At 39.7% G+C, this 283,222-nt stretch overlaps 16 protein-coding genes, 2 long non-coding RNA genes, 1 other non-coding gene and 1 pseudogene across 27 annotated transcripts in view; 11 read left to right on the forward strand and 9 right to left on the reverse strand.

Moving 5' to 3' along the window:
* Window positions 1-5,311, forward strand: part of LOC116306576 (DNA repair protein Ku70) — a 12,618-nt gene extending 7,307 nt beyond the window's left edge. For both annotated transcript variants that reach the window (XM_031716650.2, XM_031716652.2), the window contains exons 14-23: window positions 1-16; window positions 491-542; window positions 851-939; window positions 1,438-1,566; window positions 1,966-2,077; window positions 3,078-3,161; window positions 3,249-3,326; window positions 3,580-3,692; window positions 3,911-3,991; window positions 4,674-5,311. The exon at window positions 1-16 is cut by the window's left edge and continues 47 nt beyond it. In XM_031716650.2, coding sequence (XP_031572510.1) covers window positions 1-16; window positions 491-542; window positions 851-939; window positions 1,438-1,566; window positions 1,966-2,077; window positions 3,078-3,161; window positions 3,249-3,326; window positions 3,580-3,692; window positions 3,911-3,991; window positions 4,674-4,787 — 868 coding nt within the window. In that variant the 3' untranslated portion in view covers window positions 4,788-5,311. The remainder of the gene's footprint in view (window positions 17-490; window positions 543-850; window positions 940-1,437; window positions 1,567-1,965; window positions 2,078-3,077; window positions 3,162-3,248; window positions 3,327-3,579; window positions 3,693-3,910; window positions 3,992-4,673) is intronic.
* A 5-nt stretch (window positions 5,312-5,316) lies between these two features.
* Window positions 5,317-6,789, reverse strand: LOC116306581 (uncharacterized). Its single transcript, XM_031716657.2, has one exon. It carries the CDS (start codon window positions 6,680-6,682, stop codon window positions 5,936-5,938), a length of 747 nt encoding a protein of 248 aa, XP_031572517.1. The 5' UTR covers window positions 6,683-6,789; the 3' UTR covers window positions 5,317-5,935.
* A 1,398-nt stretch (window positions 6,790-8,187) lies between these two features.
* LOC116306590 (PHD finger protein 21A) lies at window positions 8,188-24,810 on the forward strand. 2 transcript variants are annotated; one of them, XM_089026585.1, is made up of 14 exons: window positions 8,188-8,342; window positions 8,734-8,766; window positions 8,906-8,971; window positions 10,035-10,073; window positions 12,812-13,039; window positions 13,819-14,094; window positions 14,502-14,553; window positions 16,627-16,706; window positions 19,895-19,952; window positions 20,812-20,951; window positions 21,176-21,325; window positions 22,111-22,189; window positions 22,669-22,772; window positions 23,139-24,810. In XM_089026585.1, exons 1-14 carry the CDS (start codon window positions 8,289-8,291, stop codon window positions 23,238-23,240), a joined length of 1,461 nt encoding a protein of 486 aa, XP_088882711.1. In that variant the 5' UTR covers window positions 8,188-8,288; the 3' UTR covers window positions 23,241-24,810. The 2 variants fall into 2 exon arrangements, with proteins under 2 accessions (XP_088882711.1, XP_088882712.1); XM_089026586.1 differs by having other exon boundaries at window positions 12,851-13,039.
* Window positions 24,798-29,428, reverse strand: LOC116306572 (fibrinogen-like protein A). The gene is made up of 3 exons (XM_031716646.2): window positions 29,105-29,428; window positions 27,592-28,144; window positions 24,798-25,178 (listed from the first exon to the last, which is right to left on the reverse strand). The coding sequence occupies exons 1-3, from the start codon at window positions 29,352-29,354 to the stop codon at window positions 25,130-25,132; spliced, it is 852 nt and encodes a 283-aa protein (XP_031572506.1). The 5' UTR covers window positions 29,355-29,428; the 3' UTR covers window positions 24,798-25,129.
* An 18,980-nt stretch (window positions 29,429-48,408) lies between these two features.
* On the forward strand, window positions 48,409-150,202 carry LOC148912815 (uncharacterized). Its single transcript, XR_016119226.1, has 2 exons — window positions 48,409-48,448; window positions 150,016-150,202. It is a non-coding gene; the product is annotated as an uncharacterized LOC148912815 (long non-coding RNA).
* LOC148912816 (uncharacterized) lies at window positions 52,449-55,487 on the reverse strand. The gene has a single exon (XM_089026736.1). It carries the CDS (start codon window positions 55,485-55,487, stop codon window positions 52,458-52,460), a length of 3,030 nt encoding a protein of 1,009 aa, XP_088882862.1. The 3' UTR covers window positions 52,449-52,457.
* Window positions 58,856-61,820, forward strand: LOC116307044 (uncharacterized). Its single transcript, XM_031717183.1, has 4 exons — window positions 58,856-58,916; window positions 59,540-59,606; window positions 60,003-60,241; window positions 61,661-61,820. The coding sequence occupies exons 2-4, from the start codon at window positions 59,555-59,557 to the stop codon at window positions 61,745-61,747; spliced, it is 378 nt and encodes a 125-aa protein (XP_031573043.1). The 5' UTR covers window positions 58,856-58,916; window positions 59,540-59,554; the 3' UTR covers window positions 61,748-61,820.
* LOC116307039 (uncharacterized) lies at window positions 63,210-70,960 on the forward strand. The gene is made up of 4 exons (XM_031717179.2): window positions 63,210-63,315; window positions 67,209-67,521; window positions 68,728-68,877; window positions 69,410-70,960. The coding sequence occupies exons 1-4, from the start codon at window positions 63,283-63,285 to the stop codon at window positions 70,006-70,008; spliced, it is 1,095 nt and encodes a 364-aa protein (XP_031573039.1). The 5' UTR covers window positions 63,210-63,282; the 3' UTR covers window positions 70,009-70,960.
* On the forward strand, window positions 71,759-74,916 carry LOC148912817 (matrilin-1-like). The gene is made up of 5 exons (XM_089026283.1): window positions 71,759-71,842; window positions 73,058-73,120; window positions 73,482-73,573; window positions 73,923-74,243; window positions 74,394-74,916. The coding sequence occupies exons 2-5, from the start codon at window positions 73,066-73,068 to the stop codon at window positions 74,553-74,555; spliced, it is 630 nt and encodes a 209-aa protein (XP_088882409.1). The 5' UTR covers window positions 71,759-71,842; window positions 73,058-73,065; the 3' UTR covers window positions 74,556-74,916.
* Window positions 76,597-112,237, reverse strand: LOC116307042 (uncharacterized). Of its 4 annotated transcripts, none has more exons than XM_089026593.1 (20): window positions 111,867-112,237; window positions 101,307-103,259; window positions 97,325-98,270; window positions 96,627-96,984; window positions 96,022-96,177; window positions 94,018-94,211; window positions 93,338-93,695; window positions 92,733-92,888; window positions 91,484-91,684; window positions 86,801-86,910; window positions 86,179-86,365; window positions 85,215-85,430; window positions 84,493-84,576; window positions 83,354-83,503; window positions 82,543-82,571; window positions 81,644-81,830; window positions 80,361-80,489; window positions 79,855-79,923; window positions 78,832-79,015; window positions 76,597-78,587 (listed from the first exon to the last, which is right to left on the reverse strand). In XM_089026593.1, the coding sequence occupies exons 1-20, from the start codon at window positions 112,087-112,089 to the stop codon at window positions 77,830-77,832; spliced, it is 6,648 nt and encodes a 2,215-aa protein (XP_088882719.1). In that variant the 5' UTR covers window positions 112,090-112,237; the 3' UTR covers window positions 76,597-77,829. The 4 variants fall into 4 exon arrangements, with proteins under 4 accessions (XP_088882719.1, XP_088882718.1, XP_088882716.1 ...); XM_089026592.1 differs by having other exon boundaries at window positions 97,325-100,430; XM_089026590.1 differs by having other exon boundaries at window positions 97,325-103,259.
* Trnaw-cca (transfer RNA tryptophan (anticodon CCA)) lies at window positions 82,409-82,480 on the reverse strand. The gene has a single exon. It is a non-coding gene; the product is annotated as a tRNA-Trp (tRNA).
* Window positions 113,519-133,843, reverse strand: LOC116307043 (basic helix-loop-helix ARNT-like protein 2). The gene is made up of 16 exons (XM_089026740.1): window positions 133,839-133,843; window positions 133,595-133,733; window positions 133,020-133,126; window positions 132,652-132,761; window positions 126,276-126,324; window positions 124,391-124,429; window positions 123,660-123,817; window positions 122,883-123,052; window positions 121,433-121,579; window positions 120,526-120,703; window positions 120,014-120,230; window positions 119,429-119,589; window positions 118,150-118,240; window positions 117,159-117,337; window positions 116,538-116,676; window positions 113,519-115,267 (listed from the first exon to the last, which is right to left on the reverse strand). The coding sequence occupies exons 1-16, from the start codon at window positions 133,841-133,843 to the stop codon at window positions 114,886-114,888; spliced, it is 2,271 nt and encodes a 756-aa protein (XP_088882866.1). The 3' UTR covers window positions 113,519-114,885.
* On the forward strand, window positions 134,306-137,368 carry LOC116307041 (uncharacterized; annotated as a pseudogene).
* LOC116307038 (beta-2 adrenergic receptor-like) lies at window positions 139,942-141,402 on the forward strand. The gene has a single exon (XM_031717178.2). It carries the CDS (start codon window positions 140,042-140,044, stop codon window positions 141,011-141,013), a length of 972 nt encoding a protein of 323 aa, XP_031573038.1. The 5' UTR covers window positions 139,942-140,041; the 3' UTR covers window positions 141,014-141,402.
* On the reverse strand, window positions 141,782-142,912 carry LOC148912818 (uncharacterized). The gene is made up of 2 exons (XR_016119202.1): window positions 142,639-142,912; window positions 141,782-142,233 (listed from the first exon to the last, which is right to left on the reverse strand). It is a non-coding gene; the product is annotated as an uncharacterized LOC148912818 (long non-coding RNA).
* A 5,218-nt stretch (window positions 150,203-155,420) lies between the features above and the next one.
* On the forward strand, window positions 155,421-166,151 carry LOC116287746 (uncharacterized). The gene is made up of 10 exons (XM_031694427.1): window positions 155,421-155,616; window positions 159,941-160,281; window positions 160,951-161,251; window positions 161,900-162,106; window positions 162,586-162,687; window positions 163,131-163,237; window positions 163,889-163,967; window positions 164,499-164,559; window positions 165,260-165,420; window positions 165,640-166,151. The coding sequence occupies exons 2-10, from the start codon at window positions 159,971-159,973 to the stop codon at window positions 165,685-165,687; spliced, it is 1,377 nt and encodes a 458-aa protein (XP_031550287.1). The 5' UTR covers window positions 155,421-155,616; window positions 159,941-159,970; the 3' UTR covers window positions 165,688-166,151.
* Window positions 166,152-172,417: 6,266 nt separating this feature from the next.
* LOC116287745 (ELMO domain-containing protein 3) lies at window positions 172,418-177,906 on the reverse strand. The gene is made up of 5 exons (XM_031694426.2): window positions 177,555-177,906; window positions 175,817-176,037; window positions 174,598-174,936; window positions 173,447-173,654; window positions 172,418-172,774 (listed from the first exon to the last, which is right to left on the reverse strand). Exons 1-5 carry the CDS (start codon window positions 177,839-177,841, stop codon window positions 172,450-172,452), a joined length of 1,380 nt encoding a protein of 459 aa, XP_031550286.2. The 5' UTR covers window positions 177,842-177,906; the 3' UTR covers window positions 172,418-172,449.
* A 207-nt stretch (window positions 177,907-178,113) lies between these two features.
* On the reverse strand, window positions 178,114-185,111 carry LOC116287747 (uncharacterized). The gene is made up of 5 exons (XM_031694429.2): window positions 184,959-185,111; window positions 182,356-182,614; window positions 181,651-181,807; window positions 181,047-181,177; window positions 178,114-179,049 (listed from the first exon to the last, which is right to left on the reverse strand). The coding sequence occupies exons 2-5, from the start codon at window positions 182,605-182,607 to the stop codon at window positions 178,837-178,839; spliced, it is 753 nt and encodes a 250-aa protein (XP_031550289.1). The 5' UTR covers window positions 182,608-182,614; window positions 184,959-185,111; the 3' UTR covers window positions 178,114-178,836.
* A 1,319-nt stretch (window positions 185,112-186,430) lies between these two features.
* Window positions 186,431-220,929, forward strand: LOC116288190 (uncharacterized). The gene is made up of 11 exons (XM_089026594.1): window positions 186,431-186,566; window positions 209,127-209,431; window positions 210,090-210,355; window positions 212,064-212,147; window positions 213,007-213,069; window positions 213,568-213,626; window positions 214,297-214,505; window positions 215,014-215,536; window positions 215,963-218,489; window positions 219,198-219,326; window positions 220,571-220,929. The coding sequence occupies exons 2-11, from the start codon at window positions 209,197-209,199 to the stop codon at window positions 220,685-220,687; spliced, it is 4,212 nt and encodes a 1,403-aa protein (XP_088882720.1). The 5' UTR covers window positions 186,431-186,566; window positions 209,127-209,196; the 3' UTR covers window positions 220,688-220,929.
* A 6,263-nt stretch (window positions 220,930-227,192) lies between these two features.
* On the forward strand, window positions 227,193-237,928 carry LOC116288188 (melanocyte-stimulating hormone receptor-like). 4 transcript variants are annotated; one of them, XM_089026274.1, is made up of 3 exons: window positions 227,193-227,319; window positions 228,155-228,189; window positions 236,796-237,928. In XM_089026274.1, exons 1-3 carry the CDS (start codon window positions 227,300-227,302, stop codon window positions 237,857-237,859), a joined length of 1,119 nt encoding a protein of 372 aa, XP_088882400.1. In that variant the 5' UTR covers window positions 227,193-227,299; the 3' UTR covers window positions 237,860-237,928. The 4 variants fall into 4 exon arrangements, with proteins under 4 accessions (XP_088882400.1, XP_031550803.2, XP_031550801.2 ...); XM_031694943.2 differs by lacking the exons at window positions 227,193-227,319; window positions 228,155-228,189 and adding an exon at window positions 231,215-231,389 and having other exon boundaries at window positions 236,793-237,928; XM_031694941.2 differs by lacking the exons at window positions 227,193-227,319; window positions 228,155-228,189 and adding an exon at window positions 231,215-231,389.
* The last annotated feature ends 45,294 nt before the right edge of the window (window positions 237,929-283,222 follow it).

Consider the following 283,222-nt stretch of genomic DNA (forward strand, 5'->3'; position numbering starts at 1 on the left):
GTTTGGAGGAGAAAAGGTACCCTTCATAAAAACTTGTTTTACATTCTCTGTACAGGTTTACAAACAATATCACCCCCAATACAATACAATACAAGATGTTTATTTAGTGCCGTAATATATATAAATAAAATTACAATGTACATTTTGAATCATTCTTGTGATAAATACATATATATATAATCAGTATTACATTGTACATTTAGTTTGTTCCTTATTTTAAAGCACAGGCTATTATTGTAACAACCAGTACGTCTGAACTACACAATTAGCTAGAAAAATCATTAGGTTGTTGGTTATCTGTAGGGTTGGGTAACAACAAGGATATCACTAGTGTAATAGTGTGATGTTGGTCAATAACCCATTTATTGACATTGATTTGAGGGATGATTGTTTACTTATGCCCTCATCTGAAAAAAATGGGTAGATTGCAGTTTGTTAAGGAAGTCGACTTGCTATTTTATCATTTTGAAAATCTTTTTTCTAACTTTAGGTAATATTTGAAAAAGAAGAAGTAGCAGCTATGAAAAACTTTGGAAATCCAGGTAATTTAGTAACATACCTTGATATTTTTTAACTCCTCCAAAAATAATGCATGTATCTGTCTGTCTGTCTGTCTGTCCATCCATCCATCCATTCCTTCCTCCCTCCCTCCATCCATCCAAACATTCACCCATCTATTCATCCATCCATACCTCCGACTATCTGTCCATCCGTCCGTCCATTCCTTCCTCCCCTCTTCCATCCCTCCATCTGACCAATCACCTAGAATAAAGTGGTCAAATTATGACATGTCATAATTACTGGTATTATTCAATGATTAATAAAATAGGATCAATTTTATTTCTTCTAGGTTTACTGCTGATGGGATTCAAGCCTAAGAAATCTCTCAAGCGTCTTTATCACATTAAGTCATCACACTTCATACATCCTGATGAAAAGGTAAAAACTATTGGAACTAAAAGGTATAGAGGTCATTTACCAGCCACAAGGTCAGGATAGAGAAAACCTTTGTCTAAGGTACTCTTAAATAAAGGCCAATGACACAGTTTTTTTTCCTATTTCGACCAACTATAGATCCCTTGCATGTGACGTAGAAGCAGGAATAATATCCAGAAAATTGGAAACTTATTGTTATTTCCTCCAGATTGAGCTGCATTCTGACGGACAGCAAGGGCTCTATAGGATGGACAGTAAATGACCTTTCTTTTCCATTTATTCTTTGTCTTGTTTTGCGTTTTTGTTTTTGTTGGGCAATCCGTAATTAATCCCAGGATACCAAAATGCAGTTAGAGATAGAAAATACCACCTGCTCAACAGCTATTCAAAACACAGGATTTTAGGATACCAGACTAGAAGAAAATAACTTGGGTATTTTTCTTGCATATTTTTTTTCTTCATTTTTCTCTTTTTTTTTTTCTTTTTTTTTTGTTTTTTTAGTCAGTGTCTGGTAGTACAACTCTGTTCTCAGCTCTTCTGAAAAAATCATTGGAGAAAGAAGTTATTCCTATTTGTAGATACATTCCAAGAGCTGTTTCTGCACCATCCTTTGTTGCCCTTCTTCCCCAGGTTTGTAACAAATATCTCTATTGATCCATTCATTTATTATCCATTCTTTAATTAATTGACTTTATTAGTCGTCATGTAAAGTTTTCCTATTACAGACCATGTGTCGATTATTTCAAAGCGTATCCCACTACTTTGTTGAATAGTTGCACATGACACAACACATGAAACTTGATTATTACAACTCAAACAAAGAATCTTATTCTCAAGAGAATGACATGGTGTGGTGTGTACTTGGGAAACATTGAGAGAAATTGCAATTTATTCAAAAATAATTTATTTGTCAATGAGTAATTTTTCTTTTTTTTTTCATTTTTTCTTTCTTGCCCTTTGTTGGCCTTATTAATCTTAGAACTTCCTTTCGTTTTTATTATTAAAACTAATTTATTTGCTATCTGCCAGAAAGAAGAGTTTAATGATCATAAAGTGCAGATCACGCCCCCTGGATTCCATGTCATCTTCTTGCCTTATGTCGATGACATGAGAAAGTTGCAGTACCCCAAAATGCCAAAAGGTATGTGTATCATGGAATCAGGAATGAAATAGCAAAAGACATGACATTCATGTTGGTTTGTTAAATTCAACCAAGATTGCGGCTTTGGTAGCAGCCAATCAGAATGCAAATCTAGACTGATCAAAGTCAGGGCACGACTAACTCACAGATTGAAACCTGAAACAACCTCTGGGCTGATCTAAGTCAGGGAATAGCTAACTCACAGATCAAACCCTGAAACAACCTCTGGGCTGATCTAAGTCAGGGCATGGCTAACTCACAGATCGGACCCTGAAACAACCTCTGGGCCGATCTAAGTCAGAGCATGGCTAACTAACAGATTGAACCCTGAAACAACCTCTGGGCTGATCTAAGTCAGGGCATGGCTAACTCACAGATTAAACCCTAAAATAACCTCTGGGCTAAGCTAAGTCAGGGCATGGCTAACTCGCAGATTAAACCCTAAAATAACCTCTGGGCTGAGCTAAGTCGGGGCATGGCCCAATCACAGATTAAATCCTGAAAAAAACCTCTCAACTAATCTATTGTAAGTCTGAGCAGAGAAAACCAGAGAACCCAGAGAAACACCCTTACAAAATCTACTCAACACTTACATGTATGGTGCCACTGAGGAAGTCCAGGAATAGGCCCTTTGCAGTTAACGGTCACGTGTCTGTACTGGAATGCAAAATTTTTGTTTTTATATTAAATTGGTGATTCTTTTTAGCTACTTGTAAAGAACTGGATGAAACGATGTGTATCCAGTGTGTTACGAAATGTAGTTTTATTACGATCTCTCGAAACAGGTTGTAGAAAGTGTGTTTGCAGTCCAGTAAATTTCACCCATGGGAATCAAAATGTTCATTCATTTGCTCTCAGTGAATTAATCAGCACGTGATTGCTTAGCTGCAAAGGGCCTATTGAACCTGAGACCCCAGAGGTATAGGCACCACCCTCTCTTCCCCAACATTTTTAATAGGTGGCTTAGCTTCCACTTATATTTCTATATTTGTTCTTGCAGCCACTACAGAACAAGTCAACAAAGCGAAAGAAATAATCAAGAAACTAACATTTACATTCAGATCTACTGACTTTGAAAACCCATGTAAGTTGATCATGAAGTAGTATGCATGTAGAGAGATATCCATCTACCCCATAAAATAATCAAACCATATCTCAATACTACTTGCAGCTCTCCAGAAACACTACAACCACTTAGAGGCACTGGCTCTTGATAGAGACTCACCAGAGGAAGTTGACGATCTTACTGGTAAGTTATTCCTATTAAAGAAAACATTTCATGATAACATGACTAGCAGGTAGTAAGCGAAGTTAAATTTCCATATTGCTACCATTATGATTGAAGTGTAGCCAGTGAAGTTTGATGTCTTGTTTGCCAACTACAATCTTGGACAAAACCTGTAGAGAAAATCACTAATAAAAAAATTTTTTTGTTTTTGCTTTTGTCATGAAGAATAATGTACATCCCCCATGCATTTCTGGTTTTTGTGATTCTTTTTCAGAGCCTGATGTTGAACGGTTGGACAGGAGGGCAGGCACTCTGATGCAGGAATTCAAGGACCTAGTATTCCCAGATGGCTATAACCCTGATGCTAAACCAGCCACTAAACGAAAGGTCTCGCTTCATTTAGATATTATATAAAAACTTCTCATGTTAGACAATATTTTAAAATTTGTCATGGGAAAAAAAATCTTGGTTCTTTTGAGAATTTTCTGTGGATTTGGTAAATTTTCATTCCTCCATTGAAAACGAATTCCTAATTTCATTTTAATTATGAGTTCATTATGAAGAAAGCAGGAACATAACATTTTCCTCTTACGTTTTGTTCACAGGCACCAGGTGAAGGTACAGCAAAGAAAGCAAAGGTAGAAGGCTTATCTGTGGATATTAAAGAAGAAGCTATGAAGGGAAGGGTAAGTTGATTAAAAGGTTTTTTTCCTTCCTTTCTTTTCATCATTTGTTGGTCGATTCCCTTCTTTCCTTCATTATCCCCCCTTGGTTCCCTTTCCCCCAACATTCCATCTGCTCACTCTCTCTTTTCTATTTTTCCTTTGACTTTTTTTCTTCTTTCTCTGGTTCTCATCCCTCAGCAAAAATCAACTTCTAAATTGCCCTTACACACTATGATGTCAGATGAAAACAGTTTATCGTTTTAACGCTAGGGACTATGGTCACTAGAGGGGGACAGAATGACAACACAAAGAAAACAACACCATAAAATTGCATTTACAAAACAAGAAGGGAGGAATGAATGACAACAAATATGATTATTAAAACTCAGGGATAAACATCAACACATAACATATATGGAAACGACATGTCTATGGAAACTAGACAATAATTGAAACCAAACTTTGGAAGAGAAAGAAGATTTAGTCACAATTTTTATTGTTTTTATAATCCTGTCCCCCACTTTAATCATGCTGTGATGTCATAGTGTCGTAGGGCAATTCCAATTGGAATTTCAGTATATGAAAAGATGCTCTGTGGAAATGCCATTGCTAAATCCTTAGTATTTTTCTTATTTATTTACACTTGCCGCAAGATGCCTTTTTTGATAATGATGAATCAAAAATCTTTCCTCTTATTCTGCAGCTTTCCAAGCTTACAGTTCCAGTTTTAAAAGATTTTGTCAGACAAGCCGGTATTAAATCAGGAACAAAGAAAGCTGAGCTGATAGATGCAATCAATGAACACTTTGGAATCTAATTCATAAAATAATGTAGTATAGAATTTTCTTGCTCTTACAATACTTTGTAGAATTATCGAATAGAGACACCATTTATATGTACCGAACTAGATGTTATTTTATAAAAAACAAAGCAGAATATGAATTATTAGATCCCAATAAAAACCATGTTTTCATTCATCTGGAAAACAAAATCCATAGTCAATGTCCATTTCACCATTGGGAAATATATATTGGTTTCATGGTTACTACTAGTAGATGTTGCATAGCCTTGTGGGATTGAAATACAAACAAGCATTTCAAATAAAGGCTTCGATCCTAATCCCTTAGAGCGCTGCTACGCAGGCTATATCAGTCGAAAAAACACTTCTGTGAATGTTGGAGACAACAATACTACAAAACATTGTTACAGCATATTAGCATGCAGCATGTTAACATGTGTGCTGGGCTTGGCTTTTCTGCATTTCAATCCTATTATGCACAATAATATTGTTACATCATCTGTGGAAAAATGCTACTGTATTAAAAGTGTAAATAAGTGAAAGGAAGTGTTGAAAAATGTTTATTCTTCTACCACATGTTTGGAAATTATTATTAAACATATTTCACTGCATCTGTAAAACTCTCATTGTAAGTAAGTTAGAAAGTTTTTCAATACCAAAATAGAGTACTCATTTATAAATCTCATTCACACTTCATAAAAATAAAATATCAATCCTAACCTAATAATTTGATTGTTTTCCCATAAACTACCCCTCCTCTTATGTACATTTTCGTATTCTGCTCTAAAATGGCTGTCATGTCTTTTTCTTCTGACTTTCACTAGAGTTGACGAGGGCCTCCTAAATATTGATTGGCACCCACACAATACTGCAAAGTAGATCTCCCTACTCTTCTAAAAGTTGACCTTTCAGTCATGTCAGGGGAAAGGTCTTCCCTCAGCATTCCAAACATTCCATCACAACCAGGAAACTATGTCGGCTCAAACTCAAGATGAGTTATTGGCTTCTGTCAATCAATATTAGCTTGGACTATTGAAAATCTGACTGACAAGCCAAAATGTCAACTATATAGCCAGCTAGCTGCTGTCTAGATTATCAGCAACATGGAAACAATAAATAATTACTACAAAAATTGCCTCATATTCTACACCGGCAATAGATCATTGTCAAGGATAGGAGCCTTTCCCTGTGAGCCCCCGTTTCCATGGTGTACCATACCTAAAGACTGAGCTAGGGGACCCAGTGTAAGGTCTAGAGGTTTGAGCCACGTAAGACAAAGGCTTCTGATAAAACCAGGAATCCTCCTCCATTACCATCTGAGGGTATTTTTTAAAGTCATCTGGTGGAATTATCTCGCCTTCTACATTAATAGGCGGTGCTCTACACTCGCTCTTAATTCGTAACACCTTTCCTTGAAACTCTTGTGTTCTTCCAAATTGTCGTTCAATGGTGTTGCGCTTTTTGTCTCTTAATTTAGCCTCGTTGAGAAACTTATTGTAAGTGTTATCCCCAATGGTTGAAGCTTTAGGGATCCTAAGCGGGTAAATGTCTGCTACCATTCCTCGTATTCGTTTATCTTCTTCAACCTTTGGCTCAACAGCTCGTGGTAATTCAGCCTTCTTTGAACTTGCCCTAGAAGTCGTTCGAGCCAAACTCCCAGCGCTAACATTCGATCGTACAAATTTCAAGTTTTTCCACATATTACTGTCATATTCTTCGTCTGTCTTCTCAAGGTTTGTTGTGTCTAGATTTGTTATATCCATCCATAATCGTTGTTGTACTGTACTACAAGGTTTATCGCGGAGTTTTAAAGGAGCTTGTCGGACGAAACTTCTCGTATCTAAACAAACTTCTGATGCCGGTTTTTTCGGGGGAATCCCGAATGTTGTTCTACTTCGAGGTTTAAAGGCCATTATAGATCACAAATACTAGTTTTTTGAGGTCTTTAACGGCTAGTAAGACACTATTTTCCATCTCTTTTCGCTTCACTTCTCAACCGGATAGACTGTTTATGGCAACATTTCAGTGTCACTATGGTTGCAGATTGGTCACCCTGTGGTTTTCCCCCTTGCGGCGTGTCATAAGAGGAAGTGCAAAATGAACGAGAAAGAAAAATATATATGAAAGCAGTAAAACTCTAGAAAATAAGAGTGAAAGACAACTTAACATTGTGAAAAGAATATTAATCCATATAAATAATGAATTTTGACTAATGATTTTATTTTAGTATCAGTTTTTTTGCACCCCATTTTAAGTCCTTCGTCTCAAGCCTACTTCCGCTCCCGTCTAACACTGTACTAAATCCCAGTCATCGATCGGTGTCTCCATTCGAACCCAAGTGCAACCCTAACCGGACTACATCTCCCCTTAACATTCGCTTAGCATCGTTCTTTCAACGTAAAATAATAATAAAGAATGCCAGGTATTTGAGCTGAATAAGACCCTCGCTGAGAAAGTCACATAAAGCTTAAAATCAAAGCACAAATCACCCACACTCAGTCGCAAGCTCTGACGCCAAGCACAATCATGCTATCTCACGAGGTTAATACGGTGTGTATTTTACTTGTGGGATATTATTAAGCTGTTTATTTTTATTCCCCACGTATGGAGTGGGGTGGGATCCAGGATTTTTAGGGGGAGGGATGGGGATGGGTTACGAACGAAGCCGCCCCAGTACGTATTTCGAGGCATTTTAACGAAATTTTAAAACAAAGAAACGAAAATGGAGATGATACCAGAGGCATGACCAATTTTCGTTGTTGTTTCAATTGCAACGTGACTTTCCAAAGTTTCCGGCCAGATGTTGTAACAGCGAACAACCAAATATGCTTTAAAATATTCAGTAGTAAAACATATAAAGATTTAAAATATATACATATTACACTCTGTTTTGGTTCTTTTTCAAAGTTTTGCATTCAGTAAATCTTTGTTCAACATTATCACCCCACCCCTTCCCCCAAGGAAGAAAATTGCTTTGGTATCAACGGTAAGTTCTCCTCATTATTTCCGGCGTTTTTGGTAGTAAAATAATTTCAAACATATAGATTTGCCGTGAATAAAAAAAATATAATCACTAAAATGAAACATATCTAGAGTCATATCATATCTATTTTAGGAACAGAACCCTTATTTAGTTATAAAAGATGCAAATTTCTATAAAGAAAGAGGAATATTGGGAAATTTTCATAATAATGAATATTAATTATATCATAAAACTACCGTAAAATTACCCCTTACAGTCTAAAGAAAGCTAAAAATGAGTTTTTATCGAGATTATGTATTTGATATTGGGATATTCGGTAATGTAGGATATGCCGTTTGTACCCAAGGGGCCGAATTTTGGCGAGAAAATAGCCCCACATCCGGGATCTTTGGTATTGAATAGCAGCACTCGCTTACGTATATATGGTCATTTCACTTTTGCACTCATGTCATACAGGGTATAGTAGACCCCTATACTCAACCAAAAAAATCCAAAATACCGCCAACAACATCGTTCTTGGCAAAACAAGAGCCCATATGGAGCTGGAAAAATTACAAGCTCAGCTGAAGAGCCATATTCAGGAGCACCAGGTATTTGGGGAGGTTTTTCCTGTGGACGTTTTCCGTGCGCTTGTTGTCTTGTTGATACGCGATGAGCACTTGTGCTACCAAGTTTCTCTGAATACTGTTCCTTCAAAGCTTTGAAATACGGACTTCTCGCTCTTAAATATTCTTGCTGAAATATCAAGCTGGGGTTTTCTCTTGGTTTTGAACTATCTCGGCCCCAGTAAATCGAACTTTTTTAGGTTTTTGGAATTTTGGTTGGGAGAGACTTTAGTCGGTTCAATTTGCCTTACATATTTAATCAACTACATCGCTTTGAAGTCTTGTTTTGGTATTTCTTCTAGATTTAAATGCTTATCACAAACTTCTTCAATCCTTCGAGGGTCTTATTCTCTCATTATATAAATTATTTTCACAGGTATTAGTGAGACAAATCAAGTCCGACCCACAGGTAAGGAATATATTTTGGGGTTTTCTTCTCTCACTGTGTCTCGGCTGTTCATGAGAATTCACAATTGTTTTCCAAAATTTAACTAATAGTTTCAAGAGTCGAATATTCCCTAACGGCTGTATCTTCGATCTTTCTACAGAATCCCGATCTTCAGAAGAGACTTAAAGGTCTACAGACTCACATTACAAGTTTAAGCGAACAACAGGTTAGTTTGAGGAAGGGTTTTAGAAGTTCAAGCATATTTTTTGGATTTTCATTGAGGGGATCGAAAAATCGCATGCAAAATGAGTTGAGCCAAGTCTTTGAGGGCGGTCTTTGAATATGGTATTTTTGCATGGCATTAAAACTTCCGATCTCCCAATCAAATGCCTCTTTCCACTCCTTTAGGACTAAAATCCTTAGTCGATCTATTAAATATTGGATCGCTAGGCAGAATTACACAATAAAGGCTCCCAAAATTCAAAGATTGTGAACTGTCCCAACTTGCCTAAAGTTTCTGGGAAAAAAGCGATTTGTTTTTCACCGGGTTCAAAGGTCTAGAATTATGTCACTCCTTTGATATTTTAAATTTAAAATTCCAGCTTCTAGGAAATAAGCCTTCATTGAGTAGATTTTTCTCAAGGCAACCGGAATAAAATTTTCAAAGGTGGAGATTTTCGGAATTTGAATAAATTTAAAAGGGAAGGCTGTCAATAATCCTTATTCCTCGTATTCGAATATTAATGTTCGCAAGACAATATAGATATTTTGGGGTCTTCCTACTCAATCTATATTACTTTCCGCGTTCGTGCAACACTGTACATCAAGAAATAATAACTTAAATTTCTTGGATTGTTACTTGAAAATAAATTATTAACATTGAAATTACCTTTTTGTTTTTGTTTCATTTTTTTCCTAATACTTTTTACTTTATTATTCGATTATTTCCCTTTATTCTTAAATTCATTATCTAGCTATGACATTTCTCTTTTCCACATTTTGAATTCTTATTAATTTTATTTATCTTTAATATTCCTAAAGAATTCAATTTTTCTTTGATGTTTGTAACCAAATTCAGATTTAGAAATTTTTGGCTTTGTTTTTCAAAATCTAATATATTTTTTCAATGTTTCTTTTCATTTTATCAAAAATTATCATCTCGATGCCAATATAGAAATTGTTAGCTATATAGAATTTTTGGTTAAATTATTATAGTTGTTCAAATGGCCATTTACTTTGGCTTTATCTATTCAATTCTTGTAAAATCTTTCACTATTTTTTGTTTACAGAATCGAGTTGTAAATCACCTACGACAGGAACTTCTCAAGGTAATAATATTTGTGCAATGCCGCAATTCTTAATCTAATCCCCTTTTTTGTTGAAATAAAAAATCAGCAACTTATAGGCATATAATATCATTACAAAATTAACTTTTTCAGTTTCCTGTTAGCATAAAATCATTAATAATACAAAAAGTTTTATTATCTTCGAATTTAAATCTCTTATTTTAAGACATCTTTAATTTGTTTGGGAGAAAATATGGTTATTTTAATTAGAGTGAAAATTTTCACAAAAAAAAACTTTTTCCAGTTAAATTATAATAATTGTGTTACTTAAATGCCACTCTTAAAACCCTTGACTCTTATTTTCTAATATACTTCAAAACTAATTTATTGTATTGTGTAGGGTTAAAAACTCCTTCTTAAATAATTATGAAAAATTAGAAAATTATACAATGAGAGGTATTGATGAGCAAAATATATTAACTACTTTTCTATCGAGAATCAGCCCTCTTGATGAACCATAACAACCCATCTTGCAGAATATTATGGGCGAGAAAAGTTGATTGACTTTCGTCATCATGACAAACAACCAGATTCTTATTATGAGGACATTTTGAATTTTAAAACTCCCAATTATTTTCTTTCTTTCTTTTGTTTCCTATTTCTTTGTTTTATTGTTCTTGTTCTTTTTTATTATATCAAACTACTAAGTTGTTACTTTATCAACATAATAATATATATTTATTTTGTATAGTATAGTATATAATATAGTACAGTTTACAGTTTTCATTAGACCTGATGATGTTGTCGAGATGACAGCAAAACATTGTCTTTTACAACTAGTATTCTTATTAAAATATATTTTGTAGTTCTAGAAATTATCGATACCCATATGTATAGAACTACACATTAGTATGTCATTAATTTATAACATTTTCTAATCCTATAGTTATATCATAAAAGTGTGATGTCAATCGTAAACAAAAACAATTCTGGGTTCAAAATAAGATGTTTCAAAATCACATTCCTTTTTTCATGACAGGATTTGTTTTCAAAATTTCTCTGTTATATTTTTCAAATAGAGGTTAAATCATTGAAAACACTTTACAATTTGCTTTAAAATCTTTTGTGTGTGTGTGTGTGTGTTAGAGAAGTCAAACCTACAAATATTTTGCAACAATAATATATGAATTTAATCGACCAACTTTTAATTGACACAAAATTAGTATAGGAAATCAGACTATCTTGAGTACAATTTGGAATTTATAGGTATGAGTCGCCGAAAGGCTTGTCCAATTTTGAAAACTTGCAAAACATCACGAGTATCTATGATCCAGAATTGTACAAGAAGATTATGCGAAATTGAGCAACTTAATTGGGACTCTACAGAGTACAATTTGGGGTTAACTTGTACTCTTCTTGTCCAATCAGAATCAAGTAATTTTGTAGAGTGTATTATAAAGCCATATATAATGTTTTAAGTAGTTCTTTCTCTATCTTCTGTTATAATATTAGCCATTCCAAGGTTGAGGAACAATGTTTTTAGCTGGCTTTGCAGTGCATTGTGGGGGCATTTGAGGGGACACTTCCAAGATGGCATCCATTTTGTTTCCTAAAACAGCTCAAAAATGCACTGCGTTGCCAACTCAACCTAACTCAACTTGGAGTGGCCAATGTTCCTATATTGTTAGGCTGGTCTTTACATGGGACTCTTGTCCTGTTGACCATGCCCTCAATTGCCCTATTTCACTATGACATCACATCAAAACAATCTATTGTTTCAACGCAAAGGATCATGGTCGTTGGAGGGGGTCAAATCAACGCAAATTCACCGAAAATTGTTCTAAAACCCATATCAATCCACAAAGAGAAGCAGAATAGCCAGCAAACACTCAGAATATTTTTTAGTACATATTAACACATATTAAATCTGAAAACCAGGCCATTTTAGATGTTTCGCTAGGAGCAAATTTTGTTGAATTTTCTATTGGATTTGGCGATTGTATCCCCCACATAAACAAGCAGTGACGTCATAGTGAAACAGGGCAATTAGATATAATCATCTGATTGTAAAGTACATATTAACACATATTATATCTGAAAACCAGGTCATTTTAGATTAAACTGTTTCGCTAGGAGCAAATTTTGTTGAATTTTCTATTGGATTTGGCGATTCTATCCCCCACATAAACAAGCAGTGACATCATAGTGAAATAGGGCAATTAGATATAATCATCTGGTTGTAAAGTTGTTAAATAAATAAGAATAAACAAATTCCCAGAATTCTGTTGCTTAAAGTGCTAGTCTTACGAAAATGACACCATCCCTGGAAATTGTACCATATAAAACAAGATATGTAATATAGCTTACTGTCCAAATTCTTTTTCAATACGAGACTGGGAAGATGTTGCATTTAGCTGGTAAAGTTTGGCCATTTGAGTCTGCCATGAAGCGATTGCATTCCTGGCAACTTTTAGTGATTCGAAGGAAGTGACGTCATACGCGCAACCCTTCAAAATTCCCGGCTTTTCACAATGTGTAATTGCAACTAAATTTCGACTATTTTTGATTTAAAAACAAGTCTTAAACCAAGTCATGCCTTCTTACAGAGAATGCTGTAGAGTCAGTCAATTATTGGTTATTGCTGAACATTACTGTATAACCTATTTAAGCATATATACATAATCGGGAATTTTTTTGCGTCATTAATATTTTCGTAAGACTAGCACTTTAAAGGCCACAGAATAAGTTTTATTTTTTCTTGCTTTTATTTTTTTTAATAGACCAAATTTTTACCCAAGAATGATTTATCAAATTCACAGCATCAGGATAGCAATGGGGAGGTTGTTTCATCGTCTGTAGGCGGCAAGGCTTCTAAAGTTGTCGTTAAACAGGAACCCCCAGATACACACAGTCAGGAACCACAGAGAGTCGTAATGAGAAGTGTGTCTGTAGGGACTCAAAACCTTCCAAATATCAAGCCTAAACCAGTAGTTCTTGATTCATCACAGGTTTGTAAATGATAAAATGGAGGAAAGAATTAGATGAACTCGTGGTTCTCTATGTTTAATTGATGCTGAATGAGATTTGTCTACATTACTGCCATTTAGGTTGTCACCCAAGCCACAGTGAATGTAAAGGGACGCACAGGCGTTATAGCGGTGTGAGCACTTGCCTCTCATCAATGCAACCCGAGTTCAAGTCCCGCCGGGATCAGTGTTGTATATGAGAAGAGTTGTTTGTTGGTTCTCCCCTGTGCTCCAAGGGTTTTCTGGGTTCTCCGGTTTTCCTCCCTCCGCAAAAATCAGCTTCTAAATTCTGATTCGATCACGGAATGAGGGCCACAGGTTTGTTAGCCACTGGCTATTAAGTGCTCCCCTTGTGAAAAAAGGACGCTTTTTTTTTTAATGGCTCATGGTGAATATCATTTGGAGATATTTTTCAGAGCAAGACAGCATCAGTTTTACTCCTGAAGATATAAAGTAATTTTAAGATCCTGAGAGTTGGCCAAGCCACAGGGATCAAACACATGACTTCCCCCACAATAGTCCACTGTCTAACTGACTGAGTCAATCAGGAGGTGGCCTATTAGACCTAGGACTTCATCAGTGCTAGTGCTATTGATTTGATTATAGACCCCTTGCAGCAAGTCTCAATGCAGCACAATTTGGAGGACAAAACAATAGGCTTCCAATACTCAGGAGATTGAAATTCTTTTGTTTTTTTCCTCCAAGTTGAGCTGCTTTAATGTCATACACAATGACATTGAAAGCTCTTTCTTTCTCCACAGAGTGGATCATCATTCTGCAAAAGTCCCACAAGTCCTTTTGGTGTGAAATCACCTTCCTTTAATATATCACACAGACAGTTCACTAGTTCCAACCTACCTTCTAGTGGCAGTATGAACATAGTCACCATTCACAAGAACCATGGGGGTGTTGTGACAGTTTCGCATAGTCGACCATCAGTACAGATCACTGGCAACCTTACTCCAATTCTCCCAAAACCAGTTGTCATGGAAACTAGTAGAATAAAGAAAGAAGAGCCACCACCTATCGACAAAGAGGTAAGGTAGATTTACGCTAATGATATGCAATTTTATGCATGTTAGTAATGAATATTATTACTTTTAATTTACAATATTATTAAATTATTTGTAATGTCTTCACTACCTTACGTCTTGGATCCTTCTGCTGTCATTAATGAACTAATTTCAAGTGAAAAAAGCAATGTTTGGTTACAGAAAATATCCATAAGTACCCAACCATGGAAAAATAGTGGAAACTCACAGGGGATGGGGGGTCAGAGGAAAAACAAAATAACAAGGCTTTGATTTATGGAAGCAAATTGGAAATTTCAGAGGGGTAAGGGGGAAATTGTTTTTTCAAATTTCCTCCATGGTGGGGTATGGAAAATTCCTGGAACCAACTTTCATATTTTTATTTTTCTTATTTTTAACTGGATTAATTTTAGAAACTGGAATTCATGTCAGCACTTGGTCTCATCACTCCACAAACGATGATAGGTAAGACTTGCAGATCAAATTATAATATGATACCCCAGCCTATTTCACACGAACCATGATAGGTAAGACTTGCAGATCAAATTATAATATTGTACCCCAGCCTATTTCACACGAACCATGATAGGTAAGACTTGCAGATCAAATTATAATATTGTACCCCAGCCTATTTCACACAAACCATGATAGGTAAGACTTGCAGATCAAATTATAATATTGTACCCCAGCCTATTTCACACGAACCATGATAGGTAAGACTTGCAGATCAAATTATAATATTGTACCCCAGCCTATTTCACACGAACCATGATAGGTAAGACTTGCAGATCAAATTATAATATTGTACCCCAGCCTATTTCACACGAACCATGATAGGTAAGACTTGCAGATCAAATTATAATATTGTACCCCAGCCTATTTCACACAAACCATGATAGGTAAGACTTGCAGATCAAATTATAATATTGTACCCCAGCCTATTTCACACAGACGATGATAGGTAAGACTTGCAGATCAAACTATAATATTGTACCCCAGCCTATTTCACACGAACAATGATAGGTAAGACTTGCAGATCAAATTATAATATTGTACCCAGCCTATTTCACACAAACAATGATAGGTAAGACTTGCAGATCAAACTATAATATTGTACCCCAGCCTATTTCACACAAACAATGATAGGTAAGACTTGCAGATCAAATTATAATATTGTACCCCAGCCTATTTCACACAGACGATGATAGGTAAGACTTGCAGATCAAAATATAATATTGTACCCCAGCCTATTTCACACAAACCATGATAGGTAAGACTTGCAGATCAAATTATGATATTATACCCCAGCCTATTTCACACGAACCATGATAGGTAAGACTTGCAGATCAAATTATAATATTGTACCCCAGCCTATTTCACACAAACCATGATAGGTAAGACTTGCAGATCAAATTATAATATTGTACCCCAGCCTATTTCACACAGACGATGATAGGTAAGACTTGCAGATCAAACTATAATATTGTACCCCAGCCTATTTCACACAAACGATGATAGGTAAGACTTGCAGATCAAATTATAATATTGTACCCAGCCTATTTCACACGAACCATGATAGGTAAGACTTGCAGATCAAACTATAATATTGTACCCCAGCCTATTTCACACGAACCATGATAGGTAAGACTTGCAGATCAAACTATAATATTGTACCCCAGCCTATTTCACACAAACGATGATAGGTAAGACTTGCAGATCAAATTATAATATTGTACCCCAGCCTAATTCACACGAACCATGATAGGTAAGACTTGCAGATCAAATTATGATATTATTTAATAGATAATTACTGAGGCACGCAGCATTCGGGCTACGCCCTCAGCTGCCTGCATTATACCTACGAATGCTGCGTGCCGAAGTGATTATCTAGTATAATTATCGTTCTTATCAAAATCCAATTGTTTTCTTTCTAGCTTGTTTATCATAGAAACAAAGCCAATAATAAATGAACTAAATATGTCTGATTTTCCTCTATGCATTTGTTGGGATAATGCAGACTGAAAACAATGGATTTTGATAAGATCAGTAATTATACCCGGCCTATTTCAAAAATATATACACTGTAGTAGTCAAAACAAAGAGAAAATACAAATGTAATTATTTTTGAAAGAGAGTACTAAAAGGGATGATGCTTCAGCCTACCATAGCAGAGGAAAAGTGGTAAAAAATGATAGTTCTTTCTAATGGTCATTAGACCTCCTCAGCTCAGGCATATTGTTTTCCCGTTTCAGACCATGTATCTTCCCTAGAGTATCTTTTATTTGTTTGACGCTTGCACTTAATTGCACATGAGAAGACACATGAATATTGATACAACTCAAACAAAGAATCTTATTCTGAAGGGAATGATACATGGTCTGAAATGGGAAAACATTAGGCCCAAGCAGAGGAGGTCTGTTAGCTATCAGTTCACCCTGATACAGCCTATAGGCTGATTTGTGTCAGAGCTCATGTATGGGCTGATTTTAGATTGATTGTTTTCCAACCCTTTACCCTTTGAATAAATTGCATATACAGAAATTCAAGCTAAAAGACAAGAACGTAAACGGCGTAGTCACTGTATTTCTCCATACAGTTCTCTTCTCTTAGAACCTGAGGTAAGAGATCTTTCTATCAAAAGTCGTGTGTGACAGACAGACAAACCAATCAGAAAGGCATGTATCACATAGATGGACAGACAGACAAACCCCTGGGAGGAACATAGACAAATAGCAGACAGACAGATAAACAGACAGGCAGGCAGGCAGGAAGACCAATGAGAGACGTCAGTATGTAGATAGGTAGATGGACAGACAGACAAACCCCTGGGAGGAACATAGACAGATAGCAGACAGACAGATAAACATGCAGGCAGGCAGGCAGACCAATGAGAGACATCAGTATGTAGATAGGTAGATGGACAGACAGACAAACCAATGAGAGGAACATAGACAGATAACAGACAGACAAACATACAGCGGACAGGCAGGCAGACAGACCAATGAGACATCAGTATGTAGATAGGTAGATGGACAGACAGACAAACCCCTGATAGGAACGTATAGACAGATAGCAGACAGACCCACAAACATACAGACAGACAAGCAGGCAGACAGACAGACAGACCAATGAAAGACGTCAGTATAGATAGGTAGATGGACAGACAGACAAACCAATAAAAGAACCAACATATCTGAGAAAATACTTATATGACAACCTTTGAAATAAAGAGATTGTTGTAATTGGCTTTGGCTTAGGCTTTGGTCCCAGTTAGTGTGTTCCCAGTACACTTTTATAATTGAATACCGAGAAGAGACAAAATTCAGGATTTAAAAAAACATTATATTATACTACGGATCTCACTGAACTGTGGCGACACATCAAAAATTTGTCTCACTACCACGCCCAAAGTTGTCTACTGACATGCCTACTTTTGTCACTGTCTCGGATCTAGCACATTACTTGTAAGGTATTGAAAAGATGGAACGCACTGCTGTAACAAAAGTAGGCATGTCAGAGACGAATTAGGGTGTGGTAGCTAGACAAATTTTTGACGTGTCGCCATAGTTCGGTGAGATCCGTAGTAACTCGTTCCACTTTGTTAAATTTAGTTTCGCTCACAACCACTGAAATATTGACTCATAATCACTGCTTGCTCGACCTATCAAAGTCTGCAAAACTCTACATCCTCTACTTTCCCATACCCATAACACTTTGTGGTTTTAGAGGGTAACCAGAAGGAGAAACCGCACTTATTTTGCTGAAGGCTGATCAGACAATGTTGAAAATACCTTGTTTGATATATATTTGAATTATGAAGAAGTTAAAAAAAGAAAACAGAAAAGGATAGAAGCTTGAAGAAGTTTAGTTGAGAGTAAATTTTAAACATTTTCTCGCAAGTCAATACATTTTCTTTAACACCAAACCTCTTGATGTTCTGTATGCACAAAATTAACTCGAAATAAACTGATAATCAGTATTGTACGGATAAAAGCAGGTATAGTGTATATTCAATTGAAGAATGTTTTGATTTCGGAAAGTTGTTTGATTGGTTGCCCATCATGAAGCAAAGCATTATGGCTATGGGAAAGTAGACAATAATCAAGTCTAAAGTGTTACAAAAGCCATCATACCATGACCTACTTAGTATGCGTAATCTCTCATGCATGCTGATTGAACCAATAGGAAATATGGTCACTCAATCAAAACCAACTCTTTGGTCCTATATACTCACTAGAATATTCTAAGTCACAACTCTTAGGTCTCTCTATATATTGCCTTCATTGATTTTTTACTGATGGGATGAAGCAGGGATAAAACTTAATAGATGCTTGACATGTATAACTGAAATCACAAATCACAGTAAGTATTTATAGCTTTGAAATTTCCCATAGATTAATTGTATGCTTGGTTAAAAAGCAAAGGAAATACTTTAGAGGTTTTTAAAAGGATGGATAGTTAAGTATTTTGGATGCAAAGCTTTCTTGAAGTTTATTTATTTGTTATTCAATATTGCATGAAATAAACTGTAACTTAACTTTAATCAAACTAAATTTTATTAACTAAAATTTGAAATTTTATGCTTTGTCAACTATTCTTGAAGTTACATTATATTAGATACAATCCAGCCATTAGAAAGATAAGAAATTATATATGCACTTCAGTGCTAAACCTTTTAATAATTTGATTCAATATTGTTTTGATCTCATTAAAGAGCAAAACCATGTGCTGTCAGCTCAACAACCTACATTTTTTATCTAATCTCAAGCTTACTTAAAGTCTTATATCAATGCTATGATTTTATCTTTATATATTTTGAACTTTAAGGATTTACAATTCAATTATTTTTGAAGTTTCATATACATATACAATCCAACCATTACAAAGATAAATATCTGTACAATGCTAATATTTAAAAAAAAGTGATTAAATATATTGATTTGATCTCATTTGATCTACTTTTATCTCACCTCAAGCTTACTTAAAGTCTTATAATGATGCTATGATGTTGTTGCATTGAGGAACCATTAATTCTATGCTTTAATGAATGCACTCAATATAACCTAGATTTATTATCTACAGTCTTTATCCTCAAGCTTAATTAAAGCCTTATTTTGATGCTCATTAGGATTTTATCACATAACCTCCAAAACTTATCATTAAACCTTTATAAATTTAGTTGAATACCATTGAACTGGGAAAATTATTTTTATCTTGGAGTTATATTTACTAATTAATGTCATTCAGTTAGGGCCTCCTATTGAAAGTGAGACAATTATTTTAAATGTTTGGCTTGAGTGAATTGGGACTCTGCTGTCAAATAAATGGTAAAATATAGCTTTTTAGTCACTCAATATTAACTTTGCATAAATAAGCAGAGCAAATTAGACTGGCTCTCTGGCTCTCTGGCTCTCTGTCTGTCTGTCTGTCTTGTCTGTCTGTTTGTCCAAAAGAGTGAAAAGTCAATCCAACTATTTTATCATTTTTTAAATTTATTATTATTACTTTAAAGGTACAATTCAGAGTAAATTATTTGGGGTAATAGAGTATCTGCAATAAAATGCAAATAAAAATACATCAATATTGAAATTGGAAGCAATTAACACACTTAAAAGCACAGTGTTTTTATTTTATATTATAAGTAGTTTATAGTGCTAGGCTAGTATTAATTCAGAGTATTTATGTTATTCAAAAACTTTAATTTCTTAGATTCCTCCTCCCCCCCCCCCCCCCCTCACCCCAGCTTGCAAAGCTGATTTAATGATACACATTTTTTAATCTCATTTTTCTGTTTTATTGTTTATAGCCAAAGAAACTTAATAATCGTTTGATAATGCTGCCTGTCAAGCGAGGAAGGGGGAAAAGTATGTATTAACCATTGCTTTTCTTTATGGGCCTTTTTCACACGGCAGCCATATTGGTTTTGAACAATAGATTCCACCATGCATAGCCTATTATTCATGTACTTGAGAATAAATTTATGAGGTTTGAACAAAGGATTTTATTCTCATGAGAATAAACATGGCCATTGTGTGATAATGGCCCATACATTGGTCACCCTGTGGCTGTTCTCTCTACATACACATCAGTCACCATGTTTGTGGTGAACACTTCCCATATACATTGGTCACCCTGTGGTGTGCACATCCCATATACATAGGTCACCCTGTGGTGTGCACATGCCATATACATTGGTCACTCTATGGTGTGAACTTTCCCCTATACATTGGTCACCCTGTGTTGTGAACTTTCCCATATACATTGGTCACCCTGTGGTGTGAACTTTCCCCTATACATTGGTCACCCTGTGGTGTGAATTTTCCTATATACATTGGTCACCCTGTGGTGTGAACTTTCCCATATACATTGGTCACCCTGTGGTGTGAACTTTCCCATATACATTGGTCACCCTGTGGTGTGAACTTCTCCATATACATTGGTCACCCTGTGTTGTGCACATCCCATATACATTGGTCAACCTGTGGTGTGAACTTTCCCATATACATTGGTCACCCTGTGGTATGCACTTCACTATTTATATTGGTATTTTCCCATATTATTGGTCACCCTGTGTTGTGCACTTCACTCTTTACATTGGTCAGCCTGTGGTGTGTACACTGTCCAAATCCAAATTTTTATGCACCGTTTATCACTACTGGTCACCCTGTAGTGTGTGCTCAGCCCATTCTATAATTTATTGTACATTTTTTTATTTCTTACCAGTTGGGCGCCCACCCAAGTATTCCAGCAGTGCACCATGTTCCCCAAAGACCACATCTCCTGTACCCAATGGGTTAGGGGAACCAGGAAACAAGAGGTTCAAGTACAGACGTTTTATCACTGAGGATTCTCCCCCAGATGAGGTTAGTTGTGTGACTTTTGATTGGCATCTGCTGCAGCTCTAACCTGCTGAGTTGACCTTCAGAACAAACTCAAGGTCAACCAATCAGAATTCACCTTTTCGGCGCTAGCCGTTCACATGGTATAAATTGTATTGGATTGTGTTAAAGAAATTTATCTAAATTTTCTCAGGACATGGCTAATTATCACTCTACATTACTAACCAAGGGTTGTTTGTTTTTCTTAGGATGACGATCATGAGAATGCATGTACAGTTTGTAAGTCTAATGGTGAGCTACTTATGTGTGATACCTGTAATCTAGTGTACCATTTGAAGTGCCTGGACCCACCCCTCACGGGGATACCCTCAGGAATGTGGATTTGTCCAAAATGCAAGGTGAGAAGTATAGACAAAGCAGTCATGAAACTTAGGGCTAATACAGATTGAAAATTATCTAGTGCATACCAAAAATTCGTGAAAAACGTTGTACGAAATTACACACATTTGCACAAACTAGTACATGTTTGAAAACTTTGCACTTATTTGTACAATTTTGCTTGCTACTTTTTTCACGGATATATGGGTTGTTTCAGGTTTTGATCTGTAAGTTAGCTGTGCCCTGACTTAGATCAGCCCTGAAATTGTTTCAGGGTTTGATCTGTGAGTTAACCATGCCCTGACTTAGATCAGCCCAGAGGTTGTTTCAGGGTTTAATCTGTGTGTTAGCCATGCCCTGACTTAGATCAGCCCAGAGGTTGTTTCAGGGTTTAATCTGTGAGTTAACCATGCCCTGACTTAGATCAGCCCAGAGGTTGTTTCAGGGTTTAATCTGTGTGTTAGCCATGCCCTGACTTAGATCAGCCCAGAGGTTGTTTCAGGGTTTAATCTGTGAGTTAACCATGCCCTGACTTAGATCAGCCCAGAGGTTGTTTCAGGGTTTAATCTGTGTGTTAGCCATGCCCTGACTTTGATCAGCCCAGAGGTTGTTTCAGGGTTTAATCTGTGAGTTAGCAACAATGCCCCGACTTAGATGAGCTCAGAGACTGTCAATTTCAAGTTGTCTTTATATTTATAACATCTATCCCTTTCATGGCTGGTCAGTCGTTGACTTGGTTGATTTGTCAGTCATTCTATTAGTCAAAGAATCTCCTTAAATATCAAACTTCTCTTCTGCTGTTTAGGAAGCTGCATCCAGTTGTGACACCATGGCATGGCCTGGTATGTTAAAAGTAATACAATCATACATGGCTCACAAAACAGGTTAGTCTGGAAAAACTAGTTTAAAAAAATGTCATCCAGCATTCCATTGACATATTTCTTGATATCATATCAAACATCGAGTGTCGTATTTCCCTGTGTCTGTTGTCTGCAAGGCAGACCCACGAGTTAGCATCGTCCCCGTATCCTTCCTCGATTTTCCAAAGTTTTTCCTTCTTTACTTCTTTTTTTTTTTCTTTTTCTTCAAAAATGTTCATGTTGAATTCGTTTTAAAGCGACGGCCTTTTTGTTTGCCGCTTTTCCGCACAATCCAAATTAGAATTGATCATACCATATATATATGGAGTGAGCTTTCTCTACTCCAACTTCGACACTAACATATAGAGTAAATCTTGATATGCAACTGATCAATAACAAAATTATATTATATATTCTATATTAATTATATACTAACTAATTGAATTACAAGAAGTACAAGATTAGTAATGAAATAAAAAAATATGTTTATATTTCTATTGCAGCTAAAGAAGATGAAAAGAATTATCTCATTAAAAGAAGTCAGGAGTTGCAAGCTGAGAAAAATGAGTTAGAAGCAAAAGCAAAACGACTTAGTCAATCCATCATGGTAAGATGGTAAAATATTGAACGTAACCGTAGTAACCTGTAACCATAGTAACTTGGCTACAGTCTTTACATTTTTTATTCTCTTCTCTTCTCTTCTATTCTATTCCCTTCTCTTTTCTCTTCTCTTCTCTTCTCTTCTCTTCTCTTCTCTTCTCTTCTCTTCTCTTCTCTTCTCTTCTCTTCCCTTGCCTTGCCTACCCTTGCCTTCCCTTGCCTTCCCTTCCCTTCCCTTGCCTCCCCTTGCCTTCCCTTGCCTTCCCTTGCCTTCCCTTGGCTTCTCTTCTCTTTTTTCTTCCTTTATTTTCTTTTCTTTTCCTTTCTTTTTTATTAAGAATAATACCACAACTATTCTTGAATTCTTTTCTAGGAACAAATGCAAACCAAGAGTGAACTGTCCACATCCAACAAAATGGCCAAAAACTCTGTAGACAAACTGATCCAATTTATTGAGCTCGTCCAGAGTTTATGACAGAATTGACACAGAACAATCATAATCACTTTATCTATCATTTACAAGCAGCTTTACTATTTATTAGCGTTGTTACCATGGTGATAGCATGCGTAGCGACGCTATGTCAATTATCTTCACCGGCCGGTACGCAGACTACCCAGCTGGATGGAGCAGAATCCCATAATGCATTGGAATCGGTCATGATTTTTTTGTTCCTTTGTGAACATTCTCACCGGTGGCTTGTCTTACGTGTAAGAATATGTTATGATTTATTGAAAAACGTTGTTGCCTCCGAATTGGCTGCTAGAACAAAAGGCCAAAAAATAGCCATTCACTGAAACTCCTGGGTTTTTTGAGACTTCGTGATTTATGTAATGCGCAAGTCAGATATTTCGGACAGCGGTTTTCTTGATTAATCAGTGATTCAGCGGTCTTGTTTCATGTGTAAGTCAGAGGGACGCTGGTCTTTCCGATTCTTGCGCATGTCAGGTCTGATGGACTAATGAAATTTAATTTTCAAGAGCAAAGTACGATGGGAGTTAATGATTATGAAATACCGAGTCGTTCATTGGTTTGTGTGTTGTGTACCACAGGCAGCCCAAGCTTGTATGAGTGAATCGTTATTACTATAAAACATTGCTTACCTTTCGTTGCCTTAATAATAAAAATAGAGGTAACTTTCGACTGAATTATCAAAAATGGTTATCTCAGTCACGTGACAGAGAACAAGGAATATTATTAGGTTTTCTTAAAAGACGTGGTTTGAGATTGCGAATCTATTGCAGTGTGGTCCAGCTCGCGTGAAAAAAAATTAGTTAACAATCTCTTATATGGTGTTGTTTGTACCCAAGCTAGACCACAATGCACCTTGTTTATGAAACCCAATTCACCTTTTCGGCGCTAGCTTGGATTGTGTTACGGTCACCAAAAAGTTCGGACATCGTTCTCAGATTTCCATACAAACTTAAAGAGAAAATTTAGGTAGATTTCTTTAGTTAGCTATCTTAACAGCAGTAAGAAAAGCTTCAATCAAGCTAGAAAAATGATTATTTACTTGTATTTAGAGAACTAAACATTAACCAAGTAAATAGTTTATTTAGAGTCAGTACATTTGTACGGAAATTCGAGAACAATGTCCGAACGTTTTGGTGACTGTAACACAATCTAAAACAATTCATACCCCGTGAGGGCTAGCGCCGAAAAGGAGAATTTGTCCAAAAGTACACAGTTTACGAAAGTTTGAGTAAACCACAAAATCAGATCTAACAGTCTTGTCTCCTTTTCCTTGTAATCTTTCGCGAACACAGGAAGACCATAACTAAAAGCGTCGAGGTCACTCGTACATAGCTTGGGCTACTTGGAGGTGTACAAATGAATAAATTGTTTGTTATACGGATATCAGATCCATATTGCTATTGCGATGCATATATCTATCTATACATATATAAATAGTTTTGCTCAAGCACAATGTTGTCTGAAGCAATTATATAAATGAAGCAGTGATCTTGTTCGAACTTATGATCCTTTATTACGTTATAAATCGAGGTTCAAAATACAGCATTGTTTCATTAAAGAATACGCTAAAATAGTAGTTTGCTATATAAAGTAGCCTTCTTAACAATGTCGAGCCCAGAGTCTTCCGGTTTTTTTGGTCAGCGGACTGTCGCTGGAAAGCAGTTCTATAATATTTTTTACTCTTTCTTCTTGACAGGATTTTTTTGTGCAAAGTTCTAATTGTTTTGGGTAGAAATTTTTTTTTTTTTAATGGATATAATACTCCACTTTCTAGTTCTTCGTGTGCAGGTTTAGCCTCGATTTTGTACCTAAAATTTATGTGTTCCAGTGAAGGTCCGTGGAATCTCAAAGTGTATGCATTGTTGAAGTTGTGCATTCTTTTCTTTACCGTGTTATTCGTGAATATTTAAACACTGATACGAGAATCCTGAGTAACTGAGTCTGTAATCAAATAACACGGTGGTGATTCGTATAGGAAATCGAGACGATATCAAAGACAATTCGGAATTTATAGGTACGAGTGATGTTTTGAAAGTGCCAATTACGTCATCATTAAGTCTAATGAATATTCATAAGGTTAGAATAGCTGTTAACAAATGGCCTTGAATTTACGTCATGCATTTTGATATTTCATATCAACGAAAACCAAATACTTTCCACACAAAAATACTGCAGCCGTACAACATTGTTTACATTTAAGCGATTTTGACATTTTTCCCCTTTATATACGACACTTAAAAAGGGTTTGCATTGAATTTCAATGCAAACGCGAGCACGCGTCTTGACCATAATCGGTTCAAAGACCAACCCCTTCCTATTTCTATTGTTTGATGTAGTGTTTGATTTTTTTCGATGGGGAACCAGTCCAGGGTTTTGAATTCAGCCCCTCTCTCCCCTGTTAGTATCAATGCTGAATTCAAAACCCGGGTATGCTAGCCCAAACGTGACAAAACTTCAAGTTGCAGTTTTTTATGATCAAGCAGTACTTTTTATACATCAAGTTGATTTTCATTACACCAAGACCCTTGCGTTCTATGTCTAGTCATTTCTTTCGCTTGTCTAGTCATTTGTTTTTGATATCAAGCGCAATGTTTAAGTTGACAAGCAGCCATCGCAATCAAAAGTCATTTAGGTCTTTGCGATTTGCATACAAAAGGAACGCTAGAAGCACTCAGGAGAAGATTGATTTCGATCAGCCTGTGACCGATGAACGCGCTAGGTCTGGAAGCTAGTTGCAGGGCGGGAGGAGGGAGGGCGTTGAAACGGGCATGGGCACTACTCTGCCTGTCAACAATTGCAGACCGTTTGTGGAGGAAGTTCGGCTGACAAGAAGCTCTTTCAAAGGTAAATTTAGGCTTGTTTATCTTTGTTTTTAGCCAATAAAACAATTTTATTGGTGTTAGAGAACACCCAAAACATGATAAGAGTTTTCATTACGAAGAATTCGCTGGTTTTCGTACTCAAAGAACCATTTTTCATGGTGTTTACGCTAGATTTTATATAGCAAATGCGGGCGCAGGGCATTTTTGGCTCTATTACAATGTTTTCCAAAACCTAGTTTATATATTTTTTTGAAATGTTTATATAGTGTTCTACTTATGTGAAAAAAATCAGACTGAGCAAATTTGAGCAAGATTGGTTTTTTGACATCTCAAATGTAGATTAGCAACTGCGCCCGCATTTGCTATATAAAAACTAGCGGAAAAAAAACTAGCGAATTCTTCGTAATGAAAACTCTTATCATGTTTTGGGTGTTCTCTAACACCAATAAAATTGTTTTATTGGCTAAAAACAAAGATAAACAAGCCTAAATTTACCTTTGAAAGATCTTCTTGTCAGCCGAACTTCCTCCACAAACGGTCCGCCATTGTTGACAGGCAGAGTAGTGCTCATGCCCGTTTCAACGCCCTCCCTCCTCCCGCCTGCGATTAGCTTCCAGACCTAGCGCGTTCATCGATCTCAAGCTGATCGAAATCAATCTTCTCCTGAGTGCTTCTAGCGTTCCCTTTTGTATGCAAATCGCAAAGACCTAAATGACTTTTGATTGCGATGGCTGCTTGTCAACTTAAACATTGCGCTTGATATCAAAAACAAATGACTAGACATAGAACACAAGGGTCTTGGTGTAATGAAAATCAACTTGATGTATAAAAAGTACTGCTTGATCATAAAAAACTGCAACTTGAAGTTTTGTCACGTTTGGGCTAGCATACCCGGGACAGGTTTTCCATCGAAATTCAAACCCTACATAAAACAATAGTAAAAAGGCGTGGTTGGTTTTTAAGTAATATTTCAAACACACAGGCGCAGCCGAGTTTTTTTAACTGACTTTGAGGTGTTTGGAAATCGGAGGAAGAACTCTCTCAAGTGTTTCAAGTTACTTCTCAAACTCATGAATATTTCTTTCACATTTCCAAACCACCGTCACAGTAGTGATTTGCTTTGCTATCATTAAATATTCATGAGTTTTAGAATTGCCGTTAAGTTGTTTAAATAAATGTTGAAGTATACGTGTTAAATTCCCCGTATATACGTGAATTGACGCTAGTGAATGCGCGTTAAATCCTCGGTCTTGCCATTTTAATTCCATGCCTTATTCTAGGGGTCGGGGGCAGGGGTTTCAAGAGTCGAACTACCAATCTCTTACCCAGAGCCTGCGTTTCTTCTGGCGTGCGTTGAAGAACGAGGGCTCTGGCTTTGACTTCGACTTAATTTTTACTTTGCTTATTTTGACCGTTTATATTTCACTTTCCGAAAATTGCGCATGCAGCAAAATATGGATTATGCCAGAGCCCTCGTTCTTCGCCGCAGGCCAGAAGAAACGCAGGCTCTGGGTACGAGATTGTGCAACTACCTGACTGAAATCTGCCATCGATCCTGGGAATTATACGATAGTGGCGTCGAATAATCGTCGTCACAGGCACAGTAGTCGACGTCTGGCGGGTTAACATTGCAGCCATAAGTATTGGACGCCTTAATGTAAAACGGTTTTGTCATCGTCCGCGAAGAACCAATGGTTTTACCCCATGTGCCTGTGTCTTTGTTCCACTTTGCACAATTCTGACCCAGTACTGACGTATCCTCGGGAAGTCGATCGAACGACTCACAGGCCGCCACGAAATTTGACATTGCAAAATTATCATCTGTGAAGTAACGTACTACTTGGTGACCAATTGTGTCGTTTCTCGTACGGATGCTGACGACCCTTCCGACGGATTTCTTGTAACAATAGTAATGAATCTGGTGGAATCCCATCTTTTGAAGGATGTCCAAGAATGCTTTTGAAGTGGGGAAGATATTCCTGTCGTTTGTATTAAACTCAGAAATGACTCTATAATCCTTAATCCTCAAATTTTGAGGCGGAGTTGTAGTTTGAAAGATGGTTCTCTTGATTATCGTCCAGCCACCTTAAAATGTTCAGCAAATTGCAAATTGCCCATTTCAGAATACATGACATTCTCTTAAATATTGTTCTTTTATAACGAACATGTTAAAATATTTACACACAAAAAAATCAACCTCCAAGAGTGGCATCACTTGGTCTGAAATGTGCACGGCGAAAGAGGAAACTAAATAAAGGTCTATTAACCCTACCACTATAGGGTAACCCGGGTTAGGATTGGCCTATTGCTAGCGTAAGCCTAGTGGTAGGGTTTCCTTTTCTACTCGTAAAAAACCTCTTACTGTAATACGAACCTTTATTCGATCAAAGGACATCTTTATTATAAATGTATATTTTAAGCAAATCTTTTTGAAGGGGACACCCTCTAACAAGCAGATAGAGAAGGGTCCCAAGATCCCAACATATAGAGAAGGTCTTAACATGTAGAGAAGGGTCCCAAGGTCCCAACATATAGAGAAGGTCCCAAAATGTAGAGAAGGGTCCCAAGGTCCCAACATATAGAGAAGGTCTTAACATGTAGAGAAGGGTCCCAAGGTCCCAACATATAGAGAAGGTCCCAAAATGTAGAGAAGGGTCCCAAGGTCCCAACATATAGAGAAGGTCCCAACATGTAGAGAAGGGTCCCAAGGTCCTAACATGTAGAGAAGAATCCCAAGGTCCCAACGTAGAGAGAAGGGTCCCAAATTCTCAACATATAGACAAGTTTCCAAGGTCCCAACATATAGAGAAGGCCCAAGGTCCCAACATGAAGAGAAGGTCTCAAGGTCCCAACATGTAGAGAAGGGTCCCAAGGTCCCAACATGTAGAGAAGGGTCCCAACATATTGAGAAGGATCCTAAGTTCCCAACATGTAGGGAAGGGTCCCAACATATTGAGAAGGATCCTAAGTTCCCAACATGTAGGGAAGGGTCCCAAGAGTGTCCGCTTTAATAGAGGTACCATGTACTGTAATACGTTTGCATACCTCCATCTGTTGTCATGTCACAATAAGCTTGTATTGGTATTCCTGTCCGGTCTGGATCGATCGAATATACACCATCACCAACAGAATTTCCACTTCTTAGTATTACCAGACAAGACTTCGGAAGGGAAACTTGTGTCTCTGCAGTCGTTGTTTGTGTTGTCTGTGACTGTGTTGACGTCGTTGCCTCTGTAGTTAGTGACTGTGTTGTTGTCGGTAATTCTGTTGTTGGTGGCGGTGACTGTGTTGTCATTGTTTGTGTTGTCGTTGTCAATTCTGATGAAAAACAAATTGTCAACTACAAAACATACATCACAATTTCAAAAAGAAAAGAGAAAGTTTTGCAAGCAAGCAAACAAGCAAGCATGCAAGCAAGCATGCAAGCAAGCAAGCAAGCAAGCAAGCAAGCAAGCAAGCAAGCAAGCAAGCAAGCAAGCAAGCAAGCAAGCAAGCAAGCAAACAAGCAAACAAGCAAAAAAGCCGCAAGCAAGAAAGGAGACAAGGAATTCGAAGCAAGAAATCAAGAAAGCAAGAAAGGAACCAAGAAATATTAAAAGCAAGGAAAGAGCAAGAGTAGTATAGGGAATGGGGGTTCCAGCGCAATCTCAACACGGGGTAAGACCCGCGTCAAAAATCCACCTACGGACGACCCCCACTCCAAGTGTGGTTGAGGGCAACAGCGCACTTAAATATGTTAGTCTATATATGGAGTGCGAAGAATGTAAGAGAACTTTTAAGAAAGAAGCGGATTTGAAAAAGCATTTGAAAATGAAGACGAAGTGTATGAGCAGTTATGATTGTGGATGTGGTAAGAAGTTTGAGACTAAGGTTAAATTGTTTTGGCATTGTCAGGACTGTGAGTACGACTACGACGACCTAAAAAGTGCTTGGTATTAGGTATAAAATATTTCCTATTATATAGATGGAATCCCAAAGCAACTTCAGCACGGTGTCAATACCCGGTAACGGTGAGATTGACGTTAGACAGTTTTGGCGTCAGTCAGAAAGGAAGGTTAAAAGGACTCTCCGAAAAGGTATAGAAGAATTAGGAGCCCTGAAAGCGAGCATAATGGTAGAAGTAAGTTTGTCAAAAGACGAGGTAATGACGACAGCAATGTTGCGATCAAAGTCGTTAGTGATATTAGAATCCACGAATCTGGATAGGTCACTCAGTGAAGCCTTAGAAGCAATAATGGAGTCGCTGTCTAACTACACGAAAGAAGGATCGGGTTGGACAGTAGAGGAGGTTGAAGGAATAGAGATAAGTATGGCCAGGTACGTACCCATACGAGGGGGGAGTTACGTACCGCTACCAACGTGGGTAGAAAGGAAGAAGGCTATTGTAAACGTGAAGAATGAAGACAATCGATGCTTTATGTGGGCAATCAGGTCTGCACTGTATCCAGCAGAGAAGGATCCCTGTAGGACAAGTAAGTATCCCACAGATGATTTAGAGTGGGATGGTGTGGAATTTCCCATGCAGTTGATAGACATCCCCATATTTGAGGAAATAAACGATCTAGCAATTAACGTTTACGGAGTCAGAGAGCAGACGATAGTACCGTTAGTTCTGTCAAAAAGTAAAGGAGAGCGCGTACATTTATTCTACCACGGCGGACACTACTCATGGGTTAAACACATTAGCAGACTATTCTACAGACATACTAAGCACAAAGGCAAAAAGTACTGCTGCGACTGCTGCTTGCTGTCATTTACATCCTTAAATACCCTAAAGAAACACGATGAGATCTGCCGCGGAGTCGAAGAAGTGGCGCAACGGATCCAGATACCCACCAACAAAGAGCTTTCATACGCAGACCATCAAAAGCAGATGCAGGTGCCTTACGTGATATATGCAGACTTTGAAGCGTTGATAACTAAGGAAGAGCAGAAAAGTGGTGCCACGAATAAGGTGGGATTACACGAGATCTGCTCCTTTGGTTACATAGTAGTCAGATCAGATGGTAAGGCCAACCCTCCTGTGATTTACCGAGGTAAGAACGCAGCTAATGAGTTTCTAGAAGCATTGCGAGAAGAGGAGGAAGAGATAAGAGAACAATTAAGACGCCCAAAGAAGATGGTATTTACCAAAGAGAACCAGGATGCTTTTACCAAGGCAAAGAAATGCCACATTTGTCAACATACGCTTCTCCAGTTTGGAAGACGAGCCAAGAAAGCGTGGGATGAAGATGGAAAGTATTTAGGAGAAGCTCATTTTAAATGCGGGAAGTATGCTAAGAAGGGGGAAAAGCCGGGAAAGCCTTCCACCCACTGCATTCATTGTCATAAAGCATTCGTTGAGGATTTCTATGTGGATAAGGTTAGGGATCACTGCCACATCACGGGTAAATACAGAGGAGCGGCTCATTGGAAATGCAATATAAACTTCAAAGTAGATCCAGAAATGGAAATACCCGTATTCTTTCACAATTTAAGGGGTTACGACTCCCATTTGCTACTACAAGGAACAGACGGCTCCGAAGTAAAGTGCATACCCAACAACAAAGAAAGGTACATGTCCGTAACTGTGGGCAAGCTGAAGTTCTTAGACTCGCAGCAGTTCATGGCGGACTCCTTAGCAAACTTGGTTAAATACAACACGGAGTTCCCCATTTCCAGCCAATACGGCGCGGAAAGGAAAGGAGTGTACCCATACGAATACATGGACTCCTGGGATCGATTCAAAGAACCCCTACCACCCAAAGATCGCTTCTACAGCACCCTAAACGAGTCCGGTATAAAGGACGAGGAGTACCAGCATGCGTTAGACGTGTGGGAAAAGTACTCCTGTGAGAACATGGGGGACTACCACGACATCTACCTAAGGTCTGACGTAGTGCTGCTTGCAGATGTTTTCCAAAGCTTCAGAAAGATGGCTATGGAATATTACGGATTGGATCCCGCTAATTTCTACACGGCTCCTGGGCTCAGCTGGAGTGCTTTGTTAAAGAAAACAAATGCGCAGTTGGATCTCCTAACGGAGTACGACATGTATCGGTTTATGGAAGACGGTATTCGTGGCGGCGTATGCGGACCCAGCCGACGTTACGCCCGCGCAAACAACCCCTTAGTAGAGCACGACCCAGAGAAACCAACCACATACATTTACTACCTGGATGCGAATAACCTTTATGGTTGGGCAATGTCACAGTACCTACCTGTGAGAGACTTCGAATGGGATCCAGTGAAGCCGATAGACTTCTACATGCAGGTAGGAAAGGAGGAAGACAAGGGTTACGTCTTAGAAGTGGATCTGGAGTACCCAGAGCGCCTGCACGACGAACACAATGAGTTCCCCTTAGCACCAGAAGCGATAGAGATACCATTTAAGCAGCTAAGTCCGCTGCAAAAGCAAATGTGCCCTGGTTACAAACCGTACAGGAAACTAACTATGAACCTGATGGATAAGAAGAAGTATGTGGTACATTACCGCAACCTGCAGTTCTACGTGCGACACGGAATGCGCGTAGAGAAGATCCACAGAGTCCTAAAATTCACGCAGGAACCCTGGATGCGCCCCTACATTGACTTTAACACGCAAAAGCGTACCGCAGCGAAAAATGACTTCGAGAAAAACCTCTTCAAACTGATGAACAACAGCGTGTTCGGAAAGACAATGGAGAACATCCGCAAGCGCGTAAGCGTAAAAATAGTCAGCACCAAAGAGGAAGCAGAAGCATACGTGTCACAGCCAGGCTTCGTTAGATACGTAGAAATGCTGAACTTCTACGTGATTCACATGAAAAGGGCAAACCTCTTACTAAACAAGCCCGTTTACACAGGCTTTACGGTGCTGGATCTATCGAAGCTGCTTATGTACGAGTTCTACTACGATAAGCTTAAGCCAAAGTACGGAGACCGCTGTCGCCTCCTGTACACAGACACCGACTCCCTAATTCTAGAAGTGCAAACGGAAGACGTTTACAAAGACTGCCTCCCCGACATAGATGAGTACGACACCAGCGGTTACCCGAAGGAGCACTTCCTTTACTCTGCGAAGAATAAGAAGGTAATTGGGAAGATGAAAGACGAAATGTTAGGAAAACCCATAGTAGAGTACGTGGGTCTGAAACCAAAGATGTACAGCGTGCTAAAGTTAGACGGCGTAGAAAAGAAAGCTAAAGGCGTAAAAAAGTACGTGGTTAAGAAGGACATTACGCACGAGTCCTACCTCAACGTATTACAAACACGCAAGGAACAGCGGCATAAGATGAACAGCCTGCGCAGCTATGGTCATCAGATACATAACGTCACGCAGGAGAAGGTGTCACTGTCTGCATTTGACGGTAAGCGATGGATGTGTGATGACGGAGTGCATACGATAGCATTCGGACATCACACGATAAGCAGTTCTTCCATGACGAACCCACGTGTGGGGCCATCGTGAAGATAATACAAGATGGGCTGACCCTTCTTAGCTATTACGCTTCGGATCTGGTAAGTTTCCAAAGACCAATTAGGATCCGTAGCTCTTTTGGATCCTCCTTCTAATTCACCCGGTCCGTAGAGATATCGGACTGTGACATTACCTAATTTTTTTTCATGGGGGAAGACCGCCCTCGAACTTCTGACGTAGGACTTGTGTTCCACGTGTTTCTTTTTTATGGCATCCTTGGGTTTTATCCCCGTAGCCCTGGCCGCCTCGTTGTTCAAAGCCGCGACCACCTGGGGGAGCCTCTGAGTCCATTCCCTGTTGCGTTTGGAGGGATCTTCCAGCTCTTTCCAATACTGGTACCCAAAGAGACGCTCGGCCAAGGTCTTGTTGAATCTTTCGACAATGCTCTGACCCCTGTGGTACTCAGCTTCGGCTCTCCTAATCTTGGTGCTGTGGTCTTTCAGGGTCTTGGTAACCACGCCCATAAACTCTGTCCCCGCATCCACTTGCAGCAGCTTAGGCCATTTCAAGACGCGCTTATAAATCCTACCTAGGGCTTCTGCGACTTCCCCAGAATCCTTGCTGGTTATGGGTTCGGCGTCCTTGTATCTGCTTGCGATATCAACTACGGTCAAAGCGTATCTATAGGTCTTTTTTCTCACCTTATCGTGCGGTAAGAAAAGCAAATCCGCCTGATGAACTTCATTGGGGGTATTTACGGTGAAGCTGGGCCTGGGAATGTACTTAGGCACGGGAAGATAAACCTGCCAGAGGGTTTGTTTTCTTAGCCAGTTCTTAGCCGTTTCTTCTGATACCCTGGCCGCGGTCGCGAGTTTCTTGATAGCTGATGCTCCTCTCCAATAGCCTTCAGGTCCATAGTAAATCCTTTTGAGTTTATCCTCTACGCGGCCCATTATATGAATAGAATCGCGCTTCGCTTGATTCAAGCGAAGGATAGGACAAGATTGATTTGACGTCCATTGAAATCCACCGTCTCTCCGTCCACTTTAATGGTGATGTTTATGCTTTCTACCAAATTAGACAAATCATAGCTTAAAGAAATGGGAGTGTATTCTACCAGGTCAAATGGATTACCCTTAGGTAGGAATTTGGACATAAGAGAAGACTTTTCTCCATTGTTGTAACTATGGACTAAATCGCAATAGACTTCGTAAGAGGATGCGACTTTCCATTTCACAGGTATGGCTGTGTTGGTAATCGTCTTGCCTGAAGCACATAATAAAGATCCCAATGGGTCAGACTTTCCAAAAGTCATTGAATAATTTGACATATTATGTTTGAGGGTCATTTCGTGCGGCAATCCTGTGGTGAGAGTATAACCGTGTTTTGCTAATTCCTTGGCCAGTGTGATTGGTGTGTAATGTCCATCGGGCAGCAATACGGCTTGATAGTTAGATCCTCCTGTATGCTCAGTGACTATGCCCCTAATCAGGTTATACCAAGAATTGTACAAAGAGCAACTTATGAGCCTAACCTTATGGGCTTTAATGGGGGGATTTAAATAAGTGGTAAAGTTATTTTTATCGCTTTCCAAAAAGACGATCATATATTACAGGGGACAAGTCCCCTTCGTTAGAGCAGATACGCCAAAGCTACGCCTCCCGCCAGCCCTGCGACTCCTACGAAGACCAACTCATTGTCTTTTTGTTTCTTAGAAGGCTGGTAGTAATTCTTGAACTGGGGCTTTCTTAACCCCGTCAATGCCGCGGGGTGTGCTTGCGCATAAAGTTTAAAGGCGTAGTCTGTGTTTTCGAAGTTCTTATCCGCCTGCATCTTTTCTTGGTAGTTCTTATCCAACCAATCCCTGTAAGCTTGTCTTTTTTCATTCCAAGCTGCCACGTCTCGCTGATATTTCTCCAGCGCTAAGTCGTGTCTCTTCCTTTCGGCGGCCAAATCTCCGCTGCGATCACCTCTAACTAATCTATCCAAATATTGACCACCATAATTAGCTCCAGTGAATGCTAAGGCTGCAATAACTCCACCTGCGACCACGCTAGCCATTATATATTAGAAAATCACACCGTAGGTAGGTACTTTTCCTTCCGTAGGTAATCCTTTACCATGATAGCCCCGCCTACGGCAGCGGTCATTTTAGCAAAATTAGCGAAGCTCTTGCTTGGGTCTTCAGTAAAGTCTTCTTTGAGCACTTTCTTACCTACCCAACCAATACCCGCAACGATGGAAGTAATGATAGCTGCTTCTTCAACAGTTTTCAATAACGCGGTTGACATTATATTACAAAGCGAGAAGGTTATTACTCCATTTCAGGGATCTTACTTTTTCTAACGGGCGGCTCCGTAGGCGTGTAATGCGCTGGCTCCAACTTTACTTTTGGCTTTGCTGCCCGCCATTGTAAGTAAAGGCTGCCTGCTGCTATAGCGACTCCTAACGCGCCAATGACGTATCCCGGATTAATAAAGGATTCCTCTTCTTTTTCCTCCACCTTTTCTTCTTTTTTGGCTTTGTTCTTTTTATTCATCTCCGCGAGCTTCTTTCCGGCAGCGACTCTGCCTGGAGATTTAGCCTTGGTAATCTTGGTATCTTCTACGGGTGGTTGTTCTTCGGTGCCACTCATCTTATATTAAGGGACTTGAAGGACTTGACAAGTAACTTGATGACGACTTGACAATGACTTGGCAATGACTTGACAACGACTTGACTAAGTACTTGAGGTGACTTAACAACGACTTGACTAAGTACTTGAGGTGACTTGACAACGACTTGACTAAGTACTTGAGGTGACTTAACAACGACTTGACTAAGTACTTGAGGTGACTTGACAACGACTTGACTAAGTACTTGAGGCGACTTGATCAGGTACCTCAGCAAGTGCCGCCTGGAAGACCTTTTCGACTTCTCTATCCTTCTTGAAGTCCTTCCAAGATGTTCCGAAGGAACCTAGTACCTCCTTCAAGTCGACGTGCTGAGCTACGTGAAGTGCCGCAGAGGCGACTGCCATTAACTTACCGCACTTCAAAGACAACCACCCGCAGGTTATCTTAAGTTCTTGGGCGATGACATAGTCCTCGCTAATGTCCTTCCGCAGTTGCTCCACGTCGTCTATAGGCAGTGCAAGTCCAAGCAATTTAGTCGCAAGTCGGATAGCGGAGTCTGCTACGGCGTCCGTGGTCTTACTTGCAAGGGCAGCCTCGTACCTCTTATGGAACTTCTTAACCTCCTCTTCCGACAACTTATTAACCTGTTCATGGGTAAGTTCCTTGCCTATCATTTCTTTACACTTCCCAGAAGACACGAGGATGTTAAGTTGTTCCTTGAGGTTACTTTCGTCTAACTGTGTGGGGACTTCATCTAAGAGCTGCTCAATGTCCATATATGTTAATGGAATACGGAAACCTCAAAGAGAAGATCATCTTGGAATGTTGGTGCGTTTTTAAATGCCGCATGTATTCGTGTAACTGTTCCTTGGATATCTCACCGCCGTAGTCGCTTAAGATGGTTTCCAGGTCAGACTTGCTCGGAGTATAAAATACGACAAGTGATCCTATGTTTTCCCTAAAAGGCTTAGAGACGCTGGTAAGCTGCTGCGAGAGCAACCAAACGCTGATATTGTCGTGTCTACCGCTGAAGGCGAGTTTAACGAGCTCGGAGGTGCGCTTTTTTACGTCGTCCCCGCAGGCAATGTCATCCAGTATAAGGAGGGTTTGCGTATTCTTGGGGAATTGTTTGTGCCAAAACTTAAGATGGCCGGATAACTCGTTAGGATCTAAGATATCTACAAAGAAGTCGTCATCTTTCACTCCTATGCCCGTCCAGGTGCGGTTATTCACGTAGGTGGGGCATAATAGCACGACGTAGTCGAAACGGTATCTAAAGGGTCCTAATAGCTGCTCTACCACGAACTGGGTCTTTCCGCAGCCGGTGGGTCCTACTATTAAAGCGTTACAAGGCATGTGATCTGGGTTCATTTATATTTTAGAAAATCACAGGGATTTTCACTAGATATATAGATGGAGCCAGTGGAAGCAGTGCAAAGAATTGTCGCCGACGCAAAAGATAAAAGAGACACCATAGAAATGCAAAGGGAGGAGATAGACCGGTTAAAAGAGCGCGTGCAGGAGTTGTACGATGAAATGTGCGGTCTGAAGCGTGCAGAACGGTTTGGTGCGCTTTTGACGATGGCGACGTGGGCTAAGGAGTCCGTTAAGGACTTCATGCGATATCCCCTGTAGAATGTTGACAATAAGGTTAAATCTTTGTTAAGGATGCCTGGAAACTATTTAAAAAGTGTCTTAGAATGTTTACAATAAGGTTAAATCTTTGTTAAGTCGCCCATAAGCTATTCCAAAAAATGCCTCAGAATGTTGACGTTTAGGTTAAATCTTTGTTAAGTATATGTGGAAACTATTTAAAAAGTGTCTCAGAATGTTGACGTTTAGGTTAAATCTTTGTTAAGGATGTTAAATGGAGGCTAAGATATTGTTAAGTATATATGGACTGCTTGTTGTGTAAGAAGGTGTTCAGCACCAAACAAAGACTTCAATACCACGTTCGTCGCGGCGTTTGTACAAAGAAACCCCTTAGCCGCGCTTGTAAGGATTGCGGTAAGGAATTCAGCACCGTTCAAAAGATGCAACAACATCAGGATAAACGCATTTGCGGGCTTTGTAAGGACTGTAATAAGGAATTCCACAACCCCTTCGAAATGCAGCAGCATCTGAAAAGGGGCGTCTGTAATCGAACCAGACAGTGTAGTTTCTGTAATAAGATACTTAGCAGTCGTCAACGTTTACAGACGCACCGGAGAACGCATGATTATAGGTTTCTCTCCCGCGCTTACGACTTGGAAGGCGTGGATTGCTACCAATGTGCGGATTTGATGTGTCGCTGCCCGCATAAAGAGGATTACTTAAGGAATCGCATAGATTACCATAAGAAGATAGTCCGTACTTTCCCCTCTTTTGAACGCGCCGAAGGCGTTCCGTGGACTAAAAGGGAGTATTGGAGGCAGGAGTGCGATCGTTGTGGTTGTGTTAGAGAAGAGGAACATATCTTCAACTGTCTTAACAAAGATTTAACCTAAACGTCAACATTCTGAGACACTCTTTGAAATAGTTTCCGGGGTGTCTTAACAAAGATTTAACCTTATTGTTAACATTCTGAGACACTCTTTGAAATAGTTTCCGGGGTGTCTTAACAAAGATTTAACCTTATTGTTAACATTCTGAGACACTCTTTGAAATAGTTTCCACACATACTTAACAAAGATTTAACCTTATTGTTAACATTCTGAGACACTTTTGAAATAGCATTTCTTGGGGCCTTTAATAGTAAGGTAGGGTTTGCGCAAAGAGTCTCAAATCCCATCCTTATTTTTATTCATTATTATTAAGGATAATGAATAATAATAAATAAAAATAAGGACCCCTTTTAAAGGTATATGCTAGCCTACGCAGCTGCCTTTCTGGGAGGCATTCTAATTACCCTTTCAATATATGGACTGTATTACTTGCGAACTACCTGCCGACTGCATTACCCCTCGTAAGCCGCCGCGTAAAAAATACACCTGCCTTCATTGCGACAGGGTATTCTCCGAAGGATCCTTTGTGGGGCATTGGTGCTCCGCGGATCCTAAAGCGCAGCGGACTTTAGCAGACGCGCTTAACTACAAAGAGGAGATGGAGTGACTCTTCTTTCAATGTCAAACTTCCATCGGCCATTTACCTTACCATAGCTGCGTAAGTGGGTGAATTCCTCGCCCTGAATTACGTACCGCACGCAATCCGGCGCCCAAAGGGAATATTCCTTGCCTTCTAAGTCTTTGAGGACTAACCGTAAACGGTCGATGTCTTCGAAGACGACGTAATTTTTTATTTCGTATGCTTTACCGTGGACAAGATCACGCCAATGAATTAAGTTGAGCTTCATTATACCTATGGAATATCTTTAGGTGCGTTTTCAAAGTGTCGTAGGATTTGAACCGCTTTACACAGCCCTTACAGGGAATACGAATGCCATCCGCGTAATCCACTGAGGGCACGACAGATAATGTCGTAATCGTTGCTAACCATAGTTAGGTAACCATTTACATCAAGCTGCGCAATTTTTTTGGATTGCTTTGCGGACAAGACACCGTTTCCTTTTGGGGTTTTCAACTCAATACACAACCCGCGGTATTTCTTATGCGCATTTAGGATTAAGAGGTCGGGTTGACCGGCTTGGTAGCCTTTTCGCCAGCAGGTTATTCGCTTGCTGTCTGAATCTTGAAGTTCGCCAAGACCCGGCGCTATGATGAAATCGGGGTAAAACCTACGTATGTAGTCGACTACCTTCGCGTGTAGGTCGGCTTCATTTTCGATCTTAAATACTAACTTGTTTGGACCGTCGAAGCGCTTGTCCATCGCATACTTACCCGTTTTCCTTAGCGCGGGTAGGACTTCCTCAAAGACCCAATCGCGAAACTCCACGGCTTTGGGTAGTTTGGAGCTAAATGTCAGTTCGTACAGACCAGGTTCGGATATAAACACGGCATTTGGTTGCGTAGTAAAGGAGCGGTGATTCGCAGCCCCTTGTAGATCAGCCCATTTTTTCTGGTATTTCTCAGATACATGTGCTCTAATCGCATCTCTAGGGCGCTCATAGCCCAACGCCAAAGCCACCTCCTTTGCTTTGAAGTACAAAGTTTCGCCTTGCACTATGCATTGCAGTTTGGTTTCGTTGTTTTGAAATACGCGAAGCATATTATACGTAAGGGATATTTTTTATCAATAGGCAACGCTCTTTAGCTGATTCATTTCTACGCTCAGTTGCGCGTCAGACACGACGAAGACGTAGCAGTTTATTTTATCACCGTCGCCCGCGGAGGCATTCTTGGTGCGTTTGATTTCCAATGTTATGCCATCCTGCGTATTTACTAGACGGAGGCCTTGACCATGTAGGTCTTCGTCGTTAATGGTGCGCATGTCAATCCACAGCGCATATTTGTCCTTAAAGAATTCCTCAGGGCTAATTAGGTCGCCAAACTTACGCTTTGCCTCCCTGTACACGTCTGCGGGCTTTATCCCCTGGGAGTAAACCTTGTTTGGGACTCCGTTGATGTTCACGCCGACGTTAGTAATGTTGGGGTTATGAAAGGCTTCGGAGTCGCGCTTACCGGCTTCGTAGGGTTTGGCAAACACCAGCATCAACCCCGTAAGACTTCTTCGGGGGAGGTTAATGCTTTGGTTGATAACCTCATCCGTCTTATCCAAGAAGCTGAACGTCTTATACATCACTACGTGGTCGTAAAGGAATGCCTTTCCGGCGCTATATTCCATGCCAGCGCTACGGGCCAGCTCTTCGCTGTACACCGTTTCGTACTGTAATTCTAGATTAGTGATAGAGTATGGGGTTGTTGTGGTAAGTGCAGTGCTTAGCCCACCAATGATGTTATTAGCATCTGCTAAAGTTACTTCAAACTGTAGCTCGGATAACTGTCTTGGGTAATACGCGCCGTGATTCGTGATTACTTCAAAGTCCAGTGGTATGACATACTTACTACCATAGGCTGTCTTTATTCGCTTTGCGTCTGCCACTGCGGTTTCTCCGCTGCCGTCAGTAGGTTGCGTTTTCGTAGGTGTGCGGACCTTACGTAGAATGACACTGCCAATTCCTTGTTCTATCCTTTGCGCGCGGTCAAAGGCCGTCAACCATAAGTCTTTGTACGTGGTATACAGATCGTACCTATTTAAGTCCAGCAAGGATTCCCCGGCGAACTTTACGCGCATCTTAGAAACGATGTTGCGGCCCACGTTGTTAACGATAATCCTTTCATCTGTGGGGCTTGACTGTACCGCTAGGTCAAACCTCAAAGCCAAGGTGCCAGGAACTAAGACTAGGTTATCCGTTAGGCGGGGCACGCCTACGTACAGCGTTTCCCCTGGCTTTGCGCTAGAAGGTGTGAATGTAACCCGGTGAAAGGTGCGTTCTGCTTTCAGCCCGCCAACCTGCTTAGGTAATACGTTGGGATTTAACTTTGAGCTTATCATATATAATGGAAGTAGAAGGAACGGATTTTGACCCCCTTACCGAAGAAGGCCAAGTCGATATTAACGATGAAGAATACGATGCATGGATTAAGGACGCGGATACCAAGCCCCTAGTCTACGACATGGCCTTGATAAGCAAGTATGGCAATAGGTGGAAAAGCTTCAAGGCAGCCTTGAATCGCATGTGGCAATCAAGGAACCGCGGCAGCCCCGTCCCCGAGTACTTGGAACTTCAAAACATAGATGAAGCAGCCGCGCGGGAAACCGTAGAGTGGGCAAAGCAGGAGCTAGAGCTGCGCTACGACAACTTTGATGCTGACGAGGTAAGGCTCACGGAAAAGGGAAACAAAGTCCTCATAAGCGTCCAAGACTTAAGATTTCCCGACAAAGACCGCTGGACAAAACCGCAAAACCTCTTTGATGAGGAGGGCAACGTTAGGGGTGACGTCTTGAGATTAAGAGGCTTTCAGCGTGCTACTAGAAGCATGCTAGAAAGGTTGAGAGCCCTAACCGAAAGGGTTGAAATCGAAAAGCGCGCCGAGGAGCTGCAAAGGGAGTTAGAAAAAAGAGACGCAGAGTACGCAAAGCAAGGTCAACTACTCGCTGATGCTGAAAAGAAGTCCGCCCATCAAGATGAAAGAATGAAAGAAATGAGAAACCAGTTGGATAAAACCCTGCGCGAAAGAGATAAAGCACAAAGGGACTTAGAAGAAGCTCAAAGCTCTGGCACCTCAACGGAAGCGCTGCGGGAAACGCTGGAAGAAAGGGAGGAAGAATACATGAAGCAAAACCAGCGGCTTGCCGACGCACACAAAAGGGAGGTCGAATTCAAAGATCAAGAAATAAGGGAGTTGGTAGACCAAAGAACCAAAATTCGTCGCGAAAGAAACCAAACCCAAAGGGCTCTTAACCTTGCCCTGCAGGAGTTGGACTTAACAAGAGACGACGCTAAGGACCTACAAACCACCATAGCCGGCTCTTTAGTGGAACGGCGACGGTTAATGGCTGAAATCAATACTAAGGAGGAACAAATCCGGCAAAGAGATCAGGCCATCGAAGACCTGGAGGGGCAAATAGAGCGGCAGCAAGAAGTAATCGAGGACCAAACTCGTACCGAGGAAGAAAGGGAAGCAGCTCAAAAGGAAATAGATACGCTCGAAATACGCCTTGTGGAATTGCGGGCTCAAAAGGAAAACATGGAAAAAGAGCTGGGGCTTACCACCAAGGAAAAGGTAAAAAGAGCTCTGGTGAAGTATGGTATTCCGCTGGCATTTGCGGTTGCTATTTCGAGCGTAGTAGGAGTCATCCTATCCACGCTTAAGGCTACGGGCGCGGGCGTAAAGAAATTAGGCAGTGGGCTGACGGACTTGGGAAAAAAGATGGCAGCCGGTCTTCCTGGGCTGCTGGGTTCGGTTGTTTCCTTGGCACTTAGGGCCGGCGGAGAACTGCTAAAGTTTGTGGGGAATAACATTTGGATATTAGTCGTAGCTATTGGAGTGGTACTCCTGAAGAAGATGAAGGGTTAATCTTATCCTTGTATGTTATGTCGGGCTTATCGTCGTCGGGTGTCCGAGGCGTCCTCGACTGGGGATAAGTAAAGATAGTATTCGCACCGCCTTGATAATGCGGAACTAGTGGTATGGCGGTCATGGTGCTAATGGGCTTATGATTCCAAATAGCATCCGGTGGAGAAGGCCCCACAGTATTTATTCCTATGCGACCACGAGTTGCTATGGTCTTACCTCCATCGCTGGGACGAATTTGCAGCTTTGCATATTGGCAATTGGCTATCATATGAAAAGTCGCCGGCCTTTGATCTTCTCCGCTTACTGGAGGGGGCTCAGAGGAAAAATGAACTGGGTTCCTATTGTTAATTTTTTTTCTGTAAGGCAGTAATGGATGGTCATTCTCATCAACGATCCTAAACCCAGCATTGCACGAATACCCCGTATTAAGGCTAATAGTACACACAAGTAATCCCACGCCTCCAACCTTCACCCAAAGATCAGTGTCAAACCATTCATCATTTACGTACTCCTTCTCCTCTAAGTAATAAAGAAACCAATCTTCCTTCGCGTGTGGGTTCATATATTTCAGCAAACATAGTTTGCTTCTAGAGACTAAGCACCGTAAAAGTGCTAATGGTCTTGTGGTTATAAGCCGTGTCTCTTTGATTTTCTATGCCATTCACGCAAACGCTCCCAGAATCGTCTACGCGTATTTGCAGCTTTACCTTCCCATGGCAATCGGCGACCATGTGAAAAGTCCAAACCGATAGATTTTCCTCGCTGGCTGGGTTGGGCTCTACGGAAAAATGTACAGGCTCCCTGTTGCTTGTCTTCGCGCGCATAGGCTGCAGTATGCCATTCTCATCCAGGAACCTAAAGCCCACGTTGGCATGGCTGCTCGTACCAATGCAAATACTACAAAGGATCAATTTCTTTCCTGAGTAGTTCAAATCCACGGACATACCCGTGACATCAACCCAAGATGCCTGGTTGTATTTTTTCTCGCCTGCGTAAGTCGTATAAACACAATCTACTCCAGCTACGTAGGGGTTGTTCATCGCCATATATAATAACTTAGACCAATGCTTGCAGCTGCTAAGCCGGCTTTTAGTAAGTCATGGTCATATTCCTCGGTAACCTTCTTTACTGGTTTCTTTGGTTCGGGTTTTCCTACATGCGCCTTCTTCGATGGTTTTTCTACCTCTTTTTTTGGTTTCTCTACGAAGTGAGTAATGCCCTTGGTCATGTCAGAGTTCACGTCATTCACCCCAAACTTCATATCCTTAGTAGCTCGCTGCAGCTTGTTGTTATAACCCACAACGGAATTGGTGTTAATAACCAAATTACTTGGCATTAACCAACAACCAGGCGACAAAGCGTAATCCAGTCGCACTTTAGACTGCTGCACCGCTAATTGATATCTCTGCACCGATTTAGATATGTCATTTTCTATTATTGCAGACTCAAATAAAGTTAGGAATTCTTGTTGCGTTTCCTGTGAAGCGCCTTGGGATCCAACAATGGGGTTGCGGGTATTTACCTGCGCTCCCAGGATGCAGTACACGAATGCTTCAATGCTACGGTTAATCCTGGCTAGGTTCCTTAAACCTTTTCCTTTCATTAACACAAATGGATCCCAAGTGCCGGGGTAGTTCGTTTGAATCCTGGTAATTAATGAATTATTACCCTTATTACCACCCATATCACTGAACTCTAACTCATTACTTGGGTATTCCTGATGTCCGTAGTCAGCCGGCTTCTCACCATTGGCACCCCAAACGTAAACTATACCCAGCCCATGCGTCTTACCCTCCTTATAACGAAAGTCTTTTTGCTGTGGTTTGAACTCATTAATTAACCTTTCCAGGGCTGCGGCGTCATATCGGTTATTCATTGGATTAAATGCTCCATCTCCTGGTAGGGGTGCGTTAAGCTCCTTCAACAACCTCCTTACCGTAAAGGCAACGTGAAACTGCATAATTGGAATGTGAAACATGTCCGCGGCAACACCACAACCTTTAGTGGCAGCCCAAATAGCAAAGTCTAACTGCTGCGGCCAATACCGCATATTGGGCCCTGCTAACCATTCCCTGGCCTCTTTACCCGACGTATGCTTCAACATCGTATTCTTATAGATATTTCTTAGTATTACGTTAAATGATTGTTTACCCACTGAAATCTTCAGGTGCGTTACCAGCTTTTCGAAGTTGTTTACACCACCTTCAGCATCGTAAAATGGGTAATCTTCCGTGATTAACAATAAGTTTCTAGGAAAATTAGGTGCTTTATGCTCGGGTTTTGGTGGCCTTTCTTTATGAACGGGGCGTACAATCGTCAATCGCTGCACCTGATCACCTACTTGCTCCAGCTTTGAATGTTCCAAGTCTGCATTGCTGTACATCCTGGAGCCGTTAAAGTAAATCCCATCGGGTCTTCTTTCGAACTTACTAGGGTCTGCATGTGGAAACATCTTCCTAAATGCTCTCCAATTCCAGTAATCCCGGTTGTCGTGATGTGGCTGCTCCTCGATATCATTCCCAAAAGCGTCGTACATTAGTATATATAATGGATGTTATACCATCAGCACCTCAGTTGTACCCAGATGTTCCCAATTATCACGCTACCACTAAGGATACAGGTCCTAACGAATTAAACGCGGAGAATTTCAGGCTTAATAAAGCGAACTTAATCCTGGCTTACTTGGAAGGGCAGACAAAACACTATGAAAAAGTTAGGAAGAAATACGTTAGAGCCCGGACTACGCTACATAAGATTGCGATAACTTCAGGGTCCATATCTGTTGTGTTAACGGGCTCTGGCGTTGCTACTTCGCTTACTGGGCCGGGAATAATCGTTGGAGTTCCTTTGGCCGGCGTTGGGGCAACCTGTGGTATTATTTCTGCTGTTGCTACGGGTATTATGAAAAAGCTATCCACGAAAATATCCAAGCATGACACGACAATAGCTCTGTCTAGGGCTAAAGTAAATACTATTACCGACCTTGTCTCAAAGGCTTTGCGTGACAGAAAGATAGACGACGTAGAATTCTCGCTTATTCTGGCCGAAGAAGACAAATACGAGAAATTAAAGACGGACATAAGGAATAAAAAAACAGTCGTAAAAGATCTTTCCGAGGAATCTCGCAAAAAGATCTACCAGGAGGCAAAAGAAGAGCTTCAAAGAAAGCTTGCTCAGTAAATATCGTGACGGGATTCTATTTACATATCGAACGTCAGTCTAGAAATTACGCGTAATCTTATGCCATAAGATTTATGCTAATTACTCATCTTATGGCATAAGATTTATGCTATTCGCTCATCTTATGGCATAAGATTTATGCTATTCGCTCATCTTATGGCATAAGATTCACTATCTTCTCGGAATCCATCCTAATAGGGGGTGGCTGGGGTCTATTTTGTAAAATATTTCGTAAATTACGTCGGGGTAATAAGGAATATCCTTATTCAGCCGACAAAACATCCACTCGGCTTTTGTCATATCAGAAACCTCAGGAATAGACTTGCCGGTAATTTCAGACAAAAGATAGGGAATAGCTTTGTAATATTTCCCTAGTTTTAATTTTTTCAATGTCTTCCGTAGACTTTGCGGGGTTGGCTCTTCTAAGTGGTCTATGATTTTCTTCTTTACTTCGTCGCTTAAATATATCGGATGTAAACCTTGGATATGACTCATCCAGTCCCTGAAGTATTTTATTCTTTTGTATGGGGTCTTCTTACGACCTCCATTGGCGTAATACTGCTCTCTGGTAGCATTTGGTACGGCATTACGAATATTCTTACCACACTCGTAACACTGTGCTGACGTGTCGTCTTCTATTTGCATTTTTTTACCACAACAAATATACTTATTTGGCTTAGTAGGTACAAACTTGGGTTTCAAGCACTTTACACAGAAATCATAAGCAAACTCTTTACAATCTTCGCACTCCATATATAGACTAACATATTTAAGTGCGCTGTTGCCCTCAACCACACTTGGAGTGGGGGTCGTCCGTAGGTGGATTTTTGACGCGGGTCTTACCCCGTGTTGAGATTGCGCTGGAACCCCCATTCCCTATACTACTAGCAAGGAACGAAGAAAAAAATCACTATGGAAGCATGTACGGGCAAGGCTATTTAGGTTGACAAGCATATCGAAGAATGCATACCTCGATGGTCAGATGTTTTCGTGGTGTAAATGATGCTCTCTCTTCTTACATAAAGACCAGGTCGTGAGTGTTTGGTTTCGCTATTTAAATCACATGTCACATTCCTCAGGACAAAATTCAGGCTTTTACAGCTTGCACTTTGGACACATTCCTTAAGACATTCCGAATAATTTACGGCTGTAAAGGAGTTGAAGCTCGCACCAACCAATGCGTGCCCAGTTTCTGTATTAGCATTACCAAGCAGGCACTGAAAGCTGGTGTGCACGCCGGATGCTAGAAGGATTGCAACTGTGTGAGCCAGTCTTAAAGCTCCTGGGATTCCCATGATGTCGAGTAATTCATTCCAGTCGTCAAGTAGTAATATGTATTTTATATTCCTAAAACATAAATATAAACTAAAATTCGCGCCAAAACTGTTGAGATTCCCCTCATTGTTTAATTTTTAATTTACTACTCTTCTCTTGACATTTGCTTACCTTTTAATAAATGGATCCCAACTTTACTCTTATCGACCCCCCTCCCCCTCCCCCTCCCCCTCAGTTCAATGTTGTTTTTGTACAAGGTACACCCCTCACTGAAATCAGAAGCGGATCATCTCAATATTATGGAAATGGTATGGAAAAATAATAACCCAAAGAATATATGACATTGAGAGGCAAATTTTATGGAGTAATCTCCACAATGATGAAAGGAAAGACGACAGACATAAAAATAAACTCAGAGTCTTTCGTCAGTTCAAAACGGATTATAACTTTGAAGAATATTTAAGTCAAGTCACCAATATTAAGCACAGAGTGGCGCTTACAAAATTAAGAATTAGTAACCATAAGCTTGAAGTAGAAACGGGGAGGTATAAGAGGCCTTATCTCATTTACGATGAAAGGATTTGCCCAGTGTGTAAGTCGGGAGTAGAAAACGAAAAACACTTTCTAGTTTGGTGTCCACTATATGAATCTCATAGAAACGACTTAAGAGAGTTCATAGAAAAAAACACCAGCATTAATTTCAACAATATGAGCGCTGACAGTCGTTTTATGTTCTTAATCAATTCAAAATCAGCGTCTCTACAAAGAGCCATATCAGCATACATTCATCAATGTATGGTGATACGTGAAAATGAAATAAGAAAATTACCTAATACATGGTATATATATATATATACCTATAATATATTTGGAATCAAACACCCATGTACTATTAAGTATAAAGTGCCAAATAAAATTGTATTGTATTGTATTGTATATATTGCTGGGGGGGGGGGGGGGGGGGGGGGGGGGGGGGAGGGGGAGGGTGGAAGTAATATAGTTTGTGTTGTGTTTGGCGGATGAGAAGGGGAAGTTGGTTATGAGTCTCAACTAGTTTTGGCGCGGATTGTAGCTATACCATGGTTTTAAGTGGCATACCATGGGATATCCCATGGGGCACTTGTATTTTTTAGGTACAATATATACACACGAGCCTTTAAGGTCGTTGCACACTAGGGGTCATTCTAGCAGGATTGTTCTATATCTTCACTGCATACTCATTACCTCATCGCAGATGGTTAAGTTATGGGAGAAAAATCCGCGACAATTGAGGTAATAGGTATGTAATGAAGGTACATATGGCGTGGTATGTCACCGCCACCAGGGGAGATAGGTGGGCCCAAAAATATAGAAGTGATCATGCTCTAGATGGGAGCGTATATTTATATGACAGAGACGCAAAGGATCATGGCTATCGATTATAAGCATGATCACGTCGGAATCTGGGGGTTACATAACTTTTAGCGATGAGTTCATTAATTATGCAGTGAAAATATCAGTTCAAAAACGGCTACTTTAATAGCTTCACTACAACCAAAAATATTATAGTATTGTTTTCTCCTTTCAGATCACGTGCCATCCTTTGAGTTATAGAGCTGTTAAGTGTGACGTAATTCGAACGAAAAACGACTTCTGGGTCCAAATTAATAATTTTTCTACAGATATTTTTCTGAGTGTTTCTTCATGGCAGGATTTTCTGTTCATATATCTAATTGTTCAAAGTAGAGAATAAATTAAGAGAATAAGTTGTGGCAAGATCTTAGCGATCTTTTTGCTTGTTTGACCGGCATTAATTCGTCGCGATTGAAAAGGGCCGTATTATATTTTGTTTTTCGCCGGTAACGGTTGGGAAAGTGCTATTAATTAAGATATATGCAACGAATGAAACTCAAACAAAAAAGTTAGCGCCAAATACATTACGCCTAATCTGAAAAAATTGAATGTTCAAAAACTGGAGAGAAAAAAAAAAAAAAAAAAAAAAAAAAAAAAGAGAGAAAACTGAAAAAAAACTGAAACTGTATTTTCAAAATGTCGTCGTTAAACGAAAAGAAATGGAGTCGTGAGAATATTGAACTGATTATATTTTTTCGATTAGTTACCAGTTATGATATAAATTATATCATCAAAACTAAAAATATAGAAAATATCTCAGGCCATCGAAACACGTATTGGTAAAATCAATAATTTCGAATAGAGCTAAACTTGCGAAGTCTTATTCCCGTAGTTAATATTTGATTCCCTTGTCTGAATTAATGAATAATGCTTCGGCTGATAGAGTAAAAGAAATGATTTTTTTTAACTTTAAAAAGCCTATTTATTTAAACTTTTTTTTTCTTTTTCCCCCTCATTCAGCTATAAAAATTAAATATTATGATAGATGGGTAAAAATTTAGAAATATTATTTTTGTGATTAATTTCAAAATGAAGATAACTTCATAATGAATATGCAAAAAGGTTTCTGATCAATTTGAAGTAAAAAAAAAAAAAAAAAAAAAAGAAAAGGTTTCGGCAATATTGCTTTAAAAAAATCTCAGCTATACTTTTTAGATTACTCAAAGCCTAAAACTCTCAAAAAACACCGGCCGGGTCTAAAGAAATTTTTTAAAAGGTTATTATTTCTTTGTTCTGAATTCTCGATACTTAAAAAAGATCTATGGTGCCTGCCGTAAATAATTTGACCAAATAATTGAATTTGCGTCAGCAAATTATGTAATCACTTCCGCTACAAAGATTAAAAACATCAAATAGCTTTATAACTTTTCGCTAATTGGGTCGAGGTTTTAAAGTAGCTTTTTTTATCAGTTCTCCTTGGCGAGGTAATTAATACCTACCACGGTCAGACGCATAGAAATAGCTACCTTATAGGTTTTCCCGACCAAATTAGATACTAAATAATTAATATTTTTCAATTATAGTCACAAGATACTATAATACTTACTATAAAGATTCCATAGTTTTGCTACCAAACATTATTCTTTGGATTTTAGGCTGTTGTAAGAGAATAACGGTTGTTTATTTTGAAATGAATATTTTCATGTTGATATGTTAAATGTGACAAAGGCATTCGAGTGTCCCTGCATGGGAAGATAAAGAATGTGGATGACGTCTACCGTTGGTTTATCCAATGGATGTAATTCCCAGCCATCAACGATGTAAACAATCGCTGACTTGTACCATCGGCTTCGTAGGAGCACCTGTTTTCTATGGCTATTTACTTACACCTCAAAGACGTATGTATATAAAAAATGCCAGTAGAAGGCGAGAAGACATTCAAAAAGGTAGGTGGGAATTAACAAATGTCATGCACAAGGCGGGAGATATTTTACTAGGCAGGAAGACATGGCACAAAGAAAGAAGACATGTCAAAAGGCGGGAAGACATGTCATAAGGTGGGAAGACATGTCACAAGGCAGGAAGACATGCCACAAAGAAACAAGACATGCCACAAGGCAGGAAGACATGCCACAAGGCTGGAAGACATGTCACAAGGCAGGAAGACATGCCACAAAGAAAGAAGACATGTTACAAAGCTGGAATACATGCCACAAGCCAGGAAGACATGCCACAAGGCAGGAAGACATGCCACAAGGCAGGAAGACATGCCACAAGGCAGGAAGACATGCCACAAGGCTGGAAGACATGCCACAAGGCAGGAAGACATGCCACAAGGCAGAAAGACATGCCACAAGGCAGGAAGACATGCCACAAGGCAGGAAGGCATGCCACAAGGCTGGAAGACATGCCACAAGGCTGGAAGACATGTCACAAGGCAGGAAGACATGTCACAAGGCAGGAAGACATGCCACAAGGTAGGAAGACATGTCACAAGGCAGGAAGACATGTCACAAGGTAGGAAGACATGCCACAAGGCAGGAAGACATGCCACAAGGCAGGAAGACATGTCACAAGGCTGGAAGACATGTCACAAGGCAGGAAGACATGCCACAAGGCAGGAAGACATGTCACAAGGCAGGAAGACATGCCACAAGGCAGGAAGACATGACACAAGGCAGGAAGACATGCCACAAGGCAGGAAGACATGCCACAAGGCAGGAAGACATGTCACAAGGCTGGAAGACATGCCACAAGGCAGGAAGACATGTCACAAGGCAGGAAGACATGTCACAAGGCAGGAAGACATGCCACAAGGCAGGAAGACATGCCACAAGGCAGGAATAACATATTTTCCATATCTTCACTAGTGAGGATATCGATTACGTCTTTTCCAATGTTTACAACACGTTTTTGTTTGTGAATGTGTCTATATGATAAAAAGAAAATTACATGTTGGCTTGAAGATATGAAGTTTATCTTCTCGTGTTGAAAAATATTCTAACCACTCGAAGATAAACTTCATATCTTCGCGCCATCGTGTAATATCCTCTATTTATACAACCGAGCGCCTGGTTATCCTTAATTATGCCAATCCATTCTTTAAGGCATCTGAGACTTAAGCTACGGGATACACATCAACTAGAAACAACAGCAATACTTTTATGCTTTTGACATCAATATTACGAGACAGTTCATTTCTTTCATTCATTTTTTTAATCGAGCTATATTTCTGGTAATTTTGTTATTTCATTTCAGATTCCGTGTCATTCCCTAGAGTGTCATTTCTTTGTCCGGTTGCGCGTGAGATGACGCATTTATATGGAAACCACTCAAACAAACGTAATTAGTCTTAAGAGAATGATACGCGTACTTGGAATTGAAAAATAAAAACCATGGTTATTAGAATGTCTTTGTGCTAAAACGTTCTATTGTAATCTATAGAAAGTTAAAATTGACCATTTAACTGAGGCTAAATGTGTAGTTTCATGATAACGAATGTCTACGCATTTGATCAGTGATAGACTGATTCCATAAGTCGGCGTCATCTCTCTTGTCGATTCTGGATATCGCTTACACATCGCGTTGAGCGACCACAACCCTCGGTTAAAGGAGCGACTAAAACTAAGAATTATGGAATCAATCTACGCACTTTACTGGTTTCAAATAGTTTCCCTTGTGTCTGAAGATGTACTTGGAGTAGAAGGTGGTTCTTTAGCAACTTCTTCTGTTCCCTTTTTGCAGTAGTAACCTCCCATCTCAGACAGAGAAGCAGTTGGCTTGGAGGGACATGAGCTGCATGCTGGATCATTCCATTTTAGTCGGTATTTGTTCCCTGTGCAGCATCCAAAAGCTGGTTCATCACTTCTCTTGAAAAGATCGCTTCTCTTGCCAGAAGATCGTTTGAGGGCAGGGAAGCGAAGTTTCACTTTCCCGATAATCAGAAGATCAGTCGCAGGATCTGGTGCATCCCATTTCAAATCATTATGGCCACTCTCTACAGTGTAGTTTAATTTCCAAGTTGTCAGAATGGTTGGCATCAAACTTCTACCAGGTTCTCTTGACAATGTATCGCAAATACGAGGAAGATTTCCACAAAGACTATAAGGGTTGGTGATCTCTTTTCCATTTGGACATCTTGATGGATGGTATCCCTCATCGTACAAAGTGTAATACTCGCTGGTCTCTGGAGGAAGGTTGTATACAACTTTTGAACTTTCACTCACGAAGCTACCTGACTTCGGTTGAAGATAGATTTTGGTCTTGAGATGGCGTTTTCTATTTTTTACAGCATCGTAGGACTTAAGGGGGAGGTACAGCTTGAAACTCACGACAAAGTCCGCCAACGTTTCACCTGCTGAAAGCCAGTTATACTTCCTCAGCCATTCTGTTTTTCTAGGTATATGGAAGACAACATCTTCCCCCTTAGCCAAAGACGGTAGGTTGATGAAACCTTTGTCTCCTTGGAACTGAGGTTTTGTAGGAATATAGACGAATCGCTCGTCTTCATGATATTGTCCAGGTGGGTCGTACGCAATGAGGTTATCTAAAGCACTAGGGTCGAAATATTCATTTTGTATATTACAAGCTTCAATTTTTCTTCCTTGATTCCTGTACTCTAGTTTATCACAGTACAAAAATGCTTCGGATTGAAGCCGATATTGGGTCATGAAAAATCCAAGCATAAGTTTGCCTGCGTCTAGAAGGTCGTTAGCGGGCTTTATTTCTTTTGCGAGCTTCTTAGCAATGTTGCCGCGAATTACCCGAGCAAACGAGTCTACAAGATCAAACTGAAAGTCAAATATGTCCTCTCGGAGAGTTGAGAACTCTGCCAGTGTTCCTTCCAGCCTCTCACACAATAGCATTCCTCCAGCAACACCTCTAGGAATATTAGCAGCAACACCCTCTACGTTCATCAGCAAATCACAGGTCGTGTCCTTGAAAGCTCCCCACAAACCATCATTCTGTGCTAGCAAGCTACGATCCACTTTGGGGGTGTAATCACCATAGGCTTTGATAAATTTGTCAGCATCTTCCTCAAGCTTTTTAACGTCGTTGTTTTTGATTGAGTCTATGAGCGTTTGCAAATCGCTTATCTGGTTTGCGTTTTCTTTAAATTTCCTGGTCAGTTGATAGGTATCCTGGAGAACCCCTATTAGCGAAGTCTGCAGAGCTACAGCATGTGTGACATCAGCGGCGGCAGCAGCCACTTGTCCAATTTGGTCATATATATCACCTGCGCTCACGCCACCAAAAATGGCTTTTAGTGGGTTCATGTTTTCAGCAATTTTCAGTTTAAGAATAACAGATTCTTCGATTAACTGAGCTATCTTTCCTGCAAGCATTGATGTCATGGCGGCTTGCATGTCTTTTTCAAGTTTTTTTGACACTTTTGTAGCCTTTTCGTCAAACTCTTTTAGTTTTCCATCAATAAATGCCACATCAGCATCAGCAATACGTTGGTCATAATCTGCAAGGCCAATAAAGTACTTTGAAATTCCTTTAACAGATGCTTGGAGATCTTCATTGAGGTTTCTGATGTTTCCTAAAAGCTCAATATGTCGCAGGGCTTCCTGTTTTAACTCTACCATCTTTCCATGGTCAACGTTGACCTGGAGATGCAGGTCTCGCCTTTCTGTGGTCCGGGTCTTTTTTAATCCTTTTAGTGATTGATATTCTTTGTAAATATCCCCAACCGTGCACATGTCGGTAGCTTCAACACTTTTGCAGGCTGAGGTGGCAAATTCAATGGTTTTGATTCGTTGTTCGACCAAGGACATAGCATTTTCAAGGTTGGAAAATGCTCTTGTTCTGGCTGCTTTTTGGAAGAAATCCCTCCAATGTAGGGTGGCGGCGTACGCAATAACCATATGTGACATCGAATCAAGGTCTTTTAATTTTTGGTCCAGTGAAGACGCATCTGGTTGGCCAAGAGTATTAGAACAAAGGCTCTGTGCTATGATGTCACTCGTCCTGTACCACAACAAAGCTCCCATCATGGGAAGTGCTTTGATTACATCGCATTTGTTGTCTTCTTTTGTACAGGCATCTGCTGCGCTAGTACCTTTCGAGTCGCCATAGGGATGAGGTTTTCCCTGTCCGGCACACTCGTTGACATTCTTGCAGATTTTATCAGTTGAGTAAGTGTACTTTTCTTGCTTTCCAAGATCTTCTTTAACAGTGGTACACATGGATTGCAGGGGGAGTTCAAAGCCTCTATCTGGCTGAGGAGGAGAATATACTTGCTGTATACAGCGAGCGCTGTGATAACCCTTGAATGTTTTCAATACGAATCCTAAGCCACGTTCACCATAGTGCGATTCTAGATTATTGCTACGAAAATGTTTAGAAACAATCGGCATTTCTGGTTGATCGAAGATATCTTTAATGAGGCTTTTATCCTGTTCCAAGGTCGAGGCGTCGAGGTTGTCAATACCCTTGAATTTATTTGTATATTCAATCAGGCTAGAAACTAGTTCTTCTAATTTCTCGTTCGTTACCTTCTCTCCCAGAGCTGTAAAAATTTTTACGACTGAATCTCTGGCTTTAAGAACGTCGAGTATTTTTTGAGCCCACCTTGGATTTTTGGATTCTGGCTTTTCTTTGGCGGTTGTTGATGCCAAAAGAACGAATAGTACGGTTATGATGCATATCTTTTGAAATTTTACTTGGAAGCCTGAACTTGATGTCATAATGATCAGTTGAACCTGATAAAAACAACAACAAAAAAGTTTTCATTTGTGAACGCACTGCTTCTTATCGCTGTGCCTGGTCGTGGGTTCGATCCTCGGACACAAGCACTCTCTACATTGGCCATTCATGCATCCACTTCAACTATTATTATTATTATTATTATTATTATTATTATTATTATTATTATTATTATTATTATTATTATTATTATTAATGATGCCAAATTTGACTGGAACATATGTTCACCATTTTCAATGACAATTGTAATAGCAACTACTTATCTCCAAATATCAAAACACCCTATATTTGAGATGTTACCCGCAGGCTGGCGTTGCACAGTCTCGCGGCAAACGTGAAACGTCAGTTGATCAGTACAAAATTCTTTTAAATCACTGAAAAATATCGCAAAAAATTCCAAGTAGTAGAAAAACAAAAGAATATTTGCGCTTGGTCACGGAGAAGGTTTGTAAAAGGTAAAGTAAAATACAGGAAAACTATGAAAACGTGGTCACGTTTGCCGTTTGCGGGGAGAAAAAAAAGTCAATCTAAAACTCTCTACTACCTCACTATCGGAGGGACGTTAAGGAACCAGACTGAGGACATAAAGAAAACCTGGCAATTATCACTCTCATTGTCTGGCCTTCACTAGTGATTTCTTAATGGGGTGATTGTGGGATGGGTATGGAGATTTTGAGGGGATTTGATCAAATTAGTGCAATGTACTGTCGCCGACGGGACCGCCATGATTTTACGTGGTAATCCGAGAAGACGAAGGTCTAAGCATTCGTAGACATTGTTACGAAGGCAACATCTTCTCTCCAGTTAATTTAAGTGACCATGAACCGTTGGTCTAGCCGAGGCTCGAGCCACGACCTTACTAAAGAAAAGTCTGATAAACGAAGCCAAATGAACAAACCGAGTGGAAGTTTGGATGAAATTAACTTACATGTAAAATGGCCTAGGTGAAATTTATTATAAATGAATCAAGGTCAAAGCGAGCATTACTATTTGTTTAATAATCGAGATTTTATCTTTAATTCTACGATATACTTTTTGTCGCATATCTTTTTTGAGGATTTGTAGGTGATCTATCAGTTGATAAAACAACAGAGCAATAAAATGGAGATTTGGTATTTCATTTTTGTATTAGATAGTTAAACATTTTAAAAATAAAGCTACGTACCTCTGAGAGTCGAGTAGGAAACACCCCCGTCTCTAACGGTGAGCACGTCAGAGTAGTTCGTCAATCTTTGATACCTTTGCAACAATGATCATCTCTCATTATATATTCTTTCATAATGTTGAAAGCAATCAATGAGATCTCAAGGTTGATTGAGCTTACAGGTCAACAAAAAAAAAAAAAAAGGAATTATTTTGTCTTTTGTCTTTTTCCCCTTCTTCTTTACCTCTCCGAGTGTGAAATATAGTTCAGTATTTTTTATAATGATTTGTATAATGTTTTGTATCGGAATTCTGTCATAACCGTAATTCATTTAAAATCTTAAATTTTAGTTGAGTTTAAATATCTTTTATTAAGTTTGAAGTGGAATTCGTGTATTGGGTTGGGAAAGGACAAAACATCGATCAACTTTGAAAACAAAACATATGTTTATGTATTTTGGAGATTTTCACTCATTTGAGGTGGAGTTAACCGTTTCTTGAAAACTGGGGTTGAAGCAAAGCGGATATCCTAGATATCCTAGAGTGATCAAAATAATAAAGTCATTTGTATCAGTTTATATCAGTTTTTAGGAAGAAGTTACCCCTGAAGAGAACGACATTTCAAATTGCTTTTCAATAATGACTTAGGAAATTTTTCTTGAAGTTTTATTAAAAAAAAGGAAAAAAAAAAAAAAAAAAGAAAAAAAATCACCAATAAAAGGTTACGACATTTAAAAAAATGTCAACGATTTTTTAATACAGAGAGAGGGTGATGAAAATGAAAGCACCTGTCCTATAATAATGGAATTACCCGTTTCTTGAAAATTTCTTTGCAGCAGGTATTGCGTTTAGAACAACCTGAGAAAGGCCAACGATTTTCTATTATAGCGGTGAGGGCAGAAATGATGAAAGCACCTTTTTTGATAATGATTTAAAAGCTTGGCATTTTACAGCGATTAAAACGAATCTTTATCTTTACTTTTTTTCGTTGATTTTTAAAAATAGTCATCTCAGGTAGTTGTTCTTAAAAAGGGTGTCTCCGACTTTTAATGTTTGCTCTCTTCCAAAGCTATCTTCAGTTTTGTATCGGATACATATATTTCAGCGGCGTTGTATCTTTAGGAACGCATAACAAAGCAACAGAGCAAATTATCAAAAACTTGGAAACCAATTTTGGCAAGTGATATGTAGTGATCTCGGAAAGGAAGTAAACACTTATTTCTGATCAGTAACGCGGCTGTATGCAACTCCGCGAAGAGACTTATGTAAAAGTTTGAATATTCACTCTAACTTAACGAGATTATTATATTTTACAAAAAGAAAGAAAGGAATAGTTTCTACATTTATTCAGCTTTCAGAAAATGTATACTTTACTTGGGTTTTGATTAAAAGGTTTTGCGCTATATTCAGTTGAAAGCACGCCGGGTGCTAGGGGTACCATGATACCTTAAAGTGCACATGAACCCTTCGACAATACTTTCAGTACTGATTCTACACGAAGTAAATAGTTGAATGGTAAAATATTTCTTGATTTGAGTGATGCGTTTCTAAGTTATGAAGGTTTATACTTCCAATATGCTAATGAGTGTGACGTCTATTAAGGCTTAATCAAATATACAAAATCGAACTGGTTCATAGAAACAGTATTTAAAAAGCATCATTATTTTACTCATGGTTTACATGAAAGCTATTTACAATTTTTATTTTCAAAATGGCCAGCATTTAGTATTACTAGTTACAACAAAAACACTCAAATACCTTACCTGACGTCATCATCATTAACATATTGGAAGTATAAACCTTCATAACTTAAAGACGCATCACTCAAATCAAGAAATATTTTACCAATCAACTATTTACTTTATGCAGAATCAGTACTGAAAGTATTGTCGAAGGGTTCATGTGCACTTTAAGACACAACACACTTCAACGACCACTGAAAAATTAACGATTACAGAGAGCTTTGTCTTGCTACGGTTTTCTTATTAATATTTGATATATGTAAGACTCAACACTAGTAAACGCGTTTTATGTTCTCAGAACGGGTGCCCTGCTAGGAATACAAAGACATGGCATATACGGTTATTTTCCATTCATATGGTTTTTGTGCGACGACCAACAATCAAATACCAGTTGAGTTCTCAATGAAGTCATCGTTCTCATATTTGTGATTTAAGTCATCATTACAGCCTGGCATCACTAACGGATAGCTAGGTAAACCGAGTCTAGTTGCAGACATCTAAAGAACATCATAAAGTTCATCATTGGTAAGCATATTCTAGTTTTCAGACTCACTTTTTTGGAATCAAAGTAATTCTGTTTTGTTTAATCTTTCAAACTTTATTTAAGTTTTAATTTTTTTTATTTTATAATCTCCAAATATTTATTTATACATTAATTTTATCAATTCAAACTAAGAATATCCGGTTGCTCCTTACGAGGTATTTCTAGTCATTATATGCTATACGTAGCTATTCCTAGGAAGCAGTAGTTTATTTTCATTGATAAAGTGCTATATAACAAGTTGTGCCTCACACAATATACTGACCTCACAATTTTCATGTTTTTGTAATTGCTTGGGTTGCGTGTCTTAAATCCCTCCTTTTTCTATACTATAAAATGTCTTCACTGAAAGTTTTCAAATAACTTAGAGCATTGATAATTTTCGAATTCTTTATGAAATGGTTTTGTTTCTTTAACGATTTTTTTTAAATTGCCAAGCTTTCGCATTATTGCACCATCTTTAAAGGGGAAAGTACTGGGGGTGAGGGCAATATTTTGAATTAGCCAAAAGACTATATGCGCGCAAAATCTAATAAAAAACATGGATGAAAAAATTCGTCACATGATTAACTCGACGTACAAATGCACTCATTTTTTAAAATTTCAGATACAAAGATAAAAAATGAAGTTTCAAATCGCATCCATAGTCCTTCTTGCTGTCATTTTTCAGTTTGGTAGGTTGCTTATTTAGCTAACTAGTAAAGCCGCTTACGTCACTGATCTACTACTTACTACTAAGGGGACGTTACTAAACCAGTAAAGGGAATGGGGAATGGGGAATGGGGAATGGGGAATGGGGAATGGGGAATGGGGAATGGGGAATGGGGAATGGGGAATGGGGAATGGAAGATGTAATAGCTCTGGAAAAGAATATCATGTCATCATTATCATTATTAACATTATTATTATTATCATTATTATTATTATTATTATTATTATTATTATCGTCATTCTGATTTTATTATCATCACCTTCAAAATGATTTTCCTTTTCAATCACCAATGCCGTCCTATCGATTATTCTGACTATACCCAGTCTTGATAACGATTCGTATGCTTGTTTTAATCAAGGTCACCGCGTGTCAGGCAAGTGCCAGGGGCCACAAGCAGGCTTGTTTGATACTGATTGGGCCACGTGTCTTCCTGCAGTGGATAAAGCCGGCACAACTTGTCCTCATAATTTCTTAAAAATTGGAGACAATTCATACGGATGCGGGGAATCACACACATTTATCAGAGATTCAAATCATAGACGTGTTGTTGATAAGCCGTTCATTTGTTGCCTTCTGACACCAGTTATTGATATGAAGGTAAGCAATGCTCTACTTTTCAATTCTCAGTTGTGCAGGGTTAACCTTGTTTGTAAACAGAATGAGCGTTTTTAATTGACGTCACAGCGGCCATGTTGGCCGCGTCTTTAAGCCATGAAATTTGCCTGTATTCACATACTACCTCGCTTGTTCTGACCCGTACTTGGAGCTCACTGTACACCGGTTCAACGGATTTCCTTCGGCAACCGACCCGAGGTCGCGCCGGAAGTCTTCGAATCGTAAATGTGGATTTGGATATAGTCTTTCTTCGAAATTATAAGTTAAATACTTTTGTATCTTAGGCCGTTAAAAAATACACTCACCATAATTTCGAAGAAAAACTATATCCGAATCCGCATTTACGATACGAAGACTTCCGGCGTGACCTCGGCGTGATTATACTTCAGAACATTTGCCTCATATCACACTGTGTAACTAACTTTATTTCGCTTTGCTCTTACAATTATAGCGAGTTAAAAGGATATCTGCATAAATTTACATAACTAAGAGACTATCAATCCCATAATTCCACTCGGGTGTCCTGCTCTCGTCGCCATTTTATTTAGCAATCAAGAGAAACTTGAGCGATAAAACTAACAATAAACTAACAATAACGTCTCTGTGTTAAAGTGCCTATCACCCTTCTGACAATATTCACAGTATTGATTCTACATGGGGTAACAGTGTCGAATAACCTGAAAAATTTCATAGTTTGAGTGCGGCTTCTTGAAGTTATAAAGGTTTTTCCATGCCATATGCTAACGTTTTGACGTATGAAGAGTAATCATTTAATATACAAAACCTTACTGTTTTGCCCATTGCTCTTATAGAAACTATGGCAAGTTAGTTTTCACATAGAAGCCGGTGTTTCGAATTACAGGGAACAACAAATAACCATAAATGCCTCCTCATACGTCACAGCATATGACATGGAAAAACCTTCATAATTTCAAGAAGCTGCACTCAAACTATGAAATTTTTTCAGGTTATTCGACATCTTACCCCATGTAGAATCAATACTGTAAATATTGTCAGAAGGGTGATAGGCACTTTAACAACACGATGTAGGTACACTGTACCTGAAGTGAATATCAAAGATCAGCCTCATTTTAATGTCAGAATACACTCAATTGAAGAATCGTTGTCGGGTTCAGAAACATAGAACATAAAAGCTGAGACCGAAATGGCACATGGGAAATACGTTAATAAGATGCATGCTGTGACCGGCAACCCGTGGCATCATCTACTGTTTTTAATACGCGTTTGGCATTCTAAACCGACTGCATGGATGGCAAAAATGAATAAACGTTTTTATGTTCTATGTTTCTGAACCCGACAACGATTCTTCAACTGAGTGTATACACAAATAGTGTTGTTTGTGCACGTATGTTCTTCATGTTTGCATTTTGCTTTGTTCAGGTTAAAGATGCGCCATGCCTCTCCAACAGCGGAGGATCAAACAGTCAAAAAGATCTTCAAGACAAAATAGAGTCTAAATCTCATTAATATTAGATATGTAGTGGTTTATAATTGTTATTAAACGTCAAAATAGCACTGTGCAAAATTTATGCTTATCAATTTCTTTATCCTATTTATTTAAGGTAAAAATTAACTTGAGGCCGTTCTAGCTCGGGTTTAATTTTCGCTGTTTGAGTTGTGTTCATATTCGTGTGTTTTATTTTCTCATGCGCAACTAACAAAAAGATGATGATACTCTAGAGAATGATAACTGCCAACTAATTGCCAACTGTCTCGTTTAGCCTATCGCTTTTACAGCTGGCTTGAACCAATTTTCTGTATTCTTGTAAATTTAGTACAAGTAATTTTGCAATTTTGGTACTAAATAAAGATTGATTGATTGATACGTGGTCCGAAATGGGGAAACATTACACCAAAGCTGAAAAGGTTTATTGACCAATAACTATGAGAGGCTTTGGTGGAGTGCGCGCATGCGTCGCTAATGTGCCGCCTCTCACCAATGCGGCCCATGTTTTGTTATCCCCTAATCCCGGGCGCCGTGTCGTATGTGAATACAGTTGTTTATCGCGTTTTTCTCCTGTGCTTCCAGGGTTTTTCTCTAGGTTCTTCGGTTTTCCTCCCAAGTTCTGACCAAGTTCTTCCAGCCAAGTTCTGACGTCGTGACTGTAATAAAACAGCTTAGCATTCACCATATAATGCGATTCTAGATTATTGCTTATAGATTATTGCTACGAAAAAGTTTAGAAACAATCGGCAATTCTGGTTGATCGAAGATATATCTCTAATGAGGCTCTGGTACTCTGTTCGTTGAGGCGTCGAGGTTGTCAATCGATGGTTTTCACAGCCACCATGTTGGATGAATTTAACAAAAGATTGCATCATTACTCTCCTTTGTAATATCATCCAATATGGCCGCCGTGTCTTTTGTTATTTTATTCTCTTGGGAATGATTGAAAACCAGCAATACCTTTAAATGGATTTGTAAAAGCCGTGACCGGAAATGAGCTGAGGTGTCAACTCGTCAATGTATGTTTTGTATGTATTTCAGTATGTGTGATTAAGATATTTTCTTCGCTGAGACGTCTTTAAAGATTTAGTTAACTTCGTCATGATTGTGATTATGAGGCTAAAAATTCCTTTTAAAAACATCTTTGCCGCACTTACTAAAACGACTGATCAATTGTTGAAGACCGGTTTCATTTACTTATAAACATCTTCAGTGTGTGTCTCGTGGTCATTCAAATTAACATCAACTGTGCTCTCCACATTAAGGAATTACGTTGTGAATCCTTCATTTCTTTTCTCCAAAAAAAGTAATTAAAAACGCGAAGACTTTTAAAATGATTGAGCGGTTAGTAAACTGATCATTGTACAATTAAGCATCTGGTCAAGCCAACTGTGCCGGGGCGGCAAGTAGATAGAAAACAATAATCCTAGCGCGCATGCGCACTCCATCCCCATCATCGTCAAATTGATCAAGGGATATAAATATCATTCAAACGACGATCCATTTACAGTCCCTGTATATTATCAAGTGGTACGTACCAAAAAACCTAAACGTTATGGAACTTATGACCTCTTTCCAAGATCTAGAGGTAGGTACAAAAATCTTTCTAGGAATAAAGAGAAAATGATTGTCTCAAAATCATTAGCTTATTCTCTTATGCTCTTATGCTCTTATGCTCTTTTACTCCGACGAAGGACTAGCGTCCGAAACGTCAGTTTTTTCATCTTTTCACGGTGTATATTTTACCTTTTTTAAGTTACTGTTTCATTATAGAAACACCGACGCAGCTTACACTAGTTTTTAGCTAGTTTTTTCTTCTCGTTGACTTATTCTTTTAGTAATTCGAGAGAGGATTTTATCGGTTTTTGCAACAATAACAGAAAGAAAACCATAACATTGTCGTTCAACCCTAAAAGATAACAATGTCATTCAACTATCTTTCAAAACATTTAAAATACAATTTTATAATTTCATGAAAAAGCGAAGGAATATATGAAATTTTACTCATTTAATGTTAATTTATTATATATATACATATATATATATATATACATATATATATATATATATATATATATATATATATATATATATATATATATATATATACATTTTATATTTATTCGTATTCGTATTCTTATAGATCTCAATTTTAGCGATATATTGCTATTATTATTATATATTTAACATCGTATGTTAAATGTGCAGTACTAAAACGTATAGATGCAAAAAAAACCCCTATGACCTGTATAGGGCGCACAGCGTAACCTATACAGTCGAAAAGGAAACTAACTACAATAAATTTAAATAGATGTCATATATATACAATCAGCTACAATAAATTTCTAGCAACAAAAAAACCTCTCCATATTCTATGAATCTGTAACAGTATCCTAAGATTATAAATAAAGTTCAAGCTTATATATTATTATCATCATCATCATCATCATCATCATCATTATTATTATTATTATCCTCATTAATTGGTTAGTATTATGAATTCGCAAAGCCTTACAACGACAATGTAAAGATCTAGATATTGTTCTACAATAATCTAGAATAGGGTATCAACTTATATATGTTCTATCTTTTGGACCATTTTTTAAAATTATTTTGAAATTCCCTAAGGAAAAGTAAATTAAAGATATATGCTTCGTGGCTGTAAGTCATCTTTATTTCATAAATGGACTTAAAATCTTTTAAATAACTTTGGGAGTGATTTGTGTTTTATACGCACAATATGATATTGATAATTATATATTGAGAAAACATTGCGTAGGTGTGTCGATGAATTAGTATATGTATACAGTCAATTAAAAAAATGTTGTCGTAGAACAACTCAAGCCTACGCGACTGGACCGAAAGGAGCTCGGGGTAGTAATCATTGAAGCCGAGTTTACAGCACGAACCTTCGTAGACGAGCGGGAAGTGTTGAAGGAGACGTTTTTTTTAATGCCTTCATATCTTCGAAATTGTGAACTGAATCATAACTACTTTGTTTTTCTTTTCCTAAACCCAAAGACATGCATTTGATGGGTCGTTTCTCGCCATTATTATCTTGTTACTAGAGGGACAATTAATTCAGAACGAATATTTAACCGCTTCAGTGATTTTTACCCATATTCCTTTCGGTCCAAGTCGCGTAGGCTTGAGCCGGTCGACGACAACGTTTTTTGAATTGACTGTATTAGGGATCATTTCCATCATGTTCAGAGCTTATTAATTTTCAAAATAATGATTATTAATGATAGATTATTAAACATTTAGGAGAGAATGAATGACTAAATGAATGAATGGATGAATTATTGACCAATAAACTTAGCATATATATGCACGTAGACTAAAGACTAAGGGTCCAAACTTCTGTACACTCTTCTCGAATCAAAACCTCACAGAGTTACGGCCCAAATTTCTGTCTGTCGCAGTCAAATCGATCCATTTATTTCTTGCTTATCCGCATGTAGCTATATGACCTATATTCTACGTCTTTTACTTATGAGAAAATTTATATTTGCGAAACAAAACAACACGGTTTCGACCAGCGTAAGACGGAAGTTACTGCTGATAGCACGAGGTGGAATAATGAACTATTGACGTTTGGTGTGTTTGTTTTTTTTTTCCTGTTAGGATAAATTGTGATCACGTATTTTGTTAAAAGTTTTGAAAATAAAATGTTGTTCCTTCATTTCGGAAATCCAATCTGATCAAATTTTTGATGAGAACTTCATAAGAACCAAATTTTCGTTTTGTTTGATTTTGTCTTCGCTTTATTTACACTATCTAAGATAAAAATTAAAAAAAAAAAAAAAAGGTATTAAATATATTGATGAATAAAATTTCAATATCTTTGTTTCCTTAAGATAAACATTTATCAAACTTCGCCTAATAAACTTGTGGATCAGATATATATATGAGATGTATACACTTAATTGAAGAATCGTTGTCGGGTTCAGAAACATAGAACATAAAAGCTGAGACCGAAATGCATGGCACAAATGGGAAATGGCATAATTATATTATAATTTATTCATTTGCGCCATCCATGCAGGGTCGGTGTCCACTGGTAGAACGAAGCTTGGGATTGGGCAAAATAACAAAAACAAAGAAAGCATGGATTATGGTGAACAATGTGTATTGTTGTACATGTGAGCTGCGTTCTTTGTTTTATCTCACCATTCATTGTTTGTTCATCCACTTCCAGGCTTCGTTCTGCTTGTTGTATGTTACCCCCTTCATGTAGTCGGTTTAGAATGCCAAACGCGTATTAAGAACAGTGGATAATGCCACGGGTCGCAGGTCACAGCATGCATCTAATTAACGTACTTCCCATGTGCCTTTTTGGCCTCAGCTTCTATGTTCTATGTTTTTGAGCCCGACAACGATGCTTCAATTAAGTGTACACCTATTTCAAAAAACATTGTCGCTCGGAGATCTGAAATCTGAGACCGAAAGGAATTGTGGGTTGTAAGCTGTAAATTGTTTGTGGATTTAATTAGTAGTTCGCAAAAAGTTAATATCTTGATATACTAACTTAGAGCGATGACCTGTGCTGGCAAACTATCTGAGTAAGTGGAAGATATAACTAGCTAAAAACTAGTATGAGCTGCGTCGGTGTTTCTAATGAAACAGTAATGATGAAAAGGTAAATTATACACCGTGAAAAGTTGAAAAAACTTACTGACGAGCTGGGTGGAAATCCACCCAACCCACCCACCCCTGTATCCGCCCCTGAATACCTCCCATCAGATTCGAATATGAAGAAAATATGACCTTTAGCCAGTGTTTATAATGGACCCTTGACGTAATGATGTCATAGTAGTTATTTTGAAATTTACTTCAGCTAGACTGTCAATATAAGGATAATGTATGTTAACTCGCTTGTTTTTAATACGATATGGAAAACGAATGAAGATTTCATGCTCACATTATTACGTGCTAATAGCGCATAGAATCATCATTCGTTTGCCATATCGTATTGAAAACAAGCGAGTCAATATACATTCTTCTAATAGTCAGTTTTGCTGAATATACATTATATTATATTGATTATATTTCGATATAAGGCTGCGTTCATAATGTATGGCAGTGGGGGGGGGGGGGGGGGGGGGCAGGTGAAATTGAGGGGGGATCGGGAAAATTGTGGTAGGAAAAAGGGGGGGATGGGTAAATTTTTATCAAAAAAATGGGGGGGGGAATGCACAATTGTTGGAAGAAGCTACAAGCCTTGCTTAGAGGGGATCGTATTTTTTTGCATGACTTTAAGGGGGGTGTTAAGAATTCAGTCTGGACATTTCAAATTTTCACCTGCCCCCCCCCCCCCCCCCCTCTCCCCTGCCATACATTATAAACGCAGCCTAAAAAAGTAAAAAATAAAGGTCATAGGCACTTAAATAGCTCTCTTTCGTTATGTTTGAAAGCTTGCCACTGGCACCGAAATAAGAAATAAATTATCATGTTAATATTGTCATATTTTTTAATCAGATCTTAAAAGTTACGTTGCTTATCATTGTGATGAGATTCCCCGTCAGTCTCCAGCAACACTGTGTGCCTCTAGTCCAATCACAAACGAACAAAGCCCTAATTGGCAAAGCGTACAAATCCTTCACGACCAAAGACTACCCCACATGTATGATGCAGTGTCATGACGACGAGCATTGTATGAGCGTGAATTTTCACTTGCTGACAAAAACATGTGACCTGAACACTCAAACCAAAGAGTCACGACCAGAACTTTATGAAGTGAGAATAAATAGTATCTACTCGACAAATATGGCATTCCGGACACCAGCACCAGGTACGAAATAGACCCAATCTCGTACCTAGAACCCTTATTTCTTACTGCGCATGCTCGACGAAATAATTGGGCTCTGGAAAACTCCAAACCGGAAGACCCAGATTTTGGGTTTCTCGCACATGCACATTATGACAGACTAGGTAAATTCAAAATGGCGGAAGATGTTCAACGAACATGTGAATTTGCGATTGGAAAATTAGGTTTTGAAGATGGTTTTCAGTTAAATTAACTCCGAAAATATCTATTGCATGGAAATCAATACAATTTCCATTACAAAACCGGTAAAACTTTGAAAAATCCGGCCCTACAGGCTTTTTTGGTGTACTTAATTCGAGACGCCATCTTGTTTATTTTCCCTAGTACTGTAATTTTTACTTCCGGTATCTTCCTTTGTTCTCGAGAACCAATCACAGCACAGGAAATATTGGAGTTTTCCAGAGCCCAATTATTTTGTCGAGCATGCGCAGAAATAGACCGTTTTCTCAAGGTTGCGTGCGCAACTTGACGAGCCATGATACCAGAACACGAGCGCACGCAGCCTTGAGGAAACGGTGTATTGGGAAGCAAGGCCTTTCAGCAATGCGACCTAGGTTCGAGTTCGAGTTCGAGGTGTGAGTCTTCCACTTGACGAAAAAATGAAAATATTCTGATAGGGCATTAATTGTTAAAACATATCATTTTTTCTCATTCAGTTTTCGTACACGTGCAAGGGAGCACGGCAAATGCGCTTGCGCGCGGTTTTGAAAAGTTGGGTTTCCTGTGGCGATGGCGTAATTTGACACAGAAAGACCTAGCTTTATAGCAGTTGTCGCGCTTTGGTTGGGCTTTGGTATATTATATATTATTAACTTATGTGTAGCGTCATACTGGATTGAGCCCGCATTATATTTTTTCGAAAAACCGCATTCGTTATCACCACAGGAAGCCCATTTTTTACCACAGGAAGCCCAATATATGCGCGCATTTGTCGTGCTCCCTTGACACGTGAAGCAAAATTTGAAGACATTTCACCGTTTAGTCCCCTCCCCCCCCAGTTATGATAAAAAATTTTACGCCTCGTGAGTACATAGTATTTTGACCAACTGTTGACGTCATATCGTGATGAAATAGAGGATAAACCATCGGAAATTTAGTGAATGCATCGGCATGCTTATAGTAATACCTCTTAAAGTTTCCCTCAGTTTATAACTTGATTTCTTTTCGCAGAACCGCTTAAGGGATCGAAAGAGCTTCCCGCCAAGTCGTGTTTAGAAATACTGGCCAGAGGTGATTCAGTTGGGACAGGCGTTTACTGGATAGACCCTGCTAACACAGGAACCCCAATGCAAGCTTACTGTGACATGACAACAGATGGAGGTGAGCTAGCTAAGACTCTTGTGTTAAATTCAAATTCAAATGGTGGTCACCATATGAAAAGCCATACTAATTTCTTTCCCCACTGGGTTTGTGGACCAAAATATTCCAACATTATGAGTTTATATTACTATAGGAACATCCATCTTCCATACTGGGTCTGTGAGCCAGCATATTCCTAAGATCAGGAGCCCATTACTAGGTGCATCCATCTCCCATACTGGGTCTGTAAGCCACTATATTCACAGATCATAAACCCATTATCAGGAGCATCCATCTCCCATACTGGGTCTGTAAGCCAACATATTCCCAGATCAGAAGCCCATTACTAGAAGCATCTATCTCTCATAATGGGTCTGGGAGTAGAACATATTCCCAGATAAGGACCTGAGCTCATTAATACCTCCCATACTATAGTACTGGGTCTAGGAAAATCATTATAATAACATCTAATACTGGAAGATATCCAAGGTAAATTACCAACAGATTTGGATTTTATGGTAAAGAAAATAATAAAAATGATTTTGGCTCTTAGGTGGTTGGACGATAGTTAAGAGAAGTATCTTACAAACGACAAATCGACCTCCGCCAATCGAAAACGTTGGGACATATGAGGTGATATCCTTATACCACAGACAAGACAAGTGGATTGCACCTACAGTCGGTGCAATGTTGGAGATTCTTCAAGTGATGGGATTCCACCAGATTCATTTCTATTGTCACAAGAAATCCGTGGGTCGAGTAGTGAGCATCATGACCAAGAACAACACCGCTGGACAAGCTGTAGTGAGTTACTTTACCGGCCCTGATGTAGTCTCAGTTTTCCCTACCTCCTGTGACTCCTTCGATAGACTGGGCGAGGACACGTCCTTTCTGAGTCAGAATTGTGAAAGATGGGGCACGAGTGTTCCCTCTGGCCATGCCAGTACACCCCTGGTTAAACAATGGGGTTACTGGGGATTCAATGGACCAGTACGCCTGGCCACGATCCCCTTTCAAATGGATAAACCTCCTAAATATTTTTACGGATATCATACCCCTCAGGTCAATAAATCAGAGAGCCAATGTGACGATAACATTGATGCACCTGCCCTTTACAACGTAAATGACACTTGGATGATATCTGTACGATAATCTCCATTGTATACACTTCACTGCAAAATCGTTCTCGGGTTCAAAACATAGGATTTTTTCTTTCTTTCTGGGAAATGACATATATAAAGACAAAAGCATAAAGATGACTGGCGATAGGTTCCGTTTGAAATGAACTTCCACGGGTCATAAAAACATGTACCATAAACGTACTTCCCATGTACCATTTCGGTCTCAGTTTTTGTGTTCTATGTTTTGACCCAACCATGATTTTGCAATAGACCAGTTTCGAATTCCAAATTACCGCTGTGTTCCTCGATTACAGACTCATTTGCACAGGGTTAGCCTCGAATCAGTGTTTAAATATTCACAAATACCAACAGAAAAGTAAAGAATGCACAACTTCAACAATACAAACATTTTGAAACTCGACGGACCTTGACTGGAACACGTGAATATTCTGCATAAACTCAAGGCTAATCCTGTGCAAATGAGTCTGTAATCAAGAAACACAGCGGTAATTCGAAAGGGGTCTATTGAGCGTATTGGGGTCGATTTTGATGTTTCTGAGTTTAAGCGTTTGAGATTTTGGATTTTGTCAGTGAATTATAACCGTCGCTATCCCGGATCGTGCATTGAACACATGCGCACGACTTTCGCACGAAAAATTCATGGATTGTCATGCGTAATGATGTGTGATCGAGTGATAAATGTGTGACGTATGTTACCGTGTGACTGTGTGACGCGTGTGATGAATGTGTGACATATGGAACCGAGATAGTGAGGCGGAGGAAAAATGAATTCGCATCATTTATGATCTAAACGTCACCAATAGACCCAGTTCATTAGATTTATCTATAAAATCTCACATTTAGTAAATTATAATAGATTGCCAATTAAGCCAGGCCAATAATAATGATAAATACTAATTGCCAATCATCATTGTAAAAGACGTGATGTTGTATGACACTTATTTTTGAATTACTAAGTAAACTTTCTCCCAAATAGTATTGTCGTTCGCGTGCTCATCAACCATATATACATAATTGGTAAGCTTACCTTATTTGGAAGATTCGTTTTGGGGATTTTTTCTCCATTTAAAGCTTAAAATGTCTAACACATGATTGAAAAGATGCAGATATTATAGCGAAGAAACACTTGATAATAGTGTCCACCATCTTGAATTTAGCTGAGAGACCTGGCCTTTGACAAAGGAAGCCCAAAACCTTTCAAACCACAGGGATCCCGCGCGAACGATAATGTGAAAGAATAATCCCAGCCAAGCAAAGCTCGTTTAGACTTGGCTTAAGCGAGCTCGTACCATGTTGATATTAAAGTCAAATACAATCACGTTTCTCTGACTACGACCAACACTTGACCACGCATGTGTCACCTGACATCGAACAAGAGTTAGCTTTCTGTTTGATTTGTTATTACAGTTAAGGGGCATAGGGTTAGTGCGCGGTGGGGCAAGTTCCAGGGGGGAGATAAGGGGTGCAAATTTACAAAACGAGAGCAAGAATAATCGCTTTGATACAATGAATAAGCGCTTTGATAACGAAAGAAATGTGGAGATAGACATAGTCAAAGAAAAGAAGGAAGATAATGGAAATGAAATGGGAATAAGAAATACAAATCTAAATGGAAATGAAAATGGGAATGAGAATTAGAATAGAAATGGGATACGTTGATCATAATCAAATCTACCTGTGTGTTTTGTGACCCATCCTGGTGCATGTCAGTTTGCAGTCCCCTCAACTTGATTGATTGAGCTATTTCCCTGATTATGTAACTTTGACGTTCGTCTTCAGGACTTCAAATGTAAATTATCAGGGACACTTTTAGCGGGAGATAGCATTTCAAAAGGTTGCAAATTGTAAGTATTTTAAATAAGAGCATTACTTAAGTCATGAGAATCTTTTATGTAATGATATACCTAATTCCAACAACGTTAAATTTGACAAAAATATATCCGTAAATTCAAAAATTAAATTGTTCAGTATTTAAAATGCTATCATTATAATTATTTAAAAAATTGAGCAAGTAGATTCCCATTGAGCTGATTTAGGCTGAGTCAATCAATTTTTTTCTAATTTAACATAAAAGTGAAAGAATAATTAGAGAAAATTAATATTTTTTTATTACATTTCACATTAGTGTCATTAGGGACTGCGTTGGTATATTTTATACAAGAAATTTATATGAAAGAAACTTATAAAACTCCAACGAAAAACTAACGTCCGAAACGTCAATGTTGTTTACGGAGTAAAAGCAATTTAGCTTATATACAAGCTTGCAGAAAAGGGTCAAAATATTCTTTATAATTAATTAAAAGCAATATGAAATAGCACTTGTGTATTTGTGTTGTGATTTAAACCCTCTAGAAGCTATAGAGCACCCAAGAAATAAGTTAACTTTTCTTCAATTTCTCGTGTTGCTCAGTGTTTAACTACACCTGCTACACGCGAATATTGCTGAAAAAATGTAATTCTCTCCTTTTTTTGTAAATTTTATAAGCAATGGAAACATAACTCTAAAGTTGCTTTAAAATATTTGCTGAAACATTTATGTAGTGTATTTTTAATAACAAGTATTTCTTCTTCACTACAAAAGGAAATTATTAATGTTATTTTTTTCATTTCAAATGTTTAACTTGGTTTAAGATTGCTGTATCAGATAAAGTGTTACCATAGCATTGATGAGTAAACATCACTGTTATCTGATACAAATAGCTTTCTTGTTAGTCATAGAAAGATAATTAGATACAGCTTTTTCGAAAAATATTGGTGAAGTTTTTGTTTCACTTTGCATACCAAGCAAGCTCGAACTTATTTATGGGCGATGTGATTCCTATAACCGAAATGTTACGACGATAAAAAATTTTCCAAAACTTTGTCTGCTCCTTTTCCCCCGGCATATTTTTTTCAGCGCTGACATTATTTTAATATGAATATAATTTAATTAATATAATCAATGAATTTTCTTTTCTTAGCTTATTTTCTATCTGTTTCGTTCGTTCGTTATTTATTTTTCTTTATTGACAATGGTAGCATAAGGGTCTAACTGATGTTTTTGATTTTTCACTGTACAGGTTTAAGAATGTTTAGACTGTTGGTTATATTGACCTTCCTGTGGGCAGTTGCTATTGCGACTCGTTAGTATATTAATAACGATTGTTCGTTGTATCCATCAATGTATCCAGTCATCCAGTCATCCACCTATCCACCCATCCACCCCTCAACCCCTCCACCCCTCCACCCCTCCACCCCTCCACTCCTCAACCCCTCCACCCCTCCACCCCTCCACTCCTCAACCCCTCCACCCCTCCACCCACACGTCGTCTATCCATTTTCCCAATCCTTTATCCATCAATCTGCACATCCACACATCCATCTTTCATCAACCCATCCCTTCACTCCAACACACAACTATCTACTCATTCAAACACCCACTCACCCACCCACAGTACCATATCTTTTGCTAACAAGGACCATTGCTTTTCATGTCTCTGTCAGCTTGCTCTTCTCCTGTTGTTGATCTTGGCATACTCATCCAAGGATCATCGAGTTTTGAAAACAGCGAATTCATTTTAACAAAAAGAGTATTGGTAAGTAGACTAGCACATTCTACTGATCTAATTTGATTTGAATTGTATTGAATGGGATTGAATGGGATTTGATGGGTGGATGGGTGGATGGGTGGATGGGTGGATGGGTGGATGGGTGGATGGGTGGATGGGTGGATGGGTGGATGGGTGGATGGGTGGATGGGTGGATGGGTGGATGGGTGGATGGGTGGATGGGTGGATGGGTGGATGGGTGGATGGGTGGATGGGTGGATGGGTGGATGGGTGGATGGGTGGATGGATTATGCTTTTTGGTGGATGGGTGGATGGTACCGTGACCATGGCGTCTCCTATACCCAAAAGTAATTCTATTTCTGTTCTTGTGTCTCAGGTGTCACTATTTCAACATCTCGATGTTTCAACCAGCAAAACTCACGTGGGAATTGGTTACTATAGCAACGGTTTCCACCTTTATGCAAAACTGAGTGACGACCGTCTTTATGATCCCATCAAATTAATGTTAAGCGTACTGTCGTTACCATTTCCCGGTCGCAAGGTCAGAACTGATCTGCTGCTCAAAATGGCCAATGACAAACTTTTTACGGCTGATAAAGGAGACAGAACTGGTGTTCCGAACGTTTTAGTCGTTGTCATTCCCGGACGGCCTGGGCCTAGAAATGTCGTCTATAGGAAAGCTCTCAAACAACTAAAGGTTAGTAACAAGGTCATTGAGTGGTGAAGGATCCAAGGTAAGGGTGGGGGAGGGGGTGGGGGGGGGGGGGGGGGGGGGCTTCATACCCGTGAAAACTAAATGGTAACTATTTACACTCAGCAATCTTTTTTCATTGATGTTTATCAAAAGGAGCGAGGGACACGTATCATAGCCGTTGGTCTTGGCCATGAAGCCAGCTATAATGATCTACTAGAGATTGCACTTGGAAAAAAGGAACAAGTGTTCCATGTAAAGGATGTCGAGAAATTAAATCTTGCAGAATTGGCAAAAGTGATCAAAAGCTCCTGCTGATCTGGAGATGCTTCAAGGATCCACAGTCACGCCCTGAAAAGCCATAGTACTAACATAGGTTGCTCCTTACTTTTTGATCTTTAGTTATATCGGGAATTGTAAAAGTAAATTAAATAGCTTATAAGTGTTTTTGTCAGCACCGGGAAGGACGGCTGATTACAGGTGAGGGGTGGGGAGGGAGGTACGGATTTTTGGGTAACGAATATTCAATGTATAATAAGACTTAAGAAACTCGAAGCCGCTGGAGAGCGACAGTTGCGTGACGACACTAAATAGTTGCGTGACGGCACCAATAGCGGCCGCGTAGGAGACTAGAGGAAGGGTTGATATGAAACCAATAAAATGATTGAAAAAAGGAGGAAATAAAGTTGTCATACTTTTTAAATAATCTTTTAAGGAATGTGAAACAAGCAGATTAACGGGAAAAGTAGGATGTAATAATAATAATGCATATTTTTCGAAAAGGCGTGAAAATGACCCAAAATCGATCAAAACCATATGCTATAGTCAATGCTTTTTGGCCAAAAACACCCATTTTTGAAGATTTTCAAAATAATGCGAAAACTTGAAAAGGCGTGAAAATGACCCAACATCGATCAAAACCATGGGCTACAGTCCATGGTTTTTGGCCAAAAACACCCATTTTTCAAGTTCATTAATAACTCATATTTTTCGGAAAGGTGTGAAAAACACCCAAAATGGATCAAAACCATGGTCTATAGTCCATGCTTTTTGGCCAAAAACACTCATCATTCAAGTTTTATATAAATAATTGATATTTTTCGGAAAGGTGTGAAAAACCCCCAAAATCGATCAAAACCATGGGCTATAGTCCATGCTTTTTGGCCTAAAACACCCATTTTTCAAGTTTCATTAATAATTCATACTTACGGAAAAGGTGAGAAAAACCCCCAAAATCGATCAAAACCATGGGCTATAGTCCATGGTTTTTGGCCAAAAACACCCATTTTTCAAGTTTCATTAATAATTCATATTTACGGAAAAGGTGTGAAAAATACCCAAAATCGATCAAAACCATGTGCTATAGTCCATGCTTTTTGGCCTAAAACACCCATTTTTCAAGTTTCATAAATAATTCATATTTTTCGGAAAGGTGTGAAAAATATCCAAAATCGATCAAAACCATGGGCTATAGTCCATGCTTTTTGGCCTAAAACACCCATTTTTCAAGTTTCATAAATAATTCATATTTTTCGGAAAAGTGTGAAAAACACCCAAAATCGATCAAAACCATGTGCTATAGTCCATGCTTTTTGGCCAAAAACACTCATTTTTCAAGTTTCATTAATAATTGATATTTTTCGAAAAGGTGTGAAAAACACCTAAAATGGATCAAAACCATGGGGTATAGTCCATGCTTTTTGGTCAAAAACACCCATTTTTCAAGTTTCATAAATAATTCATATTTTTCGAAAAGGTGTGAAAAACACCCAAAATCGATCAAAACCATGGGCTATAGTCCATGCTTTTTGGCCAAAAACGCTCATTTTTAAGTTTCATAAATAATTCATATTTTTCAAAAAGGTGTAAAAAAAAACTAAAATCCATCAAAACCATAGGCTATAGTCCATGCTTTTCCCCCGAAAATAGCCAAAAATGACCTATTTTGTATCCTTCATAAATAATACTTATTTTGAAAAAGGTGTGAAAATTGCCCAAAATCGATCAAAACCATGTGCTATAGTCCATGCTTTTCCTCCGAATATGGCAAAAATGATGTAATACGCTTATAGACATCTTACGTTGGGTGCGATATTTTCCCATTTCAGACCACGTGTTTTTCCCTTGAGAATAAGGTTCTTTGTTTGAGTTGTATCCATATTCTTGTGTCTTCTCATGCACAGCCACTAAACAAAGAAATGATACTCTAGGGAGTGACAACTGGTCTGTAATGGGAAAAAATTGCATCCAAGCCTAAAAGGTCTATTTCACCCAAGATGTATACCATCAGCCATGGATATTGCGTTTGACTAAGGAAAGGAATAATATAACAAGACTTCATTAAAAATCATACTCATGATGCAAATGTCCTGAAAAATAATCTTTATTCTTTAATATTAGTTAATAATTATCGACATTACATATTTATGACAAAATATATCCTAATAATAATCAAAATATGTACGACCAGCGTTGTTTTCAATTCGTGTATTCGATGTATAAAACTACAAATCAATCTTTGTTTATCAAGTCAAAACTAAAACTTATTGCATTCGCGACAGCCATTTTGGGGGAGCAAGAACAGTATGTCGCTTTGTCCCAACATATGAGTGCCAAGTATAGTCCCTCTCTAAGCCTTTCTAATCACAAGCAAAAGATAATTTTATTGAAAAAAGTTATAGGTGTATGTACAAATATTTCTATATTGCCACATTAAGAAAAGCTATTGGCTACTTTAAGAAACCGAGTAAGGGACTGGGGTGAGTTTTAAATGTTTAAACGGATTAGCAAAAAAAATTGTCCTCTGGGAAAGCAACTCAAGATTAGTAAGTCTGGCAAATTTAAACTTCAGATAACAATTGTTTTTGTTTATCAAAGTAAAATTGAAAACTCGCCCCAGTCTCTTGCTCATCTTTTAGGTGGTCAATTAATATTGTCTACAAATTACTATACTTCTCCAAAATATACAAATACACTTATATGCCTTTCATCTCGTTTCCTCGATGAATTAAATATCCTTTTTACTTCATACTAGCTATTTCTTGAAACAGTTTGATAAAAATATACACGCCTTTTACAGTTTATACAAGTGTAAATACAATATTGATTGCATGTATACAACGTCTGGGCCAATAGAAGCTTTGCACCATCACGTGATGGCAGTCTAGACAGGAGAAATCTGGTGTAGTGTGGTTTACACGAGAAATAATTCAGTTTTCCAGACGAAAAAGACTCCTCTCATGGCTGCTATCACGTGATGGTGCAAAGCCTCTTCTTTTCTCTTACCATTTTTTTCAACCGGAGCAATTTAAGAAATTCGCAATTTATAATAAAAAAATTAGTGCATTGATGATTTTTGCTATTATACATTGTTGCAAGGCTCTTTGCATTTCCAATGAAATTTCCCAGTCACGTTAGAAAGTTTTTAATAAGTAACGCACCAACAGAACGTAGGACACATGTTAAGACAACAATGTGCAGTGCCTCCTGTCACGCGCACGCTAAAAAGTGTGTTATATAACGTAACGTGCATCACGATAGATGTCGTGACTTAGAATATACCAAGAAAAAACATCACCTTCAACTCAACCAATCACGACTTGACGTTAGAACGAGCACGTGCAAGAGCACGTGACACCAGCATCTGTGCTTCCAGCTCTGCCTTTTCCATAGCAACTAGTTTATCTTGCGCCTCCTTATTAGGTGTTCTTGGTTGAGAGACACGTGAAAGTTTAATCCCAGCTGGACGCGGTTTGGGATGACCATTAGACACACCCTCTGGATCATCGCGGAGCTTTTCCCGCTCGAACCGATCGACTTGTTTCCGTGCCGTGTCAAGCATCGTTCTGGCTTCTTGATAGGGGTCTTTCTGATCTCTACTCGATCGTGGCGTGCCCATGTACCTTGGTGTTCCATGGCTCGGCTGGGTGGAGGCAGCCGATGGTGGTCGCGTGTAGTTGCGAGGGGATACGTACTCAACAGGGTGTGCTTCTCTTGAGGGCCTGTCTTGAGCATACTGTCGAGAGTCTCTGTAAATATACGACGGTGAGGGGGTAGCACGGGCGGATGATGGTCTTGTGCCTCTACCCCCCTGAGGGGTCGGCCTCGCTGAAGAAGGCCTTCCTCTTGGAACGGCAATTGGCGTCGAAGCCTGTGGTTGTTGCCTAAGAATATCGCTTGGAAAAGCAGCTCGTGGATACACTCTTTGTGTTGTGATCGGAATGGGTCTGACAATCTGTGACTGAGGGAGGGAGGCTGGAGTGAAGAGTGGCTCTTCATATATGTTTGATCGCGGGCTCGTTTCATCTTCAAATACCATTGAATCACTTTGCGGAACATGCAAATCTGGACCTGACGACAATAAAAGAACATTGGATCAAAAATGGACTGAGATACTAATGATAAATGTCCAAAGTAGTTTAAAAAAGTATTACGTCCCAAAAAGTAGATTTGTCATTTTTTCTTTACTATTCTTTTTTCAATATTTTTTTCCTCTTTTGAGTTTCTCATCAGTTTTTATCTGTTCTCTTCTCATGCTCTTCCCTTCTTTTCCCTTCTCTCCTCTATCTATTTTAATCACTTAAATCGTTCATACCTAGAGATTGGTAAAGATTTTCATTTAGGTCCCGTTCCTCCTCGTCCACATTAATCAGAACAGACTCGCGTGGACTGGACAGGTAATGTATGTCTGCAGGCTCAGACCAAGGGGGAATCGTGGGATATCCACTGTTCAGTAGATCCTGAATGTACTGACTCTGCGTAGGCTGAGGGTAAATGATCTTTGAGAAAATAAGACAAAAGATATTGAAAATGTTAAGTTGACACTTCGGGCCACAGGGATCCCACCTTAGATAAAAACGACAAATGAAGATCAAATTTACGAGTTTGGAGTATTACAAATCATTTGTAATACACTTCAAAATGTTTGTCTCTGACTTACAAATTTCTGCGATAATAGTTTATAGTTTAGATCCTGTAACAAGAATCTCATTTGTGCCCTGTGATGTTAGGCCCCGTCCACACGTATCCGGAAATTTTTGTATCCGCAAATTTTTTTTTGCGGATACGGATTGCGTCCACACGTGTCCGCAAATTTTTGTGTTCGTATCCGCAAATTTAACGAAAACGGATACGTGTGGACGGTGAAAACGATTCGAATACGCTTCGTGAGGACGCAAACATTTTCGTATCCGCAAAAAATAATTTGCTGATACATAAATTTCCGGATACGTGTGGACGGGGCCTTAGAGTTTGAACACCAAAACTTGAATAAGTCAGAGACAAGCTTCTTGTATTTGAAATATTTAAACAATAGACCCCTTGCAGCACGTCGGAATGCAGCACAATTTGGAGAACATAACAATAGGTTTCCAATTCTCTTGAGATTGAAATTCTTTTGGTTTTTCTCCATCCAAATTGAGCTGCTTTGACGTCACATCCTAGGGGTCTATTCATTTGACGTCACATCCAAGGGGTCTATTCATTTGACGTCACATCCAAGGGGTCTATTCATTTGACGTCACATCCAAGGATCTATTCATTTGACGTTACATCCAAGGGGTCTATTCATGGGGTGTATTAAAGAAAATAAGCCCACAAGATGACTATTTCATTGTACCTGTTGCTTGATTGGCTGCGGTGTGAACAATGGCACGGCGTTTGTCGGGCGTGACTGGTATTCTTCATCCTAGTGAGCAAGAGAAAAAAAAAACGATGGTTTTGGTATTTAATATGTATATCTCTCATACATAATGGTTTTGTCCAGGAAGATAGACCAAATACCAAATCAAAGACTTAAGTCAGGATGGCGTGGTGGTAAAACGCTCGCCTCTCACCTCTGAGGTCCAGGTTTTGAATCCCGTTCGCCTCATGTGAGCTGAGTTGGTTGGTTCTCCTTCTGACTGCGAGGGTTTTCCTCCCTCGTCTCAAAATCAACCCTAACTAATTCAAACTGGTTGGAGCTGTGCTCCGGGGTCATACATGGACTGTATAGCGGCTGCCAGAGGCACCTTCACATGCTTTCAGTTCGACCCCGTTGCGCCACTGCTGTGCTTTGTGGAGCGAGGAGAAGTTTTAAAGAGCTTCTTTGGCTAATCATGATATGATGTTAATATCAAATCTTACCAGATCACGTGGCCTTACATTCACCAGTTGTACTCCAGGCGTCTCATTAGTTACCCAGGTAGACTCTCGAAGTGCATCATGCGCCACTGCCTTTGGTGCAACACCGCTGACACCAACATGATGAGCATCCTAAAGATAGAAAATTTTTTCAACAGTTATAAACAATAATATACTATTCTAGAACTTGCTGTATCACAAAAGAAACAAGAAAATATTAATAGATAATAATAATAATAATAATAATAATAATAATAATAAGTCAAACCAGCTTATTCGTTCCTATCAAGGTTGGAAGATTCATTTTTTTAGTTTTTGAAATTCGATATCAAGTTTGTTTTTTGAAATTAACAGGAATGAAATGGAACTTGTAAATTTCGAATTAGCTCTTGGTATAAATTTTGATAGGTGATTGCCGATTATTTGAACAACTGTTAGCCACAAATTGTGACTTGAATGTCGGTACTGCCAAACAAACCTTGGCTTGCCTTTAGCAGTTATGATTAAAATGATTCGATAACAAATCGAGATTTAAGGCTGTGTGCACACTATACCGGATAGCAATCGTTTCGGCTCAAAAAGTATATGACCGGATAGGCCTTTTGTTCACACATGGAGCGCTTCAGTGTTTTTGGAGTGATTTTTGTATTGGATAGATGTCGTTCCGCTCCTGTTTCAAAAGCGATAAACTTTGTATCGGATAGGTTTTTGTGCCAATTAAAGTGCAGTATGAATAGCACGATCCGGTATGTAGCAGGGGCCCAGTTTTTCAAAGCCCGATTAGTGCTAATCCTGGGTTAACTCCTAATAAGACCTATAGAGTTAATCTTGGATTAGCGCTAATCCAGCTTTGAACAACCCGGCCCGGAAGTTTAAGTGGTTTGAGTAAAGAGTTGGGAATATCCGCTGTCAACAAAATGCTGGCTCATGCTCCGTTTCACGCATATATGTACACATTGGGACCGGGAATACCATGTGCCGCTTTAAAAAGCTATCCGGTATAGTGTGAACATAATATAAGTCAAAACACTCCAACGTTCCTTGTCGCTAACACGAGGTACTTCATAGATTATAATCTTAATGAGTGCAAAAACCACGGGGTTCCCGAACCTGGACTTACTACTGACGCCAAAACTATAGGCCCCTTCCACTAATTCCCTATCCTGGGGTCTAAGCAATTAAGTTTCCTTCTCTCGAGATTTGAAAAACAATTTCCACGTAAATTTTTTTCATGTAATTTTTTGTGTTTGCCAGATCGACGAAAGCCGGCGGGGAATATTACTCACCCTTTTAACCTTTTTCTGTTTCTTCTTTTTCTTTAGTTTTTCTTGTTCTTTTCTCAACTTTTCTTCTTCTTCTTTTCTCTTCACTTCTGAGTCAGCCTCACTTGAGGTTTCACTACTGCTTTCTAAGGACGTACTTGTGCCCACGCGATTATGTATCCAGCGGTCTCTTCTCATCTTTTTCTTTCGTCTGAAAGAACGAGCAATATCGTGTGTCAGCAGGTCAGAATTTGAAATGCTTTTTATCAAACACCATAGGAAATACAGCCAATCATAATGCAGGAAAGCTTTTGTATATTCGTTGACATTCCTTCCTGTTGTACGTTGATTTCTTTCGATGGAGTCGGATACGGTGGTCATACAATACTTTCTCGCTGCACGCCATGCAATATCTCACTAGTCACTTGTATTTATTCTTTGGTACACACTCGTCCAATGTTTCGTGTATATACTAGAAATTACAAAGGATGCGTGGGATATTCTATGGTATACCACGAGAAACCATAGTATAACTAGTGTATCTATAATGTCATTATTAATGTGCATTTTCATTTTAGTTACTCAAAAGCATGGTGAGTATATATATTAAAGAAAGAAAGAACAAAAAAAAAAAGTACGAAATGAAGATGAAATTAATGAAAAAAAAAAAAAAAGAAAAAAAAAAAAAAGAGACAAAGAAAAATTAAAAGCAGGAATAAAGGTAAGAAGCAAGGAGGAAATAAAAGAAAAGAATAAAATGAAATGAATAAATGAAAGACAAAAACTTAATGACCCCGACGTGACTCGAACACGCAGCCTTCTGATCTGGTGTCAGACGCGCTACCATTGCGCCACGGAGTCATACCTGTTTAAATCAGAGGCTGTTTAAGATATCGTTACTCAAAAGGGAGATTGATACTTACATTGCGTCATAGGACGGAGCAACAGAAGCCTGTAGTAAAAAACAATATATATATAGGTTAAGAAAATGGATAGAAAGAATATTGCAGATGAATTTGAATTTAAGCGTGGAGATAAATGTTTGAAGAAAACGAAAATTCCCTAGTTCCTGTCGTTTTTCCCAACGACAAAACACTGTTGATATTTTAAACGAATTAATAGAATCGATAATTGGAAATATATCCCCCCCAGGATACAAAAGAAAGCAAAGATATGACCATTTGGATGATGTAATAAACGAAACCAGATATCTTATGTTAATTTCGACCAACATGGCGGCTATCGAAACCAGCAATAGGTACGTAGTTTGCAGTTACTCATCAGAATGAAATACGAAATGACACGGCCGCAGTATTGGTTGACATAGCGATACAAACCTACTATGAAGAATATACTGCTAAATTCCCTACAAATGGCGGCTATAAAAAGCATGTCAGTAAAAAAAGAAAAGAGTGTTTTCGCTCAGTCCCTAGACTGACAATAGAGATGGCAGCCATATTGGTTTACCTAACGAAACTAGGTTCAAAGGTTCACCAATATGGCAGCTGTGACTTCATGTGAAAACGCTCTATTGATAACTGACGAAAGTGACAATAAAGTAAACACTTCGGAAATTCAAGGAAATTCATTATATAATCCTTAAATAATATTCTAGTGAGGTTTTAGAAAAATAATTTTCGACAAGGTAGCGCAGTTCCAGCAAATAAAAATGGCGGCGTTAATGACGTCACATTTGCTTCCCAAAACTATTGGGTGCATACTTCAAATACTCACGTCCTCTGAATCAAAGGTCTTTTTGACACTTTCATTGTCGATTCCAATTTCTTGCTTTAGCTTTTCTTCTTTCACTCGCTCTTTTTCTCTCATGTCCTGGCGATGTTTCTCGCGTTGACGTATCTTGTTTCTCATTCGCTCAACATTAGCCTGGAAGAGTCATGATGCATTGTGAAATTTTTATTTCATTTTATTTAATTATTAAATATTCTCCGATAGAGTGCTTTTAGTCTCACTGTTAAATAGTTAGATAAATTTATCTAACTTAGATAACTATTTAGTTGACGTCACCTAAAATAGTAAAAGCGCGCCAAATAACGGTCATGCTAATCCGGGGGGTTGTTTTACCAGCGAATGAGTGAATAGACATTCATTTGTATCACCGTTTCTCCCCCTGATCTCAGTAGCTGTTTACTCGTAGTTTCAAATTTAGGTGACGTCACCTAAAATAGTAAATAACTTATCTAATTTAGTTGACGTCACCTATTCAACAGCGAGACTAAAAGCACTCTATTCACTGAGGCTGAGGCAAATAATTGTTTTAGTATAAATACACAGGTAATTCTTTCGAATAAATAAATAAATAAATAAATAAATAAAATAAAAAAATAAAAAAAGAGAAAAAAGAAAAAAAGAAGATAAAAGACATTTTTCCCGGTAACAGCAACAAAGCGGCTGGCTGCCATTTTGGATTATCGCTGGAGGTGATTGTCGTGTGATAGTGTGAGTTTCTCGACCAATCAGCGCGCAAGATTTTCAATAATCACCTGTGTATTTTTACTAATATATTTTATTGACTTGAAGAAGACGTACCACAACAACATTCACCAATTTGTAAGCAATATTTAGTGGGAAACCAATTCATGCAAAACATGGAAAAACTGGGAAGATTTGTTTTTAAATTATGAGTTATAAAACTTTATATCATGTTGATACAATCAATTTTTACAGTTTACACGGTTACATACCATAAATATTTAGATAATATTAATAAATTTTAAAATTTATTTACTCATAGTTAATATTAATTTATAAATGGTGTCGTATTTAGTAGGTTTTTAGAGAAATTTACGCTTATTTTGCAAAAGAAAATTTATTTTTGTAACGCATATTAATAATCATTTGTGTTTATTAATTACCTTTAGGTGTCTCTCTTCATCGGAGTTAACATCACTATCATAGATAGTAGTTTCTGTTTGGTATATATAGCTGTTTATAATTTCCTATTAGGAATAAATTATCAATTATCTCATACAGGTTAAACTGGTTTTAGTTTTGTTGTAATATAGCATGGGTAAACTGGAATAACTGGTTACTTGAAGGATTGAAGAGTAGGAGAGAAACGAGGAGAAAAAGAACAGCTGGAAAGGAGGAAGAGGGAGCAAAAGGAGGAGAAGGAGAAGGAGAAGGAGAAAAACAACATCATGAGACTTAAAGTACAAAAGAACTAGGAGAGAAAAAACAAAACAAAACAAAACAAAACAAACAAAAAACAACCAAAAAACAAAGAAAAGAAAAGAAAAAGAAAAAAGTGTAAAAAAAAGAAAAAGAATAAGTAAAGCACGAGAACACGACAAAGAAGAGAAAGAACGCATCAACAACTTCCTTGCAGCTAATAAAAGCTGATACGTTTAAAAGTTTTAGTCTTTATGCTTTTAAAGATCTCGTTTTTATACTTTGTTTAAGAGACAAATAAATGTTTCAATTTATTTATCTATATTAATATCCCTTTCACTGGATAAACGACGCTTTAACTACAGAACCAGCTGAGATGTAGCCAGGGAAAATCCCTAATTATTAAAGTAATACTCAGTAATGCTTATGTCACATAAAGTATCGCCATATTATCATAAAAACAAACCTGAGGTAGAGTCGCCTCTGTAGGCGTCTTCTCTGGCTCTACTTTTTCTTCCTTCTCTTCGAACGCTTGCTTCGGTTTCCCCCCAACAAGTGATGATTGGACGAGAGGAGGAAGGGCAGAAAAGCGCACGGGGATCTTCTCTCTTGGTTCTTCTTTGGTCAGTAGATTTTGACCTAAACGTGGTGCGTTTTCTATCACTCCTGCCAGAGGTTTCATCTAAGAGGAAAACAAAATGGTAATCAAAAGACACCTTTGATATTATTCCCAAGCTCAAGAGCGACAAAACAGTGACATGGCGGCCATGTCGGTTATATCAGTGGAAGCTAACGAGAGAACATTTTGTTTAATGGCACCAACATAGAGGCGAAAGATAAAATACTTTTTCGGATAAAAACTTTTTGGAATATAAGAGAGTTCGACTTGGAGCAAGTCTTTGGGGCGTTAAACGGTAACGTGCAGACGAATAAGTCTTAATCTAAGGGGTCAAAACAAAAGACTTTTCTTTTTAGTGTGTTTACTAAATTATTAATTTTTTATATTAAGTGCCGCCCCCGAAAAAGCGCCGCTTTTATTCATACGAAAAAAAACATTGGTATGTCGTATTTTTTTTAAAGTTTGTATTCACTTTGTATTAAATCACTGGTTACACATTATTTATATGGTAAGACCTTTACAAATAAGCACGCCACCCGAATTAACGCCACATATGAAACTCTATGTGGGAGTCAGGGAACGAAGAACAAAAACGGACACGATGGGGGAGGGGAGGAGATAAGAAAAGAAAGAGTTCGCTTTTTTGTCCTCCGTCCCCTACGTAGTTCCATGTCAAAGGAAGCCCGCGCAACCAAAAGAAGCCCAAAGAGTTGCCTACTGCGAGCCGGAGGAGGCTAATGCTCATGAGATCCAAAACCTAAACGAGTAAATCTATACGGTAAAAGAAAATTAAGAACTGGAGTAGCATTACCTCTATATCATTTTCTGTCGATCTCTTGGCGTGTTTTCCTTTCTTCTTGCTTTTAGTGCTCTTGTGTTTACTCTCCTCTCTTCTCAAGTGTCGTTCTTTGGGTTGAACGATTTCAACAGCTGGTTCAACGTGGGGTACGACGGGTAAAGGTCGGTGGGGGTGACGCTCTTCATCACTTGTGCTGGAACTGAAATGACGATCATGTAAGTTTGTCATAACGTAGATTAATTCCGTTTTAGATATTCTGCAAACTCGGTAGTCGCGAGCTACGGAATAAAAGTTTGTTTTTCGCTGCCGTCAATCAAAAAAACAAAAAAACAAAAAAACAAAAAAAAAAAAACGTCGGTACCTTTTATATTCGTAACTGGGGCCAGTAACAAACAATTTCAAAACAAGCTGTTTAAATGACGAAGTTTGAAGAAACTATCGCAGTAATCTGTTACTTTAATCTATATACAGGACTTTTTTAAGAAGTGAATTAGTGAACGAAAAAACGAAAAATGAAAGAATGGTGATGAATTAGAGATGAGTGAGTGAGTGAGTGAAAGAGTGAGTGAGTGAGTGAGTGAGGGACTGAATGAGTGAGTGAGTGAGTGAACACGATGAAAGCATTCTTTCTCACCTTCGTCGTCCATTTGGTGATGGTTTGTAAAAGTCCTTGGGTTTTGAGGGAGGTCCGCGGTAGTATGGTGACGAGCGAGGTTCTACCATTTCCTTTGCTGGTGCTTCGGTCTATTTCAATCAAAAAATGAAAGTTGTCTATAGGTACACAAACCCGGTAGGCTAGTCCAGAACTCGACCCAATTTTTTTCACCAATTAATTTATTTTTCTTAATTCCGCTACTCAGCTCGTATTTGCCGCGCGCGCATCCTCAAAAGTTGGTCAGCTTTGGACTATACAATTCTATATGTAATATTTCAAAGCCGACAATGAGGACTGGACGGGATTTCAAGTCCAAGCAATTAGTTCTAATTGCGCGGACTTGAAACCCTGTCCAGTGCAATATTGGAGGCTTTGAAATGACTTCTCGTGCTTATTCGACTTGGACTGAATTCAGTCCTTTCACATGACTTTACCAGGTTTCAAGTAACATCATGTAACCCAAAAATAGCCCATTGATTGGCTGGTTTACTCATGAATTATTAATGAGTATGAGAATTAAATTTCTTAAACCCATCAAACTTTAGCAGCAGTAAGGGGGACTCGCGATCGATGCCGTATATTTGCGGGTTTAACCCGCGGAATTCCGAACGCGGGTACAGCAGATTTACGGGATTTCCCGCGGTGTGTCCTTACTGCTGCTACGTAAACGGAGGTTAAGATATTTGTTGGATATACGATGCATTAGTAGAGTGTACAGAATCCCATTTCCCCGGCAACCACTTTCGGCTACCTTTTTTTGTGTCCCAAAAGATGCGTATGCGTGTCCCAAAAGATGCGTATGCGTGTCCCCAAAAGATGTGCGTGTCCCAAAAGATGTGCATGCGTGTCCCAAAAGACGTAGAATGTTAAGTATAAGGTTGTTAAATTGTTAAAGATATATGCATGAGTCATTTAAAAGATGTCTTAGAATGTTGAGTGTATGGTTGTTAAATTGTTAAGGACATACTGCGTGTGTCTTTTAAACAGCACTTCAGAATGTTGAGTATAAGGTTATCATATTGTTAAGGACTATTATTTCTTTTTTTTTAAGAAAATATACCCAAGAATAAGGATATTTCTTTTTTTTTAAGAAAAGAAATAATAGTCCTTAACAATTTAACAACCTTATCTTTAACATTCTAAGACATCTTTTAAACAGCACATGCAGACATACTTAACAATTTAACGACCTTATCTTTAACATTCTTAGGTGTCTTTTAAACGACTCATATAAGATATCTTTAACAATTTAACAACCATACGCTTAACATTCTAAGACATCTTTTAAACAGCACATGCAGCAGCATACACACATCTTTAACAATATAACAACCTTATACTCAACATTCTGAGGTATCTTTTAAAGCAGCATACACACATCCTTAACAATATAACAACCTTATACTCAACATTCTGAGGTATCTTTTAAAAGTAGCATGCAGACATACTTAACAATTTAACAACCTTATACTTAACATTCTGAAGTGTCTTTTAAACAGCTCTACAGCGGATATCGCATAAAGTCCTTAACGCTTTCTTTTGCCCAACCGGCCATCGTCAAGAGCGCGCTGTTAACATTCTACGGGGGATATCGCATGAAGTCGTTCGGTTACGTACAGGGAATTAGGCTGTGAATTAAGAGGGGAGGCGATTCACCTCTACCTTAAGTTCGCTAAGCTTTACCTTGTATTTATCGCGAACATGCGCCTTAATAGCATCCTTTGGTAGCTTAGAACTAAATCCCGGGTTCGGATATAAACACGGCATGCGGCTGTGCGTTAGCAGGGGCGCCCTGTTTTAGGGCCCCCTTTAGCACAGCCAAGCCGCTCTTCTTTCGAAAGGGGTTCCTATCCTGCAACCTCCTTTGGAAGGGGTCTCTATTATTCTTGTTGTTTTGTTATCGTTAATCCCTAACAAACAACAAGAAAAATAAAGTCGTATTTTCGAACTCTTTGCACAAACCAAGACATCTATCGACATCCCTAGAAATATGGATCGACATCCCTAGAAATATGGATCTACATCTTTTGGGACATCTTTCGGCTACTCCATCTCCGGAATTCGAGAGCTTGGTTTTTTTGGTGGCTCTGGAATATATTTGTATACAACTTTGGGTTCTTGTCTGGCGGCCCAGACAAGCGCTCCAATACCCAAGACGGCGAATAGCACATTCCCAGCTATTTGCCAGTCTATTTTCGTGGATATCTCCTCTACTTCTTCGGACAAATCCTCTGCCTCGCTGGATAGGCTTTCCAAATCGCTGGTTGGCAGCTGTTTCTCCAGATCGCCTATGCGCAGCAGCAATTCTTCTTTCGTTTTCCGTAGGTTGTCGAGGACAATAGCAAAAGAATCCTGCACTTCCAGGAAATGTTTCTGCAGATCCGTGGTTGGTGGCTTTTCGGGTATTGCAACCTCTACGCCATTTTCTTTTTCTATCCTGCGTATTTTGGGTATTCCTATACCGTATTTCCTAGCTACCTTCTGCAGCCCCATACCATTCTTTCGGTCTTCCAAAAGGTCTGCGATCTCCTCTTCGGATAGTATCTTTGGCGTGGCCATATATATCTACAACCACATGTTTTTTGTATCTAGACACCTATGGATCCATAGGGTATTCCATGGACAAACACTATGGATCCATATGGTAGATACCTGTTTGTCCACAGATATAGCATGTATTTGTACATAGCTACGGGTATAGCTGCATACATGCTGGGAAAACAGCGGACAATACAAATACTTTTGGAAATCTTGGAAGGTCTCTACCGAGCGCAAAAGACAATACGAGGAATTCGCCTACCGGGCTACGTAGCGACTTTGGCACAACTACCACGGCGTCGATAGGGGAACGAATCGTTCCCCTCCCATCTTTTGGGAACACGCATACACTCTTTTGGGACACAGAAAAAGGCACTGACAATCCATACACTCTTCCAAGGCTGTGAATAAGAGGGGAGGCGATTCACCTCCCTTCTAACTAAGCCTTTTCTTGTATTTATCGCGGACAATTTAACAACCATACACTCAACATTCTAAGACATCTTTTAAATGACTCATGCATATATCTTTAACAATTTAACAACCTTATACTTAACATTCTACGTCTTTTGGGACACGCATGCACATCTTTTGGGACACGCACATCTTTTGGGGACACGCATACGCATCTTTTGGGACACGCATACGCATCTTTTGGGACACAAAAAAAGGTAGCCGAAAGTGGTTGCCGGGGAAATGGGATTCTGTACACTCTACTAATGCATCGTATATCCAACAAATATCTTAACCTCCGTTTACGTAGCAGCAGTAAGGACACACCGCGGGAAATCCCGTAAATCTGCTGTACCCGCGTTCGGAATTCCGCGGGTTAAACCCGCAAATATACGGCATCGATCGCGAGTCCCCCTTACTGAATAACGATTCCCAAATACAGCAGCAGTAAGGACTTATCGTGCGGCTGTACCCGGATCGCGCAAGACCCCCTGTAGGGCCTCGTCACCCCATACATTTCTTTGTATTTTTTTTTGGTCGTGTACCCGCTTCGCTAGTCCCCCTTACTGCTGCTAACTTTTGCTAAAGTTAGCCAGTGAGTTGGGGTGCACGCTTGAAGTCTCTGGTATTCAATATCATCCTCAAATTCACTGAAGTACGTGAAACGCATAGAAAACTCTTTCTTTCTGATGCAGTACACTCTCGAAAGAGTGTTATAAGTGTTTTTCTTGAGCAAGTAAGAGTTTTGATTCTGTTCCAATTCAGTGGCTGATGGATCTTCAAGTAGTATCTTTCAAATTCTTTAGTAGCTAATGATCATGATGATATTCTAACTGTAGTAAGTCACTTAATTAAAGTTGGAATATTTCATTTGTTTGGCCGAGAACATTTTTTTGTTCATTTATTTATTTACAGAATATAGCAGATTTTGAAAGTGAAACTAGACGCATATCTGCGTGAACTCGGGCTTCATAGCAGAAAATCGAAAGAATTCTTCGTGAACACTGTCATCCTTCTGACGAAAGCTTGAAAAATTCCGCCATTGCTCGACCATGTGCTTATGTGGCGCATACTACGCACGCGCATAGAATTTGCGCATGCGCTTTGAACGCAACTGCGATTTGTGACAGAACGCAAATAAAGCCCAATTTATACCTCGGGCATTTCTTTGAAATCCCGAGTATTAAGTCCCCCTACTAAGCGTGTGGACCTAGGCCAACCCCACAATGAATAAATTAAAAAATAGAAACCAATTCCAGTAATGTCTTAGTCGTATTCACTCGTTAAAATTATTAAGCTGAGCATTTACCGGCGTTTGCATTGCTACGCGGCCACCCCAGACAAAAATCGCGACGTGCACTTTGCAATAGACTGCCGTCAATCAAACAAGTTGACGTCATTTACACGCGTTTGAATCGGCCCGGATAGGCCCGGTGAGTGTGGCTCATAATACTTGTAAACAATCGACAAGTTTTGGCGCCTTTTGAATCACACACGCGTGTAAATGATGTCAACGTGTTTGATTGACGGCAGTCTATTGCAAAGTGCACGTCGCGATTTTTGACTGGGGTGGCCGCGTAGAAATGCAAACGCCGGTAACGTTACATGCATCATTTTCCCTATGTATCATAGCCTTGAATTAATTGATTTGTCAACCTTGATTTTCCTTACCTTCGGCTTTTTCTGCCTAGCTTGTCGTACTTTCTTTCTTTTTCGTGCCACGCACTTAATGTAAAGATAAAGAACCAGAAGAAGCAGAGCTACGGAAACCGGTACAGCGATGGCGGCTATTGTCAGACGTTCGTCTCCGCTCGGACTTGGTCGTGGTGCTGCTGTTGTTTCGATTGTTAAAGGCTGCGGACCACCAACCACCTAGTTACAAAGATGCATTTGAGGTTAATATATAATATACTATATATTTTTAAAAAAAATTCTCTTTTCTTTTGTTTTCTTTGAAATTGTTTTGTATTGTTTTTAAGTAAGAATTATAAATGTTGTAAAAAAAAGAAAAAAAAAATTATTGTATAATTACCAATGAAATATCTATTTTTCTCTATTTCGAAAAATTGATATCTTCACATGTGAAAATAACATGTTATTTTCACGTGTGAAGATAACACCATTGCCTGAAAAAGCCACAACATACTTTCATTGATAATTATATAATAAACAGAATATTACATGGGCGCTTGGAGATACGAAATTTATCTTCTCGTGTTGAAAATCTCTCACTCGTTCGCTGCGCTCACTTGTGAGAGATCTTTTCAACACTCGAAGATAAATTTCGTATCTCCGCGCGCCCATGCAATATCCTCTATTTGCTATACCACGAATACTATGCCGAGATATTAATATACCAATATTTAAGACCAAGTGTTGTAAAAACACTTTTATAATATATTCCGTATTTGGGCGAAATCGTTAGTATTTGTGAATTTTTCGGCACCGAAATAAGGCTAACCAGCCCTAAGTAAATGAGTCTCTAATCATGGAACACAACGGTATGTCTCGTAACGAATAGACCCTTTGCCAAAATGGCGGGCGAAAATTGAAATGCGTTAAATTAAAAAACCAATACCAGCACTGGAAAGAGCACCTTTACATTAGTAACTCTACGAAGATTCATTATGTCAGGTGTTATATGGGCCGAGAAAACTTAAGTTGAAAATTGACAAAAAATTTACAGACTATTGTATGTCTGGGGGCATACGTTATGCCATGCAAACATCTGTAAATTTGTCAATTTTCAACTTGAGTTTTCTCAGCCGATATAACACCTGACTTAATGAATCTTAGCTTCGTAAGGTTACTAAAATAAATGTGCTTTTTCCAGTGCTGGTATTGGTTTTTCTCTCAGTTTAATTTTAACTCAACCGAATTCGCAGTCGCCATTTTGACAAGGGGTCTATTCTATGCTCACCGGCAATCCCAAGGTATACATCAGTTCATTTTTTGTCAACATATTGGTTCTGTCGACCACTTTTGATGCCGGTACAATCTCGCTACCTTCCAGTACTCGATAGTTAACAGCCACTGTCTCGCTTTGGTCATTTGGTGTCCTCTTGATGGAACTTATCTGTGGACCAAAGGATATTAAAGATATGTTCTTTATCACGCTAGCCTGACATCATAAGATATTTGATTTATCGGAAAAAGGAGTTTACGATCAAATTTGCCACATTGATAAAAGGAAAATTGCAAAACGATTTCGTAAAGATTGCCCTTATAACGAAGATGTGAATTTTATATGAATTTCCTTTTCCGATAAATCAAATGTTTAAAAATGATTGATAAACGAATTCAAATATAAATTACAAGCTGTCAAATTGAGCTGATCCTCGCAGTATACGAAGCAACTTATGCAGCTGCAAATTGAAAGACTCAGAAAAAATTCTGAGTCTTGAGCGGGATTTGAACCCGTGCCCTAGCGATTCCGGTGCCATGCTCTAGCCACTGAATTACAAGCTGTTAGCAAACACAAGTCATCCCGCAATACAACAGCTGAGTATAGCTTACTAACAGTACCTGTACTCTATAGTTGTCAGTCTCCCTTCTTATCCGTCGATACAAATGTCCAGGAATTCCAAATGCAACGGCTTTCGAGAAGGAAGACTCTCCAACTCTCAGCTCTTTTCCTGGCGCGCGATTCTTTCCGACCAAACCAAGAAAAGCCACCAACTGATTGTTTAAAGCTACTGCCTGAGTTCCTTTTTGGATGTGTCTTTTTCTGTGAGATTTCAAGTCAATTAGATAATTTTCCATAACGTTTTTAATCTGATTTCTTGGGAGTTCTTTGGTCGTGTTACTGGCATTGGGTGGCTGCGTTTGGGGTCCATCCTTCACCTCGCGTCTTTTCCTTTGACTTGGTTTACTGAGCCCAATTCTTGAGAAAAGCAACAGAGACGTAAATGTTTTAAATCAAGGAGCAATTATCAGCCACTATAAAATATTTGAGATATGACGCGCGCGCTCAGTGATTGGCTGGCTACCGTGTTTATGTCATAGAATAGAGACACGCTACTTATGTCTGTGTATTGCGCACTAAGTCTGGTTTCAATTTGATCAGTATGGTCGCTGCGAACGCCCAAAACCGTCGTTTTTAGGGAACATATAGAAACACATCTTTAGCGATCGCAGAAACATGCGCGCGTGTTTTATATTCCTTGAATTATTAAAGAGAGAAAAAAAAAAACGTCTGCACTTACCTGTATGCATCGAGCAGTTTCCCAGCAATGTCGTCTTTAAACTCTTGCGTATATACATTCGCTTTCAACGGAACAAACACACTAATGACCACAATCCCTTCAGTGTCGTTAATACTTGGTAAACTAACTGAGCTCGAAGGAAAGATTGAGCTTGCTGTTGTTTCGATTGCTAAAGGCTGCGGACCACCAACCACCTAGTTTCAAAGATGCATTCGAGGTTAATATATAATATGCTATATATATTTAAAAAATTTCTCTTTTCTTTGGTTTTTTTTTTTTTTTTTTTTTTTTTTTGAAATTGTTTTGTATTGTTTTCAAGTAAGAATTATAAATGTTGTAAAAAAAATTTTGTGAAAATTAAAAAAAAAAAAAAAAAAAAAAAAAAACAATCAAAAAAAACAACAAAACAAACAAACAAAAACCAACATATATATATATATATATATACTATACCACGATTACTATGCCGAGATATTAATATACCAATATTTAAGGAGGCTCAGGGTAGTTTTGGTCTGGCACACCTAGCCGCATTGAAACGGCTACAACTTCGTCTTGAATAACTCGATCTGCAAGCGCTTTTCACACAATCTCAGGAAAGGATTAAAGGTTTCAAAAATGATAAATTAGTTTAAAGCGGCCTTTTCATTATGACGTAATGATGACATCATAGAAATCGTTTACCGCTTATTTTCTCGAAAACTAGACCTAAACTTTCAAAGCGACTTGCACCAGTCGATAGTATTCATCAAGGCACCCAACATATTGCAATACGAAAAAAATGTATGAGAGCGTTTTCCAAATATTACGCGGTGAATATTTTCATGGACTTTTACTATTATTTCCAGCGTGTCAACTTTATACCCTCAAAATCGGGACTTTAATTTAGTGGATTCAATATTTTTAGTAGCTAGAATATAGGTACGGATATAGACACTGTCCTTATTGAGTATGAATCAAATTGTGACTTTCTTTCTAACGTTATGGATTTTTTGATATGAAGCTAAATGACCCCATTTGTTGTCAAAAGCGATAGAAAATATCGTTGAAAGCGGCATTCAAAAAATCGTCGAACGATTTTTTTCTAAATGAAGTCACTAAGAGATGTATCTTTTACAAATATTCTCCTTTAATTTCATATGCATTGGAGGGTTTTAAGGCATTCAAATAAAAAATAACTACTTTCGCTCACGGCTGCTTGTTGATTATTCACGCTTGACTTCCGTGTTATTCCTTGTCGTGTGCTGTTAGTATCGATCGTACTTATTTTCGAGAAAATAAGCGGTAAACGATTTCTATGATGTCATCATTACGTCATAATGAAAAGGCCGCTTTAAACTAATTTATCATTTTTGAAACCTTTAATCCTTTCCTGACATTGTGTGAAAAGCGCTTGCAGATCGAGTTATTCAAGACGAAGTTGTAGCCGTTTCAATGCGGCTAGGTGTGCCAGACCAAAACTACCCAGAGCCTCCTTAAGGCCAAGTGTTGTAAATACACTTTCATAATATATTCCGTATTTGGGCGAAATCGTTAGTATTAGGGCTAACCAGCCCTAAGTAAATGAGTCTATAATCATGGAACACAACGGTATGTCTCGTAACAAATAGTCCCTTTGCCAAAATGGCGGGCGAAAATTGAAATGCGTTAAATTAAAAAACCAATACCAGCACTGGAAAGAGCACCTTTACATTAGTAACTCTACAAAGATTCATTATGTCAGGTGTTATATGGGCCGAGAAAACTTAAGTTGAAAATTGACAAAAAATTTACAGACATTTGTATGTCTGGGGGCATACGTTATGCCATGCAAACATCTGTAAATTTGTCAATTTTCAACTTGAGTTTTCTCAGCCGATATAACACCTGACTTAATGAATCTTCGTAGGGTTACTAAAATAAAGGTGCTCTTTCTAGTGCTGGTATTGGTTTTTCTCTCAGTTTAATTTTAACTCAACCGAATTCGCAGTCGCCATTTTGACAAGGGGTCTATTCTATGCTCACCGGCAATCCCAAGGTATACATCAGTTCATTTTTTGTCAACATATTGGTTCTGTCGACCACTTTTGATGCCGGTACAATCTCGCTACCTTCCAGTACTCGATAGTTAATAGCCACTGTCTCGCTTTGGTCATTTGGTGTCCTCTTGATGGAACTTATCTGTGGACCAAAGGATATTAAAGATATGTTCCTTATCACGCTAGCCTGACATCATAAGATATTTGACTTATCGGAAAAAGGAGTTTACGATCAAATTTGCCACATTGATAAAAGGAAAATTGCAAAACGATTTCGTAAAGATTGCCCTTATAACGAAGATGTGAATTTTATATGAATTTCCTTTTCCGATAAATCAAATGTTTAAAAATGATTGATAAACGAATTCAAATATAAATTACAAGCTGTCAAATTGAGCTGATCCTCGCAGTATACGAAGCAACTTATGCAGCTGCAAATTGAAAGACTCAGAAAAAATTCTGAGTCTTGAGCGGGATTTGAACCCGTGCCCTAGCGATTCCGGTGCCATGCTCTAGCCACTGAATTACAAGCTGTTAGCAAACACAAGTCATCCCGCAATACAACAGCTGAGTATAGCTTACTAACAGTACCTGTACTCTATAGTTGTCAGTCTCCCTTCTTATCCGTCGATACAAATGTCCAGGAATTCCAAATGCAACGGCTTTCGAGAAGGAAGACTCTCCAACTCTCAGCTCTTTTCCTGGCGCGCGATTCTTTCCGACCAAACCAAGAAAAGCCACCAACTGATTGTTTAAAGCTACTGCCTGAGTTCCTTTTTGGATGTGTCTTTTTCTGTGAGATTTCAAGTCAACTAGATAATTTTCCATAACGTTTTTAATCTGATTTCTTGGGAGTTCTTTGGTCGTGTTACTGGCATTGGGTGGCTGCGTTTGGGGTCCATCCTTCACCTCGCGTCTTTTCCTTTGACTTAGTTTACTGAGTCCAATTCTTGAGAAAAGCAACAGAGACGTAATTGTTTTAAATCAAGGAGCAATTATCAGCCACTATAAAATATTTGAGATATGACGCGCGCTCTCAGTGATTGGCTGGCAACCGTGTTTATATCATAGAATAGAGACACGCTACTTATGTCTGTGTATTGCGCACTAAGTCTGGTTTCAATTTGATCAGTATGGTCGCTGCGAACGCCCAAAACCGTCGTTTTTAGGGAACATATAGAAACACATCTTTAGCGATCGCAGAAACATGCGCGCGTGTTTTATATTCCTTGAATTATTAGAGAGAGAGAGAGAGAGAGAGAGAGAGAGAAAAAAACGTCTGCACTTACCTGTATGCATCGAGCAGTTTCCCAGCAATGTAGTCTTTAAACTCTTGCGTATATACATTCACTTTCAACGGAACAAACACACTAATGACCACAATCCCTTCAGTGTCGTTAATACTTGGTAAACTAACTGAGCTCGAAGGAAAGATTGAGCTTGTGGGAGATGGTTCAAGAGACCTTGTTGAAGCGGAAAAAAGTGAGGCAAATTGAGTGGATTCTGCGGCACTTGAACTACTTTGATAAAAAATAGAGAAACTTGTTGGAGAAGGTCGTATGGATGAAGTGAAGGAGACAGATGACATAGCATGAGACGTTTTCGAACCAACTGATGTTATAATATTTATGGACATCTTTGATTCAATAGTGGTAAGAGTAGAATGCAATGAACTTGGAGCTACGACACTAGACTGTTCCATAGACACAAGTTTTGAAGACATTTCACTCAAACTCGTGCTAACTGACCGCACACTTCTACTTGAGCTTGTTGGTTGTACGAGTGACGTAGAAGACGATGACGCTATGCTAGAGTCAATCGAACTGGTAATACTACTGCTATCTGAACTTGATGACACCTTTGATTCAATAGTAGTAAAAGCAGAAGACAATGAACTTGGAGCTATGACACTAGACACTTCCATAGACACGAGTTTTGAAGACATCTCACTTAAACTTGTGCTAACTGAACTCACACTTCCAGAGAAACTCGTGCTAACTGACCTCACACTTGTGCTAAAGCTTGTTGGTTGTACGAGCGACGTAGAAGACGATGACGCTATAATAGAGTCAAACGAATTGGTAATACTGCTGCTATCTGAACTTGATGTTGTAGGTCCAGGATGAGACAGAATTAACGATGACGAATCTGAAGCATAAGAACTAACATGAAGCGAAATCTCGCCACTGCTTGGTTGTGCTGGACGTGATGTTACTGATGTGGACGTTGACATATCTTGAGAAGAAAATGATGAGAAACTATAGTTATTAATGGAAAAACTGGTAGACAAGGAGTATGAAGATTCCATAGACGTCATATTATATACGTATGAAGTGGATGACGTAAAAATATTTGCTTTGCTCGTTGGTTCTGGAGGAACAATTACATCTGACGTCATATTATACACATATGAAGTGGATGACGGAGAAATATTTGCTGTAGTTATTGGTTCTGGAGGAAAAACTACTCGTGACGTCATATTATACACATATGAAGTGGGTGGCGTAGGAATATTAGCTGTGCTTGTTGGTTCTAGAGGAACAGTTACATCTGACGTCATATTATACTCATATGAAGTGAATGGCGTAGAAATATTTGCTGTAGTTGTTGGTTCTGGAGGAAAAACTACTCGTGACGTCATATTATACACATATGAAGTGAATGGCGTAGAAATATTAGCTGTGCTTGTTGGTTCTGGAGGAACAATTACATCTGACGTCACATTATACACATATGAAGAGGATGACGTAGAAATATTTGCTGTGCTTGTTGGTTCTGGAGAAACAATTACATCTGACGTCATATTATACTCATATGAAGTGAATGGCGTAGAAATATTAGCTGTGCTTGTTGGTTCTAGAGGAACAGTTACATCTGACGTCATATTATACACATATGAAGTGGGTGACGTAGACATATTTGCTGTAGTTGTTGGTTCTGGAGGAAAAACTACCCGTGACGTCATATTATACACATATGAAGTGGGTGTCGTAGACATATTTGCTGTAGTCGTTGGTTCTGGAGGAAAAACTACTCGTGACGTCATATTATACACATATGAAGTAGATGACGTAGAAATATTATCTGTGCTTGTAGGTTCTAGAGAAACAGTTATCTCTGACGTCATATTATATACGTATGAAGTGGATGATGTAGACATATTTGCTGTAGTTGTTGGTTCTGGAGGAAAAACTACTTGTGACGTCATATTATACACATATGAAGTGGATGGCGTAGAAATATTAGCTGTGATTGTTGGTTCTGCAGAAACAGTTATCTCTGAAGTCATATTATACACATATGAAGTGGATGACGTAGAAATATTAGCTGTGCTTGTTGGTTCTGGAGAAACAGTTACATCTGACGTCCTATTATACACATATGAAGTGGATGACGTAGAAATATTAGCTGTGCTTGTTGGTTCTGGAGGAACAATTACATCTGACGTCTTATTATACTCATATGAAGTGGATGACGAAGAAATATTAGCTGTGCTTGTTGGTTCTGCAGGAACAATTACATCTGACGTCCTATTATACACATATGAAGTGGATGACGGAGAATTATTTGCTGTGCTTGTTGGTTCTGGAGGAACAATTACATCTGACGTCATATTATACACATAGGAAGTGGATGACGGAGAAATATTTGCTGTGCTTGTTGGTTCTGTAGGAACAATTACATCTGACGTCATATTATACACATATGAAGTGGATGACGGAGAAATATTTGCTGTGCTTGTTGGTTCTGGAGGAACAATTACATCTGATGTCATATTATACACATATGAAGTGGATGATGGAGAAATATTTGCTGTGCTTGTTGGTTCTGGAGGAACAATTACATCTGACGTCATATTATACACATATGAAGTGGATGTCGTAGAAATATTAGCTGTGCTTGTTTGTTCTGGAGAAACAGTTATCTCTGACGTCATATTATATACGTATGAAGTGGATGACGTAGGCATATTTGCTGTAGTCGTTGGTTCTGGAGGAAAAACTACTTGTGACGTCATATTATACACATATGAAGTGGGTGACGTAGACATATTTGCTGTAGTTGTTGGTTCTGGAGGAAAAACTACTTGTGACGTCATATTATACACATATGAAGTGGATGGCGTAGAAATATTAGCTGTGCTTGTTGGTTCTGCAGAAACAGTTATCTCTGAAGTCATATTATACACATATAAAGTGGATGACGTAGAAATATTAGCTGTGCTTGTTGGTTCTGGAGAAACAGTTATCTCTGACGTCATATTATATACGTATGAAGAGGATAACGTAGAAATATTAGCTGTGCTTGTTGGTTCTGCAGAAACAATTACATCTGACGTCATATTATACACATATGAAGTGGATGACGGAGAAATATTTGCTGTGCTTGTTGGTTCTGCAGAAACAATTACATCTGACGTCATATTATACACATATGAAGTGGATGACGGAGAAATATTTGCTGTGCTTGTTGGTTTTGGAGGAACAATTACATCTGACGTCATATTATACTCATATGAAGTGGATGGCGTAGAAATATTAGCTGTGCTTGTTGGTTCTGGAGGAACAATTATCTCTGACGTCATATTATACAAATATGAAGTGGATGACTTAGAGATATTAGCTGTGCTTGTTGGTTCTGGAGGAACAATTACATCTGACGTCATATTATACACATATGAAGAGGATGACGTAGAAATATTAGCTGTGCTTGTTGGTTCTGGAGAAACAGTTATCTCTGACGTCATATTATATACGTATGAAGAGGATGACGTAGAAATATTAGCTGTGCTTGTTGGTTCTGCAGAAACAATTACATCTGACGTCATATTATACACATATGAAGTGGATGACGGAGAAATATTTGCTGTGCTTGTTGGTTTTGGAGGAACAATTACATCTGACGTCATATTATACTCATATGAAGTGGATGGCGTAGAAATATTAGCTGTGCTTGTTGGTTCTGGAGAAACAATTATCTCTGACGTCATATTATACAAATATGAAGTGGATGACGTAGAGATATTAGCTGTGCTTGTTGGTTCTGGAGGAACAATTACATCTGACGTCATATTATACACATATGAAGAGGATGACGTAGAAATATTAGCTGTGCTTGTAGGTTCTAGAGAAACAGTTACATCTGACGTCATATTATACACATATGAAGTGGATGACGTAGACATATTTGCTGTAGTTGTTGGTTCTGGAGGAAAAACTACTTGTGACGTCATATTATATACGTATGAAGTGAATGACGTAGAAATATTACCTGTACTTGTGGGTTGTGAAAAATTCGACATGACTGATGGCGTCACACTTGGTTGTGAAGAATTGCTCATTACTGTTGACGTCGTATTACTCTCATATGAAGTGGGTGTTGTGGAAATAACCGGAGTGCTTGATGGTTGTGAAAAATTCGACATGACTGATGGCGTCACACTTGGTTGTGAAGAATTGCTCATTACTGTTGACGTCGTATTACTCTCATAATAAATGGTTGTTGTGGCAATAACGGGTACGCTTGTTGGTAGTGTAGAATTCATTATGACTGATGGAGTCATACTTGGTAGTGAAGAATTCAGCATTATTGTTGACGTCATCATTGATGTTGTAGAATTCACCATTATTGATGGCGTCACACTTGGTTGTGAATAATTCTCCATTATTGTTGACGTCATATTACTCTCATATGAAGTGGTTGTTGTGAAAATAACGGGACTGATAGCTGGTTGTGAAGAATTCGCCATTATTGGTGAAGTCATACTTGGTTGTGTAATATTCGTGCTCATTGATGACGTCATACTACTCTCATATGAAGTGGTTGTTGTGGAAATAACGGGACTGATAGCTGGTTGTGAAGAATTCGCCATTATTGGTGAAGTCATACTTGGTTGTGTAATATTCGTGCTCATTGATGACGTCATACTACTCTCATATGAAGTGGTTGTTGTGGAAATAACGGGACTGATAGCTGGTTGTGAAGAATTCGCCATTATTGGTGAAGTCATACTTGGTTGTGTAATATTCGTGCTCATTGATGACGTCATACTACTCTCATATGAAGTGGTTGTTGTGGAAATAACGGGACTGATAGCTGGTTGTGGAGAATTCGCCATAACCGATGACGTCATACTTGGTTGTGTAATGTTCGTTATCATTGATGGCGTCATATTACTTTCATATGAAGTCGTCGTCGAAATAACGGGAGTGCTTGATGGTTGTGAAAAATTCGACAGGACTGATGGCGTCATACTTGTTTGTGAATAATTCTCCATTATTGTTGACGTCATATTACTCTCATATGAAGTGGTTGTTGTGGAAATAACGGGACTGATAGCTGGTTGTGAAGAATTCGCCATTGTTGGTGAAGTCATACTTGGTTGTGTAATATTCGTGCTCATTGATGACGTCATACTGCTCTCATATGAAATGGTTGTGGTGGAAATAACGGGAGTGCTTGATGGTTGTGAAGAATTCGCCATGAACGATGACGTCAAACTTGGTTGTGTAATATTCGTGATCACTGATGACGTCATATTACTCTCATATGAAGTTGTCGTCGAAATAACGGGATTGTTTGATGGTTGTGTAGAATTCACAGTCACTGATGACGTCACACTTGGTAGTGAAGAGTTCATCATTATTGATGACGTCATACTTGGTTGTGCAGTATCCGTGGTCATTGTTGACTCTATATAACTCTTATATGTAGTCGTTGTCGAAATAAGGGGAGTGCTTGATGGTTGTGAAAAATTCGACATGACTGATGGCGTCACACTTGGTAGTGAAGAGTTCATCATTATTGATGACGTCATACTTGGCTGTGTAGTATACGTGGTCATTGATGACGTCATATTACTCTCATATGAAATGGTTGTTGTGGAAATAACGGGTACGCTTGTTGGTTGTGTAGCATTCGTCGTCATTGATGATGTCACAATTGGTAGTGAAGAATTCACCATTATTGTTGACGTCATCATTGGCGTAGAAGAATTCACAATTATTGATGACGTCATACTTTGTTTTGTAGTATTCGTGATCATTGATGACGTATTAACACTATCATAGGAAGTGGTTTTTGTAGAAATAACGGGAGAACTTCTTGATTGTGAAGGATTTACCATGATTGATGACGTAATAGCCGGAAGTGAAGTACTAAAGGGTATTGATGACGTCATACTGGAAGGGCTTGAATTTGAGGCGGGAGTAACATGTGTACCATCTATAAAATGAAAACAAATCGGGTAAGAAAGTTAGAAAAATTGCTTCTATAAGATATAAAACTAGTCAATGCTAATGAAGGTTTCGGAATCAATAGTAAAGTAGTTGTAGTGCACTCTCCTGATGTCACATGTAAGCATCAGAGTTTGCGAGTTCTCTCCCTTGATTTGAGGACTTTTCTGCCGGTTTATTTGGTCTAGTTTCCCTCGCTTTCTGTAAGTTTCGAGTTCTCTTTTGCTCAGCCTTAGGCCCCGTCCACACGTATCCGTAAATTTTTGCATCCGTAAATTATTTTTTGCGGATACGAAAATGTTTGCGTCCACACCCAGCGTATTCGAATCGTTTTCACCGTCCACACGTATCCGTTTTCGTAAAACTTGCGGATACGGACACAAAAATTTGCGGACACGTGTGGACGCAGCCCATATCCGTAAAAAAAAAATTGCGGATACAAAAATTTCTGGATACGTGTGGACGGGGCCTTAGTCTCGGTTGTGCGTTAAATATTCAGCTACTGAACCAAAACCCGTGGCATTTTAATCAACTCGTACTGTTGCGCAGTACGTACACTCTTTACTATACAATGGACCTTCAAAAGAAAGGAATACATTTGTACACAATCGAGGCTAAGACTGAGAAAAGGCGAACTCGAAATGGGAGTATTGCAATTTGATAGATCTGCGAGTTAGCTGTGCTCCGAAATCAACCCAGTGGATGTTTCAAATATAAATAAAATATTCAGCCACTGAAAATATCGGCACCTCGCGCCAAACGATTGGCTGTTTGCTATAGCGTTGCTGAAAAACAAAGAAATAATACTCAGGAAGCCGGTTGTAGGAAGAGTGAATAGCGCTATATCCAACGGATAAACCCTTATCCAGTGGTTAAGTCGATGCTGTTATCCAATAAATTTATCCCCTGGATAAGGTTTATCCGTCGGATAGCGCTATCCACCTTTCGTACAACCGGGTGCAGGAGAATAATTAGAGACCTTTAGATCAAACGACGAGTAAGAAAACGAGTACGAATACGAGTTTTTTACTTTTCAAGCTTGGCACTGTTATTTCGTATTCGTGGTTGTGTACGTAGACTGAAACATTAAATCGTAAAAAATCGGAAATCGACTACGATTTAGTGTTAACCACGTGTACAGGACCAATTTTAAAAACCCGTACTCGTACTCGATAAAGGTCGCTATTATTACGGACACCGAAGGAACCAGCGAAAGTGCCCTTTCAATAATGGCCACATGGCCAATAAAAAAATGTCAGTATTTGTATATTAAAAGAAGGGTCCGCAAAGCGTGGTTCGACCGCACTCTAATAAAACCGTAAATTGGTAATCTGCATATTTGAATTCCCTACTTCAATGATAGAGTAAATGAAATCTATACGTGGACAATAGCAATGGTTCGTATTTGTGAGGCGTCCGGTCGTACTAAGCAGGCAGTCGATAATCTATAATCCTTATATTTGAATGTCTTTTTCCAATGGTAGTAACACGCGCCTTATTCTATATTCATCGTATAATCCAAGTATTCATCAATACCATCTAAACACGTAATCATCCAATTTGTATAACTATTCTTTTTTGTCGTGGACTGACTAGCTAGCATCTCATATACAGTCCTTTGACTAAAAGTTGTCGTTTGATCGGCTTCATCCCTACGCGCCTAGACAGAAAAGGATTTTGGCGATAATCACAATTTACTAGCTGCCGCATATGTTATCTAACACGTCTTGAGCTTGCTGTTTTCGATCCCATTTAATTTGCTAAAACCATGCCTCGAGCATACGGCGAAGATTTAAACTGGCGAGCAGTTTGGATGATGCAAGTTCTGGGTAATTTACCCGTTATCCTTTTCGGTCTAGGCGCGTATGGATGATCCTATCAATGACAACGTTTAGTCAAAGGACTGTATATATTTCCACGTTAACACGAGGCGATCAGAACAATAGTTATTCAATATGGTCGCCATATTTCGATTCGGTGTATATCTTGGCGAAGACCAATAGACCATAGTTACTGATAGGGCGGCCATCTTGAATTATGGTATGCCGAGGCGGCAAACGTAGAAAATCTATAAAGCTTAGAGTGACGGGATTACGTTTTCAAATAACTTTGAACTGTTGGTGTTTTGCACATACGTTTAATCTACCAGCAAATTTAATAAAAAGACACCCTGACAGCTGTGGAGTGTATAAATTTTCCAATAGTCGCTCCCTTGGCATCCGATGTCTTAATTAAGACAAAAAAATTCAAGATGGCCGCTGTATTGGTAAAAAAAGTCTATTACACTGATACCAATAATCTCCTTAAGTGGTTATGGAATGAGAATACTAATCCGGTTACTAGTTAAATAGAAGAAACTAAAAAATATGAACACTATTGGATTTTATTAATCTTTTTTTGACAGTTTTCAGGCTTTGTAGACCGAAATAACAAGGAAATGGTAAATAGAGGCAAAGAGAGATTGACACTTTTGATTATAACACTTCAAGCGCAAGAAAAAAGAATGTATTAATTATCCTGGGTATATTTTATGTTGAAGATGGAGAAAAAAATGTTAGGTGTATAGCATTTTTTTAAAATTTGAAAATCGATTTGAAACATTCATGAAAAAAAACAACAAAAAACAAAAAACAAAAAAACAAAAAAAAACAAAACAAAACAAAAGAGAAAAGAAAAAAAAAGAAGAAAACAACGAAACGAAAACGGAAATATAGATAGAAATAAAAAAGAATAAATGATTTGAAAACGAATATAATAAACAACAACAATAAATAAAGTAAAGTAAAAAAATGACACAATTATAGCAGCAACTACAACTACAACAATCATATTGACAAAAATAAAATAAACGAAAATGAGATGAAATAATCAAGTAATATAACGAAAAAAGAACAGAAATCTTAAAATAAAGTAAAAAGACAATAATGAAATTTAAAAAAGATAAAGAAATGTAAAAAGAAAATATCGATTACAAAATAAGATAAAACTAAGCCTTATGAATCAAAGATACTTCAGTTCCCTTTTAAAAATTGAAATATTTAAGGGTCTTTAAGTTTGTTAATGTTGTTGGCGATTGGAGGGGTTATAAAAGCGAGAGAGAGAGAGAGAGAGAGAGAAACACTTTAAGTCCTAGACTATTGGCCTGCGTTTATAATATTAATTATTAAGAGTGGCTGTCCGTAACGGTCGAGAATGGCGGGACAGCGAAGGAATTTTCAAATTTCTCATATTTTGTCAGAAGACAACCTTTGGTAAGCTCTTTTAAAAAATCCAGTTTAAAACTTCGAGCGCTTTTTTATTTTGGCGAATTTTACGAAAATCTAAAACTCGACTTCCGGTTCGCTCTGGACCGGTGTGAACAGCCCAAAATATTACCCATATTTAAGAAGGCCTCACTCGTTCAAAAATACTCCTATCGATCTGATACTTTTTCAACATTTTAACTAACTATCAGACTCCAAAAGGGATAAATAATATTTTTGGGAAAATGTTTTTTTCTCGCTTTTTGGGATTTTTTTTCGATGGCATTTCAAGCAGCTACGACGCGAAGCAAATTTTAGCCTAAGTTGAATGCCCTAAATCATCACCTGGTATATATTCTATTTTCACTAAAACTATATGATCTGAAAGCTTGTTTATTGTAATTCTTTTCCTGAAAGTATCAGCTTTGGAACGCAAATACGTCCTCGCGATTAATCGACTCTTCTATGTAGCATACGGCGGTCTAATTTCGGATTCAGAATCAAAGCGCCTGCTTTATAAATACTCAAAAACTTTCTTGGATCACCCAGAATGAACATTTTAATCGTAAACAACATTAGTTTGATGACTGTAAACTATACTCCAGCTATATATTATTGACTTATTCTTTTGTACTGGAATGTTTTAGAGAGTAAGGACTTAAGCGTACGAATTCTAAGTTAGAAAAAAAACCTTTAGACCCCATCAAACGCAGGGTTTTTTTATTTTTCTCTTTTCTTTGTTTTTGTTGAATATACTTGCTCAAAATCCTCCCAAATTTCAATTAGTTCCACGTTATTCGTAGAAAAAACAAACTCATTTTCGTACTTTCTCAAAATTAATGGAATAAGTTAGAGGACATTATGATTGAATAAACAAACTGAATTAGTTGAGAAGCGTGGCACGTGAACGTCGATCACTTGTACCTTTCTTGAATTATATGAACTAAACAAACAACCTTTATGTTTTGTATTTTTTGTCTTTATCTCTTGTCAAAATTAATAATAACTAGTGACTAAAGTGCGTGCAGTTGCTTTCGTACTATTTCATTTAAGCCCCTTTCCCGATAACGTCACACATTTGATTCGCATCAACACTGCCTACTCTGTTTTTTATAAATCGTCCTTGTTTTAAGAGAAGTCAGTGGCTAACAAACCTGTTTCCTTTCTTATTCATTCGTCTAGAATGAACTGTTTGACAGGAACAATTGTATGGTTTCTATCAATTACGGCCGCAATCGTAAACTACATTCAAGGTATTTGGTGCTTTGCTCTTTTAGGGGAACAGGAACATGTAACTCTAGAGCCTCACAGAAAATCTGCAGCATTGTTACCTAGAGAGTTTTTAAGTCTGTCATTTTTCACCATTGGAACATATATCGTATTGGTCGTAAGTGACAGGGTGCTGTAGTTGGCAGGGCCGTAACCAGGGGGGGCACAGGGTGCACGTGCACCCCCACATAAAAGCTTAAGGTCCGCCGATTTTTTTATTCGATGTGCACCCTCCCTGTAAAAGTTCTGGTTACGGCCCTGGTTGGAAAGTCGAGATAGCTGCTTCTACAGTATTGTACTGGGAAAATTATCATCTTCCTCTATTGCGTTTGGGGAGATAGCAAGGTCTTCAGGGACGGTCTGGCCGAGTACTTGAAAAGACGCAAGCCGTCGGGACCTCGAGCACGTCTCATGACCTTTTCTACAAATTCTGGGTTTAACTTTCTTCCTAAGGTTTACTCAATGTTGAGCTTGTTGACCAAGTAGGTTCTCTGTTTTTTGATAAAGCGGTCAGACTTTTTATTTTCTTTGAGAGCCCAGCCTCTTCAGCAGATAAATCCGAGGTCCTCATATTACTAGACGAGAATTTTAGGGTCGGTAGAAACCCCAACCCCCTCTTCCAAGCTTTGTATTTGACGGCCTTAGCAAGATCAAATAGCGATTGTTTCTCAAGAGATTTCGACCATCTCTCAAGAGAAAAATGCTTTTCAAGAACAGAGAATCTTCGCACTCGCACGCAGCCGCCGCCAGAGCACCATACCTTCATTTAATTAAGAATGTAGTTTACTATTGCGGCTGTAATTGATAGAAACCATTCAATTGTTCCTGTCAAAATGTTAAAAAAAAGAATAAGAAAAAGAAAAAAAAAACCGGCTGCTCAGCTCGACGATTAGCTTGCCTACTGAACAGCTATTACCTGAATCTTGGCTATAAACATTAATGTTGTAAAGCATAATTTGATATATATATATATATATATATATATATATTTTTTATCAAACTCATAAATAATTCATGAGGAAAACACAATAGAAATCACGACCATGAAGGAGGTTTTATATCTGATATAGATTCGTCTTCATTTGCATAAACTTAAACTTGGATTTTCTTGGCCAGATTCACTTCAATTTTGAAAATTTTAGTGAAACACAAAGGAACTAACCTAGACGTTTGATAAGCAATCTACAGTATGAGTGGCCGTGTTGTATTCGATATACAATCACTCGGCTACGCCTCGTGTTTGTATATCGGATACAACACGGCCACTCATTCTGAAAAAAACGTCTGTCTGATGAGTGCGTAAGCACGAAACTCGGAGTTACAGTGAACATGTCTCGTCTTTAATCCAATCTTTACTATATATCTGTTGCTCTGCATCCCTACGCATCGAGCACTGTTTCACCAGTATAGACCACATTACATACTTTGTTATATATATATATATATATACAGCCATTTGCAATAATTATGGCCGTTTCAAATATAAATACAACTATATCGAAAGTATATCAGACAGGGCGGGATATCATTCTTGATATTTTTTTCCAGAAAGCCCTAATGATAGACAACTTGAAAAATATATAGTGGAAGATATCCCATAATACTTGATATGCTTTCGATATACTCGTATATGTATTGGAAGCGGCCATAGTTTTTGCAAATGGCTGTATATATATATATATATATATATATATATATATATATATATAATATGTTATTATTATTGGTAAAAAGATACTTGTTGTTCCTGTCAAACAGTTTATTCTAGGCGAATGAATAGGAAAGGAAACAGGTTTGTTAGCCACTGACTTCTCTTAATGAAACAAGGACGATTTTTGGCTTTTTCATTTAGAATCAAGTTAAATCAATCAATTCTGAAACCCCATATAAAAACAAGCAAAAACAGCAACAAAAGAGAAGGGAAAAAAAGCAGAGTAGGCAGTGTTGATGCGGATCAAATGTGTGACGTTATCGGGAAAGGGGCTTAAATGAAATAGTACGAAAGCAACTGCACGCACTTTAGTCACTAGTTATTATTAATTTTGACAAGAGATAAAGACAAAAAATACAAAACATAAAGGTTGTTTGTTTAGTTCATATAATTCAAGAAAGGTACAAGTGATCGACGTTCACGTGCCACGCTTCTCAACTAATTCAGTTTGTTTATTCAATCATAATGTCCTCTAACTTATTCCATTAATTTTGAGAAAGTACGAAAATGAGTTTGTTTTTTCTACGAATAACGTGGAACTAATTGAAATTTGGGAGGATTTTGAGCAAGTATATTCAACAAAAACAAAGAAAAGAGAAAAATAAAAAAACCCTGCGTTTGATGGGGTCTAAAGGTTTTTTTTCTAACTTAGAATTCGTACGCTTAAGTCCTTACTCTCTAAAACATTCCAGTACAAAAGAATAAGTCAATAATATATAGCTGGAGTATAGTTTACAGTCATCAAACTAATGTTGTTTACGATTAAAATGTTCATTCTGGGTGATCCAAGAAAGTTTTTGAGTATTTATAAAGCAGGCGCTTTGATTCTGAATCCGAAATTAGACCGCCGTATGCTACATAGAAGAGTCGATTAATCGCGAGGACGTATTTGCGTTCCAAAGCTGATACTTTCAGGAAAAGAATTACAATAAACAAGCTTTCAGATCATATAGTTTTAGTGAAAATAGAATATATACCAGGTGATGATTTAGGGCATTCAACTTAGGCTAAAATTTGCTTCGCGTCGTAGCTGCTTGAAATGCCATCGAAAAAAAATCCCAAAAAGCGAGAAAAAAACATTTTCCCAAAAATATTATTTATCCCTTTTGGAGTCTGATAGTTAGTTAAAATGTTGAAAAAGTATCAGATCGATAGGAGTATTTTTGAACGAGTGAGGCCTTCTTAAATATGGGTAATATTTTGGGCTGTTCACACCGGTCCAGAGCGAACCGGAAGTCGAGTTTTAGATTTTCGTAAAATTCGCCAAAATAAAAAAGCGCTCGAAGTTTTAAACTGGATTTTTTAAAAGAGCTTACCAAAGGTTGTCTTCTGACAAAATATGAGAAATTTGAAAATTCCTTCGCTGTCCCGCCATTCTCGACCGTTACGGACAGCCACTCTTAAGATTTCTTTTTCCATTGGTTAGAGAAGTTAAATTCCTTCTCAATTATTCAAGGCAGGAAAAGAAAGATAACAGCCGTTTAATAATTCAGGCAACTTTTATGTCCACGTTTTCGTTAAATTCTAGCCAAAACGTTTAATACAATATTCCAAGGATTTTGTTTTTGTTTTTTTTTGACTCAAATAATCTACACTGTGTCAATAAACTCTAAAATTCACACTGCGTTAGATCAGCTTATTTGGAGGCAATTTGAAATATTCCTATAAGAAAATAAGAAAAACTGGAAACAAGGAGAAGTAGTTTACAGGTCGAGAAAGAATATTACTAGTATCATCAGTAAGTCTTTACAAAACTTTGAGGTGACGACCTTGTCTAAAGGAAAATCGGTCAAAAATATCGAATAAATTTAGAAACAAGATAAAAATCGCAACGTCCTCTTATATTAAAGTGTCAAAACAGGAATTACCAATGCAAAAGATAATTCGTAGCTCATAATGCTATTTTAGAGAGAAATTTTTACATTTATTTTTAAGAAAAAGTGGACAAATTACTTCAATAACATGACAGAATGAAGTACATTTACGTTCTATGCAATCATGTCTTTATTAAAGGTTCATTTAAAGGTATAGTCTTACCAGAGGTGTAGTTATATTACCATATAAAGGTGCTAATTTATAGCGTAGTATCTTAATAATAAGATAGAAAAACAATATATGTTTAGTTTTTGATTTCCAGCGTCTGACAAAAGCGATCAAGTTTGTTTAATTTTTAACCTTGATGGTGACTAAACTAAAGACTTATGATAAATTCACGTAACTTCCAAAGTTCGATTCACTGATAATATTTATGTCTGCTAGCAATAAACAGAAGGCAGAAGGAAGAGATACTTGATTAATGATTCCAATTAAATAAATTCAAGAGAAAACATTACAGGTATGATTATAATATTTCAATAAATCGTACAAAGCTTACCGCTTGAATTTGTAGCTGGTAATGATGGCGTTGAGATAACATCGTAATACGATGAAGAAGATGATGATGTAAATAAAGTGGTGTGACTCTCAGCTAAAATCGCAGGAATCGAGCAAAATACGCTCAAAATAAACAGCTTCTTTGCTGCCGAGATGGCGGTTGCTAGAGAACTCGTTCTAACTTGTGTCGACCAAGCCGAACAAAAGGTCCTTTCTCCACTCATCTATCCCCGACAAAGAATGATAACTTGTAACATATATACTTCAAGAATTATTTAAGGCTTCAATCGATGCAAACTTTTAAAAAACCTCGTAAAATTTCAGCCGAGTTCGACTGACTTCATACAACATGCTGCCATTCTAGCTTACATAGCAACAAGCCGATGTACCACCGTAGCAACGTAGTTGACGACATTTTCTGGTTAACAATTAACACGAAACAAATGGAATTCAATTTCCTCTTCCGCCTCTTCTTTTGTATGTTAAATTGTATTTAAAATAACGACTTGTGGGGCTGTCCTACTCACGCAAGGCATCACGCTTGACTACTCAACTATCCACTGCCTAATTTATGGAATTCAAGGTTTCGAAGTTTCTTTAATTTCCCCGATAGAATTTTAAATCTATGTATTATATTTACACTGTCTGTATTTACTGGGAGGCACTGGGGAAAAAAGAATGAAAAAAACAAAAACAAAAACGAAATACAACCCAAACGGTTAAGATAAGAGAATATATACTAAGAGAAGGCATCCCTGTGCCCTATTATGAGCACTCGATAGTCAGTTCGCTACTAGTTCAGACGCTGTACCCTCTCCTTTGCCGCTCTGCTTTTGTTTTTGGGCTTCCTGTGTCGCGGAACAGCGTCTGGACTAGTACCACGCCTCTCGTCATGCTTCTCCTAACACTTCTATCGTGTTCCCCCAATCCCAGCGTGCTTTATAATTGCACACAGCACTCATGAAAAAGTTTTCTATTTCTTCATCTGAACATGCAGTCCCCCCCCCCCCCCCCCCCCCACACACACACATACACCTAATAGGTTGCTATCAATAGACGTCACTTCCGGTAATAGCTCTTTTTTGATGGCTTGTAGAATCCTGGAGGTTGTTTTGATCTCTTGTTTTTTGTATTGATGTCGTGAAAATAGTCAAATACAATAGTTTGAGGACTTATTTTGATATGTTTTGACTTAGCATCTGCTAGTTGCCCCCCAGTCAACCGCATGTTTGCCCCCCAGTCAACTCCAAAAAAGTCACGTGATTGATAGTAAGCAATTGAAGAAACATTGTCATACAAATATATAAATAATAAATAGAAAATAATTATTTTGTAAGCAAAACTGGTGTAATTATTTCATTGTTTTGAAGGTAAAGAATATTTGCTTCAAACAGTTATTTTCATCAATCAGTTGGCTTTCGAATCAAAATCAAAATAATTTTTTTCATAAAAAATTTCTTACAATTAGGTTTATACACATATGCATTCAAATTGTCCTATTTCATTACGTCACATGAATACAATCTTTTTTTTAAACCGGCGCCATATGGTCATGGTCGTGGAGGGGGACAACGCAGCAACGCGAGGAAAACTGCGAGAGTTCGTATTTTTTTAGAGGTGAGAAACACAAAAACAGCCACCAAATGCCTTGCATATTATAGGATAAACACTTGTTTATTATGTTTGAAAACAAGACATATCAGAGCTATCAATTTGATTGCAGAGTAAAATTAGTTCAAATTCTCATTCTTCTTCAACATTCTGTCCACCTTATAACAAACTGTGACGTCAAAGTGACATTTGCACGTCATCGAATCTTCGTTGATTTTAATCAAGTTAAACTGGTTGCTTGCAGGAATAAAATAGATATTTCGATGTCAAGTGTACCTATTTTTTTCTCTTGTAAATTTATAAAATAAATTTTTCATTTATAGTTTTTAAAATATTGACAATTTATTGAACAAGTTCAAGAACTATTCAAGAACTAAAGAATTAAGGCGTATTATTTTTGAAATCTTAGCAAAAGTGCAGTAAATAAAATTGGAAAAAAGAAAAATGTAAAAAATGAAATATGAAAAATTCGCCCCTAAAAACGCGTACGATAACACTTTTCGTCACGGGCAAAAATTATCAAAAAAAGGGATCCTATTTACATAATAATTGCACGATAAAAATATATTAAAATGAAGTCGAAGATGGAAGCTTTTGGATGCGGTTTGGCCTTGCGTCGACACTAAAACGATCGAAAAGACATACGTGTATTTTAAAACACTCTCCAGACTCCGCGGAGGCATTTGTAAACAGAGGCCTATCATATTAGTGTACGCAGAGAAAACGTAGCCTTTTGAAAACGTTGACGTCATTCACACCGGCACGTCTGTTTTTCGCATGAGCAGATGATGATATAGCATTGGTCGAAGTTTTCGATGCGTTTTCGGGTGAGAAGAAAACGGAGCGCTTCGAAAACGAATTAGTGTGGATAAAAGGTCAGGGTGAAAAACGTACTGCGCATGATCAGAAGTTCGGCGGGATATTGGTAGAAGCCAAAGAGTCGTGTTTACTAATAAAGCCACTGGAGCTTTTGCTGTGTTTGTATAATGCCAATTTTATTAAGTGTTATTTGGCGAGGGAAAGCAAACATTTAAAGTGATGTTAGGAAAAATAAGCACCAACTTTCCACGAAGTTTATCAATAATTCGTAAGAATTTCCCGCCTAACTTCCGAGCATGCGCAGTGCGTTTCCTACCCGTGTCTGCCTAAAGTTAACAGCAAAGATTTTATCACTCTTTGGCCAAATGAAAAGAAAAATGGGATGGATTTAACTGCCGTTTTCGATATTATACGAACTCAGACATTTCACCAAATTGTTTTGAAATTTTACTGCGGCAAGTCAGGAATATAAAAGGTACCGACTGATTATTTTTGATTGACGGCAGCGAAAAAAACAAATTTAGTCTGCAGCTCGCGACTACCGAGTTTGCAGAACATAGAAAACTGCAGTAAAATTGATGGTTGTAAGCTCAAGAGTTCTCTTGAAACAAGAAATCACTCAAATCTCCACCGAGTCCGGCATCTGCTTCAAGCATATTCATAAAAACTGCCATATTCTCTTCACTTTGTTGCATCGGACTCTCCATCGACTCAATTGCTTGTTGCATTCCAATCAACTGTTCCAAGAGATGAGGCTGCGATATCTCTGGCAACCCTGGTGCGGTAGCCCCTGGAAATGATGACGTCATGTTGCCGACTTGAGAGTTAGGTGCGCTTATGTTCATGGGCGTTGTGATGTTGTTAAAGTCAATCATGGAGCTTGAACTGTCGCTGTTTCTGAAGGACGATTCGGATTGGGTGGCGATGGGGGTGTTGGGTATTGAATTATTACCAATTATTGATGTGTGTTGCCTATGAAAATACAATAAAAGAGTAACTTAAATTAATTTAATTTCACTTGGGCGCAATGTTTTCCCATTTCAGATCACGTGTCATTCTCTTGAGAATAAGATTCTTTGTTTGGGTTGTATCCATATTCATGTGTCTTCTCGTGTACAACCATTAAACAAAGAAATGATACTCTAGGGAATGACACGTGGACTGCAGTGGGAAAACATTACGTGTAAGTGGATTTAGTCCACTGATCTAACACTTTGTTTCTAGCCGCATCAGTAAGCTTTATCCCGTTTAATTAATAATGATCAATAACCTTTTTATGGAAATCAAGGGTGGTGCAGCGATAGAGCACTTGTCATCTCTGTGTCTCTGTGGGTTAGCCGTGGCCTGCCTTCGATCAGCTAAAAGCCGTGCCCTGACTTTGATCAACCGAGAGGTTATTTAAGGGTTCGATCTGTGGGTTAGCCGTGCCCTGACTTTGATCAGCCCATAGGTTGTTTCAGGGTTTGATCTGTGAGTTAGCCGTGCCCTGACTTACATCAGCCCAGAGGTTGTTGGAGGGTTTGATCTGTGAGTTAGCCATGCTCTGACTTAGATCAGCCCAGAGGTTGTTTCAGGGTTCGATCTGTGAATTAGACGTGCCCTGACTTAGATCAGCCCAGACGTTGTTTCAGGGATTGATCTGTGAGTTAGCCATGCCCTGACTTTGATCAGCCCATAGGTTGTTTCAGGGTTTGATCTGTGAGTTAGCCGTGCCCTGACTTACATCAGCCCAGAGGTTGTTGGAGGGTTTGATCTGTGAGTTAGCCATGCTCTGACTTAGATCAGCCCAGAGGTTGTTTCAGGGTTCGATCTGTGAATTAGACGTGCCCTGACTTAGATCAGCCCAGACGTTGTTTCAGGGATTGATCTGTGAGTTAGCCATGCCCTGACTTAGATCAGCTCAAAGGTTGTTTCAGGGTTCGATCTGCGAGTTAGCCGTGCCCTGACTTAGATCAGCCCAGAGGTTGTTTCAGGGTTCGATCTGTGAGTTAGTTGTGCCCTGACTTAGATCAGCCCAGAGGTTGTTTCAGGGTTCGATCTGCGAGTTAGCCGTGCCCTGACTTAGATCAGCCCAGAGGTTGTTACAGGGTTCTATCTGTGAGTCAGCCATGCCCTGACTTTGATCATCCCAGTCCAGCAGTCGAAATAATCTACACACCGCACGCATCTCGTAAAAAAAGGTACATCAATCTATAAGCAAAGAGGGACTACTGTCGATGAGACTAACTTACGTAGATAATACCTTTTGCTTGCTGTTTCCTGCCAATGTATGGTTTCAGCAATGAGGGAGCCAATCTTGGAAGCCGCTGGATCTGCATTAGGATCATCTTCTTCCCTTGTGGTCGGCGGCACCAACGGGCGAGGTACGATGTTTGTCTTAACTAGTACAGGATGAAAATAAGGTAAGAAATGAAGAAATGGAAAAAAGAGTAGGAAAGAGATCGGGACGACACAACGCTTAAAAGGATTGTTTGAAGAAAGAACTGTAAGAACTGTAACTGGAAGGCCAGAGAAGAGAAGAGTTAGCCGTGCCCTACGATCTGTAAGTTGACTATGACCTGACTTAGATCAACCCAGAGGTTATTTCAGGATCCGATCTGTGAGCCCAGTTAGCCATGCCCTGACTTAGATCAGCCCAGAGGTTGCTTCAGGGTTCAATCTGTGAGTTAGCTGTGCCCTGACTTAGATCAGCCCAGAGGTTGTTTCAGGGAGTGATTTGTGAGTTAGCTGTGCCCTGACTTAGATCATCCTAGAGGTTGTTTCAGGGTTTGATATTTGAGTTAGCCGCATGCACTGACTTATAGATCAGCTCAGAGTGCTTTCAGGGCCGGCATCGATACATAAAATCTGAAGGTTTTTTTACCTTGATCTTGTGGTTGCGATTGTATTGTCGCCATTAGTTCTTTGATGTTCAACCTACGACTTGACGTGCTATCAGATCCATGGACACTTGCTATTGTCTGCGGAGCTGGCAGGATCAATCTTTGGTGTGGATGACTTTGTAGGGAAGTCGGTCGTGTAGGTTGGTCTGTTGCGGGATCACTGCAAGAGGGACAACAGTGCCCTAAGAAGATTATTCTCAGCATAGACCCCTTGCAGCATGTCAGAATGCAGCTCAATCTGGGGAACAAAACAATAGGTTCCAATTCTCAGGAGATTGGAATTCTTTTGTTTTGTCCCCCAGTTCGATCTGCTTTGACGTCACATGCAAGGGGTCTATAAAAGCAATTTCTATAAGTTAATATCAAAACTTATGATACAAGACGAAATTGATCTTTGTCATCTCCAAAACTAATTATAATATAGCTTAGATAGTACATGCACTTTGATTGGTTGAGACCTGTGCTTCAGTAGTAAACGGTAAACGGTTGCTGACCCATAGGTAATCGTCGTAAGAATAGGCAGAATTTTAAATGTATTGCTAGTCCATAACGTAGCTAGGGAAGCAAAGATTCAGAGTAATTTTTTCTGACTTCGGTCGCCATATTTTTTTCGATGGACCGCCTGATCAGATTTCTTCCTGCGCGATGATTGGTTGGTTTTTGATGGGCTGTCAAAACGGGATCACCTGGTACTCATGGAATTTGTTTAAAAAAATATAATAATAATAATAATAATAATAATAATAATAATAATAATAATAATAGTAAATGGTAGTCTTGAGGCTTTCGTGTTGCATATAGGTTATACATGAGGTTTTTTACGGTTTGAAGCATGATGTGTTAAAAAATTTTTTGACGCTTCGTCTACGCTGTGGTAGTCTTCATCAAAATGAGGTATGAAACGTCAAAAATGTTTTCAACACATCGTGCTTCAAACCGTAAAAAACCTCATGTATTTTTAAACATACTTACTATTTTGAATTGATACAAATAATAAACTCGAGTTCTTTGGTCCAAGGATTTCGAAAGACATTGGACTTAGTACAAAGGTAAATATAATGACCTGTGAAAATATACACATTTTAGTATTTTTACACAAGAGAATATAAAAAATCGGGCGCGCTCATTGGTCACAATTTACGTCTTATGCTGTTATATTCACCTACATTTGAATATAGTACGCGCATGCGCGCTTGTTTGTTGATTTGTGCCGCTTGTAGAGATTAATGAAATTTGAAAAAAAAAATCCTCTCTCCATTATCTATTATATTCACTCGTGTTAAAAATATGTAAAACAATTATTCGCCCTAGTGAATATCGGGGAATATTTACCTCGTCGCTCGACTATATTCACTTTGCCTTCGGGGAATAATTTCTAAATATTTATCTCTCCCACAGGCAACCCGGCTATATTTTTTTGCTTTTTTTTTAGAAATGTAGAAAAGTAACTCTGCTCTTTGTGGGTTTTCTGTGTTGCGATCGGTTTCCTATTACATAAGCTGTAATCAGATCTGCGCTGTAATCAGATAGGCGCTGTAAACTGATAGCCGATTAAATTCAAATCAATAACCGTTGGTAACGCACTCTTTACTAGAAAGTGTTACATACCACAGGCAACCCATAAGAAACAAAACACCAACGGTTATTGATTTGAATTTAATCGGCTATCAGTTTACAGCGCCGATCTGATCACAGCGCAGATCACAGCTTATGTAATAGGAAACGATCAAAACACAGGAAACCCACAAAGAGCAAAGTTACTTTTCTAAAAGAAGCAAAAAAATATAGCCGGGTTCCCTGTGTCTCTCCAAGACCATAATCAATTGCCCTATTTCACTATGACGTCACTGCTTGTTTATGTGGGGGATAGAATCGCCAAATTCAATAGAAAATTCAACAAAATTTGCTCCTAGCGAAACATTTTAATCTAAAATGGCCTGGTTTTCAGATATATTATGTGTTAATATGTACTAAAGAATATTCTGAGCGTTTGCTGGCTATTCTACTTCTCTTCGTGGATTGATACGGGTTTTAGAACAATTTTCGGTGAATTTGCGTTGATTCGACCATCTCCGACGACCATAATCCTTTGCGTTTAAACAATAGATTGTTTTGATGTGACGTCATACCGAAATAGGGCAATCACTACTAAAACAATTATACGCCCTAGTGAATATTTATATCGTCGCTCGACTTAGTTACTTTGCCTTCGGGGAATAATTTTCAAATATTTTTTTTTCCATAATCTTACCTCCTTTACAGAGAAATCGGTAGGGAAGGGTGGTGGTAGTCTTTCCTAGTAAGGTACTCTTATGGCTTTTCGCGGTGATGTCAAGGTCATCTGGGTGAAAGTAATCGTATCCAGAGTTCCCTATCAACTCATGTGGTAGGTACCCACACATGGCTGTGATTCTGAAAAAAAGAAAAAGAAACAATTGGAACTTGTAAAAGAATTGATTAAATTATAAACTATTATTATATTCATTAATATTATTATCATCATCATCATCATTATTGTTATTATTATATGTAATAGGACTCCATGCTGTCCAATTATGAAATAATTGGACGAGGAAAATTCCGAGACCTGTCCAATTAAGAAAATAATTGGACAGTTACCTATATGGGATTAATGAGAAGCTGTATTATTATTATTATTATGACAGCTCCATACAAGTGGCACAATAGGACGCAAAGCGTAACCTAAAGGCCAATCTAACCCTAAAAAGCTTCTAATTAGTGTTGGTCCAGCCGAGGCTTGAACCACGACCTCCCGCACAACAGACCGACGGTCTTAACAACTAATCTAGAAGGGTGGTGGTCGTTAGAATATCACCTTTGATCGACGTGGATGAACTTCCCATCTGTGCTATGCCGAGACACGAATTCATCGGGAAACTCTTGATTGTTTGCGTCGGTATTTTCATCAGCTATTCTAACCTGTCTGCCCACAGCAACAAGACAGCTCAAGTTCCTAGAGTCTTGCTCTTCGTCTTCATCGTCGAATGAATACCCAGAAGGTGGCCATGATTTTAAGTAACCAGTGAAATGAACTGCGAATATAACAATTGAATGTTAGGGAAGGTATGTTTTTTATTGAATTAATATTAGGAAGGCTGGAGCTTCACAGGGGAAGGTCATCAGTAAAAATGTGAACCTTTGTGAAGCGTCAAACCTTTTTATGCTCACGAAAGTCCTTGTTGACTTAATAGGAGAGTCGTGAATTTCTTACTGTGGAAGGGAAGAGGGCTGCAATCATTTTTAACGAGTTTGCTGCGAAAAAAAATCGACAATGGCTGAGCGAACACTAGACCGACCAACAACAACAAAAAAGAATTTTCGGCTTACCCACAATATGTTTCTTCTTATCATTTGTAGACAGCGCTTTACTTTTACTCTTTCGATTCATTATACAGAAGTCAGTGTTACCATCTTCGACTCCTTTTCCTTTTTTTGTCGATTTACTGCCAATTTTCATGCGGCAGAGGAAAGATCGACGTGCACCAGTGCACATAGGTTTGTTTGTCTATAAGATAAAGAATTCATAGTTTGATTCTGAGATGTGAATGATCGCTGTCAAAAATAATACAGCGGGGAGTGAGAGTCAGTCAGGCAATTTTGATCAAATAAAAAATAATAATAATAATAAAAACAAAAAAAACCCCAAAGGAATGAAACTGTAGACCCCTTAAATTTAGGCGTTATAGCTCGACGTAATGCTTTCCCATTTCAGATCACGTGTAATTATCTCGAGAATAATGTTCTTCGTTTAAGTTGGTCCATATTGGTGTGCCTTCTCGTGCGCAAAAGAACGAAGGGAAAAAGATGGAAGAACGAAGGAAAGGGCAAAGGAAAGAGCAAACGAAAGAATAGCAGGAAGGGTACGGTGGATGAGAGGGAAAGGAATGGAAGGACGAAAATGAGAGAATTAATAGTTAAAAAACACACACCATTATAACAAAAACAAAAAATGAAAAAAAGCAAAAAGCAAACGAACGAACGAACGAACGAACGAACGAACGAGCGAATGAACGAGCGAACGAGCAAGCAAGCAGGCAAACAAGCGAACAAACAAACGAACAAACAAACAAACAAACAAAAGAACAAACAAACAAACAAACAAAAGAACAAACGAACAAACAAAAGAACAAACAAACAAACAAACGAACGAACGAACAAACAAACAAACAAACAAACAAACAAACAAAAGAACAAAGAAGAAAAAAGGGAAACCAAAAAGCTTTATCATATTTACTGGTTTATCTTCCTGTTTCGGCGAAGAAGCGGTTTTTTCTGCAGCCTTTTCCCGTGGTACTGTATCAAAACAAGAGAGTTGATCCTTCACGGTGGTAACATCTTTAGGGTGAACAAGATCGAAAAAACTTTGACCAACCAAATCAGACTGAAAACGAAACAACAGTAACTTAGACAAAAAGATCTATAGATATTATACTAGCTATCTATATTAGCCATTCGGAGATCGAGGGAAAAATAGGTCGAGCTGGCATTGCAATGCATTATGGGGCTGTTTTAGGGAACGCCATCTTGGAAATATCATTGAAAAGAAAAGCAATATTTCTTTCGGGCGGAATAGTTGACTGTGAAACGATACAACACATCCCATGGCACTATCTTAGTACTGAATTGTGCTTAAAGACATTCGCGGGCAAATGCGTTTCTTATGTGTCGTCCCCCCCCCCCCCCCCCCCCCTCTCAAACTTCGTGTGAAATAAGATCATTCTTGGGGTGCAACCACGTGACCAACAGCCGCCATCTTGGTTGATCCAACAAGAGCAGCTTAAAGAGGAATGCTTTGTATAGCCAAGAGCAGCTTAAAGAGGAATGCTTTGTATAGCCAACCAACATTGTGGCTATAACGTAACATGCACCCCAAGAATAAAACAAAAAATGGAAGTCACCGATGTTATTTTTCAGATATAGGAGATCGAAATCGTGTTTGAAACGAGCGTGACGGAGTTTGGTATTGAAAAAAACACAGGTCACGCCGTCACGCCATATGCGCAGACCAGATGCGCACAAACAATGCCCGCGAATGTCCTTAATAAAAGCGCGCAAGACGAATGCAAAATAAAAATGTTCGAACATGGTATTGCCAAGATCACGACACACCCTCAGCTTGAACTTTAACAATCATACGAAACCCTTCCGAAAGAGAAAACAAATATATACCTAGTATATAGTTATTTAATCACTATAGAGTTTATTAAAAAGGGACTTCTTGGACCAAATCGAAAAGCAGCAAGATTTTCCCCCTTCATTAACGAATTTCAGTTGTCCTAAGTTCTAAATTGTTTCAGGTGCACTTGGAGGCGATGGAGGCTTAACCACTGAGAAAATCTTTCGCTGTATTTTAGCGGTGAGCAGTTGCACCCGGAAATACGCCACAACTTAAAGTGCCTATCACCCTTCTGACAATATTCACAGTATTGATTCTACATGGGGTAAGATGCTGAATAATCTGGAATATTTCCATAGATTGAGTGCTCATACGTCACATAATTAGCATATGACATGGAAAAACCTTTATAACTTCAAGAAGGCGTACTCAAACTATGAATTTTTTTCGGGATATTCAACATCTTACCCCATGTAGAATCAACACTGTGAATATTGTCAGAAGGGTGATAGGCACTTTAAAAGCTCTGTTAGACTGTTTCCACTACTGTGCTGGATGGATACAATACCTGAGACTGCGAGAGTACGTTTTGGACAGAATCTGAAACATACAAGATTCGACCTCTGTCACAAGCCACAACGAACAAAAACCCATCAGCTGCCTCCAAGATGAGATTCTTAAAATCTTCATCTGACAGGAATGAAGGCTTGCAGTTGGATTCCGTGGAAGACGCTTCACCTGTTTCAAAAGTGAAATGTGCTCATTTTTAATTTTACTGAATTTTTGTTTTTCAGTTATGTAATTGTGGCCCGTAAAGATTGGATGCGCACGCAACCTTAGAGAAAACGATCTATAGCGTGGTGACGCGTAACGTTACATAAGGCGCGGACACACGGTGCAACATTGCACGCAAAATTGCAAGCAACAAATTTAAATCGGCGTGACACACATTGCAACAAAATCACGCAACATCGCTTGTGTCAGCCTGCTATGCTAAGATATTTGGTCAGCAGTTATAAATCTGGTGCAAGCTGATTGGCTGGAAATTTCAAAATGTTCCAGGTAACGTTGCAGCCATGTTCACATGATGAAATTTGTTGCGCGCAATGTTGCAAGAGTAGAGCGCGATTCAACTTCAGATTTGTTGCAAGCAACGTTGCGTGGAACAAGTTTCAGGGGTAGATACACGCTGCAACAGTCTTGTTGCGTGCAATATTGCGTGCAATGTTTCGGGTTCTCCAGTTTTCCTCTCTAAATCTCAAATCAAATTTGTGAGTTAGCCATGCCCTGCAAGGCTTTGATCAGCCCACAAGATGTTTCAAGGTTCGATCTGTGAGTTAGTTACCTTTTAGAGCTCGCATGTGCTGGACAGCCATCCTGAGTACAGTCAGTTTGTCTAGCTTGCGTGACATGACAGTGCACATAGGGATCATTGTTGACAGTTCATGAATGTGGGTGTTCATTTTGTCACGCCTTCTTTTCTCAATCTCACTGTGGTTTTGCCTTAAAGAATTAAATAAAATTTCAAAATTTGAAGCCGCCTCAAAAACTGCCAGCGGCAGTTTAGGAGATGGATGCTTCTAGTAATGGCCTCCTGGTCTGGGAATAATAAATATGCTGGCTCACAGATACAGTATGGAAGATTGATGCTCTTAGAGATGGGCTCCTGATCTGGGAATAAGCTGGCTCACAGACCCAGTATGGGAGATGGATGCTACTAGTAATGGGCTCCTGATCTAGGAATATGTTGGCTAACAGACCCAGTATGGGAGATGGATGCTACTAGTAATGGGCTCGTGATCTAGGAATATGTTGGCTCACATACCCACTATAGTAGATAAATGTTCCTAGTAATGGGCTCCTGATCTGGGAATATGTTGGCTCACAGACCTAGTGGGAGATGGATGCTCCTAGTAATGGGCTCCTGATCTGGGAATATGTTGGCTCACAGACCTAGTGGGAGATGGATGCTCCTAGTAATGGCTCCTGAGCTGGCTTACTCACAAAATAGTAAAGAATTTTTTAACATCAAATAAAAATTAATTGCATAATAATGTTTGGAATAACGGTACAAACCTGACATGACCCTTGCCTGAACCACGGCTTCCCAAATCCCTAAAAGATACAAACAAGTATGAAATGCTCATTTATTTTATTAATCTTTATTTATTATTATTTTATCGATCTCTATCAACAAAATGTATTTATTAATCTTGCCTTAGCAAGTATGAAAATTTCAAACTTGTCTAATCGTAATGTTTATCCTTTATTTATTTATTTATTTTTCTTTTTGTATTTAAGGAATATAAAATGGCATGCATGTCTATATACTGTGACATAAACACGATGGGAACTGTACACTGTAGAGCAAAAGAGAGATGTTGTAGAGAAACACGAGGCGTAGCAGTGTTTCTTTGACTTCTCGAGTGCTCTACAGCTCCCAGAGACGTGTTTATATCACAGTATGTAGACACAAGCGGATGTTTAATATCGCTTTTATAAAATATTTTTGAATGATTTCATACAAGGGTGTCTCTGTTCTCTGATATAAACACGGTAGCCAGCCAATCAATGCACGCGTTATATCTCAAAAATTTTATAAATATATTATATATTTAAATTTTTATTAGTTGAGGCCACTGGGTCATCAGTTGTTCATTATACTGTTATGTGCTACCCTCGTTGAATAAAGATACTTAATTATTGACTGACTGACTGACTGACTGACTGACTGACTGACTGACTGACTGACTGACTGACTGACTGACTGACTGACTGACTGACTGACTGACTGACTGACTGACTTAGACCTTGCATGTGATGTCAAAGCAGCTCAATTTGGAGGACAAAACAAAAGAATTTCAATCTCCTGAAAATTGGAAACCCATTTTTATGTCCTCCAAATTGAGCTGCATTTGAACATGCTGTAAGGGGTCTATAAGTCATAAGAATATAGTCCCCTTGCAGTAATACAGCCTTCAATTCTAGCGTGAATTTTTCCAATTTCACACATGAGGTCTATTGTTACTTGTCTAGCCAAATGCCTCTTATAGGCCAATATTCCCTTTCACAGTTCCCTGTGCCATCTTGAAAGGTAGCGTGCCTTTGTATCGAGGCGAGACGAACAGCGAGCTTGTAATGATAGAGACCTTTTTTAAACACCTTGAACAATTATTCACGTCTCTATCATTGCCTCAACTATTCACATGTCTCTATCGTCTTGCTTTGATGCAAAGGCACAGCTATCTTTTAAGATGGCACAGGGAACCGTCACATGGTATAAATGGCGTTGCATTGTGTTACAGTCATCAAAAAGTTTGGACATTATTTTTGGATTCCCATACAGATTCACTGAGTTTAAAAAGAAAATTACAATATATTTCTTTAGTTAGCTCTCTAAACAGCAGCAAGAAAAGCTTCAATCGAGTTAGAAAAATGATATTTTTCTTGTATTTAGAGAGCTAAAAGTCAGTAGGTTCATATGGAAATCTGAGAACGTCTAAACTTTTTGGTGACCACAACACAATGCAGTATCATTCATACAGTGTGATGGCTGGCAGTGAAAAGGGGAATTGCCCTATTTCACTATAACGTCACATCAAAACAATATATTGTTTAAATGCAAATCAACATGGTCATTGGAGGGGGTCAAATCAATGCAAATTCACAGAAAATTGTTCTAAAACCCATATCAATCCACGAAGAGAAGTAGAATAGCCAGCAAACCCTCAGAATATTTTTTAGTACATATTAAATCATATTATATCTGAAAACCAGGTCATCTTAGATTAAACTGTTTCGCTAGGAGCAAATTTTGTTGAATTTTCTATTGGATTTGGCAATTCTATCCCCCATGTAAACAAGCAGTGACGTCATAGTGAAATAGGGCAATTGAATCTTTGTTAAGTTATTTCACAGTCATTTTAATTTACATGCATATAAATTAACAGTAGCCTCATACCTAGAGTCAACAGTCCCAGCCTCAGACTGATCATCATCGCTTGTCAAATCTAAATTTTGGTAAAACAGAAATAAAAAGATGAGGTTAAATTTCATATATATATCTATACTAGTACCTAGATATATAACTGGTTAAATTGGTATACCCTAGAATATCCCATGAGGCAGTGTTGTTTGTGTGACAATGCATATACCCCAATGTGTACTTCACTAGCAAGTGTGTACCAAATATACAAGTGGAAAACCAAAAACATTGGATTATGGGACATTGTCCCTTTTAAGAGTAAATGGTTTGCACCGGCATGCAGGAGTTGAAGTTATTTAGCTGTGCAATAATGATAATAATAATAATAATAATAATAATAATAATAATAATAATTTTATTTATATAGCGTATTTTCCAATATGCCCAAATGTGCTTCTCATGGGACTTACAATATATTCATAATAAAAAAAATAAAGAAAAATAAAATAAAAAATAACATATACTATTTAACAACTATATCTATTTACAATTCTAAATTACTAATATCTAAAAAGAAACTAATGATCTAAAACTAATATCTAAAAACCAATATTGATACTCTAGACTATGTATAAAAATGATGCTTAAAACAACATGAGAATATATCTAATACCTATAATGCTAAATATGAAAGGGCTACAAATTAAGGACATCCTTAAACAAATAAGTTTTTAGATTCTTTTTAAAAATAGCTAAGGAAGAACTCTCTTTAATATAAACTGGAAGCTTGTTCCAAAGCAATGGGAGCATAGACAGAAAATACACGTAGCCCGATAATACTTTAGTTTATAGCTAGGCTGCTCATTGAATGAATGTTCATAATTAACCCCAGAAGAATATATGTGTAGGTTCTCAACCCAGCACAGCACAAAAACAACCCTGAACCCTGAAGATTTCCAGTACAAAAACAACCCCTGAAGATTTCCAAGGTCTTCAACTCCAACGTTAGTGGCGACTGACATTTCGCAACCTGAACGGAAATAATCTTCAAAATCTAATTGTAAGTAGACACTGAAGATGAAACTCAGGTTATTGAAACGTCAGTTAGAAACAACCTCTAGGCTGAGCTAAAGTCTGACTTGCAGGGCAAATGCTAATTCACAGATCGAATTAAAATTTAGCTATATCTTTTAGGTGGTTTGGCTGCCATTATTCTCTTTAATTCTTCACTTATCCACCTCCAAGATACGATAGATAAGCTCTTGGACATTGATATTCGACTAAAAACACCTGCGATTTATTATTTTACTTATAGACGAAAATTAGAAGTGATTGCAAGGAATACAAACATGACATATTAACCTTCATGTCTGGTAAACAAGAGTGTGTTATTTCATGTCTATCTACTAGTTTATCACAGGGTAAGAATATATATAAATATCGTTTCGTAAGAGATAACAATATCAAAAGTGTTTAACTATTTGTGGGTGATATAATAAATCTTACTCTTGAAATGATTTTTGTCGTCCTCTCTTTCTGCTACTGCTTGTCGTTTCGAGCTCCATAGTGTTGCTTTAAAACATCGAGCCCACTCGAAAAGCTCTGTAGGCTCCCTTAGTTAATAAACTTTTTCTTCATTGGGAATCGATGTTCGTCTTATACGAGAAAATATTTGTTTTGATAGGAAATTGAACAAATATAAACATAAAATAGTGAAATGTTCGAACGATCGATCGAAATGGACCGCAGTGGGTTATGGGAGGTGACACAGGTATCCCAAATTAGGAAAATCGTTTAGCACTGGTACGGTACAGCTGGTAGTCACATCGGACGAAAGGACCTTAAAATCCCTTGAATCATCTTGTAGACACGGGTACTGGGCATTTTTCGAAATTCCATGTTCCCGCTCTTTTCTTACCGTGCATTATTAGCGAATGAATTTCAAACCCGATGGATTGGTTTAAATGGTAAGCACCCCAGGCTTGAGTTTGCGATGACTCTTTTTGAAAGTGTACATAGTTCGGCTAAACGTTCAAATTCCTTCGACAGAAACGGCCGATCGATTTAAGGGTATTTCAAAGTTAGGATTTGAAAACAGTTTAAAGGGGCTTCAAATTTGAAGGTCGTTTCACTGGATGTGAATCTCCTGAGAGACCATGAGGGAGACATTTTTTCATATCTATTGAAAGCACCTTTTTCATAATCAAAAAGTTATGTTTTGGTCAACGCAAAGCAATAATGTACTGCTTCCAGTGAAGGTTTGTGGAACTTAAAAGTGTTGTGCTTTCTTTACTTTACCGTCAATGTTTGTGATATTTTGATGCTTATTCTTAAAGCCCTTATTTCTTACTGCGCATGATCGAACATTCGCAGTAAGAAATTATGGCTCTGAGAAAGAGACTGGGAATGAGACTAACCCACTGTAAATGAGTTAAACAAGAAACGCAGCGGTATTTTACCTATTCCAAAAATGTCTAATTTGATTTCGCGAGGCAGTCTGGTTACAGTATTCCTTTTCTCAAAACGCAAATGCTTTCGTATTAGGCATTCCGAGCTTGAGTTTAAAAATGAGTCAAGTTGACATTGCAGTCCATTTTGGGGCTTTTTTTTTCGGGGGGGGGGGGGGGGGGAGGGGGGACATATTTGCAGAACAGCCCCAAAATGCATACGATGACAACTCGACTCAGTTTTTTTCACTCAACCGTGGAATGTCGATGTGTAAGTTTCTAAATCCGTTTCAACAAGGAGGAGGAAGACTTTAATCAAATCTATCATCTACTCGAGCAGAACTGAAAACTTTTCCATAACAATTGCCCTATTTCACTATGACGTCACTGCTTGTTTATGTGGGAGATAGAATCGCCAAATCCAATAAAAAATTCAACAAAATTTGCTCCTAGCTAAAAAGTTTAATCTAAAATGGCTTGGCTTTCAGATATAATATGTGTTAATATGTACTAAAAAATATTCTGAGGGTTTGCTGGTTATTCTACTTCTCTTCGTGGATTGATACGGGTTTTAGAACAATTTTCCGTGAAATTTGTGTTGACTTGACCCCCTCCGACGACCATGATCCTTTGCGTTCAAACAATAGATTGTTTTTATGTGACGTCCGTAGTGAAATAGTTCAATTGAATAGGGCTACGGTACGGAGTCGCACCGTGTAACACAATGGGGGGGGGGGGGGGGGGGGAATTATACAAATATCATTATTTCTCATTAAACTGGATTTTATTCCGACCACCTTCATGATAAGTGGTTAATGAAGTTTCTTTTTCTTTTTATTGTTGACAACTCGATGTCCTCGTGTTCCCGGCTGTCCCGCCGGCTGTCCCGCCGGCTGTCCCGCCGGCTGTCCCGCCGGCTGTGTTCCTTCTGTGTTGGTGCTTGACATACACGGCGCATCTTTAATCTATAAAATCACAAAAACATCGTGACAAAATTTCCAATATAGACCATGATAAACCATCAAATGAACAACCAAGAAAACAAACGAATTAACGAACGATCGACTGAACTAACGAACGAACGAACGAACGAGTGAAGCTCTGAAGGCCACATGTAACCGTTGAAACATGAATTCAAACAACAATTTGTTTAAATCATTACAATATTGGGACGGACTCAGTGATCAATATGAAACTCTGTCGCTATTGAAGAGACAATATACGTGCAAGATAAAAAAGCAGTACCACAACAACCATTTGTGCCGTCTATTCTGTCTCGAATGGCAGTACATGTACCACGACAATCATTAGTAATTCTTAAGTATAAATGTGACCAATCTGACTTTATTTTTCACTTGACTCTGAAGATGACTTCCGCTCATGTTGTCGAACCGTCAGTCACATCAAACAGTCCTTCTCAGGACTACATCCACCCGGATGATCATGATACTTTGATTAACAGTTGTGATTCTTCAAGTGATTTACGTATGCCTTCACCCTTTCCCCAACCTTCTCCTGAAGACTCGGAAACATATAATGTCATGTTTACATTGCGTAGGGATTGTTTGATCACAGTGCGACCTCAATAAATTTGTATTCGACTTCCGGCTTCTTTCGCGATCGCCCTGTTTACTTAGATTTTGGATTAAGCCAGTTTTGACGTTTTTCCCATCCTTCTTTCTTTAACAGTGGAGGTAAAAAAAAAAACCACATTAAAACTGGCTTATTCCAAAGTCTAAGTACAGCGGGCAAAAGAGGTACTACTTTTCAAATGTTCATGCCGTGAACATTTCACAGTCATACGAAAACTGCTCTACGTCACCTCCGTTCGTCCGTCCATCCGTACGAACGGTACGAAAGCCCGTGTACACACCGCAGGAATCCCGCTTGATTTCAAAGCAAAACTACTCGCAAATTCACAGAAAACATTGCTTTGGGACAAATTAATCAAATTATTATCATTATTATTATTATTATTATTGTTATTGTTATTGTTATTGTTATTGCTATTGCTATTGTCATTGTCATTGTCATTGTCATTGTCATTGTCATTGTCATTGTCATTGTCATTGTCATTGTCATTGTCATTGTCATTGTCATTGTCATTGTCATTGTCATTGTCATTGTCATTGTCATTGTCATTGTCATTGTCATTGTCATTGTCATTGTCATTATTATTATTAGAATATACAAGGACGCGCTGTAAGAAAGTTTAACTTTACCTTTAAATTGAAATTCGGTGTAAGAAGGCAGCAGACATAAGGACGCTGCTCATCGATCGTTTTTGTTCTTCCGCATCCCTCGGCGTTGCCAGCCAGTTTTATAAAACTATGGGGGCAGTTCTCTTCTGTGTTTTCGGACGGAATGCAAGTAGCCCAGTGCGTATCTAGTAAACCGCCTGGCATACCGGAATCGAAGGAATCGCGACATTTACCTGACGCGTGATGCCCTTGAATAAAAAATTAACAATTGTATTAAATAGAAATAACAGCAATAAGCATGCCTATTATACTACTACTGCTGCTGCTGCTGCTGCTACTGCTGCTGCTGCTGCTATACTGCTGCTGCTGCTGCTACTGCTGCTGCTGCTGCTACTATACTGCTGCTGCTGCTGCTGCTGCTACTATACTACTACTACTACTGCTGCTGCTGCTGCTGCTGCTGCTGCTGCTGCTGCTGCTGCTACTGCTGCTGCTGCTGCTGCTACTGCTGCTGCTGCTGCTACTATACTGCTGCTGCTGCTGCTGCTGCTGCTACTATACTACTACTACTACTACTACTACTGCTGCTGCTGCTGCTGCTACTATACTGCTGCTGCTGCTGCTGCTGCTGCTGCTGCTGCTACTATACTACTACTACTACTACTACTGCTGCTGCTGCTGCTGCTACTATACTACTACTACTACTGCTGCTGCTGCTGCTGCTGCTGCTACTACTATACTACTACTACTACTACTACTACTACTACTACTACTACTGCTGCTGCTGCTGCTGCTGCTGCTGCTGCTACTATACTACTACTACTACTACTACTACTACTACTACTGCTGCTGCTACGGATCACTCAAGGATGCTGGTCTTCGAGGCACGGTTATCGTAGACGTAGCACGACATCGTAGTCGTAGCACGATGCCTACGACCCACGATGGGGACGTGGGAGTCGTGGAATCGTGGCATCGTAGGATCGTAGCGTAGGTAGGATTGTGGGAGTCGTGGAATCGTGGGATTCGTAGGATTCGTGGAATCGAGGGAATCGTAGTCAATTTTAGTTTTTCATTCTTTTTTTAATTTCTAAACCGGAAATCCTGTTTGTTCATTGTGTACTTTAAAATGCACAGTCTCTACACACATTGAACTTGATAAATTTGCAATCCATGTTTGTTTTTTTTTAGTTTTTTGGTTTTTGTTTTTCTTCATTTCTTTTCAGAAGTTTCAGCCACAATTGAACCTATATCTTGACATAAAATATAATACGATAAATATCAGTATATTTGTAAACACACTCCTCTCCATGCCTTTATCGTAAACCGACTTATGCATCGGACTTACTGCATTATAGTCCGACAAGAATAGATTCAAGGTATCAGTACTGCGCGCAGTTTGTAATGTCAATCGATCTGTGCATACCCGAGTATTAGTTGTATGGTGGATGTGAATTGTCTGCAAGTTTTGATCAGTTTCTCAACTCCGTATATGATGGCTTGTTGGAATCGAACCAACGTTTCTGAATGGATCAGAAACAACCATTAACCATTTTTTGGAGTGTAGTGCATGCCAATCAGTTGTATGTCATTTGTTTGAAGAGGTGCGTGGGTCCTGTAGTTTTTCTATGAATATATATATATATATATAACTGAACTGTAACAAATTTCTATTTACAAACTGGAACAAATAAAATGTGAAATGGACGTGAATTTAAAATATATCTACAAATGGGAGGATAAATGGAGGTGGGTCCTACTGACCTTTTCGTCCTTCCTCCATTGATCGCCATGGTGAATCAATGTTAAAATAGTAAGGCAGTTTGAAATTGATCAAAGACTTATCACGAAGGTCCTGATAATATTCTCTTCCCCTTTTACAAAAGTTTCAAGTTAGCAGCAAACTCGTTATTATGTGTCTAGGGGTTTTACCTTGGTGTAAGGGAAGGTTCATTCAATATATTAGGAGAAGGACATACTTGTATCTAGTTTGAATGGGAGGGTTTTGATTTTTTTTTAAACTACAAGCTGGTAACTACAAAAAAGTGAAACTCTTAAAATTTAGTATTCTAAAGTTAGGAATCTTCACACACACACACACCCATCCCCTTGTAATATCAAATGAACCTTACCTTGGTATTACTACACAGGTGATTATAGAAAACCGCGCCCTCTCGTTGGTCAGCCACTGAACTGGCTGTCTTGCTACCTCGTGTTTAGTGTTCTTAGAGATCGTACACTAATTCACATGAATTGTTGTAATAATCACATGCGTAGTAATATTTGAAAAAATTATGGGACGCAGGCTCGGTGATTATCGTTGAAATGTTTTCTCTAATATGTATCGAACTACCGGTAAACCGTTAATCACCTTGTCTTCATCCAATAATTGTTAAAGAGGCATTTGGATGATGAAAAACCGTTTTTGTATAGTTCAAATAATTCAAATATTTTGAATTATATTTCATATTTTTCAATCTTCAATTATCATCATGAAAGCCAGATTGGCAACTTTTTTATGATTGGGAAAATTTGATTTAAATATTAAAACATCAAAACTGGGGTTGAGTAAATGACGCGTCATGTAACCTCAACTTAGGTACTACAATTTTCCAACCAAAAATGTTTCGCCAGCCTGGCCTTCATAATAATAATTGAGTCACATCATCATCCAAATGCGACTTTAACCAATTTACGTGTAACGTACCAAGGTTAACGTTACACGTATGACAAGTGGCAGGACGTTTCGATTTCTAAGCCATAGTCGAGACTGCCAGCCAGCCATCTCTCCTCTTCGTAGTGCTACAGTCATCGTCGAACTTTTCCCTGCATCTTCTATGGAAAATCTACAATTGGACAACGAACAAACGAATCAATGAATTGCAGCACTTTAGTGATTTTATAGTGCATATTATTTTGGACATAATATTTATGGTTGTGCATTTACTTACAGCATCTTAAAGGTGTATGGCCCTTGCTCCCCTTCCATCAGTTGAAGGGAGATCTCTCTCTGTGCTTAGGTAGAGCAAGAGCCTCCATTTCAGTCGCCCGCCATTCACAAGCCCCGAAAATTCAGGACTTGTCAATGGCACCCCTCGTGCCTTTGAGGAAATCATATCCTCTGAGGCTTCCTCGCCAATAGACCAGCAGAAGACGAGGGGCTAGCTGAGCTGAGAATGATTAAGAACACATCAAAAACCTCTATTCTCTGGCACATCTTAGTACTCTTTTATCTAACATCACATGTGGCGTCGGCAGCTAGGTCGAATCGAATTCACGACCATGCCTTAACGAATTACATAGCGAACCGGCGTCTCAAAGCTACGCCAGCCACAAATCGCCACTAGCTGACTGATGATTCATATTTTATTTTTCTCGTCCAACAATCTTTGATAGTGAACCTTTTTCTTTCCACAGCATGATAACCATTAAAAGTGACCGCTTTTTGGTGTTCCCAAAGCTATGCATCATTATAACAGCATTCTTCATTCTTTTGGTATCGACAACCGCCAAAAAAACGCGGACAGATTCTAAGAATTCTAAGTGGGCTAAAAAGATAGTCGATGCTCTGAGAACGAGAGATTCTGTCGTAAAAAAGATCACATCCGTTGCTGAAGAAATAAATGTCAACAAAATTGAAGAGCTGATTGCTAGCCTCATCGAAAGCCTTAGTGAATATAAAGGCTTTGACAACCTAGACATTTTGACCTTGGAGGAGGACAGAAGTCTGATGAAACAGCTTTTTGATCAACGAGAGGAGCCGATTGTTTCTTAACATTTTCGTAGCAATAATCTAGAATCGCACTATGGTGAACGTGGATTAGGATTCGTATTGAAAACATTCAAGGGTTATCACAGCGCTCGCTGTATACAGCAAGTATATTCTCCTCCTCAGCCAGATAGAGGCTTTGAACTCCCCCTGCAATCCATGTGTACCACTGTTAAAGAAGATCTTAGAAAGCAAGAAAAGTACACTTACTCAACGGATAAGATCTGCAAGAATATCAACGAGTGTGCTGGACAGGAAACACCTTATCCCTATGGCGACTCCGAAGGTACTAGCGCAGCAGATGCCTGTACAGAAGAAGACAACAAGTGTGATGTAATCAAAGCACTTCCCATGATGGGAGCTTTGTTGTGGTACAAGACCAGCGATTTCATAGCACAGAGCCTTTGTTCTAATACTCTCGGCCAACCAGATGCGTCTTCAATAGAGCAAAAGTTGAAAGACCTTGAGTTGATGGTACATATGGTTATTGCGTACGCTGCCACCCTTCATTGGAGGGAATTCTTCGAACAAGCAGTCGAAAGAAGAGCTTTCTCCGACCTTGAAAATGCTATGTCCTTGGTCGAACAACGAATCAAATCCATTGAATTTGCCACCTCAGCCTGCAAGAGTGTCGGAGCTACCGATCTGTGCACAGTTGGAGATATATACAAAGAATATCAATCACTAAAAGGATTGAAAAAGACCCGGACCACAGAAAGGCGAGACCTGCATCTCCAGGTCAACGTTGACCATGGAAAGATGGTAGAGTTAAAACAGAAAGCCCTGCAACATATTGAGCTTTTAGCAAACATCAGAAACCTCAATGATGATCTCCAAGCATCTGTTAAAGGGATTTCAAGCTACTTTATTGGCCTTGCAGATTATGACCAACGTATTGCCGATGCTGATGTTGCATTTATTGACGGAAAACTAAAAGAGTTTGACGAAAAGGCTACAAAAGTGTCGGAAAAACTTGAAAAAGACATGCGAGCCGCCATGGCATCAATGCTTACAGGAAAGATAGCTCAGTTAATCGAAGAATCTGTTATTCTTAAACTGAGAATTGCTGAAAACATGAACCCACTAAAAGCCATTTTTGGTGGCGTGAGCGCGAGTGACATATATGACCAAATTGGACAAGTGGCTGCTGCCGCCGCTGATGTCACACATGCTGTAGCTCTGCAGACTTCGCTAACAGGGGTTCTCCAGGATACCTATGAACTGACCAGGAAATTTAAAGAAAACGCAGACCAGATAAACAATTTGCAAACGCTCATTGACTCAATCAAAAACAACGACGTTAAAAAGCTTGAGGAAGATGCTGACAAATTTATCAAAGCCTATGGTGATTACACCCCCAAAGTGGATCGTAGCTTGCTAGCACAGAATGATGGTTTGTGGGGAGCTTTCAAGGACACGACCTGTGATTTGCTGATGAACGTAGAGGGTGTTGCTGCTAATATTCCTAGAGGTGTTGCTGGAGGAATGCTATTGTGTGAGAGGCTGGAAGGAACACTGGCAGAGTTCTCAACTCTCCGAGAGGACATATTTGACTTTCAGTTTGATCTTGTAGACTCGTTTGCCCGGGTAATTCGCGGCAACATTGCTAAGAAGCTCGCAAAAGAAATAAAGCCCGCTAACGACCTTCTAGACGCAGGCAAACTTATGCTTGGATTTTTCATGACCCAATATCGGCTTCAATCCGAAGCATTTTTGTACTGTGATAAACTAGAGTACAGGAATCAAGGAAGAAAAGTTGAAGCTTGTAATATACAAAATGAATATTTCGACCCTAGTGCTTTAGATAACCTCATTGCGTACGACCCACCTGGACAATATCATGAAGACGAGCGATTCGTCTATATTCCTACAAAACCTCAGTTCCGAGGAGACAAAGGTTTCATCAATCTACCGTCTTTGGCTAAGGGGGAAGAGGTTGTCTTCCATATACCTAGAAAAAGAGAATGGCTGAGGAAGTATAACTGGCTTTCAGCAGGTGAAACGTTGGCGGACTTTGTCGTGAGTTTTAAGCTGTATCTCCCCCTTAAGTCCTACGATGCTGTAGAGAATGGAAACCGTCATCTCAAGACCAAAATCCATCTCCAACCAAAATCAGGAAGCTTTGTTAGCGAAAGTTCCAATGTAGTATATAACCTTCCTCCAGAGACCAGCGATTATTACACTTTGTACGAGGAGGGATATCATCCATCAAGATGTCCAAATGGAAAAGAGATCACCAACCCTTATAGTCTTTGTAGAAATCTTCCTCTTATTTGCGATACATTGTCAAGAGAACCTGGTAGAAGTTTGATGCCAACCATTCTGACAACTTGGAAATTAAGCTACACTGTAGAGAGTGGCAACGATGATTTAAAATGGGATGCACCAGATCCCGCGACTGATCTTCTGATTATTGGAAAAGTGAAACTTCGCTTCCCTGCCCTCAAACGATCTTCTGGCAAGAGAAGCGATCTTTTCAAGAGAAGTGATGAACCAGCTTTTGGATGCTGCACAGGTAACAAGTACCGACCAAAATGGAATGATCCAGCATGCAACTCATGTCCCTCCCAGCCAACTGCTTCTCTGTCTGAGATGGGAGGCTACTACTGCAAAAAGGGAACAGAAGAAGTTGCTATAGAACCACCTTCTACTCCAAGTACACCTTCAGGGGAGAACAAAAAAAACCTTCAATCCAGAGGAAAAGTAGAATGAAATTGAATTTTTCACAATCTTAGATTTTTTTAGAGAAACGAAGTACTACACAAGCTTCTCTTTCTCTTCAAAGTAGTTAGTAGCAAGTATTATAATTATGATAATAAATATACTGATAGAGGTTTTGCCCAAGCCCTATGTTATAATAAGGAAGTTACTTGGCGACTTGACAACTCAGAATGAGGACTGAAGTGGTGTAAGATCTGAAGTTAGAGAATCGGAAGATAAGCTGAAGATTTTTTTTGGGCTCGAGACGAAATGGAAGCATAGTAGCTCGGAGTGGTACAGCAAAATCTTTTATGTAACAATTGGTCTCTCTCTATATAAAGTCACAATTAAACTATAATGGTTGAAATGGTGTTTATTATATATGGTGTCAAGGAAGAGTAGGGAGGATCAAAGGAGAGAAATTGAAGGATTCGTTGGTGTAGCGGCATAGAACACAAATCACAATGTAAACGTCCATCGAAAGGTTTTTACTTTATTTTCAACTTATTCGACACAGAAAGTAATCAAGATTCAGCTAGATTTCAGTAAAATCCTAAAGAAAACACATATAGTTACAAACGAGCAAAATAAAGAGCATAAAAGGCGAAAAATAAAGAAAATCCACTCACCAATTGATGAACAAACTTCTGTGCAAACGAACACGCTACACAAACTCGCGCTCGCGTTAGCTGATTAGCGGACAAACAAACACGTGACAAAGCGGAAGTTAAAAGGTTAAAAAAGCGGAAGTAAAAGAAGAAACATAACAAAACAATTGTTGAGGATTTAGCCTCAACAGAAATTAAAGAAGTAATGGAGGGAGGGAGAGACCAGCGGAAGGGAGGGAGAAAATAGGAAGAGAGGAAGAGAGACAGTAGGAAGAGAGATATTAGGAAGAGAGATATTAGGAAGAGGAATGAAGGGGGTGAGTGACACAAAGAAGAGAGGGAGGGTTGAGGGGAACAACCCCGAATCGTCTTGCTTTATGTTTATATTTGGTTTATTATTTTCAACACTACAACAATGTCGGGAAATGTTATGTTTTTGTCAGAAATAATCCCATATTTTTGTCAGAAGTAAATAAGATTACCTCTACTTAGGTTTATCCTGCCTACATTATTATCACTATAAATTAAAAGCTGGTGATTTTTTCTTTATGATCTGGTTGAATTTTTTCAGAAAGAGATTCGATCTTTTCCTATGTCTTTCGGTCGTCCAATTGGTAGCCATCGCAACTAATTATATCGCAGATTTATTGTCAAAATCGATAAAATCTCAAAGAAAAGTATAAAGTGAGCATGTATCATTAGAGCAGTTTTCGCATGACTGTGAAAAGCTCACGGCACGAACACGTTCTTGACACGACTAGGGATACGCCAGACCAATCACATTGCTTGAGAATTCACTCTCCATCCAATCAAATACCCGGAACACGGCATAAACACGGCGCGAACACGGTCACGCTAAAGTCACGGCACTTTCAGACCAATCCCATTGCGCGAGAAAAAAATCAGCCAATTAAAATTCTAGAAAACATCACGGTCACGACACGGCACTGAGCTTTTCACAGTCATACGAAAACTGCACTATAGCGATATTAACTGTTTACAAACATTGACGTCAGGAATCAAGTTTGCCGCCAACCATTACAACAAAATATCGCAGGCTTTGTTTCAGTAGCCAATAGATCTCTGGTTGATGTCAGTATAGGTGACCTCAGTGCCAACTTCATTATATTATGATGGTGTCAGGACATCTCACTCTAGCAGGAATAACAAGACTGAAGGAACTAAACTTTCAAGTTAGGGTTTAAGGGAAAGAAATATATTCTTAGCACATATCTAAAGTACATTTTTGCTATTAACTCGCCAAGAAGAGAACAAAATTGGTATTTTTTTGCTATACGATGTGAAGCTGACCTAAGAAGAAGCGTTTCGCCCCGGAGTTCATGACCGAAAAACATACCATATTTTTCCTCTTTCTTTCGAATTAATAGCAAAAATCTACCTCGGATATTTATCTAAAATATATTTCTCGCAAGAAAAAGGCATTTTTCAAGAATGAAATCGAAAAATACTTGAACATTTTCACGACAAGAAGTCGTTGTTCTTATTTCTAATTCATTCAATTGCAAATGCATCTCATAAAACTTCATAATTGCTGGCTTTACCGTGAGTTTTTTTTTTTTAAAAATTGATTTTTCGCTGCCGTCAATCAAAAATAATCAGTCGGTACCTTTTATATTCTTGAAAGTGAAAAACCAATTTCACAGCAAGCCGTTAAAATATCGAAGTTCGCAGAATATCGAAAAAAGCAGTAATGGTATTAACTCGATGGAATATCACTCAAACAATGTCATGTTTTGTAAGAAAGCCAATCCGTGTCACAGGGAACTACTTTTCACTTAAGTTAAGTTGCTATATAAGTTTACACATTTTAATTTTTTTTAGCAACCTTGTGCTATAAACATTATAAACAGGTGGATCAATGTAAAATGATCCAATCAGGACCTGATTTCATCGATATTGCTTCCTCTCAATTAATGATAACAAACGGTAAAGGGAGCCATTCACGATCCCGACAGAGCGCCAGCTATGTACACTAGTTCTAGTCTAGGTAAAAGCAGCCCAAGACTCCACTACTAGAATTTCAAAGTGGAGTCATAGAGATTTTCGGAATAAAAAAATGCTGACGATTAATTCATCAAATACTTCTGATCATGAAGGCCCAGACGATCAACAGATACCTTGGACCTTGTGGCTACGAGGAGTCATTGGTGTAATTACGGTACTCGGAAACCTTTTGGTAATCCTGCTTATCCTAACCCGTCCTTCTCTTCGTACAACACCGAATTGGTTCGTACTCTCCCTGGCCGTCGCTGACTTTCTTGTCGGGCTCGTAATTATTTCAATAGCGCTGGTTTTCATCTTTTTATATCCCTTCAAGGGCTATGGAGTGTACTTTGTGCTTGCCATCCATGACTTTGTTCTTTATGCATCAACAAGCAACCTTTGTGCGTTGACTTTAAATCGTTACATACGTATAGTCCATCCTCTGAAGCAGAATCTCTTGCGAAAGAAGTCCAACGTAGTCATGCTTTTGGCATTTTCTTGGACTGTAGCTTTTCTTCTTCCCTTTATTCTTCTCGTACTGAGAATTTTTATCCAGGACTCTAAAGTAATACGAAGCTACAGCACATTTCTCCTTTGTTTGGACACCTTTCCTTGCGTCTTTTTGCCAGTAGCCTACTGTCGGGTCTTATGTGTCGTCCAACATCAGCGAGCACAAATAACAAGACAGATGAGTCAGCTACGACATAACTACCCCGTGAACAGCAACGAAAGAGAAATGTGTGAGAATAATAAGAGATCTGCCAATGTCCTTGGAGGAGTGATTGCTTTCTTTGTTATCACCAATGTGCTTTATACAGTCGGTGCATGGCTACATTTTCTAGGCATTCCAACTCAAAACTCTACATTAAGCAGGATTTCCCTTCTATTACTCAACACTAACTCCGTTAATAATATTTTTGTTTACGGTTTATTCAAGAAGGATTTCCGTGAAGAAATGGCCAAAGTTTTCTGTCGTAAGCTTGGCAATAGAGTTGGCTCCACCCGCAGCTTCGGATCGCCCACCAAGAGGATCATGGAAATGTAAAACACTAAACCTCTTTTTCAGTCCTCTTGTTGTTCTTCTTATGATCAGGACTTTGTCGTCGTCCTCCTCCCCATCCCCCTCCTCCTTCTTCTTCTATTTTCTTTTTTTCTCTTCTTTATTAATTGGTTCATAGTCTCTCTCTCTCTCTCTCTCTCTCTCTCTCTCTCTCTCTTGCAATTTGGAATAGTATTCCATCCTAAAGTATATTGCAAAACTACATGCAAAAACTAAATTAATACTATAAAACTAAATTAATGTATGCGCAATATCAGTTTTCATCTGTAACCACCTTAAAGCTTCTTATCAATTATCAATGATCAGTTATAGTGCACTTGCTACTGTCTTTACAACGACTTCGTTGAAAACCAATATGTTAATAATGGGGGGGGGGGGGGGGGGACCCAATTAATTGACAGTTAACTATTAAATTTTTCGGCCAAATGTCGGTGTATGCTGGCGAGATCCTGCTTCACAAAGAGTGTTCCAATTTCATTCTACTAATCGAGCGTAAAGAACATCATGATGGACTTGACAAGATCTCACTGCTCTCTAGGTGATATGATTCTACTCAGATGCCATCTAAATTGAACAAACATTGACAGTCTGTTTTGATGCCATTTGTTTGGTTTACAGATTTTTGTTTGAACAAAACAGGAAAAGACCTGCTCGATCAATTGTTCAATTCACTTAGCCAAAAATGGCTTTATTTGAATTAATTCCCAGTACTTAGGAAAATAAAGTGCTTTAATGCCGATAAAGTAGATAATATTTGTGATAGCCTTCAATTTATTCTATGTGGTCTGTCGCATGCATTCTCCATTCGTTTTATAATTCATAGCTACATAAAACAAAAGAAATTAACGTAATACAGAAGTGTGCGTTTAAGAAAACTGGATCAATTTTAAACTTTGACATCTGCGGGTAACTTAGCAACGCCTGTCCCATCCAAGGCATCACCCAGCGAGCCATCATTTGCAGCTTGATCCCTCTTTCCACAGACGGTGTGACAGGCTCTTCGGCAGACTCGTTTACAACGAAGCTTCCCACCCGAGTATCTACACAAGACACCGCATCGGACACCGCATACGATTCGACACTGGCCAGGAGGTCTCGGCTGGCGACGGCGACGACGACGACGGCGCCACCAACAGTCAGCGTCAGACAGAAGAAGTACCATGATTAGACAAAGAACTAGAAGAAGCTTGAAGTGCATTTTGATCCTTTAAAACAGAATAGAGTGTTTGGGATCATACTATATGTTATTGATACGGAGATCAAGCAAGGAAGCAAGGAAAAAAGCAAGCAAGAGGGCGAGCAAGAGGGCGAGCAAGAGGGCGAGCAAGAGGGCGAGCAAGAGGGCGAGCAAGAGGGCGAGCAAGAGGGCGAGCAAGAGGGTGAGCAAGAGGGCGAGAAAGAGGGCGAGCAAGAGGGCGAGCAAGCAAGCGAGCAAGCAAGCAAGCAAGCAAGCAAGCAAGCAAGCAAGCAAGCAAGCAAGCAAGCAAGCAAGCAAGCAAGCAAGCAAGCAATCAAACAAAGCAAGCAGGCAAGCAAGAGGGCGAGCAAAAGGGCGAACAATCAAGGAAGTCGAAGGTAGCAGGCAAGGATGAAAGCCAACTAGTACTCACTAACTAGAGAGAATTGTCCTCAATAAGTCAGCTTCTAAATCGTAGAGTTGCAGCGGTGAGTCCAGTCAGGCTGAAAGCACTATTTCTACCGTGCATGAATAATAGAGCAAAACAAACTATTTTATACCATTTCTCCCTCAATGTAACTCTAAAATCTAAGCAAGAAAAAACCTGTTGCACTTGCCTTAAGGAAGGTTTTAATGAGTGGAATGATTGTTTACTGTGCAAACAAGGGAAAAGCAGTTAGCACTTATCTCGGTAGTAGTTTGAAGTCTTTCTAACTGTGATTTAGCAAACTACTCCGAATTGAAAGTGTCGAATTCAAAACTGTTCAAAATACTCCCGCGTTTGAAGGATTTGAAGCAAGGGACTAGTCAGATTGAACTGATTAATGTTTTTCCTTCCTGCAAACAATAAACACGACCATATCACAGAGATGCCGGTGACTGTCATTTTGATTGTGATTGGTCGATTAGGTCACGTGCCACTTGATCAGCCTCCTCTGATACTATTATATTTTCATCGCGTTTCCTAACATTTTGCTTAATTTTTTGCAAACCTTCTCACCAAAGACAAATATATTCTTTTGTTTATCATCTACTTGAAAATGTTAGCGATTCGTTTTTAATAATTTTAAAGTGCTTTTTTTCCCCACCTGCATGGTCAACTGCTGAAGTTTCACTTTTGCTGCACCTGACGAGATTCTCAATTTAACTCTCTTAGCTTCTGTCTAGACAAGGTGCAAACAAAACAGGGGCGGCGGAAGCTAAAAATCTTTGGGGAGCACTGCAAAATCTTTGGGGGGGGGGGGGGCCCCTGAAGATTATATTTAACGCTATGTGATAATGACAATGTTTTGTTTGATTGCAGACGCATGAGCCGTAAAACAATGACTAAGAACCAATATTTTGGGGGGGTGGGGGGGGGGGGGGGGCAGGCCCCCCCGGCCCCCTCCCCCGGTTCCGCCGCCCCTGCAAAAGAAAATGTGCCTACGAGCTATTTCACATTAATGTGAAAATTTGGGCACTAGAAATTAGAGCCTTTTATTAGAAGTTAGACTTTGAAGGTAAATAAGAATGTAAAGAATAATCTCCTAGTACTCAGTAGCACAGATATTGTTGTTTCAGGTGGGATGGCAAGTGTAGCGTAGTGGTTGAGCATCGTTCGATCATGTTTTATATTTGTGGAACCACTCGTAAATAAAGTTTGTTCGATGCATTTTTCTCTCCCTTGCCACGAAGGTTTTTTCTCCAGGTTCTCCGGTTTTTCTAGATCTCCTTCCGTAAGAATCAGCATTTGAGCTGAGAGGTGTATATAAAGAATACTGAATAGAGCAGTGCAAGATAGATAAAGGTTCTTTGATGCCAACGCGATTACAGCTCAGCAACACTCGACTTAGTAATTTCAAAACATTTATGATATTAGATCCTTCGTAACAAGTCTCAATGGCGGCCATATTGGAATTACCTAGCGAGAGCCTGGGACGAGCTGCACAATGAGATGTGTGTAAGTAAAAAGCCATCCAGAGCTCTTTTCGGTGCCTGTAAGTCGCCTGTATAGTCATTTATAAAATGCATTTGATCAGCATTGTGCGTTCCCAGAATTCCAAGCGTACTTTGAAAAATCACGCGCGCATTACTGATGTCATAGTTAGACTTTGATGACGTCATTTATGATCAAAAATTAGATTCTTTGTAAAAAGTTGAATTGGCAAGACGTGTTTGAGTATCAAGTAATTTTTATTGTTCAAAATGTGCGGAACATTTCAGTCTAAATTTAAGCGCAACAACAAAGTAGCGCCTGTACCATGTCCTTTCGAACTAGAAGTACTCAGAAGAGCCAAAATCCAAATCGAGAAAGAAAAAGCTCTTTTGAAGAAAGAAATCGCCATACAAACCGGATCAAGTCTCGTGTTCCTGGATACTGAGACCAGCAGATGTGGAACGCCAGCGTGCGTTGCATACGATCCGAATTTGAACGGCAACATTGTACAAAAGGGTTTGAAAGCAACCTGTCCACGAAGACTGGCAAGGGACCCGAAGTTGCCCGTCCTGACAAGAGAGATGCTGCTTGAGAAGCATGGCACAGGCAGAACAGAACAGAAACAAGCAGCTTGAAAAGAAAAGGAAAGCCGCCGCCTTGAAATCCTTGCAAGCGAAGGAGAAGAAATTAGAAGAGGAAGAAGAAAAATTGGACAAGATTACAAAAATAAACGAAAAGCTGGTCAAGGCCGCCGAGAACAGACAAGCTCAACTCGAAGGCGTTAAAACTAAAGCCAAAAAATCTTCCAACAACACGCGCATCAAGATAGCTGAGGCACAGAACTTTGCCAAAGCACAGCAGACTTTGGTGCAAAGTGACAGAAAATTGAAAGAAGCTCAAATTACCAAAAGAGAAAAAGCTGTAAGCAAGGTTGTCAGAAAACAGCGGCAACGTGAAGCACAAGCCCAGAAAGTCCGACAAAGGGCAGCCAAGCAAATGCAGGAAGAGCAAGACTGTGTTCGTGTGTTTAGTGTGGAAGTCGATCAACACTTCTATGCATCGGTCAGCGAGAGTGACAATGACATGTGGGATGCTGGATTCTGGGACAGGAAAATCTCCTGAAAACAAAATGATTTCGTCTCATTACCAAAGTTTTTCTTAAATACTTGAAAATATTTTTGCCTTTTTATATTTATAGATATAAATTCTTTACTACATAAAAAATAAAATTCAATATTTCATATGCATTGCTTTTTTTGTTTTTGTTTGCATTTTCTGAGGAGAATAATAAAAGAAAGGAATCAACAAAAAGGGGAAGTAGTTGGAGAAGAGAAGAGAAGAGAAGAGAAGAGAAGAGAAGAGAAGAGAAGAGAAGAGAAGAGAAGAGAAGAGAAGAGAAGAGAAGAGAAGAGAATGTAATAATATATACTTGTCACGCAACATTAGGCTCTATTATGTAACAAATGTAATATGACTCTCTCTCCCCTCTCTCTACACACATTGTATCAAGTTAAGCACCAGAATAAGTATGCCGAATTAATCATCATTAAAGCAAGCAATCATAATCAAAGCCTCCACTAAATATCATGACATGGTGTCAGAAGTAAAGCACTAAACACACAAGACACTGGAAGGTCAGTAATATTAAGAAATAAGCGTTTTTTCGGCAAGAAACACATCAAGCATGGCGACAGGGTTCACGCCCCCTGTTATGAACTGGCAAGCTGGAGCCGATATCACCGACGAATTTGCTAGATTTAAACAATATTGCCAATTAATATTCACCGGTCCGTTCTCAAAGAAATCAGATGTAGAAAAATCCTCACATATATTACTTTGGATAGGCCGTCAAGGCGTAGATATATACAACAGTTTCACGTGGGCCGACGACGATGACAAAACAAAGCCCGACTTTATTTGGTCCAAATTCGAAAAGCATCTTGCACCTAAAACTAACTTTAGATTAGAAAGATATCAGCTACAACATCTAAAACAAAATAACGATGAGAGCACTGATGATTTCATGACTAGGTGCAGGAATCATGCAAATAAATGCAAGTTTAGAGATCAACAGGAGTTAGAAGAACGCCTGATTGAACAATTGATTATAGGCACTAAGCATGTTAAAGCTCAAGAGCGAATACTAGAGCACGGAAACGACTTAACGCTTGACAAAGCAATCGAATACGCCAGAACTTACGAAGCAACGATGGCGCAAGTAGCACAGCTATCCAACAAACCGCTTGACAACCAAAGCGTGCACGCTATAGGAAAATCCGGAACCGGAAACATGAGAAAATGTGGAAACTGCGGAAACACTCATGAATACCGAAAATGTCCCGCATATGGCTCTACATGCAATTACTGCTCAAGAGCTAACCACTGGAGTAAAATGTGCCGCCAAAAGAACAGGTCCACACAACAGCCCACAAACCAACATACGACACAAGACAAAAAACCATCATATCAAGACAGCACACAAGACGCACGTCACAAAAAAAAAAGCGCGTCCATGAGATGATGAACACAAATGATTTACATGAACATTTTGACTCATTGAATTTTGAATCAATAAGTGTCGATAACGTCAATACTAAACCCAGAGATGAAGTATACGCAACACTAGGCGTTCAATTGGCCAACATGCGAAACGCACAAGCTGCAAACTTGAAGGCCAAGGTAGACACAGGAGCACAAGCCAACATCCTACCAATCCGACTTTTCAAACAGATGTTTCCGGAGGAAATTGGTCCAGACGGAAACCCTCTACCTAAAGCCCTAAAGCCATCAGCAACAAAGCTCACAGCATACGGCGGATCAGAAATCGGTCAACTAGGCATATATGATATAGAATGCACACACAATAAATTGCAAATCAAAGCACCTTTCTACATCACCAACGCGCCAGGCCGTGCAATCATAGGCTTGCCAACAGCACTAGATTTAAGGCTAATTACACTGAACTGTTCTGTGGAAACACAGGATGATGCCAAACAACCACACGACCAAAGTCATACAAACCACGCTACGAGCCAGAAGATAGAAAGTAAAGCACAGCTATTATCCAAATACCCCACCTGCTTCGACGGCATCGGAAAATTCCAAGGCGAATACCATATCACGCTGAACCCCAACATAGCCCCTGTGATTCACCCACCAAGAAGAGTACCAATCAGCCTTAAGGATGATATCAAGCTAGAGCTAGACGAGATGATGGAACAAGGAATAATCACAAAGGTCCGAGAAGGTGAACCAACCGCATGGGTCAACAGCCTAGTCTATAGACGCAAACCCAACGGTAGAATAAGAATATGTCTGGATCCTAAAGATCTTAATGCCGCCATTCAACGTGACCACCACGATACGCCAACACTAGAAGAAATTCTTCCCAAACTCAGCGGAGCCAAGCATTTTTCAATTCTAGATGCCAAAAGCGGATACTGGAACGTCGTCCTCGACAAAGAATCAAGTTACCTCACAACTTTCAACTCCCCGTTTGGCAGGTATCGGTTTCTGAGAATGCCATTCGGCCTCCGTATGTCACAAGACGTATTCCAATCCAAAATCGACCAGACCTTCGAAGGCTGTAAGGGAGTCATTGGAATCGTCGACGACATAGTAGTCTATGGCCAAACAGAAGAAGAACATGACCAAAACTTGCACAGCATGATCCAAAGATGTGAGAAGACTGGGTTAAAGCTCAATCCAGACAAATGTCACATAAAGCAAGATAAGATCAAATTCTATGGCATCATCTGTAGCGAAGCTGGAATACAGCCCGACCCTGCAAAGGTGTCCGCCCTGAAGCAGATGAAACAGCCAGGAGACCGCCGAGATCTTCAAACCTTCCTAGGACTAGCAACCTACATGAGTCCTTTCATACCCAACTTAAGCACACTTACAGCACCTTTAAGAGGTCTACTCAAAGATAACCAAGTCTTCACTTGGAACGCCAACTACCAAGCAGCATTTGAGCAAGTAAAGAAGTCAATCACTGATACAACCACCCTAACATATTTCGACGATAGAAAGGAAGTAACCCTACAAGTTGATGCCTCGACCAAGGGTCTTGGAGCATCCTTACTCCAAGATGGCAAACCAGTCGCTTTTGCAAGCAAGTCGCTAACTGAAACCGAAGCAAGATACGCTAACATCGAAAGGGAACTTCTAGCAGTAGTATACGGTTGTGAGAGATTTCATACTTATCTATTCGGGCGACCATTCACAGTGTTTACCGACCACAAACCTCTAGAAAGTATTCACCTCAAGCATCTGATATCTGCACCACCCAGATTACAGAGAATGCTACTAAGATTGCAGCCATACGACCTGAAAATCAAGTACATACCCGGCAAAGACATGTTGATAGAAGATGCACTCTCACGTCTATCACCAGAAGATCACCATCCCATTGGAAACATGGAAGTCCAAGTACATGAGGTGTACCCTCAATTTAGCAAGACCATGATTGAGAAGATTCGTGAAAACACCAGCGCAGACCAAGAATTAGCCACCCTCAAGCAAGTCATCTACGAAGGCTGGCCATCAACCATCAAAGAAATCTCAAAGAGCCTAAAGCCTTACTGGTCATTCAGAGACGAATTAGGAATAGATGACGGAATACTAACAAAAGGTCAAAGAATCATCATTCCCGTAACGCTTCAAAATGACATTCTACAAAAGCTTCACGCAGCACACCAAGGAGCTGAAAAGACAAAGCTCAGAGCCAGAACTTCTGTGTACTGGAAGAACCTTAACAACGATATTGATAAGATTACCCAATCATGCCCCATTTGCCAGCAACATCAGGCATCTAATGCCAGACAACCGTTGCTGCCAACTGAGATACCTCCTCGGCCGTGGCACACCATAGGAACTGATCTGTTCCACTTACACGACTCTGAATACCTTCTGATCTCTGACTTTTACTCCAAATACCCATTCGTCAGGAAGATACCCAAAGGGCAGAGTAATAGCAGAACTGTCATTAATGCGATGAAGCAAATCTTCAGCGAGCAGGGAATCCCAAAAATAGTCCGCTCAGATAACGGCCCTCAGTACGACAGTGTAGCATTCCAAGAATTTGCCAACGAATATGGTTTCCACCACGTAACCAGTTCTCCACACTACCCACAAGGAAATGGATTCATAGAAAATCAAGTTAAAACAGTCAAAGGTGTTCTCATGAAGACACTCGAGAAACGACAGGATCCCAGTATGGCACTGCTTTGTCTACGCACCACACCCATTGACAATAAACTCCCATCGCCGTCTGAGTTACTTTTCGGAAGAAAGCTACAAGATAACCTACCCCGCACCATCAACAGGAGTGCCAACAGTGATCAAATAACCAACCGGTTAAGGGAGAAACAAGAAATCCAAAGGTTCTACCACGATCGTAATGTCAGACCTCTACCCGAGCTAGCAAGAGGTACCAACATCACCATTCAGAATCCCTCGACCAAGAAGTGGGAGCCTGCAGTCGTCAAGGAAAAGCTTGAAGCACCACGCTCATACTTAGTGACGTCACAAACTGGAAGTGAGCTTCGACGCAACAGGTGTCACATCAGAGAAGCACCCCCAGCGGCAGAGCAACCTACCAGTGAATATCAAGAACTAACAGAGACCAGAGGCAATGCAGAACCTCTGGAAAACAACGGAAGCCACGCACCTGGGACCACAGTTACCCGAAGTGGAAGAATCGTAAGAACCGCCAACAGATACGTTAAAGACAAAAAAAAGACAAAAAAAAGACAAAAAAAAGACAAAAAAAGACAAAAATACAAAAAAGACAAAAAAAAGCAAAAAAAGACAAAAAAAGAAAAAAAAAAGAAAAAAAAATAAAAAAAAAGACAACAAAAAAGACAAAAAAAGACAAAAAAAATACAAAAAAAGAAAAAAGAAAAAAAAAAAAAAAAAAAAAAAAAAAAAGAAAAAAAAAAAAAAAAAAAAAAAAAAAAAAAAAAAAAAAAAAAAAAAAAAAAAAAAAAAAAAAAAAAAAAAAAAAAAAAAAAAAAAAAAAAAAAAAAAAAAAAAAAAAAAAAAAAAAAATAAAAAAAAAAAAAGAAAAAAAAAAGAAAAACCCCTCCGCCCCCCCCGCCCGCCCCCTAGTCCAGCCCCCCCCCCGACCCTCCCACCCCCCTCCCCCCCACCGCCCCCCCCGCCCCCCCCTCCCTCTCCCCCCCCCCTCCCCCCCTCCCCCCCTCCCCCCCCCCTCCCCCCCCTCACCCCCCCCTGCAACCCCCTCCCCCCCCCCTCCCCCCCCTCCTCCCCCCCCCCTCCCCCCCCCCTCCCCCCCCCTCCCCCCCCCCTCCCCCCCCCCACTCCACCCAACTCCCCCCCCCGCCCCCCCCTCCCCCCCCGCCCCCCCCTCCCCCCCCCTCCCCACCCACTCCCCCCCCCCCCCCCCCCGCCTCCCCCCCCCCTCCACCCCCCTCCCCCCCCTCCCCCCCCCCTCGTCCCCCCCCCTCCCCCCCGCCCCCCCCCCCCCCCCCGTCCCCCCCCCTCCCCCCCCCCCCCCCCCCCCTCCCCCCCCCCCCTCCCCCCCCCCCCCCATTTCCCCTTGCAATCCTGAGCAAGTAGTATCCTGTTATATTCAATATTATATTTTTTTTCTCATTAAGCTCATTTTTCGCGTTTCCCTAAAATTAGTTTTTTTTTTTCTTCCTTAATGAAAGGGGGATGTAATAATATATACTTGTCACGCAACATTAGGCTCTATTATGTAACAAATGTAATATGACTCTCTCTCCCCTCTCTCTACACACATTGTATCAAGTTAAGCACCAGAATAAGTATGCCGAATTAATCATCATTAAAGCAAGCAATCATAATCAAAGCCTCCACTAAATATCATGACAGAGAAGAGAAGAGAAGAGAAGAGAAGAGAAGAGAAGAGAAGAGAAGAGAAGAGAAGAGAAGAGAAGAGAAGAGAAGAGAAGAGAAGAGAAGAGAAGAGAAGCCAGAACTAAACTGCCTCTTGAAGTGCAATCCTGGATCCGGATTTTTTCCTTATGTTAGTAGATATAGGTACTCTAAACGTCAGATCGCAGATATCAGGATCGAGACGAGGGAAGTTTTTTTTTTGACATCCAGTGAAAGGATCTTTGAAGCTAAGATCACATCCAGTTGAAAGGACCTTTGAAGCTAATAAGATCACATCCAGTGAAAGGACCTTTGAAGCTAAGATCACATCCAGTGAAAGGACCTTCGAAGCTAAGATCACATCCAGTGAAAGGACCTTCGAAGCTAAGATCACATCCAGTGAAAGGACCTTTGAAGCTAAGATCACATCCAGTGAAAGGACCTTTGAAGCTAAGATCACATCCAATGAAAGGACCTTTGAAGCTAAGATCACATCCAGTGAAAGGACCTTTAAAGCTAAGATCACATCCAGTGAAAGGACCTTCGAAGCTAAGATCACATCCAGTGAAAGAACCTCTGAACTTCGTTTCAAAGGCCCTTTCACTAGATGTGATCTTGGTTACAAAGGTCCTTTCACTAGATGTGATCTTAGTTACAAAGGTCCTTTAATTTTAATACTCCAAAAGTTACTGCCATACGGCCTGATACATTTGATAAACAAAGTGTCCTTTGGAATCGCTTGGCAGTTCTTAATCATGATAGGATAGTTTGCTATTGGCCTTTGCATTATTCAGTGCATAGATATACAATAGGCTGGATTTTCAAAAATGAAAGAAACTGCCGGTCATTTTTAGTGTATTCACATAGGCGTACCTCGAATTTCGAACTGCTTGCCATTTACCCGGGTATTTAGTACGTGGTATGAAATCTTTGACCGGGAGCACCATATTCGAGGCCGAGTATACTACTATGCTCAAGTTTAAGTAAGCAAATTATGAAAATATGCTTTTAAAAATATAACGATATTGACAATGCCACCGACAGACATTTAAGGGGGAAAAAGGAAAAAAGAAAAAGAGAAAGAAAAGGAAAGAAAGGAAAGGAAAGGAAAGGAAAGGAAAGGAAAGGAAAGGAAAAGAAAAGAAAAGAAAAGAAAAGAAAAGAAAAGAAACTCAGCACCATTAAGGCATGGCTCTTTTGAGGAAGTGATGGAAAATCAGTTATTTATTCATATCTTTGACAGTTTACTATGAATCTTTCCAAAATTTGGCTCGTAGTAGTAATTCTTCAAGGCAAGCAATTACCGCATATCTGTTACCATGGAAACCAGGTCACGTGACAACAAGGCCGCCATCTTGGATTTTAAAAAAAAAATCGTTTGTAATCGTATTGAAACTACTTCAAAAGTCCTGAAAATCCATATTCCTTTTGATATTTGCAATACCTATATGGATCTAATTGGATATCTTGGAAATTATATTAAGTTTAATTTTTAGAATATTTTTAATTTTTTGGAAAAAATAGAAAATATTCTAAAAATTAAACTTAAAATAATTTCCAAGATATCCAATTAGATCCATATAGGCATTGTAAATATGAATAGTAATCTGCATTTTCATGACTTTTAAAGATGTTTCGGTACGTTTACAAACGGCTTGTTTAAAAATCCAAGATGGCGGCCTTGTGGTCACGTGACTTAGTTTCCATGGTAACCAAGGCTCTAAGGTTCCTTCTTTTCACAAAAGACATTAACTTGCCAAGTTTGGGGAAGATTCGTAGAAAACTGGCTATGATATAGCTAATCAGTTTTTCATCTGAGAGCCATGCCTTAATGATGCTGAGAAAGAAAAGAAAAGAAAAGAAAGGAAAGAAAAGAAAAGAAAAGAAAAGAAAAGAAAGAAAAGAAAGAAAGAAAGAAAAGAAAAGACAGAAAAACATAAAAAGAAAAACAGAAAAGAAAGAACAAGCAAATAAATAAACTCCCCTACAGACAATCAACCCCCTCCCCCCACCCCACTCCCTCAACAGCCATCCCTCCCTCCCCACCGCCCCTCCCCTCCCCCCACCCCCCCTCCCCTCCCCCCCCCCCCCCCCCTCCCCTCCCCTCCCTCCCCCCCCTCCCCTCCCTCCCCTCTCCCGCTCCCTCTCCCTCTCCCCTCCCTCGCCCTCTCCCTCTCCCCCCCTCCCTCTCCCTCTCCCCCCTCTCCCTCTCCCCTCCCTCTCCTCTCCCTCTCCCTCTCCCTCTCCCTCTCCCTCTCCCTCGCCTCCCCTCCCTCTCCCTCTCCCTCTCCCTCCCTCTCCCCCTCCCCCCTCTACACCCTCCCCCTCCCCCTCCCCTCCCCCTCCACCTCACACAGAAAAAAATCGATCCACTTTGCCATACCCCCGAGACATCCGCAGAGCTGAGGCGTCGTATGGACTTCGGACCTGACGGCGATTAAATCCTTCTGCCCTTGGGTGTACGAATTACGCAAGAAAATGTTCTAGCCGAAGCATCAGGGGAGAGACCAGCCGGCCCCCAGACCATATCGGCTAATCCCTTGCATCTCTGCCACGCACGGAATCGGTTGAAAATATAATGTTAAAAAGTCTTGTCTATCCGGTGCATTGTTTTCATGGCTATTGTTATGCTGATTCAACTGGAAATGTGGTCCAGTGGATGAAACTTTGGCTTGAATAATGACTCTAAGTCAATACCGGTTATGCGAAGTTAGTACCTGGATGGGTGACCTGAAAGTCATGGCTACTAAAAATTTATTTTTCCGTAAGTTTAAAAAATAAAAATTCGTTTTAGTTTACGTAGAAAATTAAAGTTTTTAAAAAATAAGTAAGAAACAATACTGATGGGGAGAAAAATTCTTAAAATGGGCTTAATTCAAAAACTAACCACACAGAGGGAAAGAAGTGCTATTTGTCAATAATCACGTAAAATTTTGAGGCTTTATTTTACGTTTCAATGATTTTATCGAAATTTTTGAAGAATCATACATTTCCTTACTGAACAGAAACCAAGCTTGGGCTACCTGTGTCGTAAGGTGCATCGTAACAGCGTCGTAATCGTAATCTAAGATCAGAACGTTTTGTTTCCTTACGACTACGATTACAATTACGCTCAATTTACGATCGAGTGTGGAACAAGAAAACGTAATCGTAAGGATTGACCAATCACTACGCTCCGGTTGCCATGATAAAAATTTCAAAGCTGGCTGGAAAATAACAAGGAAGCGAGGCTTGCGATTCGGCTTGAAACTAAGATCACATCTAGTGAAAGGACCCTTTAAGCTAAGATCACATCCAGTGAAAGGACCTTTGAAGCTAAGATCACATCTAGTGAAAGGACCTTAAATTTGAATCTAAGATCACATCCAGTTAAAGGACCTCGGCCTGCTTCGTGACGATCTGAAAGTTCTCAAATTGGACTCGCCTATTTTGAAAACTTTCAAAACATCACTCACGGTACTTAAAAATTCCGAATTGTACTCAAGATCGTGCTATTTCCTATAGGTTGCTATCAATAGACGTCACTTCCGGTAATAGCTCTTTTTTAATGGCTTGCAGAATTTTGGAGGTTGTTTTGATCTCTTGTTTTCTGGTTTCATGTCGTAGAAATAGTCAAATACAATAGTTTGAGGACTTATTTGACATGTTTTGACTTAACATCCGCTAGTTGCCCCTCAGTCAACCGCTTGTTTGCCCCCAAGTCTACTCCAAAAAGTCACGTGATTGATAGTAAGCAATACGGATTAGCCTTATTTGGTAATTTGACACTAAAGATGCAAAATCATTGAGAAATAGCACTTCTTTCGCTCTGCGTGGTTATTTTTTGAATTTAGCCCGTTTTAAGATTTTTTCCCCACCAAGTGCTAATTCTCAATGATCGGGTAAAATTTCGAGGCTTTATTTCACGTTTAGATGATTTTATTGAAATTTTTGATGAATCTCCATACATTTCCTTATAACAGGACAAAATGGCAAAATCGGGTAAAAAAATGCCGACTAAGTATCACGTGTACATGACGTCATACGATGATTTAGCAATATACCGTTAAATTTTATTTAAGTTCCAAAATTTCGAGGCATTTCATCCAGAAACCGACCGATACTGAAATTTCTTATCATAATCATTAATCAACTATGTATTTTTTAGGGTTTTAGGTTGCCGACAAAGTTCAGCAGTGTGGCTATGACGTCAAGTGTGGCTATAATTTTTTACTATATTTCGACAGCCACGCACACCCAATCATGAATTGTTATTATCTAATTGGTTTATTTTAATTCAATTGTATATTTGTATATCTTTCCTATATATTTGACTATTGTAAATAAGTGTGTGAATAAATAAAAGTCGAAAAGTCTGCGTCATTGTCTTAATAATCTGCGGTCTTGTATCGCTTCCTGTCAGCGGTAGTTGTTTGTGTTGTAGTACGCATGCGTCATTCTGAGCACAATAAACCTCGGTTTGTGGCGGATTTGCTTTGAAAAGAAAAACTATTCACCGAAAAAACGGCCAAAAAAACCCGCCTAAATAACTTAGATTTCTAAACCCCTACCCAAACAGCCTTCATTCTAACCTAGAGATAGCAGAGAAAGCTAGAACAAGGCAGGATTTGGTCGTTTTAGAGCGTTTTAGAGGTGAGTGTTAAGCATATTTTATGCATTGCTGAATATTCTTCAAGGAGTAATAGTTGCTTAGGAGCGTGACATCTCAAAAATTTCTTTTATTCTGGCCTTCTTTATCGTTTCTGCTCTACTTTACATCGCTTCTTTGAAGGTACAGTCTATATAATACAGCTTGGCGTTCATTCTATGCCTTTTGGTAGCTTTTTTTGGGTAAGAAAAAGAACTTGAAGGTGGGCAAAGTCGTGCTTTCTTTATTATTCAAGTTCTCTGAGGTTTTCACTTATCTTTCTAATATTTTTGTGACGCAACTACTCCAGCATTTTCAACTAACATTTCTAGTCCTAAAATCTAACCTATGAATACCAATTCCATACATTTTAAGCTTAATTTTACAATCGCAGTTAAAAAACACGAAGCAAAAGCGTTGGACTTCGAATTCCGTTTCCAAACGTCTTTACCGTAATGACGATTTTGATTTCTTTGAAATTTGAATTTACTCTGAAGCGTTTCTTTCTATACCAAAACAAAAAGCTCTCATTAGTTCTTCTTATTTGCTTGTGCTGTTCCCTTCTTTCTTAGTAATTCGAGAATTATTCCAGCTTGTACGGAAATCCTGAAGCAGAGACGATTCTGTGCCATTTCTGTACAATAAGCTTAATACCCTTCAAATGACTCTTGGAAATTTGAAAAAAAAAAGGAAAAAGCATCCAAACACTCCTGATTTAATAGCACTGTTTCTTTATATCTAAAATTCTTATTTTCTTTCGTTTCGGAATATTTATCTTTTAGCGTTTTCATTTAGATTTGGAGAAAGTTTAGATTTTCGACCACATATTGTAAGCCAAGAAAGATCATGATAAAGACAGTTCTAACCAAAATATGTTTCCTGTCTGCTTTAGCCTTGTTGTTCATAATTCCTTTTTACTGATCAATATATAGCTTTTTGGCACGTGAGTTTCGATTGCTTTAGCTAAGTTCCTAAAACTCGAAGTATGAAATGTAATTCTTTGTTCATTCAGTGGGGAAATAAGGTAGAGCAGGAACCTTTGATCCAGGAAAAAAAAAAGACATATCAGTTTAAATCAAAGGATTTGAATTTCTTTATGATCATTCCATAAACATGGGATTTGCTGCTTTTCTAATGTGGTTTTTTTGGAGAACTATTGTCTTGTCTGGTGTTTTTGATCAGCTGTTACATAAAATTACAAAGAATTTGAATGATATTTTAAAATTTATTGGTCAGAAATCCTGTAAACATATGTTTAAGTTATCTAGTCATTTTGAGTTCTGTCTTTTTTCCCCTTTCTTTGGGGTATTTTCTCATTTGTAATAGAAACAAGAAGAATGACTAGTATACAAGTTTCCATTGTTCATCTCATTCATTTATTCTCCTTTCATAACTTAATCAGGGATTCTGTGAACACAAATCAAACTTGTCTAAGTCATTTTTGCTTCATCATTATTTTTTCTTTCTTTAGTACATATTCACATTTGTGATATTAATTTGAACTTGACAGTCTTTTGGTTCTGAAACAAATTTAAAATTTTGAATTACCCTACAGCAGAATCGATGTACAGGGGGAACCTCTCCTTATGAACATTTCTGTATTACAGACACCTCTATATAACAGACACCTCTATATAACAGACAGATATTTAGATCCTGGCAAATTCACCATGCATTCTTTATTTCATATACCAAACCTCTCTATTCATAACATTTCTATAATACAAACTTATTTTCTGGTCCTTTGAAGTCTATATTAAAGGGGATCCACTGTATAGTAAATGAACTCATAGAAAACAGCATTATTGATGTTTTACAGTACATAGCCTAGTTAAAATCTAGGAATGAATGTCCAATGGTGCAAAAAGCTATTTAAATTTGAAGAGCCAGAGATAAGGCTATTGTTGTATTGCGGTAACCATGATCATAATCTATGTGGGTCCACTTTCTAAGGATTAAACCTAGCATTAGCACTAATATCTTGTTAAGGGTAAGCTTTCTCATATAGACTGCCCTTAAGATCATAGTGGATGTAAGCTTGCCTAACAGGGAAATACAAAAAAAGAAACCAGTAATTTTTTTCAATGCAAATCGTGCTATTTCTTCTTCTCTTCGTCTGTCTCCCTCTCATCCAACCTTATTTGAAAACGGGTCTATCTGATGAAGTGTCTTTTTCAAGAAAAGTTCTCTAAGAATGGTCAATAAGTTACCTTACCTTTATTATCAATAAACTAAGTTTAACACAATTGAAAATTTATTTCATAATCAATGCCTAACCAAGCCAAAAATAAATTTTTATTATTGCACAATACTCAACTTACCCAAGCATAACCTCTTTGTAAGAGCACTTACCAGCAAATATTTCTATTTTTAATACATTTGATCTTTAAATGGCAAGCAGATTTATATCTCTGTATAACAATATTGAGTTGAATTAAAGGTTATAATATTTCAAAGCAAGCAGATTTCTGCCTGTATATAAGTAACTAAAACATTAATCTGCTTTGTCTTTTGCTTGTACATGTATGTAATATAGTTCTCGCTTAGTTTTTTTTAACAATATTCATTTAAAGAGGAAAAGTGTTTTCTAATCATGAACTGTATTCAACATTATTTTGTTTATGGTGTTCAACTGAGTGTTTCACATTCCTTGCAATTGCCTGAAATTAATTAATTGATCAATAAAAATTATTTAAAATTAAATTATGCAAAGTTTAAATAACGACTGATAAAAATCTGCTTTCTTGACTTATGGGTTTGAAAAAAAGGCTAACAAAAAGGCTAAGTATGACTTGGAATTTGAAACACCAAAAATGTGAGGCAGACATTTTTTGTGAGAAAATCCCTAAAAAAACCTATTATTGAAGCACTGTTTGTTCCACTCAAATCAAACTTGGTTGAAACTAAAAGATTAAAAGTGTGTTTTGATATGAAATTCACTTCATTATGGAATCAGAAACTTAGAAATAAAGGAAATTAATCTTAAAGGACAAACAGAACAAGATACTACATTAAAGATAATGTAATGGCAGTTGTTTTAATTATATTTTTTATAATTCTATGCTCAATGCTCACTAGCAGGGCTCAAAATAGCAGCCTGCCAATGGCGAAATGCTAGGCCTGCCAAATTTAAGGTTTGACTGGCAAAAATAATTATATAAACTGCCAAATTGATACTAAAATAGCAGGTCAAATTTACTGGACATCATCTTCCAGTAATTTGAAATTCTTTTTGTATTCAAGCAGTGAGCGTCAAAAACTATTTTCTTGAAGAAAGTCTGTTGTACAAGGCTAAAATCTTGTTATTCAGGAAGTTTAACTTGTTTGGAAGTGGAGATGACCGATGAAAGTGGTATCAAAGTGTTAACCCTAAATGAGGTTTAAGCCTTCATTTGCTTATTTCTCATATATTTTCTATAAAAAGCCTGAAAAAGCAACATTCTAACACAAATGCAACAAAACATCTTTGTGCAATTGAGAATACTGCTTCAAACAGGCATTTTATCATAGTACATCAGTTTCTAACTGTTTGAAAAATGTTTTGAGTGTTAAACCCAAAATGAAAATTGGGATCAAAACTCATACGAAAGTCTAGTTTTTGGTTCTTTTTGCCATTATTGCTCATTATTGAAAAAAATTTCCTTTTAACAAATAAATTTCATCTAGCATCTAGCTCTCCATGGTAAAACATGTGCACACTTATCATCAATATTTTTTACTGTTAATACTCTGACAGAACAAATGTCTAATCAGAATATCGATTCAGAAGTCTGAAAAAACTGTAATTTAATTTTGTCGGAAGCCTTTTCTATTTCATGTGGCATGCCATAAAAATAAATTGCAGGTCAAAATGTGTTTCACTGATCAAAAATGAAAAACAGTGGCAAGCCATTTCCCCCCCTATTTTGAGCCCTGCTCGCAATTATTCACATTGCTTTAAGTTAGATAATTCTAAAAATAAGAAAAAAATATTTTTTTTCCAGTCTGGTATCCTAAAAAATCATGCGCTCTGATTGGCTGTTTGAGCGGGCAGTATTTTGTCAGTATCTGCCCGTGCTTGTGGTCCGTTATCCTTTGCCGCTTAACAACAAAACAAAACGATTATGAAAGCAAGAAAAAATAATACAGGAAAAAAATAAATAAGTTATTTACCTTCCTATTAGTATAGTCGGTTAGGGAAAAACTGTGCCCTCGGTCTTGAAAATGGCCTAATGGCCTTGGTCTGTATATTCAAGACCTCGGGCACAATTTTTCCCTATCCAGACCTCCTGGCCGGTAAATAACATATATTTCATTGGATCTTTAATAATTTGTTTCTCTTTCCCTCAGAAATATTAGTATTGAAATTAATAGTTAACCATGGGACAGAGTGACACTGAGAGTACTTCTTCCTCAATGCACGGAAATCCTGGCTCTCCGAGAGACCCTTCGGCAATTCTTTATGAAGATTTACATGGGCAGTCTTCCCTAAGCCCTTTTACCAGCCGTGTAAGACCCACCTCACCATCCACGTCCAGCGACAGCAGTGAACTAGACAACTCGGTGATCATTACTGACGAAAGAACCAAGTCTAGACAAAGAGATATACCCTTCATTGACCTAACTGGAGCAGAACACAATGATATAGGCACTATGGATGACGCAGAAAGATCTAATGAAGGTGCCATAGAGTGAGTATACTGGCAATGATTTGGATGTATGCAATGTAGCAGTACTTTAATTACTGGGGCTCAAGCAGGCAAAGAAAGTCTTTTAAGCCCATTATCTAGTTGCTCCAGACAGGAGCATAGCAAGGAGGGGATTGCCCACTGCGGAATTCCTGTGGATTTGGCAGGAAAATAGTATATTGCCCCCCCTCCCCCCCCTTATAATCAAGACCTCGCTACTCCCCCGCCTCCAAATAGTTCATAAACACTGACCATCATGTGCTTTTAGGCAGAAAGAATTCTATTGAAAACTTGTGGTTCAGCTGATGAACATTGCACTTGAGGCAGGAAATGACGTCAAGTTAAACTGAGCAATAATTTTTATTGTTTAAGGCTCTTCCATTCTCCCTCAATCACCAATTCCTCCCCCAAAATATGTTGTTCATTAATTATAAGCTAATTATTGTTAATTATTATTATTGTTGTTGTTGTTGTTGTTATTATTATACATACGTCTGTATACGTAACTACCTATAGAGCTGTAAATTCTGAATTGTACTCACGATTGTGTGCTTTCCTATACTCATTAATTATTATTATCAATTATTTTTACTATCAATCATTATTATTGTCAATTATTATTATCATTATTTTATGTTATTATTATTCATTATCATTTTTATTGTCATATAGGGAGGTTAATGGAATGTACAATGACTTTGCTGCTCGTGTACAGAGGCAGCTTCATGTCACACGTGAAAGACTTGCCAGAATAAGAACTGAACACCATCGTCTGCGCTTACATGCCTTAAGATCTCGCATGCAGAATTGTCCCTACATAACAACGTACAGGTCAGGGAGACGGCCAACACCCCATTCTCTGACACATAGACAGAGGCCCCAGGAACTGAACATAGCTTCAACATCAAGTGGTCCAGTCCGTGTGACCTCTCCTATTACTATTAATGATTCTCCTGTCATGCCTGAAAGAATTGTAAGTACAGTACCTCAAGTTTCTCCAATTTTCCTCTAAGCTAAATTCAAGTGTGACCTTTTAATGTAGTTGGATATACCCTGATTTGATCAGCCCTGAGGATGGTTCATGGTTCAATCTGTGGGTTGGCCCTGCCCTGTATTAGATCAGCCCAGAAGTTGTTTCAGGGTTTGATCTGTGAGTTAGTCATGCCCTGACTTAGATCAGGCCAGAGGTTGTTTCAGGGTTTGATCTGTGAGTTAGCTATGCCCTGATTTAGATCAGGCCAGAGGTTGTTTCAGGGTTCGATTTTTGGTTTAGCTTCAGATTCAGTATTAGTTACTAATGAACACTGTAAAGCGTTGTTGAAGTTATGCGATATTGACGCTATATAAAATATATAAAAATATTATTATCTTTTAACCATGCCCTGACTTAGATCAGCCCAGAGGTTGTTTCAGGGTTTGATCTGTGAGTTAACCATGCCCTGACTTTGATTATTCCAGAGGTTTTTTCAAGGTTTGATCTGCAAATTATGAATTCATGTTCTGACTTAGATCAGCCAAATAGCTGTTTCAGGGTAATCGTTGAAATTAAAATAAACAGTCAAATGGTAGAACTTGCAATAAAAATTGTAATCTTATTTGATTATACTAATTGATTTGTTAGGATCGCACTTTATCACCTGAGAATGTAGAAGAAGGTGCCCATGGTGAAGAACCTCAGGGAGCCAACTCCGAGTCCTATAATCATCAACCAGAGCATCGGTATGCATGGCGTCGCCGCCTCAGTCGAGACAGTGTGCTTCAGCGCTTACAAGATAGGCTATCATCCTGTAATGAGGAATCTGATGAAGCAATAGCAAGGCGACTGCAGGTAAGAGCAAGCACTTATCCCCTTCCACCTGTTTATCCTTCTTCTACTGCTGCTACTGGAAAGACAATAGTAATTATTAGCAATAGCAATGAATACAGCAGCAAACGACAACGACTAGCTGATCTGAGAAAAAATTGTTAGCCAATCAAAATCTAGATGTGTCACTAATTTTTCTCTAATATTATGGATTTCCAGGCCACAAAAAAACAAAAACAAAAAAACAAAAAACAAAAACAAAAAAAAAAAACGTTGCTAATAAGTTTTTGATAACAGCAACTTAATAAATAATGAGGTTTATATTTTTATTGAAATGGCAGGCAGGTTTTTATTTTTCACTGGTCAATTTTTGCAAGCTTCATGACACCTTTGTTTTGCAGTAATGTCATTTTACGTCACTATTCCTAATCCGCTGGAATTAGCAGCAGCAACAAAAATTAGACTATTTCGTTCCATTCATATGTCATTGTTATTTCTTTTAGGCTCAGTTTGATCAAGAACTAGCAGACGAGCAGCCGCAGGTCCAAACAGCTGAGTCATCCTTCCTTCCACATGCCCCACCCGACCTTGCAGCTGGACCATTGGTAGGTGTTATTTATAGGCAGATCTTTGTTTACGTTTTTTCCTCATGAGCATAAAAAAATTCAAGCTACAAGCAAACCGACTCTAGAAATTGAAAGAGAGTGTCCTACTTAGAAACTACTACAAATTTGAGAGTAATATGTAAATTTTTATGAAAACACTTCAATTTACAAAGAAATGTACGGCTGTGTGGCAAGTCTTGCCACACGACCATATACATTTCTTTATAAATCATACCGCTTTCAAAAAAATCTCACTCCTAACATATTGAACATATTACTCTCATTCATTCTCTTTCAATTTCTGGAGTCGGTTTGATTGTAGCTTGAATTTCTTTTAATGCTAATGAGGGAAAAACGTAAATAAAGATCGGCCTATAGTATCTTTGTCATACAAAATCTGCTTTTTGAGAAAAAAACTTATCTACTTTGTTCTGTTGTTTAAGCCTTTACCCCTACATTACCGCCGCCGACGTTACTGTCATAGAAGACATGGAATAAGCTACAGTTTGACTTCTTCAAATACACTTCCTGATCTGCTGTTGCCTTTTGTGTAAGTGCCTGTTTTCAAATACTGTAACGGACGAACCATTAGATAATTCAGATGGGTTGCCCAACCTCTCCTTTTAGGAAAGAACAAGAATGCACATTTCGCGAGAAGGAGACTACAAAAAAAAAAAAAAAGAAAAGAAAGAAAAAAAGAAAGAAAGAAAAAAAGAAAGAAAGAAAGAAAAAAAGAAAGAAAAAAAAAAAGAAAACCAAAGGCATCTTACGACTGGGCTGTCACAGGCAACCCAGTAGATATTGAACGAACACAAAATAATTTCTTACAAAGACTGCTACAAAAAGATAAATATCGTACAACATAATTTCCTGCAAACCTCCCTACCCCGCTCCCCCCTTAATTTTCTAATGGTCCATCCCTTACTGCAATCTATGTCAAAAAGGGATTATTATGTCTGTTGTCTTTCGTTTGGGAAGGAATGAGAGGAGAAAGAAGGGGAGGACATGGATGGGTATAGAAGTTTGAAAGAGATGCGTAATTTTTCATAGACAACTCCTTATTTTCGCAGATTTCCTCATTGCGATGTGGTTTTCTGTGGATAAACAAAGTAATAATAAATAGGGTTTCTCACATGTATTTTCTCTACCTCCCCTCCCATCGTTTTCCCTCATTGATTCGTTGACATCGGTATGCTTACAGGTCCATGACGTCACTTCCTCCTCCACTGCATCACTTTGATCCAGTACAAAACCATGGAAACGAAAACGAAGATTATGAAGTGAGTTTTGCAGTTTTATCTCTAGAGCAAATTTCGTACGAGTGGGAAAAGATACGGAACTCGTATCCAGTGCTTTAGCCGTTTCGTTTCTTAATGAACGACATGTCGTACCGTGTACTTGCTGTAAGCCAGTAGCGTATGTTTCCCACTCATACAATAAACATTCCTATGGAAAGCCATTTCAATGTTATGACATGTCGTACCTTGTACGTACGTACTGTAAGTCAGCTCCGTACATTTTTCACTCATACGTAGTGCGAAAGCCATTCTTATGGGAAGCCATTTCAGTGTTACGGCATGGCGTACCGTGTACGTACTGTAAGTCAGTTCAATACCAAAACCATTCTTATGGGAAGCCATTTTACTGTTACGGCATGGCGTACCGTGTACGTGCTGTAAGTCATTACCGTATGTTTCCCACTCGTACAATAAACATTCTTTATTGCAAGCCGTTTCGGTGGTACACCATGGCTTACCGTGTAAGTCATTACTTTATATTCCTCACTAATAAAATAACTGTTTTATTTCCAGGCGTTATGGAATCTAACCGAACGCATCGGACCAGCCAAATCACGAGGGCTTAACAAAGAAGGTAAGGAAGAATTTCATTCTCTTTCAAGGCAAAACATTTTCTCTAGGTTCTCCCTTTTCCCCTTTCCGTACGAATCAACATGTATGTCGAGTGCTTAGTGGTAGTGTGTGAGGAGTTAACCCACGTAAACCCCTTACTGGAAGTGATTATTGTAGAATACAATGCCCAGTTTCGAGTTCTCTGTTGCTTAGACTTAGCCTTGATATTGTGCAAAATATTTATGAGTTTCAGTGAAGATACAGGGAATTTCAAAGTGTTTGTATTGTTGAAGTTGTGCATTCTTTACTTTACCGTTGGTATTTGTGAGTATTTAGACACTGATTCGAGGCTAATCCTGAGTAAATGAGTCTGTAATCAAGAAACACAGCGGTAATTTGGAACTCGAAAATGGTCCATTTCACATGTACCAAATCTAATGCACATAAGAAAAACCTATTGTTTGAATTTATTTAAATGTGGAGTTTGACGTTTAAACTGACCCAAAGTTTATAAATAAGAGTACAGGCAACAATTGCATAACCCCCCTTTAATCATCCTGCAATAGTTATCAACCCCACTCAATATGTGATACCCCCCTAACCATTTCTCAAAATGACGTAACCCCCCTACAATTTTGCCGACCCCCCCCCCCCCCCCTTCATGCGTTAATAAATGAAACCCCCTTAAACCATTGCTTATCTTGTCATTATTTTTATTGCAGCCATAGACCGCATCCACTCATTCCGTTACAGTGCGAGTAACAAAGAAATGTCTAATGGGAGTTGTGTTGTGTGCATGATGGATTACAACAACAGAGAAAAACTAAGAAAGCTTCCATGTTCACATGACTTTCATTCCAAGTGTATAGATAGATGGCTCAAGGTACGTTATATGTCCAATCGTCAAAATGAATTAACACCGAATTGATGGGTTGTAAGCATTCTCAAGAGAGTCAGAAGACAACAAAAAAATATATATATATATATATATATATATATATATATATGTCACACACACACACACACACACACACACACACATATATGTGTGTAAACAAACAAATAAATAAATAAATAATTTGTGATTATTTTGTTTTAACAGAACAACCGCAGTTGCCCAGTCTGTCGTGAAGTCGTTTGCAGCTCTTAAATTTCGACTATGGAGTGCCACACGATCGTCATTGGGACCTCTTTTGCATAATGATTATATAACGCCATATATCCATATACACCAGTAGAGTGCAAACCATATATCCGTGACAAAGTTAACTAACAAAAGAGGTCTACTACTGAACTTACTAGTTTCTGCAAATTGGTGCAATTTCTTACGACGCTTTTCACGGATATATGATATATACACCCTATCCATATAAAGTAATATTGATAATGAATACAATTTTGTAAGTAGTTTGCCCGCCACTTTAAGATCGATAAAATATCGTTGTAAATATTGAACGATCATAGTCCGTGATTGACATAATAATAACAAGCCCCACTTTAATCCCAATAACTTGGCTAGGTTTCATTTATTGCATTCACTATATAAGTAATCTATATTTTTTCTATGTATTATAACAGATACACATTTAATAAAAGATGGAATATGTTAGCCTATTTTGGCTGGATTTTGATTCGATTGAAAATTATACCTCTTACTTTTTTTCTTACAATTCTTCGTTTGCACGTTACGTTATCGCGGCCATGTTGGTACCATTTAACAAAAGATTTCTCATTAGCATCCATTGTTAACGGTACCACAATGGCCGCCATGTTTTTGTCTTTTAACTCTCTTGGGAATGCTTGCAACCCATCAATACCGCTGCGTTCTTTGATTACAGACTCATTTACTAAGGGTTTAGCCTCGAATCAGTGTTTAAATATTCACAAATGCCAATAATAAAGTAAAGAATGCACAACTTCGACAATACAAACACTTTGAAATTCCGCGGACCTTGACTGAAACTTGTGAATATTCTACAGAAAATCGAGGTTAGCGACAGAGAATTCGAAACTTTAGTACGCACGCTTATTGGAACTTGAAATAGAAAAACAGTAGAACCGTTAATCATTATGTATTGATGAGTTTTAAATTGGAATGTTTTTTTAGTCTCCTAAGAGTTATTAGTAATATTCTATTACTGCGGAAAAAAGTAAATAAGCTTTTACCTGCGTCCTTCCATCATCACGCACACACTTCAATAATCCCCTCCCGTCCCCTGAACCACGACTGTAGCGAGCAGATCGTTATACTTGATAGGAGAGCCGCAATAAACCATATAGTGTCACACTCGTAAGACAAATTAACCGTCAACTGCTTCAGTTAACATATTAAGACATATTCCGACAACATTTGAGAAAATAAATTAAAATGGGAGGCAAGAGCGTCCTGGGCAATTAATTGATATCTGAAACATCAATTTAAAGGTCGGTGGAGTTATTTTTCGAGCAAGGGATTAAGCTGCAACACCCACAGTACATGTTATGTATTCAGTTATCGCTTTGTGCTATGTATATATATAGGACCATATATTATATCTTACGACCATCACTCCCCTCACGGGTCTCTTCCGTGAGTTTCACTCCACACGCACTACCACTACATTTTCAAATTTTACAACACGATACCCCACTCAACTATGGACTGTAAAATCAGGTAAAATAGGAGTAAAAGAAACAAGCCTCGGGCGATCCAAGTTGTTTCTCTTCTCTTCTCTTCTCTTTTCTTCTCTTCTGTTCTCTTCTCTTCTCTTCTCTTCTCTTCTCTTCTCTTCTCTTCTCTTCTCTTCTCTTCTCTTTTCTTCCCTTCCCTTCCCTTCCCTTCCGTTCTCTTCTCTTTTCTTATTTCTTTTCTTTTTTCGCGCTAATTGTAAGAAATAAAAAAATAGAAAAATAAATAAAAATAAATAGATTTCAACTTGCTGATTTCAACTTGCCGGCTAAACAGGAAACGTCCAGGACAGTCTAAATCGGTATATATATATACACTCGATTGCAGAAACGTTGAAGTGTACATTTATACAAATATCTATAATGAGATGCATAATGCAAAATAACCATTTTTAATGCTTAAAACCAACTGATTTATAATCTGTATGATATAATAGACAAGAAAAAAATATTTTGACAGTCATTGAATGAAACAAACAATAAATAGAGCGATTTTTTCATTTTTGCATATCATTAAATATACTGAATAAATTAGATATATGTATAAATGTATACTACAATGTTTCTGCAATCGAGTGTATATATATATATATATATATATATATATATATATATATACATTTATACATTTATACAAATACCAAATGAGATGCATATATATTGCAATTTTACTTTTTTAGCCCTCAAAAGCAATTGATTTATAATCTGTAGGACTAAAACACAAGAATAAAATATTTTGACGTGCGGGAGCAAAAATTCACTCTTTGCTTCTTTAGCTCCGCGCGGCTATTTTTCGATTGGCAATGCTGAGCAATGGAACCACCCCCAAACGCCTGCTAAGCAGGATAACGCTGTAATTTTTCGCTGAAATAAATCCACTATGTGTCGCCAGAACAAGCAAGAAATGTTTGAACGCGACGAATTGGCGGCTTAATTAACATTAATGGAAGACTTAATGGTCTTTCGGGAAGGACTGAAAAAGAAGACATTTCTATATATATATATTAGTATTATTTATAGTTCACCTAATTTATAGCCTCAGAGGGCGCGCAGTGGCCTGCTAGTTGCTTATATTACGTTCCATCCAAACTTATTTGTGCGTCCTTGGTGATGGTATATAATATACGTAAAGGCAAAAGTGGTGGGGATGGTTTGACTCAATAACAGCCGCCAGTAAAAGGGGCTTTCAAGCCATCGTACACCTCTACGGAAAATGTAAATTTGGTCGGGGCGCTTAGAAATGGCACATCAAGTTTGGTATGGGAATTGGCAAACCAAATCATAGACCTTTAGAATTAATATCTAAAGAGGTCTCGAAATGAGGTTCCCGATCTTCTAGGTTGGTCCACGACAATATGCAGCTGGTCAAAAGATGCCGCAGGCTCAAGTCATAGAACTTTAGACTTAAGAGTAGGCTTTTATCAATTCGTTGTCGACGTCATAGTCACCAAAGCAAGTCTTACATTATTCATGCTGCATTCCAGATAGTACTTTTTTTTTTAGTTTTAGTGTGAGGATTTTGAGAATCTATTTTTTGGCCAGGGTCCTGAAACGATGAACGTGAACGATGCGAATGAATGCTTCAAAGAAGGTGAATGTGGTCATGATCCCTTAAGCATTTGCTTCGTCGAAGAAAAGTCCGAGAAGAAACAGCGTCGATGGTCCGGTTTGCCAACTGTTTCCCCAAAGTTACAATGTCATTTTTTATCTTTCGGTCACTTTTTAAGCTCTCTACCAAAAATTCCTTCTGCTCGACAGACAGGGATATGGATACTAAAATGTGATTTTTCTTTGGTGTTTGAAGAATGCGGAGTAGTACCGCCTTCGTTTCTGTTAGAAAAGGATAGACCCAACCAGGGTGAAGACAGCGACGTCGAAGAAAAAAGACAGGAGATCAACGATACTGAAACACAAAACGACAAATGGCCGTTGTTAAGGGGCGTTGAGAGGTCGCATTCCGCTTTCATTCAAGGGAAAAATACTTTTACTCCGAGTCCATTTCAGTTAGTATCCTTCAGAGCAACTGACGCTATTAGCCAGTGCCAGATATTCGAAAATGAAGAGCCAACATTGAAATCGTTGGCTACTGGCACAAGTTGTCTCTTCTCAAACCACGAGGAAATGTCAGAATCGACGTCTCGTGGCAAAAGCCCCGAGATGAACCTGTCCTTGTCGTCATGTTCCGCCAGTTCGTCCAACTGTTTTTCTGTGGAACTCAATGTCGGATCAGCCGACTTTGTCTGCTATTGGAACACTTGTAATCACAAAGAAAAGAACACCGATCGATTGTTTCATCACATTCTTCACAGCCATCTTCATCGATCCACTGATTTTCGATCCACTCGTTGTCTTTGGAGAGGGTGTTCCAGAGATGGCATCCTAAAAGTTTTTAACTCTAGGCACAAGTTACTCGTTCACGTTGGGATCCACTGCCAGAAACTTAAGGAACCACAAGAAGTCGTAAGTATCCAATGGCTTTATTTTTGATTTCCTCGTTGGGTGGGTTTTGGTGTGCTTGTTAGGAATCTAACGTTAGTACAGTGCAGTAGGACCGCCAAAGTAGGCTCTCCTAATCCAGTTGTTCCTCTATTAGATTAAATACTGTTTCCATTGAGTTGAGTTGATCGAGACAACAGTGGCGACCGGACATGGATAATCGGGAAAGCACTGCCGTCAATCAAATAAATTGTTTAAGTGCATAACGAATAAATAGAGTCGGACTATCCCCTCCTCATTATTACCCTCTTTCCCATGCAGGAGTGAAAGGCAGCGCAATTATACTATACTTTCAGTGCCTACAATGCACATGCATATATATATATATGATATATGGAGTAGTCTTAAAAATGGCTGCTGTCCACGGTGGACAGCGGTATAGCCATGCGCACTGCAAACATCGCGCACCACATCATACCACCATCACATGGGTGGGCGGGTTACACAATCTTGATATCGTTGAAAAGAATGTGTGTAAAGACAGGATTTCGCATTATATATTTCCGGCACTGAGAATAGAACTAATATTTGCTTACTTATTGTTACAGCTCGGAGATGTCAAAGACCAAACGCCATGTGCACAACAAACCGAGCAGAAGAATAGTTCATTGAGTAACTCTATGCAGGTAGAATAGTGCTTTCATGTTTTCCGAGTTGATTTTTGTAGTTTTGGATATTTTGGAAGACCAATTCCAGGATTCCCTTCCATAGATGGTGGGTACAGGGTAACCCCACCCCTCCCCTCCAAATCCCGTAAGATGACAATTGTTTAACCCGACGTTTGTAGCCGCAACGTTTTTAGGAGCTTCTGGCGGGACCTTACTGTTCACAGCACGAAAAGGTTGACTTTACGCCAGGCTTACACTTAATCACTTTGTGGCTCAAAACTAATATATTGCAAAAGTGAAGCTAACGGCAAAATACAGATGAAATAACGCTTTCTCTTCATGGAATACATTATGCCATTTTCATTTTTTTATTTTCTGTTAGCCTTGTATTCAAGCTAATTTTGAAAGGGGCCTATAAGCCCTAAAAGCATCAGAATCACTTTTTTTTTGTAAATGGGCCTCTAGAGAACGAGAGAAAGTCTCCATGATGTTGATTAATCACCAAATGAATGCTATCATTTTTTTTATTTAGAATCTTCTTGGACTGCGAAGGCTGTTCATGTTTCGTAAGAATGGCCAGTCTTCCCGATGGCCAAAGCAATGAGACTCAAGACTGCTACTAACCAATCAGAATGATCCAGGCACGGATGAGATCACTGTCCAGGAAAGTTTGAAATACATTGATACCGCATTCATTCTTCTACCTCCCTAGTTACTAGTTACTGCTGCTACGTCGGACAAGCTAAAATGTGCTTTTGATGCATAAAAAAACAGACACCAATTGCGATTGTTAAAAATTGTAAAATGTCAGTTTTAGAATCAATTCATTCTAAAAGTAGATTACTGCGGTTTTCGATATTATGCGAACTCAGCATTTCAACACTTGTTGTGAAATTGTTTTATCATTGCCGCCAGTCAAGAACATAAAAGGTTCCGACTGATTATTTTTGACTGACGGCAGCGAAAACTCAAATTTCAGCGTGCAGCTCCTGACTACCGAGTTTGCAGGAAATCGAAAACCGCAGTAAGATAAAAAAATCTTATAATTTCGAGTTGGTTGGTCGGACATTGTTTTCTATTGGGAAAACTACCCATTGTTTGGGGGACCCTCAAGCATAGCCGGGATCGGTCTCTTCCTAGAAGTATAACCCACTTTACCTAAGGTTTAATGTTTTCTCCCATTTCAGACCACGTGTCAATCTCTTGAGAGATTCATTCATGTGTATTCTCATGCGCAACCGTTAAAAATGATGCTCTAGCCGAGTGACACGCGATGTCTGAAATGGAAACATTAAGTGTCAACCTCTTGAATATTATTCTTTGTTTCAGCTGCATCCATATTCGTCTTCTCGTGCGGCACCGTTAAATAAAGAAATAATACTCTAGGGATTGACACGTGGTCTGAAATGGAAACATTAAGTGTCAACCTCTTAAATATGATTCTCTGTTTCAGTTGCATCCATATTCGTCTTCTCGTGCGGCACCGTTAAACAAAGAAATAATACTCTAGGGATTGACACGTGGTCAGAAATGAAGACATTAAGTTAAGAAGGTCAAATATTTGAGCTTTTCTTTAAAACGTTTTAAGATAATAATATAATAGGCATGTACGAATTAACTGAAAGTCCGGTGCCAGCGAAAGGAAAATACGTCGTTTGAATAATGGCGTCATTTTACACAGAAACCTATAGCTTGGGCTACCTGTGGTGAAAATGCCTGCCACATATACGCTTATCGGCAGATTAAATAAAAAAGTCATTGATATGTGAGTTCTTTTAATATGGAAGAGGTTTTCTGGCATGAAGGATAACATCCCGGGGAGGGGGGGGGGGGAGGGAGGGGGGGTTACTCCCCTATATTCGCTATACGGGTACGTGCCGCCAAACAGGGTATGGTTATAAGCGTTTCTACTGTGGAACAGGGTAAATAAAATCGCGCTCGCTCTGGAACAGGGTATATGAAATCACGCTCTCTCCTTTCTGGAACAGGGTTTTCAGCGATGTTGCTCTGGAACAGGGTATGAATTTCAGCGATTTCACTCTGGAACAGGGTCAGGGTTCAGAGGGCTCAGCGGCACATCCCTACCCTAAACGGGCAAGAGTACCCCCCCCCCCCCCCCGAGGATAACATTCTCTAACATCTTATACCAAGTGTACTTCTTCTTCTTCATGCGAAGGCAGATCACAGACTCCTGCAAACTTATTCATGACTGGAATTTCTCGGTTTTTCGGCGAGATGTTTTCTTCTTCCGGTATGACGAGATTCTTTCTCTCATTAATGGCTTGTTCAAGCTGTTTTAGAGCAAGGTTTGTCTTTTTAAGAGCAAATTTCTCTCCCTCTTTTAATACGAATCCAGAGTCGTTTATGGTTTTGTGTTGGTGTTTCCATACATGGTATATGTGATAAAACACTGAGACGTAGAATTCACAGAATACTTTCATTACACAGCGCTGTGAATTACATGCCCTGCCAGAAATCAATTTAAAAAATATTCAGTAATTGTATGCTATTAATCATTATTAGAGGCAAATATTGCCCGTCATGTGCTATTAACAAGAGAGTATCCTATTGCTGAGAGTAACCAACTTAATGAATCTCATTACCAGCCTTGCTTGGTATCAATCAGCTGAAGGAATGTCATTAAGAGTACTAAAATGGTTTGAACCCAGGCGTTGAAGTTTGTTGTGAAGTGTGATCGTCAGGGTGAGTGTAGTCTTGAGAAAGACTGTTGTTGGTGGTGACTGACGTTTAGACAATCTTTAGAGTCCAGTGAGAAAACAAGAGACAGTGAATCTCATTACCAGCCTAACGTGACAGGCAAACACTGCCCGTCATGTGCTATCAACCAGAGTATTCTATTGCTTGGTATCAATCAGCTGAATGAATCTCATGAATCTCATTACCAGCCTACAATGACAGGCAAACACTGCCCGTCATGTGCTATCAACCAGAGAGTATTCTAATACTTGATATCAACAGGCTGAATGAATCTTATGCAATTTGGTTGGTGGGGTCGCAAAAAGGCTAAAACTAGTTGGAGTACCTGGAGTATATATGCTTGGGCTTCCTGATAGGGTTCAACCTCCATCCCCCTTCCCTTCCCCCTCCCCCTCCGACTCCCCCAACCTTTGCACTCACCTGTTCAGTTTTCCTTCTCTCAAAGCAATGAGAGCAATCCGTGTTATGTTGATTGACATTACACAAAATGGAAAGTTTTGCGTTTCATGTTGAGACAATCGGTATATGTCGAGAGCGATTGAATGAATATGATGATCTGTTACTAAAAAGAGCAGATTGACCAGGCCAAGAAGACCGCACCCTCGTAAATCTGTCGCTGGGTCCAGCCCTTAAATGACAAATATATATATTTTATATAAGAACAGTGTGTAATAGGTAAATTACGAGCCTCGTATGAAAAAACTGAAGAAGAGGGCCAATGGGCCTTTCACAACTTCAAGTCGTGTAAAAAATGAGCCAGCTCAACTAGAAACTGTGGACAACTGTTTCGGCCTGTATTGGGCCTCATCAGCACTGTATATCTAGTGAGCTGGTAGAATCCCACAAAAAAGTAGTACATGAGAGATGAGGCGATAAGCTGTTTGGGATAGGCTCGGAAATCATATAAGAACATGCGTTATAGGTAAATTACGAACCTTGTATGAAATGACTGAAGAAGAGGGCCCATGGGCCTTTCACAAGGAATAGGGGGCTGGGCCCTCTTGGCTATGCCCCTTTTCAACTTAGGGATTGGAGAATGTCATGGTAAATTTAGCAAAATTATCCTGCTTAAACTAACATATGGTCTTCTCCTATTAATTTCAAAACCCAGCCAGGACTCTCGGGCTTAGTTCATGACATACAACTTTCTCCGATCATTTCAAAACTTAATGAAAACCCTGATTTATAATCATACATTACTTATACCCTGACTTAGATCAGCCCAGAGACCCGGGGGGGGGGGGGGGGACTCTTGCTCATTTAGGGTAGGGATGTGCCGCTGAGCCCTCTGAACCCTGACCCTGTTCCAGAGTGAAATTCCTGAAATTCATACCCTGTTCCAGAGCAAGATTGCTGAAAACCATACCCTTTTCTGGTAGTGCAAAAATAGATACCCTGTTTCAGAGAGGAGAGCGTGATTTCATATACCCTGTCCCAGAGTAGAATTGCTGAAAACCATACCCTGTTTGGTGGCACGTACCCGTATAGCGAATGTAGGGCAGTACCCCCCCCCCCCCCCCCCCCGGGCCCAGAGAATGTTCCAGGTTTAATAAAAACAAGATTTTTTTTACCTTGAAATCCAATCAGCTCCCAGTGATTACCATATCTTGGACAATCCAACTTAGTTCCCGTTAGTTTCTTGTAGATAGTTTGTAGCATCAAATTGTGTAATGGTTCGTTGTTATGGAACATGCACAATGCAAGCGTAAAGATTAAATCACGGTCATATAATAAATCGTTGTTCATCTTGGGAGGCCCAAAAAGTGCATAGATGATAGCCGAACAGCCTCTCCTTCGGACAGTTGTTTTGATATGTGAGCTGTGTTGCTCCAGGTATGGTGCTGTTTGGAAATGACGATAGGCATCATCGAATTTTAAACTTGGTGACCCAATACCAGTTGCTGCAGCTCCTAAACAGCAAATGCAAATGTGTATAAAATTAATGAATTCGCCAGTAACAAAACGAGCAGGTGATTGGAACTCAGTTTCTCAAATTTGATTTAATTGACAAACAGACTCCATCGTTAGGAAGAACAAAAAGAAAAACAAATTAATAAAGGACAAAATCAACATGTATCATAATCTTTCACGTGATAACTCTCAGTGTTTTTAAAGGTAACCATCAAGTTAGACTGTGAGAATGACCACTTCTGATTGGCTGAGTTTATTTTACTACTTCTGTGTTTAAACCAAAATAAATTTAAGCCGATCAGAAGCTGTCATGATGACCATCAAGACAAATATGGACTATCAGGTAAGGGATGCTGTTTAATAGTTTTGACTTCCCAAAGGTAGAAATTAATGAGTGAGTAGCATTCTATGATATAATATATGTACAAGAATCTATATGTCCCTCCAGTAAACCTGAATTATGGGAAGTTTGGTGTTAAGTATGCAGCTGTCACAAGCTGGAATGAATTACCACATAATATAAAAACCAGTTCAACACATAAAGTCTTTAAAAATAAGCTTAAAAAACATCTGTTGCTTTAGAATTTTGATTCTATTTAGGTTTTGCTTCAATTTAACTTTATTTCCTACTTTAATTTAGTTCAAACTTCACTTTATTGTATATAACTTTTTATGTGTATTGAATCTATTTTAGTTTTGCCTCTTTCCCCCTTCTTTGAAAGTATTATATAGTTTCAAGGTGCAGAAATATTCTCTTAACCCTTTTGGGTTGTTTTTCTTCTGCTCCTCCCAGTTAATTTTTTTTAAATAGTGATGTAAAGTATAAAATTCTCATTCTGGGAAATAAAAAAACCTTGAAACCTTGAAACCTTAATGTACCTGGCTGAACAGTTTCAACCATGTCCCATTCCATCTGTGCTTGTTCAAGGGTTGTTGGAGGTGAAGGGAGTTTGCGTATTCCGGGAGGTAAACTTGACTTTTTATGTGATCTTCCACGCTGCTTCCGAGGCTCTCTGTCACGGTAAGCAACTTTTTGAGCTGTCTCATTTTTATTTGACGTCTGTCGATTTTGCTCCAGTGAGCTGGATGATGATAATGACCTAATTAATCAATAAATAAAATAGATGTTAGATGTGTATATCTGACATACAAATCATATTATATTCAGATTATAAATGAAATGACAAAAACATAAATATAATATTTCGGCTGCACACAGTAGCCATCTAATGTGAATGAAACAGTGAAAAGAAATGCTAATATAATTTGGTTATTCAAGAAAATAAAAAGATCATATATATTTAATGTCCAAGGAAAAGAGATCTATTAGGCTCAGGTCAAATGTCGAACTTCACATTAGCCAAACATGACATCAAAGAAGACCGCCTCATTATCAATTGTTTCAAATTAGGTTCAACCCATGTGAAGTTTGACCTTTGACCGTGCCTAATACCCAATTCACACCTAAACCTGTTTAGTTAAACTGTGTTTTCATTAGGAAAAAAATTGAGAAACTAGAAACCTACAATATAATGAAACTTTGTAAAATGTTATCAGAGCAAGACATTTGAGGATAGTTTACATACATTATTTCACCAAATATTGTGCAGTGTTCGTAGATAGTTTTCCAAACCTGTTTATTTAAACCACTTTAAAATATGTTTAAGCTTTGGTGTGAATGGGGTATAAGTCTTCTACACAGCTGCTATTAGTGTTGTCACTAATATGGAGACTAAGTAGGAGACTAGTGATCTTTCTGACGACCCTCCCCTAGATTTTTACTGCCCTTCCCCTCCCCCTACCTTTGTAATTGAAATCAAGCCTTCCTTAACATCTGTATGAACATAATTGTCTTTGGTTTAAGTTTATTGCACGGTGGTAAAAAAACTTTAGAAATGCGACTTATTCACTCACTTGGCACCATCAATCCCCTTGGGATGAATGAATGAACGCTTCGCTTTTAATTAGTCATGCTTCGCTTTCCATTTCCCACTTATTATTTTTTCGATCCTTTTATTTCCTTTTATTTCTTCATATGCTTATTTCTCATTGGTCACTTTATTTTCCATCTTAGTATTCATTCACCCCTTCTCATCTTTTCTTTCCACCTACTCCGACGAAGGACTATGCGAAATGTCAGTTTCACAAAGCTTTTTACGGTGATCCAATTTATCTACAAGCTCCATCTGTATGAAGACCCAAGCTACAAAGTCAACAAAGCTGTCCCTTGGGACCATTCTTTGATTCACTCATTTTTGTAAAAGAAAAATTTAGGAGCCTCTACCATAATGATAACACATAGATCAAAGAAGAAGAAAAAAAAAAGCGAAAATAAAACAAATTATGATTTTCCAAAAATGAAATATTATCGAACTGTTTGTTTGTTGTCATAGAAACCAAAACTTGTCAAAATGCTTCGATAAAATTCTCATCAGTCATTTATTTAATCCTTTAGAAGCGACGGCTTAGAATATTGGAATCATTAATGAGATAGCTTTAGGTACATAAAATTAACATTATCTCACAAATTTATTTTCGATTTTTTAAATAGGAACGATTCTGAATGGACGCTTTCGACGTGCACATGTAGCTTCTTAAAAATCTCACAAAATCTTACCCCAAACTGGATGGTAAACTTGTTGGTAATGCTTCAGTTTTAACAGGTATTCGTACTTGTTCTTGAATCGTTTCATCTTTATTAATATCTCTGTTAGATTTCATTCCTTTTTCGATTGCTTTATTCCTCAGTCTTTCATTCGACTCCACAGAATTTTTGATTTCGAACGCGTCGTCGAATTCTTCATCAAAATCGTTGTCTGCTGTTGAGGTCACATTTTGGAATGCTCTCTCGGCCTCCTTATCAAGTTCTGTCTCGTGAGAAGCCATTTTTGAAGCGTTCAGCATTTATTCGCGATTTGCTGTCAAAGAGACGAGTTGTATTTCAGTCACACCTTCCTTCCCGCCGCCATCTTGGACACTTATGACGTAGGTGCCAAAAGGTGTTTGAGTATAATGTGCTTTTCTTTCAAATCGACTTCAGTTATTTCTTCCTCAAAATAAGTTTTTTCTTTCGTTCATTCTTTCCTTCTTTCAAAAATAAACTCGCTATTTTTAAAAGGGCTTAAAAGGGCTTTAGAACAAGCAAAACCTCAATCAAAAAGGAGAGTCAAAAATGATACTTTTAAACAATAAGCTTTATTTCAAACACTATTAGGTACCAAAACCGATTTTATTGATCAATGATGTTATAACCATTACATGAAAGCAATGCAAATAATAAAATGATAAAAAATCAAAGTTATATTGTCGTTCGCGTGGGATCCCTGTGATCTTAGCCTTTTTTGGGTTTCCTTTGTCAGGTTTCTAAGGTAGATTAAAGATGGCGGCAAAGTGTTCACTTCGCTGTAATATCTGCAAGTTTCGATTCATATTTTCGACACTTTAAAGCTTCAAATGGCGGTATAATAACCCAGCAGAAATCTATGTTCACTTCTGAATAAGGTAAGAAAAATGTGGATATAGAGTTATGCCACACGAACAACAAGATTTTATTTCCCATATAGTGGTACGCAAACACACAAACCCTCTATTTGCTAGTCTACTGTCGGACTATGGACTGTTATTGCGAAATTACGAAACTTATGAAGAGGTAGCCTATATAAGATTTGACTACGGTTGGGACTAGTAAAATCAACTACTGAATATTGTATGTTTTCTGGACGGGGTTTCCTGACAACTGATTAGGACGAAATAACATTACAATTTTATACTCACAACTGGCAAAAGCCTGAAATTTAACTGACAAAAAGCCTGCACTTGAACTGACAACTAATGAATATTAAGTAAAATTTAAACTGACTACTGACATCAGCCAATCACATGCCACATCCAGATCCTCCTCAAATGATTTGGTTACAAATAAAAAGTGTAGTAGGATTTGGGAATTCTCGCAACCCTCCTTTAGCCATTATCATCTTCCCATTCTCGTCTGATGCAAGATAGAGATCATTCTCGCCATTGACTGATAAACAGCGGAACCGAGTAAAGGCGTAGAAGTACTCAGGTTCAAACTTGGTATCTGGCGTATTAGGCGGTGAGGAAGCATCCACCTCCTAAAAACCAATCCATGTAAAGACAATTAAAAAGAATAAGAATTTGAAATCCGGTTTAAGTGGGGGGGGGGGGAGGTTATAGTGTTTTTTTGTTGTGGAATGGATGTGTGCCGGCCAATAGGGCACGAACATCCTGCACTATCTAAGATAAGAATGTTTAAAAAAATACACTGTCAAAACAAAACACTGTAATTATACAGTCAATATCATTAACGTTGTCCACCGAAAAAAGACATTTAGACATTTACACTTACACATTTAGACTAAAAGAAATATCACGTGTTTCCGCGAACGCTGTGGCATAAAACAAACGCTGAAATACCATTCTCCATCTTAAATCCTCACTAAATGGTCAGGGCATTCTGGATTTTCGATTATCGAGTTGAATTTTACATTTAAATTAGTTCAGGCTGACGCACGCGAGGCAAATAATACATACAAAATTTTAGTCTAAATGTCTAAATGTCTAAGTGTGTAAATGTGTAAAATGTGTAAATGTGTAAATGTCTTTTTTCGGTGGACAACGTTAATGACATTGACAGTATCTCTATTTAAGGACCTCTAAGAGCTATGGCGAAATCAATTCTATAACCCCCTGTATTAGACAAGCAACTAGATAAGTCAACAGTCCTCCTAGTATCATGTCTTCTGCAGTTGGTCTGAAATATATAGTGACTTAGAAATGACATACTGCAAAATTTATCAACATTATATCTTTCTTTTCGTGGCCAACTTTAAAGTGCATTTCAGTAGTCACACCGTTGAATAGCTAGACCCGGGGGGGGGGGGGGGGTACTCCTCTATATTTGCTATACGGGTATGTGCCGCCCTATAGGGTATGGTTTTTGGGCTTTTGGGTCTGGGGTAGGGTATCATTTTTTGACATTTTGTCTGGGATAGGGTATCATTTTTGTCTGGGATAGGGTTACGATTTGGTCGTTTTAGCCTGGGATAGGGTTAACGATTTGGTCGTTTTTGTCTGGCGAATAGACTACGCTTTCTGACGGCACAAAAACAATAAAAACGTTAATAAATATTGATTGCAATCTATTGAATAGCCGTCTTTTCCGTCTTTTAGTCTGGGATAGGGTGTACAATTCTTAATTTTAGTCTAGGGTAGGGTATGTAAAATCAAAATTCTTAGGTCTGGGATAGGGTCAGGGTTTTGAGGTCCTGGCGGCACACCCCTACCCAAGTTGATGTGGTAGTACCCCCCCCCCCCCCCCCACCCACCCCCTGGGAGCTAGATAACTTTTTCTAACTCAGATAACTAATTAGTTGACGTCAGCCGAAGTAGTAAATAACTTATTTAATTTAGATGATGACGTCAACTATTTAATAGTTTGACTGAATGCACTCCATTCTTTTTCATTCGTTAGCCTGGAGAAGCAATATTTCAAAATTTCTTCACGCCACGAGCTATACGAGCATTTGTATGTACACCAATATGGTGGATAGTAACGGTTGTCAACTTTGTCAAGTGGGTTAAAACCGAGAATTTACGGGCTTTTAACTACCAAACCGCCGAGCTTGCCTTATTTGGTAAAACCAGCCAGCTTCGCATGAACTGATGCCGTTCGGTTTGATCTGTTAATTACAAAATAATTGGGATACTACGCACGCTATGATTGCGTCAAAAACCATGTTTGATGAGAGTATTAAAACACGGTATCGTCATTTTAGCGCGCGCGAGTATTGCAACTGTCAGATTTTAATCTATCGCGCGCGCTCATTGGTCAGTTTGAACAAGACGGCAGGTAGGGAGAATTTACTTTGCTTTTTTTCGATCTTTTCGCGCGTTTGTTATTTTATAAAACAATTCAAAAACAGTTTTCTGTGTTTGATACTCTGATCAAAACACTTGGGATGTTAGGAGAACACTCGAGAAGCTGGAAACCACTCCACTACGCGTCGTGGTTTCCTACGCTCCTCTCGCGTTCTCCCAACATCCCCCGTTTTTGATCTGTCAAGTCTCCAATCGCGGTATAAATGCTGACCTGTACGATAACATCCTGGTTTTCACTTTGTCCAGTGATGACGTAACATTTTGAAGAGGTATCGGGAACTTGTAGCTCAAGACGATATAGTTTATAAGTTGGATCACTGACATCTTTTGCTTTGATGTTAACTGTTAATTCATGCAAATGAAACAAAGTTACAAACGCTTTCAGTTAAAACATAGTATTTCGATTCCGTTGTGACCGAACTCCTGACCATGGTTATTTCAGTTAGTTTGTTCTGAATTAAGTTTTTTATTACTTTACTCAAACTAGTCTGCACATGTTAGTGTTAAATAAATTATTGTCATTGTCATTGTCCTCTTTTTTTAGTGAGTATCCTCCCTCCCTTTCCCTCCGTCCTGTCCCCTACCCCGTTACCCCCCCCCCCCCCCCCCCTCCTCACCACCCCTGGATCCGTTCCTAACGCTTTTGTAAAAATCTACTCAGTGCACTACTATAATACAGTACTCCTCCCTCCCTTCCTCACCCCTTCCTTCCGTCCCCTATCCCCCCGCCGCCCACTTATACTCGCCCCTGGATCCTCCCCTGACGCTTACGTAAAATTCTACTCAGTGATTCTGCACTTTAATACAATACTTACGGAGAATTACTTCATCCGATGCCACACTTCCATCACTTTTCATTATCGTATCGTCTCGCTTCATAAGTGAACCGTTGGTTCTGCTGACTAGTGACCAAATACGGTAGGTTGTGTTACGTTTGATTCTGTGAGGGGGAATTCTAGTACCTGAAGATGTCTGTTGAAATGGAACTTATAATTAGAGAACTGAAAAAATCAACAGGGTGCTGAATGGTTTCGGCAGATGGCCAAGAAACTAATCAACTAAAACACTAGACATCAACGAACCAACCAAAAAACAAATGCATACAGTCAACCAATTATAAGCCAACCGATGCAACCAACCAACCTGAACTAACCAGCCCTACGACCGACCAACCCACCGACCGACCAAGAAACCAGTCAACCGACCGACCGACCCAACGAATAGACCTCTTCGGCTCTGACGTAATTTTTCCCCATTTCAGACCACATGTCATTCCCTAGAGTATCATTTCTTTGTTTAAGGTTTGCGCTCGGTTGCAAGTGAGAAGACACCTGAAAATGGATACAACTCAAACAAAGAATTTTATGTTCTGAAATGGGAAAACATTACCCCAAGCCGAAGAGGTAAATTGAAACAAATGTTCTTGGAATATATGATATATGAAATAAATTGCGCTAAATAGTGCATGTCACGTGTAAACAATTATCGAGTCTAAAAACAATGATTCAAAGCTGACAAACCCCGCTGGAAGATAGGTCCAGAACCCTTATCTTGTCTCCATCGCATATTTTCTCGTCTGCAGTCATGTCAACCCACTCCTGATAGCGAGAGTCAAATCTCTGGAAAAGAAGCTTAGATGGCAGGACATCATGGGGAATGACGTCATCAAATATCTTCATGAATTCTTTTTTCAAGGCCTCCAATGTGCCTTCACTTAAAGTCAGTTTTCGACTGTTACATTCAAACTTAACCAAAACTTCAATTGCAGACATTTTTTTTCTGAAATAAAAAAAAACATAAACGAAAATCGACAGTGATGTTGTTGCAATTAATGATGACTAAATTTATAGTAATATGAAGGTGCATTATGATGATGATGATTATGGCGAGTAATGGTGGTGGTGATGGTGGTGGTGGTGATTATGGCGAGTGATGATGATGGTGATGATGACGATGAATATGGCAGTGATAATGATAGTGATGGTGATGATGATGATGATGATTATGGCGAGTGATGGTGGTGGTGATGATGATGACGATGAAGATGGCGGTGATGATGATGGTGATGGTGACGATGATGGTGATCAAGAAAAATTGCAAAACTGGGGCATTTCAATTAAAAGTAATTAATTAATTAAAATCAAAATTTTCCTCTTGCCATTACCACGGTAAAAGTTAAATTTGCAAATTTATACCGATATATATATATATAAGACCCAAGTAGTAAAATAGAACATGCTATTCATATAAGATAGAGCGATTTTCTTATATCAGTTGGAAACGCACATAGTCTGATTCCATATATAAGTCGTATAGTCTTGCGCTCTTTCGAGGGGCTGACTTATGGATTCAGCCTATAGAAACGTACTGTCAAAGCCTTTGTTACAGCACGCCGGACACGATATGACATGCTCTATTAAACCTGGAAATAACTTTCCATTGTCTTCCAGCGATTCCGGCATCCAATTACAATGCCGTATCTTGTCCACCCACTCATGCAAAAACCACTCTAAAGAATGCGAAACAGATAAACATCACACCCAAAGCACGTGGAACGAACTACTTCCCATACAAACAGGAAAGACAGAACCATCTAGCTTCAGCATTTTAGGCATCATGTATCTTTTTTTATCTTTTGACATTTTTAAAGTGTGAAGTCATATATCTCAGCGGAAGTAATATTTTTGAGGTGGGACAAGCGCGATTATATTTAGATATTAATATATATTAGACTAATACACACTTTTAGCAGACCCTTATTCTCTTCTCTTCTTTGGTGTCTATTTAGCCACGCATTATAGACTAGAGTGAAGCCATTTAACCATTAAAATAAAATAAAAAAATTAATAGATGTGCAACAGATGTTAGACTAAATCACACACATCAGCAGACCCTATTTCCATTGTCTTCTTTTGTGTCTATATTTGATTATTACACGTTGACTAGTATTTTTTATTTCACTGGTTAAATGCCTTCACTCTACTACTCAACATGTAACACTACAATATGAAAACAAGAGAAAACAATGTCATTAGTGTCTATTAATATAATTAATGTGTATTAGTCCAATATCTATAATCTTTTTAGTGACTTAGCTCTATTATATTCATAATGTCTGTTCCCTCGCACGACTGACCGCTAGCAGTAGACTGACTGACAACCTTCAAATGAAGCTCAGAAAATAAGAAAGGTTATGAAACCAAAACACATGATGAAACCAAAATTACCTACTTTTATACGATACGCTGGAGCTCAGCTGGTGTCTTCTTAGTTTTATTTTAACATGCTGGTTGTCAGTGTACATTGTCGCGCGCTGTTGGTGGCATGGGCGCTTTTTTTGCTTCACTCTCGCTACTTTGCTTCCAAACATTTCGATACCGAACTATATTCTATATTCTTGTACTGATAGTTATCCAATAGTAACTTAATGCAATATTCAAATTAGAGCGAAGTATTTAACCCGTGAAATATATATAAAAAAAACTTACTAGTCAACGTGTAATAGTCAAATATACACAAGAGAAAAGAATGGAATTCTGGTCTTGATATGAGATTAATACACATTAGAAAACTCATTAATCATTCATGAAGAAAACACAATAGGTGATTTTAAATCGGATAAAGATTCGTCTTCATTTGCTATAAACTTTAACTTGGATTTTCTCTATCAAACTTGGTTCATTTCGTAAAAAAATCGGTACACAATGAGAACAAACATCATAAGTTTTCTAAGCCGTTTAATAATCTCGCAGATCGTGTTTTATCGGGTCTAAAACCACTCGGCTGCGCCTCGTGTTTTATACCCGATAAAACACTCCTGCTCGTTTATTAAACATTACTTAGTAGACTAGCTGAATTCAATTGTTTTCTATCGTGTCTATTTGACTATCACACGTTGACTATCATTTTTTATTTCACGGGTTAGATGCCTTCACTCTAATGTGTATTAGTCTATTATCTATTCCACGGGTTTAATGATACACTATCAAAATGTTTACACTGTACGTTTTCAGTATAAGTGTCTAACACAGCTGCTGACAATATTAGGCCCGATATGTTAGGCCCTGAGTCAGTAAGTCGGGCAAAAGATATTAAAAAATCAGCTTTGTTAATATAGACTTACCTCGAAGGCGAGGAAAAAAGACCAGGCGAGTGAACGTACCTACTACCACGCAATATGGGTTAAGTACCGAAAAACATATCTACAATTCATTATATTTGAGTGGCACCCGAACTTCCGCACAACAGGAAGCCCAAGCCAGGTACCTGTGAGACAGTGACAACTGACGTTACATTAAAGGTGACTATATTTGGGGGAAAAGACAAAAAGACTCTAAATCGAAGTCTTGATTTGACATGTGAGAAAAAATGAAATGCTAAATTCCAATTCGATCTATTTGATCTCGACCGAACTTTAAGGGAGAGGTTAGTCCACAGGTAGCCCAAGCTTGGTTTCTGTGGTGTCATATTATAAGGAAAAGTATGGGGATTCTTCAAAAATTTCAATAAAATTATTGAAACGTGAAATAAAGCCTCGAAATTTTACCTGATCACTTGAAAAATAGCACTTTTTTCGCTTTGTGTGGTTATTTTTTGAATTTTTCCCCCACCAGTAAGAAATAAGAAAAAAAATTTCTTAAAACGGGCCGAACACACACACAAAGCGAAAGAAGTGCTATTTCGCAATGATCAGGTAAAATTTCGAGGCTTTGTTTCACGTTTCAATGATTTCATTGAAATTTTGAAGAATCCCCATACATTTCCTTATAACATGACACCACAGAAACCAAGCTTGGGCTACCTGTGATTAGTCGGCGACAGACCGTATCGCCCCATGTAAGGAAATCCGGAATCCAGAATCCACGAAATTTTAGGCTTTGGAATCCGAAATCCAGCACTCTGGAATCCGGAATCCAGGCCTTGGAATCAGGAATCCAGTTTATAATGGAATCCGGAATCCACCCTTTTGGAACATCCGGAATCCGCTACTTTGAAATTCAAAATATACACTCAAATGCTATCGCCTCGACCTAGACTGAACCGAATGTAGCCCCTCCCCCACTGTGTAATACCTCCACCAAGAATATCTGTCATCAGATACTGATTTAATTGATAGACGATTCTACTTATACTGGCCGGCAAGTATATCAAATATAGCTTTCAGAAAAAGATCTGAAAATTAACGATATGGAATCCGGAATCCGCAATAAAAAAGTCTTGGAATCCGGAATCCAGACCCTTGGAGTCCGTAATCCAGAGTCTCGGAATCCGGAATCCACCATAAGTCCGGATTCCCTTACATGGGGCGAACCGTAGATGATTAGGATCAGCAGACCAGCTTTTCCGCAAACGCCTAAGTGCCCCTCTTTTCCATTGTTTCCATCAAGGAAATGATAAATAAATCATGATGGAAATCGATACAAAATCCATGAGGTTGTTTTTCTTTGAACTGAGGCGACTACGACATTGTAACGGATCGCTCCAAATCTAATCTGGGTCAAAAACTACTTTTTGTGGGCTCCCTGTGAGCTCAATTTCCCGCAATGCACTGCGTGCCTTAGAAGGTCAGCGGTTACTCGTACTAAACTTAGTAAACCAAGTTAACTGAAAATCGAGTCTTAAAAAGAAACGACAAAAATACTTATACCTGCGATCATATTGATCCTAAATAACTCCCAGATGAGGGTAATATCGTGATAAATCAAGAATCTAGAGTCCAGGCTACGTGTAGGTGAGTGATTTGCTGTCATCATTGTTGTTATTCCAAAATGCCGGCCTTAATTTTCAACTATCTTAGATTTGAATATTCCTTAATTTTTAACCCCCTACCAGCTTATTCTAAACAAAAATATATTTTATATACAGGGTGATTATTTTATTTATTAGTTTGAAGCGAACATGAGAATATCTTGGAACTTGAATCTTGAATTTTGAAGTGTCTTTGTCTTCAAAAGCTTAAGTTCAAGCTTTTAAAAGCTCGTATGCCAGATTCAAAAGATAAATATATATAAATTATAAACTTGAAAGACAGAGATCGTCCATTAATTCTGCTTATCATTCAACGATCATTGACGATAGACCTCTGTCAAGTTTATAATTATTGATATACAGCACAGATGATAAAGTTAGTTCAATTATAGTTTTTGAGAATATTTTAGATTATTATCTTGAAGGTAACCAAACAAGCTCAAATCTATGAAGTAATTGCTCTGTAAGATTTATTTTTTAAGTTTTATTGATAAATACTTAGTAGCTGGGTTTCAATCAGCTGATGCATTACTTGAATCTTATTATTTGCTCAAATGGTCGTCAGACAAACCACTATTTGCCAACTAGATCTAGAATTTAAAAATCTGCTGAAAACTCTTTGCAATTTAGCTGATGAACACCTGAGCATCTATGAGATAGGAAATAATGTCAAAGAGAAATTAATTTATTACCATGCAAAGTTCTAAAGCAAAGGTAATCTGAATTATCCAGCTCCCAAAGCCAAAACTGTGTATTGTAAAATATTTCAGTCATTGATTCAAGGAACAATGATGAATTTACATCAAAAAGACCTTTTGTTATATAAGGACAAAACTATTTTGTTTTAAACCCAAAAATAGGAATTATGCAAGTGCTTAAGAGCGACTTTCTGTAATAGTCGACCAAACATCGGCACAAGTCAAAAAATCGATTTCGTTCATATTTTGTTTTTAGATAGCCCTTAGTGTAAAATAAATCGAGGTGTTGTTAGTTTTGAAAAAAAAAATTTTTTTCCCACGAAATTTACGAAAATAGATTTCGCCCAAATGCAGGTGGAAAATGACCGACGAGGTCAAGGAATTTAGTACGAAAATAAGCGCATCCTACAGCTAAACTACTTAACAATTTTTTCGGTTGGTACTTTTTACCGAAGGAATAGGTATTCCTCTTGCTTTTCGTTGTATTTATTCTAGAATATTTGGCGATTTAAGATTCGAAAAAATTTTTCTACCGTGTACACTTTTTCCAAAGTTTAAAAATGCAAATTAAGGCCTTAAAATACTACTTATAAAAACTATGTGCGGAGATACCAAATTATTCAAAACCTACACCCAGAGGATTATCTAATGTATTTCTATCAGATTCAAAAGAAAAATCTCTGGGCAAATCATTTTTAGCTTTCCGTTGAGGTCTTTTTACGATCTCTATTTCGCGATATTTCAACCGTAAACAGCTTGTTGCGTTACCTCCACCGACGTGACTATAATTTTAATTGCAATCATTCCATCGCTAAATTTTGCTAAAACTAGGGGATCAAACCAAGGAAAAGACATCATAGTAATATCCAATACATTTCAATTGCGATATATTGACATATTTTATCACATACTTTTCTAACTCATTCTATTGCGTGACACAAAGCATGCTTTGTTGGTAAAAAGTATATGTGAACTAACCGGCTCCAATCTCACATTATTGTGATTGATATATGCTTTCGCAAGATCTTCAGCGTGACTTTGAAACAGCTGAACTGTCCTCATTTAGATGCAGAACATTTCCAAACATTCAACATATATCAACATCATAAAAATGGTGTGTGTTGCCAACCAGCGAAATTCACTCGTGTAAATAACTTAAATTAGGCTGCATTCATAATGTATGAAAGGGGGGAGGGGGGGGGGGCAGGTGAAATTGAGGGGGGATCGGGAAAATTTTGGTAGGAAAAAGGGGGGATGCACAATTTTTGAAAGAAGCTACAAGCCTTGCTTAGGGGGGATTGCATTTTTTTGCATGACTTTAAGGGGGATGTTGAGAATTATTCTGGATATTTCAAACTTCTAACTGCCCCCCCTCTGCCATACATTATGAACGCAGCCTTATATAACAACAACAACAAAACAAATAAAAATCAATACTTTTATAATATTGCATAAAGATGATTAGGATTAGTAACGCATTTTATTGAATTAATTATATGAACATTTATATATACAGAATATATATGTACGTACGTATGACGTGTATGTGTGGAATATGTGAATATAGATATTATGCGCATACATAAACATACGTATATACTCGTAGAGTGCACGCACTAAAACCGTGAACATTAAATAGTACTAATTAGTACTATTTCATACAGAATCCTTTGTTTTCTATTGTTTAATTATCACTATTTATTGCTAAAAATTAGTATTTGTTTCACGGATTTAGTGTGAGCACTCTAACTTATTTGAAACTAAGTTGATGTGCAACTATGTACAAAACGCCAAATAAATATGTTTGTCTGTCTATAAAAAGTTAATACACTTATTTCAAAAAAGTTAGTCACCCGAAAAGGTATAAAGCTGAGGCCGACAAGGATTATGGGTAGATTCATTTTACACGTTCAACCGCTTGATAACTGTTCATGGACTTGCGAATCTTTTACCGGTTATAGTCTCACCTCTTCTGAGCATCATCGAGCTGCAGTTTGTATTAAAAAAGCTTTGTATGTATATGCTTCCTTGATATGAAAAGTTTCCCATGATTCTCATATCAGTGATCTCAGCTTTCTAGGTTTTTGGTGACTAACTTTATTGAAATAAGTGTATACATTTATCTCTGAAACGATAATTAATATAGATCTTAGACTTGCTGCAGTACTTCTTGGTCGAAGTGGCCGGGAAGTACTCCAGCGAGAGAGATAGATGCCTGGGTTGGTGTGAAAGATTACAACACGATAACACAACAAGGAAAAAGATTTTTAAAAATAACCAATGTCAAACCCTCCTTTGGGGTATTGGTATTTGTTATTGAATATAGGATACTTTTATCAAGTTAGCGTTATTTACCAAATGTCAAAAGTAGTACGAAGGAGGACTAACTACCACAATGTGCGTATTTTCGTCAGAATGCAATTTTCATATATCTTCTTCACTAGAAGCCGAGAAGCAATTTCATCTATACCAGCTTTCTCAAGAGCAGGAACAGGACTTGCCTAGTTGTTCGAGCTTGTCTGATATACCTTCTTGCGTTTGACGGGTAACGACTCGACTGACTTATTTCTGTCTCTTCGATCATAGCTACACGGACCTCCAACTATAGAACTATTAAAAAGAACAAACCACTTCCATGTTTATACAGTGCTTGCTGAACTTTCCCATGGAAAGATGGCACGTGATTTTAATCATTGCGGCAGTCGACTCAGTGTTAGTTTCATGCATTATCAAAACAATGTTTATTGAAGGAAATTGCTATTATTAAATGCTACTGGATTAGTAAAACCGTATTTTGAAAATCCAATGAAAGAGCAGCTAAATAAAATAAAGTTAGTTCACTGATATATTTAGTTTTGAAAGTTATTGTTGTTCGATTTTCATCTGCGTGTTCATTTTACTGACAAAGCATGCTTTGTGTCACGCAATAGAATGAGTTAGAAAAGTATGTGATAAAATATGTCAATATATCGCAATTGAAATGTGTTGGATATTACTATGATGTCTTTTTCTTGGTTTGATCCCCTAGTTTTAGCAAAATTTAGCGATGGAATGATTGCAATTAAAATTATAGTCACGTCGGTGGAGGTAACGCAACAAGCTGTTTACGGTTGAAATATCGCGAAATAGAGATCGTAAAAAGACTTCAACGGAAAGCTAAAAATGATTTGCCCAGAGATTTTTCTTTTGAATCTGATAGAAATACATTAGATAATCCTCTGGGTGTAGGTTTTGAATAATTTGGTATCTCCGCACATAGTTTTTATAAGCAGTATTTTAAGGCCTTAATTTGCATTTTTAAACTTTGGAAAAAGTGTACACGGTAGAAAAATTTTTTCGAATTTCAAATCGCCAAATATTCTAGAATAAATACAACGAAAAGCAAGAGGAATACCTATTCCTTCGGTAAAAAGTACCAACCGAAAAAATTGTTAAGTAGTTTATTTGTAGGATGCGCTTATTTTTGTACTAAATTCCTTGACCTCGTCGGTCATTTTCCACCTGCATTTGGGCGAAATCTATTTTCGTAAATTTCGTGGGAAAAATTTTTTTTTTTTCAAAACTAACAACACCTCGATTTATTTTACACTAAGGGCTATCTAAAAACAAAATATGAGCGAAATCGATTTTTTGACTTGTGCCATGAAAATTCGATTTTGGTCGATCCTTACAGACAGTCGCTCTTAAGAAAGTTTAGGAATTGAAAATGTACTCTTAAATGTGCAAGCACTTTATTTAATAAGAGTCTCAAGATGTAAACATGAAGGTATGCATGCCTTATTAGTAATTTGTCATCAAAATTATACCAGCCTGTAGCTATATAATCATAAAAATATTGATAGATCTTGAATGAAGCAGCAGTAAGGGGGACTCGCGTAGCGCCGGCATTTGAAAAAATGACATATCGAAAAACCCCAGCCCCCCCTGGGGTTTCGGAGGTAGGTTAAAGGCCCTACAGGGGGTCTTGCGCGATCCGGGGGCAGCGCGCGGTGTGTCCTTACTGCTGCTCTGTTGGGTACCGCAAACGGAGGTTAAAATATTTGTCGGATATACGATGCATGAATGTAAAAAGTTCGCCAATGACTTCTGTGTGATTTGCCTAAGATTCAAAGTTAACATACCTAAGCCCAAGGGTTTCTGGTGTTGTGGTAAGAAAATGCAAATAGAAGACAACACGTCAGCACAGTGTTACGAGTGTGGTAAGAATATTCGTAATGCCGTACCAAATGCTACCAAAGAGCAGTATTATGCCAACGGAGGTCGTACGAAAACGCCATATAAGAGAATAAAATACTTTAGAGACTGGATGAGTCATATCCAAGGTTTACATCCGGTATATTTAGACGATGAAGTAAGGAAGAAAATCATAGACCACTTAGAAGAGCCAACCCCGCAAAGTCTACGGAAAACGTTGAAAAAATTAAAGCTAGGGAAATATTACAAAGCTATTCCCTATCTTTTGTCTGAAATTACCGGTAAGTCTATTCCTCATATCCCAGATATGCAAAGGGCCGAGTGGTTATTCTGTCGGCTGGATAAGGATATTCCTTATTATCCTGACGTAATTTACGAAATATTTTACAAAATAGACCCCCAGCACCCGCTGTTAGAATGGATTCCGAGAAGATGAAATGTGCAGCCAAAATCCACCTACGCTCTTTTCAAAACAAATGTCTACTGAGCGAGTTTTCTTTGCAGCTCCTCTTTTGCCTCCTGATAGATCTTTTTGCGAGATTCCTCGGAAAGATCTTTCACGATGGTTTTTTTATTACCCGACTTTAGCTCCCCGTATTTCTTTTCCTCCGCGAGGATCAAAGAGAACTCCGTGTCGTCTATGCGGCGGTCCTGCAGAGCCTTGGAGACTAAGTCGGCGATGGTGTTAGCCTTTGCTTTTGCTAGGGCTATGTGAGTGTCGTGCTTGGATATCTTGCCGGACAATTGCTTTATAATACCTGTCGTAACAGCGGAAACGATGCCGCAGACGGCGCCGACGCTGGCCAAAGGAACGCCAACGACTATTCCAGGGCCGGTGAGTGAGGTAGCAACGCCAGTGCCTGTTAACGCCACGGACATGGAGCCGGAAGTTATTGCGATTTTATGTAGTATGCTTCGGGCTCTAGCATACTTTTTCCTGACCTCTTCGTAGTGTTTCGCTTGCCCTTCCAAGTAAGCCAGTATTAAGTTTGCTTTATTCAGACGAAAGTTCTCGGCATTTAATTCGTTGGGGCCCTCCTTAGGAAGTTCAGGATAAAGTGGAGGTGCTGATGGTATAACATCCATTATATATACTAATGTACGACGCCTTTGGGAATAACGTAGAGGAGCAGCCGCATCACGACAACAGGGATTATGCCAACTGGAGGGCCTTTAGGAAGATGTTTCCACATGCAGACCCCAGTAAGTTTGAAAGAAGACCCGATGGGATTTACTATAACGGCGAAAGAATGTACAGTAATGAGGATTTGAAACCTACGCTGGTGGGGCAAATAGACAATCGGGTGCAGCAATTGACAATTGTACACCCCGTTCATAAACCACCAAAACCCGAGCATAAAGCACCCAATTTTCCTAGAAACTTATTGTTAACCACGGAAGATTACCCATTTTACGATGCCGAAGGTGGTGTAAACAACTTTGAAAAATTGGTAACGCATTTAGAGATTTCAGTGGGTAAGCAATCATTTAACGTAGTAGTAAGGAATATCTTTAAAGAGACGATGTTGAAGCATACGTCAGGTAAAGAGGCCAGGGAATGGTTAGCAGGACCCAACATGCGGTATTGGCCACAGCAGTTAAACTTTGCTATTTGGGCTGCCACTAAAGGTTGTGGTGTTGCCGCGGACATGTTTCACATTCCAATTATGCAGTTTCACGTTGCCTTTACGATAAGGAGGTTGTTGAAGGAGCTTAACGTACCCCTACCGGGAGATAAGGCATTTGATCCAATGAATAACCGCTACGACTCCGCAGCCCTGGAAAGGTTAATTAATGAGTTCAAACCACAGCAAAAAGATTTTCGTTATAAGGAGGGTAAGACGCATGGGCTGGGTATAGTTTATGTTTGGGGTGCCAATGGTGAGAAGCCGGCCGACTATGGGCATCAGGAATATCCAAGTGATGAGTTAGAGTTCGGTGATATGGGTGGTGATAAGAGCAATAATTCATTAATTACTAGAATTCAAACGAACTACCCCGGCACTTGGGATCCGTTCGTGTTAATGAAAGGAAAAGGTCTAAGAAACCTAGCCAGGATTAACCGTAGCATAGAAACATTCGTGTACTGCATCCTGGGAGCGCAGGTAAATACCCGCAACCCCATTGTTGGATCCCAAGGCGCTTCACAGGAAACGCAACAAGAATTCCTAACTTTATTTGAGTCTGCAATAATAGAAAATGACATATCTAAATCGGTGCAGAGATATCAATTAGCGGTGCAGCAGTCTAAAGTGCGGCTGGATTACGCTTTGTCGCCTGGTTGTTGGTTAATGCCAAGTAATTTGGTTATTAACACCAATTCCGTTGTGGGTTATAACAACAAGCTGCAGCGAGCTACTAAGGATATGAAGTTTGGGGTGAATGACGTGAACTCTGACATGACCAAGGGCATTACTCACTTCGTAGAGAAACCAAAAAAAGAGGTAGAAAAACCATTAAAAAAGGTGTACGTGCCACCAAAGAAACCAGTAAAGAAGGTTATGCCGCCTGAGGAATATGACCACAACTTACTAAAGGCCGGCTTAGCAGCTGCAAGCATTGGTCTGAGCTATTATATATGGCGATGAACAACCCCTACGTAGCTGGAGTAGATTGTGTTTATACGACTTACACAGGTGAGAAAAAATACAACCAGAGCTCTTGGGTTGATGTCACCGGAATGTCTGTGGATTTGAACTACTCGGGAAAGAAGTTAATCCTTTGTAGTATTTGCATTGGTACGAGTAGTCATGCCAACGTGGGCTTTAGGTTCCTGGATGCGAACGGCATACTGCAGCCTATGCGCGCGAAGACAAACAACAGGGAGCCTGTACATTTCTCCGTAGAACCAAATGCTAGTAGCGCCGAGAATTTATCGGTTTGGACTTTCCATATGGTTACCGATTGCCATGGGAAGGTAAAATTACAAATACGCGTAGATGACACCGGGAGCGTTTGCGTAAATAGTATAGAAAATCAAAGGGATGAAAGATATAATCACGCAACTATTAGCACTTTATCGGTAATGAGTCTCTAGTATATATGAACCCACACGCGAAGGAAGATTGGTTTCTTTATTATTTGAAGGAAAAGGTGTACTTACACAATGACGATTGGGTTGACACTGGATTGTGGGTGGAGGCCGGAGGTTTAGCATTGATTATATGTAATATTCACGTTAGCGTGAAGGAGGAACACGCCATTGGGTTTAGAATTGTTGATGAGGATAACCACCCATTACTACCTTACAGGGTAAAAAAGAATAATAGGGATCCAGCTCATTTTTCATACGAACCCGGAGATACTCTAGATGACATGGCGTTGATAACTTTTCATATGATAGTTAATTGTCGATACGCAAAGCTTCAGATTAATACTTACGCAGAAAGCAATTTTAACATTCACATTTTGATAAATGCTGTTGCATCACAATCCTCTGTACCGGGTAATTCTGCTTATAATCATAAACCCATTTCTACTATGACTGCCATACCCCTAGTCCCGCATTACCAAGGCGGCGCGAATACTATCTTTACTTATCCCCAGTCGAGAACACCTCGGACGCCTAACGACGATTATAAGCCACCAGTAATACATAAGGACAAGATCAGCCCTTCATCTTCTTCAAAAGGACCACCCCAATAGCGACGACCAAGATCCAAATGTTATTCCCCACGAACTTTAGCAGTTCGCCGCCGGTCTTCAGTGTCAGGCTTAAAACGCTACCAAGCAGCCCAGGAAGACCGGCTGCCATCTTTTTTCCCAAGTCCGTCAGCCCACTGCCTAATTTCTTTACGCCCGCGCCCGTAGCCTTCAGCGTGCTAAGGATAACTCCTACTACGGTGCTAATAGCAACCGCAAATACCAGCGGCACTCCATACTTCACCAAAGCTCTTTTTATCTTTTCCTTGGCGGTAAGCCCTAATTCTCTTTCCAGGTTTTCCCTTTGCGCTTGTAATTCCGCAAGGCGTACCTCAAGGGCTTCTACTTCCTTCCTAGCAGCCTCCCTTTCCTCTTCGGAGCGAGTTTGGTCCTCGATTACTTCCTGCTGCCGCTCTATTCGACCCTGCAGGTCTTCGATGGTCTCCTGAAGTTGTCTTATTTCCAGATCCTTTTCAGCCATTTGTGCTATAATACGCCTTTCCCTGTCGTGACTCTCCACTAATTCATTTCCTATGCGTACTAGCTGCTCATCCTTACCAGCCAAGCGGCTAAAGGTATTCTGAAAGTCCTTCACGGCAGTGGTCTTTTCATCTAACAACTTAGATATCCGCTGCCGAAAGTCGGCAACTTCGGCGGCATGACTTTCAACAGTAGCTTGGTTTCCCCTCATGAATTCGTCTTCCATTTCCTTAAGTCTTTCTTCGAGGACGTCGTTTTCCAGCTCTAGATTCTGGAAAGACACCTTAAGAGCCGCCAAATCCTCACTTGCCCTTAAGAGGTCCTCGCGCTCCCTGGTGATTCGTTCTAAGTCGTTATTAACTGCCTCCGTTCGGTTAGTAATCTCGGCCAATTCTCGTTGCGCTTCCGCTAAATCATATGCAGAAGAGGCTTGCTCGGCAAGGCGTGCTGGTAAGGTCCGTATTTTATTTATCTTGGCCTCCAATTCCTGTTTTTGAGAGTTCAGCGTAGCAACTTCCTCTGTCTTGGTTTGGAGTGACTCACTTAGCGTTCCTACTTGCGCCCTTAATTCTTCGTATGTTCCATGGCCGCCTGCAAAGACCGGTAATTTAGCTGCCGCCTCAAAGATCTTACCGAAATCCAGTCGCATTTTCTCCCTAGTCGAGCCTCGCTGCGTGGTTAAGTTGGGTTCCCCTATGGCTTTTCTCAAGGTGGGGGGAATCTTAGGGTCACTAAAGTATCTACCTCTTTCATCTCTAATTACGTAAACTTTAGAGCCGCTCCTAGAAAGTCTGCCTACGATAATTTCCTTACCCCATTCGTTGCTGTCGTCGAATTCCAGCTGGGCTTTGTTGTGATCCCAGTCCGGCAGCAGCTCCACCAGTCGGTCAAAGTCAGGAGCTTCGTCTTCCGACAAGGATTCATCTAAGCGCGCGGTAACCGATTCCGCCCAAGTTTGTGTAGGTGGCTCTGGTACTGGACCTAAGTCTTCCATTCGCAAGTATTCTGGAATGGGTTTGTGTGGATTTTTGCGCGTAAACATACGATTTAAGGCGGCCTTGAACCTCCTCCACCTTCTACCGAACTTGTTTTCTAAGGCTGCGTCGTAAACTAGGGGGTCGGTATCCGCGCCTTTAGTCCATGCGTCGAATTCTTCGTCATTAATGTCGACTTGGCCTTCTTCGGTAAGGGGATCAAAATCCGTTCCTTCTACTTCCATTATATATGATAAGCTCAAAGTTAAATCCCAACGCATTGCCTAAGCAGGTTGGCGGGCTGAAAGCAGAACGCACCTTTCACCGGGTCACATTCACACCTTCTAGCGCTAAACCTGGAGAAACCCTGTACGTAGGCGTACCCCGCCTAACGGATAACCTAGTGTTGGTTCCTGGCACCTTGGCGCTAAGGTTTGACCTAGCAATACAACCAAGCACCAAGGACAAGCGATATACCGTCAATAACGTGGGTAGGAACCTCGTCTCTAAGATGAGAATCAAGTTCGCAGGGGAATCCCTCTTGGATTTGAATAGGTACGATTTGTACACCACGTATAAGGATCTGTGGCTAACAGCCTTTGACCGTGCACAAAAGATAGAGCAGGGAATTGGAAGTGTTATTCTTCGTAAGCTTCGCAGCGATACTAACCCCGCGCCTACCGATTCCAGTGGAGCAACCGCAGTAGCAGACGCGACGAGGGTAAAGACCGCCTATGGTAGCAAGTACGTTATCCCTTTGGATTTCGAAGTAATTACGAACCATGGCGTGTATTACCCCAGGCAGTTATCCGAGTTACAGTTTGAAGTAACCTTGGCGGACACTACGAACGTCATAGGAGGCATGGACAGCGCAATCAGTGGAGCCGTGGATCCTTATTCTATCACCAACTTAGAGCTGCAGTATGAGACCGTGTACAGCGAAGATTTAGCACGTAGCGCTGGCATGGAATATAGCGCCGGAAAGGCATTCTTATACGACCACGTAGTAATGTATAAGACATTTAGCTTCCTAGATAAGACGGATGAGGTTATTAACCAAAGTATTAACATCCCCCGAAGAAGTCTCACGGGGTTGATGTTGGTGTTTGCCAAACCCTACGAAGCCGGTAAGCGCGACTCCGAAGCGTTCCACAACCCCAACATTATTAACGTCGGCGTGAACATAAACGGCGTTCCAAACAAGGTTTACTCCCAGGGGATAAAGCCCGCAGACGTGTACAGGGAGGCAAAGCGTAAGTTTGGCGACCAAATTAACCCTGAGGAATTCTTTAATGATAAGTATGCGCTGTGGATCGATATGCGCACCATCAACGACGAAGACCTACATGGTCAGGGTTTACGTCTAGTAAATACGCAGGATGGCATAACATTGGAGATCAAACGCACCAAGAACACCGATGCGGGCGACGGCGACAAAATAAACTGCTACGTCTTCGTCGTCTCAGACGCGCAACTGAGCGTAGAAATGAACCAACTTAAAAGTGTTGCATATTAAGGTTAAAATATTTCTTAGATATACAATGCTTCGCGTATTCGAAAACAACGACGCCAAACTGCAATGCATAGTGCAAGGCGAAACTTTGTACTTCAAAGCAAAGGAAGTGGCAGCTGCGTTAGGATATGAGCGCCCTAGAGATGCAATTAAGGATCACGTCTCTGATAAATACAAGAAAAGGTTGGATGAGCTAAGGGGGGCTCCAAATCACCGCTCCCTTGCTAACGCACAGCCACATTCCGTGTTCATTTCCGAACCTGGTTTGTACGAACTGATATTTAGTTCTAAGCTACCCAAAGCTGTGGAGTTTCGCGATTGGGTCTTCGAAGAAGTCCTTCCCGCATTAAGAAAAACAGGTAAATATGAAAGGCGGTTTGACGGTCCAAACAAGTTGGTATTCAAAATAGAAAATGAATTTGACCTACATAAAAAGGTGGTGGACTACATCCGCAGGTTTTACCCTAAGATACTTTTAGCCCCTGGTCTAGGTGAACTGCAGGATTCAGACGGCAAACGTATAAAGTGCTGGCAGAAAGGATATCAACGCGGTCAACCCGACTTAATGATCTTGAATGCGCATACGCATTACTGTGGATTCTGCATAGAGCTAAAGACCCCAAAAGGCAACGGCAGGTTATCTGAGGATCAGCAACTGCTCTTACAGAGGTATGAAGAAAACGGCTATAAGGTGCTCATAAGCAGCGACTACGATGTCATTTGCAGGGAGATCACTGCGTATGCTGAACACCTACGAATTCCCTGCAGGTGGTGTTGTAAGGTCTTTAAAACCTCGGAGACTTTGGCAACACACTTAAAGATATTTCATAGAATATATGGACAAGGATAAATTTAACGAGTTAAAGTTTATACAAACATACTGGAGGGATTTGCAGGTGGGGGAGATTTACGAGATAAAGAATTACGTGGTCTTTGAAGACTTGGACCGCCTGCGCTTGGTTTTAAAGAATAAAAAAAGAACATACACCCTTTGGGCGCCCGATAGGATAAGGTACGCTATTGAAGGGCAGGACGTTACCCATGTTATGAGTCATGGTAAAAAGGATGGCAGGTGGGTATTTGACGTGGTTAATTGGGAGCCTGAGAGTCCTCTGCATTCATAAGGACGTCTGCTAAAGTCCGCTGCTCCGCGGAGCACCAATGCCCCACAAAGGATCCTTCCAGGAATACCTTGCCGCAATGAAGGCAGGTGTATTTTTTACGCGGTGCAGGAGTGGGCGTAATGCAATCAGCAGGTAGTTCGCACGTAATACAGTCCATATATTGAAAGGGCGATCAGGAATCCTCCAAAGAAGGCGGCTGCGTAGGCTAGCATATACCTTTAAAAGGGGTCCTTATTTTTATTGTTGTTTTGTTGATGATACTTAACAAACAACAATAAAAATAAGAATGGGATTTGAGACTCTTTGCACAAGTCATACTTTACTACATCTCTTGACGAAAAAAGGTAGTGACCCCTTTTAAAAGGGTTCTTATTCATTATCCTGCAACCTTCTTTAAAAGAGGTTCCTATTATTCTTGTTGTTTTGTTAACAAACAACATAAAAAATAAGATCAGGATTTGAGACTCTTTGCACAAACCCTATCTTACTATCTTAGGTCCCTTTCTAACTTCTACGGGCTTTCCTTGCCGCCTCGTTACTGGCATGCCAAGCATCAAAGCGATCTAAGTACTCTTTAAAACCACCTTGACCCTCATACAAACAATGCCAAATATGTTGACCGCTCCTTTGACAGCCGCAGCGCTCACAGTTGGCCTCCCAATATTCCCTATCTTCCCACCTTACGCCTTCTACGCGGTCAAACTCCGCAAACGTTTCGTCTATTTCTTTCTTCCTTTGCGTTAACTCTTTCGTGGTGTCTACCGGACAACATCTGGCGGCAACGTCACCGTGCTCCTCACATGCTACGCCCAGCAGATCGTAATTACCGTAGCATCTATGTCGGTGCCAGGCGTCGGTAACGTCCTCGTCGCAGCGCACGCATACATTCTTTAAACAAACCCTTCTGCTACGGTGGTACTCCAACGCCTGCGCGCTGCTAAACTGCTTATCGCAGTCTTCGCAAAACAGTGACGTTGTTTACTTTCTTACTGCATACCCGTCTTTCGACGTGATATTGCAATCTTTGCTTGCTGCTGAACTCCCTTTCACATTGCTCGCACTTCATTATAACTAAGTGTTATTTAAGCCTTATAAGGGATACTTAATAAAGTCCTGCACGCTTTCTTTTGCCCAACCGGCCATCGTCAACAAGGCACCAAACCTTTCTGCGCGCTTCAGACCGCACATTTCATCATACAATTCCTGCACGCGCTCCCGCAGCCGATCGATCTCCTCCCTTTGCATTTCTATGGTGTCTCTTTTATCTTTTGCGTCGCCGGCAATCCTTCTTACTGCGTCCACTGGGTCCATCGTATATATAATGGATCCGAACCATATTCCTTGTAACGCTCTGATCGTAGGACCCACCGGCTGCGGCAAAACGCAGTTCGTCGTGGAGCAGCTATTAGGACCTTTTAGATACCGTTTCGACTACATAGTGCTATTATGTCCCACCTATGTGAATAACCGCACCTGGGAAGGCATAGGAGTGAAAGATGACGACTTCTTCGTGGATATCTTAGATCCTAATGAGTTATCCAGCCATTTGAAGTTTTGGCATAAGCAATTCCCCAAGGACACGCAGACACTCCTCATACTGGATGACATTGCCTGTGGGGACGACGTAAAAAGACGCACTTCCGAATTAGTGAAGCTCGCCTTCAGCGGCAGGCATGACAATATCAGCGTTTGGTTGCTTTCCCAGCAGCTTACCAGCGTCTCTAAACCCTTTAGGGAAAACATAGGCTCCCTGGTCGTCTTCTACACTCCGAGCCGGAGTGACCTGGAAACCATCCTTTCTGACTACGGCGGTGAGATAAGCAAGGAACAGCTGCATGAATACATGCGGCATTTAAAAACGCACCAACATTCCAAAATGATCTTCTCTTTGAGGTTTCCGTATTCCATAAAGATATATGGATATTGAGCAGCTCTTAGATGAAGTCCCCACACAGCTAAACGAAAGTAACCTTAAGGAACAACTTAACATCCTTGTGTCTTCTGGGAAGTGCAAAGAAATGATAGGTAAGGACCTCAACCATGAGCAAGTTAATAAGTTGTCAGAAGAGGAAGTCAAAAAGTTCCATAAGAGGTACGAGGCCGCCCTTGCAAGTAAGACCACGGACGCCGTAGCAGACTCAGCCATTAAGCTGGCCACCAAGCTTCTCGGACTTGCGCTGCCCATAGACGACGTGGAGCAACTACGGAAGGACATCAGCGAGGACTATGTCATATCCCAAGAACTTAAGATAACCTGCGGCTGGTTGTCTTTGAAGTGCGGTAAGTTAATGGCAGTCGCCTCTGCGGCTTTGCACGTAGCTCAGCACGTCGACTTGAAGGAGGTACTAGGTTCCTTCGGAACATCTTGGAAGGACTTCAAGAAGGACAGAGAAGTCGAAAAGGTCTTCCAGGCAGCACTTACTGAGGTACCTGATCAAGTCGCCTCAAGTACTTAGTCAAGTCGCCTCAAGTACTTAGTCAAGTCGTTGTCAAGTACTTACTTAAGTCATTGTCAAGTCGTTGTCAAGTACTTACTTAAGTCATTCTCAAGTACTTAGTCAAGTCGTCCTTAAGTCATTGCCAAGTCATTATTAAGTTACTTGTCAAGTCCTTCAAGTCCTTAGATATAAGATGAGTGGCACCGAAGAACAACCACCCGTAGAAGATACCAAGATTACCAAGGCTAAATCTCCAGGCAGAGTTGCCGCGGGAAAGAAGCTCGCAGAGATGAACAGGAAGAACAAAGCCAAAAAAGAAGAAAAGGTAGAAGAAGAGGAATCCTTTTGGAATCCCGGCTACGTCATTGGCGCGATAGGAATTGCTATAGCAGCAGGCAGCCTCTACTTACAATGGCGGGCTACGAAGCCAAAGGTAAAGTGGGAGGCCCCAACATATCGCGCACCCGTGGAGGTTAGAAAAAGTAAGATCCCCGTAATGGAATAACCTTCTCGCTTTGTAATGTAATGTCGACCGCGTTGTTGAAAACTGTTGAAGAAGCAGCTATTATTACTTCCATCGTTGCGGGTATTGGTTGGGTAGGTAAGAAAGTGCTCAAAGAAGACTTTACTGAAGACCCAAGCAAGAGCTTCGCTAATTTTGCTAAAATGACCGCTGCCGTAGGCGGGGCTATCATGCTAAAGGATTACCTACGAAAGGAAAAGTACCTCCCTACGGCGTAATATATAATGGCTAGCGTGGTCATAGGTGGAGTCGTCGCAGCTTTAGCATTCACTGGAGCTAATTATGGCGGTCAATATTTGGATAGATTAGTTAGAGGCGACAAAAGCGGAGAATTGGCCGCTGAGAGGAAGAGACACGATTTAGCGCTGGAGAAATATCAAAGGGACGTGGCGGCTTGGAATGAAAAAAGACAAGCTTACAGGGATTGGTTGGACAAGAACTACCAAGACAAAATGCAGGCGGATAAGAATTTCGAAAATACAGACTACGCCTTTAAGCTTTATGCGCAGGCGCACCCCGCGGCATTAACGGGGTTAAGAAAGCCTCAGTTCAAGAATTACTATCAGCCTTCTAAGAAACAAAAAGACAATGAGCTGGTCTTCGTAGGACTGGCAGGGCTGGCGGGAGGCGTGGCTTTGGCGTATCTAATATAATGATCGTCTTTTTGGAAAGCGACAAGAATAACTTTACTACTTATCTGAATCCTCCCATCCGCGCGGAAAGGGTTCGGTTGGTTAGTTGCTCTTTGTACAATTCTTGGTATAATTTGATTGGCGGCTTTGTCGTCGTGACTTCCACCAAACCAAAGTTGCCAGATTCCCATTACACCCCTATAACACTGGCTAAGGAGCTAGCAAAGCATGGATATACTCTTACCACAGGATTACCCCATGAAATGAAATTCAAGAAAAATAGTGGAAGCGCTAATTTAAAGGACAGTTCATTGGTAGAACTCCTGGGCCTTACTAGTACCACGATAAATAGCGGTAATACATATGATGTAAAATGGAAAGTCGCATCCTCTTACGAAGTCTATTGCGATTTAGTCCATAGTTACAACAATGGAGAAAAGTCTTCTCTTATGTCTAAGTTTCTGCCCAAAGGTAATCCGTTCGATCTGGTAGAATACACTCCCATTTCTTTAAGCTATGACTTGTCTAATTTGGTAGAAAGCATAAACATCACCATTAAAGTGGACGGAAAGACGGTGGATTTTAACGGACGAAAGATCAATCTTGTTTTGGAATTCATATAATGGGCCGCGTAAAGGACAAACTCAAAAGGATTTACTATGGACCTGAAGGCTATTGGAAAGGAGCGTCGGCCATCAAGAAACTCGCGACCGCGGCCAGGGTATCAGAAGAAACGGCTAAGAATTGGCTAAGAAAACAAACCCTCTGGCAGGTTTATCTTCCCGTGCCTAAGTACATTCCCAGGCCCAGCTTTACCGTAAATACCCCTAATGAAGTTCATCAGGCAGATTTGCTTTTCTTACCGCACGATAAGGTGAGAAAAAAGACCTATAGATACGCTTTGACCGTAGTCGATATCGCAAGCAGATATAAGGACGCCGAACCCATAACCAGCAAGGATTCTGGGGAAGTCGCAGAAGCCCTAGGTAGGATTTATAAGCGCGTCTTGAAATGGCCCAAGCTGCTGCAAGTGGATGCGGGGACAGAGTTCATGGGCGTGGTTACTAAGACCCTGAAAGACCACAGCACTAAGATTAGGAGAGCTGAAGCTGAGTACCACAGGGGTCAGAGCATTGTTGAAAGATTCAATAAGACCCTGGCCGAGCGTCTCTTTGGGTACCAGTATTGGAAAGAGCTGGAAGATCCCTCCAAACGCAACAGGGAATGGACTCAGCGGCTCCCCCAGGTCATCGCGGCCTTGAACAACGAGGAGGGCAGGGCTACGGGAATAAAACCCAAGGATGCCATAAAAAAGAAACACGTGGAACACAAGTCCTACGTCAGAAGTTCGAGGGCAGTCGGACTAAAGGAAAAAAAGCTCCCCCGCGACATAGTGGTCAGATACCTCTATCAGCCGGGGGAACTCGAAGGTGGCAGTAAGAGAGCCACGGATCCTAACTGGTCTTTGGAAACGTATGAGATTTCAAAGTCCGTCACCAAGGAAGGGCAACCCGTGTTGTATTACCTAAATGGCCCAAGTCGCGGATTTGTCATGGAAGAGCTGCTCATAGTCCCTAAAGACTCAGAGTAGCGCAGCACCGCGCGCCCGATTACACTCTAGGCATGTCAGTCTTACGTTGCCTCTGCAATGCCCGCGTTTGTTATTTATGCGATCCACGGAGAACTGCTGATCGTCATTTGGGTCAAACCTCCATAGTAGAGGTATGTTACATTTGGCACAGCGGGCGCCTTTCTTATAGACGTCGTCCACGCATAGGTCGAACGTCATATTTTTTTCTTCGTCGTGGCGCTTGTAGCGAAGGAGTTTCTTAGCAATGTTCTCCTTAGCTATGTCTTCTGGCGTTTTATCGTAACGCAATTGCGGACCCCAGGCTCTCCGCAACTGTTTGGCATACTCCACACGACTTACGGCGGTGTAGATAAGGTTGCTCCAACACAGCCGCTGGTCTATGATCCATAAGGTTTCTTTTATGGTAAGCCCTTGCGCGCTGTGGACTGTCATGCAGTAACCCAAGCGCCAGTCTTGATGGGAGGTAATTCTTTCCACCTTTTCTATGGGCACCCAGGCTTTATCATGCGTTACTGCGTTCTGCAGTTGAACATTCGTGCCTGGTACCCAGACATCTTTTCTTTGCATGCGGGTGTCGTGGGGTTTATAGCAAACGGGCACCAAATGACTAGGGAAGCGCTCTCGGTGTATATTTAACAAATCCTTTTGTATGCGAGACTGTGCTGCGCGTTTGCTGCTCAGCACCAGATCCTTTGGATGCCATGCGTAAAGGAAGTCCTCGTAGGACTTCGCTCGTACACGTTTGCGCAGTGTTTTGCATTGGTCGGCGTCACTGAGGCCCCTTAATTCCGCTTTCAGATTTCTTACTTGATCCTTACTGCGGTAGTCGGTGTTAATTTCCTCCGCATGGTCTACCATTTCTTTTAGCCATTCATGGGGCATCTCTCCGGCTATTGGAGAAGGCTGGCAGGGATCTCCGGCAAATATTACTTGACATTTCCCGCGGAGGAATTCTACGAATTCTTTGAGGATTTCTAAAGGCACGGTGCAAATCTCATCCCAAAGTATTACCGGAGGTATGTCATGGATGGCTTCCGGCACCCACTTTTGGCCATTCCAGCGAAAGAAGCTGTGGTAGGTTTGTGCGTCGTGGCCCTGACTGCAGAGTTCCCTTTCCAAACGGTGCGTTGGCGTTAGCACTTTTAAGGCCGGAAAGAGTTCCAAGACGCGCGTAGTCTTACCGCTGCCTCCCGTACCGTACAGATAGGAAAAGCGTTGGTAAGAAATGGGGTCCTTTACGGTTGGCATGGGCCTCATCGTGGGCATTACGACGCCCCAAGTATTTTCTCCGTGATATTCTACACGTGCCCTCCATGCTTTTATCTCCTCATCTTTAACGCGCCATTGACCACTTTCCGCCAACTCATCTTCGGTGTAGAATTCTTTCATCTTCTCTAACACTTCGGGCTTTACGTACAAGGAATCCGTAGCTACGCGCGGGATGTCCTCTTTGTCAAACCGCAGTAACATCGCAAGTAGGTTAATGTGCGCATAGGCTAACATGCTGGCACGCAGATGATAATACTGCGGTCGATGGTCTTGGTAATAACACAGCGCATTCCATTCGTGTGGTTTATCATCTACGAGGTAATCCCATTTCTCCACGGATACCATCGTTCCTTCATCATGTGCACGCTTGATGAGGAAGCTTAACTCGCCGGCGTCCGTTATCAAGCGTCGCTGCATATGTTTTTCACCCTCCTTAGCGCCCTGCGTGAATTTACCTATGACCACACGCGCTGTGGGGTTATGCTCCGGTAACCATTGCGTAAAGGCGCTGTGACAAAGTATGGCTTCATGCGCTGTGTATTTTAAAAGTTTGCGCTCTTCAAAGAACTTCAATAGTGGTATGGGTATCCATTCTTTCTCCTGCAGGTGCTTTCCGTACCACGCATAGATTATTGGATGTAAGTCTTTTGTAAATTTCCAGCTGGTTAACCGTACGAATCCCGTTGCTGGGGCGTCGTAGTGACCATCCAACGCAACACGAAAGAACTGTGAATCTGGATGTCCGTAACGGTCGTAATATTCCTTACAATCTCCTAGGCCTTTAAAACTTGCGGGGTAACAATGTTTCATATCCAGAGACACGTACTCGTCTTCGTCGTACTCCATGTTCCACAGACCACCGTGACCGTGTTCTACGCAAGCTTTAGCTATATCTTTGAACTCCTCCGGTGTGGATTTCCAACCGTTTCTTTTCTTTGCGGCTAAGAAGTCCAAACTGCGGGAGCTAAGCACTTCGTCGGCGCTTTGAATGCGCAGCTGTTCCATTTCCGGTCGGTATAAAGTACCATCTTGGGTCATAAACTGACTTCCCTCCGCATCCATTAACCATATGGAATTCTCATGAACTAATTCTGTCAATGGAGAATTCTTATAGACCTTCGTTTCCTTCTTTCTTGGGAACCTTAACTCCCTCCACGCATGTGCGTTGTGCTGGTAAATTACGATAGGAGCACCCCGGCCCCCATACTTGTGCGTTCCGGAGTAAATAAAACCGTCGGTGATATCCTTGACGTGTATGCGCCTTTCTAACGCGGTTTCCAACTTCTTGATGTTTTCGATGGTTCCTCCGGTCCTATTAGTATTTTTTTCCCATTTCCTGATGGCTTCTCTTCTCTTTAAGGTTAATTTACCACCGCGGGAGGAATCTTCGAAGAACTCTCTAACCAGCTTCCCTATGCAGTTACCTGGATGGCGCATTGGTTTTAACTCTTTAACATCCGGCGTCTTTATCTTGTACGCACCGTAAATAACCACGGTAACCGGGTAAGCAACTTCGTAGAAGAGCATGTCTATTCCCTCTAGTGCTCCCAGTCGCGTGTCCTTGTTTAAAACAAACAGGTCCTTCCTGCCAGACGCCCGTATTGGATTCCTGCCCTTTTCTATTATCCACTCGCCGTCTAAATACTTTATAAACGTCAACTCCAAACGGTAGTCTCCCGCGGGCATCAAATTGATTATCCTTTCTGCTCTTTCCTCGTTCATCGTCTCGTCTGTATCTCCCTCCATAAATGTCGTGAAGGCAAAGTCGGCGTCTAAGCGGTCCAGCACCTGAGTTCGCAGTCGGCGCACAGTTTTATTTCTAATGCTTTTGATGGTATCCATCTATATATAAAGGATATTTTAACCTCCGTTTGCGGTACCCAACAGAGCAGCAGTAAGGACACACCGCGCGCTGCCCCCGGATCGCGCAAGACCCCCTGTAGGGCCTTTAACCTACCTCCGAAACCCCAGGGGGGGCTGGGGTTTTTCGATATGTCATTTTTTCAAATGCCGGCGCTACGCGAGTCCCCCTTACTGCTGCTAATGAGCCTTAATTACCCCATATTAGTTTGCCTTGATCAGCCAGGAGAATAACAATGATGGAGGCATTTTGCATTAAGACATTCTGGTCCCTTCAAACTATCCATAGATGCTTTGCATTGTTTTTGTGCTTTAATTTTTTTTTCATTTCATTTAATCATATTTCACACCACCTAGAGTTTACATTACAGTTCTACATTTTTTTCAATAAAGGTTTACAAGACAATAATTTTATACAATTACATATATATATAACAAAATAACATGAATATTTACAATACAGTATCAGCAAGATTATTAAAACTATCATTGTTGTCACTATTGTTATTATTGTATTTACAAAGATTCAGCTATATAATAATAAATTGAATAGGAAGCTCAGGGTTGCAGACTCCTCAAGAAGTTTCAAGAACATTTTAAATGAAAAAATCAACTCAGGTTTTAGCTCATTCTGAAGTAAATGCATTCTGAAGTATTACCACACAGATCTCGGCTATTAAATAGCATTATAGAATCTATTATTTGAGTAATACATAATTATATTCTTTTTAAAAATTGCTTAAAAGGTTTATTGTTACTACTGACAGTACAATTATTGAGCTAGTTTGATGTCTTTCAAATATACCCTGTTATTATTAACAATATTAACCTTTAGGCTGATCAAAGTCAGTACATAGCTAAATTATATCTGAAATAGCTGAATTTTCCAAAGAAAGGAAAAATTCAGAACCTATATAGAAAAACCCTCAGATCAAGGGAAAGAACTAACAATCTCATGATAAGTTTAAATAAAAAAATCTACTAGCTTTAGCTGTTGTATCACAGCATTGGACAATCACAACAGAGCTACGCTCCAAACTAGCTGAAAGCCCAAAAATCGAATTAGAATTTAGTAGTTGATTTTGAGGAGGGAGGAAAACCGGAGAACCCGGAGAATTACCATCGAAGCACAGGAGAGAACCAACAAACAACTCTAATCACATGCGACATCAAGATCGGCAGGACTTGAACTCGGGCCACATTGGTGAGAGGCAGCGCATTAGCAGTGCACGCCACCTGTGCTTCCCTCTAAGATGTAATTTAGAGTATCACTCAAATCATATAAAACTATTTTACAATTAAATTTTAACTTCATGTAAAAAATATGTGATGTTAGTCTAGGAATGGAACTCAAGACCACAGGGGTGAGAGGCAAGTGAACTGCCATTACACAGGGGAAGATCCAGGAATTTGTTCAGGGGATGGTTCTGCGCACAAGATTAACCAATGGAAGGGGTGCAACCCTTAGAATCAAAGGGGAAAAAAAATTATTTTGTATTGGTTATCTTCAAAGTAGGGGTGGTGTTACACCACCCTGAAGTAGTGGGTTTGTACAAAAATAAACAAAAGTTCCAGTTCTAATGGCATTTTTTTTTCAATTTTCAGAATGGACAGGGTCTGAAGCAAAGACCTGGTGAAGGTATTGCCGTCACAGTAATGTGAAAGGCTGGTTACCATGGCAAAGAGCCTGGATTCAGGAAGCGATGAAGAGTTTGAAGGCTTTCCTTGTGCAGCTAGCCATTCAACAAGAAAGAAAAAGAAAAAATTGGTTAATAAAGCTTTAGAAAGTACTGAAGACGATGAAGATGATGATAGTGATGATTTTAAGGGTTCAATCAAAAGTTCTGGAAGGAAGAGAAAAACATTGGAAGCATTTGAAAGTGATGACGATGACAGCGGAAGTGATGAAGGTATTAATTAAGATGCTAAATTACATTTGAAACATCAAATGTTATCAATACTGTGTAACAACCTCTGGGCTGATCAAAGTCAGGGCATATGGCTAACTCACAGATTGAACCCTGAAACAACCTCTGGGCTGTTCTAAGTCAGGGCATGGCTAACTCACAGATTGAACCCTGAAACAACCTCTGGGCTGATCAAAGTCAGGACATGGCTAACTCACAGATCAAACCCTGAAACAACCTCTGGGCTGATCAAAGTTAGGGCATGGCTAACTCACAGATCAAACCCTGAAATAACCTCTGGGCTGATCAAAGTCAGGGCATGGCTAACTCACAGATCAAACCCTGAAACAACCTCTGGGCTGATCTAAGTCAGGGCATGGCTAACTCACAGATCAAACCCTGAAACAACCTCTGGGCTGATCTAAGTCAGGGCATGGTTAACTCACAGAATGGACCCTGAAATAACCTCTGGGCTGATCTACTGTAAGTCAGGGCATGGCTATCTTACATATTCAATTGGAATGTAGTGACTATTTTTGCAGATAGCTCGAAAACTCGAAAACCTTTTTTGAATGTGTAACGAGGAAGATGATTATGATGACAACACTGAAAATGGTTATGATATTTAAACAATTTAATAATATATACATTTTTAAACCAGACATTGACTCTATTAATGATGATGATGATGAAGAAGACGATGGTGATGATGATGACACTGATGATGGTGATGATAATAATGATGAGGAAGACGGCATTGAAACTGAAGACACTCTTGATGTGGACTTAAATGATGATGATGATGATATCCCATCAAACTCTGACCAGTGTCCCATCTGCCTGATGTCTCTTGGAGGACAAAAGCTTGGCACTCCCAGCGAATGCAAACATGTATTCTGCCTGGCATGCATCATGGAATGGTCTAAGGTCAGCTAACTATATTCTATATATTCTTTATTCTATTCTATTAGAGTACAAACACTAAAAGTGTGCAGCACTTTGCTCTATTTAGTAGTAAATAGTGCTAATTAAACAATAGAAAACAATAGGATTAGCATAATTCAGCAGTATTTAGTGGTATTTAAGTTGCACACTTATAGTGTTTGTACTCTAGCTTTTGGCTGTTGTATAACAGCATGGGACAATCACAACAGCTATTTCTAAGCTCCATAAGTGAAATCTCAAATTGGAATTTAGAAGTTGATTTTTAAGAAGGTAGGAAAACTGGAGAACCCGGGGGAAAAAACGTCCTTTTTTTCACAAGGGTAGCACTTAATAGCCAGTGGCCAACAAACCTGTGGCCCTCATTCCATGATCAAATTGGAATTTTAGGAGTTGATTTTTGCGGAGGGAGGAAAACTGGAGAGAACACAGGAGAGACCCAACAAACAACTCTACTCATATACAACACCGAACCCGGCGGGACTCAAACTCGGGTCGCATTGATGAGAGGCAAGCGCTCACACCGCTACACCACCCGTGCTTCCCTAAAAACCCCTCAAAGGACAGAAGACAACCAACAAACAACTTACTCACGGAAGACTCAAAGCCTGGAAATCAAACCCTGCGCGGCATTGGTGAGAGGAAGCACAGTAGCATCGCACACCACTCTCCTAATTTCAAGGCTCGAAACAACAGCCAATTAATGGGGGACTAGTTAGCACAAAAATCATCCAAATTTTAATTCAGCTGAAACTTTACTAGAATAATCCATAAAAGGTCTAATAATCACTGGTTAAAGTTTTTTCCCGATATTTGGATGGGAAGTATTATATTTTAATAAATTTTTATAGAGTCTGTGACATCATACACTCAACACTAAGCAACACTCCATACATTTCTTTGTAAATAACTTCATGTTTTACTTTATTTCTATTGAGCCCAAAGGTCTTCTTAGGGACTTAACGTACATAACATGTGGTTAGAACCATTTTATGGTATCTTTTCTTCAATACTGAGTTTAAAACTAGAAGATATTTTGATTACAAAATACAAACATGGTGGGGTCGTTTATCTACAACTAAACTAAGCTAACTAATTTAATCAACATAGTCAACGATATTAATATACAGTCAATGTCATTAACGTTGTCCACCGAAAAAAGACATTTACACATTTAGACATTTAGACTAAAGTGAGCCTGAACTTTAAATGTAAAATTCAACTCGTGAATCGAAAATCCAGAATACCCAAACATTTAGTGAGGATTTAAGATGGAGAATGTTATTTCAGCGTTTGTTTTATGCCAGAACGTTCAAGGAAACACGTGATATTTCTTTTAGTTTAAATGTGTAAATGTGTAAATGTGAATGTCTAAATGTCTTTTTTTCGGTGGACAACGTTAATGACATTGACTGTATATATATAAACCTACTTGCAAGAACGTTGTCATACGAAAATAGAACATTAGTGATTTAGTGGGATAGGAATTATATTAAAAAACAAAAGAAGCTCACTGAAGCTGAATTTTTTCTTTTGTGTTTTAATGTATTCCTTTCTCACTAAATCACTAATGTCCTAATATCGTATGACAACGTTCTTGCAAGTAGGTGTATGACCTATAAATGACTAATTGTATTTCAATATAAAACTATCTAAAATAATGTTTTTCTTTTGTGTGTGTATGTGTGTGTAGAATGCCAATACTTGTCCTGTTGACAGGAAGGTGTTCCGAGAAATACTCGTGCATTTAACCAAGAAGGGAGCAATTTTAGAACGAGTAAGTCATCCAAATGTATACGCCTATTTAAATAAGCGTTGTCGTTCAGAGATCTGAAATCTGAGACTGAGTAACATGTTGCAAAATGTAATGAATAGGCCATTTGCAGCTAAGCAATCACGTGCTGATTAATTCACTGAGAGCAAATGAATCGAACATTTTGATTCCCATGGGTGAAATTTACTGGACTGCAAACAAACTTTCTACAACCTGTTTCGAGAGATCGTAATAAAACTACATTTTGTAACACACTGGATACACATGTTTTCATTCAGTTCTTTACAAGTAGCTAAAAAGAATCACCAATGTAATATAAAAACAAAAATTTTGCAGTCCAGTACAGACACGTGACCGTTAACTGCAAAGGGCCTATTCCCAGCCGGGCAACATAGTTTCCTTTTAGATTGGAATATGAAGCACGACATTTGATTTAGAAATGTGATTTGTTCGTATTTTAACCAGAAAACGTGAAAGCCCAAAAATTCTGTTTAGTCTCAGGTCGCGCATTTCAGTTTTACGATCGACAACGTTTTTTGAAAATTGATGGGTTGCAAGCATTCCCAAGAGAGTTAAAAGACAAAAACATGGCGGCCATTGTGGTACCGTGCTAATGAGAAATCTTTTGTTAAATGGTACCAACATGGCCGCGATGAAGTAACATGCAAACGAAGAATCCATAGGTGTATATAGAATGCTGAAAATTATCATTCGATACGCCAGATTTCAATCGCCGATTTTGCTGAAAAATTGCAGTCTACCCATAATCTCATCTCAAAAACGGCGTTTGGCTCTCGGTGTCCGTATTAGAGAGGTTTCACTTTATAAACGATTTTAACTTCGTTGTCTTTGGCTTTGACAGATTCCAGTTGAAGACAGAAGTGTGCCTGAGATAGGATGGGAACAGGAACCGACCTTCTGTGAGGTACAGTAACTTAACATTCCGTCGATTGATGGGTTGCAAAGCATTCCCAAGATAGTCAAATGATAAAGACATCAGTAGCGGATCCGGGGGGGGAGGGTCGAGGTCCGGACGTTCTCCCTGTCATACCTGAGGTTCAACTGATTGTTTTGTCTCAGAATTTAGTTTATTCACAGGTTTTAAGAAATGTTGTGGTTTTTTTAGAAATTGTTTTGATGTGTAACCGGGGGGGGGGGCATAGAAGTGAGTGGTCGTGAAAAACAGGTTTTTCTTAGTGTACGTTTGGACCTCCCCCCTTCCCTTTCCAAAATTCCTGCTTCCTTCCTTGGGCATGGCGGCTATCTTGGTGCGTTTAACAATACGTTAATGTGAAGTCTTTTGGTAAATACCACCAACATGGTCGCCATGACGTAACCTAAAATCGAAGAATAGCTGTAGCGTCGTCCCTGGCAATTTGAGAGTATTCTGGAGTCATTTTTTTCTCATTTGTTGGCCTATCAGGTGTGTCATGAATGTGATAGAGAAGATCGGATGTTGTTGTGCGATGGCTGTGACAAAGGGTAGGTAAATTTAACACAGAAATCTCAATTTCCGTTATTTTAGAGTGCCCGTTTCCATAGTTTGATTGTTCACACTTTAATCGTTTTGTTATCTAGTTATCTAGAGCATTCTACCAAAGAGTATCAACCACGCACGTGCCCCTCATTAGAATGTTGTTTTACTCTCTAGCTCATTTGCGTGCTAGAGACGCTTATGTGAAATCGTTCTGTCTGTCATGAAATGTTTTTTGAAACACTGGGCTGATCAAAGCACGACTTAGGTTCAGGTCAAACATCGAACTTCACATGAGCCGAACTAAATTGAAAATTTGGATAACAAGGGGGTCTTCTTTGATGTCATTAAGTTCCGCTCATGTGGAATTCGACGTTTGACCTGAGGCTAATAGACGTCTTCTCCTTGGAAATTAAAACTCCGTGTCCCGTAAAACTCCAATTTCGAATACTCTGTTGTACAGGGTTATAGCCTCGATTTTGTATTACTTTGAATATTTATATTTTTCAGTCAAGGTCCTTGGAATTTCAAAGTGTTTATATTTTCTAAAGCTGTGCATTCTTTACTTTACCGTTGGTATTTGTGAAGTAGACACTGATACGAGGCTAACCCTTTATAAATGAGTCTGTGGTCAAGGAACACAGCGGTATTTGACTAATGTGAAAATGGTCTATTCAGGTATCACTTGGAATGTCTAAGGCCTCGGCTTTACACGGTACCCGCTGGCTCGTGGTACTGCACCACGTGTATTGAAATTCGACGAAACGAGCAGATGGAAGAGGAAGGAGATTCTGTACCTGACCTGTTGCCAGGCAACGCAAGACGTTCACGTGGTACAGTACGGGCTTCGACGAGAAGCGAGACAAGTAGTGAGACAAACGAAACAGGTAAAATTATGGACCACATGATTTTTCCTTGAGTATGATTTCTTTTACGGAGGAAACCTAATTGCGTAGCATCATGTTGTAAAGATATCAGTCCAACATCAGTCGAGCAAATCAGGGTTCGATATGTGAGTCAGCCATGCCCTGACTTAGATCAGCCCAGAAGTTGTTTCAGGGTTCAATCTGTGAGTCAGCCGTGCCCTGACTTAGATCAGCCCAGAGGTTGTTTCAGGGTTCGATCTGTGAGTCAGCCATGCCCTGACTTAGATCAGCCCAGAGGTTGTTTCAGGGTTCGATCTGTGAGTCAGCCATGCCCTGACTTAGACTAGCCCAGAGATTGTTTCAGGGTTCAATCTGTGAGTTAGCCATGCCCTGACTTAGATCAGCCCAGAAGGTTGTTTCAGGGTTCCATCTGTGAGTCAGCCGTGCCCTGACTTAGATCAGCCCAGAGGTTGGTTTGGTCGAGTGTTTTATCTACTTAGTAACTTCTATTTTTATTTTTTTACGACAGATAGGCCGCAAAGAGCACGAACCGCTGCTAGTAATAGACGACGATCATCTTCAACTCGAGGTCGAGGTAGGGGACGAGGAAGGACTGGTTCTCGTTCTTTAGGCCGCGGGAGGTCTAGGTCGAGTACTACTGCACGCTCGAGGACTGGCTCTACTACACGACGCGGTCGAGGAGGAAAGAAGAAAACAAGAACACGAACGGGACGAACCTCTTCTACCACAGGTAAACCTAAGAGGAAGAAACGAAAAACCACCACTACCAAGAAAAAGCGCCGATCGACGACAAAATCAAAAGCGAAAAAGCGGAAGGCAGATAATGAAGATAGTTATCGTAATCCTTTCGAGGCACAGTCACTTCGAGGACGCACCCCAAGGGAGAGGCTCAACAATAATTTAAGAGCATCTGGCAGTGCTTCTGATCCAGGGCGTGGACTTGGGACGCTTTCTATATTTGGTGACCATTACGCTCTAAATGGGTTTGAAGACGACAGCACGAATGAACCGGAGCAATCCGATTCATCGAGGTGAGTTATTTTACAAGTGTCTGGGACCCTGTAGGTCAGTGTCTTCTTCCTTAATATTGATTGGCACCCACAACACGATGCATAAGACCCTTATGGTGTCCGATGACTTAACTTAACTTGTTTTAATAAGAGCTTTCTATTTATTGATTGGTACCCACAACACGACCCTTTAGTTGTCCGAGGAAGGGTTTTCTAAGTATTGATTGGTACCCAGAACACGATCACTTAGGTGCCTGAGGACTTAACTTCACTTGTGTTGACAAGGGCTTCTAAGTATTGACTGGTACCCATAACACGACCACTTAGGTGCCTAAGGACTTCACTTGTGTTGACAAGAACTTCTTAGATATTGGTTGAAACCCACATCATAATATTTGGGACCCAATTTTGATTTATATGGTAATTTCTTTATTTTGTTTGTAACAGCGTCAAGTCAGGCCATTCCGACGTCCTTGGCTCAATATTTAATGGAATTGAAACTCTCCATGACGAGAATGCAACAGTATCACGTGATGGCCGTGTTCTGCCTTCAGAGTCATATGACAAACGCAGTCCAAATAAGGGAAGTCAGATCAAGGGTATTGAAAGCGGCTCATCCAATGAAAACCCTGGTAACTTCTCACGTGATCAGACTGGAAACAAAGATGAAACCTTAGTGAATTCACCTTTGGTAAAAAAAGAAAAGGAAACAATCGAAAGGAATGAAGATTACCAAACAGATTTACAAAATGTGGCTTTAGGCTCGAACAAGCTGCATGAGAACCCAGGCGCTTCCACTGAACAAATACAAGGTGCAACATTAGAAAATAAAAATTTTAGAGAAAGTTTTAGAGAAAATTTGCGAAATAACTCTTCTGTTACTTCTGATCTTCATAAAAAGTCAGCAAAACCAAAGCTAAAGAGTGGACCATCTTCAAAACTTCCATCTCCGACAGTAGCACATTCCTCTTCTTCAGTCTCCAGTTCTAAAAGGTCACTGAAAGAGCTAACGCCCTCCCCCGCAACATACGTGCGATTCAAAATACCTAAAAAGTCCTCTCCGTCACTTGATTCTTCGTTTTCCCGAGAAAAGGATTCACCTGGAGCCTTGGACGCTCTCGATTCCGAGATGCCTCATTCTACTGCTAGCCCAGACAGTCCAGTGTGTCAAACTCCAATCTCTACTAAGAAAGATTCTTCTCGATACGATAAGTTCTCTACTCATGATTCCAAGGTTTCTCACGATTCTACTGATATTCCAGACAGTCCAGTGTGTAAAACTCCAATCTCTACTAGGAAAGATGCTTCCCAACGGAAGAGGATGTCTCCTATTTTGTGGACTGATAAAGACAAAGAGATCAAGAAGTTACCAGAATTTAAAGTGGATGATAATACTTGCAGAGCAAAATCCACCACAGTCTGCCCCATAGCGCGCTTGCCTAGATCATCCACACCGTCGAGTATACCTTTAAATAACGAAATAACTTCCTCACAAGATAAGAAAATAAGTTCGAGCAGTGATCAAAAGAATGATTTTACTTCATCCACTCGTAATCTTGAAGAAAAATATAAAACAAGTTCAAAGCTAGACGACGCGAAATCTGATTTAATAAGTATTTACAACTCACATCGATCTGCATTTTCTCCAGTGGCTGAGACCAACGACAAACAAGAGGCTAATGGAAAGCATGTGGCAACTGGCGATACTTCTCTTTTGGGAAATCAAAACAGTAAGCCGTCTCTCCAACATCTTCCGACTTCTTTAAGAACTTCTTCGCCTTTGACTGCTAACATTCTTGGACCGCGGCCATCATCATCAGGTTTGATCGGTTCAACAAATATCGGTTCGCCAGGAGGAACAGAAAAAGAAAAACGGAGAGGTCTCTCACCATTGTCTAAATTATTGGGACCTCGGCCGTCAACTGGTTTGACTGGTTGTGCAAGTACTGGTTTGTCAAGAAAGACAGACAAGCAGTCATCATCTGGGCAAGACGCCCGCGTTATAAGATTTACTGGAGGGAAAGGAGAGATAAAAATTAAAGTTGTGCCAAGTCAAGACGAAACACACCCATCCTTACGAAGTTTGCCCGAAGAAACGATTCCTGTCTTACGAAGTTTACCCGAAGAAGCCCATCCTGCCTTACGAAGTTTACCCGAAGAAGCCCATCCTGCCTTACGAAGTTTACCCGAAGATGCTCATCCTGCCTTACGAAGTTTACCCGAAGATGCTCATCCTGCCTTACGAAGTTTACCCGAAGAAGCCCATCCTGCCTTACGAAGTTTACCCGAAGAAGTCCATCCTGCTTCACGAACTTTACCCGACGAATTTCTTCCTACTCTGCGGAGTTTACCTCCACCTTCGATTGTCGAACCACCACTCACCTTTCTAAACACAGCGCAACAACTTTCTTCTCTCAAACCCCTGAAGCGCGTTGCTAAGCAGCCAGCAAGGCCAAAACTGAAAATGCTATCAACTTCTGAGACATCGCAGCCAGCTTCTGGTACTTTGACCAGCGGTGTTCAACCATCGCGTGAATTTTCTAATCGCACCGTTCAGAACCTCGCAATAATTCAAATGCTTCGACATAAGACGTCCAGCCTGAGGACAGAAGTTGAAAAAGGACATTCGTTTCTGCGAAAAGAACTCGAGTCTAGCAGAAGAGAAGCGTCAGAAACCGAACCTGATTCTATGAGCAGCCCAAGTTCAACTTCTACAGCACGGCTTCCTCTCGAAGGGTCTCTGGATCAACAGGAATTGAATACTAATCGTCCAAAGCTTTCCTCACTTCTTGGATCGCCTAGGAACGCCAATTTACCAGTTGCTGTAGTTCGACCTTCTCTATCTTCTGCTGCCTCTGGCTACAAGAACCCAGATGCTTTTTGTCGCCAGACGGTTTCTTTTGCTGGCTTTGCTGATTCTGATGCAAATGGTTCTCAAATTTTAGAATCTGAAAGAGAGAAAAATAGAAGAAAGGTAAAAAAAAAGCCCTCACTTTGTGAACTTTTCCTTTTTATAGGACGTTTGCACGATGGCATCAATGACCTCTACTACCAGACTCCATTGCACCAATTGTGTTAGTATTCTCATGAGAGAATACAAGTTTAGATAAGAAAGAAAATTCGCGAAGCATCTTGGTATTGGGAGTCAAATGACGCCATCATGAAAAAATCCTATTACCGGGTTTCACTTGACATTGATTTTTAAGGGTTTTTCTCCAGATTCTCCGGTTTTCCTCCCTCCGAAAAAGTATCAATTTATAAACTTCCCCATAATGCCTTGCGTTTTTGGGGGGTAACCAATCAAAAAACTGTCCCAAATTGAAAAGTTTCTTAATTGAATCTATACTATACCTGCTTTTATCTGTAGAATACTGATTATCAGTTTATTCGGAATTTATTTTTGCGTGTACAGATCATCAAGAGTTTTGGTCTTACAGAAAATGTATTGACTTACGAAAAAATGTTTAAATTTTACCTTAAACGTCTTCAAGCTTCTATCTTTTTCTATTTTTTACTTCTTCATTTTATCTTTGGATACCAAACAAGGTATTTTCAACATTTTCTGATCAGCCTTCAGCAAAATAAGTGGGTTTTTACCCTCTGGTTACCCCCCAAAGACGCAAAGGATTGTGGGGATGTGAAAGTTGAGAATACAAGTATTTAACGTGTTTCTTTTCCCCAGGGTATTGCTCGACTACAGCGCATAGAGAGGATAAAGGGCGTTATCAAGGAATCGTTACAACCTTATTATGACCACAACGAAATTACCCGTCAAGATTTTAAAGAAATTTTTATTCGAGCTGTTGACAAAGTAAGTGTGGTTCAGTGTGCTATGACATCCTCTATATTTTCATTGTTTCGGCCCCAGGATTTACTGTTTGTACTGTTTGTTATGTAAATTGTATGGAGAGGGAATATCAATTGGGACGAAAGTTCTGTTTTCGCCAGTCACAAAATTTGTATGTCTCAAGTTTTATAAAATGTATATGTTTATATTGTGACAAATAAACTAAACTAAACTAAACTAAACTAAACTAAACTAAACTAAACTAAACTAAACTAAACTAAACTAAACTACTGTAAGGGTGACAAGTTTTCGGTGTTTAAAATACTTTCTCTCAAGAATTTCTTTTCTAGAGTTGGCATTTCTTTTTGCCTCAAAAGACAAAATAAATATGATTCTGAGAAATTCATTTTAAACTAACCAGCTTTTCCAGTTACCTGGTCTCAAGTAGCCAATAGTCCCTTTCACAATTCCCTGCGCCATCTTGAAAGGTAGCCGTGACTTTGCATCGAAGAGAGACGAACGATGAGCTTGCAATGATAGAGACATGTGAATAATTGTCCAAGGTGTTAAAAAAGGTCTCTATCATTGCAAGCTCACCGTTCGTCTCGCGTCGATGCAAAGCCACGACTACCTTTCAAGATGGCGTAGGGAACTGCGAAGGGGACTATTGATCACAAAGCATTTTTTTACGGTGACGAATAGGACGCGGTCAAATGAATTCAAAATTTTGATTGGAATCTTGGGGGTGTGATAAGGGGTTGATTAAGAAAATTAGCATCTGCAAGATTGGTAGGGTTGACGATGCGAATGTTGACATTTTCAAAATGGCGGCTATTTCGTCTCTTAAATAATAATAATAATAATAATAATAATAATAATAACTTTATTTCTATAGCGCTTTTACCTATGTTCAAAGCGCTTTACAAACAATATAACAAATATAAATAATTACTGAAATATCAAATAATCAAAAACCTAACTACTAAACTATCTTAATGACTACATTCTATAAAAATATAATAATCTAGTAATTATAAATATATATAAAATGAATAACTAATCTTAAAAACTAACCATAAGCCTCTTTATATAAAAATGTTTTTAGCTTTTTCTTAAAGCTATCCAAACTTGAACATAATCTAATATCTTGGGGAAGAGTATTCCATAACACAGTCCCAGAATGCACTGCGGCAATGTCAACTCGAACCAGTTTTTTCCTCGACATAGGGATTGGCTAGTAAGTTAAGTTTTCAATAACGTTTTTTCAGGTGAAAGATTCCAATCATGAAATAGACCGCCATCGCATAGCCTTACTCGTGAAGAAGTACGTCAAGATGTTCAAAGGACTGCGTGTAATAGGAGCCAAACACAACAGTAATTTATGACGCCACACACAAGTAGGAAGGTAGATTGATGTATATAGATAGATATAAATGGGCGTAGATTTTATTAATGTGCAATAATGTGCAAATCTTTTTAAAACCAGAATATTTAATAGCTTATTTAATAACTAGACCCTACGAGTCAATAGTCCATGAGGCCCGAAGGCAGAATGATTGAGCTATTGACTCGTCGACCATTAAGTGTAAACCTTTTAGTTGTTCAAATAAATGGATACGAAAGGCCATTCGCAGGTTTGATGTAATGCGGATTATTCAACAGCCGACAGATGACTGGAGGGCAAAGAAATGATTATGCGCTTACCTCTTTATTTTAAGCAATAGTCCCCTTCACAGTTCCCTGCGCCATCTTGAAAGGTAGCCGTGCCTTTGTATCGAAGCGAGACGAACGATAAGCTTGCAATGATAGAAACATGTAAATAATTGTCCAAGGTGTTAAAAAATGTCTCTATCATTGCGATCAGTCAGAGGTTCATAGTTTGAACTCATAAGGTCTCGCACACTCCTCGTTTACATATCGACTCTCGGAAGAACACTGGGCAGTCAGAAACATTAGAATTACTATTTTGATTAAAATCATTTTGAATAGCATTTTAATAATATAACATATGAAAGAAGACAAGATTGGAAAAACGTTTTAATGATAATCATCTAATATGTTGTATATTTTTCAATAGAAGTATGAAGTATGTGGTGCTTTGAGTAGAAACTTATCTTGATTCATGCCAGCATTAATTACGGACACCCTATGGCTTTCGACGCTGATGTCAGTGATGGTCGGTTTAAATTTGCTTTAGATTATAGCGGTAGCGTACTCGTCTCTCGCCTCAGCTGTCTCGGATTCGACTCGCAGATTCAGCATCACTCGTGAGTAGTGTAAGGTTTCACCCTTGATCGAAGTTTTTTCATCCGAGTTCGCTGTAAAACTCAACACTCTAAATTCCAATTCAATCTGTGAGTTAGGTTAGATGTGCCTTGACTTTCATCAGACAAAAGGGTTGTTTCAGGTATCGATATGTGGGTTAGTCACAGAGTTTGTTTCAGGGTTTGATCTGTGAGTTAGCCATGCCCTGACTTAGATCAGCTCAGAGGTTGTTTCAGGGTTCGATCTGTGAGTTAGCCATGCCCTGACTTACATCAGCACAGAGGTTGTTTCAGGGTTCAATCTATGAGTTAGTCGTGCCCTGACTTAGATCAGCCCAGAGGTTGTTTCAGGGTTTCATCTGTGAGTTAGCCGTGCCCTGACTTAGATCAGCATAGAGTTTGTTTCAGGGTTTAATCTTTGAGTTAGTCGTGCCCTAACTTAGATCAGCCCTGAGGCTTTTTTAGGCCAAATTCAAAGTATTAAGTTTGTTTACGTCTAAAACTGCGCTATTAGGCTTGCAAAGGAAACCAGAAAATTAATTGAGTTCTTCATTAAAAAAAGGGCGCACAAATTGGTTCCTGAAATTAAATTATATCTGAGATGCGGTTTCCTTAAGGTAGAGTAATAAATCATTGTTTAGGCAAAGTTAAAAGAATTTCTCAACCGTTTTTATTAATTGGCAGCCATTCTGTTAACAAATCGCCCTTAGGGATACTGGAATGGTATTTAACACTGATAGACGGGTAAATTTTACACCGTAAAAAGATGAAAAAACTTACTGACGTTTAGGACGCTAGTCCTTCTTCGGAGTAAAAGAGAAAGAGGTGGTAGAAAGGAGTGCTTAGATACTAAGAACAATATAAAAGAAACCAATGAGAACAAGGTAAATAGTATTTATTTTATTGTGAACAATCAGAGAGAAATGCCAAGAACTAGACGACATGCCAAGTTTTCTCAAATCATTTCATTTCTAGACCTCTATGTTTATTAGAGTTTTAGTATGGCGCAAACCCAGTTGTCTTTTTTGGGTCAAATTATCAATATCACCATCATCATCCCCACCACCATCATCATCATTATCATCATTATCATCATGTTTTATTATTCGACTTCCTCGTCTTGGGCGTAATGTTGTCCCATTTCAGACCCCGTGTCATTCCCTAGAATATCCTTTCTTTGTTAACGATTGCGCTCGGTTGCACATGAGAAGACACATGAATATGTATACAGCTCAAACAAAGAATCTTATTCTCAAGGGAATGACACGTGGTGTGAAATAGACAACATTACACCCAAGCCGTGGAGGTTTACTGTAACTAGAAGAGATTGAGACTGACGTCAATTAATCAAGTATTACTTTTAAACAATTTTTCCCGAAAACAGAATTAAATCTTTATTCTTATTTTACAACATGTATGATAAAACAATAACTGAATTCGGTTTAAACGAGGAAACATGTGTTTCTAGAAACATGTTTTCTTAAATGTTTCCAAAGGTGGCAAAACTGTCAGGGAACATCGGGAAACATGTTTACTCAATATAGGTTAGCGCATGCGCACTTTCAAGATAGAGCTAGCGTTGCTAAGTAACGAACTTTTAGAATGTTGACTTTCGTGGCTAAACGAGGAAACATTGGGGAACATTGTTTCCATGCGTCTTGGAAGCATGAAATGTTTCTGCAGCACAGCAGAAACATTTTTGCAAAATTTAATAAAGCAAATTATTTTGTATGAAATAGTACTTATATCAGGGTTCGTGCTACTCCTTAAACTCCTTGAAAACTCCTTGAATTTAATTCACGTTTTCAAGGGCACTTGAAGAAAAAAAGCTCTTGAATTTTATGATTTTAGCGAAACTCCTTGAAAACTCCTTGAATTTTTGCTTTGATCATTACTTGCATGGTTCTGAAATAGATCTAGTCAGAAAGATTGGAAAATCTGAAAGTCGGCCATGTGCAACCACCGTGTAAAACCTTGGCATATTTAGCTGAACATACTCTTGAAAATTCATTTTTGGGTCCTCGTATACTCCTTGAATAGTCCTTGAATTTTAAGCGCTTACCTCAGCACGAACCCTGTTATATAGCTGCCTAATTAATCCCATATCAACAAGACCTGTCCAATTAAGAAAATAATTGGACAGTTACCTATATGAGATTAAGGAGAAGCTGTATTATTATTTTCATTGGACAGATCTTGTTGATATGGGGTTAATTAGGCAGCTATATAATTAATAGGTAATGGGATTTCATGCTCCCCAATCAAGAAATAATTAGACTCGAAAAATTCCTCTGACTGCCAAATTACCAATTTTGTCAGTCCTCGGAATTTTCCTCCTATTTTTTTTCTTAATTGGACAGCATGAAGTCCTACTACATATACTAATTGGACAGTTACCTATATGGGATTAATGAAAAGCTGTATAATTAATACTAATTATTGTGCACGGGTTTAGTGCGTGCACTCTATCATTTATCATCGTAAAAATTATTTGTTTTCAATACTTTCCTTACCTTCGTTGAAAAATACCTATTTCTATTTATTTTCATGGCGTTCTATAATCATTATGCGTTCTATAATTAATATATATTTATTGTAGATTATTTAACATCAGAAAAAATCTGTTAACATTTGGTCAGCTACGATTTCAAGCTCACGCCCCCTCATATGAGCCCATACAAATTATGTCTCAAAAACACGGTTTTTGGATCTTTTTTCAAAATAATGAATATCTAGGCAAAAAACAGAAGTGAATTCAGTTAATTCAACTATTCACAGACTGTATGATATGGTTTAGATTGAATTCTATTGAAAAAAAACCACCGTACTTTTTGAGTTGAGGAATGTACGCTATTGGATGTATTTTACAAGAGAAAATGCATGACATAACCGGGGTCAAGCTAGAAAATCGCCTCTCCTTGAAATAAAACAGAACCTGTCAAAAAAAACAGAAGTGGATTTGAAAACCCAGGGCTTTCCTGAACATTTTGGTATATAATTCATATATAATTCGTCACGCAAACTAAAAGTTTCTGTTTGTTTGTTTTTATTGAATTCTTGTATATAAAAATAAGTTACTCTGTACACAACTTGTTGGTATATGCTAAAACAAACAACTCGGTGAATATGGAGAATATTTACCTCGCTGCTCGAAGACTCGTGTCTCGGTAAATATTCCCCGATAATCACTTCGCCTTCGGCGAATAATTGCTATATATAAAGGCTTAGTGGCAGTGTACCTCCTGTGACAAACATATCTTATGGAAAAACCCATCTTAAGAACTTTTAAATATGTCTCCGTTTTCGATTTTTTTGGGGATTTTTTGTACATCATGAAATGACGACCTAATTTTTTTAATTCTCTACTTCAACATCCCCATAATGCCTTGCGTCTTTGGGGGATAACCAATCAAACAACTGTCCCAAATTGAAAGGTTTCTTAATTGAATTTATACTATACCTGCTTTTATCTGAACAATACTGATTATCAGTTTATTCGAATTTATTTTTGCGTGTACAGATCATCAAGAGTTTTGGTCTTACAGAAAATGTATTGACTTACGAAAAAAATGTTTAAAATTTACCTTAAACGTCTTCAAGCTTCTATTTTTTTCTGTTTTTTACTTCTTCATTTTATTTTTGGATACCAAACAAGGTATTGTCAACATTGTCTGATCAGCCTTCAGCAAAATAAGTGGGTTTTTACCCTCTGGTTACCCCCTAAAGGACGCAAAGATGGGAATGTGAAAGTAGAGAATAGTACCAAAAAAAAAAAAAAAAAAAAAAAAAAAAATAGACTCTACTTCTTAAATTAACTTTACAAAATAATAGTCTGTTTACATGTAGTATGAAGTTGTGCATGTGTAAATATAGTCTTGACTGCATGTAAAAATCAAGCAATCATTTGCATATTTATGGCATCGAGATCTCGATGATCGACACGATCTTTTCTGTGTTGTGTAATTATTTCAGAAATACTCTTTCTTAGTTATCAAAAGACTCCATGCTGGGAAAATCGATAATTTTCTTGGTGCACGGTTTATTAGAAGTGATTAATCTTAATTTTTTTGGCAAGGAAATCATCAGGCTAAGCCCGTAATTGCAGTAAGTATGAACAGGTGTTTCATGTAAAAAGAAAACATGTTTTATCTTTGTTCTCGTCTTGAATTTTTTGTTCTTGTTTTCGAAAACAGTTAGAGTGACTACAGTAAATCCGTGAAACTTTAGTAATACTAAATAGCACAATTTCATTCAAATTCCATTGTTTTCTATTGTTTAACCAGCACTATTTTGTACTATTTAGTAATTAATGTTTCACGGACTTTTAGGCGATTGTAAGCATGAATTGGTCCAACGTTGACCCGCCGTTCTTGCTACAATTCATTCGTTTGCGCATGCGCAATAGGTTTGCTTTTCCATGGTTCGTAGAATTCGTGAGTGTGTGCGTTCATTTAGGTATTCTTCAACATTCACATTTCACATTCATTTATTCTTCCATCTGCCCATTTATTTGTGACTTCATCCTTACTTTTGCTAAGTCTTTTAAAACTCGATCGTGTGTTGATAGATCGTTCTTTCTTTTTTCCATTGTTGGGTCCTTCAATCATTCCGGTATTCTTTGGTTTATAGTTTATTGACTAAATTATAATTCTTTCGTTTGTTCGTTCCTTTATCCCCCCCGATCCCCAATTTCGTCTTTCGTTTTTTGCCTTATCTGTCTCTTTACCGAAACTATCTAGTTCTCATAATTTATCATTTCCTACTAAAATCGTAACCGGCGCGATATCGATTTTTGTACGCCTACAGCACTTTGGAGATTTTCTGATGTTCCTAAAAATACCGCATATTTTAGCTATACACTTTCATGAAATTTGTTTGAGCTTCATACATAATGCTCACCCAGCTGTTCAAGAAATGTGCTTGAATAAATTGAAGTCATTTCTATGAATAATACCTTTCCATGCAATAAAATTCAACAATTATTCGCCGATGGCAATTGAATGTCAGGGAATGTTTACCAAGACGCGCGAGCATTTCTAGTCTTCTTAGTATTTTCAACGCAAGTGAATATAACCAATAATGGAGAGAGAGTTTTTTTTCCTTTTAATTTCATTGATCTCATCCGGTAAGCGGCACAAATCAACATACAAGCTTGCGCGTGCGCACTATATTCATCTGTAGGTAAAAACAACATAGCAGAAAAAGACGTAAATTGTGACCAATGAGCGAGCCTTATTTATTATATTCACTTGTGTAAAAATATACTAAAAAGAGAATATTACATGGCCGCTTCGAATGTTGAAGTGACTATATTACGAGTTTGCGCTGTAAATGAATAAGATATTCACAACACGAGAAGATAAAATCCGTATCTCAAAGCGGCTATTTAAAATTCATTAAATGAGTACTAAGAGCTCCTATCGGTGTGGTGTTGTCTTCACATGTGAAGGATAGGAAAATAGATATTTTATCGATAATCATATATTACTTGTAAAATTACGATATACGTATCAATTATCTGAAATGATTTTAACTGGAGGATGAACACCCAAAAAAAAAAGAAGAAAAAAAAAAAAAAAAAAAAAAAATTGCAACCGGTGACAACAAAGAAAACAAAAAACAAAAAAGTCAAATCGTACGTGGTGTCATTAGAAAAGTAATTAATAGTTCTGCGCGATGCTGTGGGCCGATCATCGCCACCATGGTGTGCTTTTATTTGTCTTGTGAAAGATTATGAACGACTGCTTTCGAGGGTATGTAGACTTTTACAATCCAAGACGATAGCTTTTTGATCGTTGACTAGATTTAGCTCTACTCTACTCAACTCATATTTTATTTTATTTTATTTTATTTTATTCTATTCTATTTTATTCTATTCTATTTTATTCTATTCTATTTTATTCTATTTTATTCTATTCTATTCTATTCTATTCTATTTTATTCTATTTTATTCTATTTTATTTTATTCTATTCTATTTTATTCTATTCTATTCTATTCTATTCTATTCTATTCTATTCTATTCTATTCTATTCTATTCTATTCTATTCTATTCTATTCTATTCTATTCTATTCTATTCTATTTTATTTTATTCTATTTTATTTTATTTTATTTTATTCTTTTCTATTCTTTTCTATTCTATTTTCTTCTATTTTCTTCTATTTTATTTTATTTTATTTTATTCTATTTTATTTTATTCTATTTTCTTCTATTTTATTTTATTTTATTTTATTTTATTTTATTTTATTTTATTTCATTTTATTTCGTTTCATTTCATTTCATTTCATTTCATTTCATTTCATTTTATTTTATTTTATTTTATTTTATTTTATTTTATTTTATTTTATTTTATTTTATTTCATTTTATTTTATTTTATTTTAATTTAATTTAATTTAATTTTATTTTATTTTATTTTATTTCGAGGGTATGTAGAGCTTACAATCCAAGCTAATAGCATTATTCCAAAAAAGCTTAGCAAATGGTTGGCTAGTTTTTTCTACTCAACTCAAACTTTATTTTGCATATTCTGTTTTCAATTTATCATTAATCTTTTTTCCCGTCTATCAAATTATTTTTCTTTCTTTCCAGGAATGAATGTCTAACAGATTCCTCGATGTATATTGGTAGGTATAGAACTCGAAAATATAACAATTAATAAGCTGAATAAAACTCATTGAATAAGCTCACCAATAAGTCTTATATAATAGATTACTAACCAATATCGGAGAGACGTAAAAGAACCACTGAGGACGTAATGAAACCCTGGCAGTGACAACCCTCAGTGCCTACACCTCATACAAACCATCTCTCATTCATAAATCATTGTAAAGCGCCTTTGAACGTATGTATATGAAAAAGAGCGCTTTATAAATATCGTAATCATAATCATAATCATAATTGTTACTGTTATTACAGTTGTTGTTGTTGTTGTTGTTGCTTTAGCTGTAGTTGTGCTGCTTATGGCATGGTATAGTTGTTGTTGTTGCTGTTGACGTTTGTTGTTGTTGTTGTTGTTGTTGTTGCTTTAGCTGTAGTTGTGCTGCTTATGGCATGGTATAGTTGTTGTTGTTGCTGTTGACGTTTGTTGTTGTTGTTGTTGTTGTTGCTTCAGCTGTAATTGTTGCTGTTGTCGTTGTTGCTTCCTCAGTTGTTGCTGTTGTTGTTGTTGCTGCTGTTGTTGCTGCTGTTGTTGCTGCTGTTGTTGTTGTTGCTGCTGTTGATTATTCTTTTGTGATAATAGCCCTAAGTTGGGGGGCTCCCTTTTTTATGTTCAATATATCAATATCGACGCATATATCCGCTGTTTTAAAACCTGTTTATTATATCATTGTACTTCTTTTCATAACAACCATTTAAGCTTTGCACCAACTTCATGAGATCATCAGTATATATACTTTCCTGGATTCCGTTATTAATCAAACAAGTAAATATTTTATTATCTTTAAACTCATCACACGTAGATGAGCTTGGCGTTGGTGCTTGGGTGGGTGATATGGCGCATAGCGTTAGCGAAATCGGATAGCACGTGGCGTTAGCGAAATTGGATAGCACCCGATGCAAGCCTCGTCCCCAGATACCATCTGTTCATCATTCATCTCATTGCGTGAGACATTAATTTGCTTATCAGATGGCCGCGAAGCTATAGCCTCTTGATGACAGATACTTGCGATAACAGGCAACTTAGTTCAAGTCTAACTTTGCTTAAATATTTTATTTAACCACATATATCAAGAAAATATTGGCGGATACAAAGCGCGTTGATCGCAATGTTTACCGTGTTCATATCAGAGTAAAGAAACACGCTCGAGCGAAATCGTTAAAAGAATTTTAAAGCAACATATATAATAATAATATTTATTTACTTAATATTGCGCAGTCTAACATGCCAATATATGATCGAGTGCGCAACATATAAAACGTATAAAACGGCTGCTTAAATCTCTGTATCGGGATCCAATATCCCTTTACTTGATATAAGCACCATGGGAGCAGTAGAGCACTCGAAAACCAAGAGAAACACTTGACTACGCCTCGTTTTCCTTAACTAAAGTTTTGTTTCTCTCGTGCTCGACAACTCCCAGCGTGCTTACATAAGTAAGGGACTGTTCATTAATTATGCCTTGGGGGGAGTAGGTGGGGCTTTGAAAAACAATCACACGAAGAAAGGGGGGCTATAATGGTATTTGCTGACTCAAAGGGGGTGGGGGTTGGAACAAATAATTAAGGTATGTCTAAAGTGTCACAAGGAGGGGGGGGGGGGGGAGGTGGAGGGCAAAGATTTTTTTAGATAGAATTGGGGGGGGGGGGGGGGGGTTGTGAATTTTTCCAAGGTTTTTTTCGATTTTTCCTCCAGCCCACCCTGGGTTTTGGGTCGTGTGGTTGCACCCCAAGAATTTCGTCCCTAAATTTGTCCCACAATGCAATGCCAACTAGACCCAGTTTTCTTCAACCTCAGAATATATGGCTAATAGACGTTTGCCGAATTCGTTTGAGTGACCACGAAACGAAGTCACAAGTGGAGATCGGACTCGATGTGTTCATGCATTTATATTATTCCATCACGACTAGAAGCCTTGGAAGCCATTGCTATTGTCACTCAATACGATTCGGGGAATGTCTACTGCGAGGCAATAGGCTCTTTGCAGTTAACGGTCACGTGTCTCTACTGGTGAGCAAAATTTTTTATTTTATTTTAAATTAGTGATTCTTTTTAGCTACTTGTAAAGAACTGAATGAAACGATGTGTAACCAGTGTGTTACGAAATGCAGTTTTATTACGATCTCTCGAAACAGGTTGTAAAGAGTTTGTTTGCTCACCAGTATATTTCACCCATGCCATAATCAAGATATTCATTCATTTGCTCTCAGTGAATTAATCAGCACGTGATTACTGAGCTGTCACCAGACAAACCTGTGAGAGCAGATGCAAGTAATGCTGATTGCCTAGTGCGAGTAGTCGCTTATAAGTAGCCTCTTAGAAAATATGGATGTCTCAATGTTGAAGAAGCATTTTGAAATTTAATTACTTCTGAAGATTCACAGAATCTGCGTTTTACTAAAGCATTTGATTATCGATCTGTCAGAAAAATGTAATAAAGTCCAATAAGTCTAAATGAGAAGACGGAAGTGCAACCTGTTATTCAATATATTTTTGGCACAGACTTTTATTCACAGTCAGTTTCTTCCATTCTTCCTTTCTTTCTATCTTTCTTACATATGCATGGGAAATGAAAATCAACACTAAAAAATATATGATAAAAATAAGAATTTGAAACATTATAATCTCCACGATGCTTTCAGTTTTATTTTAGCACTTTGTCTCCTTCAAGCCGTAAAATTTTAAAACTTTTTCACGGCTTTTCAAAACAGCATTTCATTTTCTAGTAATTAAACGGATCAACTGCCAAGGTGAAAATAACCTAATCGTTACCAAAACAGCTGCTTGACTCTTTTAATTTCTTTATTCAAAACTAGTGACAAATGGACCTGACCAATGTCTATATAGCTCTACGATCGAAAACCTCGATAATGTCACGTGATCAATGTACTGATCGGTGATTGGTTGATTCTGTCCACTAGAAAAGCGAAATTAAAAGGGGGAAAAATGTTTTGGTCTCGTAAATTTTACTTTATTTTGTAAGCAGCACAGTTATGCTGCGGCCTTATCAAGAGTTTTTGGGTCTTTTAGCCCGAGAGGTGTAAACCTCCTCGGTGTTTTTAAGTCGACTTTAAGACGTACATTTTAAAACCAAAAGTCCATATTTTGGGGAAAAACAAACACGCAAACAAACAAAAACTACCAAGATTAAAGATCCATGTCGAGGTGAGTTCAAAAACAATCCTGTTTAAATCTCTATGTTTGCCTACTGAAACGTTATTTGAGACTTTTTTAGTTTTCGTATGAAAATGAATTTAGCTCTTATAAAACGAAAATTAAACTTAATATATATTTTACACAAAATCTAGGTTTTTAAACTATTATCTGAAGCTAAATGTTTGACTTTTTATAATATTTAGGTTTAGGCTGACTTAGTAAACATTTTAAATAAGCTTTCGCGTATTTTGTATGTACAAATAATGCATGTTTTTCAAAAGTATTGGCAAATATCATAAGGCAAGACAAAACGAAGCAAAAAATTGGATTCCACCTAAATATGCCAACATTTTCTTACGAACAAGATCTTGCTGAACTGGACTGAACTGTTAAAAAGGTGAACGGTTTCTAGTGAATAATTGACTTCTGTAAGACATTTTTGTTTCTTGTGAAAAATCAAGATATGCTGCTTCGTCACAGGCTCTGTCGTCAAGGAAATCATTAAGGAAGTCTTTAGGAGTCAGAACAAGGCTAAATCAACATATTTTACCTATTATAGCCAATACATCTTATTTTGTATGAATAAATAATAATGCAAGGTGAATTGCAGATCGAGTCCTCGCGGTAAATTATAACGAGAGTCCTTTTAGAAGCCAAAACCAGGCTAAACCAACATGTTATACCTATAGTACACCTAGTAGTATACCTATATTAAAACAGAATACTTGCCTTTACTTTTGGCCTTATTTTTTAACATGGTACTACTGCTCTATTAACGTACTATTTAATATTCCGTGTCTACGATGTTTTGGGCAATCCTCCCTTTTCGTATAAATAGCAGAATAATTGACTTAAGCTTTGCCTTCGAAACTCGATTAACACGTACTACACATACATGCATTCATCAATAAGTGAAAATTATTAATATCTTGTGATTTGGAGACAATAGTAGATTACTTAAATAATCACTAATAAACAGCCAAACGACTAAAAGCTCATCTTTGAATAAATTCTAAATTTTTTTTTAGACGGTTCCTTAGTTTTACACTTAGATAAAATTTGAAACCTCTCATAAAAACTGTTATTTATTCCTACAAAATAATAATACTTCATGTAATATGCATGCTAAAAATTTTAATTTGTTTGTCGCTAAAAAGCTGGACAGTTATTTTGCCTTGATTTGATTGAGGAATGACTCTAGTCTAACTTACCGTAGCACTAAGATTAAATTTGGCTAGCAATAAATAGTTGCAGAAACGACCCCCCCCCCCCCCCCCAGAAAAAATACAACCAAAAATAAAACAAAAAGTTGAATTAAATTAAATTAAGAAACAGGAATAAACGGGTTGTGTTCTTTATATTCTGATCCAAGCTAAAGTATAGGGCAAAAATTCGAAGACGACTTAAACCATCACTCTGTGGACTGATTTCACTCAACTTCATTTTGAGCTAAAATTGCAGGTCTTATTTCTGACAGCCAGAAATGACATATTCGTAAGTCTTTTAATTAAGCTTCTTCAAGCTACCAAAATGTCGATTTTCATGTAATACACTTTGAGTGTACTCCCTTGAATTTGAAACGAAGACAACTACTTTCGCATATTGTTTGGGCGTTAGATGTTTAGGCTAGATGTAAAGAACTATTTGAACAAAGTTTGCTTTTATTATTGATACGATATTTGCTTGCAATATATATTTTTTCTTTGGCTTCCCTTTCCTCCTCTCTCCTTCCTTCAATCCTTCCTTGGCCTTCGCTCATTGGTTCATTCATTCATTCGTCCATTCTTTCTTCATTCCTTCTTTATTTCGTTACTCATTTCTTTCGCTATTCCTTTAATCTCCTTGCCACTATATATCGCTCATTCGTTCATTCGTTCATTCATTCATTCGTCCATTCTTTCTTTCTTCCTTCTTTATTTCGTTACTCATTTCTTTCGCTATTCCTTAAATCTTCTTGCCACTATATATTCTCAGTACTCCCTTTCGTTTTCTTTTTTCCCCACGTTTCAATATCTTTAGTCTCTATTTTTTTTACAAGATGTCATAACATTCTCATAAATATTATACATTATCACTTCTTTCTTTCAAAACATCCACAATAATACTCTCCAAAGATAAAGGCACACTCTCATAAAATGTCAGTCCTTTTATTTACATTCAACACCTAAAGTCATAAAGCTTCAATAAATGCCGAGAAAAGCCTTTCAGAATATTTGATTATTTTTACACAGTTTTACTCACAAATACAAACAAAGAACGGGAATTCTTGTAAAAACACGTAATGTCATAAACAGTCGTACAACAGCTGCACTAGAAGAAAGGCAATGATTATCCTCGCATAACCGTTTCCACGTCAACTACTTTATTTGAAATGAAAAACAGCATTTGGGAATTCGCGCTATATATTACATTTTTTATATTAAAATTTTCACGAAGAATAGCCGGTGAGTTTTGATAATTGTTTTATCTAATACGGGTACTTAATTATGCCATCAATAATTTTTCATCAGCCTATTGTTTAGTCAAAAGTGCTAGAACTTTCATATTTCAGTAATAAGCCTGAAGCGAGATGACGTTTTACCCCCGTCTCTAGACCATAATCCTTTTCACTCTGCTTTTGTTCTTTAATTATGACTATTGTTCCTGTATTCTCTAAGGAATCAAAAATTTTAATATGAAAGAATTTTAAAAACTATTATGGTATAGAGTCGGGGGTAAAACGTCATCTCGCTTCAGGCTTATTAGAATCAAAAATAACACACTAAAATAATCACGGTTTTTATATCAAGTATTGGCTTGTTCATCCTACAGAATCCGATTTTTTAAATCTAAAAATCCATATTTTTCGAGGGTAGCTCTTATAAAGCTAGCAGGTATACATCTATTTTAAAAAACCTAGTCGGAGAGCTGAGAGCTGAGACCGAACGGAATTGTGGGTTGTAAGCTGTAAATTGTTTGTGGATTTAATTAGTAGTTAGCAAAAAGTTAATATCTTGATATACTGACTTTGAGCGATGACCTGCGCTGGCAAACTATCTGGGTAAGTGTATATTGAATTTTGAACGAGAAAACACTCAGTCCCCACAATTCTTGATTTCAGATATCCAACCGACAACGTTTTTTGAAATAGGTGTATAACAAACCTGTTGTAGAGATAAAACTGCGTATACTGTCCACACGAATCAATATTAGGAGGACGAAGAATGGATTCAAGATGACATTTAATTAGTAGTTATACTATCCTGTGACTCTATTTATTTTACTTGTTTATTTATTCTAAGTACTGTTTAATAAACGAGCAGGAGTGTTTTATCGGGTATAAACACGAGGCGTAGCCGAGTGGTTTTAGACCCGATAAAACACGATCTGCGAGTTTATTAAACGGCTTGGAAAACTCCAGATGTATGTTCTCATACTGTACCGAATTCTTTACGAAATGAACCAAGTTTGGTAGAGAAAATCCAAGTTAAAGTTTATGCAAATGAAGACGAATCTATATCAGATATAAAACCTCCTTCATGGTCATGATTTCTATTGTGTTTCCTTCATGAATTATTAATGAGTTTTCTAACAATATTTATACAGGGATGTCTTATTTAGTAGAAATAGTTTAAAGAGAGGCCTGTTAAAAAATTGTGCCAGAGGTCTTTATTATACGAACCAAGGTCATTACACCGAAGACTGGGTTCGTTTTCAAGGCGGATTTAGCAATCCGTTATCGACAAGGATACCGGAACGGGTCGGAACGCAGTCTGCAATAGAAAATAACGCCATCTCGTGGAGTCAATCATGATCAGAACGCACAATTCTTAAGATACACTTCGGACTTGAAAAGGATAGTAAATAATTGAATGGTAAAATATTCTTTGATTGAGTGTTGAGTTGTTGAGTTATAAAGTTTATGAAGCTTTCACAACAGCAGCAACACGAAGAAAATAGCGAAAAGTTGTATTTTTTTTTTTTAGGGATGAGAAAATCAATGATAGCCACCAAATGTCGTGTTTATATTTATCGTATACACTCAATTAAAGAATCGTTGTTGGGTTCAGAAACATAACAAAAAAACTGAGACCGAAATGGCACATGGGAAATGACATAATTATATTATAATTTATTCATTTGCGCCCTCCATGCAGTCGGTTTAGAATGCCAAACGCGTATTAAAAACAGTGGATGATGCCACGGGTCGCCGGTCACAGCATGCATCTAATTAACGTACTTCCCATGTGCCATTTCGGTCTCAGCTTCTATGTTCTATGTTTCTGAACCCGACAACGATTCTTCAATAGACCTCTTCGCGGCTCTGACGTAATGTTTTCCCACTTCAGACCACGTGTCATTCCCTAGAGTATCACTTCTTTGTTTAAGGTTTGCGCTTGGTTGCACATGTGAAGACACATGAATATATATACAGCTCAAACAAAGAATCTTATTCTCAAGGGAATGACACGTGGTTTGAAATGGGAAAACATTACCCCAAGCCGAAGAGGTCTATTAAGTGTATATCAACTTCTTTTCTCATCTTCATGCATGCCATGTGATTTTTTGTCACGTGACCTATGATTCTACTAAAAGGTGGGATGTCAAAGCAGCTCAGTTTGGAAAAAAATCAATCTCATGAGAATTGGACTTTTGCAATGATGGCGTCATTTCACTCCTGCTACCATAATGCTTGGCAAATTTTTTCTCTTATAGTAAAATTTGTATTCTCTCATAAGAATAATAAGACAATTGGTGCTAATTAATTGAACAAAAGAAAGTGTGCAAGGGAGTCTGTCAATAACGCCATCATTCACCTTTTTCCATACATGGGCCTTTTTCACGCGGTAGCCATGTTGGTTGGAACAATAGATTCTACCACTGCGTAGCCTCACATACAAGAGCTTAAGAATAAATCAATGCAGGTTAAACAAAGGTTTTTTATTCCCATGAGAATAAACATGGCCGCCGTGTAATGAAAGCCCATTGGTTCACTGGTCCAACACAAAGCGTCCAAGCGAGGAGCCAAAGTACTTTCAAAGGATTATTCAAATTTGACCTTTGCAACCTCGACTGAATGCTTTGTGTTTGACCAGTGAACCGATGTGTGGAAAGTGGTAAATTGATTTACCCTTCGCGCTGATCCTAAAAATAGCTTAAAGATTCGGACAAACATTGCATTCTGTTTAACCGCTACGAGGATTATACGAACCGATTTTATTATTTTTGCTTAAAGTTACAATAATAACCCATGTAAACTAAGATCAACTGCGATCGGCTGTGAAAATTATCTGCTGAAAGTAAACTTGTAAGTTTGTTTGTCCGAATTTCGCCTTTGTCTTCGATTTTATGACGTCACGGCTGCGCTGCGCTATTGAGCTGCGTTCCGACGTGCTGCAAGGGGTCTATTTAGTAATGTTTGTATTTTTTTAGCAGGTCTCGATGCCACCATGGAAGAGAATATAACAGATATGGGTCGGTGTTATTTTCTCACCGAAGTAATGCAAATACCCGAAGGACCCACCTACGTCACGGCTATAATCACGTGCATTCTGAACTCCATCTTCGCCTTGACTGCAACGGTATCAAATACAGTACTACTTCTAATAATATTACGTCATCCCAATCTGCACACGCCGTCCAATGTTCTTCTTGGGTGCCTAGCGCTGTCTGATCTAGTGATTGGCTGCATCACCCAGCCTGCTTACGTCACGTATAAAGTTGCTGAGATACTGGTCTTGAAGCGTGCTTCTTGCGTTGCTAGGGTGATACATTGGGTTGTTGGATGGATCTGTGCTGGAGTATCCATGCTAACTATAACTGCCTTAGCGGTTGAGAGATTCCTTGCGCTTCACCTTCATCTTCGCTACGCTGTTGTCGTTACTGTTCGTAAAGTTGTTCTCACCGCGACTTTGTTTTGGATTGCGGCGTTCTTGATTATAATGTCTCTCTTTGTACTTAAGTCAGATAAATACTGGACATTCGTGCCGGCTCCCATTCTAGTTTCAAATGTGATCATCACATTTACAGCTTATTGGAAGATTTTTAGGATCCTCCAAAAGCATCGAAGTCAAATCCAGGATCAAATCCAGGCACAGGTATCCCGTTTTGGCGGGAATCAACCAGGAAGTGTAACCATCAACATTAAGCGATACAGGAAATCTGCTGTTACAGCCATGTACGTACTCGTGCTGTTGTTACTTTGTTACATTCCATTCTTCTGTGCAATGGTCACTCGAGTAATCGTTGGATACAGTGCCGCAGTGAAAATCGCGTACGAGTCGGGAGCGACTGTCGTGTATTTGAACTCGACGTTAAACCCGATCTTATTTTGCTATAGGGTTCCAGATATAAGACGTGAAGTGAAAAAGCTTTTTGATCGAATTGATTGTATGAAGAGAAAATGCTCTCCTGTCGTTAATGTTGAGCTATCCAGTGCTCGGCATAGCAAGAGTGTTAATGTCCTTGATAGACCTGAAATAAAGATGCTGTATTGGTAAATAAATGAATAAATGAACAAATGAATGAACGAACGAACGAACGAACGAACGAACGAACGAACGAACGAACAAACGAACAAACGAACGAACGAACGAACGAACGAACGAACGAACGAACGAACGAACGAATGAACGAACGAACGAACGAACGAACGAACGAACGAACGAACGAACGAACGAACGAACGAATGTGCCATGGTGAAACGGACCTCCATGGCAGAACTGACCTATGACGTAGACGAAATAAAATGGCCAATCAAAACACTCGATAGAATACATGAAAAATGGCTTCAAATATCTGTGTGGCAGAACCGACCTGAACAGATAAGCCCGTCGGGGAGGTAGTGTAAATTTATTTGTGTTTTTTGGTTTCGTTCTACTTTACATATTGCCGTTCAAAATTACCAATTGCTTGAAGTCTGTAGATCTCTGTAGATCAATTGTTGGTCACGTACTGACTCAAAACACTAAATTGCCGGCAGTCCGAAACGGTTCTTTATCGAGATAGGAACATTGGATTTGGATTTTAGTTTATGTAACCTTGATTTTTATTTAAAATATTCGTCTGCCTGCCATTTAGCTCAATAATATATTTTGAGTTATGCGAGCTCTGTTATTAAAGAGTGTGATAACATGATAAAAAGAAAGTGTTCGCTGCAAAATGTTTTTATAGTAAATCATTATTCGTGTAGGATACATTAGGATGCATTGTATAATACTACTAGGATGAGTTTATGAAAAGTTTCGGACTGCCGGCTATTTAGCATTTTGAGTTATGTGACCGGCTGCGGACATTTAGACACTTCGCAAAATATAATAAAGTATCATTTGCAATCGGCGTTTTACGATATTCGAGATTTTAAAGAGATCGAAGTTATTAGTATAGAGTGAAAAACTCGTGAACTAAAACTGAATAAGAGACTACTAATAAGGTCTGTGTTTAATAATATACTACTTCACGGGCTTTTTGCAATCGCTATAAGTTTAAGGAATAAGTTTAATGACAAGCCTAACCATGAAGATCACTTTAGTCTCTCGTAGATTTATTGGACTGTTGGGGGATTGGCTATTTGCTGAGTTAGAGGTTGAATTGAGTTTGAGTTAGGATTGAGTTAACTAAAGAAATAAAAAAATAATGTATTTATATATTGATAAAAATACATAAACAAAAATAAACATGTATTCACCTAATATAAGCCGAACACTAAGGTCTTCAATTGCAAGTGCTTCAGTTCTAAAGCCGGTTGACTACCATATGTCAAAAAAATACGGCTATCTTTTATTGCTTTTATTTAATTTTTTGCTGTAGCTGTACATGCGAAGACTAATTTATGTATCTGATTCACTGATAGCACTTAGAACCGGCTCTCACGTGTTATATTATGATATAAACCAGCATCCTTATTTCATATCACGTAAAATAGACTGGAAATTAATTTTAGCTTGTTTTGTTGTTTTTTTTTTGTTGTTTTGTTTTTTTGTTTTTTTTCCCCCCCAATGCTGAAAAAGTCATGGCAATATTCCTTTGAAATGATAGAGGACCTTTGTACAGCTCTGGGCGTCACGCTACTGACCTGTACACGTGGCATCACGCTAAACTCATACCGTAAGTTCTGGTCGGGAATACGTATAACCCACTGTCCCGAAAACATCATACATCATGTTCAATTTAGATTTAGATAGGGGACGCCAACTAACGTTATGTCCACGTTCTAATCTATTCTATTCTATGTACATAGTATTGATGTTATAAAGATGCATGTATTTGCCACACAGTATTTTCAAAATAAAGACCGTTTAGTAAAGTATAAAGACTGAATTGTCGACAATCGATAACACCATCCCTCCTGAAAAAAAAATTACTGTATGGAACGTTTGAAGAAAAAGAGGAAAGCTCGAACAGATGTTGAATAGGCAATCCAAAATATTAGCAAGTAAAGAAGAAGACATGATTCTGAAAATGTCGAACGGTTAAGTTGTCGTTGGCTGATCCACGAGCAAAAGAATTCCACCAGGTAAAGAGTGGGAAGGGCACTCCTATCAGCTGCTTGATGAATCGTTATGTTTTGTTATGGGGACGACAAATATATTACAGAATTTGAATTTTATACTCCTAAACAAAGAGAAAATATGAATTCGGCCAGAGTATCAATTTCATTTAGGGCAACATCTTTTAACCCCCGGGGGGGACTCCCTCATGAAAGGGGGCGGGGGTCCTCGTCGTCCCTTTTAGGGTTAGAAATCAGGGTTTTGGTCCCGCTTAGAGTGATAACGACGAGAATGCGCACCAACTGAAATTTGTGTTCCCTTTTAGGGTATAAGATCTACAAAAAAAGCGATTTGTATATGACGACGTCGTCATAAATTTGTTAGAGTAGACGGCGTTTGATGCAAATAAAATCGAGAAACTGAACAAAAAAACGCGTTATTGATTGGTCCCTCTTAGGGGTGAAATTTCATCACTGCCACACACATCATCCCAATATACAGGTCCCTTTTAGGGGTCATTTTCGGAATTTCCGACCAGGACCCCCGCCCCACTTTTATAAGGGAGTCCTCCCCCATCTTTTAACATTCCATCTGGGACAGGGTTTTTTTTCTTCCTGCTCACACTAGTAGCATTCCAGTTTTAATTGTCCTGTTTCATTTTGAAGTCACAGTATGTTTACGTGGAGGGACAGAATCACCAAGAAACGAATGGAAATTCCAACGAAATATTCTTTCTTTTCAAAAGTTTTGCTTCAAATTGTATAGTTTCCATATAACTCATCCTTCATTCTCAATAGACCTAATCCGCTTGGGCGTAATGTTTTCCCAATTCAGTCCCATAGAGGAACATTTTTTAGTTTAAATATGGTTGTGCATGAGAAGACACATGAATATGGATAATAATAATAATAATAATAATAATAACTTTATTTCTATAGCGCTTTTACCTATGTTCAAAGCGCTTTACAAACAATATAACAAATATAAATAATTACTGAAATATCAAATAATCAAGAATCTAACTACTAAACTATCTTAATGACTACATTCTATAAAAATATAATAATCTAGTAATTATAAATATATATAAAATGAATAACTGATCTTAAAAAACTAACCATAAGCCTCTTTATATAAAAATGTTTTTAGCTTTTTCTTAAAGCTATCCAAACTTGAACATAATCTAATATCTTGGGGAAGAGTATTCCATAACACAGGCCCAAAGCGACATACGACAAGAACAATGAATATTACTCTCAAGGGAATGACATGTGGTCTGAAATGGGAACACATTACGCCCAAGTAATAGACTGTTTCGATGTAACGTCAAAATGGGATGTTCTTTTTTTTTGTTGTGGGGGAAAGGGGGGGGGGGGGGGGTGTGGGTGGTTGGTTTCGAAAATCAAAATTCTTGGTCTTGGATATGGTAAATGTTTTGAAAAGCTTGGGGCAGAAACCTACCCAAAAAGGCCCAAATTAACCACTGGGCTCATGCTGATATTAAACGACAATGACAGAGTGATAAAAATACTACATTCACGCCATGCGATAAATCAGTTCTTATTACACTGACAAAAACCTTCATAGTATAATTTATTTAGGATCATTCGCCATATCATAATCATAATAACTTCCAAACTTGAGATCTCATCGGCAATAACATTCTCATCTTATTGGAAAGTTTGGATTCCATTTTTGAACCCCATTTAATTCCCAATGTTGGTTTTTAATCTTCAAACATCCTCATTATATTTTCAGTTGAGAAAAAATGCTGTTCCCTTCCTAAATAGCTGCAGAGGATTAAAAAAATAGTTTTTAAAAGTACTTGAAATATTCCAACATTGGGTTATGGTTTTCCCACTTTTCTCCCACTATTTAGAAATTTTCCGATTGTTTTCGAAATTTGGATTCAATTTTTCCTGTCTCTCATCAAAAAGCCTTTCAGGGATCGCGGATCAGACCATTATAGAGTGGTATAGGGTTTGAGAATTTGGCCAAGACAAACAAGCATTAGGGATCACTGTCTCGCCATTTACATCATGCATTTGCGCGCCACCATAAGCAAAGAGTTGGTAGGAGTTTACCTGTTTCTCTGGCTTAGCGGTCCCTAACATTGATGCTTTACGATATAAAACCAACCTGCGACAATGCAAAAGGAATCAAACATAAATGCTTTTTTCAATTAATGTCTTCCGGCCGAGACTGAAGAATAGTTCGATAAAGAGGGTCTATATAGGGTTGAGCCCACCCCATTTACATGTGGATTTCAATGATTAGTGATTATCAACATCTAAGTAGTAGCTATTTAGGCCCCCAAAACATTTGGATAAGAAAAGGAAGAATTCGAAAAGGCTAGGGTACTAGCAGCAGCTGCATAAAGATGTGTTATATATATGGGAAATTCATGGGCCCTCTTGCTGATTGAAGAACTTCACCATATTTTTGTTGTTTGTTTGTTTCTCTGAACTTTCGAAATGCGATGTTTCTTTTTATGTCTAAATTGGGAGACATCAATTAAGTAAGCGCTCAGAAAAACAGGGTTTTTTGCAATTTGCAACCCATCAATGTTGGCGGCGCGCGCCAGACATTTTGGACATCTCTCGAGCTGAAATCCTGATTATGCGCTAAGGCTATAATCGTGGTTTGACTTAATCGTTTGACTTGAATGAACACGGTAACTTTGCCTAGTTAAAGTTCTAAATTACCATGCATGTGCGGTGAAACTGGGAAAAAGTTACCGATATAAAATTAATTTACACTGGTGAGACTTTTCCACCGAGAGAAAAATGTGAATAAATGTGGCACACAGAGCTTTGGGGAGGGGGGGGAGGGGATCCAGAAGAATATTAGTTACTTCCATTTGAAAAATATAAAAAAATACAATGAAAAAAAACCAGTAAAAAGGGCATTTCATGTTCAGGGCTATAAACTAGGCTTTAGGATTCACCTTGATCATGAGTAAAAGAATCCCTTTAGATGTTTCCAAAATTTGGATTTATTGAACTGGGCATTAAGACTTCAAGCAGAACAAAATAAATCTTAATACCCAGTCCACATTAAATCTAAACTTTCTGTTCTTGTTGAGGAGTTGGGGAACGATCGTTATTTATGGGGGAGGGGGGAGGGAGGATATTTATTATTTTGTGGGGGAACACTTGTTTTTAAGAACTACGAAAGGGAGGATCGCTCAAAACTTGGAGGAATTAACCTATATAAGGGGGGGGGGGGGGGGGGGGGGCAGTCACAAAAATAATATACTGTTTTAAGGCAGGTGATCAGCTAAAATTATTCATTGTGTCTATCAAAGTGCAGCCAGCCCTTTTCTCGTCCAAGCTTGCTTTTATGAAATCCGTACGAGCGTAAAATTCCTTTTTTTTTTTTCTTTTTCGTAAAAAAAATTAATGAATCGCTATGTACAATGAATACGCAAATCATGGTTCAAGTCGATCGCAAAATGTGGTGTGCAATCGCAAGCCATAGTTTGCGTCATCGCAATCTGCGGTGTTTGAAGTCAAGCCTATATAGCCCATGGGCTGGAACTCACAGTATGCGTCAACGCAAAATGTGTTTCAAGACGATCGCAAAATGTGGTGTGCAATCGAAACCCATAGTTTGTGTTGATCGCAAAAGCAGCAGTAAGGGGGACTCGCGGAGGGGGTACCGGGAGGCCCGGGTATTACCTGGGTTAAACGCTAAGCGTCCGCAGCGGGTATTACCCACGCGATGATTCCCTTACTGCTGCTGTGTCTATGTATTAAGTTAAAATATTTTTTGTCGCAAACGAGGGTTAAAATATTTCTTAGATATAGATGGACGCTATCAGGAGCATTTAAAACAAAACTGTACGCAAGCTGCGAACCCAGGTATTGGATCGTTTGGACGCCGACTTCGTCTTCACGACATTTATGGAAGGAGATACGGACGAGACTATGGATGAAGAAAGGGCTGAAAAAATAATCGACTTAATGCCAGAAGGTAATTACCGTCTTGAATTGACGTTCATAAAGTATTTAGATGGCGATTGGGTAATAGAAAGGGGTCGTAATCCTATCCGGGCGTCAGGTAAGCAAAACCTGTTTGTATTAAACAAGGATACGAGACCTGGTGCGATGGTGGGTATAGACATGTTGTTCTACGAAGTTGCCTATCCAGTCACCGTAGTTATTTATGCTGCTTATGAGATTGAGAAGCCGGATGTTAAAAAGCTTAAGACAATGCGGCATCCTGGTAACTGCGTGGGTAAGTTGGTGAGGGAGTTCTTTGAGGATTCCTCTCGTGGTGGTAAGCTTACGTTGAAAAGAAGAGAAGCCATCAGGAAATGGGAAGATGCTACTCGTAGGGCCGGAGCAACGATAGACAACATCAAAAAATTAGAAACTGCCTTAGAAAGGCGCATACACGTAAAAGATATCACAGACGGGTACATTTATCCTGGGACGCATAAATACGGCGGCAGAGGTGCTCCTATAGTCGTCTACCAGCATAACGGACACGCTTGGCGAGAACTTCGATTCCCGCGAAAGAATGAAACCAAGGTCTACGAAACCAAGGTCTACGAAACCTCCCCGTTGGTGAACTTGATTCATGAGAACTCAATATGGTTAATGGATTCGGAAGGAAGTCAGTTTATGACGCAAGATGGTACTCTTTACCGCCCCGAAATCGAACATCTACGCATCCAGAGCGCCTGCAAAACCCTTGGGGAAGACTTCTCAGATGAAGTGCTCAGCTCTCGTAGCTTGGACTTCTTAGCGGCCAAAAAGAGAAATGGGTGGAAACCTACCCCAAAAGAGTTCAAAGATATCTCCAAAGCGTGCGTAGAACACGGTCATGGAGGTCTTTGGAATATGGAGTACGACGAAGACGAATACGTCTCCTTAGACATGAAGCATTGCTATCCTGCGTCATTTAAAGGTCTTGGCGATTGTAAGGAATATTACGACCGCTACGGACACCCAGACTCGCGGTTCTTTCGCGTGTCTTTAGATGGCAGCTACGACGCGCCAGCAACAGGGTTCGTCAGATTAACGTCTTGGAAGTTGGCTAAAGACTTACATCCCATAATTTACGCATGGTACGGGAAGCATCTACAGGAGAAAGAATGGATACCCATACCGCTGTTAAAGTTCCTCGAAGAACGTAAATACTCATCTACACCGCGCATGAAGCCATACTCTGCCATAGCGCCTTCACTAAATGGTTACCAGAACACAACCCCACCGCCCGAATTGTCATAGGAAAGTTCACCCAGGGCGCTAAGGAGGGAGAGAAACACATGCAAAGGCGCCTAATAACAGACGAAGGTGAGTTAAGTTTCCTCATCAAGCGTGCCCATGACCAAGGAACAATGGTGTCCGTGGAGAAGTGGGACTATTTCATAGAAGCCGAGCAGAGAGAACGTAAGTGGAATGCTTTGTGTTACTACCAGGACCATCGACCGCAGTATTACCATCTGCGTGCCAGCATGCTCGCATATGCGCACATTAACCTATTAGCGATGCTCCTGCGGTTTGACAAAGAAGACATCCCGCGAGTAGCTACGGATTCATTGTACGTGAAACCGCACGTCTTAGAAAAGATGAAGGAATTCTACACTGCCGATGAACTTGCAGAAAGTGGCCAATGGCGCGTCAAAGATGAGGAGATAAGGTCTTGGAGGGCACGTGTAGAATATCACGGCGAGCACACCCAGGGCACCGTAACGCCTACCAAAGAGCCTCTACCTTCAGTTGCCGACCCCATTTCCTACCAACGCTTCTCTTACCTCTACGGTACGGGAGGCAGCGGTAAGACGACGCGTGTGTTAGAACTCTTTCCTAAGATAAAGGTGCTAACGCCAACGCACCGTTTGGAAAGAGAACTCTGCGAAATGGGCCACGACGCTCAAACGTACCACAGCTTCTTTCGTTGGAATGGCCAAAAGTGGGTACCAGAAGCCATCCACGACATACCTCCGGTGATACTTTGGGATGAGATTTGCACCGTTCCTTTAGAAATCCTGCAGGAGTTCGTAGAGTTCCTTCGCGGGAAATGTCAAGTAATATTCGCTGGAGATCCCTGCCAGCCTCCTCCAATAGCCGGAGAGATGCCCCACGAATGGCTGAAAGATTTCGTAGACCATGCGGAGGAAATTAACACCGACTACCGCAGCAAGGATCAAATAAGAAACCTGAAAGCGGAATTGAGGGGCCTCAGTGACGCCGAGCAATGCAAAACACTGCGCAAACGCGTACGAGCGAAAAAGTACGAGGACTTTCTATACGCCTGGCATCCTAAAGATCTGGTGCTAAGTAGTAAGCGCGCAGCACAGTCTCGCATACAGAAAGACCTCTTCAAAATACACCAAGAGCGCTTTCCTACGCATCCCGTACCCGTTTGTTATAAACCCCACGACACCCGCATGCAGCGCCACGACGTCTGCGTACCCGGTACCGACATCCAACTGCAAAATGCGGTAACGCACGATAAAGCCTGGGTACCCGTAGAAAAGGTGGAAAAATAACCTCCCATCCAGACTGGCGCTTGGGCTATTGCATGACAGTCCACAGCGCGCAAGGGCTTACCATAAAAGAAACGCTGTGGATCATAGACCAGCGGCTGTGTTGGAGCAACCTTATCTACACCGCCGTAAGCCGCGTAGAATATGCCAAACAGCTGAAAAGAGCCTGGGGTCCGCAACTACGTTACGACCGCACCCCAGAAGACATAGCAAAGGAGAACATTGCCAAGAAACTCCTTCGCTACAAAAGACACGACGAAGAGAAGGGTCATGTCTTTGACTTATGCGTGGACGACGTCTATAAGAAAGGGGCAAGGTGTACCAAATGTAACATACCTCTACTATGGAGGTTTGACCCAAATGACGATCAGCAGTTCTCCGTGGATCGCATAAATAATAAACGCGGGCATTGCAGAGGTAACGTAAGACTGACATGCCTAGAGTGCAATCGGGCGCGTGGAGCAGCACTACTCTGAGTCTTTGGGGACTATGAGCAGCTCTTCCTTGACAAATCCACGACTTGGGCCATCTAGGTAATACAACACGGGTTGCCCTTCCTTGGTGACGGACTTCGAAATCTCATACGTTTCCAGGGACCAGTTAGGATCCGTGGCTCTCTTACTGCCACCTTCGAGTTCCCCCGGCTGATAGAAGTATCTGACCACTATGTTGCGGGGGAGCTTTTTTTCCTTCAGTCCGACCGCCCTCGAACTTCTGACGTAGGACTTGTGTTCCACGTGTTTCTTTTTTATGGCATCCTTGGGTTTCATTCCCGTAGCCCTGGCCGCCTCGTTGTTCAAAGCCGCGACGACCTGGGGGAGCCTCTGAGTCCATTCCCTGTTGCGTTTGGAGGGATCTTCCAGCTCTTTCCAATACTGGTATCCAAAGAGACGCTCGGCCAAGGTCTTATTGAATCTTTCGACGATGCTCTGACCCCTGTGGTACTCAGCTTCGGCTCTCCTAATTTTAGTGCTGTGGTCTTTCAGGGTCTTAGTAACCACGCCCATGAACTCCGTCCCCGCATCCACTTGCAGCAGCTTAGGCCATTTCAAGACGCGCTTATAAATCCTACCTAGGGCTTCTGCGACTTCCCCAAAATCCTTGCTGGTTATGGGTTCAATTCGGCGTCCTTATATCTGCTTGCGATATCAACTACGGTCAAAGCGTATCTATAGGTCTTTCTTCTCACCTTGTCGTGCGGCAAGAAAAGCAAATCTGCCTGATGAACTTCATTGGGGGCATTTACGGTAAAGCTGGGCCTGGGAATGTACTTGGGTACGGGAAGATAAACCTGCCAGAGGGTTTGTTTTCTTAGCCAGTTCTTAGCCGTTTCTTCTGATACCCTGGCCGCGGTCGCGAGTTTCTTGATGGCCGACACTCCTTTCCAATAGCCTTCAGGCCCATAGTAAATCCTCTTAAGTTTGTCCTCAGTTCGACCCATTATATGAATTCCAAAACAAGATTGATCTTGCGTCCGTTAAAATCCACCGTCTCTCCGTCCACCTTAATGGGGATGTTTATGCTTTCTACCAAATTAGATAAGTCATAGCTCAACGAAATGGGAGTGTATTCTACTGGGTCAAATGGATTACCTTTGGGTAGAAACTTGGACATAAGAGAAGACTTCTCTCCATTGTTGTAACTATGGACTAAATCGCAATAGACTTCGTAAGAGGATGCGACTTTCCATTTCACGGGTATGGCCGTGTCGGTAATTGTCTTGCCCGAGGCACATAATAAAGATCCCAATGGGTCAAACTTTCCAAAAGTTACTGAATAGTTTGGCATATTATGTTTGAGGGTCATTTCGTGCGGCAATCCTGTGGTGAGAGTATAACCGCGCTTGGCGAGCTCCTTAGCAAGGGTGATTGGCGTGTAATGTCCATCGGGTAGCATTTCACCTTGATATTTGCCAGGCGCCTTAAGTATGGTGACCAAGGCATTGACTAAATTATACCAAGAATTGTACAAAGAGCAACTAACCAGCCGAACCTTATGGGCTTTGATGGGGGGATTCAGATAAGTGGTAAAGTTATTCTTGTCGCTTTCCAAAAAGACAATCATTATATTCTAGGCGCCAAAGGCGCCACTAGAGGCTAAGCGCAGCTTAGACTAAATACGCCAAAGCTACGCCTCCCGCCAGCCCTGCGACTCCTACGAAGACCAACTCACTATCTTTTTGTTTCTTAGAAGGCTGGTAGTAATTCTTGAACTGAGGCTTTCTTAACCTAAAGTCGGGGTGTGCTTGCGCATAAAGTTTGAAGGCGTAGTCTGTGTTTTCGAAGTTCTTATCCGCCTGCATCTTGTCTTGGTAGTTCTTATCCAACCAATCCCTGTAAGCTTGTCTTTTTTCATTCCAAGCTGCAACGTCTCGCTGATATTTCTCCAGCGCTAAGTCGTGCCTCTTCCTTTCGGCGGCTAAATCTCCGCTTTTGTCGCCTCAGCAGCAGTAAGGGGGACTCGCGATCGATGCCGTATATTTGCGGGTTTAACCCGGGGAATTACGAACGCGGGTACAGCAGATTTACGGGATTTCCCGCGGTGTGTCCTTACTGCTGCTGTGTTGGGTACCGCAAACGAAGGTTAAGGTATTCTGTTGGATATACAATGCATGAATGTAAAGAGTTCGTAAACAACTTCTGCATAGTTTGCTTAGCACCTAAAATTAACATACCCAAGCCCAAGGGTTTCTGGTGTTGTGGTAAGAAAATGCAAATAGAAGACGACACATCAGCACAGTGTTACGAGTGCGGTAAAAATATTCGTAATGCCGTGCCTTGTGCTACCAGGGAACAATATTATTCCAACGGAGGTCGTAAGAAGACGCCATACAAAAGAATAAAATACTTTAGGGACTGGATGAGTCATATCCAAGGTTATCGACCGGTATATTTAGACAACGAAGTAAAGAAGAAAATCATAGACCATTTAGAAGAGCCAACCCCACAAAGTCTACGGAAGACATTGAAAAAATTAAAACTAGGGAAATATTACAAAGCTATTCCCTATCTTTTGTCTGAAATTACCGGTAAGTGTATTCCTCATGTCCCAGATATGCAAAGGGCCGAGTGGTTATTCTGTCGGCTGGATAAGGATATTCCTTATTACCCTGACGTAATCTATGAAATATTTTACAAAATTGACCCCAACCACCCCCTGTTAGGATGGATTCCAAGAAGATAGTGGACGATTACGTCATATGTTTTCAGCCAATCAAAACCTTCACAATTTTCTTTCACATTTGTGAAAACGTTTCACATTTGTGAAATAGATTTGTGAAACTAATCTGCATATTTTCTAGACTGACGTTCGATATGTAAATAGAATCCCGTCACGCTCTTTTCGAAGCAGATGTTTACTGAGCAAGCTTTCTTTGAAGCTCTTCTTTTGCCTCCTGGTAGATCTTTTTGCGAGATTCCTCGGAAAGATCTTTTACGACTGTTTTTTTATTCCTTATGTCCGTCTTTAATTTCTCGTACTTTGTCCTCTTCGGCTAAGATAAGCGAGAATTCTACGTCGTCTATCTTTCTGTCACGCAAAGCCTTTGAGACAAGGTCGGTAATAGTATTTACTTTAGCCCTAGACAGAGCTATTGTCGTGTCATGCTTGGATATTTTCGTGGATAGCTTTTTCATAATACCCGTAGCAACAGCCGAAATGATACCACAAGCTGCCCCAACGCCGGCCAAAGGAACTCCAACGATTATTCCCGGCCCAGTAAGCGAAGTAGCAACGCCAGAGCCTGTTAACGCCACGGACATGGAGCCGGAAGTTATCGCGATTTTATGTAATATGCTTCGGGCTCTAGCATACTTTTTCCTGACCTCCTCATAGTGCTTCGTTTGACCCTCTAAGTAAGCGAGGATTAGATTTGCCTTATTCAAGCGGAAGTTCTCGGCATTCAATTCATTGGGTTTTGTAGGTAAATCAGGATAGAGTGGAGGTGCTGATGGTATAACATCCATTATATATACTAATGTACGACGCTTTTGGAAATAACGTAGAGGAGCAGCCACATCACGATAATCGAGATTACTGGAATTGGAGAGCATTTAGGAAGATGTTTCCGCACGCGGATGCTAGTAAGTTCGAAAGAAGGCCCGATGGTATTTACTATAACGGCTCCAGAATGTACAGTAATGAGGATTTGAAACCTACGCTGGTTAATCAGATAGACGATCAACTGAAGAATTCTGGTTATGTTGAACATAAGCCTAAGCCAACATATGTTGAACATAAGCCCGCGCAAGGTTGGTCAAAGGAATTATTGCTGGGTACCGGTACTTATCCGATACCCGCAGTTTCATTTGATAAACACCCAAGCCTGGACTTAACGTTGAACATGCGGGTCTCTAACAAGCATTCCTTTCCGTTAAAGGTGCGGGATATCTTCAAAGACGTACCCATTATTCATACCACCGCTAAGGAATCTCATGAATGGTTAAGTGGTCCTAACATGCGTTATTGGCCGCAGCAACTAAACTTTGCAGTTTGGTGTGCCACTAGCGGCTGTGGTGTAAGCGCAAGCTTGATGAAGAATTCAATATTTATGTTTCATTTTCACTTCACGGTTAGAAGAATACTACATGAGATGGGCGTTACTGCATTGCCGGGAGATGCCACGTTTTATCCAAGAGATAATAAATACAGCGTGCCGGCTTATGACAGACTTTGTAAGGAGTTCGGTGTTGTAGGGAAGGATTTCCGATGCACTACGGGCGCTAACAATGGGCTGGGACACGTTTGGGCTTATTGGGGGATTGGTGGGCACGAGCTAAGCGATAAGGAAGTGCATACGCTGCGGTTGCAGTGGGACACTGGGTATCACAAAGAAACTCACGACAGTAGCACCTTCTTTGAACCAAATGCTAAGGCCACTAAGGAAGTTAGAGACGGACCTCTGTTCAAAGACGAGGGTGGTAAGTATGCCGGGGCTAACCCGCTGATTATTAAGATTACCAACGACGAGCAAACAAAGCAATATCTTAATTTCATACCCCCAGAAGGTAAAGGACTAACCAAAGCCGGCCTTGCCCGTTTGAACCGCAGCATAGAAGCTTACGTGTATTCTATCCTTGGAGCTCAGGTAAACACCCGATCCAGCATAATCGGAAATACTGGCGCCGCAGAAGAAACGCGAGCCGAAGCCTTGATCTTATTTGAAAGTTCAATCTTGGAGGGCGACATTAGCAAGGGCGTACAGCGTTACCAACTAGCTATACAAAATTCTAAGGCCCGACTGGACTATGCCGTAGCCCCGGGTTGTTGGTTAATACCCAGTAATTTATCTATAAATACTGGCTCTGTAGTAGGATACAACAACAAACTTCAACGAGCTACTAAGGATATGAAGTTTGGGGTGAATGACGTGAACTCTGACACTCTTAGGAACATTCCTCACTTCGTGGAGAAGCCAAAAAAGGAACACGCAGAAAAACCCGAACCAAAGAAGAAGCCCCAAAAGAAGGTCCTGCCTGCGATACCCGAGGAATATGACCATAACTTACTAAAAGCCGGTCTAGCAGCTGCAAGCATTGGTCTGAGCTATTATATATGGCGATGAACAACCCCTACGTAGCTGGAGTAGATTGTGTCTATACGACTTACACAGGCGAGAAAAAATACACCCAGGCATCTTGGGTTGATGTCACGGGCATGTCCGTGAATTTGAATTACTCAGGAAAGAAATTGATATTATGCAGCATTTCTTTGGGGGCCGTTAGCAGTGCGAATGTAGGATTTCGTTTCTGTGACGACAATGGAGTATTGCAACCCATGCGCGCGAAGACGAACAACAGGGAGCCTACGCATTTCTCAGTAGAGCCGCCAACGAATAGCGCCGAGAATCTTTCCGTTTGGACTTTCCACATGGTTGCTGATTGCCACGGAAAGGTAAAGCTGCAGATAAGAGTAGATGACACCGGGAGTGTTTGCATAAATAGCATAGAAAATCAAAGGAATACTGTCTATAACCACATGACCATCAGCACTTTGACGGTAATGAGCCTCTAGAAGGGAACTTGTTCCCTGTAATATATGAATCCATACGTGAGGGAAACGCGTTATACCCACCGCTTAGATGAAGAGGGATATGACAACGGCGCTTGGCATGACGTTGGACTGTGGGTTGAGGTTGGGGGAACTGCATTGGTCATTTGCACTATTAGCATTAATGCAAATACGCATGCGAATGTGGGGTTTAGGCTTATCGATGAGAATAATAAGCCCCTGCTTCCTTATCGAACTTCAACGAACACCAGGAAAGTTACCCATTTTTCGATGGAGCCCTACACTAGGTCCACTGAAGACCTAACGCCAGTGACTTTTCATATGCTAGCCAATTGTAAATATGCTAAGTTGCAAGTCACTTCTGATGACGGCAAGTTTGGGATAAATCGCATAGGTCGCAGGCCCGCTAATGCAGCCTGGAGTCATAAACCCATTTCTACCATGAGCGTGTTGCCGTTGGTTCCAAATTACCAGGGCGGTGCTAATACCGTCTTTCATTATCCTCAAAGCAGGGCACCGCCCGATGAGAAGATCAAGCCTTCATCTTCTTCAGGAGGACCACCCCAATAGCTACGACTAATATCCAGATGTTATTCCCTACAAACTTCAACAGTTCGCCGCCGGCCCTAAGTGCCAAGGAAACAACTGAACCCAGCAGCCCAGGAAGACCGGCTGCCATCTTTTTTCCCAAGTCCGTTAGTCCATTGCCTAATTTCTTTACGCCTGCGCCTGTAGCCTTAAGAGCGGATAGGATAACTCCTACTACGCTTGAAATAGCGACGGCGAATGCCAGCGGAAGGCCATACTTCAAAAGGGCTCTTTTTACCTTTTCCTTGGTGGTAAGCCCCAGCTCTTTTTCCAGGTTTTCCTTTTGAGCCCGCAATTCCGCAAGGCGTATTTCGAGGGCCTCCACTTCCCTTTGAGCTGCTTCCCTTTCTTCCTCGGTACGAGTTTGGTCCTCGATTACTTCTTGCTGCCGCTCTATTTGTCCCTCCAGGTCTTCAATAGCCTGGTCCATTTGTCTGACTTGCTCTTCCATAGTCTTTATTCGTGTAATTAACTGCCGCCGTTCCTCTAGAGAGCCGGATATGGTGGTACGCAAGTTTTTTCCTTCCTCATTGCTTATGTCCAGGTCTTGCAGGACAAGATCGAAGGCTCTTTGGACTTGGTCTCTTTCGCGTCGAGCCTCGTTTCTTTGTTCTATTATTTCCACTATCGTTTGGTCCTTGCTGTCAAGTTGTCTTTTTTGAGCATCAGTAAGTAGTCGGTTTTGCTTCATATATTCTTCCTCCCTTTCATCCAACGTTTCTTGCAACCCCTCAGCGCGTTTTTCTAACGCAACCCTGTCGTTCAAGGCTGCCAACCTTTCTAACGCGCTTCGGGTAGCTAGTTGAAAGCCTTTTAATCTCGAGACGTCACCCCTAACGTTACCCTCCTCATCGAAGAGGTTTTGTGGGGTTGTCCAGCGGTTTTTGTCGGGATATCTCATGTCTTGAACGCTTATGCGGACTTTGTTTCCCCTTTCCGTGAGCTTTACATCATCAGCATCGAAGTTGCTGTAGCGCTGCTCTAGCTCTCGAGTTGCCCACTCTACAGTCTCCCGCGCAGTTGCCCCCTGCTCACCTATGTTTTGAAGCTCTAAGTACTCAGGGATGGGGCTGCCGTGGTTTCTCGATTGCCACATGCGATTCAAGGTGGCCTTGAAGCTTCTCCATCTATCACCATACCTACTTATTAAGGCCATGTCGTAGATGTGAGGTTCGGTATCCGCGCCTTTAGTCCATGCGTCGTATTCTTCGTCGTTAATGTCGACTTGACCTTCTTCGGTAAGGGGATCGAAATCCGTTCCTTCTACTTCCATTATATATGATAAGCTCAAAGTTAAACCCCAACGTATTACCTAAGCAGGTTGGCGGACTGAAAGCAGAACGCACCTTTCACCGGGTCACCTTTACCCCCAGCAGCGCTAAACCTGGAGAAACGCTGTACGTAGGCGTGCCCCGCCTAACGGATAACCTAGTCTTAGTTCCTGGCACCTTGGCTTTAAGGTTCGACCTAGCAATACAACCAAACACTGCGGACGTGCGTTACGTCGTCAATAACGTGGGTAGAAACCTCGTTTCCAAAATACGCGTAAAGTTCGCCGGGGAATCCTTGCTGGACTTGAACAGGTACGATTTGTATACCACGTACAAAGACTTATGGTTGACTGCATTTGACCGCGCGCAAAGGATAGAGCAGGGAATCGCCAGTGATGCCATACGCAAGGTAAGAAGCGCAACCTCTGGCGCCTCAGGAGAAGACGAAATAAAGACGGCTTATGGTACTAAGCATGTAGTTCCATTAGATTTCGAAGTTATCACGAACCACGGTGCATACTACCCAAGGCAGCTAAGCGAACTACAGTTCGAAGTAACCCTAGCAGACACTACGAACATCCTACAGGGAAAGGACGTAAGTTCAGCAGCCGTCCACCCATACTCCGTTACTAACTTAGAGCTGCAGTATGAAACGGTATACAGCGAAGACTTAGCACGTAGCGCCGGTATGGAATACAGCTCCGGGAAGGCTTTCCTTTACGATCATGTCGTGATGTACAAGACGTTCAGCTTTACAAACAACGTCGAAGAGGTCATCAACCAAAGCATTAACCTTCCCAGGCGCAGCCTCACAGGGATAATGTTGCTGTTCGCAAAGACATACACGGCAGGATTGCGTGACTCCGAGGCATTCTTTAATCCTAACATCACTAACGTAGGCGTTAGCATTAACGGAGTGCCTAATAAGGTTTACTCACAAGGGATAAAGCCCGCGGATATGTACCGGGAAGTCGCACGTAAGTTTGGCGACCAAATTAGCCCCGAGGAATTCTTTAAGGATAAGTACGCGCTGTGGATCGACATGCGCACGACGAACGACGAAGACCTACATGGACAGGGATTGCGGCTGGTAAATACCCAGGACGGCATTACGTTGGAGATCAAGCGCACCAAAGACGCCAGCGACGCTACTAAGATCAACGCATATATCTTCGTAGTCTCAGACGCGCAACTGAGTGTAGAAATGAATCAGCTAAAGAGCGTTGCCTACTAGGCTCGCGAAAGGATAAAAAATATTCCTTACGTATAATATGCTCCGCGTATTCGAAAACAATGAAACTAAACTGCAATGCATAGTGCAAGGCGATGAGCTGTACTTTAAAGCAAAGGAGGTAGCAAAGGCATTAGGTTATGCAGACACCAAAGATGCTATTAAAGTCCACGTGCGGGACAAGCATAAGAAGAGACTTAACGAGTTGGAGGTGAATCGCCTCCCTTCTGGTTTACACCCGCAATCCCTGTACGTGACGGAGGCTGGTTTGTATCAATTGATATTCAGCTCCAAACTGCCAACGGCAGAGTCGTTCCAAGATTGGGTCTTTGAAGACGTTCTACCTACATTAAGGAAGAAGGGGAAATACTCGTTGGATAGTCCAAATAAGTTGATCATCAAAATCGAGGATGAGTTCGACTTACATAAGAAGGTCATCGATAAGATACGCAGGTTTTACCCTACGCTGATATTAGCGCCTGGACTCGGGGAATTGCAAGATACCACCAGTAAAAGGATAAAGTGCTGGCAAAAGGGCTACCAGGCAGGCCAACCCGACATCCTAATTCTTAACTCCCATAAGAAATACAATGGGTTCTGTCTGGAACTGAAGACGCCAAAGGGTAACGGCGTATTGTCCGACAAACAAAAAGCGGTATTGACGCAATATGAAATGAATGGATACTTAACGATGGTAAGCAACGATTACGATCTGATCTGCAGGGAAATCGACCGTTACGTCGACGGCATTCGCATACCTTGTCCTTGGTGTGTTAAGGCTTTCAAATCGCATGAGAACTTACGAACGCACCAAAAGATATTTCATAGATATAATGATTCTTGAACAAACTCACTGGCGCGACTTGCTACATGGCATTTCATACGAAATAAAAAATTACGTCGTCTTCGAGGACATTAACCGTTTAAGGTTGGTCCTCTTAGACGGCAGCCAAGAGTACAGTCTTTGGGCACCCGACTGCGTACGGTACGTACTGCAAGGTGAAGAATATACACACCTGCGTACCTATGGTAAGGTTAACGGCCGATGGAAGTTTGACATCGAACGTCGCCCGGAAGCTAATCCATTGTGTGATTAGAAGTCATCCTCGTGGGCTTCTAGGTATTGGTCTGCTACGGCGGACCTCATTTTTTCTGTTATCTGGTAAGCGGATACGGTAATCAAGGCTCCCCCTATGAACGCTGCGATTTGAGGAATCATATATCTTCCTCATTTTTCCAAGCCTTTCGTATCGCCAGGTAATGGTCTAAAGGCTTGGGTCCGTCATACAGGCAACACCAAATATGCTGACCGCTGCGTTGACAACCACATTTATCGCAGATGCCGTCCCAATGTTCTCGGTTCTCCCATTTTACTCCTTCGTAGTCGTCAAAGCATACGAAATCTTGGTCTATTTCCTTCTTATGTCGCGTGAGCGCCCGGCTGGTTTCAAGGGGGCAACATCGCCCCGCTAAATCGCCGTGGGTTTCACAGACGACTTCTTCGAGGTGGTAACGCCGGCAGCGGTATTTATGCCAGTTCTCTTCAAAGAGGGGTTCATCGCATCGGCGGCAATGACCTTTAAGGCAGACTCTATGCTCGCGGTGATATCGTAGGGCCTGTACTGTGGAGAGTTCCTTACCGCAGTCACCGCAAACAGTGCTGATGGTCTTCTGACAGACTTTCTTGGAAAGATGGTATTGCAGTCGCTGCTTGCTACTAAAAGCTCTATCACATTGCACGCACTTCATTATATATACCTTATTTTTTATTGTTAAATTGTTAAACCCTGTAAGAGGGTTTTAGGATAGGGTCTATTTTTTATTGTTATTTTGTTAAATGCTGCAAAGAGGGTTTTAGGATAGGGTCTATTATTTCTTGTTATCTTGTTAAGCCCCCATTAAAAGATGAGGTATCATTCTTTCTCATCGTTGAAACCAGCAAAAAGATAATCATGTTAACCATTCTTCGATTACGATGATTTAACAAAATAACAATAAAAAATAGGTCCTTACTTGAGACCTCTTTGCAGCATTTAACAAAATAACAATAAAAAAGAAAGACCTATGCTAATTCCCCTTGCCGGGGCTTAGTAAGATCTTCTTTGCGACCTCTTACTCTTCTCGAGCGTCGTCTAAAGTCCTTTGTGCTTTAGTATCCGCGGGACACCAATGTCCAACGAAGTCTTCTTCAGAGAATACCTTATTACAGTGACGGCAGGTGTATTTTTTACACGGTTTGGGTATCGGTGTTTTGGGAGGGATTATGCAGTCAGCAGGTAGTTCGCACGTAATGCAGTCCATATATCTATGGGGGATATCGAATGAAGTCCTTAATGGACTCCTTAGCCCACATCGCCATCGTCAAAAGCGCGCCAAACCGTTCTGCGCGCTTCAGACCACACATTTCATCGTACAACTCCTGCACGCGCTCTTTCAGCCGGTCTATCTCTTCCCTTTGCATTTCTATGGTGTCTCTTTTATCCTTTGCCTCAGCGATGATCTTTTGCACTGCTTCCACTGAGTCCATCTATATATGAACCCAGATCACATGCCTTGTAACGCTCTGATAGTAGGACCCACCGGCTGCGGAAAGACCCAGTTCGTAGTGGAGCAGCTATTAGGATCCTTTAGATACCGATTCGACTACATAGTGCTGCTTTGCCCCACCTACGTGAATAACCGCACCTGGACGGGCATAGGAGTGAAAGACGACGACTTCTTTGTAGATATCTTAGATCCTAACGAGTTATCCAGCCATTTGAAGTTCTGGCACAAGCAATTCCCTAAAGGTACACAGACTTTGCTCATACTGGATGACATCGCCTGCGGGGACGACGTAAAAAAGCGCACCTCCGAATTAGTGAAGCTCGCTTTCAGCGGTAGACACGACAATATCAGCGTTTGGTTGCTTTCCCAGCAGCTTACCAGTGTCTCTAAACCCTTCAGGGAAAACATAGGCTCCCTGGTCGTATTTTATACTCCAAGTAAGTCTGACCTGGAAACCATCTTAAGCGACTACGGCGGTGAGATATCCAAGGAACAGTTACACGAATACATGCGGCATTTAAAAACGCACCAACATTCCAAGATGATCTTCTCTTTGAGGTTTCCGTATTCAATAGAGATCTCAGATCTTTAACTCCTAATGTATATGGAGATTGAGCAGCTCTTAGATGAAGTCCCCACACAGTTAGACGAAAGTAACCTCAAGGAACAACTTAACATCCTTGTGTCTTCGGGAAAGTGTAAAGAAATGATAGGCAGGGAACTTACCCATGAGCAGGTTAATAAGCTGTCGGAAGAGGAAGTCAAGAAGTTCCATAAGAGGTATGAGGCTGCCCTTGCAAGTAAGACCACGGACGCCGTAGCATACTCAGCCATTAAGTTCGCGACTAAATTGCTTGGACTTGCGCTGCCCATAGACGACGTGGAGCAACTACAGAAGGACATAAGCGAGGACTATGTTATCGCCCAAGAACTTAAGATAACCTGCGGCTGGTTGTCCTTGAAGTGCGGTAAGTTAATGGCAGTCGCCTCTGCGGCTTTGCACGTAGCTCAGCACGTCGACTTGAAGGCGGTACTAGGTTCCTTCGGAACATCTTGGAAGGACTTCAAGAAGGACAGAGAAGTCGAAAAGGTCTTCCAGGCAGCACTTGCTGAGGTACCTGATCAAGTCGCCTCAAGTACCTAGTCAAGTCGTTGTCAAGTCACCTCAAGTACTTAGTCAAGTCGTCCTTAAGTCATTCTCAAGTACTTAGTCAAGTCGTTGTCAAGTCACCTCAAGTACTTTGTCAAGTCGTCCTTAAGTCATTCTCAAGTACTTAGTCAAGTCGTTGTCAAGTCACCTCAAGTACTTTGTCAAGTCGTCCTTAAGTCATTCTCAAGTACTTAGTCAAGTCGTTGTCAAGTCATTGCCAAGTCATTGTCAAGTCGTCATCAAGTTACTTGTCAAGTCCTTCAAGTCCCTTAATATAAGATGAGTGACACCGAAGAACAACCACCCGTAGAAGATACCAAGATTACCAAGGCTAAATCTCCAGGCAGAGTTGCCGCGGGGAAGAAGCTCGCGGAGATGAACAAGAAGAACAAGGCAAAAAAAGAGGAAAAGGTGGAGGAAGAGGAATCCTTTATCAATCCTGGGTACGTCATTGGCGCGATAGGAATTGCTATAGCAGCAGGCAGCCTCTACTTACAATGGCGGGCTACGAAGCCAGAAGTAAAGTGGGAGGCCCCAACATATCGCGCACCTGTGGAGGTTAGAAAAAGCAAAATCCCTGAAATGGAATAACCTTCTCGCTTTGTAATATAATGTCGACCGCGTTGTTGAAAACTGTTGAAGAGGCAGCTATCATTACTTCTATTGTTGCGGGTATTGGTTGGGTAGGTAAGAAAGTGCTCAAAGAAGACTTTACTGAAGACCCAAGCAAGAGCTTCGCTAATTTCGCTAAGATGACCGCTGCCGTAGGCGGGGCTATCATGGTAAAGGATTACCTACGAAAGGAAAAGTACCTACCTAATGTATAATGGTTAGCTTAGTCGCAGGTGGAGTTATTGCAGCTTTAGCATTTACAGGAGCTAATTATGGCGGTAGATATCTGGATAAATTAGTTAGCGGTGATAAAAACGCAGAATCTAACGCCGAAAGAAAAAGGCACGACTTAGCGCTGGAGAAATATCAAAGGGACGTTGCAGCTTGGAATGAAAAAAGACAAGCTTACAGGGATTGGTTGGATAAGAACTACCAAGACAAAATGCAGGCAGACAAGAACTTCGAAAACACAGACTACGCCTTCAAACTTTATGCGCAAGCGCACCCCACAGCGGCGTTAAAGAAGCCTGACTTTAAGAATTACTACCAGCCTTCTAAGAAACAAAAAAATAGTGAGTTGGTCTTCGTAGGAGTCGCAGGGCTGGCAGGAGGCGTGGCCTTGGCGTATCTAATATAATGATCGTCTTTTTGGAAAGCGACAAGAATGACTTTACCACTTATCTGAATCCTCCCATCCGCGCGGAAAGGGTTCGGTTGGTTAGTTGCTCTTTGTACAATTCTTGGTATAATTTAATTGATGGCTTTGTCGTTGACAATGCCGCCAAACTAAAAATACCAGATTCCCAATACACACCTATAACACTGGCTAAGGAGCTAGCAAAGCATGGATATACTCTTACCACAGGATTACCCCATGAAATGACATTTAAGAAAAATAGTGGAAGCGCTAATTTGAAGGACAGTTCATTGGTAGAACTCCTGGGTCTTACTAGTACCACGATAAATAGCGGCAGTACATATGATGTGAAATGGAAAGTCGCATCCTCTTACGAAGTCTATTGCGACTTGGTTCATAGTTACAACAATGGAGAAAAGTCTTCTCTTATATCCAAGTTTCTACCCAAAGGTAATCCATTTGACCCAGTGGAATACACTCCCATTTCTTTGAGCTATGACTTGTCTAATTTGGTAGAAAGCATAAACATCACCATTAAAGTGGACGGAAAGACGGTGGATTTTAACGGACGTAAGATCAATCTTGTCTTGGAATTCATATAATGGGCCGCGTAGAGGACAAACTCAAAAGGATTTACTATGGGCCTGAAGGCTATTGGAAAGGAGCGTCAGCTATCAAGAAACTCGCGACCGCGGCCAGGGTATCAGAAGAAACGGCTAAGAACTGGTTGAAAAAACAAACCCTCTGGCAGGTTTATCTTCCCGTGCCCAAGTACATTCCCAGGCCCAGCTTCACCGTAAATACCCCCAATGAAGTTCATCAGGCGGATTTGCTTTTCTTACCGCACGACAAGGTGAGAAGAAAGACCTATAGGTACGCTTTGACCGTAGTTGATATCGCAAGCAGATATAAGGACGCCGAACCCATAACCAGCAAGGATTCTGGGGAAGTCGCAGAAGCCCTAGGTAGGATTTATAAGCGCGTCTTGAAATGGCCTAAGCTGCTGCAAGTGGATGCGGGGACAGAGTTCATGGGCGTGGTTACCAAGACCCTGAAAGACCACAGCACTAAGATTAGAAGAGCCGAAGCTGAGTACCACAGGGGTCAGAGCATTGTTGAAAGATTTAATAAGACCCTGGCCGAGCGTCTCTTTGGATACCAGTATTGGAAAGAGCTGGAAGATCCCTCCAAACGCAACAGGGTATGGACACAGCGGCTTCCCCCAGGTCGTCACGGCTTTGAACAACGAGGCGGCCAGGGCTACGGGAATGAAACCCAAGGATGCCATAAAAAAGAAACACGTGGAACACAAGTCCTATGTCAGAAGTTCGAGGGCGGTCGGACTGAAGGAAAAAAAGCTACCCCGCAACATAGTGGTCAGATACCTCTATCAGCCGGGGGAACTCGAAGGTGGCAGTAAGAGAGCCACGGATCCTAACTGGTCTTTGGAAACGTATGAGATTTCGAAGTCCGTCACCAAGGAAGGGCAACCCGTGTTGTATTACCTAAATGGCCCAAGTCGTGGATTTGTCATGGAAGAGCTGCTCATAGTCCCCAAAGACTCAGAGTAGCGCAGCACCGCGCGCCCGATTACACTCTAGGCATGTCAGCCTTACGTTGCCTCTGCAATGGCCGCGTTTGTTGTTGATACGATCCACGGAGAACTGCTGATCGTCATTCGGATCAAACCTCCATAGTAGAGGTATGTTACATTTGGCACACCTTGCGCCTTTCTTATAGACGTCGTCCACGCATAGGTCGAACGTCATATTTTTTTCTTCGTCGTGGCGCTTGTAGCGAAGGAGTTTCTTCGTAATGTTCTCTTTGGCTACGTCTTCTGGGGCCTTATCGTAACGCAGTTGCGGACCCCAAGCTCTTTTCAATTGCTTGGCGTATTCTACGCGGCTTACGGCGGTGTAAATTAAGTTACTCCAACACAGCCGCTGGTCTATGATCCACATCGTTTCTTTTACGGTTAATCCCTGGGCACTATGTACCGTCATGCAGTAACCAAGTCTCCAATCGGGGTGGGAAGTAATCCTTTCTACGTCTTTCATTTGCACCCAGGCTTTATCGTGGGTAACTGCGTTCTCTAAAGTAATGTCAGTGCCAGGTACCCGTACGTCTCTTTTCTGCATTCTGGTATCTCGGGGCTTATAGCAAACGGGTACGAGATTAGTGGGGAATCTTTCGCGGTGAATATTTAACAGATCTTTTTGAATACGGGCCTGAGAAGCACGCTTACTACTTAAGACAACATCTTTGGGGTTCCAGGCCTGTAAGAATTCCTCATAGGACTTGGCTCGTACTCTCTTACGGAGTACTTTACATTGCTGAGCGTCTGTAAGGCCCCTTAGTTCCGCTTTGAGGTTCCTTACTTGATCCTTGCTACGGTAATCGGTGTTAATTTCCTCTGCGTAATCTACCATTCCTTTTAACCATTCGTGGGGCATTTCCCCTGCTATTGGGGGTGGCTGGCAAGGATCTCCTGCGAAGATTACCTGGCACTTACCTTTTAGGAAGTCTACGAACTCTTTTAGGATTTCTAAGGGCACAGTACAGATTTCATCCCATAAGATCACAGGAGGAATATCATGAATAGCTTCTGGGACCCATTTAGTGCCATTCCAACGAAAGAAACTATGGTAAGTTTGTGCTTCAAAGCCCATAGCGGTGAGTTCGCGTTCTAAACGATGTGTAGGAGTTAATACGGTTACTTTAGGGAATAGTTGCAGGACTCTGGTAGTCTTACCACTGCCTCCTGTTCCGTAAAGATAAGAGAAGCGGTGGTAAGAAATGGGGTCTGTGACACTTGGTAATGGTTCCTCAGTCGGGGTTACCGTTCCTTTAGTATGATTACCGTCGTAGGTTACTCTTGCTCGCCAGGCCTTTATCTCTTCGTCCTTGACCCTCCATTGCCCGCTTTCTGCTAATTCGTCGTCGGTGTAGAACTCTTGCATCTTTTCAAGCACTGCAGGTTTGACGTACAAAGAGTCAGTAGCTACTCTTGGAATGTCTTCCTTGTCAAACCGCAGCAACATCGCTAAGAGATTAATGTGGGCGTAAGCTAACATGCTAGCACGCAGATGGTAATACTGCGGTCTGTGGTCTTGATAGTAACACAAGGCATTCCATTGTTGCAGGGAATCTGTGAAATGATCCCACTTCTCTACTGACACCATTGAACCTTGGTCGTGAGCTCGTTGCACGAGGAAGCTTAATTCTCCTTTATCTGTGATTAAGCGGCGTTGCATGTGCTTCTCCCCTTCCTTTGCGCCCTGAGTGAACTTACCAATAACTATGCGGGCGGTAGCATTGTCTTCTGGCAGCCATTTGGTAAACTCCCGACGACATAATATTGCCTCATGAGCAGCGTACGTAAGGAGTTTCCGTTCTTCGAGGAACTTTAATAGCGGCACAGGGATCCATTCCTTTTCTTGCAGATGCTTCCCATACCACGCGTAAATTATGGGATGTAATCCCTCCTTTAGCTTCCAGCTGGTCAATCTAACGAATCCTGTTGCTGGGGCATCGTACGTACCATCCAAAGCTACCCTAAAGAATTGGCTGCCCGGATGTCCGTAACGGTCATAATACTCTTTACAATCTCCTAGGCCTTTGAAAGACGCAGGGTAACAATGTTTCATATCCAGCGAGACATACTCGTCCTCGTCGTATTCCATATTCCAAAGACCTCCGTGACCATGTTCTATGCAGGCTTTTGGAATTGGAAGGTCGCTAGGAGTCGGCTTCCAGCCATTACGCTTCTTTGCGGCTAAGAAGTCCAGGGAACGAGAACTTAATACTTCGGGAAAATCTTCACCCAGGTCTTCACAAACGCTGTCTATCTTCAGCTGTTCCATTTCGGGTCTATACAAAGTACCGTCTTGTGTCATAAATTGCCTACCTTCTGCGTCCATTAACCAGATGGAATTCTCATGAACCAAGTCTGCTAACGGAGATACTTTGTAGACTGAGGTCTTAACCTTCTTAGGAAACCTTAGTTCCCGCCAAGCGTGCCCATTATGTTGGTAGATAACAATAGGAGCTCCTCTACCTCCATATTTGTGAGTCCCAGAGTAAATAAACCCGTCTGTGATATCTTTAACGTGTATACGCCGCTCTAATGCCACTTCCAACTTCTTAATATTGGCTATGGTTCCTCCAGTCTTGCGGGTAGAATGCTCCCACTTTCGAATGGCTTCTCGGCGCTTTAAGGTTAACTTACCACCACGGGAAGCATCTTCAAAGAATTCCCGGACTAGCTTACCAACACAGTTACCAGGATGTCGCATTGGTTGTAACTTCTTTACATCTGGCGTGGGCATTTCATACGCCCCGTAAATTACCACTGTAACAGGGTAAGCAACCTCATAGAATAACATGTCAATTCCTTCTAATGCTCCCGGGTTGGTAGCCTTACTTAAGACGAACAGGTTCTTTTTACCAGACGCTCTAATGGGATTGCGGCCCCTTTCAATAATCCATTCCCCGTCCAGATACTTTATAAAGGTCAACTCCAAACGGTAATTACCCTCGGGCATTAGGTCGATTATCTGTTCTGCTCTTTCCTGCGTCATAGTCTCATCCGTATTACCTTCCATAAATGTCGTAAAGGCAAAGTCTGCGTCTAACCTGTCCAGAACCTGGGTTCTAAGTTTGCCCACAGTCTTGTTCTTGATACTTTTGATGGTATCCATTATATATAAAGGATATTTTAACCTCCGTTTGCGGTACCCAACACAGCAGCAGTAAGGACACACCGCGGGAAATCCCGTAAATCTGCTGTACCCGCGTTCGTAATTCCCCGGGTTAAACCCGCAAATATACGGCATCGATCGCGAGTCCCCCTTACTGCTGCTCGCCTCTGACTAATCTATCCAAATACTGACCACCATAATTAGCTCCAGTGAATGCTAAAGCTGCAATAACTCCACCTGCGACTAAACTAGCCATTTATATGTTAGGCAGGTACTTTTCCTTCCGTAGGTAATCCTTTACCATGATAGCCCCACCCACGGCAGCGGTCATCTTAGCAAAATTAGCGAAGCTCTTGCTTGGGTCTTCAGTAAAGTCTTCTTTGAGCACTTTCTTACCTACCCAACCAATACCCGCAACGATGGAAGTAATAATGGCTGCCTCTTCAACAGTTTTCAATAACGCGGTTGACATTATATTACAGAGTGAGAAGGTTATTCCATTACGGGCATTTTGCTTTGCGTCACATGCACGGGTTCTAATTCTACCTTTGGCTTTGCTGCCTTCCATTGTAAGTAAAGGCTACCTGCTGCTATGATGACTCCTAACGCGCCAATGACGTATCCCGGATTGATGGAGGATTCCTCTTCTTTCTCTTCCACCTTTTCCTCTTTCTTTGCTTTGTTCTTTCTACTCATCTCCGCGAGCTTCTTTCCGGCAGCGACTCTGCCTGGAGATTTAGCCTTGGTAATCTTCTGCTCGGGTTCCTCCGCCTTCGATTCAGCTTCACTCATTTATATCTAAGGACTTGAAGGACTTGATAAGTAACTTAATAGGACCTGAGCAAGTACTTAAGGACGACTTGACTAAGTACTTGAGGCGACCTGGGTAATTCCTGAGGACGACTTGACTAAGTACTTGAGGCGACTTGATCAGGTACCTCAGCAAGTGCTGCCTGGAAGACCCTCTCGACTTCTCTGTCCTTCTTGAAGTCCTTCCAAGATGTCGTAAGTTCCTTCAAGTTGACATGCTGAGCTATGTGAAGTGCCGCAGAGGCGACTGCCATTAACTTACCACACTTCAACGACAACCACCCGCAGGTTATCTTAAGTTCTTGGGATATGACATAGTCATCTCTTATGTCCTTCCGTAGTTGCTCCACGTCGTCTATGGGCAGCGCAAGTCCAAGGAGCTTGGTGACAAGTCGGATAGCGGAGTCTGCTACGGCGTCCGTGGTCTTACTTGCAAGGGCAGCCTCATACCTCTTATGGAACTTTTTAACTTCCTCTTCTGACAACTTATTAACCTGCTCATGGGTAAGTTCCTTGCCTATCATTTCTTTACACTTCCCAGATGACACAAGGATGTTAAGTTGTTCCTTGAGGTTACTTTCGTCTAACTGTGTGGGGACTTCATCTAAGAGCTGCTCAATATCCATATACATTAGGAATCATAGATTCCAACCTCGTACGGAAACCTCAAAGAGAAGATCATTTTGGAATGTTGGTGCGTCTTTAAATGCCGCATGTATTCATGCAACTGTTCCTTGCTTATCTCGCCGCCGTAGTCGCTTAAGATGGTTTCCAGGTCAGACTTACTGGGCGTGTAGAAGACGACAAGCGATCCTATGTTTTCCCTGAAGGGCTTAGAGACGCTGGTAAGCTGCTGCGAGAGCAACCAAACGCTGATATTGTCATGCCTACCGCTAAAGGCGAGTTTAACGAGCTCTGACGTGCGTCTTTTTACGTCGTCCCCACAGGCAATGTCATCCAGTATGAGGAGTGTCTGTGTATCCTTAGGGAATTGTTTGTGCCAGAACTTAAGATGTCCAGATAACTCGTTAGGGTCTAAGATATCTACGAAGAAGTCGTCATCTTTCACTCCTATGCCCGTCCAGGTGCGGTTATTCACGTAGGTGGGGCAGAGCAGCACTATGTAGTCGAAGCGGTATCTAAAGGGTCCTAATAGCTGCTCTACCACGAACTGGGTCTTTCCGCAGCCGGTGGGTCCTACTATCAGAGCGTTACAAGGCATGTGATCTGGGTTCATGTATAATGGAGCCCGTGGAAGCAGTCAAAGCAATGGTTAACGTCGTCAGAGAAAAGTCAGACTTGGAAAGGACGGTCGAAATGCAAAGGGATGAGATAGACCGGTTAAAAGAGCGCGTGCAGGAATTGTACGATGAAATGTGTGGTTTGAAGCGCGCAGAACGGTTCGGTGCGCTGATAACAATGGCGGGCTGGGCAAAAGAGTCCGTGAAGGACTTCATGAAATATCCTATGTAAATTGTGTGGACAAGTGTTTGAAAGTCATTTGAATGATGCCTTAGGATGTTGAGGATAAAGTTGTTATCTTGTTAAGTAGGGTACGAAACTCCTCAAAAAAACCCCGTAGGATGTTGAGGATAAAGTTGTTATCTTGTTAAAGGATGTTAAATGGAGGCTAAAATATAGTTAAGTATATATGGACTGTTTGATGTGTAAGAGGGTGTTTAGCACCAAGCAAAGACTGCAATACCATGTTCGGCATGGAGTTTGCACAAAGAAGCCAATTAGTAAGGTTTGTAAGGATTGTAATAAGGAATTCAGCACCGTTCAAAAGATGCAGCAACACCAGGAAAGACGCGTCTGTAGAAGCGCCTGTAAGGATTGTAATAAGGAATTCAGCACTCTTCAGGAAATGCAGCAACATCTGAAAAGAGGGGTTTGCTGTAGGACTAGGCAGTGTAGTTTCTGCGATAAGATACTTAGCAGCCGCCAACGTCTTCAGACACATAGAAAGAGGCATGAGGAGACTTATCGATTCCTTTCTAGGACCTACGACATGGGAGGAGTAGATTGTTACCAGTGCGGTGATATTATGAGTCGTTGTGAACATAAAGAGGAATATCTAAGGAATAGAATAGACTACCATAGGAAGATAATCCATACCTTTCCTTTCTTTGAGCGCACCGAAGGAATTCCATGGACTAACAGAGAATATTGGAGGCAGGAGTGTGACCGCTGCGGATGCGTCAGAGAAGAGGAACACATCTCTAACTGCTTAACAAGATAACAACCTCATCCTCAACATTCTGAGGGGGTTTCTGAGATAGTTTCAGATCCTACTTAACAAGATAACAACCTCATCCTCAACATTCTGAGGGGGTTTCTGACAAATATGATAGCCTACGCAGTCGCCTTCTTAGGAGGATTCTTGATCACCCTTTCAATATATGGACTGTATTACATGTGAACCCCCTGCAGACTGCATCGTTAAAAAAGAGTCGCCGAGCACTGCCGACGACCCTACTTTAAATGCGCCTAACTACATAGAGGCGAAGGAAGGACGCACTTTGCGACGTCAAACGCCCAGCGACCATCCTTCTTCCCATACGACCTCAGATGCGTAAACTCCTGCCCCTCTATCACGTATCGGACGCGATCCGGCGCCCACAGGCTGTACGTAACACCCTCATGCGCCAATAACAACCGTAGCCTGTCAATGTCTTCAAAGGCTACATAATTTTTTATTTCGTAGGTAACGCCCTCCTTTAAGTCTCTCCAGTGTATCTGCCTTACAGCCTCAAACTCCATATATTCTATGGAATATCTTTAAATGCGTCTTTAAAGTGTCCGCGTTCTTAAAGCGCTTACAGCACCACCTACATGGTAAACGCATTCCTCGTGCATACTCCGTGATGGCTCTGCAGATGTCGTCGTAATCGTTGCTGATCATTACTTTATAACCATTTTTTTCGTATTCGCGCAACAGGCGACGTTGGTCCTCAGATAATACCCCATTGCCTTTAGGGGTCTTCAGCTCTACGCAGAAACCACGGTATCGCACGTGTGCATTAAGAATTAACAAGTCGGGCTGACCGCGTTGGTAGCCCTTCTGCCAGCACTTTATGCGCTTTCCATCCGAGTCCTGCAGTTCACCTAGACCAGGGGTCACGAGCATTTGGGGGTAAAACCTGCGGATGTAATCAACCACCTTTTTATGCAGGTCGAATTCATTTTCGATCTTAAATACCAACTTGTTTGGGCTGTCAAAGCGCTTTTCTATTTCATACTTACCCGCTTTACGTAATGTTGGAAGGACTTCCTCGAAGACCCAATCACGAAACTCCACAGTTTTGGGTAGCTTAGAGCTAAATATCAGCTGATACAAACCAGGCTCCGAAATAAACACAGAATGTGGGTGAATAGTAGAAGGGGAACGACTTGGGGCCCCTTGCATGTCAGCCCATCTTTTCTGGTACTTCTCAGAAACGTGGTCTTTAATAGCCTTCTTGGTGTTCTCGTAATCCAACGCAGACGCCACTTCCTTTGCTTTGAAGTACAAAGTTTCGCCTTGCACTACGCATTGCAGTTTGGTTTCGTTGTTTTGGAATACGCGAAGCATCGTATATAAACGATATTTTTCACGAAAATCGAATTAAGGTAATTTGTTTGATTTGCAGCCAGTACGTCTTTTTCATTTCAACTGCTCCTTTGGTAAAATACAGCTTAACGTAATGGTTTCCCGGAAAGTCTATGGTTGCCCATTGTTCTTGTTCGAAGGGGAAAAAGTGTTGCATATGTCGCTTCATGTCACGCAGCCACACCTTAACATGACAAAAGTCGAAATCCGTCGTATTTACCGCTACGGATTTACTTTGACCAAGAATGTTTGTCACTGGCGTCGTTAACACGGAAACGTGTGGTATGGACGTCGTAACGATTGTCGTTTCTCGTTTATCTACGTGGGGATTGGAAACTTCCATTATACTTTAGTAGGCAACGCTCTTTAGCTGATTCATTTCCACGCTTAACTGCGCGTCAGACACCACGAAAACGTGGCAGCTTATTTTGTCGCTGTTGCCCGCACTGGTGTTCTTGGTGCGCTTGATCTCCAATGTTATGCCATCCTGCGTATTCACTAAACGTAGGCCTTGACCATGTAGGTCTTCGTCGTTGATGGTGCGCATGTCAATCCACAGCGCATACTTATCCTTAAAGAATTCCTCGGGGCTAATTTGGTCACCAAACTTACGCATTGCCTCCCTGTAGATATCCGCAGGCTTCATTCCCTGGGAGTAGACCTTGTTGGGTACTCCGTTTATGTTGACCCCTACGTTAGTGATGTTGGGGTTGTGAAAGGCCTCGGAGTCGCGCTGACCGGCTCCGCAGGGTTCGGCAAACACCAACATCAGCCCCGTGAGACTTCTTCGGGGGAGGTTAATACTTTGGTTAATAACCCCATCCGTCTTATCCAAGAAGCTGAACGTCTTGTACATTACTACGTGGTCGTAAAGGAATGCCTTGCCGGAGCTGTATTCCATGCCAGCGCTACGGGCCAGCTCTTCGCTGCATACCGTCTCATACTGCAGCTCTAAGTTGGTAATAGAGTATGGGGTTGTCGTGGTAAGTGCAGTGGACAGCCCACCAATGATGTTATCAGCATCTGCTAAAGTTACTTCAAACTGTAACTCAGATAACTGCCTGGGGTAGTACGCACCGTGATTTGTGATTACTTCAAAGTCCAGTGGTATGACATACTTGCTACCATAGGCGGTCTTTATTCGCTTTGCGTCTGCTACTGCGGTTTCCCCACTGCCGTCAGTAGGTTGCGTTTTCGTAGGTGTGCGGACCTTACGTAGAATGACACTACCAATTCCTCGTTCTATCCTTTGCGCGCGGTCAAATGCTGTTAACCATAAATCTTTGTAGGTGGTGTACAAATCGTACCTGTTTAAGTCCAGCAAGGTTTCCCCGGCGAACTTTACGTGCATCTTAGAAACAATGTTGCGACCCACGTTGTTAACGATAATCCTTTCATCTGTGGGGCTTGACTGTACCGCTAGGTCGAACCTTAAAGCCAAGGTGCCAGGAACTAAGACTAGGTTATCCGTTAGGCGGGGCACGCCTACATACAAGGTTTCTCCCGGCTTTGCGCTAGAAGGCGTGAATGTAACCCGGTGAAAGGTGCGTTCTGCCTTTAGTCCGCCAACCTGCTTAGGTAATACGTTGGGGTTTAACTTTGAGCTTATCATATATAATGGAAGTAGAAGGAACGGATTTTGACCCCCTTACCGAAGAAGGCCAAATCGATATTAACGACGAAGAATACGAGTCTTTACTTCCTGATGACAACGTTGACGGGCAAGGCCTCTTTACGAAATTAAGGGGTAAGTATGGTAGCCGGGTTCGCGAGGCCTGGCGTTCCTTAGAGGATAAGTGGCAATCAAGGAACCCAGGGCGACCTATTCCAGAATATTTGGAATTGCAAAACTTGGATTCCACGGACCTAAGAACTGAAATGCTAGGGGGGCTTTTAGACGACGTAAGGGAGAAATTTCCAAATGTGGACTTGGCCCGCCTTAATTTCCAAACCGGAGATAAGGGGCAAATTCAAATCCAGTATCGAGGAAGGGATAAGTGGTATAATCTCTACCAAAGGAGAGACTCCGACAGGCTCACCAGTAATCTCCCAAAAGAAATCAAAGACGCATTAGGAAGACCTAATTTGGTGGAAAGACTAAGAGAAAACGATGAAAACACCAGCGAAGCCTTTGAAAAGTTCAAGACCCTAATGCAGCGGCAACAAAAAGGTAACGAGGCGATAAGGGAAGTCGAAGGACTAAAGGAAACAATGGAGGAAAGGGAAGCAGAATACATGCGACAAAACCAACTACTCCTTGATGCTCAAAAGAGAGAACTTAACGATAAAAACCAAAGAATAATAGAAATGAGAGAACAAACAGACAAAGCCCTACGCGATAGGGACCAAGCCCAAAAGGCCTTCGAACTTGCCCTGCAAGACCTGGATATAAGCAAGGAAGAAGCCAAAAACTTGCATATCACCATAGCCGGCTCTTTGGAGGAACGGCGGCAGTTGGTTGCCGAAATTTACACCAAGGAAGAACAAATCCGGCAAAGAGATCAGGCTATCGAAGACCTGGAGGGGCAAATAGAGCGGCAGCGAGAAGTAGTTGCGGACCAAACTCGTTCCGAAGAGGAAAGGGAAGCAGCTCAAAGGAAAGTGGAGGCCCTCGAGGTACGCCTTGCGGAATTACAGGCGCAAAAGGACAACCTGGAAAAGGAGCTGGGGCTTACCACCAAGGAAAAGGTAAAAAGAGCCCTTTTGAAGTATGGCGTTCCACTGGCATTTGCGGTCGCTATTAGCACCGTAGTAGGAGTTATCCTATCCGCGCTTAAGGCTACAGGCGCGGGCGTAAAGAAATTAGGCAATGGGCTGACGGACTTGGGAAAAAAGATGGCAGCCGGTCTTCCTGGGCTGCTGGGTTCGGTTGTTTCCTTGGCACTTAGGGCCGGCGGAGAACTGCTAAAGTTTGTGGGGAATAACATTTGGATCTTGGTTGTCGCTATTGGAGTGGTACTCCTGAAGAAGATGAAGGCTTAATCTTATCCTTGTGTATTACTGGTGGCTTATCGTCGTCGGGCATCCGAGGCGTCCTCGACTGGGGATAAGTAAAGATAGTATTCGCGCCGCCTTGATAATTTGGTATCAAGGGCAGCACACTCATGGTGCAAATGGGCTTATGACACCAAGCAGCATCTTTGTTATAGGCGCCCTGACCATTCATTCGTGCTATTCCAGGCTTACCAAGATCACCATGACTGGGCCTAACTTGAAGCTTCGCATATTGACAATTGGCTACCATGTAAAAAGTCACAGGCGTTAAATCTTCTGCGCTGGATGGAGGGGGTTGCACCGAAAAGTGAACTGAATGTCTAGCATTACTTTTTATCCTGTAAGGCAGCAATGGGGCGTTGGTTTCATCTAAAATCCTAAGACCAAGGTGGCACCCATACCCCGCACTGACACTAATAGTACACATTATTAACCCTAAGCCCCCCACCCTTACCCATAACCCGGTGTCGTACCAATTATCACCTTCGTACGTCCTCTCATTTAAGTCATAAAGAAACCAATCTTCCCTAACGTGTGGGTTGTCCATATATTTAAAGACTAAGCACCGCAAGAGTGCTAATGGTTGCGTGATTGTAATCTCTATCTCTTTGATCTGCTATGCTATTCACGGTAGCCGTCCCGTTGTCATCTACGCGTATTTGCAGCTTTACCTTCCCATGACAATCGGTAACCATGTGAAAAGCACAAAGGGAAAGATTTTCAGCGCTGCTGGGGCTGGGCTCTACGGAGAAATGCGTAGGCTCCCTGTTGTTTGTCTTATTTCTCATAGGCTGCAGTATACCATTCTCGTCTAGAAACCTAAAGCCCACGTTGGCGTGACTACTCGTGCCAATGCAAATACTACAAAGGATTAACTTCTTTCCTGAGTAGTTCAGGTCCACAGACATCCCAGTGACATCAACCCAAGATGCCTGGTTGTATTTTTTCTCGCCTGTGTAAGTCGTATAGACACAATCTACTCCAGCTGCGTAGGGGTTGTTCATCGCCATATATAATAACTCAGACCAATACTTGCAGCAGTTTAAGCCGGCTTTTAGTAAGTTATGGTCATATTCCTCAGGTATCGTAGGCATGACCTTCTTTGATACCTTAACTACGGGTAGCTTCGTTTCGTGTGACTTTTTTGGCTCCTCTACGAAGTGAGGAATGCCCTTGGTCATGTCAGAGTTCACGTCATTTGCCCCAAACTTCATATCCTTAGTAGCTCGTTGAAGTTTGTTGTTGTAACCCAAGACGGAATTGGCGTTGATAACCAAATTACTTGGCATTAACCAACAACCAGGACTCAAGGCGTAATTTAGCCGCACTTTGGATTGCTGTACCGCAAGTTGATACCTTTGAACTGATTTAGAGATCTCATTCTCGATAACAGCACTTTCGAAGAGGACAAGGAATACTTGTTGCGTTTCCTGCGACGCACCACTGGCATCTACGATGGGGCTGCGAGTGCTAACCTGGGCCCCTAGAATGCAGTAGACAAAGGCTTCGATGCTTCGATTAATCCTTGCTAAATTCTTTAGTCCAATGCCCTTCGCGGCAAAGAAAGGCGCCCATGGGTATCTCTGTTTGCTTTCTATGAAGTAGATTAGATTTCCCTTCGTTCCGCTGCCTCCTAAGTCTGAGAATTCGTAGAAACTGGGATACCCCATACCCGGCGTTTCTATGCTGGCACCGACGTAGGAGGCATACGTATATGTTTCTCCTAAACCATGGGCGGCGCCCTCCTTATTGCGAAAATCAGGGTTGGTAAGCTTAAACTCATTCCTTAATCGCTCCCATGCGACTTTGTCATATTTGTTATCCTTTGGGTTAAAGACAGTGTCACCAGGAAGCGGCGCTCCTAACTCAAACAATATCCTACGAATAGTAAAGGCAACGTGAAATCGTAGGAAAGGAATATGGAACATATCCGCGGCTATACCACATCCTTTAGTAGCAGCCCAGACAGCAAAGTTTAACTGCTGCGGCCAATACCGCATGTTGGGACCTGATAACCATTCTCTGGACTCTTTCCCTGAGGTATGTTTCATGGCAGTTTCTCTAAAGATGTCTCTGACTTTTGTTTTGAAAGTCGTAGGACCCACGGGAATCTCCAAAGAGGTAACCATCTTAGCAAAGTCTTCCGCATCTTTGTTGTCGTAAAATGGGTAATCCTCTGTTGTCGGTAATAAATTCTCCGGGAAATTAGGTTGCCTTTCAGCTTTATGCTTAACGGTCGCCTTTGGCTCCAAGTCCGCATTACTGTACATTCTTTCGCCGTTGAAGTAAATACCATCGGGTCTTCTTTCGAACTTACTGGCGTCTGCGTGTGGAAACATCTTCCTAAAGGCCCTCCAGTTGGCATAATCCCGGTTGTCATGATGTGGCTGCTCCTCAATATCATTCCCAAAAGCGTCGTACATTAGTATATATAATGGATGTTATACCATCAGCACCTCAGTTGTACCCAGATGTTCCTAACGAACTAAACGCTGAAAACTTTCGTCTGAATAAAGCGAACTTGATACTGGCTTACTTGGAAGGGCAGGCAAAACACTATGAAAAAGTTAGGAAGAAATACGTCAGAGCCCGGAGTACGCTACATAAGATTGCGATAACTTCAGGATCCTTTTCTGTTGTGTTAACGGGCTCCGGCGTTGCTACTTCGCTTACCGGGCCGGGAATAATTGTTGGAGTTCCTTTGGCCGGCGTTGGGGCAGCCTGTGGTATTATTTCAGCCGTTGCTACGGGCATTATGAAACAGTTGTCAAGCAAAATATCCAAGCATGACACGACAATAGCTCTGTCTAGGGCTAAAGTAAATACTATTACCGACCTTGTCTCAAAGGCTTTGCGTGACAGAAAGATAGACGACGTAGAATTTTCGCTTATTCTGGCCGAAGAGGAAAAGTACGAGAAATTAAAGTCGGACATAAGGAATAAAAAAACAGTCGTAAAAGATCTTTCCGAGGAATCTCGCAAAAAGATCTACCAGGAGGCAAAAGAAGAGCTTCAAAGAAAGCTTGCTCAGTAAACATCTGCTTTGAAAAGAGCGAAACAGGATTCTATTTGCATATTGAACGTCAGTCTAGAAAATATGCAAATTAGAGTGTAAGACATAAATATAATAATTTTCACATACATAAGCGTCCAGATGTGTCTGGCGTTCGCTTGTGATCGTGGACTTTGGAGCTGGGGAGGCCTAAAGTCCCGAGTTCAAGCCTCGCTGTAGACGCATTTGGACCGGTTGCTGTGAGTGAAAAAAAAAGCCTCCCCCACTCACAGCAACCGTGGGGGGAGGGGTGGAAAAGATAGAAAGTGCGATTCAACCCCGCGATGGGGGGTTTCGCGATTGGAAAAGTCAGGGGGTGTCTCGGGACGCTGTCCGGAGTTCACCCTCTGGTGGGTCGTAAGAAAGATATATGTGTATGTACTAGAGGGCCTCTGGCGCGGAATGAAATAAGCCCCGTAAGCCCAAAACGCAAAAAACCCCACTGGGGATAGCTTGGTGTTCTGCGCGATGCATTCCCCAGTGGGGTTTCTGGCAAAATAAACGCCAGTTTTGCATTTTTATTTTCTCGGAATCCATCCTAATAGGGGGTGGTTGGAGTCTATTTTGTAAAATATTTCGTAAATTACGTCAGGGTAATAAGGAATATCCTTATCCAGCCGACAAAACATCCACTCGGCTCTGCTCATATCAGAAACCTCGGGAATAGACTTACCGGTAATTTCAGACAAAAGATAGGGAATAGCTTTGTAATATTTCCCTAGCTTTAATTTTTTCAACGCTTTCCGTAGACTTTGCGGGGTTGGCTCTTCTAAATGGTCTATGATTTTCTTCTTTACTTCGTTGTCTAAATATACCGGTCGATAACCTTGGATATGACTCATCCAGTCCCTAAAGTATTTTATTCTCTTATAACGTGTTTTCTTACGACCTCCATTGGCGTAATATTGCTCTCTGGTAGCATTTGGTACGGCATTACGAATATTCTTACCACATTCGTAACACTGTGCTGACGTGTCGTCTTCTATTTGCATTTTTTACCACAACAAATATACTTATTTGGCTTAGTAGGTACAAACTTGGGTTTCAAGCACTTTACACAGAAATCATAAGCGAACTCTTTACATTCATGCATATATAAAACAAATATTTTAACTTAATACATAGACACAGCAGCAGTAAGGGAATCATCGCGTGGGTAATACCCGCTGCGGACGCTTAGCGTTTAACCCAGGTAATACCCGGGCCTCCCGGTATCCCCTCCGCGAGTCCCCCTTACTGCTGCTGCAAAACATGGTCAGATCTAGGGTTAGGACTAACTTGGCCATATATTGCGTAAACGCAAACTGTGGTTCAATTTTCAACTCCACAGTTTGCGACAAATTCTCATCGCAAAATGTGGTATTCAAGCATAAGTCACATTTCGCGATGATTCAAACTATGACAATACACAATCGCCACATTTCGCGATAGCGCAATATATGACTTTTTAAGGAATTGTTAGGAAAAGGTAAGTCACATGGGGTTGTAGCTGTTACTGAAAGCTTCGCCTCTGACCATATATTAAAACTGCATGTTTCTGAAAAGTCCTACGCATGTCAACGGAACACCTGAAACAGTGCTCACGTGCTCCATTTTGTAACTGAATCATAGCAGTGATCGGGCTTTATACAACTGAGTAATGTGGCAGTACCTAGGGTCCTTCCCAAAAAAAAAGGTCTTTGTTCCCTTTACATTTTTGTTCCCTTTAAATGACTTGTTCCCCAAAATCAGTGTTTCTCATTCTGTTCCGAAGATTACTGACAAGAATGTATTGTCGTTGTTCCTCAAGTCTTACTTGTTGCATGAAAATACTCTGACAATATTTTGTTTTCCCTGAAAATAAATGCACCTGTTTCCTTGTTCCCAAAATACCTGTGGGAGGGGCTCAACTAGGGGGTTCAAGGGCATATTGAGACCCTCAAGCAAGAGGGATTGACGAAAACAAATTAGAAACACATCTGGAAAGTACTATTCTAAGATTCTGTGCGATCATAACAAGAGCAGCTTCTGGACATCATAGAAAAAGCCCATATTCCGAGTTCTGCGACACTGGGAAAACGTTCTTTGGAAACTGTACTTCTAACTCTTAGACTCTACGATGCATTATCTACAAACATTAAACCATGGACACAAAGAGATAGACAGTAAGATATATTAGCAGAAGCATCTACTATAAAAGATTCCCTAATAATTTCTAAAGAAAAAAAGTACAAAAACGAAGTTTAACACATCTGCAAAGTACTATTTTTAAATGTTTATTCTTGACAGAGAATATCATATATTTTAGAGAAAACACAAAACAATTCGGTAGAGGGAACATTATTTCAAAACACGGCGTAGATTTGTAGATTTGATCATGTGAAAATTTTAAGCTTTTCAGAAATGTTTTTTCTTTCTATATAATTTTTAATTTTTCTGGAAATTTTAAAACTCAAATAATGCTGAGCTTGCCTTTGTTCACTAGTAACTTAAGTGAACAAGAAATACAGCTCAAAACAAATAGCTGCAATTGTATGCTCTGAATTTCCTTACTAATTTCTTTAATGTAAATGAATGTTTCAAAACTGCAATATATTTTAGTATGATATATGATTCCCACTATTCGATAAAAAATTAGATTAAACAATTTTTGTCTATATAACATCAGTTATTGACAGTTATGGGAATATTATTTTGGCATGAGGTAGCAAAAGTTAAACCTGTGAGTGTTGAAGATATTACAGTTGATAAATAATTATTGGAAAGACATCAGTCAAAAATGCTTCATCAAACCCTTTGCTTTTCTACCCTTGTCCCGAGGCTTTCTTCTGTCTTCTTTACAAGCAAAAATCTTGACACTAAGGTGTGAAGTTAAATGATATGTACGGAATAAACAGTGCAAAAAGGCAAATGGAACCCTCCTGGGACAGGGTTTTCTTTTCGTGCATGGGTAAGATTCAATGGAAAGAATACAATTTAAATATTTAAATATCTTTTTTTGGTGCCTTGATGATATGATAATAAATAGAGAAGAGTGTGGAAATAACTTATATTTTGGAAATTGTCCACCATCAATGATCAGATATATTAACTTACTAATAAAATTCAGTAGACTCGGTAAGATGATAAATCTGATGATGGCCCAAAATAAGTTTCATCTACCTCTAGACTCTTACATTAAGATAGTCCACTATTGCACACTACTCAAGGGTGTAAAATATTCCATCAAAACACTTTTAAGAAAAAAGTTCTGGGCAATGACCAGGAATAATGAAATGAAAATGGAACATGTCGGATTCTTTCAATAAAATTAGTTCCTTAAACAGTTATATTTTTTATTGAAAGAATGGTTATAAATATTGATAACAAAAACTGAAAGAAACTGAAGCTTTGAAGTACTAAACACTGCACATTAGTTTCCTTACCTCATGTGTATCATTTTGTACTACAAAATAATTTTCAATACCTTTATTTTGCTCTTTTCATAGTTCAAACTAGTGTTCACTAATAATATTATTATTAGTGCATTATTTACTGCATGTCAGCATATAAAGAAACGTATTAAAAACAGCTTAAATTTACAACACACTATGAGGCTTACTGCCTCATCTATCAAGTACTACTTTTTCGTGGGACTCTATCAGCTCACTAGATACACTGTGCTGACGAGGCCCAATACAGGCCGAAACAGCTGTCCAAGGTTTCTAGTTGAGCTGGCTCATTTTTTACATGACTTAAAATTGTGAAAGGCTTTATGGCACTCTTACCAATTACACATGTTTTTACATGATATCTGTGCCCATCCCACACGGCTCACTGCATCATCTATGTTTTTAAGTGTCATTAATTGTTTTTTTCAGTAATAAAATAGTGAAGTTTGAAAATGAACCGTATCAAGTAATGAATAAAAATATTCATTCAGTCATCGTCTTTTAACATTGGATCATGTATCTCTTACTGTAAAGCAAGTGCCTCAGTTATACTTTTGGACTATTTCCTTTTTTCAATGTTAGAAGGTTGGAAATCATATTAGGGAAATTAGGTTGTATCACCTGTACATAGCCGTGTGTTGCCAGTGTTTGCCGTACAGGGAATCCAAGCAAATAACTTGAATGGGTCTGGCTATATATTACTATGGAGAGGTGATAAACCACCGTAAAAACCAAATGACATGAAAAAATAAAACATTTCAAACTTTAATATTTATAATAATTTTTGTATATCACGGTTATTTGCTTGGGTTTCCTGTGGTTGGTTGCCAGAAATTTTAAATCCAATCTCTTTACAAACAAGAAAGATGACTATCAAATAAAGCAATAACTAGTAGTATCCATGTGCGCTTAAAAAGTGCCTTTCATTCTTGAAAGAAATAGTTTGGTGTTTTGTAACCGTCACTAAGGTATGATATTGTTATTATTATCATGATTTCTATTTATTTGAACTATGAAAGTTCTTGCCTACTTCAAATGTTACCTGGCAAAATATATCGGGGGAAAAAAAGCAACAAATAAAAGAGATAATTCTGATAAACACATATTTCTATACATTATATATAGAATGATATGGAAGACTTAAATCATTAAAAAACTATTATTGAAAATGTGTTGTTCTTGTGAGAAGCATATACATACAACAATCCCTTCTGGAATCGAACCAAAGCTCTTAGAAAAATCTAAGTGCGACCATCAAGGATTTGTGGCGTATGCATAGCTTGTAAGTAGTGTACAAGTGTCGTTTGCAAATGAGTAGATTTTTTATCCCACAATATGCTGCATTTAGACAACAGGTTAGGTCTGAGTCCGCCTTCATAAATTACTTCAGCTCACATGAATTACATTAGCCTAAGGAATTATGTATCATCATTCTCAGACCAACATGCACATCTAGAAAAAAAATTTTTGTTTGATTTTGTCTTGGTGTTATGACCACTTTACTGTGGTGGAGGAGGTAAACGTTCAGCTGGGCTGAAATGAGCTGAGCACGTTGTCAGTTCATCATGCTGCAGCATTACAGCTCGAATTGTCACAAAAACATCTGGGTCAGCTCTTGCATACACAACCAGCAGATGGAGCATTGAAAGAGGACAACAATATATCGTACCTCTTATTTACACTAGTGTAGTGATAAGGGGAGGTTTGGGTCAAATTTTTTGTGAAGTCAAACATGAACTTTTGAACGGCCTCATAAAATGCTTTCTCATCAAATTAATTTTGTATCCCAAGAAACAATAAAACGGTTGTTGTTGTGAGGGATATAACATATTTCCAGTATCCAGTCTCATCATGGTATGAAAAAGGACTATTGCATTTCTCATCGCACCTTCAGATTCCAATGATACATACCCTGTCATTGTTTTTGCACTACTATTGTGCTCCCCCTGTCAAAAGAAACATACCTGTCGATGTCCATAGTTGAGAAATCACGGTTGTTTCTAAACTAGGGCATTCAATATCATGATTGTACCTTGATCTCACATCTTCTGAAAGGCCCCTCCTTGTGCTAATTAGCCACATTTAGAGTAAGTACAAACCTCCCCTCATAAGCATGGTTATTTCTTTCCAGTCAGTTGGCTATTGTTATTGATAAGACTTTCTCAACATCCCGCTGCTCATCCTGTTTCCTTTTTCCCATGTTAGGCCTGTACGTGGATCATGCATACATTGGACAAGGTCTCTTAGGTTGAAATCAGGCATAGCACCATTTCTAACACTGATGGCTATTCCTCTAAGAACATGGCTATGGTCTTCCTTTTTATGTTGTGGTTCCTCATTATCCTCAACTTGCTCAGGGACATACAGATGTTCTCTTAAATTAATTCCTTGTAGGGTGTATGTCTTAATCTTATTGTGTTAAGAATACATGGCCATCAAATATTTCAGCAAGTCTGTTTTTGTCTAAGTTTTATCAGTTTTACCTAAAAAAAACCAATGAAGTATCAAAGTGCCTTTCACTCCTTATGATATAAGGAGTGAGGTACCTGATAATATAAGGAGTGAGGTACCTCAAAACATCAGGAGTGAGGTACATTTCTTTCATAGTCAGAGATTTGTCATACATTAAGATTGATAGTCAGATGAAAATTAACAAAATATTAGCTTACCAGCACCAGCTACCTGAGGATAAGGTTTATAATATCGTTGGTACTTGGTTCTTTGTAGAGAAACAAGTGCATCTTGAAAAGATAGCCAATTTGCTGCCAAAGTGTTTTCAAGAAAGTGGATGTCTTGTATGAGAATGGCTCCACCTCAATGTATACAATAGAAACATGCATAATAAGTAAATTACGAGCCTTAGATGAAATGTATACAATAGATATTATCTTTTAAAACTATACTTTTGTTTACAACATAAAATTTATCCTACTTACCAATGTGCAGGGGTTTTAAATACAATTCAATCTGGTGTACTGGCAATTTTTTTGGCCTCTGATGTTGCATCCACGATAATGTGTATTATGTTCACAGGCCTATTTGTCCCTTGTGTCCATATCAAGTTGAATTCACCAGTCACAAATCCTGATAATTACAAAGTACAAACAAAAGGTATTAACAGCTGATATCTGCATTTTTAGATATAATTAATATGATAAAATGACTACATACCAACAGCTACCATCCCAAATGGCTTTCATTTCATTTTCAACTCTTTGCAGTTCTCACTGAGGGCTCAGCAATGTTGACTTTTGCCTGACAAGCAGGAAAAAAATGAGACCCTAAGCATGAACGCCATTTATCAGGAGAAGTAGTGATATGCAACAAACCTTCAAAGGATCTCGCTGAAGTGCTCCTGGTGCTTGACCTCTGGGACTAACAGCAAATATGTGTGTCGAAGTCTCTTGGGTTGGTTTAGATGTATTTTTATTCTGGAATCATGTTGTACATATCAACACATTCGGTTCGAGCCATGGCTTGCCTAGAAACTAATTTACATCATACAGATGTCCATATATGGGGTGCTATGACATCTCCCTCTTTGTGTTCAATTGTTCAATGTTTATCAACCTTATGGTTAATTGGTGTTGATCAATATATGTAAATGTTCAATGTCAACTTATATGGACAGGTTATATGCTTTTTTTTTGTATCAACTCTTTACAAACGTAGTCTAATAGGAGCTTTGATTGTACGCCCATATCTAGTGGTATAGCTTGCTGATTGATTGTTCTGCTCCTTTGGTTTACAATCACTTAAAGGTAGTTATCTCAGCTTTTGGTAGCTTCAGTCATCTGTGGTCTTTCTTGTACCAATACCGCTGGTTTACCAAGTAGGTCTTGGGGATGATGTATGTTAAGTGCAGGTTGGGTTTCTTGGTAGTCCCTTCTTTCTGGTTCTTTAAGCTGGCTTGTTCTCGGTCTTAGATGTTCTCTGGTTCTCTGGTAGAGCTTACCGTTTATCCCAACAACGTATGTCCTTGGTTCGCTTATAGGGTTGGGTTTCCTTGTGATTTCACCCTTGTCCCACATTCTTTTGTGCGTATTGTACACATATATGCTCCTTGACAAGTAATGGTCTGGTGTCAGATTTACTTGCCTTTCTGTTATAGTACTCTGCTTGTTTCACTTGGGAGAGTCTGATTGCTTCCTTGTGGTGACCATTGTCTGGATGTGAGGATTGCAGGACATGGTTGCTGTTTGGAATAAGCAGTCGGGGCTTACGTCCATACAATAACTCACAGGGTGATGGTATAGTGCTTGTTCGGGGTGT

This window comes from Actinia tenebrosa, unplaced genomic scaffold, assembly GCF_029948245.1.
Source record: "Actinia tenebrosa isolate PJP-AT-01 unplaced genomic scaffold, QUT_ActTen_1.0 PGA_scaffold10__47_contigs__length_13832649, whole genome shotgun sequence".
Classification (NCBI taxonomy): Eukaryota; Metazoa; Cnidaria; class Anthozoa; order Actiniaria; family Actiniidae; genus Actinia; species Actinia tenebrosa.

What these genes read in the sequence shown, in the direction of transcription:
- LOC116306581 (XM_031716657.2), bottom strand. Translation starts at nt 6,682, where the DNA reads ATGGCCTTTAAACCTCGAAGTAGAACAACATTCGGGATTCCCCCGAAA.
- LOC116306590 (XM_089026585.1), top strand. Translation starts at nt 8,289, where the DNA reads ATGGAGCTGGAAAAATTACAAGCTCAGCTGAAGAGCCATATTCAGGAG. An exon ending in AAATCAAGTCCGACCCACAG is followed by an intron (nt 8,767 to 8,905) that starts GTAAGGAATATA and finishes ATCTTTCTACAG; the next exon opens with AATCCCGATCTTCAGAAGAG. An exon ending in TACGACAGGAACTTCTCAAG is followed by an intron (nt 10,074 to 12,811) that starts GTAATAATATTT and finishes TTTTTTTAATAG; the next exon opens with ACCAAATTTTTACCCAAGAA.
- LOC116306572 (XM_031716646.2), bottom strand. Translation starts at nt 29,354, where the DNA reads ATGACAACACAGTCACCGCCACCAACAACAGAATTACCGACAACAACA. An exon ending in TGACATGACAACAGATGGAG is followed by an intron (nt 28,145 to 29,104) that starts GTATGCAAACGT and finishes GAACATTTTAAG; the next exon opens with GTGGCTGGACGATAATCAAG. An exon ending in CGATGGCAGATTTCAGTCAG is followed by an intron (nt 25,179 to 27,591) that starts GTAGTTGCACAA and finishes ATTTGATTACAG; the next exon opens with ACTCAGTTACTCAGGATTCT.
- LOC148912816 (XM_089026736.1), bottom strand. Translation starts at nt 55,487, where the DNA reads ATGACATCAAGTTCAGGCTTCCAAGTAAAATTTCAAAAGATATGCATC.
- LOC116307044 (XM_031717183.1), top strand. Translation starts at nt 59,555, where the DNA reads ATGAAGTTTCAAATCGCATCCATAGTCCTTCTTGCTGTCATTTTTCAG. An exon ending in TGCTGTCATTTTTCAGTTTG is followed by an intron (nt 59,607 to 60,002) that starts GTAGGTTGCTTA and finishes GTTTTAATCAAG; the next exon opens with GTCACCGCGTGTCAGGCAAG. An exon ending in CACCAGTTATTGATATGAAG is followed by an intron (nt 60,242 to 61,660) that starts GTAAGCAATGCT and finishes TGCTTTGTTCAG; the next exon opens with GTTAAAGATGCGCCATGCCT.
- LOC116307039 (XM_031717179.2), top strand. Translation starts at nt 63,283, where the DNA reads ATGGAACTTATGACCTCTTTCCAAGATCTAGAG. An exon ending in ATTCCGGACACCAGCACCAG is followed by an intron (nt 67,522 to 68,727) that starts GTACGAAATAGA and finishes TTCTTTTCGCAG; the next exon opens with AACCGCTTAAGGGATCGAAA. An exon ending in TGACATGACAACAGATGGAG is followed by an intron (nt 68,878 to 69,409) that starts GTGAGCTAGCTA and finishes TTTGGCTCTTAG; the next exon opens with GTGGTTGGACGATAGTTAAG.
- LOC148912817 (XM_089026283.1), top strand. Translation starts at nt 73,066, where the DNA reads ATGTTTAGACTGTTGGTTATATTGACCTTCCTGTGGGCAGTTGCTATT. An exon ending in GGCAGTTGCTATTGCGACTC is followed by an intron (nt 73,121 to 73,481) that starts GTTAGTATATTA and finishes TGTCTCTGTCAG; the next exon opens with CTTGCTCTTCTCCTGTTGTT. An exon ending in AAGCTCTCAAACAACTAAAG is followed by an intron (nt 74,244 to 74,393) that starts GTTAGTAACAAG and finishes GTTTATCAAAAG; the next exon opens with GAGCGAGGGACACGTATCAT.
- LOC116307042 (XM_089026590.1), bottom strand. Translation starts at nt 112,089, where the DNA reads ATGAGTGGAGAAAGGACCTTTTGTTCGGCTTGGTCGACACAAGTTAGA. An exon ending in TGTATACCTTGGGATTGCCG is followed by an intron (nt 91,685 to 92,732) that starts GTGAGCATAGAA and finishes CTTTGTAACTAG; the next exon opens with GTGGTTGGTGGTCCGCAGCC. An exon ending in AGACCTTTGATTCAGAGGAC is followed by an intron (nt 82,572 to 83,353) that starts GTGAGTATTTGA and finishes TTTTTACTACAG; the next exon opens with GCTTCTGTTGCTCCGTCCTA.
- LOC116307043 (XM_089026740.1), bottom strand. An exon ending in ACGTACTCTCGCAGTCTCAG is followed by an intron (nt 121,580 to 122,882) that starts GTATTGTATCCA and finishes TTTCGTTTTCAG; the next exon opens with TCTGATTTGGTTGGTCAAAG. An exon ending in CAGGAAACAGCAAGCAAAAG is followed by an intron (nt 115,268 to 116,537) that starts GTATTATCTACG and finishes GTATTTTCATAG; the next exon opens with GCAACACACATCAATAATTG.
- LOC116307038 (XM_031717178.2), top strand. Translation starts at nt 140,042, where the DNA reads ATGCTGACGATTAATTCATCAAATACTTCTGATCATGAAGGCCCAGAC.
- LOC116287746 (XM_031694427.1), top strand. Translation starts at nt 159,971, where the DNA reads ATGGGACAGAGTGACACTGAGAGTACTTCTTCCTCAATGCACGGAAAT. An exon ending in ACCTTGCAGCTGGACCATTG is followed by an intron (nt 162,688 to 163,130) that starts GTAGGTGTTATT and finishes CTGTTGTTTAAG; the next exon opens with CCTTTACCCCTACATTACCG. An exon ending in ACGAAAACGAAGATTATGAA is followed by an intron (nt 163,968 to 164,498) that starts GTGAGTTTTGCA and finishes TTTTATTTCCAG; the next exon opens with GCGTTATGGAATCTAACCGA.
- LOC116287745 (XM_031694426.2), bottom strand. Translation starts at nt 177,841, where the DNA reads ATGCTGAACGCTTCAAAAATGGCTTCTCACGAGACAGAACTTGATAAG. An exon ending in AGTTTACCATCCAGTTTGGG is followed by an intron (nt 176,038 to 177,554) that starts GTAAGATTTTGT and finishes TTGATTAATTAG; the next exon opens with GTCATTATCATCATCCAGCT. An exon ending in GGAGCTGATTGGATTTCAAG is followed by an intron (nt 173,655 to 174,597) that starts GTAAAAAAAATC and finishes TTGTCATTTAAG; the next exon opens with GGCTGGACCCAGCGACAGAT.
- LOC116287747 (XM_031694429.2), bottom strand. Translation starts at nt 182,607, where the DNA reads ATGTCTGCAATTGAAGTTTTGGTTAAGTTTGAATGTAACAGTCGAAAA. An exon ending in ATCGGATGAAGTAATTCTCC is followed by an intron (nt 181,178 to 181,650) that starts GTAAGTATTGTA and finishes ATGAATTAACAG; the next exon opens with TTAACATCAAAGCAAAAGAT. An exon ending in ACCAGGATGTTATCGTACAG is followed by an intron (nt 179,050 to 181,046) that starts GTCAGCATTTAT and finishes ATTGGTTTTTAG; the next exon opens with GAGGTGGATGCTTCCTCACC.
- LOC116288190 (XM_089026594.1), top strand. Translation starts at nt 209,197, where the DNA reads ATGGCAAAGAGCCTGGATTCAGGAAGCGATGAAGAGTTTGAAGGCTTT. An exon ending in AGGGAGCAATTTTAGAACGA is followed by an intron (nt 212,148 to 213,006) that starts GTAAGTCATCCA and finishes TGGCTTTGACAG; the next exon opens with ATTCCAGTTGAAGACAGAAG. An exon ending in GAGCAATCCGATTCATCGAG is followed by an intron (nt 215,537 to 215,962) that starts GTGAGTTATTTT and finishes TGTTTGTAACAG; the next exon opens with CGTCAAGTCAGGCCATTCCG.
- LOC116288188 (XM_089026274.1), top strand. Translation starts at nt 227,300, where the DNA reads ATGAACGACTGCTTTCGAGG. An exon ending in ATGAACGACTGCTTTCGAGG is followed by an intron (nt 227,320 to 228,154) that starts GTATGTAGACTT and finishes CTTTCTTTCCAG; the next exon opens with GAATGAATGTCTAACAGATT. An exon ending in AGATTCCTCGATGTATATTG is followed by an intron (nt 228,190 to 236,795) that starts GTAGGTATAGAA and finishes TTTTTTTAGCAG; the next exon opens with GTCTCGATGCCACCATGGAA.